A 288358-nucleotide genomic window follows, 5' to 3' on the forward strand; every position below is an offset into this window, starting at 1 on the left:
TACATACAAGATACGCGCGAAAAATATAACTTTTCTTGCAGTCGGGTAATATATGTATGCTTTTTTTTTCGAACGGAACAAATTCCGCGCGTACGTAACGAATGCGAGCCCTTGCGATACATACATTCCGAATGAAGAAAAACGTGAGGTCTGCGGTAGTCTCACAGAATTCCAAATTGAAAAAACGCATTAGTAAAACGAATACGGAAAACAATGTATATTTATATACTTTTATTTTATTTATGTATTATATTATTTTATATAAATACTTAATTATAAGGAAAACCCAGTTGTTCATTTTTAAATATTGTTTATTTTTTTCTTAAAACTAGAAATGCTCTATGTACAACAGGTATATGTATATTTTATTACAATACGAGTTATGTTATTGCTCCAGGGTTTTCTACCTTCGATAGTGTTACCAAAATATATTAAAGAAGATTAATATACGTCAATGTAGAACGGCAGAGAGACTTATAAAGATGCGTCAATTGATATTACACATTAGATAACTAAAAACAATTTACATAATTACTATCACAACCAGTTCTGAATATAAATGGTATTATAGAATAATAACGTATTTGTACGTATTTCAAATATTTAGAAGGCTCTCAATAAAAAACAGTAGGCACTTTATTTGTAGGAGGTGTGTTCTCTGTAGGTATATTATGATAGGTTCATCATCACTGAAATGTTTACTACTACAAAATCTAAACTGTCACGTTTCTTTTGATTCTGTTCATCCTTTGCATTCTGTTAAGTAACAGTACTGCGACATCATTCGTTTCCATGGCAACTTCGTTGTTAGTGACATTTTAGTTTTGGCATTCTATAAACATAAAGTTCATAAAGATGTGTTATAGGCGAAAAGTTCGTCCACGAGTTTGTGTGGTTCAAGTATCGCAGGCAGAAATTTAATCTAGTCTAGAACTAACTTATTTGTGAAAACCGAAATGTTCATAACCGTGGTGGCCGTGGCCATAGCCGTGGCCGTGGTGTTCACCACTTTCGCCACTTTCCCCACTCCCGTGATGTCCGCCGTGACCATATCCGCCGTGACCATATTCGCCGTGACCATAACCGCCGTGTCCGTGGTATTGCACGTGCTTGTGGGGATAGTGCTCGTAATGTCCGCCGTAATGCTCGTGACCACCATGACCACCATGACCGAACCCATAATCGTGACCTAAAGGAATGAATACATTTTTATTGTTTCATCAATCTATACTAATATCATAAAGCTGAAGAGTTTATTTGTTTGTTTTATTGAACGCGCTAATCTCTGGAACTACTGATCAGATTTGAAAAATTCTTTCAGTGTTAGATAACCCATTTATCGAGGAAGGCTATAGGCTATATATTATCCCTGTATTCCTACAGGAACGGGAACCACGCGGGTGAAACTGCGCGGCGTCAGCTAGTTAATTAATACAATGTCATTCAATGAATGAATTCTTTTTAATTTTATAAGTAATTATAAAGCCTTTTACCACGTGTGTTAAAAACGGGATAGAGAGTATGTGATTGCTAAAAAGGTTGTAATTATTACTGTATAACTACTATTAATATTCAGTACTGTATATGAAATAAATAAGTACTTATTTTTTTAATTTCTTGACACGGCTATAAAATTGAAATTATTAAAAAAAAGCAATTATTAAAATACTTAATAATTCAAAATAAAACATGCAATTGCAATGTTATGCTATTCAAAAAACATTTTTTACCAAAACTACAGATGAAACAAACTTTTTGTACCTTAGTAGATATTAACTTTTTTTTATTACTTTAATATTATAAATGTAAAAGTTAGTCTTTCTATCTGTCTGTTTCTCGGCTAAATCTCTAAACCGATTTGGATAAAATTTAGTATAGAGATTTATTGAATTTTAGCTAGTTTTCATTCCTGAAAAATCTAGTATTTCCAAAAAACACGATTTCACGCGAACGGAGTCGCGTGCGTCCGCTCGTTTTTTATCAAATTTACGTTATTTTTTCACTATGAAAATATCAGAAAATAAATAAAATTAACAAACACCTACCTGGGAAAGCAGCCGCCACGGCTATCAATGCCAAAACAGCAATCTGAAAAAGAAAACTTTTCTTAATACATTATTAAAATAAAATCTTTCACCAATGGAAAGCTACTTAATTGGCCAGTAACATAGGTTTCATCCCCTTATCCTTATCCTTATTATCGGAACCATGCGGACGAAACCGTGAGGTTTTATAACGAAGTTCTTTGTTTAATAGATGATGAAAACAGGATGTATCGAGATATTTTAGTAGACTGTAAACAAAATTTTCCGTGATAGCCCTGCCTCCGATTCCGGAGGGTGTGAGTTCGAATCCGGTACGGGGCATGCACCTCCAACTTTTCAGTTGTGTGCATTTTAAGAAATTAAATATCACGTATCTCAATCGGTGAAGGAAAACATCGTGAGGAAACATGCATATCAGAGAATTATCTTAATTCTCTGCGTGTGTGAAGTCTGCCAATCCGCATTGGGCCAGCGTGGTGGACTATTGGCCTAACCCCTCTCATTCTGAGAGGAGACTCGAGCTCAGCAGTGAGCCGAATATGGGTTGATGACGACGAAACATAATTGAAAAAGTTATAACGAAATACGCAATTCTGTTCACATTTTTAATTATTTCCTTTCAAAAACCAAAATTCATTATCAATCCATATTCGGCTCACTGCTGAGCTCGAGTCTCCTCTCTGAATGAGAGGGATTAGGCCAATAGGCCACGCTGGCCCAATGCGGATTGGCAGACTTCACACACGCAGGGAAATATGAAAATTCTCAGCTCTGCAGGTTTCCTCACGATGTTTTCCTTCACCGCTTGATACACGTGATGATATTTAATTTCTTAAACCAAACTATTTAACCGATTTTGACAATAAGCCTAATGACATGTGTAAATGATTTAGAAATTGGTTCGTAAGTGACGGAGTTACTAAGGATAAAGAAAGCACGCGATTTCCTCGAATTGTATAAATACTTATGAATCATTTATTTTTGCAACAATAGCTATTAATTAGAAGTAATTATTCTGATCCACATATCTTGCCACTATGACTTAGGTAAAATAAAAATAAATATAAAAATCCGATATAGTTTTTTTTAAGTTAAAAATAATATTCATTATTGTTTTTTTTTTTAAATATTATGTAAGATAAATTGTTTACTTTAAGTAAAACCATATTGAATAAATGTATTGATTTTTACAAAAGGCAGTGATACTTGAGATGGCGCGTATTGTGAGGAGGTTCCTCACTCTGGAGCCCTGACCGCCGGTTGCTTGGGCACTCAAATGTCCCGCAGCGAGAGAGTTTTTTTTTATAATATTTTAATAGTGTTTTGTATTTTATATTTATATTGACATAATTTATATTTATATTGACAATAATTAAAAATTAAAAAAAGAAGTAATAAATAAATGAGAGCTAATTAAAATGTATTGAAGTTTAAACTTGATATTGAATTTGTTTACTTACAGTGAATTTGTACATATTTATGTTTATAAACACAAGCGGTCAGTCCGTTCAACTCTCGAGTTGTGGCGTTACAATCCGCCCGTGCTTTTTATAAGAAGGCTCAGTGGTAGCTTGAGAGTAGCTTTTGACACGCAACCGTAGGACTCTCTTGTCATCTTGATGCTTGTTTGAAGAAATGTCTCTAAATATATTATTTTCACTACTCTTGCTCAAAAACACTGTTATATTACCACTCCACAGCGGGGCTAAACAAGCATTTCAGTCTCTAGGGGCTAAAGTAATTTTGTTTTTTTTTAATTTTTGTCTGTTGCGAGTACTAGCATACTATAAAACGAAAAAGTAAACCTTTTTCGTTTTATGCTTGTAAATAGTTTTTTTTATTGTACTGAATAATTTTATTTTCTCGCAATCGTAGTCTAAAAGTATAGTATAACACTATTTAGGCGGCCCTCGCCTCACGGCTCGTGCCCTAAAATACCATGTTTAAAATGGGTTTTTTAGCCCTTTGTATAACAATCTACTATTATCGTATGATAGCTTCATCCAATAAATAATATGTTCTTAGTCATATAATAAATCTATTTATATTCATTTGTTTTGAGACTTTTATTATTTCGTTTATCGTACGATTAACTGCGTAGAGTAGCTTAGGACGCTGTAAATTAGCCACTATGGCTATGGCTATACTTTCAGATTAATATCATTGGATTTTTTTTCCTAAGTCTTGACATTGTGGGAAATCTCACTAGGCATATTATACATTACGCAGATCACATGTATTTCAGTGCACAAGTGTACTATATAAAAACACAGGTGCATTGTTTCCTTATTTTCCTAGTTCTAGTCAAATGTGGATATGACCTCTGTCCCCGATTTTTGAGGGTGTAGGTTCGGTCCGGGGCATGCACCTGCAACTTTTCAGTTAAGTGCATTTTAAGAAATTAAATATCACATGTCTCAAACGGTGAAGTATAAACATCGTGAGGAAACCTGCATATCTGAGAATTTTCTTAATTCTCTGGGTGTGTGAAGTCTGAATCCGCATTGAGCCAGCCTAGCCATTCTGAGAGGAGACTCGTGCTTAGCAGTGAGCCGAATATAGGTTGATAATGATGATGAGTCAAATGATAAGGTACAATGAAATAATCTAAGAGATAAGATAAGAATACCCTAAGAATTGCATGTTTACCTAGGCATAAGGTTAGTGGTTAAAATGTCAAACCACATTTTATATTCGGCTCGCGAGTACTGGTGTGAATCTCTTAATTAAAATATAATTACTTTTTTGTTAATCAGATCTAGGACTCGAATCCATGAGACACACAAACTAAGCCATAGAACATCAAAATATATTTTTTTCCACTGTTTTTTATTATTTACAAGTTAGCCCTTGACTGCAATATCCTGATGGTAAGATGGAAGCGGACTAACTTATTAGAAGTGGGATGAAAATCCACAACCCTTTCTATTTCTACACGACATGGTACCAGAATGCTTAATCGCTTTGCGGTTCGTCTTTGTCTTTAGGGTGGTAACTGGCCGCAGCCAAAGCTTCCCACCAGCCAGATCTGGACCAACTAAGAAAACCTTAATCGACAAGACCTTGTAAATCCACTGCGCCATGAATGCCGTCAAAATTTGCAGTTACAAAAATTTTGACGGCCTCCGTGTCGCAGTGGTATGCGCGGTGGATTTACAAGACGGAGGTCCTGGGTTCGATCCCCGGCTGGGCAGATTAATATTTTCTTAATTTGTCCAGGTCTGGATGGTGGGAGGCTTCGGCCGTGGTTAGTTACCACCTTACCGGCAAACACGTACCGCCAAGCGATTTAGCGTTCTGGTACAATGCCGTGTAGAAACCGAAAGGGGTGTGGATTTTCATCCTTCTCCTAACAAGTTAGCCCGCTTCCATCTTAGACTGCATCATCACTTACCATCAGGTGAGATTGTAGTCAAGGGCTAGTGGTTCTCTAAAATTTGTAGGAGAATAAAAATAACAAAGTCACAGACATTTTCATGTATTCGTTTTTAAGACAATAAAGTTCAAAAATCCGCGTATTTTGTATTTTTTGTTCCTTAAACACTTAATTAAAAATCCTTGATAAACCCCACTTGTTTCCTCCAATCTGAAGTAGTTATGTACCTACATTGTTTATAAAATTTGCATAACCAGACCAAAATGTGAGGCGTGTTCGACACACAAAAAACCCATAATGATGTCTATGAATACGATTTGCGGCTAAAATGTTTTCAAATCGTAATTTTTACGTAGAAGTATGGCGCAGTTGTTAATGCTTTGCTTGTATGATCAGGAAGTCCAGAATTCGACTTCCAGCTCACATAATAAATTTTTATTTTCCAAGAATGGTAAATGGTATTCAATAAGCTTTAAAGAGCCGTGATAGCCCAGTGGATGACCTCTGCCGTTTCCGGAAGATGTGGGTTCGAATCCCGTCCGAGGCATGCACTTTTCACATGTGTGCATTTTAAGAAATTAAATATCACGTGTCTCAAACGGTGAAGGAAAACATCGTGAGAAAACCTGCTTATCAGAGAATTATCTTAATTCTCTGCGTGTGTGAAGTCTGCCAACTCGCATTGGGCCAGCGTAGTGGACTATTGGCCTAATCCCTCTCATTCTGAGAGGAGATTCGAGCTCAGCAGTGAGCCAAATATGGGTTGTTAACGACAAGTATACTTTACCTATACTTTTGACGTTTTCTACACAGTATTATACTGAAACGCTAAATCGCTCGGCGGTACGTTTCTACCGGTCTTCTTTGACTGCCTCCGTGGCGCAGTGGTATGCGCGGTGAATTTACAAGACGGAGATCAAGGGTTCGATCCAAAGCTGGGCTGATTGAGGTTTTCTTAATCGGTCCAGGTTTGGCTGGTGGAAGGCTTCAGCCGTGGCAAGTTAAAAACATACCGCCAAGTGATTTAGCGTTCCAGTACGATGTCGAGTAGAAACCGAAAGGGGTTTGGATTTTCATCCTCCTCCTAACAAGTTATCCCGCTTCCATCTTAGATTGCATCATCACTTACCAGGTGAGATTGTTGTCAAGGGTTAACTTGTAAATAATAAAAAAAGTGTCTAGATTGCCAGAAATCAATTATAGGCTTGCCGGAAGTGCTTACCAAATTATTTAACATCGTAATTAAAAAATCATCTAAATGATTGTATTATAATCGTGAACTTTATAACATATACATCGCGTGATTTCACGGTTATTCTTAATCGGGTTTTCTGGCCTATTACTAATTAACACACTGATGGAACTGATTTTAATAAGATCGTTAAAGACGTCACTTGCAAACCGGCCGAATTATCGAGTGGTCCGGTCTTCGGGGAGTCCCGAAATATTGCTCAACTGTTAGAGACGACTTTTCGTTGCCTTACATTTTAAATGTGACATTTTTATTATGTGAAGTATAAACATAAACACACGAATGACATAAATATTTGTAATTTTGTTTGAATATTATATTTGTATCTAATGTTCTCTCTCAGCGTCTGCGGCATTTTTTCGTGATCTGTGGCATTCTTTCGTGCCATTTAGTATAGAGCGTTTTTTTTATTTTTATTTTTTTCAATACTCTTTGTTTGTACACCACAGCAATTAAAAAAAACAAGCCGAACAGAAACATAAAACATACAAAAAGCGGCCTTATCGCTTAGTAGCGATCTCTTCCAGACAACCTTAGGCTTAGGAACTTATTACTGTAGGCAACTGTAGGCCGTGCGATCCGTGCGGCAGCGCTCCAAAACTGACCCTTTAAATCCCTTTAGCCCCAAAATGTCATTAAAATTAGCATATCTACTTTTATTAATTTATATACAATTTAAAAACTGTCATCGTACGGGGCATAGACTCACAAACTTTTTCTTTCTTCTATAACATGACGTATGTCTCGCCACCACAGGCTCTGACTGTCTATACTTATATTATTTTTTTTTTTTTTTTTATTTAAAGGTATTTACCCAATATAAAATATACAAAAGTAATAATAATAATAATACAAAAATATTATAAAGGTGAAGAGTTTGTTTGTTTGATTGAACGCGCTAATCTCAGGAACTACTGGTCCGATTTGAAAAATTCATTCCGTGTTAGATAGCCCATATATCGAGGAAGGTACCTATAGGCTATATATTATCCCCGTATTCTTACAGGAACGGGAACCATGCGGCTGAAACCGCGCGGCATTAGCTAGTTTTATTATAGTATCAGAAGTGGCGTCTATAGATGTAGACACCGAACTCGATCAACCAGTTTTGTTTAACGACATCAACCCATGAACTTGGCCGCATCAACACCCAACAGGAAAATAATAGCGTCATTGAGAAAATAGTGAAATAGTAGGTACTCAATAATTTTAAACAATACATTTTTTTAAATTTGTATCTAATCAAGAGTATTTGTTTTCTGGACTGATTTGATTTCTAAATCAGATTCTGAACCCATGAAGGTTTCATGAAGGGTTCAGAAAACCATATACAGAAAGAATTGTTTGGAAAATGTTGTTTGACATGACGATTTATGAGAATTCCTTGTTAGTACGAAGTACCAATCTGATTTTCATGAGTAGTTCATGAAAAGTATACTGGAAGAATTGTTTGGAAAATGTGAAAAAAAATTACACGACGATTTATGAAAATTCCTTGCACGCTTTAAATTTCAGACGATTTTCAGTAACTACAACACAGCTTACTGACTTGAAGGTAGAAAACGCATGTCATTTCATAACTTATTTATTTTAAATGATGTATGGTTTCTTTATAAAATATATTAACCATATCTAATTGTTCTAAGCTTAATAATCAAATTTATTTTCATTAATATAAGAACAAGTTAATTAGAGTTATATTAGGTATTAGGTGTGAAATGACTAGTAATTTATACCTCCATTTTTAATTTGTTTCTTGGTAAACAGTACTCATCAAGAAACGCTGTAGTATAGTTGCTTTAGAAAACTTGCTAATGAGTGACAGATTCTTCGTTTTTCTTTTTTGTTATTTACAGACAGATTTACTTTCGCATTATGCTATTAGTGTGAATTGTTAAAGATAAATATTGAGCCATAAATGAAGCAATTAAAAATGTTGCGTACTATGTGATCATCCAGGAAGTGGATGCAATAGGCAATAGGCATCCATTGTTTATCTCGGAAGATATACGTCTACTACGTTAATCTTTTTCCGTGTTTCAACTGGAATTTATAACTGATTTTTTGTGTCGCCTTTACTGAGAATGACCTTAAAATTGTGGTTTTTGCGGTCGCAGCGTATGCTAACCTTGGCGTAAGTATAATGAAAAGTATCGACCACAGGATTTCTACCTATTACGTACCTAAAGAGAGTCAGTGATAGCCCAGTGGATATGTCCTCTGCCTCCGATTCCGTAGGGTGTGGGCTCGAATCCGGTCCGGGCGCCTCCGACTTTGAAGTATGGTGCATTTTAACAAATTAAATATAACGTGTCTCAAACCGTGAAGGAAAACATCGTGAGGAAACCTGCATAACAGAGAATTTTCTTATTTCTCTGCGTTTGAAGTCTGCCAATACGCATTGGGCCAGCGTGGTAGACTATTGATCTAACCTCACTCATTCTGAGAGGAGACTCGAGCTCAGCAGTAAGCCGAATATGGGTTGACAACGAACGAATGTACCTGAAGGCGAAAGGTAGACTGGCGTTATGATTCATAGCGAACTATACTTGATTAATACATGTTTTAGCAGTTATTGTTGTACCCTATAGTCCGTTCGCCTGTCAAAAAATTATCAAATTGGGTATTGTCACCCAACTAACTAACCTCATTTGCTAACCTCACTTTCTCGTGGTGCACCCTGCAGATGGACTGACGAGGCTCAGCGACTGACGAATGGCGGTATTCTTAATAGATTATTTATTAAAATCACAGGCCTATGTCGGGCAGCAGTGACGAGAAATCTGGCTCTGCACTAACCAACCCGCATGCCCAACGTGGTTTATATCGGTCAAATCTTTGTATATGGACAAAACAAAACACAGCCCCTAGTCCCCGGCAGCTCGCGCTATTCCTGTGACGTCCATCGGCGTCCATCGGCTGTTATGATCATGATGATGATTGTCACATACTACTATAAGTTACTAGCGGACGCCGCGCGGTTTCACCCGCGTGGTTTCCGTTCCCGAATGAATACGGGGATAATATATAGCCTATAGCCTTCCTCGATAAATGGGCTATCTAACACTGAAATAATTTTTCAAATCGGACCAGTAGTCCCTGAGTTTAGCGCGTTCAATCAAACAAACAAACAAACAAACTCTTCAGCTTTGTAATATTAGTATAGATAATATGCCGTTCTTGTATGTAAACATAATAAATGTATATATTTTATACGTACACGCAAAAATCGCATGAAAATAGGTCCATTAATTTTGTTAACTAAATATTCAATAGCTGATTTCGGTCGGTATATATAAGCACATACGATAATACTTTTACACAATTCTAATGCACAGTTTTTTGCGTCTGAATTAGAGTTTTGAATGCAGCCTGACTGAACCATTTTCAATAGATAATGCTTACTTTCATGCTACAACAAAGGAAAATCAAATGCGCTGAATAAAATAAAACTTGATAAAACTGTGTATAACAATAAGTTTTTATTTCACTGCTCAGACACACTTTCACGTTGTCAACAATATTGAAATTAATATTGAATACTTGAAAATATAAAAAATATACAAAAATTACTTTTTTATTATTCGGTGAAGGAAAACATCGTGAGGAAACCTGCATACCAGAGAATTATCTTCGTTCTCTGCGTATGTGAAGTCTGCCAATCCGCATTGGGCCAGCGTGGTAGACTATTGGCCTAACCCCTCTCATTCTGAGAGGAGACTCGAGCTCAGCAGTGAGCCGAATATGGGTTGGTGACGACGACGACGACATTTTATTATAGAAATTTCCAATTGTTGTCGTGTTGAAAAGTCGTATAGTATTTGTAAAGAAACAAATAATATTATTTTTTAGACAGTTTCTAATATTTAAAAGCATTTATTAGAATACTACAATAGCCACAATTATAATTTACCAAGTCAATTATTACTTAATTATAATTATAATATATATTTATATTGTTAGAATCTTATCGATCGTCAATTATTTCATTATAGATCTATCTTAAGTCTGGGTAACTCAACACTTCCCATGACCAAACAAACTTTTCTATAAGATTGATAAGTCCCACCCATTGTGGGAGGGCAAGCCTCTATAATTTCGCTATAGTAAGCGTCAAAGGAGATGGTCCAAAATTGTATGTAGCCCAGGATCAGTCATTGTACCCTGGCGGAAATAAAAGGAAATACTATTTTTACACAAATCTAAGAATTTACTTTAATTCTTTCGAAATTAATATTCATTCTCTCGCAAGAAATGCAACACTAATATGGGTAATAATGGCGGATTGATGACGTTTTCAACGCAGTAGTCGATTTGACGTTTGCTGTCAATTGTCATGTCATAGCTGCTTTATAAGGACGCCATCTTGTTATAACTCAAAAACTTGGGTTTTAATTAATTTATTTCTTACTTTTTATTTAACTAAAGATTTATTCACTTATTTAGATTTTAATAAAATGCTTGTATTTTTTTAATTCTAATGATACGGGGTACAAGAGTGGACCTGAAATGGACCACCTTCTTTTAAGTCTGCTCAAAACACGTGGCGTATGATTGCGTAATTCAGCGTGTTGCAATCTCACAGCGGACTAGAAGTTTGGTGCACACTATATTTGTTCTTAATTTTCCCAATGTTGGTTCAAGCCTGGACAGTTAGTTCTTCCATTGCCGTGTCTTATAACGCCCTGTTCTCCTCAAGTTATTGTCTCCAGGGAATTTGAAGTATGGATAGTATGCACCGACTTTTTTATTGAACACCAAGTATGGGGGCATGTATTTATATGCTTCAGTGTCACTCGATTTGGCCGACCAATTTCTCCGATGGATATTTCTGTCTTGGTGTTTCCTGTCTGTTGGTATGGTGTTGTATGCGGCTGTGCTCGTTATTAATATGTTAAGGACAATGGCAGATAGAATTATCTGTGAACAAGAATAAATAACAATAATTAAATATTTATAAAAACTACTGAGTCGTGGAAAAACACCGATTTTCATGTTGTGCATATGTGTTAATTAATATTTTCCAGTAGAAGGGATCGAATTCATGGCCTTTATGCTGAAGGCAGGGACTCAATGTGCCAGTCGCCTGAATATCAATTTTATTCATTTATTTCCTTGTGTGGACCTCAAATTGTCGTATCTGACTGAAGACAGAGGTTATATATTTAAAAACAACAAGTTATCCACTGGGCTATCACCCCAGCCCAGTGGATAACTTGTTGTTTTGTGATAGCCCAATGGATAACTTGTTAGCCCAGGGCTAATTTGTCATGGAATAATAAAAAAGTAAATACTCAACCGACACATCAGTCGAATTTAAGATGAGTCAACCAAGTCAATAAAAAACCATTGCCTTTCAACGATATTAAATAAAACAACTATAGACATGTTACAATGAATGATTATTATTATTAATAAGAGTCTGCTACAGCTAATAACGCTTACGGTATCTAAACACATGTTACTTTTTGTTGAAAGTTGAAACAGCAACATTTAGCGGCCATCGATCAAATATCCTATCCGCCAATTGTACATTATTTTCTAAGCCTTAAGTTATTGTTTATATTTGTTTTTAGTTTACAATAATGTATATTTCTTCCTCTTCTTTATCTTCCTATCTCCAGATAAAATCATATAGAAATAGTCAAAAAAAGAAAATTATTGTCAGTAGATTTTAGTTTGGTTTGAAATCCATCCAGGGATCACTAGATTTCCGAAATAACATACTAATGAAGTATTTTCTTTCTCTCAAGAAATTTTGCGTGGTGAATCGAAGCATCAAATCCCCTGTAAGAGAGACCTTTTCCACTACTGAGTCATTCTAATAAGCTGATGACGATGATTCCGTGACGTAAGGGAAATTTTCATTTGTCAGTATAAAATAAAAACTTGTTAATATCCAAATAATTACAAATGTAAACGTAAATTACATATTACTTGTTAATTTGTAAGTTACGTTTACATTTGACTAATGTTGACTATAATGTTTCAGATATATTTAACAGTAATAAGTAAATGAAATAATTTAATTAAGTATGACTTTTTTTAATTAACTATTTATAAATAATTAATCAATTAATTATATGAGATTAACATTAGAGAAAAATCTTTCATATGCTATTACTGTAAAGTTTAAAGTCGTCTATATTTCTACAGTCAGTGCACTAGCGTAATAGGTACAAAAATACAAAAGTATTTGTTTAGTAGTGCAAAATGAGCTCAATAGTGAAGTAAATAAGATTGATTTTAATTTCAAGTTGTTGTATTTCAATACTCAAAAACGACTCTTCAATTAGATCCTACGCTAGAGATACTGTGCGTACGTTGAACTCTTTTGCACGGGGCTTCACTTTTTATCACAATGTTACCGGCGAGCAGTTGCAAATTAAAATGTGATTAAATTTTGACTAAGCTGTTCTAGAGTTCCGTTGAAACCCTTGCATAAGCTTTTAATTGTGTTTAGTAAATAGTGATCACTATAGAATTGAATATTACCTACCTGGGAAGTGGGAACAAACTAATATTGGCGAAAAAAACACATGGTCGCCAAAGACGACAATGGTTTGACGATTTATGAGAGTGGACTGGGCTAGGCTATTCGCAGCTAAATGAAGCGGCTAAAAATAGGAAGGCTTTTCACATATACATCGCCAAAATTCGATTCCAAGACTGTACACAATGATGATTACTATGATGATATGATATAATGACTATAAAGAAGGCAATCTGGCCCATTCATATCATTATTAGGCCAGAGGCTGGTAAGAATATTATAAAAATTAAAGTAAGTCTGAATTAATTTAATTATATCACATAGATGTTAAAAATATTCTCGAGGATTCGTCATCTTTATTCACAATCCATATTCGGCTCACTGTTGAGCACAGGTCTCCTCTCAGAATTAGGCTAAAAGTCCATCACGCTGGCTCAGTGTGGATTGGCAGACTTCACACACGTAGAAAATCAAGAAAATTCTCAGGTATGCGGGTTTCTCTCACGATGTTTTTCCTTCACCGTTTTAGACACGTGATATTTATTTTCTTAAAATGAACATAACTGAAAAGTTGGAGGTACGCCATCCGAATTGAAGGCAGAGGTCATATCCATTGGGCTATCTCGGCTATCACGGCTCTCAAGGATTTTTAAATGCAATTTCATGCTACGGAAGAAGGAACCATGTACGCGGATCAGAAACTCACTTGACTTTCTCATATATTTTTTTTTCAATTACCAACAAGCGCCACAGTTCCCCCTGATGATGAGTGACGGTGCACTTAGGATCGAAGTGCGGTGAACTTGAATGAGAGTTTATTGAACCATTGCAAAAAACATCAACAGCTTCACTGTTAAAACTGGACCCAAATCTGAGTGGGCTACGGTTAGATCACTCGTTGATTTAGAGTAAAACATAGTTTATTTTTGTACTATTAGGCCTCATTCGCACGAGAGTGATTTTAACGTCTGTTAAAAAAACTCTCGTGCGAATGGGAGCTTATAGTTAGTTTTTGTTCTGGAAACCAAATAAATAAACACATCTGTGAAATTGCGTACAAATAAAACGAAATTAATTTTAAATATTTTTTTAACAATACGAGCCAAAACGCTGTCGGCCATGACGGTCTATATTTTAAATGTTTCATGACGTCACTTTAACACTAAACCTTAACCAAACGGAGTGTTTGACAAAATTATTAGTTTTTAATTACTTTGACGTTATTTCCTTTAATCAAATCAAGTGACAAGGTGACGTCACAAATCGTATGACAGTGTTTTTGATGTTAGAAAAAATTTAATAAATACATGATTTTTAAATTATTTTTTTTATGAAATACTTAACTTTCATTAATTGATACTCAAATATTTTGGATCCTTATTCTATGAACTGTACGAAATTGTTTATATTATATTAAATTTGATGAGTCAACTACCCTGCAGTAGTATGTTTAATAATTACAAGTATTCCTTATTAATTCTTACCTTCAGTAAAAAGAGTCTCACAGCCTCCATATCTCAGACAAGAATGAAAATCAAATAGCACATAATAAAAAAAATATTATTCAAGAATAAAAGAAAACGGTATAGTGAAGTCGCCTTGAACTTGCCTCACGCTTTATACTTACTAACCATTTTCAAAATGGCCTACTTTTTGTGGAACAAAACTATGTGGAGTAGACTCATCTAAATTTTTCAACTTTTATTGATTCTCTAATGGATGCTCGCAGTCTCGTGTGCGTATGTGTGTGGTCGATGGAGCGAGTTATGCTTGGAGTTCCTGTGAATGATTGAACAAGGAATGAGGAGATCCGCAGACGAATCAAAGTCACTGATATAGCTCAGCCAGTTGCGAAGCTGAAGTGGCAATGGGCAGGCCACATAGTTCGAAGAGCCGATGGACTTTGGGGTCCCAAGGTGCTAGAATGGCGACCCGCACCGGAAAGCGCAGTGTTGGTCGACTTTCCACTTAGTGGACCGAGGATATTAAGCGGATGGATGGAGATGGATGGAGGGTTTGATGCTGGTGGCTTGAGACCGTTGTGCTTGGAAGTCCATGCAAGAGGCCTAGCAGTGGACGTCTAAAGACTGATAATGATGTCTGGTAGCTTCGCCATCAGGTACCTATGCCGAATTAAAAAGTATGTTATATATTCGTATTTATATTGTATATTAATTATTATCATTACCATATCCGCTGATGGACGTTTACAGGACAAGGGCCTTTTGTAGGAACTTCCAAACATCACGATCCTGAGGCGCCTGTTTTCAGTGGATCCCTGCGACTCGCTTGATGTCAGTCCATCTGGTGGCGTTCGACCAACACTGTTTTCTAGTGCGGGGTCAGCATTCCATTATGTTTACTATAATTATGTTTATCTTAGTATAATATAATATGTGTCAAGTATGCTCTGTGGATTTGGATTTCACTAGGAATAACCTAGTAAAATCCAAAATGCAGTATTCGCTTGGGTGAGTAACAAATATTCAAACAAACATTTATATGTTAATGGTTAAGGTTATTCATACAAACATACAAACTTTCACATTTATAATATTAGCTGATTTAAATATTAAACATACTTCAATTATTACTACGTAGTTTATATGTATAATGTACCGACAAATTGCATTTATTTGTGAAGGCAAAATTAAACAATTTTAACGTTAATAATTAAGTCTTCAGCTTAATACATTTATAATTAAGTGTTCTTAATTACGTTTATTTTTTACTGTATTATTTTTAAATTAAAATATTATAATTTTTGAATTGAGGTAACAGCGTTGCGGTGCGTTGGACTTTAAGATTTAAGGTAGCAATGAGAGTTTTAAATTAATTATAAGAATGATTTTTTTACATAAATCAGAAATATAACTCAGCTTTTTGCAATAAATATTATTTTAACTTCAGTGGATACGCAGAAACAAAATAGGATTTATATCAAAATTATTTTATAATCTTATACGAATCAAGTTTTACATCATGCCAAACTAGTATAATCCTTAAAATATAATATATATAGGTACATATTGCTACAATTTCAATTTGCTACAATATTTAAAATTTTAATTGGCAATTATTTTTTTCTACCAACTAATGACAATAAATAACGATTTCTTAGATATATTATAAACCGCAAACGAGGAAAATTCCCACTCGATTATTAAAAAATTATATACCTACATATATTATATTATACAATCACATATTATATTGTTCCCTAAATCGAATTTATTACTAAATAAATTTATAGCACCCGGTTGAAAACTTGTTTATAGTATCGAGTGACGATGTAGCAAAAAATCATAAAAAAACAGTGCCATACTGATAAAATATATTATTCATAGAAATAAATATACGTTTTATATAGAGATCAGAAAATAGCATGACTATTATAATTTGTTTTTAATTATATTTAATTTAAAACAAAAGTAACGGTAAACGTTATGTAAAATATTAATTATTTTTATTTCTGTTTTAGGTATAGAATACTATATGTTGTCTGTATTATGTATTTATTTTATATGTTAGTAAAATACATTTTAATGAAAAATTTCAACACAAATGCGACTCTATGGAAACCGCTGTTCAAAATGCGGGTCATAGCAATTAGCGGGTGACTGTATATTGGCCAGCGTTACACTAACATTGATCTATTTGTTCCTCCGCCGTACCGTCAGAAAAAATCTCGAGTTGATTTTTTCTGACGCTACTGTATTCCTTTGGATTTTCTGTGACTGTTTAGTGTATCAGGGATCTGGAGATTTGCGGAAACATCCCAGAAAGTTTATCTAACGTCATTCTGCGATCGCCCTGGACCCATAACACACACACGGGGCACAGCGACACACAACGGTTAATCACTTGCAAAATGCACTGAAGAAACCGTAGGGTCTGAAAGGGTTGCAAGTAAATAACAGTGAATGACAGATATGTGAGGCTTAGGTGGCGCAAGGTTCATTGTAAGACGTCACTTCCCGAACGGCCCTCTAGTCCAAGGTTCGAGTCTCAGAGGAGACGCTCTTAGAGAGGCGTTCCACTCAAACATTTTTTTTTTCTTTACAAGTTAGCTCTTGACTACAATCTCACCTGATGGTAAGTGATGATGCGAAATTCTAAGATGGAAGCGGGCTAACTTGTTAGGAGCAGGATGGAAATCCACCACACCCCTTTCGGTTTCTACACGGCATCGTACCGAAACGCTAAATCGCTTGGCGGTACGTCTTTGCCGGTAGGGTGGTAACTAGCCACGACCGAAGCGGCCCACCAGCTAGACCTGGACCAATTAAGAAAACCTTAATCGGCCCAGCCGGGGATCGAACCTAGGACCTCCGTCATTAAATCCACCGCGCATACCACTGCGCCACGGAGGCCGTCAAAACAAACAAACGTCAAGTGTGCTTCTGCCTTCGGCAATGCTTCTACGCTCGCCCGAGCCTCCCGGTGACGCCGCTGAGATCCCACTAATAGCTCACGGCACTTACACAATCAGAAAAAATGTACCACTGTATAGTGCCACAAACCTCCGGTGGTTAAGACTGGTAATGACGTCATAAAAGTCGCCATTTCCCATAAGGTTATATACATAAGTTTATATACATACAAACATAGACTAATTAACTCTGAGAATAAAAGCATACCTTTAGGACAAAAACGCAATAACACTCTCTGGCTCTGGCCAGGGCCGCGACCAGACCAAGGCCTGAGGGCCTAGTGGCAGTTTGATACAGTTACTATCGCGTTAACATATACGCGAATTTCTAAGGAAATGAAACAGCGCCATCTAGTGGCTCTACTGCACAACTATACGCAATATGAAAATATTGAAATCTCCCACTAGGCACGCTTTGAAAGCTAGAAAAATGTATGGGAATGACAGATACGATTGATAACTCGATCATTTGAACTGTCGAAAACGAATGATAATTCCAGACTATAGACCCAGATAAGTTTGTGGCACTAAACCACACACAGAACAGACATCGCTAATAGCTAACGGCACTAAACCTACCTAACTTGTCCTACGAATGTAGGCAATGGGTTTCCACCTAACATGGAATGTGGAATACTGAGTAAGTGTTTAGTATCAAGTACTTGTATCATTAGATAATGAAGCGTTAATGGCAATTAATAATGAAATATAATGTGTAGTTACGCAATTTGTCTATAGTATAAATTCGTGGACCTTCACCGTGTTAGTTTATTTGTCCTGCAATTATTTAAGTCAAAATGAGAATTGTTTTTGTGTCGGTGAGTTTTTAAATTTTTTTTTTCAAGAATATTTGTCATAACTTTTTTAAATATGACAAATAGTCCTGTTCCCTCAAATTGATTAAGTAACAAATATCCGTCCATCCGTATTATTTAATATTTAGATGTTTTGAAGTTCCTAATAAATCACTAAACATATTCAAAAAAGCTTTATCTATAATTACTGCGAGTTGACCAATAATGTCTTATAATACATATCTATGTTAGTTGTTGTTTATGTATGTGTCTATCTGTATGTATTAGTGTATGTATGTAATATTATATTATTCTTATACGAATTCGATTCGAAAGCGATTTCAATTTAGTTTTTTTGTATGAAAGGTGACTTAGTGTTGTTAGACATCTTTGATGAAAAATGGTTGAGCCGTTCTGGGGGTTGAAAGTGGGGAGGAATGTTTGCAAATATACTCGAGTAGGGTCTCAAATGACAGCGCACAAAAAGAGAATATTGATAACTTGATCGAGAGTGTAATTAATAATTTCATGACCGTCGGGGGTTTTTCACAATTTTCAATTTTATGTGATCTGTTTACAGTTGGTGTGTGTGTGTCTGCTGACGTCACCAACGTTGGCAACAGTGGCGTTGGCGAAAGCAGTGGCCACCGCAGCAGTAGGCAAAGTGGCGGCCGTGGCAGGCGCTGGAGTGGCGTTGAAAACTGCAGCCATCAAGGCGCTGGGCGCCAAGGCACTCGCTGGACTAGCTATAAAGACATCCCTCATTAAAGGTATTTTTTTATAATTACCAGCCACCTCTTCGAACTATTTTAGGGTCTCAAGGTACTGGAATAGCGACCCCGCACTAGAAAGCGCAGTGTTGGTTGACCCCCCACCAGGTGGACTGACGACATCAAGCGAGGCGCAGGTATTCGCTGGATGCAGGTGGCTCAGTATCGTGATGTTTGGAAGTCCCTACAAAAGGCCTATGTCCTGCAGTGGACGTCTGCCGGCTGATATGATGATGATGATGACTGGCCACTTCGACAAATATTAACAGTTTTACTGGCCTATTCACTGATTTGGTCTTTATTAAAATAAACATTAAATCAATTGAGAAATGTCATCTACCTACCATATCAACGACGGGTTTTCAGTAAGCACCGTATGAAATTTGTTGCATATAATCTCAATTTCGTATATTTCAACTAACATACGCCAAAGTTAGTGAATTAACCTGTTGATGGCCTAATCATGACTTTGAGTAACTTTAGCGGATAAACACGAAAATTACCAACTAGATATTATTAGTCATTCTCAAGTCACGAGATTTCGTATACACTATTAATTTATTGTTTACTGATTAAAGTTACTAACCATTGTTTGAGATTGTGATTTTCGTTAATAATGGGCTTTACGGAATACGAAGATAGCCTAGTTATTTGATGTTAACCTTAGTGTATGGCAAATAGACCAACTGGGCCTCAAGTTATGTTACATATCGATTCTCTTTCTATAAGACGGAGGTCCTGGGTTCGATACCCGGCTGGGCTGAGTGAGATTTTCTTAATCGGTCCAGGTCTGGCTGGTGGGAGGCTTCGGCCGTGGCTAGTTACCACCCTACCACAAAGACGTACCGCCAAGCGATTTAGCGTTCCGGTACGATGTCGTGTAGAAACCAAAGTGGGTGTGGATTCACATCCTACTCCTTACAAGTTAGCCCGCTTTGATCATAGATTGCATCATCACTTACCATCAGGTGAGATTGTAGTCAAGGGCTAACTTGTAAAAAAAAATAGTAACCATAAATGTACCATAGTTCAATTTTATTGTTTTTTTTGCCGCAGGTGGATTAGCTCTAAAGGGCGCTGTGGCTGGTGCCGCTTTACAAGCAGCTGCACAAAAAGGTATCTACTATAAGTTATTTCTATATCTTACTAGCCGACGTCCAATGGTTACACCCGCGTAGTTCCCGTTCCCGTGAGAAGACGGGGATGAAATATAGCCCATGACACTCACAAATAATGCAGCTTTGTAGTGGTAAAAGAATTTTCAAAATCGGCTTAGTAGAACAAATTTACCCCTTACAATACAACAAACTTCCTCCTATAGCATACTCTTTCTTTTTATATCAGGATAGAATACATACACTGTTCTAGCAAAATACCTTATATACTTACAATTATACATGAAACTAAATAAATGCTCAACTTATTATGAATCTGTTGGGATTGGAATTAACCAAAGGGGACCTAAACTCGGCAATTACTATCTGTATGTATGTCTTGAAAACGCTATTGCCATGTTTAAGACGACGTCGATAACGTTGATGGTACCAGACTTCTACAGCCTTAAAACTAATAAACTGTGTAGTAATATCTAGACCTGCTGAATCGATTTTGAAAATTCTTTTACCAATATAAATTCACGTTATTTTTGAGTATTTTAATCTAATATACCTTCGTATTCCCACAGAAATGGGAGTTACGCGGTTTAAACTGCTTCTGCGTGTATGATTTCAACGCCTTACAAGATAATTGTGGTTAAAACTTATTTCTGATACATTGCTATTAAATTTTAACAGGAAAATTACTGATAAATGGCATCGCTGCGACCAAGAGTGCGGTTTTAGGTGTGGCTGCTGCAAAGGTTGGAGCCGTAGTGGCGGCTAAATCTGCCGTAGTGGTAGGTATTTGTTTAATTTTTTACAAGATCCCATGTAATTGTTCCAGTTAATTAGTGTGGCAAAACTTTATTTCGCATTATTAGCCTATTTAACGGCTCTCTGTAGGGCCATGATTCCCTCCCTATAGGAGAGGGGATACGGGATACGGCATTAAGAACTTAGACCGATCAATGCGCTAACATGCGACAAAGTGAAGAGAAAATAGACAAACTGTCGTCCAATGGCGGCGGAGTTGCCCCAGTGCCATCTCTTATTTACGCATTGAAAGAGATAGATACCGTTATTTCCGGTTGCACCGTCTTTCGTTGAATTTTATCTATTTCTCTACATGAGATTATCTCGTTGGTCGCATGATAGCGCCACGGTTGCTTTAATGTAAGTGGGTGATAATGTTCGACTATTTAACGATTATTATGAGATGATATGGAGGAAGCTCGAATATAGTCATATAATGTTCATCTCCAAATATGACCTGCTCCAGCTTATTATTATTATCTAGGAAAAGATAAAGGGAAAACGAAGGCGTAGCCGAAGATGTACATCTTGACTAAATAACTTACGCAAATGGTTGAGTATGAGCACCAGATAACTGTTTCTAAAGAATTAAGTAAAAACCTCCGACAGGAGATGGCACTGACAGAAGAAGATCAGATGTTAACAATAATGAATAATAGGGACTGACTCATTGATGGGTCCTTGATCCCAAGGGCTAAAAAAAGCAAGGAAGGGTCTTTTTAAGGGTGTCTCCGATGAGATAAATGTAAACAAATGATCATGAGGTTATTGTCCGCTTGTCTCAAGACAGCGCAAAAATCGTACTTGCCAAGAAACACGGATGTGTACCTATTTGATCATGTCGCCTTTGCACATACTTTGTTTACTATATGTCGGAGAAAAACGGTTTGACATCAGAAGCGGCTGTCCCAAAATCCCAATATGAATGTTACAAATAAACCCTGAGTGGCAGAGTACCTTGAGTGTAGTCACGCACTTGTGAACGATGTGTGTAGGGTTAAAGGCGTCTTTGACTGTTCACAAACACTCCCCTTTTCCACTCAAGTCACTCTCCCCACCTATCCCATAACAACAGGATTATTATCCAACAAAGGTGTAGACGGATCGAACGCCTCGACAAGAATGAGCTAGAGCGGTCTCTTATATCGCCAGCACATGGTCTCTCATTACTTCCCGCCTAGCTTCGTACTATTTTTACTCATGACCACACGAACCGACTGATTAAATAACTTACTTGCACCGACATATATTTTCTTAAATTTTCTTTGTTGTTGTTTTTCTTTTGTGCAATTAATATAAATAAATGTTTATCTTTCTAGGCAAAGATACCCACTCTTTTAGACATCATATCAGGAGTTCTGTGCAAAGTTCAGGAGTCACAGACGGCGGTGGTGGGCGGTGCGGTTGAGAAGGTAGTCCAAAGCCAAGAGAGGATAATTGTACAGTCACCATTGCTGCCAGTTTTATATGAGTAAGTAGATTATATCACCATTGTCATTTGTTTCGCACATTGAGTACGTCATCACTCTTAACACATTTCTCTTTATTCAAGTTGTGACTTGTGTTTTTACACTTCCAAAATGAACACGAAGGTATAATTAAGGGATTAAAATAAGAAAAAATAGTAAATATTTTTTTAAGTCCACGTCCACTCACAGCATGCGTTTGTTACGTACTAAGATAAGATGTGCGTGCACTTCTTTAGGTAATGACATAAAATTGTGCGTTCTTTATTAAGGAGGGGCCCATCTAATAATTTATATCCATTATTATTATCCTATTTTTTTATTCTTTACAAGTTAGCCCTTGACTACAATATTACCTGATGGTAAGTGAAGATGCAATCCAAGATGGAAGCGGGCTAATTTGTTAGGAGTAGGATGAACATCCACACCCCTTTCGGTTTCTACACGACATCATACCGGCCGGAACGCTAAATCGCTTGGCGGTACGTCTTTGTCGGTAGGATGGTAACTAGCTATGGCAGAAGTTTTCACCATTACACAGCCCACCATATTGCTCCAGTACAGGTTGGCAGGTACAGGTTTTTATCTTGTAAACATCACTATCAGTGCCTAAAACTAGTTTTTTTTGCTTTTTCAGGTATATCACACAACCAAGGGTATATTACGAAACGGTTCCGGTCATACAACAAGTTGATGTGTATTAAGAAATTAAAATAATATAAAAGCAAATATGTTTTTTTATTTGTTAATATTAAATAGAAAAAAGCTTTTGAAATTGTAATCGTGTGGTTCCCGTTCCCGTGGGTATACGTGGATAAAATATAGACTATATTCATCAGGGATAATGTGGGATTCTAATGATGAAAGATTTTTTTAATTGTCTTATCTCAGAATGAAAGGGGTTAGGCTAATAGTCCAACACGCTGGCTCAATGCGGATTGGATTGGATTGCACACAATTGAAAAGTTGGAGGTGTATGCCCCGGACCGGATTTGAACCCACATCCACCGGAATCGGAGGCAAGGGTCATATCCACTGGGCTATCACACGCTCTAAGTTAAGTCAAAGTTCATTTAATTATATTAAGTTTATAGATAACAAATCATCATCAGCATCATCACATAAGCAGATTGACACTCACCAACATACTAGTAGTTTGAAAGGACCTCCAAATAAGCCCTAATAATTCGAGCAAAAAGGTACCTAAATTAATAGATTAAAAATGACGTAAATAATTAATACAGTAAATTAGCAATAAATGCATCACAAATACATTGTACCGATTAAGATTAGCATATATATAAAACGAGTCATTTGCTAAATCCAATTGCTGGAGCGTGTACAAAGACCTAGAATAGCAATGACACGCAATATGTGCTAAATATAGCATTTACGTTCCAATTTTTTCTTGCAATTTCTTATTTACTTAATGACTAAGATGATTGGAGACAATAGCATTGGCATTCATCTTCACATATGACGTCGTAATGGGGATGATGACTTTTTTTTTTATTCTTTACAAATTAGCCCTTGACTACAATCTCACCTGATGGCAAATGATGATGCAATCTAAGATGGAAGGGGGCTAACTTGTTAGGAGGAGGATGAAAATCCACACCCCTTTCGGTTTCTACACGGCATCGTACCGGAACGCTAAATCGCTTGGTACGTCTTTGCCGGTAGGGTGGTAACTAGCCACGGCCGAAGCCTCCCACCAGCCAAACTTTGAAATATTTGAAAACCTGACTATGTTTGAATATGTTGATTTTTATAATAAATTCGGGTAAATAAAATGTTAACTAATTTATACATAAAAAGCAAAGATTGACTGGATATTTGCAAAATAAATAAGATTATAAAATTTCAAAATCTATTAAAAATCTTTTATCGTAATTAGATGAAAATTAAATGTGACATTTTTTAGTAAATGAACTATAAACATAAACGCAGAAATAACAAAGATATTAATAATTTTGTTTAAACGCCCATACAAATCTAACGATCATTAATTGCCTACGACGTCATTAGTTCGTACCATTTTGTATGGGGCGTTTTTCAGGGATCCGTGACAGCGCCGCAAATCTGACTCTTTAAATCCCTGTAGCTCCGAAAGTAATGATCGCAGATACCCTGTTACTTTTACAAAATTGCTTTACTAATAGCATACTCTTAATAATTTATATACAATTTAGAAAACTGTCATCATCAAGTGATGGATTAGATGAAAGAAAGGAGAGTCAGTAGACTAAGTATTACTAACCTATACAGAATCAGAATTCTGATAGTTCCTGAATTTTCTTATATTTTGAATCATGTATATAATAACTGTGGTTTGATATTGATAACTTTTTATTCCTTAACTTAACTTTTTAATAGTTAATACTCAATAATATAAAGACTTAATATATTTATAATATGTACCCAGGTATATAAAAGTTGTACACTAGATTTAAAATTTTACGAATTATATTTATTAAATACTAAGTCATTATCAACCCATATTCGGCTCACTGCTGAGCTCGAGTATTCTCTCAGAATGAGAAGGGTTCAGCCAATAGTCCACTATGCTGGTCCAATGCGGATTGGCAGATTTCACACACGCAGATAATTAAGAAAATTCTCTGGTATGCAGGTGGTTTCTTCACGATGTTTTTCCTTCACCGTTTGAGACACGTAATATTTAATTTCTTAAAATGCACACAACTGAAATGTTGAAAGTGCATGCGCCGGACCGGATTCGAACCCATTACATCCTCCGGAATCGGAGGTAAAGGTCATATCCACTAGGTTATCACGGCTCGTAAATTCTACTAATATTATAAACGCGAAAGAATGTGTGGATTTTTGGATGTTTGTTACTCTTTAACGCCGCGACTACTGAAGCGATTTGGCTAAAATTTAGAATGGAAATAGATTTTACTCTGAATTAACACCATAGGCTACTTTTTATCCCGAAAAAATCTATGGTTTACCGAGATTTGCGAAAACTGATGGTTTTGATGATATGAATGTTTGTTACTTTTTCTACTGAATCGAATTAGCTGAAATTTGGTATTAAGATATATTATATCCTGGATTAACACATAGGTTACTTTTTATCCCGGAAAAATCCATGGTTCCCGAGGGTTTTGTGGAAAACTAAATTCCACGCGGACGAAGTTGCGGGCGTCCGCTAGTACTAAGTAATTTATATAAATTACTTGCATTTTAATATAAAGATTCAAATTAAATTGAGTATTTTTTTAAAACATAAACTCATAGTCATTTATCCATCTATAGCTCTGGGAAATTACACGCACGCTTGTGAAAACCAGTGTTTCATGAAAGTTGTACCACAACTCGCAACTCTCAAATTTGACAGCGAATTTAAATAAAATACCGACTCGCATTGCCCGTTTATTAGCATAACATCCTACCGCGGTAACTCACGGACTGCTAAAGGAAACTGCCGTTCGAGGGATGCAGGCGATTTCAGATTCTTTGTTCAAGTGAACTAGATATCGAAGTGGCTAGCTAACGATTTACTAGGAATTTTGTTCTTTTATTCACATCTTTAGAGTCGATAATCCTGGCGATGTTCTTTTATTAAAATATACAAAGTTGTGTGGTCAGCCGTATCATTGCAGTACAGGTTCGACGATCGGTTTTTGTAGGCAGGTAATGATATTCAAATAGGGCGGCGCTGTATTTAGCATTGTTAATTCTGTTTTAGCAATTTTTGGCGTTGTATAAAAGGTGCGAGCAGTTTGTGGTAGTCATCACAATTCGTTTTTAATCAGTTTGAATCAGTGGTTTGTTGTAGCAGACTTAACTAGCCATGTCTCGACTTACGGTGAGTTGGGTTTTGGTGAAACGTAAAAGTGCAGTGTGCCATATACAACTGTGGAGTGAAATTGATGATAACTCTCTTTCCAGATTCTCTTTGTCATCGCTGCGGCGTATGGAGTGATTGCAGAGGGTAAACTGAGTTCCGATCCGAATTACAATTGCTGTACTTACTGATAATAGGTCTGATAACATTTTAATATTGCAGATGTGAAGAAGGACTCAGCTACAGACTCTCGCGCTGACCAGAGCGGATTAATAGGTGTAGGTGCCCCCGGTCTGATCGGAGGTGGATACGGTTACGGCAACGGACTCGGCGGCGGCTGGGGTCTCGGCGCTGGCGGCCTCGGCGCTGGTGCAGCTGGACTCGTAGTCTCTGGACCGGGAGTCGTCGGTGGCGGCGCCAACCTGAACAACGCCGCCGCGGCCGGAGTGGCCCAACTCAGCGCTATCCAAAACGCTCAAGCCGTACAAGCCGCGCAGATCGCCAACGCAGCCGCTGCCGCCATCCAAGGCGCTCGCGTCACCGAAGCCGCCGCTAGAGCCGGACAAGCCAACGCCATCCAGAACGCTCAAGCGTTGGACGCCGCTCGCTTAGCCAACATCCAGAGAGCGCAGGCCGCGGCTTACGAGAACGCCCGCGCCGCTGAAGCCGCGAGACGTGCTTCCGCCGCTGCCGCAGCTGAAGTCGCTCGCGCTGTAGAAGCCGAACGTGTAGCCAACGCCGCGCGCGTCCAAGCTGCAGCTATCGCCAACGCTCGTGCTATTGAAGCCGCTCGCATTGCCAACGCTGCGAGAGCGCAAGCCGCCGCTATCGCCAACAGTGCCGCTCAAGCTCAAGCTGTCGCCGACACCGTCGCGAGAAACGCCGGTGCTGGCGGTCTCTGGCTCGGCGGCGGTGCTGGTCTGGGCAATGGAGGTGGTGCAGTCATCGCGGCCGCCCCTGTAGCCGTTGGCGGCGTTGCCAACGTCGGCGGCTGGGGACTCGGCGGAGGATACGGAATCGGCGGCGGATACGGAGGATACGGTCTCGGCGGCGGATACGGAGGATACGGCGGCTACGGGAAGGGACACTAAATAATACGACGTACTTATTAGGGATGACACCAAAAATATTATAGATAGAATAATCAATTTCTACATCCATTTCTCCGTCACGTTCCAAGGAAATGGTTAGCGGCATATTAATATTAAGTATCGGTCGTGTAAATATAATAAAATAACATACGATTGCATAAAAAAGGTTTTTTTAATTCCATTAATAATTTACTTCTGAATTTCCTGAATTATCCTAAATTATTCTGAATTCAAAATAAATCAAAACTTGAAAAAATACTTCCAGTCCAATTACAGTTCCTCATCATCGAAAAACAGTTTAGGTACCTACATATACAGAATATGAATATAACACTAGTTAATGCAGTTATTTTTTAGTATTTAAATATCAAGATTTGCTCGAGAATTCAATGCGTATTCTGAAAAATAATAGGTAAAAGAAAACGAAACGAGGAATTTATATTATACATTCATTTTATTTTTGGGTTTTGTAAAACGTTTCAATTAAAATTAAAAACGTACTGAATTAGACAGACAGACTAGAATAGGGTTGCCAAATTTTTTTCAGAAAAAAAACGTTATTTTTTAGATTAAGCTAAGAAATATGGTACCTAAAGAAAATATAGTACTTTATGGCATAAACAAACAATAGACGAAGATTTAAATATTTATATTTATATTGTTGAAGTATTTGTGTTTACAAGGAAGTATATTAGCACTTGTTGCATTTTTCAAGAATTTTTAGTCTACTGCTGCTCCTGCTTTTCAACATTGTTGAAAACCGATAGCTCATTTTCGCTTGAAGTTCGGAGCTCAACTCAAAATTGACAAGTTCGGATACGTTACGCGTTATTGCAGCTATCGAAAATTAATGTAAAAATAAAATTTTTGCTTAAATTTCTTCAACAACATGTAACGTAACAGTATGTACAGTACGCAGACCGAAATATAGTACAGATCTATATATTATACACAGTACAGTACAGTTGGCAACCCTAGTTTAAAATGTCGTCTTTAATATCTGTATAAAATGTAATAATCGTATATTTATAGTTATTTAGTGGCTAGTTTAGCTATATTTTTGACTATTCCTTTGGATATTCCGTATTTAGTTTTCTTTGCATCTATTACAGCAATAATTAGAGTAACCAAAAAACAAAATATCTAGCCGTTTTCAAGTAACAGCGAAGCAATCGAATTGAAACTAATGTTTGTATAATCATGATAATAATATTATGTGTAAGAAATTACTTATTTATGAAAGTAATAAAGGCCTTGATAAAAATTATTGCAATTGTTCACAACTTCTAAATTATATGTTATGATATGTATGATGAATTATATGATAAGATCGCAGTACGTTGAATAAGTGTTAATAAAAGAATCTTAGTGTGGTAAAAACTTATTGGTTTTGACCACTGATTGACCAGTATACATTACTAGAACAGTAAACATCACAGTAAATATTATCTACATTGTAGTTGGTATAGGAGAGCCCTGATAGCCCAGTGGATATGATCTCTGCCTCCGATTCCGGAGGGTGTGGGTTTAAATCCGGTCCGAGGCATGCACCTCCAACTTTTCAGTTGTGTGCATTTTAAGAAATTAAATATCACGTGTCTCAAACGGTGAAGGAAAACATCGTGAGGAAACCTGCATACCAGAGAATTTTCTTAATTCTCTGAGTGTGTGAAGTCTGCCAATCCGCATTGGGCCAGCGTGGTGGACTATTGGCCTAACCCCTCTCATTCTGAGAGGAGACTCGAGCTCAGCAGTGAGCCGAATATGGGTTGATGACGACGACGAGTTGGTATTACTAGAGTTTAAAATACACAACCACAAAACAACAAGCTAAAATATTATTTTTACAGTCTAGCTACTCGTCCATCCGGGATCAATTAAATCAATTAGTTGAAAATTTATCGATTTCATCAAACTATTATTGCAACCATTGTTTATTATTTTATAATTCCATGATTAAACTGGGTGGAGTTAATTTTAAGTAAAATATAATTCATAATTTTAGTTGGGCAATTAAACCTGTATTTCTAACAGCTCGCTTGTATTTTTGTAACGTAAATAGTATTAAAATATTAGGCTAGTTGAATTTTTTTAATAGGGTCTCAAATTGTTTATTATCGTTCTAATACTATATTGAAAAAAAAAACATATTTTTTAGAGACTATATAAAAGATTTTATTTTTAATTTATATTTGGACAATACGCGCAAAAAAGGCTGTCCGCCATGATGGCCTTGTCAAGGGCTAACTTGTAAAGAATAAAAAAACCTTAATTAATTAGTGATATATCTTTAGTACTTTGGGACCCCAACGTCCATCGGGGTCCCAAAGTGCTGGAATGGCGACCCCGCACTAGTAACCGCAGTGTTGGCCGACCCCCCACCAGGACTGACGATATCAAGCGAGTCGCAGGGATTCGCTGGATGCAGGTGGCTTAGTATCGTGATGTTTAGAAGTCCCTACAAAAGGCCTATGTCCTGCAGTGGACGTCCATCGGCTGATATGATGATATCTTTAGTACCTACTCAAAAGGATTTCGCGAAGCAGGAACATCACAAATCATCACAAACATCACATTGGTGTTTCGCACAGGTATGTATGCCCTTGACCACAATCTCACCTAATGGTAACTGATGATGCAATCTAAGATGGAAACAGGCTAACTTGTTAGGAGTAGAATGAAAATCCACACCCCTTTCAGTTTCTACACGACATCGTACCCGAACGTTAAATCGCTTGGCGGTAAGTTTTTGCCGGTAAGGTGGTGACTAGCCACGGCCGAAGTCTCCCACCAGCCAGACCTGAACTAATGACAAAGTTTGGCCCAACCGGGTATCGAACCCAGGACCTCCGTTTAGTAAATCCACCGCGCACACCACGGAGTTCGTCGATCCTGAGAAAAGGCGTGAAAAATAAAGATAGACGCTCTACAAAAGTCGTGCTGGAGGAGAATGCTTGGCATATCCTGGACACAGTGCCGAAGCAATATCTCAATTCTTCAAGAACTTGTTCATCAAACAGCGTCTGTTTTCCATAGATCAAAGCCGTATATTCCTTTCTTTTGATATATCAAACGAAGATACAGGTCCATAGAGCGACTTCTGGTGCAAGGAAAGGTGGCACAAGAGTGCGTGACAGGTCACCAATGCGCTGGACTAACCAAGTGAAAACCACTCTCCATGGTTCGCTCCACGAATGTGTTAGGAGAGCTAGACTACGAGAGGAATGGTGACGGATAGTGAGGCTTGCCTCAACACCTAAATCACCACGACAACACCAAGAGTGTAGCGACAAAGAAGAATGTCTTTAGTATGGGGTTGAACAGTGATAGATAGAGTTTAATTTGAATGGAGGATTCGATTCACACTGTGCAGTTCTAAAAATATCGTGATAGAATAGCCCTCAATAGAATAGCTCCCCAGAGCCGTGATAGCCCAGTGGATATGACCTCTGCCTCCGATTCCGGAGGGTGTGTGTTCGAATCCGGGGCATGCACCTCCAACTTTTCAGTTGTGTGCATTTTAAGAAATTAAATATCACGTGTCTCAATCGGTGAAGGAAAACATCGTGAGGAAACCTGCATACCAGAGAATTATCTTAATTCTCTGCGTGTGTGAAGTCTACCAATCCGCATTGGGCCAGCGTGGTGGACTATTGGCCTTACCCCTCTCATTCAGAGAGAAGACTCGAGCTCAGCGGTGAGCCAAATATGGGTTGATGACGACGAGAATAGCCCTGCTCATGATCCATTAGCTTACGCACATAAAGGTGTTTGCGCTGTCAACTTACTACTAAGTCTTTAGCCTACTTACTTCATAGCTAAGCCTTAATTAATTTATTCATTAATTATAGTCATATAAATATCCACTATATAAAAATTAAATATTTTCAAAATAAACCCAGTGAGGGTGTTGTAACTACTCGTAGTAGAGAGGCGGATTTGATATTTTTTGGTCAAAAAGTCATTTAAATTTATAGTTAGCTTTATCAAGCAAAAATTGTTTTAATGATGTCAAAAACTCATTAGTATTTTATTATTCTTTAATATATTGTGGTATTTTATTATATATTTTATTGCACATTTTGTACGGGCTTATACTTCTCCCGAAAGTAGAATAACTACGAGTAAGTATTACTCGTACCTGAATTCCGGTTTACATTGGGTGTCAAAAGATGTCCAATTTGTAAACCAAATACGCCTGTAAATTTAGATTTCAAGATTATTTAACGAACATCATCAAAAGCAAAATAACACTTACTAGAAAGAAATAAAGTTTACCTTTGCATGTACTTTTCCAAGAAGTGTGGTCAAGCGTAATCGTGGGTGCACGAGAATTTTTTTTTAGTACACGTAATATTATACAAATAGAACAGTATCGAGTGTAATAGGCATGGATGTTCACAATCGGGTGCACTATATAAATGGATGCGTTAAATAGAAAGTATTAATTTACTTGATTAACTTGCGTCTAGCGGTACATTACTACAATAGAAATGTCTCTAATTACGGTAAGAATTGAGATGAAAGGGAATCTCCATATTAATTAATATTTTTTTTTAATTAACAAAGCAATATATTTAGATTGATTTAGCTTGTTTCTCCTCTTAAACTCATCAATCCTTTTCATTTGATACCCATATCATGGAGGACTAGAGGTGTATAGAAAAAGAGGAGTCTTCTTTGAAAGTTTTTTTTTAAATATTGGATATAGTGACGTCGCTTAGCTAAACGTGGAATGTAGCTAATCATCCACTGCATTTTTTCAGTTCAATCGGTTTCAGCAAATCCTAGTTAAATAACAGATCAACAAAAGCTTTTGTAAATAAAAAAAGGAATGTACGAATCGGAAGCTACATAATTATATGTATTATTTAACAAAAAATGTGATTTATTTTTAATAGTGTTGTGGCTTAAATGTGTTTATCATTTTCAGATCCTCCTTGTCATCACGGCAGTGAGTGATGTGTTTGGAGCAGGTCAGTGACATTGATTATGCTTTTATCAGTTGCTTATTTTGTATATTCCAAGTAATTTTAAATTTAATTGGTTTTGTTGTACTGATAGTTTTAGTTGTTCATTTTTACTAATTGATTGATTGACGGAGCTAGCCAGTGTTATTTGATATAATGGCAGACATTTATGGTAGGAATATGTCTCTATGATGACCTTGCATCTGTCAAACTAAGGTATTGTTATTCTAATATATTGGAATCAGCATACCCTACTAACTAAAACAAAGCATATAGCGATATAGAGATTTTTTTTCAGTAGAAAAAGTCATTATCATCGCCTTTCCCGTATCCCACTTAAGTGAAGTCGGCAACCTATTTCAATCTTCTCCATTCGTCTCTATTAGGTACTCGTCAACTCATCATCCACTCCCTTTACAGACATGTCCTCTTTCACACACTCTAATCAATTTTTCAAAAGAAAAAAGTATCTATGAAAAATAATCATCATCATCATTATCAACCCATATTTGGCTCACTGCTGAGCTCGAGTCTCCTCTCAGAATGAGAGGGGTTAGGCCAATAGTCCACCATGTTGGCCCAATGCGGATTCGCAGAGAATTAAGATAATTCTCTGGTATGCAGGTTTCTTCACGATGTTTTGCTTCACCGTTTGAGATACGTGATTTAAATTCTTAAAATGCACATAACTGAAAAGTTGGAGGTGCATGCCCCGGACCGGATTCGAACTCACACCCTCCGGAATTGGAGGCTTCGTGAAAAATAATATTTTACTGTAATTACAGGGGGTAGGAGGAGAGCTCCTGCGGCACCCGTGGCGCCTGCGCAACCGGCTGCAGATTCAGAGACCTCACAGACTGGTGTTGGCGCATCTATAATAGTGTCATCAGGCCCGGCCAATGGCTACGACCTCGGCCCGGCAGCTGCAGCAATCTCCGGCGGATCCGGTCTTGTTAACGGAGGGAACTTTGCAACCGCACCGGTTTATGGAAACGTAGGCAGCAGTGCTCCATTAAACAACGCTGCCGCTGTAGGTGCCGCTCAGTTGAGTGCTATCCAAAACGCGCAGGCTGTCCAAGTTGCACAAATAGCTAACGCAGCGGCTGCTGCCATTCAAGGTGCACGCGCTGCCGAAGTCGCCGCGAGAGCTGGACAAGCGAATGCTCTACAGAACGCTCAAGCTTTCGATGCTACTCGGATCGCTAATATACAAAGAGCTCGCGCTGCTGCCCAAGAGAACGCTCGCGCAGCAGAAGCAGCTAGACGGGCCGCTGCCGCCGCAGCAGCTGAAGTCGCTAGAGCAGTTGAAGCAGAACGCATTGCTAATGCTGCACGTGTTCAAGCTGTTGCCATAGCCAATGCTCGTGCTATTGAAGCTTCCCGAATTTCGAACGCAGCTAGAGCTCAAGCTGCTGCCGTTGCAACAAGCGCGGCTCAAGCCCAAGCGGTCGCAGATGCGGTGGCGAGAAATACACAGGATGGTGGTCTGTTGCTGGGAATTGCAGGTAATCAAGGCAATGTGGCGCCACTAGCTATTGGTTCAGGATACGGACTCAACGGTCTCGGTGCCAGTTGGAATGGATACAATGGAAAAGGTCATTAAGTAATTTTACAAAGGAAAGACTGACTAAAATTATAGGTGTGCTGCTTAAGAATGTTGTTCTTAGTCAAGATAAGATAATGAATATTATTAGACAAAATACGACAATATTACATAGCAAGTTACCGACAATTTAATGTTTTGTAGCTATTGAAAGCAGCTAGTACGAGTTAGAGGAAACTTTCCTTATGGTCAATATATTTTGTATCTGTCTACAAAAATGACGTGCCGTATAGAATAAGTACACATATTGTGTAATTGCAATTATAGATAGTAACGAAACAAGTGCCGTAATGTATTATATGTATCTTTTGTTTTGCCAAAGATAAAGTGAAAGTTATTGTTAATATTTGTGTTTTACTTCTATCCTTTATTAGGGTTCCGTAGCCTACAATCGCAAAATCCGTGCTTAGTGAATACCTACTAACTATAGACTACCTCTTTGCTAAATTTAATTTTTGTACGTCAGATTTTCGAGATTAGGTTTTCGAGATTCCGTGAAGAATGAATAAACCTTTCGCATTTACTTGTATATATTAAGATTAAGATTAACATATTGTTTTCCTTTATCACATTTCTATGTAAAATATGACCAATTATTTTGGGTAACCTAATAAAAATAGTGGGTGTTTACATAACAAATATATAGTTGAGGTGAAAGCACTAAATCTTGGCGATAACCATGGTAATATGGACATCGAGCATATTTGAACAGATTTTATTTTGTGACACAAAACTGGGAGTTAAAATGGTTTCCAAAGTGAGTTGTATTTTGTTGTTGTATGTTGTTGTATGTATGTAGAATGTAGTTGTATTGAATATTATTTTTAAAAAATCTATCCTTAATATATTTAATTTACCATTATATATTTTAGGAAGAGAAGAGGAGAAGAAGTTTACTATATAATTTTGAATTTAGAATTTGTCGTTATATTAATTATCATTCATATTCAAATCTTACTATTAATTGAATTATTAAAAAAACATTTAGGTGAATAATTAGATGATTTGTATATATTGTAATTTTTTTTATTACTAATTTATATTTAATATACTGTTAATTCTAGTTTGAATTTATTTTAATTTAATTTGTAATATCTAATTATATCAAGAGACATCGCATTTCCGAGTAAAAAAATCTTTTGAAATTTAATCTATACTATTATTATAAATGCGAAAGTAAGTCTGTATGTCTGTCTTGTCTGTTACCTTTTAACGGCTAAACGGCTGAACCTGAAATGGGGCCTTGGAGCAAAACATAGGGTACTTTTGACCCTAAAATAAAAATACAAGGGTGTGAAATAGGCGTTGGAAGTTTGTATGGAAAGTCCTTCATTTTTTGGGCTACAGTTTTAAAAATTGATTCATAAGTCAAAAAAAATGTGATTCAAGAATTTTTAAAATTCAATCCCCAAAGTGGTGAAATAGGGGTCGATAGTTTACATTAAATACCACGCAGACGAAGTCGCGGGCGTCCTATAAGGGTAGCCTTTATGTTGCTCAATAACTTCCTCTATCTTCCAGTGAAAGTCCTATTAAAATTGGTCGGCTAAAAGGTTAGACCGGACAAACGTATTGACAGAACTCCCGCGGGATATTTGAAAAACCGAAATTCACTAGTTCGAAGTATTTATATTAAATAGATATTATACATAATATTTATAGAGTATTCGCCCTCATTGCATTTTTTTTTAAATTCCAGACAATCTGTCTCCATACCAAAAAATGGCAAGGGGTCTATTACACAAAAAAGTTTGAGGAACTCTGTTCTATCTATAACAGCGGTTTTGACGGCCTCCGTGGCGCAGTGGTATGCGCGGTGGATTTACAAGACGGAGGTCCTGGGTTCGATCCCCGGCTGGGCAGACTGAGATTTTCTTAATTTGTCCAGGTCTGGTGGGAGGCTTCGGCCGTGGCTAGTTACCACCCTACTGGCAAAGACGTACCGCCAAGCGATTTAGCGTTCCGGTACGATGCCGTGTAGAAACCGAAAGGGTAGTGGATTTTCAACCTCCTCCTAACAAGTTAGCCCGCTTCCATCTTAGACTGCATCATCACTTACCATCAGGTGAGATTGTAGTGAAAGGCTAACTTGTAAACAATAAAAAAAAAAACGACAGAGCAAGCATATGATCCACTTAAATGTAAGTGGAAGACCAGTGCCAGTAAACAGAGTAACACTCCATAGGGCATGCAAGGCACAAGTCCTATATAGTGCCACCCTGTGTCCATCAACCTAAGCCTCATCATTATCAGCCGATGGATGTCCACTGCTGGACATAAGCCTCTTGCATGGTCCTAAAAACACAACTGTCTCGAACCGTCAGCATCCAGCGGCTCCCTGCAACCCGAATGATGTCTTTGGTCCACCTAGTGGGGGGTCGACCAACTGCGCTTTCCGGTGCAGGGTCTCAATTCCAGCACCTTGGGACCCCAACGTTAAGCTTCATCTGCCTATAGGTAATAACCCGCAACCATAAGTTTCAAACCATAACACAGCAGAGCAGCTTGGTAGTCGAAATAATCATAGTGGTATTATACTTCCTCATACGTTCTCTGTCACAAGAAGCTCATATTATGTTAAGTGTAATCGGGTTAAAAATATGGAATGATCGATTGCTTTACGTTTACATTACACCGATTTTCTCACGGACGAAGTCGCAGTCCGCCAGTTATAATTATCTTAAGTATTAGCCCGCGTTCCCGCAGGTAATACTTTCAAAAATATTAAAAAAAGCAAATGTTGATTTTCATCAAAATGAAGAAGATTCACAGCTCTAATATGTATTTTAATATCGCAAAACGCTAGCGAATTTTAAAGTGACAGCTAGCGCCATCTAGTACATAGCACTGTAAAAGCTCAAACATATTATATTAGTATGATATCATTAAAACACCAGATGAAAAGCCGACTTCGCTCGGGTAAAATTTGACTCCATAATACACATACATAGGTAGGTATATTTCTATAGTTATCAGTTCTCGAGGAATATTAAAGACAAAGGAAGATACATTTTTAAAGTACGTTTGTTGTGTTTAATAAAATATAGTAAATTAAAACTGCAAAGTTTTAACATAAATAATTTTTATATTAAATTAACTTTAAAACTACACTAACTTCTCTGGCAACCTCTCTGTTTTAAGCATTTAGTATGTTTACGTAAGTGTTACTTTAATAAAATATAATTTTCAAATTCAAAATTCATTTATTTCAAGTAGGCTCAGTTTACAAGCACTTTTGATACGTTAGTTGACTATTTGTAAGATTCTACCACCAGTTCGGAAGGCAGGTTCTGCTGAGAAGAAACCGGCAAGAAACTCAACAGTTGCTCTTTTAAAAAATCATACAATATTATAATTTACAATTGATAACAACATTAAAATTTCTTATAGTTTTACTTTCTGTGTGAAGGTGGAAGCTGATCGAATGGCCTCCAAGCATCTTTATCATTGAGGAACACATCAATGGTGTAGTAACCTCGACTAAGTAAATGTTTTTTGACACATTGCTTAAAGCTATGCATTGGCAGGTCCATCACAGTCTTGGGGATCTTGTTATAGAAGAGTACACGCAAAGCTACAAAACACTATAATATAATTTTGAAAATATATCAAAAATAATATTATGAAGTCAATTAAAACAATTACAATTTATCAATTTGTTCTCACTCGAGAAGTTGGCGAAGATACTTACTTGTACTTATTTGTAGGTACCCCTACCTTTATCCTACTCCTACTTTACCCTTTTTTACGGTAGGAGGAAATAATAATGGATGCAATCTTGGTAGCCTGATTGACGACGTTTGACTTCACCTATACACAGCGCCCTATGGACTAAAACCTCCTTCATTCGCCGACCTTACTTCCCGGTACCGATGTGAACATTACTTCGAGCTTACTCTACCCTTACTCTACCTCTACCATATCACTTAACCTACCCCTAGAACACTTCTACCATACTAGGGGTATGTTAGAAGTGTTCTCTATCCCAACCCCTACCATATCACTACCTTAAACTAACGATACTTCTACTATACATTCATACTTTTCCTACCATACCCCTACCCCTACTGTAATTCTTTCCTAATCTACATTTACCCAGCCTATCCCTACGATACTTCTACCACTACCATACCTACACCACTACCCTACCCCTACCATACCACTATCATACGCCTACCCTACCATAGACCACTAATACTTATACACCACTAATAAATCTTTTATTAAACTTCTAGTTTAATAAAAGATGAAGTTATGTTTGACTTTTAAGTATTTCTAAAATAATTATATCAAATTTGTGATAAAAACAATACCAAGAAAATCGATTCTTAAGGTGGAACAGCAAACATCGATCAAGTAATCGAATATTCTGTGTAACGAATTTAAGCGATGTGTTTGTTAATCTGTGTAAAAATTATTTACGTGTGTATTGCGAATCAAAATTATAGTGTAAGGACACTATAATTGTCACATTGGACACATGGAAATTATCTAACACCTATAAATAGGTATGTTGTATACCTATTTATAGGTGTTAGATAATTTCCATGTGTGAGTTGTAGATGAATATAGGTGCCTTAAAGTTCCTTAAGTAATTGGTCTGAGTTAAATACTCACGATGTCACGATATCAGTGAAATATTATGGAAACTGCAGTTTGTGTGTCAGTGATATTAGAATTTAACAAAATACTCGACAATCCGAGTTTTGCGGATATATGTTGTCGACTCGGAATGGTTTTTTTTTTCATGTTTTATTATTCAGGTAAAGTTTCGATCGAGTCTAACGTACCCCTTGACAAAATCTATACTAATATAATAAAGCTGAAGAGTTTGTTTGTTTGTTTGTTTGTTTGTTTGATTGAACGCGCTAATCTCAGGAACTACTGGTCCGATTTGAAAAATTCTTTCACTGTTACATAGCTCATTTTTCGAGGAAGGCTATAGGCTATATATTATCCCCATATTCCTACGAAAATGGGAACCACGCAGGTGAAACCACGCGGCGTCAGCTATCTATACTAATATAATAAAGCTGAAGAGTTTGTTTGTTTGTTTGTTTGTTTGATTGAACGCGCTAATCTCAGGAACTACTGGTCCGATTTGAAAAATTCTTTCACTGTTACATAGCTCATTTATCGAGGAAGGCTATAGGCTATATATTATCCCCATATTCCTACGAAAATGGGAACCACGCAGGTGAAACCACGCGGCGTCAGCTAGTTAATAATATAGATTAACCATACATGTTTACAAACAAAATATTGAATTCCTGCAAATGATAATATTATTTTTTTCTTTTATCATATTATTTCTTTGTAACATATAACTAATTATTTTGGGTAAGATAACAAAAATTGTCGGTGTTTACATAACAAATATATAGTTGAGGTCAAATCGCTAAACCTTGGCGATAACCATGGTAATATAAAGTTAGTCATCGAGCATATTTGAACAGATTTTATTTTGTGACACAAAACGGACAGTTAAAATGGTTTCCAAAGTGAGTTGTATCTGAAAATTATTTTAAAAAAATGTAAAATCCTAAAAAAAAAATATCATTTTAGTGCGATTGAGAGGGTTGCTTTTGATAAAATTTTCTATTAATGCTATTTTACTTCATTATCAATACAGTTTTAAATTCATTAGAGTTTATTGCTAAGAATAACGAATATAATATTTTATATTTCTTTTTTTGAACAAATGCTTAAAACTGTAAATATAAAAATTAAGGACTTTCCATACAAACTTTCAACCCCTATTTTACCCCCTTCTATTTTTTTTTGTTTTGCTCCAAGGTCCCATTTACCATTATACCAAAATTCATCTTGATCGGTTCAGTCGTTCAGCCTTGAAAAGGTAACAGACAGACAGACTTACTTTGGCATTTATAATATTATTATTACGAGTATAATTACGTTTGATTATAATAAAGAAACAAAAGCAACAAAATATAATCTTATTCAATTCAAGGCTCGTGCATCTATGTATGTAGGTACCTACTTATTGTTTGTTAGTTTAGGTAAAATTCATGTTTGCTAACGATTCTAAAGCACGTACGTAGTATGCAAATTGAATAAAATTCATATTTAATTGCCTTATTGAAAACCGACCTTGTTGGTAATAAATATTGACCTAAAACAAGTATAAGAGAGTACTACTATGAATAGATTTTTCATTGTGTTTTGACCACTGTGGTTGCTAGTGATTTTCAAAATGAAATCTGTATGTATATTTGAACTATATACAAGGTGTCCCGTAATTACTGGATAATACGCAAATGGCAGATACACCATCTAATTATCTAAAACTACTTTGTATAGTTTTCCAAAAATCCATAGGGTGACCAAGTTATATTTTTTTTCGGATTTTTCAAACTTTACTTTCTTGAATGAGTTATTTCAATGCTGTAGCTGTTGTAACTAAGATTTTAAAGATTTTATTTTTGTTATACATTGCGAATTAAATTACAAATTTACTTTAACACTATTTTTATAAATAATATTTTATTTATTATGAAGAAGAAGTTTTGAATACAATATTTTTTTTTTCACTAAGATGACACGATTAAAAAAAATGTCCTGTAAAAAAATGTATGAAGTCGAAGTGTACTATTATTTTAAAAACTTGTACACTTATCTAGGTTTATAAATTGGTATAAAACTTGTGTCTACTTTTTGTAATTACAAAGTTGCTGGTAAAAGGTAAGGTGCTGAATTTTCAATACAAGAAAAAAAATTTAAGTGTGCATATTCCAACTTTTTTCCTTCAAAATGTTTTTAAATGTTGTTAATGTAATTTTTGCCTACTTGCCTTGGATTTTTGGAAAACTATTCAAATTAGTTTTAGATAATTAGGTGGTGTATCTACCATTTGCATATTATTCATTAATTACGGGACACCATGACGTATTTATTATGTTGCATGCATATTTGAAGTTTCGGTTTGAATAGTATGGTTACAATAATTAAGTATACTCAAAGTATGGTTACTGAAGAAATTGTTGATAGGTAGTAGGTTTGTAGGCTACTACTTACAACTTGAAAAAACTATTTACCGCCATTACATAAATAATATCTAATAAAAAATTTATAACAAAAATGTATAGCCATAAATATATAACCGGGATTAACACGAATCCCTCGGGAACTAAAAGGTTAGGCTGGACAAACATACAGACAGAACTCCCGTGGGATATTTGAAAAACTGAATTTCACGGAAGAAGTACAGCGTCCGCTAATATTTGTAATACATAAATATATAACGACTTCATCATTAACAACTTTGGCTCACTGTTGAGTCTCCTCTCCTCTCAGAATCAGAGGCCTTTTAGTCCACCACGCTGGCTCAATGCTGATTGGCAAACTTCACATAAGTAGAGATTTAAGAAAATTTTCAGGTATGCAGTTTTCCGCACGATGTTTTTCCTTCGCCGTTTGAGACACGTGATATTAAATTTCTTATTCCTCATCGTATATAATTCGTCCTCAATGCGATCTTCTTTTTTTGATTCCAGACAATCTGTCTCCTTTTGTTGATAGCCGCGGTCACTTACGGTAAGATAAAGTTTTCATTTATATTTTGATTATTTATACTAATATTACAAACAGGTGGGGTTGTAGGGATAATCGCTAGATCTATTAAATCGACTTTAAGAACTATTTTACCAATAGAAAACCACATTATTTGTTTGTGTAATAGGCTATATTATATCTCCGTATTATCACGGGAACGGAAATTCTACTACTACTACTACTTTTTTATAATACTAGTAGAAGAGGTTCAAAAATGCTAACACAACTAATAAAGCCATCGGTATATGTCCAAGCTGTGCTTAACTCATAACCCTCATTTTATATATATCATAGTGTAGCCTTCTTTATCTAAAATAAACCGCACAAAAATACCAATTAAATTGAGAACCTCCTCCTTTTAAAGTCGGTTAATTATGATCAGCCGTTCTAGAGATTACTCCGGACAAACAGACAGGCAAAAATATAACAAAAGAGACTTGACATCACAGACAGACGCTTCGATTTTATTTATTTATGTGTTGATGATGATATGTTGATTTCTTCACAGCGTTCCCGCAAGATATAGTTGATGATCCCGGCTTCGGAAACGCACAAGGCCAGGGCGGATTCCCTAGTCAAGGTATACTTTATTGATTACTAACAGATGTCTGTGACTTCGTTCGCATAGAAATGTAACTCACGATCTCGGGGGCGCCCGGACTGATACACTCAGGCCAAAACACCCCTCCCGAACGGCCCTCTAAGTCGAGGCTCGAGTCTCAGAGGAGACGCCCTTAGAGAGTCGTTCCGCCCACTACTTTCTTCTGCCTTCGGGCCCCATCAGGCGATGCTTCTGCGCTCGCCCAAACCCCCCGGTGACGCCGCTGAGGTCCCATAAGGAGCCTACGGCACTTACACAATCAGAAAAAAAAAAAAAAAAAAAAAAAGCATAGAAATGTGTATTTCTGATAATCCAATCTGGAGATCTATTCTGTAAAAATGTTTTGTATAACTAGTAAGTGCGAGTTTCAAATTCACCTCTATCTTTCTCTTTCTATAGTATTGTTTTAGACAGAGAGAGACAGAGGTGAATTCGTATCTCGCACTTGCGAGTTTACGAAACATCATTACAGAATAGGCCTGCTGGTCTCAATGCAACATAATCTACGATTACTGTACTTGTTAAATGCCATTTTTTATTATAATTATATTATAATTAAGTTTTTATGAGGATCTCGCATAAGGAGGGTGACCAGCTGGTTTATTCACTAATTTGGTCTTTATTAACAACCTATTAAAATAAACATCGAATCAACTGAGTATTGTCAGTATAGGCATAATTGACATAAGACCGGATGACATTAGATAGAATCTTAATTTCGTATATATTATGTCAAATAACATACGTCAAAGTAAGTAAAGTCCTGGGTTCGATCCCCGGCTGGGCAGATTGAGATTTTCTTAATTGGTCTAGGTCTGGCTGGTGGGAGGCTTCGGCCGTGGCTAGTTACCACCCTACCGACAAAGACGTACCGCCAAGCGATTTAGCGTTCCGGTACGATGCTGTGTAGAAACCGAAAAGGGGTGTGGATTTTCATCCTCCTCCTAACAAGTTAGCCCGCTTCCATCTTAGACTGCATCATCACTTACCATCAGGTGACAATGTACTCAAGGGCTAACTTGTAAAGAATAAAAAAAAAGCCTGCTGGCCCTGTAGGGGGCCCTTAAAACAGGCTGATAATGACTACAAGTTAGTAAAGTAAGTTAAAGTAATTAATGTTTTTTTAACACACAAATTTATACGAGGTCGATGTTGTGTTTATAATAGAATGTAAATTATAGATGAATAAAATATAAATGAATTTCTTAAGGTTTTAATGGAAGGTTTAAAACTTTTACAGACTTTTCAAATGTGGACCCAGGATTCACTCTGCCAAGTGTGAACTTTGGTGAGATTTTTTTATATTTAATCTTACTATCATTCTATTACGTTATTGAATATTTTGTAATTAGTTTTATTTTATAAAAATTGTGTTGGTACATTTATTAATTTAATTATTATATTTTATTTTTATGACATTAATGATCATTGATTGATTGATATACAAATACTTTTATATTTGACATTTCAAATATAATTACTGAACATAGTTATCTTCACAATTTAAGTTTAATTTAATATAATTGCTATTGACTTTCTTTTTCAATTTTTTTTTTAGATTTTAATTGTGTCTTTATAAATTCTTGTACGCCAGAAATGGTCAAATGTAAAATAACTGTGTATTTTCAACAAATGAATGAATAAATGAATACTAATATTATAAACGCGTGTGTATGGTTGTATGTTTGGATGTTTGTTACGTCGCAACTCCTAAAACGAGTTCGATGAAATTTAAAACGAAGTTATATAATACCCTGAATAAACACATAGGCTACTTTTCATTCAAAAATCGGATTTGTGAAAAACTGAATTCCACGCGGACGAAATCGCGGGTGTCCGCAAGGTACATTTTCCGAGAATAGATATTTAAATAGGTAAATGTAGCAAAAAATTACGTTTACAATCAAGGTTCAAAATTTTTACAGACTTGTCAAATGTGGACCCAGGATTCAGTCAGCCAGGCGTGAATCCCGGTGAGATATTTTTATATTTAATACGTAATATACTAGGGTATACATCGGAGATCTAAATCTAATTAAAATTATCTAAAAAAATAATAAAATTAACTTTCCACTATTATTAGTGGGGCGCTCCGATCCACTAATTTGCACACCACAAAGACAAATACAAGTAAAATAAAAACAAATTAGGAAGAGATCAGCATAAAAAAGGCGGACTTATCGCTAAGTAGCGACTTCTTCCAGGCATAGGCAAACTTCGGTTTAGGAAAGGTTTATCAGCAACTTTTATAAGTGGGACACTGATCCATTACGGAGTAGCTTTTACAAGTAAGACACTCTGATAAATCATAAAGTGTGAGTGGGGCACTCCGATCTATTATAGTCAGCAGAACCTCGCGCTTTCGCGTTTCATAGTTCCCATTCCCCTGGGAATACGGAAATAAAATATAACCAATGTTATTCACTGATAATATAGCTTTCTATTTTATTTCCAGTGAAAGAATAGTTCAAATTGGTACAGTACTTTTTTTAATTTACTCTTTACATACAAAAATAAAGATCTTTCCTCTTTGTATAAACCTATTAGATTAGATTAAATTACACTGAAAATTGAATAGTAATAAATGAAATAAGTGTAAAATTAAATTAATTTTAATTGTTACAGGTCCCGATCCCGAAGTCTATTATAAAAAGAAGTAGATTTAAGAAGGTATTGTATTTGTAATAATCCTGTAATATATCATATTTATTTCATAATTTTGTAAGTTTTAAAAAATACCTGCACGATACTAAATCGCAAAACGTAAACTGATATCATTTATTTTCTAAAATCTTATTGTTGATAATTATGAATGAACAGTTAAATAGTATAGGTTAAATTAAATTTTATTATTTTAATTGGTTCCATTTTGCCCCTATGATCTTGTAATCTGATTTCTCTTGTCTGAAACTCTATACTCCTGTTCAAGTTCTAATTTCATCAATAACAGTCTGTTTTAAGGCCATCACAGGGACAGACCTCTCTTCTTGTAGGAGAGGGCATATGTGACTTAGACACACCTCGCTCCTGCCATGCAGGTTGAAGGGCATGGAGGGTGATAATGTTTGACTTTTATTAACAATTATCGTTAATTATCCTTTTTTTAATCAGTGAAATTAATAATTATTATAATTTTTCGATAGGTAATGACCGCAGCATGGACGGATGAATGGATAAAATTCGCGCAGCTTAATGAAAATTTATTTAGATTTTAAGAATACTTTGTACAAACTTGAATAATTTTAAATTTATTTAATTATAATATTAATAAACATATTTGTTTATATATTTTTTATTTTGTTTACGTTATTTTTGAAAAACCAACCCTCTCTCCAAACGTCTCATATTATATTTTAACGGTTTCATTATCGGAATAATTTAATTACAGTTTCATCCGAGTTGATAATATTAAAAGCGTATTTGCTAAGATTTATTACAAGATTGTCAGACTCCCTATTTAAATAAAAAAAACAACCTAGTGTGAGTTTCGCCCACCGAGGGGTCCGTACACATTTAAAAGTACATATTTTCTTAACCTCCAAGGTGATTACTTCAGATAAAGGGTTTTTTTTTGTAGTTTCACATTTTTTCCTACTTGTGGTAATTTATGGTAATACTTGCTACATAATTCTAGGTTGACGGAAAGTTTATTTTCATTCCCTTGAAGCTGTGAAAACATCTCTTAGTTTTTAACGTAAAAAAATGTATATTTTGACACTTTGACGAGTGTCAAAATATACATTTTACTGTAAACAAGATATGTTTTTTTTATTTTCAACTCAATTAGATACTTCGATAGTTCCCGAGATAGGGTTCTTGACAGACAGATGGTCAAAATAGTGATTCTAGAAGGGTTTTACCTTTTGAGGAACGCAGCCCTAAAAAACAAACAACCAAAATGATTCATTATTTAATATAACGCGAGAATATAACAAGAAAGATTAGCTAACTTATCCCAATAGCTACGAGTATAGGTACAGGACTATCACTTGCCCACCTGGAATGGTGGCAAGAATACTGGCTGCATTTCCGTGTTGGATAACCAGACTGATCCTTTGCACAAAAAATGATTTAGCTGTTTTGTCATCAGTTGAGACAACTAGCCGGAGTAAAATTATTCGTGTCAATTTTTAGTCAATACCCTTAACATCTACCATCATTTAGACATTTTGGGTAGATTCCACAATAACAAGAGCAATACGAACAACACAATTAGGGCAGATATGTAAATCACATTTGTTTGCAAAACAAATCACGTTGGGGTCAAACGATCACATTGAGAAGATAATTGTTGGCTATAAAGTTGTGAGAGATGCTCTCCCGACTTAGTGTAAACAGGCGAGTGGCTAAACTGCAAATATGACTTTCAAAGTGAGTATTTTCATTTATTTTCATGATTTACTGAAATAAGTTATCATACCTAATACGTCTAACGCAATTCGTAACTTTTCTATCATTATTTATTGTTGCAATTATGAAAGAGAACAGTTAAAAACTTCAGCTAAAAATTACAAAGCATTGTGGAAAAATATCAAAAATTTTACTAATTTAGGTAATACAAAAAATAAAAACTCAGATTTACTGAATATAAAGGCAAGCTGTGCCGAATCCGTCAATCATGTTAATTGCTATTTTGCAAATGTTGGGAAAAATCTAGCAGAAAGTGTCCCCAAGAGTCCACACCATACGTCTCGAGTGGCTGCGCCACCTTCTTATTTGCACTTCTCATCTTTTGGCTTATTAGATACGGACTTTCAAGAAGTCAGTAACTTAATAATAAATTTAAAGACAGAAAGTGCTTCTGGATGGGATCGTATCCCAACAGAATATCTGAAACTGGCTAATATTTTGGTTACACCAATCCTTGTTCATCTTGCTAATCTATGTTTCGGAAAGGGCATTTTTCCTACTGCACTAAAAAAATCTATAGTTACTCCAGTATTCAAAAGTGGTAATACCGATGATATCTGTAATTATAGACCAATTTCAGTATTACCTGCGATATCTAAAATTCTTGAAAAATTAACAAACAATAGACTTATGAAATATTTAGAACAACGTCATATTTTATCTGATTTCCAATATGGTTTCAGACGTGGAAAATCTACCGAAGACGCTGTACTGGCACTCAGTGATGAAATTGTTAACCAGTTGGATAGCAAAAATAAATGCTTAGCAGTATTCTTAGATCTCAAAAAGGCCTTTGATACTGTTTCTATTCCATTGCTCTTACAGAAACTGGAAGCTATCGGTATTAGAGATGTGCCCCTATCTTTATTCAAAAGCTATTTAACAGAGCGCACTCAAAGAATCAAAATTGAAAACTATTGCAGTAATGATATTAATATTACTTATGGTGTTCCCCAAGTGTGCTTGGACCTACTTTATTTTTAATATATATTAACGATTTGTGTAACCTCAAGATTGTTAATGCTAAAATTTTCGCCTATGCAGATGACACTGCTGTTGTCTTTACTGGCAACACTTGGGATGATGTTCGCAGACATGCTGAGACTGGTCTAGCTAAAATTTCCATGTGGCTTAACAATAACCTCTTGACCCTTAATGCTGAAAAATCTAATTATATATGTTTTTCTCTTTGTGAGCGGTCACTTCCAGCGCAATTTGGCATAACTATTCACTCTTGTCTGCAGAATAATGAGTTTTGTGACTGCCCAACATTGAAGGAAGTCCAAACTGTTAAGTATCTCGGAGTAATGTTAGACCACAGACTTAATTGGTTTGCGCATATTGAATTAGTATCTTGCAGAATTAGGAAACTCATTTGGATTTTCAAAATCTTAAGACATATAGCTTCTAAGAAGCTTCTAAACACAGTATATCTAGCTTTGGCTCAATCTATAATAAGTTATTGTATACCAGTCTGGGGTGGAGCGGCAAAGATAAGGTTTCTAGCTGTTGAGAGAGCTCAACGCTCACTTCTAAAGGTTATGCTCTCCAAACCTTATAGATATCCTACAACTAATTTATATGCTGAGTGCGAGTTGCTTTCAGTTAGAAAATTATATATATTGCACACTGTGTTGAGAAAACACAAATCGTTGGCATTTACACCACTCAAACTACGCAAAAGGCGTAAAGATGTTGTAGTGCAAACCACTCGGGCTAGAACCTATTTTGCTAGAAAACAGTTCTGTCTACAATCTGATGTTTTATATAATAAGATAAACAAAAAACTCGACATATACCCAGTAATAATTAAGGAGTGCAAGAAAACTGTTATTAAATATTTATCGTCACTGAATTATGAAGAAGTAGAATCCTTATTAAAACTTATATCCTGAAAAACACACACTCACACACACTCACTCACACACACACACACACACACACACACACACACACACACACACCAACACACACCAACACACACATGTGAAACAATCTATTATAATAATTTTGTAAAGATTATTTATTTATTATTATTAATATTCATTTAGAATCTGATATTTCTGTACTGTACTGGCTATGGAAGAGCGGAGCCTTCTAATACAGAAGTAGTTTTACTACTCCTAAAAGAAGGTTCCAAACTCGCACTAACTTATGTAAATTTAGAAAGTGAAATAAACGATTTTTATTTTTATTTATTTATTATTTGTCCTTTTTTAATTTTTAATAAATGCTAATAATTGGATACAAAATACAATTAAAGATTTAAAACAAAAAAAAACAACCCTCCCGCTGCTGGCCATTGAGTACAATACGCGCTGTCAAGAATCACTGCCTTCTTTAGTCGATCCAGCAGTTAAGCGAAAGCTTCAGGTGTGGGTCAAAACTTTTTGCTATAACTCATTGACTGAAACTACTATTGGAACAATAATAGATGACCTATTCATTCCACATGGCGGTAATCTAGTAAGCAAGGTCCAAGTTTTTTGATACTTTTGCCTTTTCAGCTTAAAAACATCAAGTTATTTGGCTGGCTAAGGCCTCCGTCTAAAAAATGGGGATACAGAGCCAGATTTAATATTTTAATGATAACGATCGAGACCGTCAGCTCTCTGCTCTGCGAAGTACAGGATTATAATAAGAATTCCCAACTCCGTGCTGAGAATTATTAGTAATTTTTTAAAACTTCGAAATTAGGATTTTTTGATCCAAAGCCGAATATGCTAAACACTGGATCACCAAGGCGGTTAGTTGTTTGTGTCTAAATCCACATCACTTGAATTTTGAACCATTTCAGGTACTTTGCCTTTTACTGTTGCTAGCGGCCGTGGCTTATGGTAAGATTTATTTGGAAATTAACTTATTATTCAATTTTTAAATTTAAGTTAATTAATAAGTTATTATAATAATTATTATTACATTTACAGGCCGTCCATACTACCACGGTGAAGATCGGGATCAACAAGGAGGTAACTATTATCTACTTAGATGCAAATTCATCATCTTAATATATTCATCGTCAATATATTTGTTTATTTACTCATTTTATTATTTATGTGCAGGACATCGTGATTCTGACTCCGGCTTTGGAAAGGGGCAAGGCGGGCTTAATAGTCAAGGTAAGTTAATAAATCATCATTAAAAACCCCTGTTCGGCTCACTGTTGAGCACGAGTCTCCTCTCAGAATGAGCGGGGTTAGGCTATTAGTCTACTACGCTGGCCTAATACGGATTGGCAGACTTCACACATATACAGAATTAAGAAAATTCTCAGGTATGCAAGTTTCCTCACGATGTTTTTCCTTCACCGTTTGAGACACGTGATATTTAATTTCTGGTCTGCACATAACTGTAAAGTTGGAAGTGCATGCGAGACCGGATTTGAACTAACGCCCTCAGAATCGCAGGAAGAGGTCATATCCACTAGGCTAGCACGGCAGTAAATGAATAACAATTATTTATTGCGCTAGCCGTTTTTAAAGTTTTTTCAGAAATGTTGTGATGCTGCAGCCCTTTAAATCGGATAGTCGGTTATTTAAACTATTATCTGATAGTCGAAACAATATCACATTGGGTCAATCTTTTCTAAAATTTTTGTCTGCCTGTCTTTCTGTTTGTCCGGGCTAATCTTTGTGGCGGTTGAACCGATTTTAATAGAGGTAGCCTCTATAACATCCTCTGTCTTTACCCTGAAAAGTCCATGATTCCCGCGGGATTTGTGAAAAAAAATTGATTTCACGTGATGAAGACCCCGGCGTTCATTAGTAAATATCATTTATGTTTATGATTATGTTGACTTTTTTTTAAGGTGGATTTGGTGATGGATCCGGCTTTGGTAGAGAGCGACAAGGATTTGGACAAGGTAAATAAACATAAGGCCACAGTTGGCGGAATTATCGAGCTACATACTTACAAATAAAAAAAAAGTGTCAGCTCCGACGCACGAATGGAATTTACTCTTTCAGATCGACTGTCTAAATAGGTGTATGTTGCCCCGCAGCATACACTTTGTACGACTCAATACCTACGCATGAAAAGTGAAAGGTGCGCAACTGGGGAGCAGCAGGCCGCGGCGTGAGCGCCTAACAACAGCACATGGTGAAAGGTGCACAGAATAGGTTGCGCACAAATACGTAACGCTGTCATTCGTTCAACGAATTTTACTGTCCATATTTTTTTCATACAGGGGGCTATATATTAAAAATCGATTTTCAAGGAGTAAACTCTAAAAAGATGCAGTCAAATTGAGAACTTCCTCCTTTTTTGAAGTTGGTTAAAAAGTCACAATATATATCAGAAGGGGGGGGGGGGGGGGATTTGTTAGTTTTTTTTATGTTTTTTATATATTTACCCATAACTCTATAATTTATTGTCTTCAGGATTCGGTACTGACAAAGGGTTTGGCCAAGGTGGTCAAGGCGGCTTCGGCCAAGGTGGTCAAGGTAGCTTCGGCCAAGGTAGTCAAGGTAGCTTCGGCCAAGGTGGTCAGAGTGGCCACAGCGGCCATGGAGGATCTGAGGGACATCGCCACCGAGGAGGATATCAGGAACACGGATATTAAATATACCTACCTGAATAAACAAACGGTTTTATAATTCATGGTACTCAGATTCAAAGTTTGGTGGTATAACTACTAAGAAAAATATTAAAAAAAATATATAAAATAACATTTATATTGTAATTCCTATTTAATAAATATCTTGGTTGTTTTCTGCTAGTATCATTTTATCAATCATTCAATCATCATCATCATCATCATCATCACCATCATTAAGAATGAGACGGATTAGGTCAACCACGCTGGCCAAATGCGGATTGGCAGACTTAACACATGCAGAGAATTAAGAAAATTCTTTGGTATGCAGGTTTCCTCGCGATGTTATTCCTTCACCGTTTGAGACACGTGATATTTAATTTCTTAATCAAATCTTTTTAACAAAAAAAATCCACCGATTTCAAAATCACAAATACAAACTAAAAAGCGTAAAATAACATCATAATTGTGCTACCTTCTGATCACTTTGAAGGCGGTGCCAAGCCAGTGGCGTATTAATTAAAATCGTTTCTGATGGAACAGTCTGAAAATCCTGAAACTTCATGATTTAAGCGGCTTAAGTAAGTAAGTAAGTAAGTTCTCTCACGACGTTTTTCCTTCACCATTTGAGACACGTGTTATTTAATTTCTTAAAATGCACATAATGAAATGTTTGAAATGAATGCACCGGACCGACGTCCTCTGAATCGAAGGCAGAGGTCACATCCACTAGGCTATCACGACGAGGCAGCCAATATAATGCAATAGTTGCGTGAAATTCCTCGTAGTTATGAATAATTCATGTACCTATTGCCTCACGTATGCAATGAACCGTTTCCAATGATGATGCGAAAATACAATGAAATGATCAATTACATTGCTGCGTTATGTATGGCCGAGTATATAATATATGTACTTTTAATGAGGTAATATACGTAATTCAGTTAATTTTGATTACGTTGAAGTTATTGGATATAGGAACTACACGATATTTCAATTAAGGATGCACGTATATTTTTAACTTAGAAATTAATTTTGCTTTTTGTAATTTTTTTTTGTAATAATTGTAGTTGAGTACGTAAACACACTTATAATCAACGATATTTCATTCTATAGATATGTTACGTGCCTACAAAATCACCGCAAAAAGTGATCCGAACTCAGTTATTCCACTGAGCGTATCTACACATATACACAATTAAGTGTTTACATACATTATATTTATGTATATATAATTTTTACACTTCCTGATAAACAACTCGACATTGTACACAATATTTAGGTATTATTTGTTTAAATAACATTCGTTGTTCAATAAGCGACTCGGGACTAATTCGGAAAAATTCGCGATATCTTTTCGTCCGAAATTCCTCTGTGCCTGAAGACAAAGTCTTCGAACAGTGCGTGTTGCTAGTGATGACCTAAGTTCCGAGACTTGGTCGCTAACTATGATCCTTATAAGAAGGCTCTTTGTCACATAGCGGGCGATGGAACGAGCTATGCTCGAAGTATCTTTGCGTGATCGAATCAGAAATGAAGAGATCCGCTGAAGAACCAAAGTCACCGACATAGCTCAACGAGTCTCGCAGCTGAAGTCGCAATGGGCGGGGCACATAGTTCGAAGAGCCGATGGACGTTGGGGTCCCAAGGTGCAGGAATGGCGACCCCGCACTAGAAAGCGCAGTGTTGGTCGACACCCCCACCAGGTGGACTGACGACATCAAGCGAGACGCATTCGCTGGATGCGGACTGCTCAGAATCGTGATGTTTAGAAGTCCCTACAAAAAGCCTATGTCCTGCAGTGGACGTCCATCGGCTGGCATGACGATGATGATGAAAACTCAGGAAACAGTTGCAACTGAATTTATTATGCTTCATATTCTAAAGTAAATTACATAAATATAATAGAAGGTACCTACATATTTCACATAGTCAGTTTAACATTGCCAGCTATCTTTGTTTTTATTGAAAGTTGAAAGTCCAGTTCTTAAAACAACACATTAACAGATATTAGACAAATTAATAAATAGATATTGGATTCGTGGTCGCATGGAAGTGACTATATACACGTAAACCGTACGAATTGGTTTATTAAAAAATTAAAAAATAATCTTATATCCGTATGAATAATTATATATGTATAATTCGTACGGCATACGTACGACTAGGTACTTCCTTGCCGCATTAGATTTGAACTATTTTACTGGCCAACTTTTTAGACCTTTCTAATGATATTTAATCCATTGGCTTTTGGGTCCTGTAAACCAGCACAAATCAAGATATGGATAAGTAGAATCTTTTGGAATTCAACAAGCATCACTTCCTTAACCTAAGCCTTCTAGTTTGTTTCTTACTGGTATACATATAATAATACTAAAATAATACTACCATAGCTTTTAAATTACAATGGGTGTAAAATGAAAATGTATAATTTGAATGAACGTATGCAATTAAAATTGTATATGTTCCATACTAATCAATTTAAGTACAATTTTCAAGAACTGGACATATTGACACTACAAATTCTAAATACTACTTCTGGTTGTAATTGGGCATTTGCGGTGTTTTCATATCAGGCATGTCAGGTTGTTTGGGCATTTTGTAATGTTGTTCGGGAGGGTTGATTGAGCCTGTTTGTTTCGGATGGTCCAGCTTTGGATGGTCCTGTTTTGGATGATCCTGTTTCGGATGATCTTGTTTCTGGTGTTCATCCTTCGTAGTGGGCGGATCCTCGCAAAGCACTGCCGTGGTTAGGACCAGGATGCACAGGAATATCTATACGGAAACATGAAACATGAGGATAATTTTACGATCCGAGATATCACATGATATACAGGATGCTATGGGGTGCATGATATAAAATACTCCCGATTTCCCATTACTCTGAGGTAATATTCTTTACCAAAATTAATTAAAAAATGTTCTTTTGAGTAAATAATATTACTATTGTAAATAGATCTTATAATGTGCCCTTATTCTTATAATTATGACGTAGCCAAACTTTAAAATTTCAAAATGCAAGGATAGAGGCGTGTGTTACATGGATAGTCAGAATTATTTAAATGTTTTTATTTTTTTAGTTAAAAAATATTAGTTATGGAATTCGGCTCCTATAAGTGGACTCGTCAACACCCAGAAGTTATTGGAAATACTTCCCAGCACCCTGTATACATAACTCAATGTCTCGGAGGAGGTCGACTGATGTCCAATGCCGTCTTCACCATACGGGCACACGGGGCCTGTGCCCAGGGCCCCCCATTGTCAGGGGGTCCCAAAGGACTGACAATTTCAATATGCTTCAAAAATTGACTTTAAGGAATTATAGAAGATTTTACTCAACAGAAATCTCGAATGAAATCGTTATTGTAATCGTAACCAAACAACCAGCAGCAATTCTATCACACTGTATTTAATTACTTAAAATAAATGGTTATACTTAAAAAATAATAGTATAATTCGCTGTTTTTAACTTCCAAAAGGGCCCCAAATTCTCGAGTGCCCACGGGCACCCAGACTAGTTTAAGACGGCGGTGCTGATGTCTTCACCAAAAATCCTCTAAACCTCCTGACAGTTGTGATTCACAACTTCAGCAGGCCAATTCACTAACTTTGACGTATATTAGAAGACATATACGAAATTTACCAACATTTTTGACAAACTAAATCACGTGATTTTGTATTCACTATTTTTATAGTCTTATTATAGTGTTGATGATTATTTAAATCACTAGCGGAAGCTCGATACTTCGTCCGCGTGAAACTCGATACCCCTAACCCTATCCCTACCCTGCCCTACCCCTACCCTATGCATATTAACTAACATACGTCAAAGTTAGTGAATTGGTCTGCACGACTAAATTCGCCAGTCTAATATTTGTTTTTCAACTAAATACGAACACCGATTTTGATTCGACTTGAGTTTTTAGGAACATACATAACAGATCCAGGATGTCCCATTTAGAAGTCGCTTAACTAATTAAGGGTATAATTGAAAACTAATAATAATTATTGTCAAAAAAACTACTCACCGGTATTCGGGACATCTTCAATGTTTCATTTATTATCTACACTGACCTTATACTCATCGAAAGGAGGTTATATATATCAGCTTTCCAGATATCCTTTGTCACACGCTTTGTATGAGAAAAATATAACAATGGACCAATTATTAATTACTGGTAATACAAGCGGATTTGCTGAGATTAATATCATTAGAGATCGTAGATGATAAGGAATCAATCAAACTGTCATGCTTAGGTATACATAGGTACACGATAAAATGCACGCAATGATCTAGGGTGTATTAGAACAATCGAGATCGTAGCTCGATAGTTTAAAATATTAATTAGATATTATTGACCTGCTAGCCTATTCACTATTTTGGTCTTTATTATCAACCTAGTAAAATAAACTTCAGAACAATTGACAAAATGTGATTTACCTATATATCATATAGTATGTAGAGAGTGAGACCCGTGATAGCCCAGTGGATATGACCTCTGCCTCCGATTCCGGGGGGTGTGGATTTGAATCCGGCCCGGAACATGCACCTCCTTTTTCACTTTTCAGTTGTTTGCATTTTAAGAAATTATGTCACGTGTCTCAACCGGTGAAGGAAAAATATCGTGAGGAAACCTGCATACCAGAGAATTTTCTTAATTCTTTGCGTATAAACCTGCATACCAGAGAATTTTCTTAATTCTTTGCGTATAAACCTGCATACCAGAGAATTTTCTTAATTCTCTGCGTATGTGAAGTCTGCCAACCCGCATTGGGCCAGCGTGGTGGACTATTGGCCTAAGCCTTCTCATTCTGAGAGGAGACTCAAGCTCGGCAGTGAGCCGAATATGGGTTGATAATATGTGTAGAGTTTTATTTGAAAGAAGCTTTTTCATGAAAGAAGTTCCGCGGCTAAAACCTGAACTAAAATTGACAGCGCCTTACACAAGTGACAATGAGTGCCATTAAGACGTCTGGGGGACATGACATTTTGTCAGTTGATTTAATCTTAATTTTAATAGGTTGATAATAAAGACCAAAATAGTGAATAGGCCAGCTGCTGTACTCGAATGTCATGTACAAAAATTAATATATTCAAACCTAGTCATCATCCCCTTTGCGTAACTAAATCGTATCCATTTGACAGCTCAATTTTTTTTATGAATGTTCCTAGGAAAAGTGTGTCTTTACAAGGATATTTACCTATTGGAACAAGATTTGCTATCAAACCAAACGGATCTGTTATGTTATGCAATTGTTTACCATCATAGAAACTGTTTAGTGTTTATTAATAGGCTGTACTCGAATGTCTCGTAAAAAAATATATTCAAACCTAGTGATCATCCCCATTGCGTAAAAGGCCCTACTCACACATCTGCCGCAGGGGCAATCTAGGGTGCACGGCGGTTGTGGCGATATCGGGAGTATATCTACACACTTGCCTGCCGTGCAGTGTTCCAGAATAAGCCGAGCTGAGCACACGTCTTGAGAATGGCACCCATATTATCGACCACTCAAAAGATTGGAGTAGCCTTGGCGCTTCCTGTGGTGCTACCTCAAAAAAAAAGGAAAAGAAGATACTGGGTGAAGAAATGGCTACAGAAAAGAAGTGAGTTATGCCACATGAATATTATAAAAGTACACATTTTGATTCTACGCTGTTTGTACGTGCACTCCGTGTGACAGCTGCTGACAAACTGACTGAGAAATTGCCCCAATCGCGCTACACACGCACCGACGGCAGGGACGACTTAGGGATCAAGGATAGTCTCGCGCCCCTGCCGCCCTGCCGCAGGGCCATCCTCCCAAATTGCCCCGGCATGCCTACACACATCACAATTAAGGATGCAATTAAAGGTCATCCCCACTCCTACACCCTAGATTGCCCCTGCGGCAGATGTGTGAGTAGGGCCTTTAACTTAATCGTATCCATTTGACAGCAAATTTTTTTTTATGAATATGAAAAGTGTCTCTTTCACAAGAATATTTACCTATTGGAACTAAATTTGCTATCAAACCAAACGGATCTGTTATGTTATGCAATTGTTTACCATCATAGAAACTGTTTAGTGTTTATTAATAGGCTGTGCTCGAATGTCTCGTAAAAAAAAATATATTCAAACCTAGTGATCATCCCCATTGCGTAACTTAATCGTATCCATTTGACAGCAATTTTTTTTTATGAATATGGAAAGTGTCTCTTTCACAAGAATATTTACCTATTGGAACTAAATTTGCTATCAAACCAAACGGATATGTTTATGTTATACAATTGCTTACCATCGTAGAAACTGTTTATTGTTTATTCGAACAATGTTTTAATGGGATAACTTCGTTCGTATGTGATAACATTTAACCTCATGATAACCCCAGAAACTTACATGGATATACAACCATATTCCAGAGAGTTTGAAAAGGTTAGATGCTATGCAATTCAAAGGAAGAATGGTTAAAATACTCTTAAATAAAGGATATTACACAGTAGCAGAGTTCCTTAATGACAAATTATTTTATATTAATAACATGTAAATTTATACTTAATGTTTTGACAATATTACTTTCGTTTAATTTTATTTTATTATGTTTGTTATATGACTTTAATTTATGAAATGACATTATAAATGATTGACAGTTCTAATATTAGTAAATAAAAATTATAATAATGTACTCGGCTTGCACGCCTATGAGGCAGATTGTGTAGGAACATTAAAATGTAACAATATCTGTATATGACCACATTCTGGCAATAAATGATTTATGATTAAAACTTTGAAATGTAATGAGTTCAGTGATAATAATATAATCAGTGTCAAGGCTATTGAAGTTCTGTGAAAATAATGACTGTGTATTTTTTATTTATTTTATTAGGTACTAGCTAGCGGACGTCCGCGACTTCGTGCGCGTGGAATTCAGTTTTTCACAAATCCCACCCATGGTTTTTTCGGGGATGAAAATAATGACTGTATTTTCCATGTGTTAATCCAGAGTAAAATCTAAGTCCATTTCAAATTTCAACCAAATCGCTTCAGTAGCCGCAACTTAAAAGAAGAACAAACATATTTACACACTTTCACACTTACATACTTACACACAAACTTTCACCTTTATAATATTAGTGTAATAAGTTCACGCTTGACCACGATCTACATACTATCACTTTCACACACTATGGGATAGACAAGAAAAAATCATCCTCACTTTAACATGTAGGGAAGGATTCATATTTGACTACAATTTAATAAATTGTTTCAATTGGCCCATTTTGATAAACACAAAGGCAGATTGAGATCACATGTTTTGTGTATTAAATAATATAATTACAATAAATATTTACATCATTACAGAGCAAGTACACTTCAGATATTTATAAATATGAAACAAGATTTTATTTATGTTCATGCGCCGCCGCGTAGCATGGGGTCATCATCTGAAATTAAAAAAAAAATCAAAAATTTCAAAATTATATAATACGTATAGTACGTTATCTTTTAAAACTATACAATTTATTAACTTACATTTAGGGTAATCCGGGACGTAGAGTCCTGTTGAAAATTTTACATATTAATTATTAATCGATACACATACAAAAAATAATTGGTAACTAAAAACTCTGGTAAAAATCTGGTATTTTTACAAATTAATACAATAAATTATTCGATATACCTACATACAATAAATAATTAGTAACTAATAACTCTGGTAAAAAAAAACTGTATGTAAGGAGTATTAGAGACGTTGAGTACTTACCAGCAGAGTCGTCGATACCGCTTGCTAAAAAAAGTTACAAAATCAAGTTATATATATATATAAATCAAGTTATATAAAAAGTAAGTTCAATGCATGTAAAATTTTATCATAGATAAATCAATCCCATCTATACTACAGCCTTTCTTGATGAGTACTGTTTACCAACAAACAAATTAAAAATGAGGGTATAAATCACTAGTCATTTCACACCTAATTATTATTATAATAAATTTGTTCTTAAATTAATGAAAATAAATTTGATTAATAAGCTTAGAACAATTAGATATGGTTAATACATTTTATATGACATTTTATAAACAAACTATACATAATTTAAAATAAATAAGTTATGAAATGCCATGCGTTTTCTACCTTCATTTCTAATTTCTTTGTTGGTAAACAGTACTCACCAAGAAAGGCTGTAGTATAAATAAGTCAATAAAAATTCCGTCGATTACTATTATTTATATTACTTGAGTTAAATGGTGTCTTGAGAATTTTCCCTGCATTTATTGCATTTATTTTAATTTCCATTACCCTGTAAATCAACGTTCCGGTCAGAAAAAAAAATTAGGCGTGTCAGAATACGATCAATGTAAGGTTCCGTATATTATATTACCTCTTTAAACCCTTATAATGCACGAAAATACAGATAGCGATACCCACATTATACATAAAGGAGAGGTACCCTAATAAAATATTTTTCAAGATTTAATTTTACGACTTTGTCGACATTCTTATGTTCATACTCATGTTAAATTACATCTAGTAATAGTTTTTGGTAGCCGTGATAGCCCAGTGGATATAACCTTTGCCTCCGATTCTGGAGAGTGTGGGTTGGAATCCGCACACAATCACACACGCAGAGAATTTAGAATTTTCTCTGCGTGTGTGAAGTCTGCCAATCCGCATTTGGCCAGCGTGGTGGACTATTGGCCTAACCCCTCTCATTCTGAGAGGAGACACGAGCTCAGCAGTGAGCCGAATATGGGTTGATAATAATGAGGATGATGATGATGATGAATAATTTTTAAGTTAAATCGCGGACGGGCAGACAGACAGATGGACATAGCGAAACTATATGGGTTACTTGGCGACTACGGAACCTTAAAAATGTACGTGACTGATACTTACGGTCAGAGGGCCGGTAGAAGTCTTGATCGACTGAAAAAAAATAATACAATATTAAGAATCTATACTCGTACTAATATTAAAGTAAGTCCGTCTGTCTGTCTGTTACCTTTTCACGTCTAATCGGCTGAACCAATCAAGATGAATTTTGGTATAATGGAGCAAATCGTTTTGACCCTATAATTAAAAATAGAAGGCAGTGAAATAGGGGTTGAAAGTTTGTATGGAAGGTGAAGTACTTTCCATACAAACTTTCAACTTTAATTTTAGAGTTACAGTTTTAAAAAGTTGTTAGTAAATAATTTATAAATACGAAATATATATAATGTTATTCAAGATTTTTTTTAAATTCCACCCATATAGAGGTGAAATAGGGGTGAACCCCTATTTCCCCTAAGTTTACATTGATTTACGCGGACAAAGTCGAGGGCGTCTGCTAGTCTAGATATAAGAACTAGTCTAGTGATAGTTGAACTTGCCTACCGAAGGTCCCATACAGATTTGTAGTGTACTTGATTATTGTCCTTTAAATAATGACCTGGGTTCGATTCCCAGCAGGGCCGATTGAAGTTTTCTTAATTGGTCCAGGTCTGTTAATATTACCATCGACAACAACTTATTTTTTAATATTTAGGTTATGGATTATTAGTAATTTTATTAAATAGTTATTTTTTAATAGTAAAATAAATAGTACCTATTCTAATAATACTTACTGCCATCATCGTTATCCACTACGTTAACTGTAAACAAACATTAAATGTTTAATATCAATGTCATCAAAACATAATATTGTAAAAAAATTGTAGTGATTTAAAAGTAGCCGTTTTATCGTGTGCTTCTATAAGCATAAGCAACTATTTATATTTCTATAAGCTTAAGTAACATTTATTTATAAATAACTATTTATTTACTCGATAGTCTAACACGAAATTAAAAAAAAACTTTTTGTTTGTTAGTCTCGTGTTATAGTCATTTACTTGAAGTTAGAAAAGGTTATTGAGCAATACATGAACTACTTTATATCCCGGAAATTCTCCCCTAGTTAATATTTGACGCACTTGATTTAACCCCGAAATCCCCTCTTTAGTTAAAGTTTAATTAAACCAGGACCACATGGCATAGTAAAGATATAGCCACAGAAAACATATGTACAAGATGATAGCTAACGCTTCAGTGCTAAAAAGAGCAAAGGGGCAGGTCCCTTACTTACCATCGTGTGTCTTGTCTACGGCGTTAACTGAAATATGATATAAAAAAAAAAAAAAATTTGGCGTTTATTAGGATATTAATTTAAATGAAATCCTATTTTTTAATAATTATGGTTCTATAAATATTTAATTTTAATTAATATTAAATTCATAAAATAAATTAACTTATTCCAAATTATATTAATTAATCAATGTTCATTATTATCCAAGTACAATTACTGTACAACTTTATAAAAAAGGTGGTTTCAAATGCCACATTAGATTACATTCGGTCATTTTTGATGCATGACTTTTACAATTTTAAACGCAAACAACCTTTCTTCCATATTTGTTAATAATGTTAAAAAAAAATTACTTACGATCTGGGGACATATAGAATGCTTCGTCGATGACGACTGAAAAAGGATAAAAATAATTATCGTAAGGGAAATGTGGAAGGCAAACGGCCACGAGGTAGATCTCCAACCCGATGGTCGGGTCTTCTCAATGAAACAGGAGCCCGCACCTTTTACAGTGCAGTACAAATGGCCAGCGACCGTACTCGATGGAGGAGCATTGTATACCAAAAAATGACATGCCAAGGTGGTCACGATCCTCAGTCATGAGGGACCGACAAGAGAGAGAGAGATAACAAAGCTTTTATATGTTTTGTGTTTTATTTTAAATTAAAAAAAATATACATAATTATTTTTAAATTTAACTGTTTCATCGGTCCAGTACGGCTTCGGATCAATGAGGCCCTAGGTTCGATTCCGTTTTTTTCTTCTAAGAAATTCTCAAGGCGATTTTCGGAGCATATGATAAGAGGTCTATTTGTAATTCATATAGTGATCGTTACTCGAGTGTCAAATCTACTCTTGTATACGGTGGAACGCCTGGCCTTGCAATGGACCCCCAATGGACCCCCAAAAATTAGCTGATAATCATGATATTTATTCATTTTAATCTCTACTTATAATAAATCTGTAGAGAGGTCAATTCTGTGCATGAAATATATTTCAAAAATAACTATCAGAGGGTGATTAGTGATCGATACTGATGCCAAAAATGAAATCAGAAAATTTTGTCTGTCTGCCTGTATGTTCGTCATAGAAGCAAAAACTACTCGACAGATTTTAACGAAACTTGGTATAATTATTCTTCATACTCCTGGGCAGGTTATAGTATACTTTTCATCACGCTACAATCAATAGGAGCAGAGCAGTGAAGGGAAATGTTGGGAAAACGGGACAAGTTACTCCACTTTTTAAGTCGCGTCGTAGGGTAGGGGTAAGGGTAAGGTAGTGGTAGGGGGGGGTAGGAGTAGGTTAGGGGTAGGGTTTCACGCGGACCAAGTCGCGGGCGTCCGCTAGTAAGTAATAACTGCTAACAGCAACGAAATAAAGAGTAACCACAAGTCAAACTTAAAATACAGCCTTAAAACTTAAGTAGTTTCAATAGTATAGTGATAGTTTGTAACTCACATCCTTTAGGATTGTTCGGGAAGGCATCTGAAAGAAATAAATTTCATTAAGTCTTGGTATAAGTTATTGCTTTTTTTATTCTTTGACAAGTTAGCTCTTGACTGATCACACCTGATGTTAAGTGATGATGTAATCTAATATGGAAGCGGGCTCTCTTTGAAGAGGCACTTTATTCTATCTAAGTTTAAGGTCTGTGTATATCTACAGACATTTAGCGTGCCAGACACGTGCCGTGGCAGACAAAATAATATTCTTCTATACAGTGTGTATTAACGTATTTATATCTATCTTAACGCGGCCGCGCCGACGTGACAGACACGGGCCGCGCCCGGCCAGCATTCGCGGAAAGAATATTTTCTGTGTGGGGTTCATGTTTGTAGAGTCCTTTTCATGAAAACTGAACTAAAATGTACATCGCCTTACACAAATGACAATAAGACCGCTATTACCAAATGACGATGAGTCACGTCTGGGGGACTTATTTTATGAAAAAGACTCGTAAGTGTCTAAGCTACCTGCTGGACAGAGTGAATAGGCGGTGTCTGTGGGTGTCTGCCGCGCGACTTGTCTGTGATGCACTGTGTCTGTAGATATAAACGGACCTTTATACGCGACATCGTACCGGAACGGCGGTAAATCTTACATCTTCGTCGGTAGGGCGTCAAAGTAAATGGAGTAGGTAGGCACTTTAGTGACTAGTTGCAGTAGTAATACTGTAATCACTATAGCCATATTTTAGGAAATAAATATTTTGTATTTTTTGTTATAAATTAAAAATAATAATATAAAAATAATACCATAGTTATACTTACCGTCAGAGTCAGGGACGTCGACAACGATAACTGTAATACAAATGAATTAACAATAATTAATAAATTAAATAATTTTGATTTTAATAGAGATAAAACACTATTATGGTATTGAATTGAATTATGATATTCATTGTCTGAGTGATGTTGAACATCACTGATGGTTAAAAAATCTCGAGTCTGTAATTCTTTTACAAATCTTAAACATTTTTTTTCTAGATTTTCTGTACTACAAACACAGAACAGAAAATGCTAAAGTTAAGGCTTCATATATTTTATACGAATTTGCAGGTGTCCGCTAGTAATATCTACATAAAACTACGTTCAAATCAGTCCTACCGTTAACGTTGTGTGCGGTGGATTTACAAGACGGAGGTCCTGGGTTCGATCCCCGGCTGGGGCGATTGAGATTTTCTTAATTGGTCCAGGTCTGGCTGGTGGGAGGCTTTGGCCGTGGCTAGTTACCACCCTCCCGGGAAAGACGTACCGCCAAGCGATTCAGCTTTCCGGTACCATGCCGTGTAGAAACCGAAAGGAGTGTAAATTTTCATCCTCCTCCTAACAAGCTAGCCCGCGTCCATCTTAGATTACATCATCACTTACCATCAGGTGAGATTGTAGTCAAGGTCAAGTCTTGTACAGAATAAAAAAAAAGGTTTACATTAATTTCCACGCGGACGAAATTGCAGGCGTTCGCTAGTAATATAATTTATCTATCTACATAAAACTACGTTCAAATCAGTCCTACCGTTTGAAGCTATAATCCTACAGACGGACACACAGTCAAACATGGTAAACGTACATTTTTTATTGAATGCTATTAAAAAAATAATCCAACGTTGGTACTTACCACCGCCATCTTGGGAGGTAGCGCTCGTAATAGCTACCACAGCAAAAAGTACCGTCGGAAAAATTAGTAAACTTTTCATATTGATGTAATATCAGAACACTTTGACACTATGTAAAACAACTTACAATGCTTGTACTGTATTCGTGGTTGTTTTTATAACGATAAACGTTCTGACAGTTTTTTATCGAATCGATAACGTTATCGTCATATCGATTAAAGGTACAGAAATATATGGAAGGACCCTTTGAAACTGATATTAAATAACTATGTACGTTTCATAAGTAATATATTATAATAATAATAATACTAATAATAATATAGCCTTTATTCAGACGTAGGTACATATTTTACAAATTATTTAATTTAAGGTGACACCAACAACTTTGTCTGTTTGCCCAACTTTGGCAAAGGCCTCCTCCATTTCCTTCCAAGTAATATATTATGACTTACCAAATCTATGAATGAGTATACTCGTATATAAGTACACGTATAAAGAAAAAAAAAATTTAACTAAAAAAAAATAAAGAATACGGTTAAATCACGACTAACATTAGTTTTTGAGAGATTTTGAGTATTTGGCTGATTAAAGCAAATCTGCACTAATAATATAAAGATAGAACTGTATTTTTATATCTAACGAATAAACTAAAAACAACTGAACTGATTTGAAAAGTTCTTGCACTAATAGAAAGCTACATTCTAAGGGAGTAACATAGACTAATATATAATAACTAGCTAACGCCGCGCGATTTCACCCGCGTGGTTCTCGTTCCCGGGGTTAAAATATAGCATATAGCCTTCCCTGATAAATGGGCTATCTAACACTGAAAGAATTTTTCAAATCGAACCAGTAGTTCCTGAGATTAGCGCGTTCAATCAAACAAACTCTTCAGCTTTATAATATTAGTATAGATAATATAGATAAAATTAAATAATGGGAACTACATGAGTAAAACTGCGAGTTTCTGCTTATACAAACACAAAGCCCAATGGCATGGGATTTTTGTATTAACAAAATGACGGCGCAGTAGCCAATATAAGCACATAAACATTTATATCGTCTACAACGTCTCAGCCCCTGTAGCCAAGTGGCATGTCGATTCTCTTTTTACGATCGCAAACGCTTCGGAAACTAGGAAAATGTATGAGAATCAGATCTTGATCACGTGACCTGTCGATAGCAAATGTCATTCCCATACATTTTTCTAGTTTTCGAAGCGTTTTGCAATCGTACAAAGAGAATCGACGTACCAGTTGTCTACAGGGGCAGGGTAGGCAGTGCATAATTGCCTCTATGAAGTGCAAGCTATGTCCACATCATTTGAACCGCAAACCGTATCAGCACGGTGTGGTATTGGCCGTTGCATGTTGGACTCATTGGAAGGATTAGTAAACGGTGTCAGCGTATTTTAGTCATACGTAAACGTCTTTGTAATTGATTAGTGCGTATTTTATAGTCATAATTTTTTGATGAGTAAAATAGTAAAAATTCTTTAAATTTTTCAATCATTTATTCGAGGTTGGAGGCATACCTCGGATCGGATTCGAACCCACACCCTCCGCAATCGGAGGCAGAGGTCATATTCACTGGGGTATCACGGCTTATCAAAATTAAAATGTCCATATTAAAAAAAAAAACTTAAAATTACAAAAAAGTTATTTATTAATCGCTATACAAAATACGCGAGGCGGATGACTAGGTTCGAGCAGGTCAGGCAGTCAGTCGGGTTTTTTTTTTATTATTATTCACATAACCTTTTACCTTACGGCTGATCATAATGAAACAAAGCCATCTCACTAAATGAGAAAGTTTTTGAACTTAGATGTATAGCTGTTTTTTACTCTTTGACGCTATAGCTTAGCAAGTTCGTTGAAGACATGCATGCGACGGTTGATATGCAGGCGACGGGGGAGGAAGACTGCGCGGGTGTGAATCCGTTCGCGCGGGGCAGAGGGAAGGACTGTGTGAGTATGAAGTAGTGCGCGCAGGGTATCTGCGATCTGCAGTGGACGTCCATCGGCTGATAATAATAATAATAATAATTCATTTATTCATTAGAAAATGCATGGTTTACAGTTTGTTCTTTTAGATACAAGCTCTTATACTTTCTACCTTAACAGGTGTATGAATATTAAAAATAATATTATATTACTAACTGCTTATGCTAACATGGTTTAAACAAATAAAAAAAATAACATGAAACTAAAAAGAATAATTAACATGATTTGACAGGGCATTCTCAACAACAATAAAAATATACCAGTTTCTGTTTTAATGTTACTTAATACATAAAAGAAGAAGACCATTAATTATTATTAAACTGTCAGAATATATTATACAATGTCAATATTATTATAAATGCCATGTCAGGTGTAATACAACATCAAATCAGTCAAAACTTAAAAATGAATGTCAAAAATTTAGAAGAAAATTAGTTTTTCAATTGATTGTATTTATGTTGCATTCAACATCAATCAGTGTCAAATCATTCAAAAATTAAAAATGAATGTCAAAAATTTACAAGAAAATTAGTTTTTCAATTGATTGTATTTATGTTGCATTCAGTATGATGATGATGAGGTCACGATATGTTATTAAATAAACAATGAAACAGCTTGTAAAATTAAAACAATTAAACACTTACGTCTTTCAAGTAATAGACTATCGTGCGATCCATCAATAATCAATAAATTATAAGAATCGTCGAGGTAATTTTCTCCGGATGCTTTTTTGCAATAAGTTAAGTTAAATTAGGTTTTTGTTTACACAACTTCTTTTATTAAAGAAAATAAAGTCTTATTGTATTTTCCATTTTTATTGTAGGTACTTTGATTTGGTAATGCATCTGACATTTTTTACATACATTTAAAGTGATAGTTAATAAAAATTTTAATAAAAAAAATTCAACCGACTTCCAAGTCAAAAAATAACTTTAACTAAAAAGCAAAAAATAACATCCTACCTATGTGCTACCCTCTGATCAGTTTGAAGGCGGTGCCAAGCCAGTGATGTTTTAATTAAACACGTTTTAACTACAAAATTTATGTGGTTCTTTCAGAAACAGCTTTAATTAAAACACGACACTGGCTTGGCACCGCCTTCAAACTGATCAGAAGGTAGCACATAGGTAGGATGTTATTTTTTGCTTTTTAGTTAAAGTTATTTTTTGACTTGGAAGTCGGTTGAATTTTTTTTATTAACATTTTTATTTTTTTATTTTTAGTGTTAGCACACCTACTGCGTGTGTACAGTCACAACCTATCTAAGTGGAAAGTTCTTATCAATACAAAATTATCAAGTCCAAACACAAGGTAGCTACTGTGAGCCGTCAAGGAGTTCTCTTCACTGTGCTTCGTCTTCATCACCAGACCCTTAATACAGTCACAATCCATCTAGGTGGAAAGTTCAAAATCAAAATCAAAAAAAAATCATTTATTTCAAGTAGGCTCAGTTTACAAGCACTTTTGACACGTCAGTTGACTATTTGTAAAGATTCTACCACCGGTTCGGAAGGCAGGTCCTGCTGAGAAGATACCGGCAAGAAACTCAACAGTTGCTCTTTTGAAAAAGTCATACAGTATTATAATTTACAATTGATAACAATTACTGTTTACATTTCTTATAGTTTTACTTCCTGTGTGAAGGTGGAAGCTGATCCAACGGCCTCCAAGCATCTTTATCATTAAGGAACTCATCAATGTTGTAGTACCCTCGACTAAGTAAATGTTTTTTAACACATTGCTTAAAGCTATGCATTGGCAGGTCCATCACAGTCTTGGGGATCTTATTATAGAAGAGTACACCCAAACCTACAAAAGATTTTTTTACTCTTTGGAGACGATGTGCAGAAATAACTAACTTATGCCCGTGTCTAGTAAGACGTGGGTTTAGATCTCCTTTTCGTTTGTACAAATTAATATTTTGTCTTACATATACTATACTGTTATATATATATTGACAGGCTACTGTTAGTATACCTATTTCTTTAAACTTTTGACGAAGGGACTCGCGTGATTTTAATTGATATATTGCTCGAATTGCTCTTTTTTGAAGTACAAATATAGATTGTATATCGGCAGCCTTGCCCCACAATAAAATACCGTAAGACATTACGCTGTGAAAGTACGCAAAATAAACAAGCCTAGCTGTATCGACATCAGTAAACTGTCTTATTTTTCTCACGGCAAATGCCGCTGAGCTAAGTTTACCAGACAGTTTTTCTATATGAGCACCCCACTGAAGTTTACAATCCAAGGTCACTCCCAGGAAAACTGTGGAACTCTCCATTTCCAGTGTTTCACCATCGATCATTATAGACTTATCTAGTTTTATAACATTTGGCAATGAAAACTCAATACATTTTGTTTTCTTGGCATTCAAAAGTAGATTGTTTGCAGTGAACCAATGCGACACATGCGATATGGCACGGTTTACGTCGTCAGAGTTATCTTTATTTCTGTCGGACTTAAAAATTAAGGATGTATCATTAGCAAACAGTACAATCTCACATATGCCGCTGACATGGTATGGTAAATCGTTTATGTACACTAAAAATAGAAAAGGACCCAGAATTGAACCCTGTGGGACGCCCATTATGGTAGTGGAACCATGCGACTTTATATCATTTATGCATACCTTCTGTGTTCTATCACTGAGATAAGAGGCAATGAGATCGAGTGCAACATTTTTGATGCCATAGTGGCTTAACTTGAGTAGAAGGGTGTTATGGTCAACACAATCGAACGCCTTGGACAGATCGCAGAACACACCAATAGCATTCTTAGAACCTTCCCATGCTTCATAAATATGTTTTAAAAGTTTAGCCCCTGCATCAGTTGTATTGCGACCTTTTGTTCTTATCAATACAAATTTATCAAGTCCAAACACAAGGTAGCTACTGTGAACCGTCGAGGAGTTCTCTTCACTGTCCCTCGTCTTCATCACCAGACCCTTAATACAGTCACAATCCATCTAGGTGGAAAGTTCTCATCAATACAAATTTATCAAGTCCAAACACGAGGTAGCTACTGTGAACCGTCGAGGAGTTCTCTTCACTGTCCCTCGTCTTCATCACCAGACCCTTAATACAGTCACAACCCATATAGGTGGAAAGTACTCATCAATACCAATTAATCAAGCCCAAACAAAAGGTGACTGCTGTAAATCATTGACGAGTTCCATCGTCTGTGTTTCGGCTCCATCATCAGACCAACTCCAAACCTTCATAAAATTGTAGTGGTTTAAAATATCTTATGGAAACACTAACAAACGCACTAGCCGTCCCTACAACTTTCGAAAGTTCCCCTCAATTTCTCCAGGATGCCATCATCAGATCCTGACATGAAAAAAATGGGACCACCCTGGAAGTAAACCCTTCAAAACAAAAAAAGAATTTTCAAAATCGGTCCATAATTGACGAAATTATCGCTGGACATACTTAAAAAAAAATAAAAAAACATACATACAGCCGAACGTAGAACCTCCTCCTTTTTGGAAGTCGGTTAAAAAGTACTATTGTCTTAAAACTATAAATATACATAACTATGTTATAAATTTATGAAGGTTGCAAATGTGCTCCGTCTGAGAAAAATGTTACAATAAATTCAGGTAAATTATTACCACCATTACAAAACCTATACTAATATTATAAAGCTGAAGAGTTTGTTTGGTTGAACGCGCTAATCTCAGGAACTACTGGTCCGATTTGAAAAATTCTTTCAGCGTTAGATAGCCCATTTATTGAGTAAGGCTATAATTATGACCCCCGTATTCCTACGGGAACGGTAACCACGCGGGCGAAACCGCGCGGCTTCCGCTTGTGTTATATAAATATGTAATTATATCTGCACCAAGCTTATGTGTGTTATCTTGTGTGTCGGCGTAGTAATGAAAAATATCCTGTTGTACTCGAAGTTACAGGCAAATTATGATAATGAATATTAGCATTCAAATTTCGAGCGTGAGATTATCTAGTGGTAAAAGAATTTTCAAAATAGGTTTAGTAGATAAAGAGAGAGCTTTAGTATAGATTGTAAAGAAAATGTATAGTTTAAAAATTTTTCTTTACTTGCAGTATAAAACTTGTCAAATTTCTTAGTTCAAGATTGACGCAAATCTATTCTATACATTTTTATTTCCTTGAGTGTCGAAATATACGATTTTTCTCATTGACTAATAATGCTTATAGTGGCATCAACACTCCTATATTTTTTATTTTAACTTAGGAATTTGATTTTCGCAGGTTCAAAAGACCGAGTATTTAGACTTAACTTCAACTCGATACCTAATGCTTTCCCAAGATAAAGGGTCTTAATAGACAGGCTGCGAAGTTATAGAATGCCTTGCCAGCTTCCGTTTTCCCTGCTATCTATAACATGGGTCAAGTCAATAGTGTATAGGCATCTTCTAAGCAAGAGAGATCCACTACAGGCTGCATCATCGCTTACTGTCAAGCATGATTCAATATATAATGTAAAATAATCTTTTTAATATAAAAACGGAACCGACTTCAAAGACGTATTTCAATTATTTTGATTTAAATACAAAATTACGGAACAAATTTTCATGAAAATAAAATGGGACTAAACTGGAAGTATACAAAAAAAAATTGGTTAATAAATGAGGATGTCATGAGGTAACAAACATTAAAAAAAAACATACGCTTTGAATTGAGAACCTCCGCCTTTTTTGAAGTTGGTTGAAAAAAGACGGAAAACAAAGTTACCCTACAAAAGGTTCCATTTTTTACCTTTAGAGATACGGAACCCTAAGAATAATAGTGAAAGCATATCGCGAACTCTTTTGATTTGCTCTGATATGAAAAACCGTATTTTATCAAAATCTCTGAAATCTAATGATATGTTATCAAGATCGTGTCAGATTTTTATAAACAATTGATAACACAGAGGCGTGTACAGGGTGTATAACTAAAGTATGCACTGTGGGTATACTTAATTTGATTACAAAATGAAAAGTTTCTGCATTTAATGTGATTTTTTCGCTCTGTAAGAACCTTATACAAATATACCTATTACAACATTAATCGGTTGGTGGTCGATCGGAATCGTATCGGAAATAGAGATAAGTTTTGAATTTCATACATTTTATTTTTATAACACAAAACTATATATACATTTTACAATAACAATAAGATTGTCATATTATATTATTATTAAAATCACTTCTTGCCTCCACGGTAGTAGGGATCGTCATCTGAAAAAAAAATTGTAATATTTAAGTTTATTCATTGAGAAAAAATTCACTGAGGAAAATAAGCTAACTTATCCTAATAACTATACATCTCATGCCCATGTGGAGTGGTAGCAAGAATATTGTCTGATTTTTCCACGCTGGACAGCTAAGCTGATCCTTTGCGAAAAAAATGAGTTAGCCCTTCTGTCACCAGTCGAGGCAACTAGCCGTGGTGAAATTTTTTGGCACTGCGGCTCCATGGCCCAACGGTCTCCACGGCAAAAATTACACATATTATGTAACTCTCAGTCAGAGAGGCATACTTCAGAATCAAGACCGGGAGCCGCAGCCAGGGGCCGATCTAGCAATTTTGCCGCAGGCTTTGGGCAATAATAAATTTTACCGCCCTTTACCTACACCAAAAATACTGTTTTTGAATATTGGAATAAGTCAATTTTGTCTAACTTCATTTTTACCTCAACCGTCTTCAAAAAATAGAATCATCATCATCATTAGCAACTTATTTTCGGCTCACGTTGAGCACGAGTCTCCTCTAAGAATAAGAGAGGTTAGGCTATTGTCCGCAGGCCCAATTGGATTGACAGACTTCACACACGTCGAGAAATTGGAAAATTCTTAGGTATGCAGGTTTCCTCACGATGTTTTTCCTTTAACGTTTGAGACACGTGATATTTAAATTCTTATAACTAACATAACTTTAAAGTTAGAATCATTAGAATATTTATAATTTATTATCTTTTGGCCAATATTATGCTTGCTGCATCAAGTGTAATATAAAAATTAAGTATGTATTAACTTACATTTCGGGTAATTCGGAATGTAGAGACCTGTTGAAAATTTAAGGAAAATCAATTATAAGAATTAGCTACATGAGAGTATAATAGACTTAGTATTTCATTTAAATAAATATTAAACTGCCTTGTTAGTTCAGTGGTTAGCCTATGTCACTTTAGTCTTTAGATCTCGAGGTCCGGGGTTCGAATCCTGAATCTAATATGAGGATACTGAGGATACTGAGGATTTCTTTTAACCAAGAAGTTACAAATACGTGCTCAGGTCAGAGTTAGGAAATTGGTGATGTCACCCCCGTGCCTCGGAGACCACGAATATTCGGCTCACTGCTGAGTGCGAGTCTCCTCTCAGATTGGGAAGGGCCATTAGTCCACCACGTTGACCCAATGCGGATTGGCAGACTTCACACACGCAGAAAATTAAGCAAATTCTTTAATAAGCAGGTTTCCTCACGATGTATTCCTTGCCGTTTGAGACACGTAATATTTAATTTCTTAAAATGCACACAACTGAAAAGTTTGAGGTACATATCCCGGGCCGGATTCAAATACACACACTCCGAAATTGGAGACAGAGACAGACTCTCCCCCTCATCATGAAAATCTGATCTTAGTCTTTAAAGAATTTGACATTATCACCCTAACTCTGCTAACTTAACAGTTCTGACGACCTTCGTAGCGCAGTGCTATGTGCGGTGTATTTGCAAGACGGAGGGATTGGGTTAGGTTAGGTGAGGGTTCCTGGGTTCGATTCCCAGATAGGCCGATTGAGGTTTCCTTAATTGGTCCAGATCTGACAGGTGGGAGGATTTGACCGTGGTTAGTTACCACCCTACCGGCAAAGACGTACCGCCAAGCGATTTAGCGTTCCGGTACAATGTCGTGTAGAAACCGAAAGGGGTGCTTCCATCTAGACTGCATCATTTACCATCAGGTGAGATTGTAGTCAAGGGCTAACTTTCAAAGAATAAAAAAACCTACATTGAATCAGTGTGGGAATCTATACCGATATCCTAAAACGAGGAAGGCAGGCTAATTCACTAACATTGACGTATGTTATTTGACATATACGAAATTGAGATTCTATGATAGAAACGTCATCCGGCGCCTTCTGATAACCCTTCGTGGATATCATAGAGTAGGTAGATGGCCTTCTCAATTGATTTTATGTTTATTTTTAATTGTTAATAAAGAGCAAAGGAGTGAATAGCCCGGCTGGTATTGAATGGACTGTTAAAATAAATTAATAATAAAGATTTGATTTAAATAGCACTTACCAGAATTGTCATTGTTGCCGCTTGCTATAAGAAAAAAAAAACAAAATCAAATTTGTAATATTTTTTCTAAGGATTAAACAATTTTTTTTGTAGCTTCAGTATCGATTATATAATGCCCCCAACGAAATTTTTCAAAATATCTTAAATGTACAGAATTGAACCTGCTACAGTTTTATTATATATAGATGTAGATATTATCGTTCTACCGTCTCAATTCTCATCTTTATAACTGACTCGGCGAACTTTTAACCACCTTGGAATAGGGATGATAACAGTTTTTTTTAAATTGTATATAAATTAAGAGTATGCTAATAGTAAAGCAATTTTGTAAAAGTAACAGGGTATCTGCGATAATTACTTTCGGAGCTACAGGGATTTAAAGGGTCAGATTTGCGGCGCTGCCGCGGATTCCTGAAAAAGGCTCCATACAAAATGGAATGATTTAGTGACGTCGTTGGCTCGCTGATCGTTAGATTTGTATGGGCGTTCAAAAAAAAATATTTTGCAAATATCCAGACAATCTTTGCTTTTTATGTATAAATTAGTTAACATTGACCTTATTTACCCGAATGTATCATAAAAATCAATATATTCAAACCTAGTCATCATCCCCATTCCCGACAGCAGCGTCACCTACGAGGTCCAATAGCACACCGCCTTCATAGTGATCAGAAGGTAGCACATACGATGATATTTTTCGATTTTTTTTTTGTGATTTTGAAGTAGGTTACATTTTTTTCTTAAAATTTTTTAACAAAAAAAAGTAACCGGGACCAATCTGGAAGTATACTCTTTCAAACAAACACAGAATTTTAAAAATTGGTTAAGAAATTACGAAGTTATGCGGTAACAAACACTAAAAAAAAACACATACGCTTAAGATTGAGAACCTCCTCCTTTTTTTGAAGTCGGTTAAAAATCAAACAAATAGTTTATGATACTTACGGTTAGAAGGACGGTAGAAACCTTCATCGATGACGACTGAAAATAATTATTTTACGATAATTAGTTACACCCTTAAGTCAGCCACTGACGATTCAATAAGCTCACATGCCTGCAGCGCTGATCGTGTTTTGGTCGCGATGTGCATGCCGACGGCGATCAACACACGATCAGTTTTTCAAACGTCAAGCCGCTAACGCTGCAGGCATGAGGGCTTATCGGATGGTGAGAGGCTAGCATAACACTTGTGTAATATAAAAAATGAAAAGGCGAATTTTAAAAGAGATACGCACTGCTTGGAGGTATACTATTTACATTCTATATTAATTACTAGTAGACGCCGCGCGGTTTTACCCACGTGGTTCCCGTTCCCGTAAGAATACAGGGATAAAATATAGCCTATAGCCTTCCTCGATGAATGAGCTATCTAACACTGAAAGAATTTTTCAAATCGGACCAGTTGTTCCTGAGATTAGCGCGTTCAATCAAACAAACAAACAAACTCTTCAGCTTTATAATATTAGTATAGATTATTTTATTTTATGGTAGTTTATCCGTGGAAGCGTAAAATAAACAGCGGTCGTCCGCGCGGTTTCACCCGCGTAGTTGCTGTTTCTGTAGGAAAATCAGCATTCAATCTTTGTTACTTGCGGATAATGTGGCTTGGCATTGGTGTAAGAATTTTATAAATCGGTTTAGTTGTTTAGGCGTGAAAGCGTAGCAATTTGCAAACTCACGTTCGCATTTACAATTCGGGACGTATAAATTAAATAATAATTAAATTTTTTGTGTACAAAAGTTTAAAAAATATTAATAATATTTTAATAATTGTGTATTTTTAGTAGTAGATAATATTATAATACACTCAGAGATCACAATTATTCGCCCACTTTAATATACTCGCATCATATTAAAGTGGGCGGATAATTGTGCCTCTGAGTATAGTTCTGTTAACTCACAGCCATCTGGGTTGTTCGGGAATGGATCTGGAAAAAATGAAACGTACATATTATTTAATTGTGTTACTAAAACAGTGAATAAAGGTCTAACATTTTATAATAAATCTATAAGTAACATTTATGGTATGAAAAGCTTATAATATTTATATATTACAGATTTTAGCAAAATATCCAAATAATTATGCAAAACTATGCGCCTTCAAAGCCTGCATCAATGTTGGACTCAGCCATTTTTTTCCCACGATGCGAACAGTTGCAATTTACCTTGATTTTCCTATGAGTTGTACGATGTAAATCAAAATCGATAAATCAAATTTTTATCTTTGGGTAATAATCGATCTAAGGAGCCAACGTATCCCGTCGGTCTTTGGCGATCATTATCAAAAGCCGATGGACGTACACTGCAGGACATAGGCCTTTTGCGTGAACTTCTAAGCGTCACGATCTCGAGCTACCAGCATCCAGCGGGTCACTGCAACCCGCTTGATGTCTTCGATCCGCCTAGTGAGGGGTCGACCAACACTTTCTTCTCTCAAGTGTCTCTCTATAAAGTGTCAAGGACCCCGCACCAGAAAACGTAACGTATTAGTATAAATTATATTTTAATTTAAGGTAATTAAAAATACTTACTGCCCCCATCATTGTTATCCACTACGTGAACTGTAAACACACATAAATGGTTTTATATTACTTTACTATTCAACAAAAATATACTCAGAGGCACAATTATCCGCCCACTTTAAAATGGCACGAGTATATTAAAGTAGGCGGATAATTGTGCCTCTGAGTATATATAAAATATAAAAAAAAATAGTAAATTAAGTTAATAAGTATAAATAGCTTAAAGTTAATTTTAGTCATATTAAAGGTTATTCAATTTATACATATAAGAGTATTATTATGCAAATTAATGTAATAGGATTGTATATTAATTATATTTATAAAAGTAAATAATAATATTTTTATCAATATACAACGTCAAATATTATTATAATAAACTTTAAAACTTTTTGGAGTGATAACTGCAGGGAGAGTAAAAAGCATCGTAACGTAACGCGTTACGGCGCCACTCTGTGTGGCATCTGTTTCTCTCACGCATACGCTTATCACTTTGAGCGTCGAGACGCACATGTTTTCGTTTTTAATTTCGCCCTACGATTTCAGTCTCTTCTTCTAATATCCAAAACTCCGTTAATTACGAGTAATTAAATTAATTCGAGACGCGAGACGTACCTCCATTCGTGTTGTCCACAACGTTAACTGAAAAAAAATATATAAAATTATTCTTTTATTTATTACAATTTTTTTTATTCTTTACAAGTTAGCCCTTGACTTCAATCTCACCTGATGGTAAGTGATGATGCAGTCTTAAGATGGAAGCGGGCTAACTTGTTAGGAGGAGTATGAAAATCCACACCCCTTTCGGTTTCTACACGGCATCATACCGGAACGCTGAATTGCTTGGCGGTACGTCTTTGTCGGTAGGATGGTAACTAGCCACGGCCGAAGCCTCCCACCAGCCAAAATATGCTAAGAATCAACTAAAATGTTTGGTTGATTGCATTTTGCTTGCACAATTTCTTTGTTATTCTCTTAACATTTGTGTGTTTATTTATGTTTACATTATACTGTTCTACTTTCGATGACCTTTGTTACAAAAAGTTTTAAATAGTGTGTGAAAGCCAGATTTTTGTCATTATAATTAAAACGTATAAATAAATAATAGGTAATTTATTACGGTATCTATTAATCATGGTTGCAATATCTGCCTTCGAGTCATAGATAAAAAATTACTTTCTAAAATAAATAGTTTTAGTCACATACCTCCTTGTGAAGCCACCATCGCCACAAGAGCGAAAAGAACAATCTGGAAAAAAAGAAAAGATTTTTACAATATAGCTCGATTATACAAAAAATATTCGAGCGATCTACGCTCAAACGGTGAAGGAAAAACATCGTGTGGAAACCTGCATACCAGAGAATTTTCACAATTCGCTAGGTGTGTGAAATCTGGTCAGAGTGGTGGACTAAAGCCTATCCTCTCGCATTCTGAGAGGAGACTCGTGCTCAACAGTGACCCGAATATGGGTTATCAATGATGATGGACTTTTTTTCAAGATCGTATCTACGGGCTTGACTATGGGCCTTAAAAATAATGTGTGTGATCTTCTGACTTTCACTTGACTAAACAAAGCGATGATGACAAATCGTGGAAGAGGAAAACTTAATGGGATTGGCTTGGTACTGCTAAACCGATCAGTAGATCGAACACACAATATTATATACGTTGTTTTTTAGCGCTTTTATTTTTCCTCATTTATTAACAAATTCTAAAAATTCTCTTTTTGTTTAAAAGAATATACTTCCAGATTGGTCCCATTATATTTTCACGAAAATCGGTTTTAGTTAATTTGTGTTAAAATCAAAATAACTGAAATAAGTCTTTGCGACGGCCTATGATGGATATGCGCGGTGGATTTACAAGACGGAGGTCCTGGGTTCGATCCCCGGCTGGGCCGATTGAGGTTTTCTTAATTGGTCCAGGTCTGGCTGGTGGGAGGCTTCGGCCGTGGATAGTTACCACCCTACCGGCAAAGACGTACCGCCAAGCGATTTAGCGTTCCAAGTGACACGTGACAAGCGTAACAAGTGAGCCCGCTTCCATCTTAGATTGCATCATCACTTACCACCAGGTGAGATTGTAGTTAAGGGCTAACTTGTAAAGAATAAAAAAAAAAGTCGGTTCCATTTTTATGATAAAAAGATTATGTATATAGATAAGGTTGTATGTAGTAGTCGGTTTCACCGGATTTGAACCCAATCGATAGCGCTGCGATAAACTATCTTTGAATAACATTTTTGTTTACTTTGTAAACAAAATGAATGATAACAATTATAATCAGCAGTAACATAAATGTGAATTTCATAACACTGTAATGTGAATAAGATTACCTATATATAGAGAGGTCACAGTTCAAGATAATGTAATTGTTGCGGTAATCAAAACAAAATATCCGGTCTTAATTAATCAAGTTCGTAGTAGCAGAGAACTCTTTGCCGCGTATTATATACAATTTCGTAAATATTCAGGGTCTATACTACAGCCTTTATTGATGAATACTGTTTCGTCATCAACCCATATTCGGCTCACTGCTGAGCTCGAATCTCCTCTCAGAATGAGAGGGGTTAGGCCAATAGTCCACCACGCTGGCCCAAAGAGAATTAAGGTAATACTCTGGTGTGCAGATTTCCTCACGATGTTTTCCTTTACCGACTGAGACACGTGATATTTAATTTCTTAAAATGTACACAACTGAAAAGTTGGAGGTGCATGCCCCGGACCGGATTCGAACCCACACCCTCCGGAATCGGAGGCAGAGGTCATATCCACTGGGCTATCACGGCTCACGGAGTACTGTTTACCAACAAAGAAATTAGAAATGAAGGTAGAAAACGCATGTCATTTCATATCTTATTTATTTTAAACTATGTATGGTTTCTTTATAAAATGTTACATAGAATATTTTAACCATATCTAATTGTTCTTATCTTATTAATCAAATTTATTTTCATTAATATAAGAACAAGTTAATTATAATTATTATTAGGTGTGAGATGACTATACTAATAGCATTAACAACTGAGTCTTAGGGCCATAAATCATTTCTCTATATCTATCTCGCTTGCACTTATGGGTCTTATGGAGCCGTCTAGTGAAGGGTGTAACAATGAAAGACATATTATCGATAAGTAAAGTTTATTATCGTATCTTGTTCACAAAATTAAAAAAATTAACAATATTTGATTTAATATAATACATATTTCATATTATATAATTATTAACTAAATAAAATTAATCTTCATCTGAGTCTTCATCATCAGAATCTTCGTCTTCTGCCAAATTTATTATATATTAGTATCCATAGTGCGCAACGAGTAACACATGAATGTATTTATTTAATTGCAGTAAACACATTTATAGCAAAAAAAATACGCAATGCAATTACATTAGAAACCGACCAATCAGAATCGTCCAAATCATTATTGACTCATCATTAGCACGTGCGCAGGTAGCCGTTTATCGATAATTAGGGTGCGCAGGTAGGCGCGCTGCACATTCCTATCTTTTTTGACTTTTATGACCGGACGACTCAGATGATAATGCGCATACTATAGTGATTTATACCCGCATTTTTAATTTGTTTGTTGGTAAACAGTACTCATCAAGAAAGGCTGTAGTATAGGCGGTGCAATGCCCCGGGGCGCTAAAGCTCAGGGCGCCCTCTAATCTTTACCAGAAAATCGCGATCAAACTGTATTTAGAAAATTTTGATAACGAAAAAGAGCTGATGAATATTTTTACTTGTTGTAACCTTACCAGTTTAGAAGGTAGTGGGGCCCATTTTTATTTGCACCAGGGCCCTTAGTTACCTTGCCCTGGCTCCAAGATTCGTGAGAAATGCAACCATAGCCAGGGACCTAAGATTGAAAGCTTGGACGAATTCGTTGGGCGGCTCGCGGAAAAACTTTTTCTGCGAGCGGACACAGCGACTTCGACGTCCATCAGGTCCATCATCATATCACAGGAGACCCGACAAGAAAGCATTCCCTAGGGATGCTATTCTTATAACATAGACCCCCCCTATCTAAAGTATTCCCTAGAAGGTATCTCGCACCACCATCTCTCGCAGACCACCATTTTTCACAGTGGCTCAGCCACACTCACCGGGGCCGGGCTTCCCACAAGCGGGACTAACCCAGCCCAGGTGATTTCCTTGATCACTTTAAGCCTATAATGGCTTCCCAATGACCCTGACCGTATTCAAGGCAGGCGTCTGTAATCACAGTAAAGGGGTCCAACCCCGGAACTGTTTCCTCCACGTCCTTGCGGGTGTGTGAGACGGATAGCTAGTTTTGGTTATCTAGCTTATTATTATTTTATTTAATAAGTGACACTAATTTGGACATTGTACTTGGACTTCAAATAACTCGAAACCATAAAACATAACTATTATAAAACATATCCAATAGTGACGTTAGTCTAATCGCGGACAAAGACTGTATCCATTGTCCATTTACGGTAACAAAGTTTTCCCAACAGTAAAATGACATTTATCTAACCATTTATTTTTTAATTTGTACGGAACCCTTGGTGTGTTGGTGCGACTCACATTCGCTTTATTTATATTTTTTTAGTCATTCATTCATTTTTATAATTAAATTAATTTAATTTGTCTTTCAATAAATAATAATAAGATCATACATACCGCAAATTTCATGATGTTGAAAGGCACAAACGTGAATGTCAAAATACGACCGTGATTTAACATCGAGCATCTCTGTGGCGTATTTATAAAGAGCAAGATAACCTAGGGTCAATATTTGGTGAGTGTCAGTCGGCAAATAATATTTTTCCTAGTACAAATTCTGCTTACGCGACATAACAAATAGTTGGTTAACCCAAAACAATAAGTAATTCTTTAGAATTTTACTGCACGTATTGTTTTGTTAGTCTGTTCTCGGAATAACTGAATTTCATGCTAACAACGTTGCGGGCGTCCCCTAGTTATTATTTACTTTACTTTACTTTACTTTTCTTTATTATTGTATGGGCCCCAATACGTCAAAAATTTTTTAATGTCTTCTGAGCTCACGCCCTCGTGGGTTAGGGGCCCCTTCTAGTTAAGAGCCCAGGTTATTTTCCCGCACTATAATTACGCCACTGCCAGTGGCGTGCACAAGGTTTTTAACTAGGGTATGCACTATAGGTACAAATTGTACAAAATGGAAAATTCCTCCTCCAATACAGGTACGTAATGAATCGTCGAAAATTGCATTTATGCATATATGAAGTAGAGCCGTGATAGCCCATATATAACCTCTGCCTCCTATTCCGGAGGGCGTGGGTTCTAATCCGGTCCGGGGCATGCACCACCAATTTTTCAGTTGCGTGCATTTTAAGAAATTAAAATGCACGCAACTGAAAAAAACGCAAATTATCACGTGTCTCGAGCGGTGAAGGAAAAACATCGTGAGGAACCTGCACACCGGAAAATTTTCTTAATTCTCTGCGTGTGTCCTGCCAATCCGCATTGGGCCAGCGTGGTGGACTAATGGCCTAACCCCTCTCATTCTGAGAGGAGACTCGAGCACAGCAGTGAGCCGAATATGGGTTGATAATGAACGAAATGAATGAACATATGAAGTACACGCCACTGGCATCTGCCTACTTGTCGTTATTGACAAATAGATTCATAATTTCACAGTCAAAACTTTGAAGTAAGATGGAATTTGTAGCTTAGCTTATTATATTGATAGGTATTTACTAAAAAGGGTTTTTATGGATAAATTTAATAAACAATTTCTTTTTTATAGAAGGAAAAAGTGATAGGGAACTTTGTATGCAAGTGTTACTCTGCAAACATCTGAACATGGGTTTATATTCACGTTTATAACAAGTGTCACAAGAATGTAACATCGGTATGAATAAAAATAACATATACAATCAGAACTACTTTATTAAGTTTACATTTGTAAGAAAATTTACGTATAAAACTGTTAAAAATTACAATATATTTAATTTTATTTTCTTTTCTGCTTGTTTAGCGTCCTCCGCGTAAGTAAGGGTCCGCTGGAAAAAAAAAATTATTACTCCGATGATATAACCTTGGAAACCACTCAGTTACCAAAATACCCCGGATTTGTAACCTCTACAGGGAATTCATTGCCAAAAATAGTCCATTGATTTCACAGAACAGACATCGCTAAAAGCTAACGCTTTGATTTATTCAGTTACAAGTTGCATTTCAAATCCAAAATTATAAAAATTTTTCCTATGAGCTTCGTTAAATAATTCAATTCGTCATTAGTTGTGACTTAAAAAATACCCAGTTTATCTATTTTATTTTTTTATTATTTTACCAATATATAATAAATTAATTAAGCCATACTGTTTGTAATAATTGAAATTTTTATTCATAATTTGTAAAATGTATAATTCTCTCTCGACTTTTAATTTTAAAGTTCTTGTTTAAATTTTTTCTCTTGGTTTTTGTCAAAATTTGTAAATTGATGTTTTGTGTTTTTCTTTCTATTTGTCAATTTTAAATTCTATTATTCGTACATACGAGTATAAGTTACATTCTGATATAGTAACAGCCTTCTAAGCGTTATTCACGTTCATTCGTTTCACAGGTAATTTTTGTACAAGGGCTTGTAGTCTATATATCTTAGTATATCTATACTAATATTATAAAGCTGAAGAGTTTGTTTGTTTATTTGCTTGAACGCGCTAATCTCAGGAACTACTGGTCCGATTTGAAAAATTCTTTCAGTGTTAGATAGCCCATATATCGAGGGAGGGAAGTAGGCTATATTATCTTCGAATTCCTACGGCAACGGGAACCAAGCGGGTAAAACCGCGCGGCGTCAGCTGGTATAACTATATACTAAGTCACTTTCCACAAAAAATGGAAAATTAGTAAATTATAATGTTATTGTAATAGTACATTATATAAATAAAATTAAAATGTAATACCTTTTTTATATTTGTGATGCGCATAAGTAGAACAAATCTACTTACGTCTATAATAGACACTTGGATCGGGAGCTGTTAAAGAGAAATACATTTAAATTAGGTAATAATATTTGATAATTTCTTTTAAATTATTAACCGACTTAAAAAAAGGAGCAGGTTATAAATTCTTTTTTTTTTCATTTGTATATTTTGACAAAGGAACAAAATGTCAAACAGCCAATACCCCATAATAGTAGGTAGGACATTATTTATTTAATTTTTATTTTACAAGTTTTAAATATTTTTAATTTTAGTCGTAGTAATTTTTCGAAGCTATTTTAATTCTAAGGGGCTTGGGCCCTCAAACCCTAGGGCCAATTATTTATTACTATCGGTCGACCGCGACTAAATCCTTGTGAAAATCGGTGTAAACATTAAACCCCTATTCAATTCCTTTTTATATAAATTTTCACATGTTTTATATATAACAAATAGTAATTTTACAAAAATAGAAACCATGAACTATTTATATTAAAAAATTTCAACCCTTTAGGGGTAGAATTTTGAAAAAACTTCTAGGACATTCTTTTTGGTATTTTTCTGGTAGTACACACACCAATTTTTACAAATGTAACTTTAAAAAACCCGCCAAGTGCGTGTCGTGCCACGCACAGTAATGGTTCTGTAGATTAATTTAGCACTTTGATCTCTTATGTAATGCACAAAAATAATAACTAACGATATCCGAGACCATGGGACAGACTATAAAAAATTCATTTACACTGCATGTAGGGAACTAACCCATTTTTCTTCTTAATTTTCTTTTTAATGTTCAAGTAATTAATATACATATCTGTACTACATTTCAGTTTTCTAGTTTTAACAGACTATTATAGTTTTTCTTGTAATTTCATTACATATTCTACTCATGTAATTTTTTTCACGTAAAACAGCCGTTTAGCTGGTAGAGGGTGGGGAAACTTGACTCTAACAAAAATTAGCTCCTATAAGCTTAATATTTTACAAACGGATCCCTAAAATTAAGATATTAGTAACTTTCAAAGACCTATCCAACGATAACCCACACTATGACATAAACGAGTAAAAAAAATCATCCTCACTTTACGTAGTAGGTAGTAATTACGTAAAAGAGCCAAGCCAGCCAAGTTTCTATCTTATTAGGAGTCAAATGACAATTTGAATCAGAAAAAATAGGTATTTACCCTGGTTTATTCCTAGCCGATAGAATCCAGGGTCGACATTGTCAAAGTTGCCTGTAAAATAGAATGGATTTTCATAATGAATTCTAAGCGTCGCGTTTTCATCTAAATTGTTAGCAAATGGCTATTTGAAATTATTATTTACATTACAATATTATTTACCCTGGCTTATTCCTGGCCGATAGAATCCAGGGTCGACATTGTCAAAGTTACCTGTAAAATAGATGTTGGAGTTTCATAATTAGGTATTTCAAAGAATTGCGTTTTCATTTAATCTGTCTTCAAATGGTTATTTGAATCCTAATATTAGGTATTTACCCTGGTTTATTCCTGGCTGATAGAATCCAGGGTCGATATTGTCAAAGTTGCCTGTAAAATAGATTTTGGATTTATATAATGAATTCTAAGAGTCGCGTTTTCATCTAAATTGTTATCAAATTGTAATTTGAATCCTAATATTATTTACCCTGGCTTATTCCTGGCTGATAGAATCCAGGGTCAATATTGTCAAAGTTGCCTGGAAAATAGATTTTGGATTTATATAATGAATTCTAAGAGTCGAGTTTTCATCTAAATTTTTATCAAATTGTTATTTGAATCCTAATATTATTTACCCTGGTTTATTCCTGGCTGATAGAATCCAGGGTCGACGTTGGCAAAGTTGCCTGTAAAACAGATTTTGGAGTTTCATAATGATTTCTAACCATAGCGTATATTCTAAGTTGTTATTAAATGTTTGTTTGGAACCTAATAATATTTACCCTGGTTTATTCCAGGCCGATAGAATCCAGGGTCGACATTTTGGAAGTTCCCTGTAAAATAAATTTTGGAATTGTATAATGATCAGTATTTTTATATATTTCATCATAAGTGGAAAAAATAGGTATTTACCCTGGTTAAGCTCTGGCAGATTAATTCCAGGATCGATATTACTTTCAAAGTTGCCTGTAAAACAAATTTTGAAATTCAATGTCAATATTTTTAGTAAACATTTATGTTATAAAAGAATTCCGGGAAATTTTGTTTTTGTTATTTGTTTATGATTATAGCAGTGTAATGTTTGCTTAATTTTAGTAGCAGAATATTTTTTAAATACATACTTAATAAGTTTAGATTTGATGAGTATTCTAATCTAATATAAGGGGTTATTTAATACTATTCGTATGTAGAGTGTTTTAATAATTTATCGGGATAAATGATTATACTTTTATAACGATCACATTCTGACTAATTAATATAAAATAATGAGTATTTGGACATACCTCCGCCAGCTGTAGACAAAACAATCATTTATTAATAAAAATAAAATAAATAAAAATAACAGCGAATCTTGTAAATAATGGGACACCAGAACTATATATAACCTTTATATATTTTGCGTGTATACTGTCAGAGCGTTGAATAAACTTGTACCTTTTCAAAGTAGGCGGTTTCATCTTAGACTGCATCCTCAGGTAAGATCGCAGTCAAGGGCTAAACATTTCATTGAAAAGAAAAATAAGATATAGAAAAAAAAAAATCGGGTAATAAGTAATAAGTTAAATTACTTACGTTTAGGGGGTCTGATATTTGGACGCGAGGGCCTGTTGAATCCAGGGTCAATATCTGTAATAGTTAATTTAATTTAATTGAATAATTATTTTTATATAATATAACTAGCAGCATATATATTAACTTAAACAGCACTTAAGTTTCAATAAATATATTTTCTTTCTTCGCTTTGAAATTTACGCATCAAATTAATCGCAGGAAATCTATCGGCGACAAATAGAGTTTTTACTCGCTTATGTAACACTAGCGGATGCCCGCGACTTCGTCCGCCCTTATACCTCTTTAATCGAGCCCTTAAAGCAGTATCGCTTTAAAAGTGGGATAACTTCTCCCGTTTTCCCAACATTTCCCTTCACTGCTCTGCTCCTATTGATCGTAGCGTGATGAAAACTATACTATAACCTGCCCAGGAGTATATGAAGCATAATTGTACCAAGTTTCGTTAAAATCCATCGAGTAGTTTTTGTTTCTATAACGAACATACAGACAGACAGACAAAAATTTTGTTGATTGCATTTTTGGCATCAGTATCGGTCACTAATCACCCCCTAATCTAATCTTTATTACTACTAATCAATAGTTATTTTGGAAATATATTTCATGTACAGAATTGACATCTGTACAGATTTATTTTGTGTATAGACTAGCCGACGCCCGTCGGTTTCACCCGCGCAGTTCCTGTCCCATGAGAATATGAGGATAAGAGATATATATCTACGATACTCATAAATAACGTGGTTTTCTAGTTGTAAAAAAATTTTCAAAATCGGTTCAGTAGATATAGAGATTAATAATATTAGTACCGATCTATAGATATGTTATAATTAGATAACTTTGTGGTAACTAGAATTCAATTGGAAAATTTATAAAACCTTACCCTGATTAACTCCCGGTTGATAGAAGCCAGAATCGACATTACCTATGATACCTGAAAAAATACACAGATCATAATATCTAATTTTCTTTGTTATTTATTTAGATACCACAATAAACAATATACAAAATACAAAGGCAGTCTTAACGCTTAGTAGCGATCTCTACAAGTGTTTTCATTAAATGACTCGTCTACCTGTCTATTTACAAATTACCTACACCTATTCTGTGCGATTGATTTGTAACTTAATGTATCTATTTTAATGCTTTTTCTATAAATTTTAGTTTATATTTACATAGATTTGAAAAGGTTAGTTAAAAACTCTCAAATTAAAAAAAATATTTCAAAAGAAAAAATATTGAATGAAATGGTACGAAATCTAAGTATATTATAGTGTGCGCTTAAGTTCTAGTCTACTCTGAACACGAGGCGTATAGCTACGCAGTGAACAAAAAACATATCTCAACCCTGGGTTATAGCTGCGCAATTCAGCGAGCTGCAACTTCAGAGTGGACAAGGAGTTTAGAGCGTACTGTGATATATGTTACGGTTAGAAGTCAAAGAATAGTAGATTGTTAACCGAGAGTGAAAAGATCTTGAAAGTGGTTATTTCCCGCGGACGGCTATAGTCTGAGTAGGAATTGATTCTTTTTAGTTTAATAATTCTTCCTCAAGAGCTCCATTGACGTCTGAACAGGCTGTATGATCAAAGATCTTTGCTTGTTCGAATTTAGTTCGATACAAATTAAAAAAAGAAACTTTTTAGAAAAGTTCTATTTTTAAAGTTATTCCGGCCCTTAGGTGGGAAGTAAATTGTATGAGTTATTCTCTCCCTGTGTAGGGAAGCAGCATTTTTCACCCAATACTCAGATCAAAACAACACTACTTTCCGAGTATGAGAAATGAAAAGTTTATACTTGTAGTTTCAGCCAGCAACAACTACAAGTATAAAACATTTGCACATTATGACCATTACAAGTTTTACAACTTTTAGAATCGTTATATTCCAAAAACGAAGGCTCGTAGGAAAAAAGTATTGATGCATTTTTATAGATAATTTTATGATCTACAATTTTGTCTCAACAATTTTCATGATAAAACTTATCGTTTTGCTGTAAATCGCGAATAACTCATTTTTTTGACCTTTGACCTTGAATAATATTTTGTTCTTTACAGGGGAAAGAATTTTTTAACATATTTTAAACAATGCTACTGATTTTCAGCTTGGTAGAAATTCATGTTGCTTTACTTTTTTTGGTATAAGTTGACCGGTCTTTATTGTGTTTAAGCATAATTTAAAGTTGTGACAATATAATTATTGTATCCGGTACAATGAGAGCTTAAATATTTTTTTTTTCTCTTTTCGGAGTTGGGAAGTTGATGACGTTTCATTAGTGACGTTTCAATAGTGAAAAACTAAGCTTCCTTAAAATTAACTACTAATACTAATGAATTTTGAAGCTCACTAGCTAGCATTTGAGCAGCATGATAGGTTTATGCTCCATTTATGTCCTCACCTGTATGTGACGTGTATAGCTTGGCAACTTCGTTCGTAACACTCCCGATGACCCGCGCGGGCCGGGGGGCGTGTAGCGATTAATGAAAAACCCACGACTGATGCACCTATCTTCCAGCGCACATTTCACACCCGCGCAATCTTTCCCCCCGTTGCCCGGATATCATGGGAGTGTCATCAATGAACTTGTTAGACTATAGTATGCTGATAATTATGTTGATAGTTAAGATGTAAATCTGTAGTAATTTTGTTAGGAATACCTTCCTATCTTCGGATTTATACCTTTTAATTAATTACTGTTTAGTAATGTAAAGTTTAGTAATGTAACATACCAGGCGAGGGATATCCGCTGTTGTCAACTACGTTAACTGTAAAAAAAATATATTCCGTTAATCTTTATTTAAAAATAAAAAATATATTTTTTAATATTGTTTGATACGTACCGCCATTAATGTTGTCGACAACTTTCACTGAAAATTAATAAAATAAAGTAAATTTAACTTTTTAAATTTCAACATAATAGCTTATTTCATAAAGAATTACATACTTAAATTATATAAGACTGGCTGACCACTATTTCGTCCGAGTAAAATTAGGGTTTTCACAAATTGCAAATTCAGTCAGTGGTTTTTGCGTGAAAGAATTCATACCATCATTACAATCAGCTTTTCGCAAATCTTCTTGTCTTTTTTGGTATGAATGATATATTTTGTCTGTCCGATTTTATTCAGACTTTCACTAAAAGATAGAGGAGACTATGGAGCAACATAACCTAGTTTTTATAGGCAACTTTTTATCCCGAAAAAGTACACGGTTCCTGCGGGATTAGTGAAAATCTTAATTGCACGCGAACGCGGGCGTCCTGATAAATAAGACATAAGAGATGTGATAAATAGTCTTTATAGTTCAACGGTAAGAGCGGTCGGACTCATCACCGAGGGGTGGTGGTTCGATCCCCGCCCCGTTGATCTATTGTCGTACACACTCCTAATACAGTCTTTCCCGAATAGTTGGAGAGGAAGGGAATATTATTATTAATTAAAAAAAAATGTGGCAAGTAATATTAAAAAAAAAAACTGTTTATGCATACCGGGAGTTGGCGGTGGGTTATTATGGTCAACGACGTTCACTGAAACAAAATATTAATCAATTACTTGATTATAATACTTGTTACAAATTTTAATGATAAGGTTTTAGGATGTAATTAATATTATATTAATGCTAAGGTTGTTAAAAGTTGATTTTTTTTAACTACATAAACTAAAAACAATTTCACGATAGGTTGTTTTCGCGACTGGCATGACGTGACCCATTGTAATATACTATTTAAAAATAACTGTTTTACCAAGTGCGTAAAGTTAATTAAACGAAACTAAAACACAATCAAGCTCGACTGCTTTTACAGTCAGTTTGAACAGTATCCAAATATTGACATTTAAAACTTTGAACATGGGCGTTGATTGTTGAAGAAACTACGAAAATATCCTTTTTTAAAATAATCTTTTTTACATAAAAATGGAACCGACTTCAAAGACGTATTTCAGTTATTTTGATTTTAACACAAAATTACAAAACCTAGTTTCATGAAAATGAAATGAGACCAATATGACAGTATACTCTTTCGAACAAAACAAGAATTTCCAAAATTGGTTATTAAATGACGAAGATATGAGGTAACTAATATTAAAAAAAAAAAACATACGCGTCGAATTAAGATCCTCCTCCTTTTTGGAAGTTGGTTGACAAATTTAATAAAGTATAAGAATGGCATCATCATCATCATTATCAGCCGATGGACGTCCACTGCTGGACATAGGCCTCTTGCATGGACTTCCAAGCACAACGGTCTCGAGCCGCCAGCCATCCAGCGGTTTCCTGCGATCCGCTTGATGTCATAGTGGGGGATCGACCAACACTGCGCTTTCCGGCTCTTCGAACTATGTGACCTGCCCATTGCCACTTCAGCTTCGCGACTCGCTGAGCTATGTCAGTGACCTTGGTTCGTCTGCGGATCGCCTCATTTCTGATTCGATCACGCAGAGAAACTCCAAGCATAGCTCGTTCTATCGCCCGCTGAGAATGACATGCAAAGTTATGTTATCAAATTAATTCAAATTGTCATTTGAATTAATTTAATAACACACACTTAATAAATAATTTGCATGCCAAATTGGCAAGATACATTTGACATCTACAACTACCGACCACCTGTATATATATAATGCATGTATCTGCAAATAAATAAATTGATTGAATGATTGATTGAGTGAAAGATGTTATTCGATTGCATGTAGTAGTGTAAACATTCTACCTCCTAAAGCTGATAGGACTCTGTTGGTTCTATCACGGACCCTAGACCGTAGAGAAGCGACTTCGTTCCTCACTGTATCAACGAACCCGCCCGCACGAGATTCTGTGAACATTTTCTATTTTAATAAAGACTTTGAACTCGTTTTCTTTGACTTGCTTCATTTGTATAACTTTTTGTTATTCACGTAATTAACCATACATTGTTGACAACTAGGGATCGATAAAGAAAAACTGGGTATAGTTACTGTGGTATAGTGTAGTAGTTTTTACTCGCATGGGGGTCAAAGCAGTCTTAGACAAAAAATTAAGCAATTGTCGCAGCCAAAAGTTCCCCGCGCCCCTGGTAGCTAATAGTAGTAATAATGGCGGCTTCATGACGTTTTTTTGACGATTGACGTACAAGAGTGGACCTGAATTGGATCTTCTTTGTGTTCAATCAGTGAGCAACTCACAGGAGTGAAAGGGTGAGGCTCTGCGTTCTTGAGCGGTGACCCCATGCGAGCATTTATGTGTTAAAGCTTTGTTAATCAGCTGCAACCGACCTAGACAACTCGTTAGCTATAGTAATTTGTCTATTAGTATTATTAATTTCAAGTCAACAGTAAAAAAAAAATCAAACCAAACCCTTATGTCCATCACTATACGAGTACTTATAGTTACGACTGATTGGACGAAGCTCCCAATACGTCCATTATTTGCTGACATCCAACATGGTCAATAACTTAATGTTGACCATCATTCCATCACGAACGACCCTACGTCATTGTTTAATCAAATAACGTTTTAACATTTCTGCTTAAACAAAACTATTTAAATAATTATTTTGTACATTGGCTTTTTGTGTGTCTAAAAAAATAATAGGTGTCGCTTAAGTATTTCGAAACAACAGCATTTACCTAATATAGGAAGTAGGTACAAGCTTACAATATACATAATAGACAAATACCTAGACATAATATAAAAAATAATTTTTAGTTTAAGTTCATAGATTTACAACAAATACATAGTGTGTAGTCGCAGGGTTCGTAAGGCGTTTGCGCCCCGAAATGGGAGCCCTTGACACATCGCTACGCTACGATAAGTATATTGTGTGCGTGTCGGCGAGTGAAATTAGCTTAGCTCTTACGCTGACATACAGAAGGGGCTTAGCCCTCATTCGCACAAGAGTTTTTTAACGGACGTTAAAAAAGCGTTCAATTATGTAATGTATGAAGTTAAATGAAAGTCTATTTCCAATGCCCACAATTGAAAATGTAACACTGCTCGAAAAAAAGCGTCGTCTTTAAAAACGCTGTCGTGTAAACATATAGGTACTTGGAAATGCATTTGTCGTATTTGAACCTTTTTTAACGTTCGTTAAAAAGCTCTCGTGCGAATAAGGGCTTACGTTTGGAGTGAAAAATTGGTGTTGCGGGTCTTTAGGTTATTAGTCTAAGTTTAGGTTGTTAAAGGCATTTGGTTCTGGTTGTTTATAATAATTAATTTTATTTTTGGTAATATTAACTTACCGACTGCATCATTTCGGTCAACTACGTTCACTGAAAACGAAATATTATTATGTTCGTTATTAAGATATCTTTACATATTATGTTAGGTATAGGTGTGTGTTTGTATGTATAATATTTATCCCCGTTTTTCTCTAAAAGTACTGATAACATTTAGATGTAATTTAAAGCGATTTTCATGGATGGTTGTATAATTATTATTCTTCTTCTATAAGTGCCTCTCCATTAATGAAGGTTGTCAGTTCTCCAAAATTAAGGTGAATTTTAGAGAGTCTATGGCGGACAAGGCGGAAAAATTCTTCGACTGTTTTTGTGCCAGACGCAGTTTCGTAGCCAGTACTTTTTTCTAATTATTATTACTTCAGTGAAATTAACTTACCGACTGCATCATTTCGGTCCACCACGTTCACTGGAAACGAAATATTATGTTGATTATAGAAATGAATATTTACTTACATACAATATATGGTATTTCAGTTAATAATAATTAATTCACCCGCGTATTTCCCGTTCCCGTAGGAATACGGGGATAAAATATAGCCTATAGCACTCGTAGATAGTGTAGTAGTAGTTTCAGAGCCAATTCAATGCAAACAAACAAACAATTAAATATTTTCTCTCTAAAATATAAATATCATACTTTTACCTATAATTAATTTTCGCCAAAATTTACTTACCGACTTCAGGATTTTGGTCGACTACGTGCACTGAAAATGAAATATAAGGTTGGTTATTGAAATACAAATTGTTATTTGTGACTTTAATTTTAAGTTTTCGACCAATTATTATCACCATTGTCTAATAATATTATTACCTGACGTTTTTAAAGTGCTTGTAAACTAAGCCTTATTGAAATAAATTAATTTATATTACAGCCTTTCTTGATGAATACTGTTTACCAACAAATAAATTAGAAATGAAGGTAGAAAAGGCATGTCATTTCATAACTTATTTATTTTAAATTATGTATGACTTGTTTATAAAATGTTATAAAAAATATATTAATCTAATCATGCTTATTAATCAAATTTATTTTCATTAATTCAAGAACAAGTTAATTATAATTATTATTAGGTGTGAAATGACTAGTGATTTTACCCTCATTTTAATATTAGTTTGTTGGTAAACAGTACTCAACAAGAACGGCTGTAGTATAGACATTGACTTCCACTCTACTTTTGAAAAATAATAACGAAATACCTATTTATTATCATTAGTATTAGTAAAGATGAGTTCATTTGTAAGCTTGATTGGCAGAAGCTGATAATGTGTATGCTATGAATTAATTTGCAAAGCATGTTCTTACAATACAAACATAAAATATTTAAATATTTGGTATTGATTTATGAATTACACACAGACAGATAGACGAGTTATTTATTTATATATTTTTTTGTACAAGTAACACATACATAAGGACACTTTGTTATATTATGTGCATTCGAGTAGGTAGGTGGTTTTACCGATAATTATGTATATGTAACAATTTTTGCAACAAGTCTAGCTTTTTTTTTAAATAAACAGTTTGACCATAAAAATACATAACAAACAACAATAAAAACTTAGCATTGTTCAAATATAGCATGCATTCCCACAGTCACAATGACGTCACATCAGTTTAAATTGCGATCATCGTCTAGTAAATGAGCTTACGTACCTCTTTGCGAAGCAACAATTGCAACTACACCGAGCAGAAATACCTGTAAGAAGATTATTTTAGCTAAATAGCAATTTCATAAGTAGCATATAAAAGTGGCCTCACAAGGCTCAGGATTCTAACTTAGAATTAGAGTCGTCGTCATCAACCCATATTCGGCTCACTGCTGAGCTCGAGTCTCCTCTCAGAATGAGAGGGGTTAGGCCAATAGTCCACCACGCTGGCCCAATGCGGATTGGCAGACTTCACACACGATTTTCATCACGACAATTAAGATAATTCTCTGGTATGCAGGTTTCCTCACGATGTTTTCCTTAACTGATTGAGACACGTGTTATTTAATTTCTTAAAATGCACACAACTGAAAAGTTGGAGGTGCATGCCCCGGACCGGATTCGAACCCACACCCTCCGGAATCGGAGGCAGAGGTCATATCCACTGGGCTATCACGGCTCTATGTATTGTAGGTAGGTACCTACCTAATATCTTACTTACTGAACTTGTTACAAAATAAAGATTACTATGAATTTATTGTTTATTCGTACCTAGCACAGTGTTTAAGTATAATTGGTCTAAACTAAATGATGGCGTACTATAATTACGACGTAATTATCGATAAGTATTCGTAATCAGCTGATGCAATTTTTTAAGCAACTTGTATTATTCCTAGATAAGTGATATTTTAATAATACTGACGTGGTCTATTGGTATATTTGCCCAATTTTGATTGCAAATTAGTATTAAATTATGATTCATTAAGAGTTCTTTGAACTCACAAGCTGAAATAGGATCACTATCAACATAAAATAATCAGCTATTGTCTTTGAAACGATCATTTAGACTTAAAATAAATCTGTAGAGGTCAATTCTGTACATGAAATATATTTCCAAAATAACTATAGGGGGCATTAGTAATGGATACTGATGTCAAAAATGCAATCAGTAAAATTTTCGTCTGTCTGTTTGTCTGTATGTTCGTTATAGAAACAAAAAGTACTCGACGGTTTTTAACGAAACTTGATACAATTATTCTTCATACTCCTGGGTAGGTTAAAGTATACTTTTCATCACGCTACGATCGATAGGAGCAGAGCAGTGAAGGGAAATGTTGAGAAAACGGGAGAAGTTACTCCATTTTTACAGCGATACTATAACTCTAAGGGCTGGATTAAAGAGGGCGTCTAAGTGCGGACGAAAGTTAATTAATAACTATGACCGGGATCTACGGCATAATTAATTTTTAAAGCCATAAAGACCAACATAAATAATACAAACTCCGGTCTTTGACTGAAAATTTCTCGAATGTATAGGAAAACCTTAATGTTTCATAGCAGTGTTAAGTTATAGACTGTAGTTTTCCTTAAATTATTTTTTTTGTTGCATTCATGTTTTTTTTTTCTTTTTAAATTAACGGAAATCTATTTTTATTTTTTCAACTATTAATTTTAAATGTTAGTAGGTAGGTACGATCTATCATTTGTACTTTGAAGTTAAATTATATGTTTTGTACTACCAGAGTTTTTAAGACAATTTAAGTAATTCTATTTACTTATTGTTTTGTTGGTGGTTTAAATACATAAATAAATAGCCCTGACCCTAACTCGAACCCAGAACATTATGATACAAAACTGGACTAGCTAAACACCGCATCTACAAGTACCTACGAAGCAGTTAGGTCAACAAGACATTAAAATGATCTTCATGTTACTATCATTATCATCACCCTACCGGAAAAAAGAGAGGGACAGATAAGAGTAATAGTTAATAAAGAGTAGAGAGATAATTATTATTAAATAGAGAAATAGAGCAAAGTGAAACCTATCAACAACAACAAAAAAAAAAATATTTTTACATACCACAATAATTGCTTTCATGATGGTCCAAAATCACAGACTATTTCAAAATTCGAACGACAAGTGACGCGGCCATGTTTGTCTCGTCTCCTTATATTCAGGGTTTAAAACTGTGCTAATATTTGGCAAGTAATCATCGTAGGATGAACAAATTGTGTTTTTCTCCGGCAAGCGAGTATTTTAAACTCGTCATAGTTTTAAGAACTGAACGACAACAATGCAAATATTTTTATATCTTCGGTGCCTAGGTATAAGAGGTAACTTGAAATAAATTGGTTTCCTGTTTTAATACACTGAATAGAGATTCATTATTCTGTGTATACATACATATACATACATGATGTATTTGATATTTAAAATATTTTTCATGATTTTATTTTACGACTTTGTTTTACTCGCGTGGATAATATATTATGTATCTCATTCATTATCAACCCATATTCGGCTCACTGCTGAGCTCGAGTGTCCTCTCAGAATGAGAGTGGTTAGGCCAATAGTCCACCACGCTTATTCTAAGAGGTGATTCGTGCTCAACAGCGCGCCGAAAATAGGTCGTTCATGGTGATGAGTGATTGATTACATATTAATTAATCACTATCATCCGGTAACTCGCATTGGCGCAGCGTGGTGGGTCTAAGCTCCATATCCTCTCTTCTTTATGGAGGACTGGCTCTGAAGTACCTACCCATAATCAATATCAATTGATGATGATAAATTATAATATATAAATAAAAGTTGGGTGATTTTGACAGTAGAATAACCCTGAAGAAATATATTTTTATTTACCTACGTAGGTAAACATACTTATAAATTTTTCCTTTCTTTGTTATCAACAAACGATCTAAACCACCGTCAAATATTTGTAGCTATCAATTTATTTACACTGCACTTTTGCTTATTTTAATAACAAAACCGTTGCAGTAAAATTTTCCAGAACTACCTTTACTAGTTATATAGATAAATACTAGATACCTTTCTAGATTGGTTCCTACATATTTTCTGAAGAGTGTGATCTTGGTGCTAACCTCAGTCTCGAATGGTCCACGTTTTTCACCGGATTCTATTGGTGGCTATCTTCTAATTCTCGAGATTATTGTTGTCGAATATGCGTTTTCTTATTCTATGTTATCTCATCCTGCTGATGAACGGCCTCTCGGTGGTATAGATACATAATTATATACCTACCAATATGACATTGGTAAACAAAACTATACAACATTAGAAGGCTCAGAGTCACACAGCAGGCGATGGTACAAGTTTAGTTTCGAAGCCTATTCAATACAAACAAATAAACAATCAATCAAATCTGTCCTCTTTAGAGTAATTACTAGCAGGACGATATAGTCTATGACATTCACAAATACTTATCGTAGCTTTCTATAGGTATGAGTATTTAAAATCGATTGGGTAGATCCAGATTACCCCTACAACACCACAAACTTACCTCTATATAATATAAGTATATTAAACTTACATATTAGTAGATCAGTATAGATAATAGTTATGTTTTTACCCGACTGCGTCAGAAGGAGGGTAATGTTTTATAACTACATATAGGTGCAATAATTTCACTCAAGTTTAAAATATGTACCTACTATAAGTTGGTGAATTACCTAGGGTAGCCTAAATAATACTCACTTATGTAGCTGCCAAATGTCAAAATTAAGTACTTAATTCACCACAAAGCTCACTATTACCTAATATGATACTTAATAAATAAGTATCATAAGAGACCGAAAACTTAGTATCATCTCATAGCCCGACCCAGGATTAGAACCCAGGAACTCGTGGACCGAACCACAAAGGCTAACCACTGGTGCAACGAGGTAATCGGCATTTCTATCACTATCGCCATCTATATAAAATAGAGTGAATTACATAATATTATTTTAGCGCCATCTATGATAATCTCCTAGCACCAATAATAAATAGCACTTTGCGCCGTATGAAATGTCATTGTCAAATGTCAATTGTCAATGTCAAGTGTCAACCAAAATAAAACTCAAAAAAATGTCATTGCAACTTGTGACAGACGTGCATACAGAAATAAACAAAACATTCCCAAAAAATTGTTATTTAGTTCGAGGGACTTACGAGTATTATCATTATTTGTGTGATGGATTTGACGATAGAGTATGTATCTATTGGTTCTTACAATAATATCTGCTTATTTGGAGGTTATAAAAATCTAATTTCATTTTTGTTTTATTTGGTTTCAGGGATGGGGTTGTGGGTACAGAACTTTACAAACGATTTGTTCCTGGGTGAAGCATAATTATAACGATACACAAAATGTGCCCAGTATTAGAGATATACAGAAAATCTTGGTCGAATTGGAGGACAAGCCTGAATCCTTTTTAGGCTCTAAGCAATGGATTGGCAGTTTCGAGGTAGGTAGATATTTCAATCAAACAATACCTCCTTGTCCATTTGTGTAGGCAAAAGTTATGCCAGGCCTCTCCCTTATGTTTTGTAGCTAGAACTTCTTCCTTCTTCCGACTCCTCTTTAGCCTGCCACCTTGCCCATCTTAATGGTTTGAAGCAAACAGTATCTATTGTGTCGCAAAATATGTCTGAGGTACGAGATCTTCTGCTGCCTGAGTGTTTTAACAAGCTTCTTCTGAATTCTGGTAAGAACCTCAGTGTTAAACACTTTTGCCGTCCAGATAGATATTTAATTGAAAAGCATTGTTTATGTCAGTACCTCTTTCTCTGTATAATATTAATCTATTCCACTAATTTCTTTATTTCTAGGTCTGCCTCGTTCTGGACAAGCTATATGACATTCCTAGTAAAATCATTCATCATCATGTGAACAAGGGAGATTCTTTGGAGAACATATTAGAAAGCTTGTGCAATCATTTTGAGAATTTCGGCAGTCCTATAATGATGGGAGGCGATGTTGACTGCTCATCTAAAGGTGTGATGGGAGTTCATGTTGATGGAATTAACTCTAAGCTATTAATTGTGGTGAGATACTTATTGATCATATTATTATACAAGCAGACCCAGCCAAGTTTTGCTTTGACTTATGTGCACTTCTTTCTTATCCCTACCACACCCCTTTTGAAAAATCAATGTTGGGTGATTCTCAGACTTACCTGTTATGCAGACATTTTTTTTTAAATTGGTGCAGTCATTTCTGAAGACTACATCAAACATATGAGAATTTTATTTAGTACTAGCTGACGCCGCGCGGTTTTGCCCGCGTGGTTTTCATTCCCGTAGGAATACGGGGATAATATATAGCCTATAGCGTTCCTCAATAAATGGGCTAACTAACACTGCAAGAATTTTTGAAATCGGACCAGTAGTTTCCGAGATTAGCGCGTTCAAACAAACTCTTCAGCTTTATAATATTAGTATAGATGTTTTGATGATCACTTTTAGTACTATAATAATGTAAAAATAATGTATTGTATTATCACAGTTAGTGTCTGCTCTGAACACTAAGCTTACAGCTGGGCTTAGTACAAAAACATCTCAATAGGCTTATAATATTTGTGCAGTTCAGAGTGCAACATCAGAGCAGAGTAGAAGTTTGGTGTACACTCTTCCTTGGCTTGACATTTTAAATTGAAAAGATAATTTAGCTTTTATCTGGCTAATACCGGAGGCCTGCAACTTTGTATGTATGCAAAACCTAAACCCAATGTTCTTTATTATACCAGGTAAATCATCATCATCAGTATTACCTATACTCAGCTCACTGATGAGAACAATTCTCATCTCGGAATGAGAGGGGTTAGGCTAACAGTCCACCACTCTGGCCCAATGCAGATTGGCAAACTTCACATACAATAGAGAATTTAGAAAATTCTCTAGTATACAAGTTTTTTCACTATGTTTTTCTTTCACCATTTGAGACATATTTAATTTCTTGATAATAAATATAAATTTAAAAAAAACTATTAATAAAGCTTGCTTGCTATGAGATTTGTACATGTTTATTGTGATTGCAGGATCCACACTATGTTGGTAAGGAAGTATCCAAGCAGTTTCTGTGTCGCAAAGGTTGGGTCAAATGGCAGCCATTGAAGGACTTTCTGAGCTCATCGTTCTACAACTTGTGTTTACCTCAAGTAAAACCAAAATGTAGCTAACATTGTCAACATGGTAGCTAAAGATAAGTGAAAATAAATTTATGTTTCAAAAAGTATTTGAGAATTAATTTTCATTGATATCATTAACCTGGCTTTGGATAAATAACTGGGTTCAAGTCCTGGGTAATATTTTTTATTATTTTCTACTAGTTTGCCCTTGAATACAATTGCACCTGATGGTAAATGACGATGCAATCTAAGATGGAAGTGGCTAACTTGTTAGGAGTAGGATGAAAATCCACATCCCTTTCGGTTTCTACACAACATCATACCTATGAATATTGAGGTTTTCTGTCAAGAATAACATAAGAGAATGTAACATTATCTAATGTGACCTCGTGTAAACCTGCAGAGCCGCTACATCACGAAGAAGAAGAAGAACATTATCATAAGGCTGTGGTCTAAGTGATGGCCTATCCGCGGCTCATGAAAGAAATACTCTACAAGTTTGAATTTGTCCTGAGTGCAAGCGGATGCTTTGTTGTTTATTACGATAGTTTTGTGCGCCACAGATTCTGAATATATTGTGATGTGCTGTCACTTAGAACTTGCATTTAGCTTGCATTAGAGCAGCTTAGTAGGGTCATATCATTACAGAAAGGATTTGGAGGTCATTCTTTGGTGCTTGAAAAATAATAACATTCAAGTAACCTATTCAGTCAATTATTTATTGTATTAAGAAACTTAAAACTAACATTTTTAAAAAGAAAAAAAAAAATAGAAGCAACCCTAGCTTCTAGGTTAGCTAAATTCACTTCCGTTAATCAAATACTGGTCTAGTCTGTATTCATAACAAGACAGACTCCTTGCAAGACCCAGTGGCTGCAGTGTTCTGCGGTCCACAGATCTGATTCGAACACCAAACCGACACCCATGGCGTTCCTACGTGTCGATGTCGTGTACACTGGCGTACGCAAGGTGTTCTGAAAAAGAAAACGGACCAATTTGTTTATTTATTAAAATGTTGCTAGTTCGTAACAATAAAAAATCAATAGCTAGTATTAAGGTAATTAATTTTGAATTATGTGCCTACCTACATACGTACCAGGGGCGATGGTTCCTATCAACCCGATTCCTATCGGGTTACCTTTTAAAAATCCATTTAACGTACTCAGTCAAAAACACATTCAGACTAAAAAACCACATGAACGGGTTGGTTGGCTATGAGTTTCAGTCTTCGCTAATGATTACCATTGGGGCCTCATCAGAGTCATACAGGGGGCAATGGAACAAGCTACTAGCAATGCTCGAAGTATCTCTGCGTGATCTAATCAAAAATGAGGCGAACCGCAGAACCAAAGTCACTGACATAGCTCAACGAGTTGCGAAGCTGAAGTGGCAATGGGCGGGGCACATAGTTCGAAGAGCCGATGGACGTTGGGGTCCCAAAGTGCTGGAATGGCAACCCCGCACTAGTAAGCGCACTGTTGGTCGACCCCCCACCAGGTGAACTGACGACATCAAGCGAGTCGCAGGGATTCGCTGGATGCAGGCGGCTCAGGTTGCCATGTTTGGAAGTCCCTACAAAAGCCCTATGTCCTGCAGTGGACGTCCGTTCACCTGAAGTTGCGGGAGTCCGCTAGTTATTAAATAATAATAATATAAAAAATGAAATTCCTACCTGTAATTTGAGCTTGTGGGCTTCAATGGGTATGATGTACATAATAGGCAACTCCGTTATAAGCACTTTAGGATGCGATTTTCTGAGGCAGCCATCGTCCACATCCCAGCGGGCCCCTTCCAAATATAATCCGCGGACATAACAGCCCTTAAAATGTAAAATTTTACCAAATATTTCATGAGTTTCTCAAAAAGAGGGTAAGCAATGTATTTTCATTTCTTTTTTAAAAATAAATAATTCTGACAAATTGTTCTTGCAAATAGAAAAGTATATAAGTTTAGAAAGACAGGTCCTGTTGGGATTTACTTCCAATAATTACTAAACTTATAGCCCTCGTGATCGACTCTGGCTTGCTTCTATGATCCCCCAAATTGCCAGTCGCTGTGGCACTATTAACAACCCTGCAGCAAATATACAATAGAAGAAAAAACTCACTGTAACAGGTCTCTCTTCGATATCATCCGGCGTTGTAAACTTGGTGACGCGCGTGAACTGCGTAGAGCGATCCAGTGGCCACGTGTAGAGACGGCAGGCCATCTGAATATGCGCGATGAGGTACGACTCCGGTATATGGAGGCCTGATAGCCAAATCACCACCGGCTCCTCAATCGTTGCCTATAAAGGAGAAGGTTTCTGATTGTATTTGGAGCTCCAATATCTCTACGGCTAAGGGGCCAGAGAGCTATGGGGTTAGGTCTGCTTCCTCGAAATCATTGTTGTACCTACTTCTAATCGATCCATGATTTTCTGGAGTGTAAAAGGGAATAGTGATCAAGTTAAAAAAAAAAACAAATGACATACGTAAGGACCACCACACGCAAAATATTATCAATAAAGCATGGTAATTAAGGTGTCTTAACTTATCCCTTAAGAAAAAATTGCCTAGACTTGCAACCTTAACCTACTTTTACCTACTAATTGTCAATTTTTTATATGAATGTGTGCCAGCAATCTATATTCTCATTATTTTATTCAAGTACACTGTAGTGGTACAGTTCTTTGATATTAAGATCAATTAATCGTATTCTGAATTAGATAAAGCTTTCTTTCTTAACTTTTTATCTCTAATTCGAGCTATCGAGCTATAGTAGGTATATAAATTTCACTCGTAGGTTAGGTTTAATATGGTAGCAAATTGCTTTTGAAGTTATCTTGGTTAGTTGAGGATTTTCTTAGACTACTTTCCAACTTATCAGATTAACGTCATGGTGCCAAATATGATTGTTGTATAACGTATTGTCTCCAAAGATACGCAAGTAGATACCTATACCTACATTCTAAAAGAACGCCAGGGCGAACAAGGAAAGTTTAATATAAGCTCATAAAAATTATTTAGCTGACGAGGCAAAATCAAAAATATTAAAACTGTTTGCTCGACCAAAAAAAAAGATGTAATAAGGTCAAAGGTAGCGCTGACGAAAAATAGAATTCACCAAGTTAAATAAGGATATTTATAAGCTTTTTGACGGTTTCAGTCGAATCCAATTATTCTGAAATCCGTAATACTTTTCCTTCTATTTATATAAGGTTAGTATATAAATCTATAAAATGTTCAAAATGAATCGCTTTTGCCAGTCCTTTGGGTTTATTGATCGGAATAATCCGATTGGTCGAAGTTCCGTGATGAGCTCTTCAGCTCGGCAGTCGATTTTCTCGTCATATGTATAGGTACCTTATTTATAAGTTTTTACTTATTTAACAATATTCGATATCATTTATGAATAAGGTCCGTTGAAAAGGCTGTAGGCGACGTTGTCCAACGCAGCCTCCATGCCAGTCTCGTCAGCCAATCGCTTTTAAATATATGGAAGATGAAAAATGTACCCAGTCTGTATATTGCTTTGTCCTCGCCATGAAATGATCGATCCATCCTCCTAGCCCCTTGCACGTGGCGGGCGCTAGACTGCGCCACACATTTGGCAGCTGTCCGTTGAACAGGCTGTAGGCGACGTTGTCCAATACCGCGTCCATGCCGATCTCACCGGCCAACGCCTTGCGTAGTTGGGAGAGCGTCACTCGTAGCTTGCTTACGAGGCGGTTGAATCTGATGGTATGAAACAAAGTAATGGTCCTTTACTGAAGTAAAACTTTTCTATGCTAAACTTAGATGTTATTAAGATAATTATGCCTACTTAAATCTGTGACAAGACTGTGACTTATATGTTTGGAGATCCGCAGAAGAACTAAAATTACTGACATACTTCAACAAGTCCCGAAGCAGGCAATGGCCTGGGCACGTAGTTTGACGAGCTGGATGGACGTTGGAGTCCCAAGGTGCTGGAATGGCGACCCTGCACTAAGAAGCGCAGTGGACTGACGACATCAAGCAAGTCGAGATTCACTGAATGCCGGCGGCTCAGAAGATGATGATGACGATAGTCGACTTATCAGTCCATGAATCATAGAGCAGTGATTCAGATACTGACAATCGAGCCTGTCAGCAAACGTCCCCTATTGGAACTGGCCCACACTCTGCGCAACAGCGCTAGCATGCGCAATACTGCGTAATCATGGTCACATAGACGCAATCCACATTAAAAACGCAATTCAGACCACACGACTAAAGTAAAACTTCTTTAACTTTTTGAACGTCCGTTCGCCTCGTCCGATTACACTTTTCGTGACGCATTCACGAACTTACCCCCAAGACGTGCATAAAGAAGTTTTAATTTAAAAAACTAATTTCAATGTTGGATAGCCCACTAATTGAGAAAGGGTTAGAAACATTAAGCTATATCTACACGATGATTGTACGCAACTGAAACAGCATTACTCAGCTAATTATTACTATACATAAAAGGTTACCTCTCAAGTTCTTGCAGCAGTACAACCACGCTAGGAGTAATGCTCATCTCGAACTGTTTCCGCACACGCCACACTTCGTACAGCGGTGGCAGCTTCGACATGATGTCCACTGCGATCATGTCTATGAAGTCCTCGCGACTCATCGCACCACCGCCTTCGCCTGATGAGAGTTAACCATCAAGTGCTGGTAGTTGACCTTTCTGCAGGGGCCGTATCAGCCGTATCAACGATACGGGACCCAGGAGTTCTTACGTGTGATCCCTGGTTAAGCCCAAAAGTTGGAAACATCTTTTCTTTACTGTGACATAAGTTAAGTAACTGTCATATTTATTTTAAGCAAGCATTTTTCTTAGCTGAGAAACTTTCAGCCTTCATTTGGACCCCCCACCCCCTCGACAATGGGTCATAGATTTGAATCCTAGGCCAGGGTTTGAAATAATAAGATTTACTTCCAAGCAGCAGCCACCCGGAATTAGGAAATTAGTAATTAGACATTCCTCGATCGTTACTACTAACATCTGACAGTGATCATCGTTAAGCCGGATTTATAATTGTCTGACGAGTCGTGTCGTGACGCATCAGAACAGAATCGGTATCATACATTTTGTATGCGACACATCGGAAATCATCACGACATGTCACAACTCAGAAGTGTAACCGTTGCCATACAAAATGTATGATACCGATTCTGTTCTGATGCGTCACGACACGACTCGTCGTGACGCATCAGAACAGTGTCACGTCACGTCACGTCACGTCAGACAAATGTAAATCCGCCTTAACAGAGTAAGTACTACAAAATTTTAATTTTTTTTGGTTAACAATTTCGTTTTTCTGTAACGAAAATAGGTAGGTGGAATATTAATATATAAAAAAAGATATCTACTGTTTGCATATATTTCTCATATACAATGTATCTGACAATTCTTTTGAATGTTACAGATTTTTTTCATACCTAACAACAATATAACTTACCATCACTTTCCACTGGTTGCATTAAAAAAAATAATATCTTTAGAAAATGTGAATACAATATTATAAACTACCAAAAAAAGTAAAAGTAAAAGTAAAAGTAAAAAAAAAGTAAAGTAAAGTTAAAGATAACTGCTAAACCTCTTGTAGTGCTAGTATTAAAAAAAAAAAATCCATACAAATAAATCCAAAATTACAAAAACTCACCAAATACACTTGCTAGCATGAAAAATAAAGGCAGAATAATGAACATCGTTATAATGTATAGAAAATAAAGAAATGACATGAAAATAATGAGAGGAACGCAGTCACAAGCCCGATACCAATTTGTTTAACGAAACTCTTGTACTCCCAATTAGTTAGGAGCTTTTCAACTGTACAATTAACCGACATTTTTACTACATCTATAATTTCGTTGGATTGTAACAAAACGTAAAAATTGAATCTAGTCAAAAATTTCACAAAGGCTGAAAAATAGAAATTCCAATCTGAAAAGTGGAAAAAAACGAATATCTCGATTTAGGTCATTGTACTAAAAATGAAAGATTTCATCAATTCAAATGACACGAAATGAGAATTAAAACCTCCCAGCCTATTGTATTTTCTAGAGGGGTATTTTCTACGATAAAAGTCCAGCGGGTCTGCATTGTCAATTTAAAGCCTCAATAACTTCACTACTCAATAGTTTTTAAGTCCAGAAGTCCACTCTATGGCGGGATAAAGGAAATATCCTGTCTAAAGCCTGTAGCCATGTAGCACGTCGATCCTCTCTCTACAAACGCTAACGCTTCGAAAACTAAAAAAAATGTATAGGAATGACAGATCCGATCGATAACTTAACCATGTAACCTTTCGATAACGAAGATCATTTACATAGAAAGAGAATCGACGTGCCACATGGCTACTAGCCCTGTGTTCCTTAATAAATAAATAAAAACATAGAAACCAAAAAAAACGAATGAGAATCAAATAACGCAACGCTTTTTGCAGGGCTTTGAATCAGCTTATAAGTGGTACCAAACCGGGCCAAACCAAGATCTTATACTTACTCGTTTGAGGTTGTAGTTCAATGAGATGCCCCCACATTTCTCGCACGGCCTGACTGAAGTATCCGATCTCGGCATTTGGGTGCAATCCAAACACCTCGGGTGTATTAGCCAATGGTAATATATCGATGAACTCTTAAATAAAAGAAAAAAGTAGAAACTGTAAAATTACAGTGCTAAGCTGTGATATTGAAGTAGTCATAGGCGTATTTTATAGAAATCTTGCGGTTTAATTCCCGCGTGGTTCCTATTCCCGTCGTGATTCGGGCTAACTTATTATATTACTCCTGATATTGTAGCTTTTTATTAGTAAAATAAAATTTCAAATCGGTCCAGTAGTTTGAGTTTATTTGTTAGACACAAGAATATAAATCTTTGCTCAATATAGTATTAGTATAGACATCAAACGCCTGCGGTACTTACCTACTGTGTATGCAGTATTAAATAATGTGTATGGGCCTGCGAAGATGGTAGTAGGAATTTGTTGTATATTTTGGGCAAAACTTATCCCAAACTTATAAAAAAAATAATATGGTCAAGTGTTACATGGTGGAGTTACCAATATATTCTTCACGTTCACCGTCGGGTGGTATGACGTAATCGAACGTGGAGTCTTTGTAGAAGTGGAACGGCTGGAATTTGTCAAACAGGAACTCGCCCAAGTATTCGTCCATGTAGGTCTTCACAACACGCCTGTCGAAATCGTCTATAACCCGTCCGCCGTACATGACCTGTCAATTTTTAATCAAGTTACATTTGATTCTAGTTCTTCTATCTACATTGGTAATTGCAGAAAATTGTGATTCGTATTGCATACATATATGGATGAAAAGCATTATCATTCTAGTAGGTATTTTAAATTCAATTTTTAATTCAAGATGTATAATAATCACGTTCTAGGCATTCCACCGTAGGTATCTTCACTTGCAATCACGCGTTATTTCTCCATAATAAAACAGCGTCATCATTTCGATCAATGAAAGTACTGCGATTCGAATGACTCGCTGTAATATGAGAGCCCATATCTGCCCTGTTTGCCTCTGTGGGCCTTGCTTTACTTCCATAATGACGGGTTCATAGTTTCACTGGTTTACTCCTTAGTATCGTTATTTATTCAATGCCGTTTAAATGACCAGAAATCGTACACGGTGGTGCACTATTATAAACGGTACAGATAGAACAGAGAAAGATCCTAATTATAGTTTTCTTACTTCATCATCATCATCATTAACAGCTGATGGAGTCCACTGCTGGACATAGGGGTCTTACATGGAATAGGTGGATAGGCCTCTTGCATGATCAGACTGCCAACCTCACCTGCTCGTGGTGGACTCTGTAGACTGACTGACGAGGATCTGGCGATCGACTAGATGGTTGGATTTTGTAAATGGCCTGTGTCGGGCAGCAGCGACACCGGTGCGGAAAAATCCAACCTGCAAATGACCAACCCGCATGCCTAGCGTGAATTATGGGCTTTACTTACTTCGCCAAACAAGTATTTGAGTGTAGACCAAGGCACAGGACCCTTTGCTGAGTAGCACCTATCGAGGTAGCATTGTAGGATTTGCATGCATACGACAAAATCAGACTCGCTGAAGTCGTAGGATATATTCCAGCCGATCTTGTCATATTTGCGTCTTTCCTGAGGAAAACAAAATGTCCAATTTCGTACATCCGTAGAGTTATGTTGTTGATTGAATGAAGAATATTTTGATCTTTAGAAGTTTGCTGTGACTCGTTTATTTCTATTGGATAATGAAGCCACTTCAAATTGTGCTACGGAGTTTTAGTATACTATAGTGTTTTTCATTTCAAATATATTTAGATTGTTTGTGCAATTTAATCGAATTTTTCCTTATTTCAGATAAAGAAAAATATTTCATTTACCTGTACTACAGCGTGGAAAAATGCTAGCACGTAAACTAGCTTTTTAAATTGTGGATGAATGCACTCGTCGAGGGCATGGGCTCGCATTTTGAAATATGTGTTCCGTAGGTTGAGTTTCAAGCCGTTCGGCGGTTCTGTTACCACTAGAATAAAAATATATTAATAAATTATCATAATGTAATAAACTTATATCACGCAGTTGTTGATGAAGTGGATTTAATTACAAAATTGGTGATAAAAATCGATTACAATAAAGTAGTCTAGCTGAAGTATGGGAGTTGACAAGGGTATTTTGGGATCAATTCGAGCACGGCAGATTAACATATGGAAAGATCCCATGTTATTGAGTATTTAAAAAAAAATCAAGATCCCTCTATGATCCTGAGAATTCTTCCCATTAGTTTTAGACACGAAAACGCAAGGCTAGTAGGAAATGTTTAGATATTAAAAATATTGTTTGATTATTATATCAGAGAAAAAACTGCTGCTAAAAACCAATTATCTTCATACCCTTGAGAGATCTCTGAAGTATGCCAATAGGGAAAGTAGGCGTCGGATCTGTCGTCAGCCAAAGCCGATATTCTGGATGAGGCTTTTCCATCAGCTCAAGTTGTTTCTCCAGTTCACGCAAAAATGATACTAACAGGTGACAATTTTGCAAAATTAACCATTGTCCGTGAGAGATTGCGCCTTCTAACAAAGCGAGTGCAGCCTAGAAATACATAGTAAGGAAATTTATTTTAATGATAATGCAGCAATTTTTAGGTGATTTTTACAATATGATGCATTAAGTTGAAGCATAGAAGCAAAAGTTTGGGTTAGGGTGCATATAATGAACTAAAGGGTTGAAGGTTTTGCTATGCGTGACTTTCAAAAAGTTAAACTCACCCCTTCTTGCCCTTGACCAAGAGACAGATATTTAAATTTGCCACCACCAAATCCACATTTGTCAGCCAGCTTCATAAGATCAGCGGTGGGATCAGACCCTGGACTTAGAATGAATACCACGGGAGTGTATGGCGTGGTTTGTTCGTATATCATTTCAAGGCTGTGTATCAATATTATAAAGTTAGTCAACTAAATATGTCTTACTGTGCCCTACAGTTTTCTGGTGTAAATGACGTTCCCTGATATCAGTTGGGTTAAAAATAGACTATGTGCTATTCATTCCATGGATTCACCATGTAGGGTCCATTGTGTAGCAGAGAGAAAAACTCCGAACAGAGTCCGGGACTTGTGACCATATGTTTAAGGTTAAGGAATATCTTTGTAGCATGCTGACACTCTCCTTCTCTGTTCCTGTTGTTCTCCCTGCCTAGCGAAATTTGATAAGATCCTACTAGAGCAGCTTTGGATATCCGTTCTAATATAGTACTTGGTGCAGCTCTAGTAAATCCAAGGTCTTTAAGCATATTTAAGAGATTATGCTGGTATTCGGTCATGTCTATTTTTTGATCTTGGATAAGGGTGAAGCCACTTTGATAAAATTTTGCGCTTAATTAAGTTTTGGGTTTTTGAATAGGGGATCTTTTAGGGACTGCGTAAAAAGGAAACATACATCAACATATCCAGTCCTGTACCATCTTCCCACATATAACTGAAGATAATTTACCTGATCACAGGCGGCGTAATGTAATCCTCTCCCATAGTGACTGTGATATAGTCTGTCAAGGCTCGGTAAATGCGATCCACGCGGAAACATCGAAGCAGCATCAGCACTTCGAAAGGCTTTATTTTCTCACGATACCCGTTCGGAATTTCAGCTGATTCCGGAGTGTCGCTATCAAACCACTAAAGACGAGTCATAAAATTAATTTCACTAACAAACTTTAACTAACAATTTTAATATTATTTTGCTTTCTGTATTCGTTTTTATGATTATTGTATTTCACTTATTTTAATTTTATAATTGAAATAATATTTCCCTTTTCTCTTAGTATATTTAATAACTTTTTTTTCCGTCGTTTGCTATAATTGTTATTATTAGGAATACATCGCTTATAACTGCATTTGTTTCTAAATAAGAAAAAGGCACATTTGAAATTGAGTACATTATTTACCTCTTGCCAAGCATCCAGATTTCTACCGATATTATCGGCTAAATCAGCGAAGGAGGTTGGGAAGTCGTTGCACAATTTTACGATGTCTTGCCAACCCTGTTGAATATTCAAAATGATGAAGAAGTATTTATGACTGTAACGTTTACCGTTATGTTACTGGTGATTAGGCATTGCGTTTCTCTGATGCCTAGGCAGGCAGGCATGCCTGAGTTCGTCTACATTGTGGCGAATGGTTTTTTTCCTTTAGAAGTTAGCTCTTGACGAGAATCTCATCTGATGATGCAATCTAAGATGGAAGCGAGCTAATTTGTTAGAAGGAGGATGAAAATCCACACATCGTATCGGAACGCTAAATCGATTGGCGATACGTCTTTGTCGGTGGGGTAGTAACTGGCCACAGCCGAAGCCTCCCACCAGCCAGACCTGGACCAATTAAGAAAACCTCAATCGGCTCAGCAGCAGCCGAACCCAGGACCTTCGTCTTGTAAAACCATTATATACCATTGCGCCACAGATACATTATGGCCAATACGTTGGGCATCATTTTGAGACTACGCGCGATTGCCTGCCAGCTTTACTGATCTCTTTTCCTCGCCTAGAGATAAATAGAGATAGACGACAAGGTGGCGGCACTTGATTAGATCCGATATTGGAAACGCAAACATACGTGGGCGCACTATAGTTTTACCACAATATTTGGAACAACGTTGGAGCGGGATTTGACCAAACGTATTGGCCATTACCATAAGCCACAATGTTGGCCAACGTGAAGATCGAGCGTGATGTCTGTCCAGCGTCGATGGTGAGAGCATGTGAAGTCGGCGTCGCATATATAATAATCAATCTATTTCGGCAAGTCTTTCTGGCTTTGGATGTAGTGGTAAGATGGTAGATCAAGCGCCTTAGTATATAAATTGATGGTTCGCTTCGTCATAGAACGTCCCTTCCAACGTTAATCGTTTGTCTGTCCTCTGTACAAGTGGTCTACACAACGCTTGATAATGAAAGATCATGAGTATCTTCAAGTCAAAAGTGAATAGGCATCATCTAGGCAAGAACGTTTCACCATAGGCTGCATCATCGCTTACTGTAGTAAGCATGCTTGCAGTCACGCGCTCACCTAAAAGATAGTGAGCTTAACGTCGTGTCCGTGTAGCGATTCAAAACTTCAAGAATCACATCAGTTCCAAAAATGCCTGCGTAATAGCGGTATTAAGCTGAATAAACTGTTGCTGTTACTTGTGGAAGCCGTGATAGCCCAGTGGATATGACCTCTGCCTCCGATTTCGGAGGGTGTGGGTTCGAATCCGGTCCGGGCCATGCACCTCCAACTTTTCAGTTGTGTGCATTTAAGAAATTAAATATCACGTGTCTCAAACGGTGAAGGAGAAACATCGTGAGAAAACCTGCATACTAGAGAATTTTCACAATTCTCTGCGAGTGTGAAGTCTGCCAATCCGCATTGGGCCAGCGTGGTGGACTATTGGCCTAACCTATAATATGGGTTGATAATGATGAACTGTTGCTAAATCTTTATAAATTTTAAATAAATTATCAAAACCTGTGCTGGTAGCCACGGGGCGGGACAAACCCTTGCAGCTTTCTCCAACGAGATGTTGCCCTTGATGAAGAAGTCTAGTTGCATTTGACTCACGTTGCCTTCGCTTTGCTCGAGCTTTATGTCCATTTGGAATGAGAACAACAATTTGTGCCTCTCGAATATACCTTAAAAAATTATGATATTTTGATCCATGACTATAAACCCATTAGTTTCATTGAAAATAATGGGTTTATGGTATCAACGTTCGACAATTTAATGGGTACCTGTACATCCGTAATCGTAGACGTTTTTGGTGAGCATGTCAATTATATTTCTCAAACGTTTCGTCAGGATTACATTTGGCATAGCTTTACGCAATGAAAATGAGAACACCTGGAAATCAAATTACTATATACTGTTCTTTATCATAAAATATGTAATATTTGCGGACTATTTATAAACATGGATTAGGATTTAAATCTCAAATATCTTCAAAGTAAAGAGAGGTTTAAACTGTAGTGGTTAGGTCTATGTTAGGCAATTAGGTCAACTTTAGTTTGAAGAAAATTGAGGTTCCACGTTTATAAATATTAATATTAATGAGTAATAAATTGTTTACGTCTAGATACGAAGACAGTGAATACTGGTACATAGAATTCACGCTTGCCATGTCCGATAAAACAAAGAACAAAATTGAACCGCGTTTAGCAACGGGTCGGTAACCATCTCGAAGAATTTCTATGTCTTTAGTTGTAGCTTCTGCTAGCTCGAGCTTTTCCATAACCTGCAATGAATATAATGGTTAAATTTCCCCCTCGTAGTTCTAAATAGAGTTATTGTATTGCACAAGACAACTGTGTAGCCAGTATATTGTATTGCATGTCTTACTTCAGCTGCTTTTGATTTCGTGTTTTCCAAGGTATTGACTAGTTCTACATTATCCAGCATATTGCCCGTAGATGTAGCTAATTCTCTGAGTAAGGAATCTTCTAATCCTGATAGAAGACTCTTGTTAGCACTTGTCTCGATGATGAGACTCTCACGCTGTTCTTCTAGATCAGATCGTTCCGCGCGCACCACAACACTGAGAAGCTGATCTTCCAAACCCTAAACATAGAATGAAAACAGTTTCAATGTAATATTGATGTGACTAAACCATTTTATAGGTGTTGATTAAGGTAATATCAACAATGGAGGTACCATGTACAATGAATTGTTACCTGTACGGTGACGGTATAGTTTATAACAACAGCCTTGGCGTATGCTGCTGGATTGAATTGTGGATTGGCGAGTTTTGTAGTCAGGTACATTCGAAAATGTGGATCGTAGTCTACTTCATTACTACCCAACATGACAAATGTTCGGCCGCTTTCAACTGAAATAAGTTCAACGTATAAAAATTTATAACACCTACGTCTACCATCTAATTTACCAATGTTAGTTATGAGTCATCATCATCATTATCTGCCGATGGACTTTGCGACTCGGTGAGTTTGATTAATCTGCGGATATCCTCACTTTGATGTCTCAATTGTATATTTACCTTTAATATTTTTCTCCAAAACGTTATCCACAACTGGATCAATGTACTCATTAACGTCTTGAAACAAAACCGGCATTCCATATTTAATAGCCATTTCCAAATGTCGTAGAAATTGCGGATCGTTGAATGATAAAACCTACAAACATTTTTATAAAGACAAGTTTAATATTCAACCCTTTAAGAAAGGTCTCCGATATTAAATATTTTTTTAATTATGGTACCTTGAGATTGTTCTTTGCTTCTTTCTTTTTGATCCAGTTCAGTGCTTGCGTTTGAGGGTCAATGCAAAGCGGAAAACGAGATGCCCTTACAGTGAGAATTCCATTTTGCACTGAGAGCTCATCGGGTGGTAAACCTTCTGAGTTCCAACTGAAACAAACGGTTATGATATTGAAATTAATTTATAATATTACTTGCTTTTGTCTGCGTCTGCTTTCGATAACGTAAGTCCATTAGTTCGTTATCAAATAAATACAATTAAAACTAACGACGTACCCACTAATTTCAACTTCATTAGTCAAATTTTTTTCAACTGTATACGGTGTAGTAAGAGGTATTCCCTTTTCAAGGACATCTCCCATCCAATCTTCATACAACATCGTTTGACGAAATGAAAACGAAAATGGACCAGTGTAACTCAGAAATGAAGCTGATAATAAACAATTCCCAATAAGACGAGACTGTTCGACGTATAACGCGGCTAAATCAATTGTCCATCGTTTCTGTTCACTTGACAAGCCAGACATGAGTTTGTCTGCCGCTACTAATCTCCTCATCATAATATCAGTCTCTTCTTGTAGTTCCTGTCTTCTTAACATCGCAGTGTCATATCTATTATTGAGTCCATCTAAAGTTTTTTGTAAGCGATTGATTTCTCTATTGAGTGATTCTAAATAGTTGCATGCTTCAGTGTACTCTTTTTCTAGCGCCTCCACTTTATCCTTTTTCGGTTTTACTTCTCTGTACACTGCACAATAGCCTAGTACAGCGGTCACAAATTTCAAAAGACCGTATCTAGAAAAAATAAAAAGTAAATGATTAAATAAAATTTCATTATATGACATTTTTTTTCAAGGATTAACAAAAGTTGTTTTTCTATAGGTTACCCAGCTTTACTAATTTGCTGCATGGTTTCAAGTTTCTTGCTTTTCTTCATGTGTGCTTTTACTGCTTTCACCTGTGCCTGTGTTATAAGGTCACAATTCATTTCCTGCAAGTTTCGCAAAAAATTCGGATCCGCCATCATTCCTTTAGCGCCTTTCCAACTGACGTCTTTTATTCCTCGAATAATTACAACACATTCACAAACCACCTAAAATATAGTTTTAAAAAAAATTCAATATTCAAAGCATTAGCATTAAAAATATTTACTTAATAAGTTTTTCTTTATACTAAAGGTCTCAATTACTATTTTGTTAGTTTACCTGTACAGCTTCAGGTGGTGTAGCAAAAGATCTAATTTCTGTAATATCATTCTTATCTAAATCAGCCAGAGCAAGTCTAGCAGCTTCGAGTGCTGGCAATGCTGCAGACAAGGCTTCCTCCGCCTCTCCCTTTTCTACTGCTATTACTTTGCTTTGCTCTGTTATTTCTACACTTTTTATTGCTGCAACGGTTTGCTTGGCAACTGCTGCTTCCGTAGCTGAAATATATCGAAATATGTTGTTAGTAATTTTACTTATGTACCTAAATAATGTTTATTGTTAATCTTTAGTTATTTTTGAATACCTGTAGAAATTTCTTTAAGCAGTATTTCGCATTCTTTCGTTTGTTCAGCAACAATCACTTTTTGTACAGCCAACTTGGCATTTAGATCTTCCAATTGGACATTGGCTTCTTCAATCTTTGCTAACCCGCCAATCAAACGCTCACACTACAACATTGGAGATATATTATATTACTAGAGACTTGCTAATGCGGGCAAAGCCGTGAGCTTTTCCTGCATTGATGAAGGATTTTTCATACAAACTTGCTTTGGTAGTACTGTTAGAATATCTTACCTTACCTTAAATTGTTATTTGATTCCTGAGACAGCACTAAGAGAAAGGTCACAAGGAAGGCACAGTAGGTTAGACGTACTGTCTACTTCTAACAAGAACCACAGGTTTTGCTCTGCGTTAATATATCAGTGATCCATGCAGGTTAACCTTTTGTATAAATGGAATTGAAATAATTTATTATATTATTCTTAAAATGTTGCTATAAATTGACTTTTAACCTTACCTGTGCTACAATAAACGCATCCTTTTCGTTGAGCAACGCAATATAGTTGGTAAGATAGTCCATGTAGTGCTTTGGCGTGACGTAGTTGTTGCGGCGCAAACGCAGCAGGAACTCGGTCGAGTAATGCGCCACAGACATGTGCACGTGCACCACGTGTTCCACTATGATGGAGCGGAACTCGTCAGGTATTTTTTGTACCTGTAGATATTCAATACTTAGCTGACGCCGCGCGGTTTCACCCGCGTTCTTCCTGTTCACGTAGGAATACGGGGATAATATATAGCCTTTAGCCTATCTCAATAAATGGGTTATCTAACACTAAAAAAGTTTTCAATCGGATCAAATCGGACCAGTAGTCCCTAAGATTAGCGCGTTCAAGCAAACAAACAACCGAACTCTTCAGCTTTATAATATTAGTATAGAAAAGTATAGAATTATATTTTATTCATCATAATCAGCATATTTCGATGGCTCTACTACATGGCTCATTCTTTATAGACGACGGAATCTATAAATTGAATTATAAATAAGGAGTATGCTAATAGTAATAGTGATTATAGGGATGGTAGGATAGGGGATATTATAAAAAAGGAGTATGCTAATAGTAAAGCTATTTTCTAAAAGTAACAGGATATCTGCGATCAATACTTTCGGAGCTACAAGGATTTAAAGGGTCAGATTCGCGGCACTACCACAGATCCCTGAAAAACGCCCTATACAAAATAGCAAGAATTAATGACGTCGTTGATCATAATGATCGTTAGATTTGTATGGGCGTTGAAACAAAATTACAAATGTCTGTGTTATTTGTGCGTTTATGTTTATAGTTCAAATATTAAAAAATGTCACGTTTAATATAAGGAAGCTAGAAATGTATGAATTTTTAGTCGATTTAGAAGTTATATGATGTTATTTTATCTTGCAAACATCCAGACAATCTATGCTTTTTACATCTATATTAGTTACCTTATTTACCCTAATATCTCTTAAATTCAATATATTCCAACCTAATCATCATCTCTATTCTTATTCTATAAGGACCACTATCAGTTGCTGATTATAACGACAGGTACTGACAGCTTAGCGTGCTCTCTTATTACACAATTTACCATCTCAGGGCTGATACTGAGAATTTCTTGGAAGAAAGGAAAGCCAATTTCATACTCCTACCTAAGTTAGCGTTTCAATATCTTAGACTGCAAACCTTTTGTTAAAAATGTAGCCAAGCATTATTTATACTCAATTTTTTATCAACAAGTTATAGTTTAACCGCAATGGAAGCATTAAGGCCAATTTCATCAACTTGTTGTTAATCCGACATTTAATAACAATAGTTTTGTTTTATTTAATATGAATGTTAATTCGTAATGCGTCCTATGCCAGGAATGTTACTAAATCCTCCGTTATGTAAATAACGCATCTATTTTAACATAACTAATCCCCCGTTAGTCAATATTGGCTCATTGGCTATTGACAAGTTACAAACAAAGACAAGAGTCTTTGTTTGTAACTTGTCTTTGATAACTTGTTGGACTTGGTGAAACCCTACTAACATTGACAGCGTTGCAAGATATTGTTAAACAATAAACAGAGCTTGGCGAAATTGACCCTTATAATAGGTACTTCAAAATAAATGGTCATTAGTCAATAAGAAAACGTACGTCTGCCAGAAATACGTTTGCTACAGCAAGTAAAGCTTGCTTCGGCCACGGAAACTGCCAGTCAATCGTCGTATTATTGACCAAACCGGGAAAACTGCGGCATCTGTTAAAAAATGGGTTTTTTATTTCATTGACATTTAAAATCCCATTACGATATGAACTAATTAAGCCAGCCGCATACACTCGTTTTCCGTATTCGTTTTTCGAATCTGTGAAAACCGAATGCATGAAATCAATATAAAATACATTACATGACGCACATGTGTATACGTTTTTTTCCGAACAGACCAATTCCGCGTATTCGTAAAAAATACGAGCCCTTGCAACAATATGCATTCCGAATGAATAAAAACGTAAAGTCTGCGGTAATCTCACGGAATTCGAAATCGAATTTACGCATTTGGAAAACGAATACGGAAAACGAGTGTATGCGGCCGGCTTAAATGTGTCTTTAACGAACCTATTTCTCAATATGTCGCCACTGGGTGACATAGATAGCACCACGTGCAGATTGTCAGCACATTTGGTGCAAAAGTAGTGCCACACTGCATCCCTGTAATTAACAATAATTTATTATAAAAAACATCTCATGATTTTTAAAATAATCTGAGATTTTATACTTGTAGTGTTTGTAGTATATACTAATATACTACAAACACTACGATATTTAATTATAACGATTGATGTATAAGTTGGCTAATAACTGGTAGCCAACTTATACATCAATTATCTTTCTACAAATCATAACGCTTCAAAAACATAATTACTATAGTGCGACAAATGTTTTAGACTCGGTGGCGACAACTAGGTACCTAGTTCCAGACTAGGTATACCATACATATATTGATATAAATTAAATATTAGATAGAAGCAGGCGTTACTTTGCGGAAGTTCATCATGATTATATAATGATTTATTTATTTTGCTATCATCCGCGAAAATTCGGCGAACCCATGCGACAACGTCACCCAGGTCCGACAAAATATATAAGATACTCATAATATAAGCGAGATAAATCGCTTATATTATAAGTATCTTGGCAACGCCCACCTCTTGCCCCACCTACTTTTTGGTCTATAAAAGACGAAGCAAAGGTCGAAAACGACACTTTGCAATTGCACATTGTAGAGTCAACATCTCCTGAGGATGCTCCGGTTTCGGGGTGAAACGTACGTAGAGAGTATTTTGTCGGACCTGGGTGACGTTGTCGCATGGGTTCGCCGAATTTTCGCGGATGATAGCAAAATAAATAAATCATTATATGATATAAATTAACAAATTGTTCATTTATAATATGGATGCAATGATTTTTCCACTAAAACCTAGATTCAATATATAAAATTCTCGCATCGCGTTGTTTGTGAAAATTTTTGTGCGAGTACGAGTAGGTCTAAAAATCAACTAACATCTATTTTTCATTCCCCTAACGGCCGTTTTCAATAACCCATCTATCCGCCATTTCGCTTACTAAAGTTCATCATCATCATTCATTGTCAATCCATATTCGATTCACTGCTGAGCTCGAGTCTTCTCTCAGAATGAGAGGGGTTAGGCCAATAGTCCACCGCGCTGGCCCAATGCGAATTGGCAGACTTCACATAGCAATTAATTAATTAAGAAAAGTCTCTTGTTTGCAGGTTTCCTCACGATGTTTTTCCTTTACCGTTTGAGACGTGTGATATTTAGTTTGAGACGTGTGATTTAAAGTTGGAGGTGCATGTCCCGAACCGGATTGGAACCCACATCCTCCGGAATCGGAGGCAGAGGACATATTCTTTGGGCTATCACGGCTAGGTACTAAGTTAAGAAAATCTATCTTTCTGTTCTTGTCTGCTTTTTAAAAAACCTACTGACAGATAGTTTGTCTATGTAAAGATAGTTTGACTGTTACTGATAATCGAGGATAGCTATCTATCCGTAATCTTGGGTAGGTTATTCAAAAAGGCCGATAGTGAATGTTAATAAGGCAAAAGACCGTTTGCTGGGTCAGCTTTCTTTATATTATTCATCACAAAAATATTGTAAATAGGAGTATAAAAATGAATTAACGCTTGGCGAAAACTTGCATAGAATATGCAATGTTGTGTAAATGAAATTCAGCAACCCGTTTCAAAAGTACCTACTGAATTTTTGAATGCACTTGTTTGCTAGTCTGCGCTTATTTTTAATGGAGCAGCACAAATAAAGACTTTTTACATTCAAAACATGTTTGGCACAAAATTTTCATAATAACTTCCATAGCTCGGAGCTAAACTGCGATTGAAATACAAAACCGGACAAGTGCGAGTCTAGAGTGTTCCGTAAAGAAAGAGGAAAAATCGGTCATATTATATAAAAAAAGTCAACGACGAAACGATAATTTTACCAATTCCAACTAAGTTTTTTGAAAAGTAACTACAAGTTTATGGATTTAGAATTTACAAGTTAACCTAATAATATAGTCTAACTTGACCTAAGAATATGCCATAAGGTATTACTTCTTGTTTTATAATTTTAAAAGTACTTTTTAGTTTTGATTCCTTTGCGAGGATTAAAAACGGGACATAAATATTATATTTCGAATGCGTCGACTATAACGTCTAAGGGAAGACTGAGAATATTTGTTAGTCTAGATCAAGGTAACAGCTGAAAATCGGCGCTGCATCATTGTTCGCTGTGCGTTTGCTTGGGTCATGCAGCACAATGCTGAGCTGGATGACTATGGTACCTCTATCGAGGTTATCCCAAACTTATCAGAGTGGTATTTGATGCTTCTACTAATTGGATTTTGGTCGTGACTTGCCCAGGTGGTTGATGCATTGGACACTACAATATTGTTAAGGCATTAGTGTTGCGTGGCAAAGTTTTTCTTATTTTCTTATAACAAAATCTTAAGTTGAAAACTACTTTTACAAACCCACAGAAAAAAATCATTTACAAAACTGCTAAAAATCGAGATACGCGACATATGATACAGTATGAAATGAACAAATTCAAACGAACGCCAGTCAGTGTATTATTATCTTCATACAAAACATTTAGGGTTACTTTTCACTCCTTAAATCTACTTACTTTCCAATCCCGTATCCAGCGGCTGCGCTCTCGTTTCTCATGGAATTAATGATGGCGTCCTTCTCATCATCACCGAACAACGCGGGTATCATACCTATCATCAGTATGTTGTTGATGAACTCCAGGAACCCTTCCTCTAAGATCTAAAGGAATACAATAAATAAATAATTCAAAGAAATTTTGCAGAAACATGCTTCATCATCATCATCATCATCATCATATCAGCCGATGGACGTCCACTGCAGGACATAGGCCTTTTGTAGGGACTTCCAAACATCACGATACTGAGCCACCTGCATCCAGCGAATCCCTGCGACTCGCTTGATGTCGTCAGTCCACCTGGTGGGGGGTCGGCCAACACTGCGCTTACTAGTGCGGGGTCGCCATTCCAGCACTTTGGGACCCCAACGTCCATCGGCTCTTCGCACTATGTGCCCCGCCCATTGCCACTTCAGCTTCGCAACTCGTTGAGCTATGTCAGTGACTTTGGTTCTTCTGCGGATCTCCTCATTTCTGATTCGGTCACGCAGAGATACTCCTAACATAGCTCGTTCCATCGCCCGCTGTGTGACTCTGAGCCTTCTTAAGAGGCCCATAGTTAGCGACCAAGTCTCGGAACCATAGGTCATCACTGGCAACACTGGCAGTGTTGCCAGTGATGACCTATGGAAACATGCTTATAAAACATAATTTTTTTCGAAATTAAAATTCAATAAATGTCAAAGAATGAAAAATTTGTACGCGATTTTAATGGCATCTACGGGTTACCATTAATACTTACCTGAAAATTAGTAACATAGCATAAAATCCAAATTATATTTCGTATACCACCACAACTAAAGCAAAACCAACTTTCTAAAGTAATTTATCATTGAGATAGTGGACAAACTATTGAGAGACATATTACAAGGAATTTCTATACGATAACTAGATAATGTAAAGTTACCTGTGCAGCAGTGAACAAGAAAACTGACGGCTTTCCCTCGACGCCGAGCTGATTGTACAGCTTCTTCATATCATCCTTGAATGTGTTTTCGTTGTAGTTGCGTGTCACTGTTATTTCGAATACCTCATAACCTGCGACGATAATTTAGCGAAATTGACATTTTTTATAGTAATAGATGACGGAACGCTGAAAAGACCAACGCATGTTTTTTTTTTAAAGAATATTTATATATCTTTGAAATATGACCTTGCACCTGCAACTGGTCGGGAAAGACTGTATTAGGAGTGGGTACAACAATAGACCAACGGGGGGCGGGGATCTAACCACCACCCCTCGGTGATGAGTCCGACCGCTCTTACCGTTGAACAATTGAGGCTAACTGTCGACCAGTAGTGGCAGAGTTGAAACACCGCTCTCTATTTCGTCCCAATGTAACTCTTAAACACATGTAACACCACCAACTTCAAAACTCATTCTTATACCTTCATGCAAAGCAAATTGGGGAAATCAAGGATATCTCTAAGGAGGAGGACTATGGAAAACCTACCAGCAGCAAATGCAGCAAGGCGGCAGATGGACTTCTTCCCCGAACCGCCGACGCCGATGATCATAGCGTTGCCCCGGTCCATGCGCAGGATGCGCTGCGTGCGAGTCAAGTGTTCGAGGCAGTCTTCGAAGAGTACCACCGACATCTTGCCGCAGCGCTCGTTGAACTCGTCTAGTATCTTTAAATAGTTGAGTTGTGTCTCACCTTAATACACTATGCCTGCTTACCATATTATATCATTACACACAATTTGCATTGTAGTCTCAAAATTGGATAACCCTTGATCGAGAATCGAGAATACTAGACCTCTTTTCAAATAATTAATTAGTAATTGGACTAGTTGAATTTGAGCTCGTCCGGGACCTCTCGCAACAGAAGCGAGAATCATACGTTGTGTTAATTTAGATCGTCATGTAAAACTAGCAGACGCTTGCGACTTTGTTAATCCGGCCCTGTTGCAAATCCGTTCTTAGCGGGTGTTTTCGTTGTCTTCGTCTTCGTATTCTTCAAAATTTCGTTATGAGTGAGCTTTTGCATTTATATGTTAAGATAGATAACAGAGTAAGTTTAAGTTAAACACCAGAAGAGCTGATTATAAACAATACAAACTATGCATAAAATGACTACTATTTATTATAAATACCTCTTGGAATAGGAAGTAAACTGCTTCGTAGTCTAGCAAGTCTTCGTAGTATCTTATCTCCTCCTCATCAAGAGCATTGCGATAGTCACCAAACAGAAGAGGATCGCGAAGAACATATTCTTCTAGCTAATATAAAATATGAAACCAGTTAAATAGAAATGAACATAAAATTCCTAATGAGCATAGAGGAAACGTATAATATCTTTTGAGATGTGACCAATCAGGTGCAAGTTGGAGAATTGAATCGCGAAATTTTGCAGACTCTCATGATGAAAAAAGTCGCATATTTGGGGCACACGGCACGACAGATGCTACAGCTTATATTGATGTGAAAGCTTATCTTGAAGGCGTTGATCGCAGAAAGAATTCTTGATTGAGAAACAGAGAAGATCGAGACAGTGACACGCCGCACAATTATTTCGCCTCGCGAAAGATAAAGGGAAAAACTGAATATAAAGTTACACCAATAGAATGTTGATTTTCAGTACGAATCTGGTTCTTTAATTTTAATGAAGAAACCACGCATACTCCATTTCCACTTAAATAATACCCAATCTATACAAATATAATAGAAGTAAAGTAAAGGTTGTAGGGGGTCATCTCTGGATCTACTGAATCGATTTTGATAATTGTTTTACTATTAAAAAGTCATGTTATTTGTGTATGTCATAGGCTTAATTTTATCGCATTCCCACTGAAACAAGAACTATGCTGGTAAAATAGTGGGCCGTAATCTAATTGAATATAGACTAATAAGTAAGAAAAGTGTTTGTAGCATTTATTTAATTTACCGTTAGTTCACGTTCCTGTTCCACCTCCTCATCTTCTATTTCTATTTCTTGTTCTTCTATAGGGGCTTGTTTTGTAGGCTTTTTCTCAGTAATCGCAAATTCTGGTAATTTTAAAAATTATTCGTATTTTAGACTAAGAGCCAGATACTATCTCATTTTAGGTGTGCTGAAATTTTGTCGGCCTATCTTCGTCGACAACCCTTCTAAAATGATATTACGAAGCTAACGCTAGCCACTCACCATCCAATAAGTCCACGTGCCTGCCAGTCTGCATGATGTCATGCATATCGCTACTAACATGCGATCAGTTTTATCGGATGACCTGCCTTTAGCGATGTAAGCACGTGGAGTTATTCGATGGTGAGTCTGGGCATCGCAGGATCTTGGTCTGATACTTTGGGACTTAGTGTTGGCCTTTAACATTTTATAAAAGCTGGAAGTTTGCTAGATCTTGTTCCTACCATATGTTTAAAACGTGGTAGTTTTTTAACCTAACAGGTTTCAAGGGTCCAAACGTATTTTTTTTATATTTTCCCCTGCATACTATGAAAAATCATGTTCCTAGTCATCAGTGACTTACACACCTCTGTGACAACTCAACGAAAAACATTATAAAGATTAAACTTTAAGGGTTTCTAACAAAGAGATACCATTAAGCTTAGATGCTTAAATTTTTAGTTAAACAATGTGTTATGTACAATAAGTTTCATACCGTCCTCTTCCTCTTCAACCTTTTCTTCCTCTTCAGGGACTACAATTTCCTCTAGGACCACTGGCTCAGCTTCGGGGAAATATTTGACAATGTGTTCATGTATATGAACCCGCATCAGTTCGTTGTCCTGTAAAGTAAATAAACAGCTCTAAAAACGTCGACACAACCAGTAAATACACTGTCTACTATATTTTATCTTCAAACAAGAAGTAGAATTATTAATCTTATATAGGTACTGATGATGAATATCGTAAAGAATAATTAATTTAAAAGAGCAGCTTAAGTTTATTATCGCCCTTCTCTTTTGAACCTGCCTTCCGAACCTAGTTGCCTTTACAAATAGTTTTTGTATGTGAACTGAACCTACCTACTTGAAATACACGTATTTTGAACTTTTTAACAATACGCCAGGCGCGAAGCTGAAGTGGCAATGAGCAGGCCACATAGTTCGATGAACCGATGGACGTTGGGATTTCAATGGCGACACTGCACCGGAAATCGGTGTTGCTGAGCAGTATTGGTCGACCTCTGCGGATGTAATAGGACCACTTAGACCAGACCAGACCAGAGGACCATGGACCAGAGGACATCAAGCGGGTTGCAGGCAGCCTCTGGATGCTGGCGGCTCGAGACCATTGTATTCTGTCCTGATCCTGATCTGTGCCCTTAAACTACAACTTACTTAACCCCAGGCTCGAATGATGTTTTTACTGTGTTTGTTTGGTAGTACTTAGTAGCCAGGTGTAAAGTTAATGCGCACGAGTTATATAGATATGTCATCATCATCATTATCAGTCGATGGAGGCCAACTGCTGGATATAGGCGTCTTGCATAGACTTCATGCTTTCATGCATGCCCTGCGTGGTCATTCTTTCGGCATTAACTTTAATGAATGTAGATTTTTACCGATACGTTAATAAGTCTGTCGCAAATGACGCGCGTGAACTCGTTCCTCCAACACCGCACCACGCAGCGTCTCTCGCTGAAGTAGTTGGGGTGAGTGAGACACATTCCAGCCGCTACTCGCGACAGGTCGCGGAGGTTGAAGATGTAGTGGAACTTTGCAGGAGTTGGTGGCAGTTCCACGACGATGATCTGAAATTGATATATACTCGTAGATCATACTACAGTCATTGTGTCGGAAAAATCGGCCAAGAAATGCAAATGAACCGAGAAAGCTGAATTTTGGGATATGAATGGAATGAAATAAGGAAAGCATAAAAAACATTTTTTTTAATCTCGACATGTTTAGGGTATCGTCACCAAAGATAAAACGGAACCCAATTACTAAGACTCCGCTGTCTGTCCATCCGCCCGTTAGTCACCAGGCTTTATCTAATAACGTGATAGACACTGGAAATTTTCGCAGATGATGTATTATTGCCGCTATTACAACAGAATAAAACAAATGTTTTATTTTACGTTAACTACTGTCTCACTTCTTACCTTATACAAGTCCAAAGTCATCTGTACAATTTTGTCAACGATGTCCTGTATTTCATCGGGGAATATAGAGAAGTGGCCTCTCAGAATGGAGTTGTAGATATGATTCAGCGTCGACTCCGATGGGAACTGCAGGTTGAACACGGAGAACATGGATATGAACCTTGGATCCACCTAGAATTGAAGTAGATTCATTCAGGTCAAGAGCACGCACTTTAGCTTTCTTGATCTTACTTCAACTGAATAGTAGTGTACATTAGAAAGACCATTTTATGCTTTACTAAATACAGAAGTTTTTATAATGGTGGAGTATACTACTATATACTGCGAACTAGTGCCTCTTAAGTGCGGGCGCATCTTGTTTGTAAACGTTCTTATACGGAGTAGGTAGGTATGGTCTGACATGGTAGAAATTAGCACTGCGACCTACCCGATCCGTACTATTAACCCGAATGTCTCTTAACTTGGACCACTTGGACCATATGTTCGTCAAATTCTGTGGGAACAAGCTTCAGTGCCTTGGTTCAACTTACTTGCCGGTATCTCTATCTAATGGATGTACAATATGCATCTTGTATTCCTGAGCTTTAAAATTCACATTTTTGTTTATCATAGCAAACCATTATGAATACAGTTTTTCTGGTTTCAAAGTAAACAGTACATTATGGCCTTTGTTAGGTGTAACGCAAGGCAAAATTACCGTGAACGGAGAGAAAGAAAACTGCACATTATAATAAAAAAGTGAACCCATATTTTCTAGATGTAATGTTGCACAAACAACCCATTATGGTCCGTGTTTTACGTCGCACCGACAAAGGTGTATGCAGGGGTATTTTATGGTTGCTTGTTTGAAATATATCACGTAGTTTGGACGCCTAGGGCAGTTTCTAGTAACAAGACGGGTAGATGAGTTTTGGTGTATTGTTCGACTCAGTAACAGAAACTTTGGTGAAAATGTTTACCTAATATACGAGAACTAGAAACTTCGTTTTTTTTATTCTTAACAAGTTAGCTCTTGACTACAATCTCACCTGATGGTAAGCAATCTAAGATAGAAGCAGGCTTAATTTTTAGGAAGAGGATGAAAATCCACACCCCCTTCGGATTCTACACGATATCGTACCGGGACGCTAAATCGTTTAGTGGTACGTCTTTGCCGATAGAGTTGTAACTAGCCACGGCGCAAACCTCCCACTAGCTAGAATATGTCATTACATTACTGGAAATTGATTTTCTTCTATTTTAAAAATTTCTCATAAAGTTATGGTTGTACATTGCAGTTTGTTAAAGGGAGTTGTTTTAAAGACTTTGGTTGTGACATTAAATGTTAGACAAGGATCATTATTAGGTTCCATTTTTCTCAAACAAGGTGATTGTATTAAACATGTTCATTTAGTATGTAGATAGCTAATGAAATTTAATTGTGCGTGAATGAATTTATGACGTAACTAAATATATTAGAGATATATTAGTATTCTGTTATTTAAATAATTTAAAAAAAAATCTTTATATTCCTGTATCGCGCAGAGCATGATATTGTGCTCGTCTATTGCCCTTAGTTTACTTTATATTTTTTTACATGTCACGTAACGGATACGACCGGTCGTCCATTTAGGAGTCAAATGGCTAGTATTTAAAAGTCCATAAAAAAACTGTCAACTAGCCTATTCAAAGGCCAACGTTATCTGCCTATTATAGAATGATCCCATAATGTTAACTTACATCGTTTCTTCCACCACCAGCCTTGCCCATGGCAGCCAAGAACCCAATGTCCTTCAGGTTTTTCCAGTTGAGATCCTTCCCCCGATCGTAGAACCCTTTCCTTTCAAACAGCAACTTGAGCAGTGCGATCGGCTGTTGAGTGCCGTATGTGTCCACCTGATGATGTGTGTTAGTTAAACATTTTATCAATATAATTCTAATCTTATGCCTATAAATATATAATAAATATATAATAATGCCTATAAAGTCACCGACAGCTCAACGAGTCGCGATTTTGAAGTAGCCATGAATGATTTATATTATTTAAACAGTATATATGCTACTTAAATAATAAATCTACCGACTTCAAAAACACAAACCTATGCAGGAAACTAATAAGCAGAAAAAAACGTTATAATATTTTCTATCTACTGATTACTTTGAAGCCGGTGCCAATGGTACAATTAATGGGTAGACAATCAATCGTATCCTCTTTTTCTATCGGATTGAAATTGTTTTCTCAAATTGATATGGGACCTACTTCGAAATAAGCCCTTTACAAAAAATAAAGATTTATCAAAATCGGTATACTAAGTAAAAAGTTACGTATAGTTTTACATTACAATTAATGTTAAAACAATCAATCATCTTCTATTTTCCTACCTCCTTAGGTTAATGCATCACTTTGTTGGCATCGCCTTCAAAGTGATCAGAAGGTGAAACATACTATGTTATTTTTTCACTTTTTAGTTTATTTTTGTAATTTTGAAGTCGGTTTTGTTTTGTTAAAAAGATTTAATTTTTCTGTTTTTAGTGTACCCTGGCATAGTAAACGATAGCACGTTCGTAGCGCAATCGTTATTTTCATTTTAACACAAAACTACTGAACCGATTTTCAGGAAAATTAAATGGGATCAATCTGGAAGTAAACTTTTTCAAACAAAGTAAGAAATTTCAAAATCGGTTAAGAAATGACGAAATTATGAGGTAACAAACATTTAAAAAAAGCACATACGCGTTGAATTGAGAACCTCCTTTTTTTAAGTCGGTTAAAAATTGTAAATATGCAGAAAATATCTACAGAAATGATTTTTTTCCATTTGCCACTAAAGAGTACCTAAATAAAAGAATAAAAAAAAATATTTAAAAATATCAGTCTGACGCTAACAAAGCCGTAGGCGTCCAATAATAAATGGAAATTGCATAGTATATTACCTACATACCACTACTGTGAAATTTCCCAAATCATATTTCATATTCCCAGATCATGTTTCCCGTACCAATACGAATTATCCGATACAGCGTTATTTCATAATACAAAAGCCTCCAATTTATGGCGAACTAGCGGACTCCCGCGACTTCGTCCGCGTGGAAATCAATGTAAACTTTCAAGCCCTATTTCACCACTTTAGAGTTTGAATTTTAATTTTTTTTTTGATCCCACTATATTTCGTATTTTTGACGTGACAACGTCTTATAAATTGGTTTGCCGGGTGACACTTCAAGATACTGCGTTACGCTCCGCTCACGTTATGCGCTAACAATGAGAGCGAGTGAATAAAATTTTATTAATATGAAATTCAGTGCGAGATTCTTTGTATAAATTAATGTTTTAAATATAATTCTTTGTATAAATAAATGTTTTAAATTGTTACTATTATTTCATCCTTCTTCCTACTATACGAATGAATATTCACATTAAAATTATTTTACCACTCAAAGTCGTTGTCACGTAAAACTTTCGCCCGTATACTGACTTTACAGGCAACCAATTTTTTTTATGATTTATGAAGAAATTTTTAAAACTGTAACTCTAAAAATGAAGGACTTTCCATACAAACTTTCACCCCCTTCTCATTTTATTTTTGCAATATAAAGTATCCCATAACCTTCTCCATATCTGTTCTAAGAACGGATTTTGCGACAGGGTCGGATAATGGAGGTTTAAGGGCGGACAAAGTCGCGGGCATCCGATTTAACACATTACCTGTTTGTATGAGACGTAAATCTATACTAATATTATAAAGAGGTAAAATATTTTGTTGTATTGTGGGCGGTAATCTATGGATGTACTAAACTGATTTTGAAAATTCTCTAGGTACCTCTAAAAAGGTACATTACAGATATTTTGTGAATGTCAACGGCTATATTTTCTTGACGGGAACTAAGCGGGTGAAACCGCGGTGCGTTGGCCAATTCGATACCTATTAGAAGTTATTAGGCTTATTGATTAATCTCACCAACCACTCACTAACCACTCACTATATAATAGGCATATTCATATTCAAACCACTCACTATAGGCATATTCATATTCAAACCACTCACTATAGGCATATTCATGTCGTCGATAAAAACGAGCATTTTCTTCCCGACAGGCGGCCCGAACACGTCTTTGGTTCTTTTCTCTACCACAGACTCCAAGTTACGCTGCACGTCCATAGAGGACGTCCGGGATGAAAAGTTCATTTGTTGAATTAACTGCGGAAAATGAATCAAATATTATATTATATTCTTCATCATCGATATTAATATTATAAACAGATTTGTGGAGGATAATCTCTGGATCTTCTGAATCCATTTTGAAAATTCTTTTACCACTAGAAAGCCACGTTATTTGCGAGTGTCCTAGACTATACTTTAACCCCGTATTCTCACAGAAAATGGAGCTACGCGTCGCTTCTATTTGTCAATAATATTATAAAAAAAAGATTCGTATTGTTTATATGTAACGAATAAACCCAAGACCACTAGACCGATTTAAAAAAAAACTTTCATCAGTTACTACATTATCAGGGAGTAGCATAGGCCCGTATTTCAACAGGAATGGGAACCACGAATTTCTGCTATAGTAACTAAATAAAATTATTAGTACTTTTAAAGCAGACTATCAACAAGCGAGTTGCCAGATGGTAAAAATAATATGATGTAAGAGTAACCGAATAACTTAATATAGTGTAGAAGAATTCAGTTTTGAATTTCCACAATAACACAGCCTTTTTGGAACCCTTGTAGTGTAAGTTTTCGACTTTATTTATAACCATAACATAATAACCTGATGTTTTAAAAATGCTTGTAAGATATTGTAAGTGTAGTTGAAACAAACGAATTTTCAATTTAAATTTAAGTTAAAAAAAAAGTAAAAATGTATTTGTTTTGGAGGCGCCGGGTATCGATCCCGGTACCTCTCGCATGCTAAGCGAGCGCTCTACCATCTGAGCTACGCCCCCTGATATGTAGTGGCTCGAAATAACGATACAGATTACTTTCAACGCAGCAAAAGTGCGTAACTAACCAGTTTCTACTGATCTAATTTCGTAATATTATGATTTTGCATACTATACAAATCTGGGTCTTTGACTCTTTGATGACGTTGAAATAATTGCCAGTATAATAATATACTATTTATGCTGCTTCTGAGTAAAATTAAAATAGGGTATTATTATGTAAATTAAAATATATAAATATTCGGGCGGGCACTTGATAAATGTACCTATACGTTGCTTACTCTTAGCACCCTTACAAACTTGTACTGAAGACGAAATTTACCATTTTGTACAATTTTTATGTATGACGATGTTATGACTTGTTAAAAGCCTTGTTCACTCCACTGTCCGGGAGGTCATCACATTTTTTGGCGTTTTACTAATATAGTGAATAAATTAGAGGGGAATACGGAGCTTCCATACATCACGAGGGTGGCGATCTAAAGAATATTGAATAGTAAATGATAGTTTAGCCGTGATAGCCCAGTGGAAATTGACCTCTGCCTTCGATTCGGAGGGCGTACGTTTGAAACCGGTACGGCGAATGCATTTTCCAATTATGTGCATTTTTAGAAAATAAATATCACGTGTCTCAAACGTTGTTGGAAAAACATCTCGAGGAAATCTGCACTCAAGAATTTTCTCAATTTTCAACGTGTGTGAAGTCTGCCAATCCGCATTGAACATTGGTGGACTAAGTATTAAAACTATGGACTAAGTAAGCCTCTTATTCTCTAAACTCGTACTCCATTGAGTACGAATCTCCTCTCAGAATAATACGTGGTTTAGAATGATAAAATTATATTCTTATACGTATTTATTAGAACTTTGACTTACGTATTTTTCCGGCGGTAGACCACGTAAATAATTGTTGATGATTGCAGTTTTGGAGGTACCAGTCTCGCCCACCAATAGGACAGGTCTCTCAACCTGAAAGTATGATTGAAATGTTTTAACTACTATTGGTAGTTAAGCCTTAATAATTCTAAATTGACCCGAAAATCACTGGACATCTAAACTGACTGGTAAATTTTGCATTAAGTTAATGCTGGTGCATTAAGATTTTCCGCAGGAAATGTGGTACGGTATTTATTTACTTATCACTTATTGATATTGTAATGTAAAATAATATCAATGAGGTTTGGTTGCCTCTACAGTTCAACGGTAAGAGCGGTCGGACTCATCACCGAGAGGTAGTGGTTCGATCCCCGCCCTATTGGTCTATTGTCGTACCCACTCTTTATACAGTCTTTCCCGGAATTGTAATATCGGTCATATTAAAAAAAAATTACAAATATTAAAAAAAAAGTGGTGCTGTAATTCTCAACAGAGAATTCCTGGGTGCCATTCCTAGTCACTCGGAATCTTTCAGATTCCGGAATCGATTTCTGATTAGATTTTTAGTCATTTTAGAATTTCATGATTTTTAAAATGACAGTAGGCATTGGCCGTGGGTTAACAAGCGAAAATGCAAAACATGATAAAACAGCACTTTTTAAATTGTTATATTAAAAAAAAATATTCAACTTTAAGTATTAAACGTAAAAGATGATAACTTTGTTCATCAGAAACTGAAGTTTCTATGGTATCTACCTATTTGAAAAATATTTGGTTCAGACAATTAGATTATAATACGTTTTAAAGTTAGTGTAAATTTTCTCTTTAATAAAATTTTCGCGTTTTAGTTTTACCAATTCCCTTAAACGTAAACTTACACTTTCCATGATTCTAATAAGCCACGTCAGTTTGAGCGTGTCCACAGTCGGCACCAGGATAGCGGAGAACTTCGCCTCCCTGTCGTGGATGTACTCCGGGATGAGCCACTGCCACGCCTCCCAGGTCTTCGTCGACAGCTCCAGGCAGTAGTCGTACAGAGATGGGAAGCCCATGGGGAAGTGCTCTGGGTGTCAAATATAAAAAAAATCATCACTTAAAGCTTCAATATCTCAGTGGTAAAGGGGCCAGAGTCCAAACTCATCACTGAGAGGTGGTTCGAGCCAGGTCTAAGGTCTACGTCGCGAACGGTAGCATCCATATATTGTGGATATCCAATTCGTACGAAACGACTTGCATCCACATTTCTAATTCGTACAGCAAAAATTTGGAATGCCCTTCCAGCGTTTGTGTTTCTTGACACTTATAATTTGAACACCTTCAAAGCAAGAGTGAATAGGCATCTTCTAAGTAAGCGCGCTCCAACTTAGACCGCTTTTTCCGCTTTCCATAAGGCTTAATTGTAGCCAAGCGCAAGCCTATATTGTATAAATAAAAAAAAGCCACTATCAGATGTTTATGATGAAATTTAAATTGAAAAAAAGAAAGAAAAGGTCAGGTCTTCATACTATAGTGCCCCAGGACCTATCTGTAGCCATATAAGCGAACTACAGAACCAATGAGGGAGTTATCACATACTCAGGCGTGCCCAATATTTTTTTAACTAGGGTATGCACTACGAGTATACGTACAATTTATTATAATAAAAGAACTGGCTATCCTAGCTAGATTTTACGGATCTGTGTTAAGGATAACCAGCCTTCTGCCCCGGATTAGTTACAAAGATAACAAAAAGTGTGAGTCAATATAAAAAAAAAAATAATTAATTTAAACAATTAATTAATTAATAATTAATTTAATCTGTCTACAATACAGGTTGGTAATGAAACCTCAGTGTAAAGTCTGTGTAGTGTATTGTGTACGATTTAAATCGACAAACTTACTGGTCGTCGCCTTCTTCTCCGGCGAGTCCTCAACCAGCATCATTGGGCAAGCCTTCTTTACATAATTGTCGAAGTCGAACCTTCCGTCGTCGATAATGGCGGCTCCTAGGCTGTTGTACATTGACTGTAATGAATAGTTTCACAATTAATCAATCCTCGTTAATCCTATCTTTGAGTATCATGAGACCCTATAATGGGGATGATGACTAGGTTTGAATATATTGATTTTTATGATACATTCGGGCAAATAAGGTCAATGTTAACTAATTTATACATAAAAAGCAAAGATTGACTGGATATTTGCAAAATAAATAAGATTATAAAATTCTTCAAATCTACTAAAAATATTTTATCGTAATTAGATGAAAATTCATACAGTTTTAGCTTCCTTACATTAAATGTGACATTTTTTAATAAATGGACTATAAACATAAACGCAGAAATAATAAAGATATTAGTAATTTTGTTTAAGCGCCCATACAAATCTGACGATCATTAATTGCCTACGACGTCATAAGTTCCTATCATTTTGTATGGGGCGTTTATCAGGGATCCGCGGCAGCGCCGCAAATCTGACCCTTTAAATCCCTGTAGCTCCGAAAGTAATGATCGCAGATACCCTGTTACTTATACAAAATTGCTTTACTATTAGCACTCATAATTTGTATACAATTTAAAAAACTGTCATCATCCCTATTCAATGTACGGTGATCTTATGAAAAGTTAATTTTACGTTTTCCTAATATATGCTGCTACTGAGAGTGGTCCAATGAATAATTTAGGTTTTCCTAACGTATTCTGAGTGATGCTACTGAGAATTTGTAGGAAACATCGAAACCAGGAATTTGTTGGTGATACACAATAGAACCTCAGAGAGCCAGTTAAGCCTATATTCAACACAGCTCGAAAAAAAGCGTCGTGATTTAAAAACGCCATCGTGTGAACATATCCGTTAAAAAAACTCTTGTGCGAATGATGGCTAATTCTTTCTTTAGTCACGAGGTATGTCATTAACGCATCTTAAGCCTACTTGTTATTAAAATAGGCTAATGGTGAATTATCATTCTGTAATTGATAGGTTATCTATCAATTTTGTCGAGAATATGGCCCAGGCTTCGAGTCGGTCGTGTCAAAGATCTGAAACTCGGTAGAGCCTCCTTTTTCTCGTCACCTCAAAACACGGATCGAGTTCGTTAGCCCTGATTTAAATAAACGCAATGAAATTCATTCAGTATTCCATATTTTTAATTTAAATAATGGACACCAAAATTTCCATAGACCTCGGCCCCGCTTTGAATAAAAGATATATATGGGTGTTTTCTTTTTTGTAGTTCAATTTAATGATTTAATTAACAAGTAGAAAATAAAAGTGTGATAAACAGACATTATACTGTCTTTTTTTTGATGATGATGATGAAACACTCTGATGATGATAAACGAAGTCTGACTACGTAACTAAATTTAAAAATATGAACTTTTGCAAACTATTGCATTTCTGTTCGCGGGCCTCACGAACGTACGGTTAATGGAATCCCAGAATAATAAACAAAATATTTTTTGAAGATTTCCCCAAGATTTTCCCCACCGCTAAAAGCATAAGCTACCGTTTATTCTATTTAATTTATTTAATCTAATCTAATTTTTCCTTCACCGTTTGAGACACGTAATATTTATTTTATAAAATGCACATAACTGAATAAAAGACTAAATTTCACGCAGACGAGGTCGCGGGCGTCCGCTAGTTAATTATATTTTATTAATTTATTCATTATATATAAATAATAATTACTCACAATCATGAATACACATTCGACCACTGTTTTATCAATTTCTTCGTTACTGTCCTCCCTGTTGGGCAGAAGTCCGCTGATCATATAGCACAACTGCATTACCTGGAAACAAAACCGGGCTTAAAGAAATCCTACGAACTGTAGGATGTTACTTCGTGGCTTTTCGTGTAGGTAGTACTCATATAGTGCATAACAAATGTGTTTTGTTTTTTCCGCTAATACTAGAATAAAATACATAATATGAAATCTTTGTTTCAATAGAATTTCAATATCACATCGTCATCATTTGTAATAAAAAAAAAAAAAAATATTTCAAACATTTAGTTCTAGATATGCCTACTCAAATCTTAGTTTTAATAAAAATATAAAATCAAATGTTTTTTAAACCTGAATAATGTTAAGTATATTGAGTGTATATAAATTACATTATGTATTAGCAATGCCCTGACGGGGCCTCATGTAACATCCGTATTATTAAGATCAAGACCTACCAATGTACCTATTAGTATCTAAGTGTATGAATGTTACATCTACTATATAAAAATAAGTCGGGTTTTCCTTCCTGACGCTATAACTCCAGAACGCACGAACCGATTTCCACGGTTTTGCATTCGTTGGAAAGGTCTCGGGCTCCGTGAGGTTTATAACAAAGAAAATTCAGGAAAAATTTCAACGTAGGGTAGGAGTAGGGAAGGGGTAGGGCAGGGTAGGGGTAGTTGAAAGTTTACATCGAGTTTCACGCGGACGAAGTCGCGGGCGTCCGCTAGTAAATAAATAAAAAATAATAATATACTGATGAAAAAACGGCGAGGTATTGTATTATGCGGCGTATTCCTCAACTTCGACCTTCGTTTGAAGACAAAAGTCTTCAAACAGTGCGTGTTGCCAGTGATGACTTTTGGTTCCGAAATCTGGGTCGCTAACTGCAGGCCTCATAAGTAGGCTCAGAGTCACACAGCGGGCGCTGGAACAAGCTACGCTCGAAGTATCTCTGCGTGAGAGAATCAGAAATGAGGAGATCCGTAGAACGAGTCGCAAAGCTGAAGTGACAATATAGTAGAAGGGCGGGGCATATAGTTCGAATGACGTTGGCGTCCCAAGGTGCAGGAATGGCGACCCCGCGACTCCGCACCAGAAAGCGCAGTGTTGGTTGTCCACCACGCGGACTGACGACATCAAGCGAGTCGCAGAGATTCACTGGATCAGGATTGTGATGTTTGGAAGTCCCTACAAAAGGCCCATGTCCTGCAGTGGGCGTCCATCGGCTGATATGATGATGACGATGAACTCCTCGCCTAGATACTCACCAAGTTGAGTGGTGTCTGCGGCACGATGGTCTTGAGCGGCGTCTGCTGCTGCAGTCCGAACAGCCCGAACACGATGTAGTTGATGGCGCCTGGCACGTAGTGTTCAAACAACCCGCCCAACTGCTCGCGCTCTTCTTCATTGCTGCGACACCGGAGCCATCTTGTGGACCATATACAATGTCAGTAGTGATGCTAGACTAAGATAACTGCAATTGAAATCGCAGTCCGCGCGGGGCACATGGACTGACATCCATTTATACCCTTGGGCCGAAAAAACCGAAAGAAGTGTAGATTTCATATACTCCTAACAAGTTAGCCCGCTTCCATCTTAGATTGCATCATCACTTACCATCAGGAGAAATTGTAGTCAAGGGCTACGAGTAACTTGTACAGAATTAAAAGAGAACACTTACCTGTCCCAATAGGGTTGGTATCCAAGATTCTTCGGATCCACAAACACCATGCCGGCTCTGGAGACAGTAGCTGGTGACGCGTAGTTCAGATCGCCAACTTCGAACAACAAGGCACAGTATGGAGCCAGTCGGATCCGCTCCCCGTTGGCAAGAGTCAACAGCTTGTTGTCATCCATCACAGAGTTCATGTTTTCAATCCAAAGTGCGTCGACGTCACCATCGAATATGGAGTATCGACGCTCTTCTTTCTCTGCGGGTCTAAAATTTAAATATTAAGACTATAATCCACCATTAGAGCCACCCCGTCCCAATGCAAATGAGTGGGTTAAGGATTATTAAAAATTAAAAATTATCCTAATAGTTGCTCGATAATCTTCTCTATTTTGCAGTGAAAGTCCCTTTAAAATCTGTTCTGCCGTACCGGTCCCGGATAAATAGAGAGAAATAAATTAAAAAAAAAACTTGTATAAACGCGAAAGTTTGTATGAATACTACGCCGCTACTACTGAAGCGATTTGGCTGAAATTTTTAATGGCAATAGATTTTAGTCTGGATTAACACATAGGCTTTTTATCCCGAAAAAGAGTACATGGTTCCCGAGGGATTTGTGAAAAACTAAATTCCACGCGGACGAAATTAAATAAAACACAAGTTATCTTGAAATCACAGACAGACACTTAAATGTTATTTATATTTATTGAAGAAAATAGTCTGTAGGTATATCACATTTTTACAAGGTTCATCGATCCATGAATGACTGATCAACATGTCATCATAAGTTCCACGAATAAAGATAGTTCAGTTTTCCCTTTCTCCTTTAAGTAGGGGAGCCGAAGAGGGATTTTATGCAGTTACTCGAGCGCGGCAGTTGAACATAAGTCACTATACCTTGCACGTTGTTGAGAACCTTCACCAAGTATGAGCTCTTGATATTGGTACAATATGATATTGGTACAACCTACAACGTACTAACCTATGTTTAGGCAACCAAAAAATAAAGTAACTCCAAAAATACTGATCCAGCTCATCAGATAAGGATAAAGTGGGTCAGTTGATAGCTAAAAGTTGTGTATTTCAAAAATCTAACGATTAGACAGTAAAGTAATGGAATCCGAGCCACAAGCACGGTTAATTTTTTACTTATTTTGGAGGAAATAATCGCTAATATTTTCTGATAATTCCAGTAATTCAAAGTAACCGAAATTGCCTGTTTTTTTCCCACCACTGAAAGCAAAAAAAGTATTTAACCATTTATATATCCTAACATTTAATCTACCAAATCTAATTGGTCCCCCATGACGCTTTAGTAACTGCAAATTCAACATCCCGGGCTCCCCTACTATTATAAGTCATGTCCATTATGTACACTTATAATTTTAAGTACTTAGTTCAGCTGCTACCATAAAAGTAATTAAGGTAAGAAAGAATTACCTGTTCATTTCCCGGAATATTTTGGAATAGAGCCCGTCAGTCCAATCTCGGGTAACGGGATCCAGAATGCCATACAACTCAATTACCGAGCACGCCTGGAATGTTACACTCCGCTTTACCTGCCGCTGGGTGTTTGTTGGAAAGCTGCCAGTTACTCGCTTTAGTTACATTATACTCTTAAAATTACCTTTTTTGGAATTTTTACTAGGTATGCTTAGTTAAGATACAGAAAAACTTTTAAACAGCAAAATACGCACATTGTATGCTTTCACTGAGAAATTAAATATCACGTGTCTCAAACGGTGAAGGGAAAACATCGTGAGGAAACCTGCATACCTGAGAACTTTCTTAATTCTCTGCGTATGTGAAGTGGACTATTAGCCTAAACCCCTGTCATACTGAGAGGAGACTCGAGCTCAGCAGTGATCCGAATATGGGTTGATAATGATGATGATGATGCTTTCACTGTAGACTGGTGATAGAAATGTTTCAGTAAGCAGCTCATGAAAACTTTTGTCATGCGTAATTTATCATTATCATTATCAGCTAATTTTAACAGTCTTACAGGACTAGACTTTCGTTCGTATAAGCTTATGCTGCATATAACGCATAGCATGTCTTAGACATATATTATGCTTTTTGGAGGGCCTAGGGTGATAATATTTTTACACTTGGAGCAATCACAGCAGATACCAATGGTCGATAATGATCGAGACCGTCAACTGACTTTTTGATGCACACGGTGTAACACCACCAACCTTCCCCACTACATTCAATGCCAAACGTACTTTCCGGAGAAGAATGACTAAGTCGCTTAGTACGCGTTACAGGTGTAAAGATTTAAGTATTTTGGCTCTATACTAAGGTACAATAGAATATATAAACAACAGGATACCTTTGGATTAACGATAGTGACTTTGGTGGGCAGGCCAAGATTAGTTTGCGCCTTCACCAGAGTCTGGCTGATGACTGTTTTCCCACCCCCCGTTGGCCCGACCAGCATCGTGCAATGTCTCGTCATCATGGTCTCGTACATTTGCACAATTTTATCCACCTGCAAAGACACACCAAATGTGACAAACTAATCTATTCCATGGACTCTACTCTATGGATTTATTTTGGGGAAGGAAAACCTTTTATACTTCTGTTGATGAGACTACAATAACCCTCCTCCATAATAAATCCTACTAAATTATAAACGCTAAAGTTTGCACGGATGTTTGTTTGGATGTTAGTTACTTTTTAACGGTGCTACTACTAAAGCGATATTGACTGAAATTTGGAATTGAAATGGATTTCACTCTGGATTGACAAATATGCTACTTTTCATCAAGGAAAAATCCATGGTTCCCTTGGGATATGTAAAAAACTGAATTTCAAGCGGATGAAGTCGCGGGCGTCCGCTAGTATGTTATAAAACATAACTTTGTGTTAAATTTATAAATCTAGAATAGAAATAACGGTAAGCACCTTAGAGGTTATAATACCCTCATTTTAAAATACGAGGTACAAATGCAGTATTTAGTCTTAATTACAACTTGAAACCTTCACGCGTTTCTAACGAAAAAGATAGACCGATCCGACCGATTTTTTCAAACAGATAGACCGAAAACACACACGTAGAAAGATGGACAGCGAACTAAGTCTAGGTTTCCATTCTTTCCTTTGTAAGTACAGAAGTCTAAAAAACAATTGAACTAGTTACCTGGTGAGCAAGTACAATATACGAATCCTTTTCCAAAACATCTATAACAGCCGCATTAAAATCGGGATAGCCAACTCGCGGACATTCCAGACCAGGGAACAGATCCTTAATGAGGCCCAGGAATAGTGGCACGTCTTCAAATACAAATTTTGGGTGGTTCATGTCCCTGGTAAAAGGATTTTGACGATATTTATCTTAATCATCGGGTAACGCGGGTGACAGCCTAGTGGATATGACCTCTGTCTTGGAATCGGAAAGCGTGGTTTCGTATCTGGACCGGGGCATGCACCTCCAACTATACAGTTAGGTGCATTTTAGGAAATTAAAATATCACGTGTCAGAAACGGTGGAGGAAAAACATCGTGAGTAAACCTGCATACCTGAGAACTTTCTTAATTCCCTACGTGTGTGTGAAATCTGCAAATGCGCATTGGGCCAGCATGCTGGACTATTAACCTAACCCCACTCATTCTGTGAGGAGACTCGTGAGCCAAATTATAGCTCACTGTTCATTATCGGGCACTTTTCTCAAAATGAAGATTGGAAGAGAAAACCTTTCGTTCTTCTATCTGCCACACGATGACTGCGGCACCCTTACGGGAATTTATATATTAAAATGCTAAGATATTAGTCTCATTCGTTAACTAAATACCCTGGTAGACCCTCTGGTTCTTTCTAGCACCTATATTATTATAGGCAATGGGTTTTTTGTTGTGTTATAATACACAACCGCTTGACTGCAATCACGCTTGGTAATAGGTAAGCAATTAATAGGTCTGTGGTGGAACGCGCTTACTACGCTTATTCATTATGAAGGTACCTTCATAATGAATAAGCGTAGTATACCAATCAAAAATAAAATAACCATCATGTTGTAGGTTGTAGTGAAAACAAAATCTTGCAAGGCATTCCTGGTCCTCCAGTCTTCCACTTTACTTAACAGACCTTCGTCAAATATTGCCTACTATAAAAAAATAATTTCTTTTTTACCTCAAAGCCCTCATAAGCACCATAATCTCACTGAGCCCCGGAGAATCTCGTCGTAGTTTCCCCGCCATTCTCAACACAGCAGTCAATGCTCGCAGACCCCAATCGTAGTGAGATTGTTTTGACAGTTGTTCGCGAGCCACTTTGTATAGGACTGTCATTTTCTTAGCTAATACCTAAGATACAAAAAATCAGGGTTGCTTCAGTAGGTATTTACTAGTTAAGTGTTTACTCTAGGACTAACCTCTCTAACTAACCTCTCTAACCGGAAATTATCGTGTTCCAAAGAACAGAAATTAATTTTCAAATATTTTACTCTGTACTCTATTGCCATTTTTAATACTATTTATTAGACAGTCAATCTGCCCTTGGTCTACTATTTCTTTAGAAGACCAAGGGCAGTTTCACTTCCGATAGATTATAATATACCGAAAAATAACACGTTATATTGTAATCAATATTTTCAGTTCACAATATGACGGTAGATTAAGTATAACATCACGAGTGAGATTATAAAGTAATGTATTTTACAATGTAACGGTAACATATATATATGACAATTTTAGCAAAACAAAGCGACATCTCTTACAAAATCACAATACAAAATTCTGATAAAACTAAAAGCGAAAGCGTAAAACATAAAGCTTACTTTAGCAGTCAGAAACCCATCAGAGAACAGTGATATCTGACAAATCATTTCCAAGTCAGGCAGAATGCACACGACTGGACGAAACAGTGCCTTCACTGACTCGGGCAACTCCGTCCTACCCGCGTAACCTGGATTCATAGTGATGAAGATGCCCACTTTACTATCCATTGCGATCTCTTGACCTTCAAACTAAAAAAAATAAGTTTGTTTAAGATTGTGCTAACACTGTCAACCTGTTTTAACCGACTTCGAAAAAAGGAGGAGGGTATCAACTCATCGGAAAATTTTTAATTATCGGGCCCGACGTCATTAATATGGAGCACGAAGTTGTAGTACCACGTTAATACAAAAAACTTACTTTACTTAGCCCAAATCAGCCCTCCTAGCCAAGTAGCACGTCGATGACATTTGCTATTACAGGTCACGTGATCAAGTTTGTGTCATTCTCATACATCTTTCTAGTTTTCGAAGCGTTAGCGATCGTAGAAAGAGAATCGACGTGCGTGCTGGGGTGGGGGGGGGGGGGGGAGCTAGACTCAAACTGAGCATCTAAGGATCCGAAACCACATAGCGTAATGTCTTACGGTATTTTATTGTGGGGCAAGGCTGCCGATATACAATCTATATTTGTACTTCAAAAAAGAGCAATTCGAGCAATATATCAATTAAAATCACGCGAGTCACTTCGTCAAAAGAAATAGGTATACTAACAGTAGCCTGTCAATATATATATAACAGTATAGTATATGTAAGACAAAATATTAATTTGTACAAACGAAAAGGAGACTTAAACCCACGTCTTACTAGACACGGGCATAAGTTAGTTATTTCTGCATATCGTCTCCAAAGAGTAAAAAAATCTTTTGTAGGTTTGGGTGTACTCTTCTATAATAAGATCCCCAAGACTGTGATGGACCTGCCAATGCATAGCTTTAAGCAATGTGTTAAAAAACATTTACTTAGTCGAGGGTACTACAACATTGATGAGTTCCTTAATGATAAAGATGCTTGGAGGCCGTTGGATCAGCTTCCACCTTCACACAGAAAGTAAAACTATAAGAAATGTAAACAGTAATTGTTATCAATTGTAAATTATAATACTGTATGACTTTTTCAAAAGAGCAACTGTTGAGTTTCTTGCCGGTATTTTCTCAGCAGAACCTGCCTTCCGAACCGGTGGTAGAATCTTTACAAATAGTCAACTGACGTGTCAAAAGTGCTTGTAAACTGAGCCTACTTGAAATAAATGATTTTTGATTTTGATTTTGCACATAGGTCCAACGAGGCAGTGACATAGACTTACAGAAATCATAATGGTCTTAATATTTTAAATTGGCTTGTGACTACTACCTTGTACCTTAGAAGTAGAAATAATGAGGTCTATAGTAACCAGTATAAATAAATATCTCACCGTAAACCGTTTCAATTTCATAAGCAAAGCGCTCCGTATACATTGCAACTGAGTCGATATCACAGACAATACTGAGATATCGATACGATTGAATTCATCGAAACATCCCCAAGCACCGCACTGGCACAAGCCGGCTAAAATTTGGCCGACGGCTCTAAAGTCCATGCCCTCGCCACAGTTCGTCACCACACACAGCAAACCTAGGGCTTTAGCTAGGTCCTTTGTTGTTTCCGTCTTGCCAGTTCCTGCAGGTCCTGTAAATATTTTTTGAATCAGTACTGACATTAGTGATAATATTTTATACCCTATCGGAGGGAGATACCTCATTAGCGTTACGTTGTTGCAACGGATTTCCTGCGCATATTTTTGAATAATTTCGAACACTCATACTCAGCTTTTAGCGATGTCTGTTCTGTGATCATACTATACCTAATCTATAACTTTATAGTTGGTCACATTCGAAGCTCTAGCAGGGCAGCAACATGAGTATAAATTAACATTAACTGTGTGTGATCGGTTGCTAAACACCAGTATGGTGGTAAAAGGACTTTCTATGCCACACGCCTTCTAGTGCATTATTCATTTAGTTAACACACACAAAGGGATTTGTTATGTCAACTAACTACTACATCCAAAGTCAAAGCGATAATCTGTCTTTTGCACTGCTGACGCCTCGCGGTTTCACCCGTGTGGTTCCCCTTTCTGTAGGAATACGTAGATAATAAATAGTCTATAGCCTTCCTCGATGAATGGGCTATCTAACAATGATGGAATTTTTCAAATCAGACCAGTAGTTCCTGAGATTAGCGCGGTCAATCGAACAAACAAACTCTTTAGCTTTATAATATTAGTAAAGATAATAATACCAATAAGAATAATACAATGATTACCAGCGGGAGCGCCGCCGAGTTGCATAGTAAGCGCTTGAGTAATGGTTAGATAGATACGATCAGTTAGCGGCGTGATCACGAGGCGGCCGTTCAAGCCCATGTACTCGTATCCGTATTCGAACAACCCTGAAAAGTTCAATGAAGAATTATTCTGACTAGTCATTGCCACGCAGTTTCACCCGCATAGTTCCCGGAATAGGGATAAAATATAGCCAATGTTCATCAAAGATTATGCAGGATTATAATGGTAAATTTTTCAAACCATTCCAGTAGTTTTGAAGACTATTCAATGTTCTTTACAATATTAATATAGAATGATTTTATCAAGAATTTATAAATTTATTCAGATTTAAAAGTTACAAACAGTACCTTACCCTAAAGACAGCATGTTTGTCTGTAACCCTTTAAAAGAAAAGGTATACAGCTCAGCATATGCCGTGCATTACGTACAAGTATAATACACGGCGCTGATTTTCAGCTGAATACATTATCAATATTATGATCACATCAACCTAATGTAATCTGTGTAATTTTAAATAATTTAAGAGATTACTCTAGATCTAGAGCAACTGATAATAAATATGATGAACAAAATAAACTTTTCCAATTTACTATTATTAAAAAATAAATATAATTTTTTTTGTAACCTTTAAACATCTGTTTCATTAGCGTATTGTGTTGCATCTCCGATTTCTGTATATTTTTTATATGCCATATTACATTAAACTTTTGTGTGCCGTCCTGTTTTGCGCTGCAACGTCGTGCGTCATAGCAACGCACATTTGGCATATAGTGCGTTGATCCCTTAGGACGATGCAACGCAAAGCACTAATGATGCATCGCCCTTACCGTACCTGTACACTGCTTAATCCAAAGGTTGTCATCTTTTTTCTGCCAATAAAATCTAAGTTGGCTCTCCCACTCAAACTCGGCGGCTTCGGTAACATTGTCGCGAACAAATCCTTCAATGATATCACGAGCGTGGACATCTATTGTTGTGATAGTTCGGAACTTGAGTCGATCGTTGGAGGTTAAATCTATAATCACAAATAAGGTCATGACGTGTCAACTTTGATATAATAATATGGGCCAGTTTTATCACCTTCTAATAAGTGTCGTATAGCTTTATTTTTGCACTAGCTGACGTAGTCCCTGATGTTAGTGCGTTGAAGCAAAGAAACAAACAAATAAACGAACTTTTCAGATTTATATTATTAGTATAGATTCGTCATTTCTCCCAATGAAAGAAAAATTTACGCCTAAGCTATCGAACTCTTAGCAGAAAGTGCTGCCATCAGCTTTTTAATTAATACTAGCTGACCAGATAAACGTTGTCCTGCTATTAGACCAATTTATATGTACTTAGGCTGCATTTTATATAAAAAAAACAAAACAAATTTGGCTACAGACTAAGTCATCTGTTACACTCGTACCTTGCCTTACTTTCACCACAAGTCCATCTAGCTGCTCATTCTGTTGTTGTAAATGTTCTTTCATTGCTCGTTTGTTACCATTTCTGATTCTTATGAATGTTTCCTCCGTCTCAGCAGTCCACCACACACCGTTGGCAGCCAGACACACCATTCCTTGATATTCCATTATCCAGTCCGTTCTAAATTAAAATTTCATTTATTTTAAGTAGCCTTAGAGCATTACCCTATTAGTGCGTTGCTTTGTCGCAGTTTTGACGCTGCGTGGTTTTCCATGATATATTTTAAATGTAATGCTACATTAAAGCAATGTGTCGTCGCAAGAAACGTTTCACGATGCCGGACGAAGGTCAATGCTTATTTGTTTTGCATTATTTTGTTGTTTGCATTGAGAATTGACTGTGTGCGTGCGTCGTCTTGCATTATCGCGATACAGATGTGGCATACATTGCCCTGATCCGTTGCGCCGAGGCAACGCTACACAGTACGCACTAATAAAGCATCGCTCTTAGTTCACATGCACTTTTGTAATGTTAGGTTTGTGTGTTTGTAGTGACTAGTGTTCGGTTAGGAATAAAGGATCTGATTAGAACAGCGGGCAATAAATTCTACAGTTATCAAAAACGATCCTTCCTATCTTTCATATTCATTTAAAAACAATACGTTTTTTCAATAGACATAGGCGTTGTCAAACTTGTAATGAACAATGAAAAATTAATTTATTTATGCCTTTAAACAAAAAAAGGTTCCTGAAAAATTTAAAGCTTCTGCGTCAGGTGGTGTTGCCGTTTGGATTTTTTTCAATGGTTTTCCCAGATGATAGCTAAATCATTTAAAAATTCATTGTTAATGCATTTATACATGGCCAGAGAACGTCCCAATTTTATGCTAATATAAATATTATAATTGTAATAAATAATTATTTAATTCTGTAAGAAAATCTATGTTAATGATGGTTAAAAATCAAAATGTTAACAAAACCTGGGAGTCCTCCAGTTTTTGCCGTAATAGAAGATAGCTTTCTTGGTAATAAACTTATTGGTGTTGCGCATTTCGATCAAAACTAAATTCATCCAGTCTTCGACCCTCCCTTCAGTGTAAACCACGTAACGAAAGTCCATTATCTGCAAAGAAAAAGGACAAAAAATTAATAAAAGGCTTTATAAATTGTTGCTATGAGTAAGTTTACGAGGTTTAGACAACAAAATCATATAATTACCTACTCGTATATGACGTTTTCAATAAAAGAATGTGTTTTAAAACAAACCTCGCCTTCAGCAGATATCATTTTAGCGGCAACCGGGCGATTCGTGTGATCCACGTACAAATCCAGAGCACGAATATTGTCAAACATCTGAAAGTGTAAAAGAAAATATATAAAAGTTATCACACTAATATTATAAAGGCGAAAGTCCTGTCTAATTGTGAAAGTGTGTAAGTATGTTTGTTCCTCTTTTACGCGGCGGCTAAAGCGATTTGGCTGAAATTTGGAATGAAAATAGATTTTTCTCTGGATTAATACATAGGCTACTTTTCTACCCGCTGAATTACTGAATTTCACGAGGACGAAGTCGCGGGCGTACGCTAGTCATAATACTAAAGCCTAAATATAGAGCGGAATTTTCTTCAAGAAAATAGAAAACTTTTGAAATTTAATCAACAACCTCTCAACGGCATGTCTATTAAAAAAAAGTTGAAAGAATTTTAATTATTCACCAATTTTCGTTCAGATTGCTGTTTGGGGACCGAAATAAGTCATCTCCTGCCAAAGTAAAAACTGACATAGTATAAAATTACATTGAAATATTGAAACGACGACAAAAAAAATTACATTGAAATGTACTACAGATTGTGAGTTTTATCGAAGCCAAACTAAATAACTAGGAGAGATAGCTCAGTCATTATCAACCCATATTCGGCTCACTGCTGAACTCGAGTCTTCTCTCAGAATGAGGGGTTTGGCCAATAGTCCACCACGCTGGGCCAATGCGGATTAGCAGATTTCCCACATGTAAAGAATTATGAAAATTCTCAAGTACGCTGGTTTCCTCACGATGTGTTTCCTTCACCGTTTGAGACACGTGATTTTAATTTCTTAAAATGTACGAAATTGAAAAGTTGTAGGTCACACTCACACCCTCCGGAATCAGAGGCAGAGGTCATATCATGGGGTATCACGAACTTACTACTTTAATGTAAAAATTACTAATTGACGTCAAAATAATGTTGACCAATTTTATTGAATACATATTTTTCACTTTAGTTTTGACTTAGATAGATAGACAGTAAATCTATACTAATATTATAAAGCTGAAGAATTTGTTTGCTTGTTTGTTTGATTGAAAGCGCGCTAATCTCAGGAACTACTGGTCCGATTTGAAAAAGTGTTAGATAGTTCTTTCAGTGTTAGATAGCCCATTTATCGAGGAAAACTATAGGCATCATATCATCCCGTATTCCTACGGGAACGGAAACCACGCGGGTAAAACCGCGTGGCATCAGCTAGTATTACATGTTTTAGAATGTCCTGACCTTGATCATATGCTCTTGTACACAACTGCATTCACTACTTCCGAGAATAGACAACAGCTCGTCGGTGGAAATGAAGAAAAATCTCGGAAAGATCCGTCTTTTGGAATCCAAATAATCGTTGAGTGATTTTTGACATCTGAAATGATACAGGCATAATGGCAACGGTCAAACATGTTTGACAAAGTTGCTTGTCAAACTTAACTTTTTATCAACCAATGTTTATGAAACGAATCCGGAAATTATCATACGTTTGTATTGTCAAAAATGTTGATTGCTTATTGCTTATAAAATTCTTTCTTAACACTCCCGATGTTACGCGCGGGGCGGAGGGCGTTTAGCGATGAATGAAAAACTCATGACTGATTCACGTCACTTCCCAGCACGCACGATTCCACACCCGCGCAGTCTTTCCACCCGTCGCCCGCATATCATTGGAGTGTTAACCAATTTGCCAGACTGTAGTATACCTAATAGTTAAGGTAAACAAAATTAAATATTTTGACTTAATGCAACTTACTTCTGAAGACCTAATCCCAAGTTGATGAATTCTTCCAGTCTTCCGCTAATTGTGCAGCAATCAACTACGTTTAGTCTCTTTGCAGTATCCAGCATTATCTACGAAATAGCAGTCAAAAGTCAATAAATGAAAAAAAAGAAAGTCTTAGCACGGCTTTGAGCCTCTGAATGCTGGCACAAAAGTCAAGACGTATTTTAAAGTCAGTAAAAGAGGCCTATATCCAGCTGAAAGTAATGTTGAACCCTCGTAACTTTATTTTGATATAGTTTTGACAAATTATTGTCACCATCTATACTAATATTATAAAGCTGAAGAGTTTGTTTGATTGAGCGCGCTAATCTCAGGAACTAGTAGTCCGATTTGAAAAATTCCTTCAGTGTTAGATAGCCCATTTACCTGATGTTTGTCTCGTAAACGACTTGTAAACGAAAGTGCTTGTAAACTAAGCCTAATTGAAATACCTTGACTTTTGACTTATATAAATTTCAAATACTTTTAAGGTTGAAATTCTTGTGATAAATACCTTCCTGAATGCTTTGTCAATATCATCAAACTTTTTAGCCTCTTCAGGCAATTGCGTCCGAATATCACCTCCTACGAAAATCCCTTCCAAATAAAGCCATTTCCTCTGCGTTGCTAACCATTCCTCAATTACTTCGGAAATCAGAGATAAGCGCCTCTCCCACGTTTGAACTACCGTCAAAAATGGTCCTATGAACCTGAAAGTTTATTGATATCAATATAGGGTGCTCGGGAGTGTTTTCTATAACTTCAAGTTGTTGAAAAGTCCACTTAAAGGGCTCCTTAACTGTATAACTAATTTTTTCAACTATAACATTAAAACTCTTTATGTTTTCATACAAAGTAATTCAAATAATTCCGAATATCCATGTAACACACGCCTTTATCTATCCTTGCATTTAAAAATTCGTAAAACTTGGCTACGTCATAATTACAAGGATGCATATAAGGAACACTTTTTAAGATCTACGAGATAGATCTTAAAAAGTTTTCCTTATATGCACATATGAAATATTATTTACTCCGAAAATATTAATTTTAGAACACACGTTCCTTAAACATGTTTAATTAATTTTCTGTAAAGAATATAACCCCAGGATTATAAGGAATACTCCCCAGCATCCTGTATAATGATCCAATATTACATAAAGATAAATAACTTATTCTCTTTTAGGATAAAAATTTTGGAAGCTTTGATTTTATAATAATTTAATTTATTTTCGTTTTTTTCTATATTTTGGAAAAAATATCAAGATAATTCAGAACTAAAGTTACCTGTTACCTACAGAATTGCTACATAGCATTTCAATTGTTTTAATACTATAAAGAGGTAAAGTTTGTGGTGTTGTAGGGGATAACCTCTGGATCTACTAAACCGATTTTGAAAATTCTTTTACCACTAGAAAGCCACGTTCTTTGTGAGTGTCATAGGCTATATTTTATCCCTGTATAATTACGGGAACGGGAACAACGCGGTTGAAACCGCAGGACGTTGGCTTGTAGATAATATTTATTTTCTTTTTATAATACTTACTGTGATGCTGCCATACTTTGCAGTGCCATTGCATCGTCATCCACTTTCACTGTGATCTCGTCGCATGGGTTGAGTGTGTATCCTCTGTCCTCACCGCGGTTGAAATGCTTGGTCACAGTGAACGCGATGTTAGCCCACGTCTCCTGGACGTCCCTTACGCCACGTTCAATTGCCAGTTCCTAATGTATTAATATATAACATCATTTAACTTCTTAGGTCGCTAACTATTGGCCTCATAAGAAGGGTCAGAGCTATGTTAGGACTATCTCAACGTGATCGAATCAGAAATGAGGCGAAACTGAAGTTTTTTAACACATTGCTTATAGCTATGCATTGGACCTGCTAATGCATAGCTTTAAGCAATGTGTTAAAAAACATTTGCTTAGTCGAGATTACTACACCATCGATGAGTTCCTTAATGACAAAGTTGCTTGGAGGCCGTTGAATCAGCTTCCACCTTCACACAAAAAGTAAAACTATAAAAAATTGTAATGTTATCATCAATTGTAAATTATGATACTGTATGATTTTTTAAAAAGAGCAACTGTTGAGAGCGCAGTGTTTGTCGACCCCCCCTCCCCCTCCAGGTGGACATCAAGCGAGTCGCAGGGATTCGCTGGAAGCTGATGGCTCAGTATCGTAATGTTTGGTAGTCCCTACAAAAGGCCTGTGTCCTGCAGTGGACGTCTATCGGCTTCGCAACTTCAGCTTCGCAACTTGTTAAGCTATGTCGTTGACTTTAGTTCTTCTGCGGATCTCCTCATTTCTGATTCGATCACGCAGAGATACTCCTAACGTAGCTCGTTCCATCGCCCGATGTGTGACTATGCCTTATGGCCTTCTTATGCCTTATATTATTAATTACCTTTATAGCATGGTTTACTATTTCTTCCGCAACGTCTTGATATTTGTGCAATTCCATAGCAAACATATTTTCCAGTGTAAATCTTTCCGGCGACATATCAAAATCTTGACCTGAGAAATTATATTGACACATCTAATGTAATTTATAAGCCGTGATAGCCCAGTGGATATGATATCTGCCTCCGATTCCGAGGGGTGTGGGTTGGAATCCGGTCCGGGGCATGCACCTCCAATTTTTCAGTTGTGTGCATTTTAAGAAATTAAATATCACTTGTCTCAAACGGTGAAGGAAAACATCGTGAGAAAACCTGCATACCAGAGAATTTTCTTAATTCTCTGCGTATGTGGAGTCTGCCAATCCGCATTGGGCCAGCGTGGTCGACTCAATAGTCGACCACGCTATGAAATTATAGAGGGGTTAGGCCAATGCCTAACCCCTCTCATTCTGAGAGGAGACTCGAGCTCAGCAGTGAGCCGAATATGGGTTGATAATGATGAAATAGGCTCATGTCTGATGTTACCACCTTACAGGCAAAGAAGTAAAGCGATTTAGAGTTCCAGTACGATATGCTGCGTAGAAACCGTCAGAGTTATGGGTAGTGGGTGGACTTGAAAGTACCTCTACCAAGTAAGCCCGCTTCCATCTTTTGTCATCAAATATTTGTCATACATTTTAATTACACTCTCGATCAAGTGCACTTTCATTTGAGACTCGAGTATATTTGCAGACATTCATAAACATTTCATCAAACATATAGAACACTCGCCCATAAGTTTTCATGCAAAATAAAAACTAAATTAACTAAACAGACAGACAGACATGTCAAACTTAAAACTCCCCTCTTTTTACTTTGGGGGTTGAAAAAAGATGTTTAAAATTTATTACTTACCTGTTTTTGCCATCAATTCCTTCCAGTGCCGTTCGCGCATTGCCTCGTTTTTGAGGGACACCATCAGTGGGACCACGTTTTTGAACTGTTTCATTTTAGTGTCTAGTGTCACACCGGTGGGACTGAGGCGGATTGGTTTCGCTAGCTTCCTGAAATTTTGGAAACATTCATATTGAAGTGATCCTTCACCTATATAATAAATCATCAATACATATAAATAAAATTAAAGTGCCGGTCATTCCTCAAACGAATAGAGTTATTTACACGATACCAAAACACAAACGAGCTTTTTTTAAAAAAAACAAATACGCGACATGTTGAGTAGGTACATCAACATTTTGTAAAGTTCATCAATTCAACAAGAACGGCCCTAGTGGTATACCCTGTTAGACACTGACGGTATTGTCAGATTTTCAACTCTCGTATATATGTGTTATATTTTAATTTATTTACTATCGGACACACGTGCTATTCAGTTTTTCACAGATCTCAAAATTAAAAAAAAGATTCTTTGGGATAAAAATATATGTTACTCTACTTTCCAGTGAAAGTCCCATTAAAATCCGGTTCAGCCGTTCCAAAGATAAGCTCGGACAAACAGAAAGACAGATAAACCTATTTTCTAAATGGATTCACCTATATTCCTTGAAGAACTGCTCGATGCCATCAACCAATGCCTGTGGGTTCAAATTGACCCACAAAGTCTTAGCCCACAGTTCCCTCGCACTCTTTTGCGCCTTGTATATTTTGTAGATTTGTTCCATCGCATTGAAGTCGGTCTTGGCTCGGTTGAAGGTGGAGAAGTCAGCGAGGGGATTGTCGAAGAGCTGCTCAGCTTGTTGCAACGCCCTCTTCCTAGATTCTAGTTCGTCGAAGTATTTAGTATATTCCTGCAAATTAAATTGTGTAATCATTAAATCGATTAGGCTTAGTTTACAAGTCCTTTCTTAACATGCGGTAATATATTTTTTTTTCTATCATTTATTTAAATTACTCCGGGAACATTTTGTACAATTGATTATTATAAAGTAAATTTTTCGTGAGTAGCTTCATCTCGATGAGACGATCAGCTTTTTTATTTACGAAAATTCTTGATTCTGGTAGCTAATTGAGTTACCAGGAAATAAAAAATTCTGAGCGTCGGAACGAGATAATGTACACGCAATTTGTAGTAGTTGCTGTTAAGTTGTATAACTATAAATAAATTAAGCAACAATAAAAAAAAAAAAACAGCTGGTTAGTAACAACTTTTATTAACCTCGTTATTGATACAAATTGGGAGGAGGGTAGTTTATCAAAAGTTGTTACTTTAGTCTGGCAGGTTCTTTGATGATACTCGCATGATTTGCGGGCGACGCGGGGAAAGACTGCGCGGGTGTGAAATCGTGATAGCGGTGAAGTGAGGTGCATCAGTTGTGGGGTTTTCATTCATCGCTACACGCCCCCCGGCCCGTGTGGAGCATCGTGAGTGTTACGAACGAAGTTGCCAAGCTATAACCAGATGTTTTTTTTACTGTTGATTAATTATTATAATAATTATTAAAAGAAAACTTAAAATAAAAGTTACCAGAGGTTCCACAGCTCCTTGGTCCGAAAAGAGCCCACAAAAAACTAAGCTAGGGGTTATTATTTTTTGTTTATCACCATCCGTCCAAAGCCTAACTTTAACCAGTAACTACTAGACCAACGAAGTAGTTAAATTTATAAAAAAAAATATTTGCCATATCATGTAAATATGACCAATCATCATTATTAACCCATATACCAATAGGCCATTAGTCCACCACGCCGGCCCAATGCCGATTGGCAGACTTCACACACGCACGCAAATCTAAAACAGTTTTCTCCCTAATTTAGTCTAATTAACCTATTTATTATTCTTTTAATTATTTTTATGTATCTATTCGAGTACTAAATTACGCATGTTCTTCACTAATCTATGTTTTTGTAAAACTCAATTTTAATTTGTCATAACCTGTTGGTACCCTATAAAAATAAATAAATAAATTAATTAAAAAAATCTCTGGTATGCAGGTTTCCCCACGATGTTTTCCTTCACCGATTGTGACACGTGATATTTAATCTCTTAAAATGCACACAACTGAAAAATTGGAGATGCATGCCCCGGATAGGATTCGAACCCACACCTACTGTAATCAGAGGCAAAGGTTATATCCACTGGGCTGTCACAGCTCTAATATGACCAATATCCCCTCGCAAATAAGCGCAAAGATATATGAATGCGCTGATTTATGAATGGGCATGCGACAATTAACTTACACCTTAGGAATTGTAACCCACCCCTTAACAGTGGAGTTATCGGGACTTAAATTTCAGATCATACTTGATTAAGATTGAGATTTTTTATTAAAATTTCAAAAGATTGAGAAGATTTTTTATTGAAATTATAAAAACAGATATTATAAAATAATTGGAGGCGCCGGGTATCGATCCCAGTACCTCTCGCATGCTAAGCGAGCGCTCTACCATCTGAGCTACGCCCCCTGATATACATAATGTTAAAATATATCAAGACATACATGCTCGTTACCACTATAATTATTATAATGCAAGTGAAAGTATAATTAAACATACGCAATATTCGTACGTGACCTTTTAAGCATTCCACAATTATAATACTTCAATACACTGCCTCGTTGGCTAAGTGGTTACCTATGCAGCTGTAGATCACGAGGTCCAGGGTTTTAATCCTGGGTTTATGAAATATTAATTTTTTTTACGTTCGAGAAATAGTCGAGAGTTATTTGGTAAGTTGGGAAGTTGATGCTTCTCGGACAAAGGCGCGTTTGGAACCCTCGTGACTTTAATTTTAAGTTTTCGAATAATTATTATCACCATTATCTTAAGTTTAATATTATTACCTGACGTTTCGAAAGAGCTTGTAAACTAAGCCTATTTGAAATAAATGAATTTTGACTTTGACTTTGATGGTGCTACACCCTGTGCCTCGGAGAGCACGATTATGGTAAGCGTCCACTGATCCGCATCGTAGGTATTGGACGCATCGTAACAAACGAAGTTTTAATTTTATAGTAGATACGTTTTACGTACGATGTGGATCAGTGGAAGCACTATGACTTTCTATACAAAGAATATTAAAATCCGTTTGATGCGATGCGTCCGATACATACAATGCGGATCAGTTGACGCCTACCATAAGCCGTCGGCGTCGGTCTGTCATTATCATTATTTTATTCTCATAGTGGTCAATTTAGACGTTAACATTATCATTGTAATTCCGCGAACCCACACTGATACAGCGTGGTAGTTCTAAGCTCCATATCCACTGTAGTGGGTCGTTAGGGCTGATAATGACACAGACAAAATCGCGGCCTAAGTTTGTGTTACTATTTACTAAATATGCTTTACGTAAGATGATTGCAAAACAAAACGTAGCGTTTTAAAGGTCACGTACATTCACTTTATAATTATTAAGTATAAGATTTTTGGTCGTAACTGTATCAGGGGGCGTAGCTCAGATGGTAGAGCGCTCGCTTAGCATGCGAGAGGTACCGGGATCGATACCCGGCGCCTCCAATAGTTACTTTTATAAAATGTAAATGAAAATAAATTCTTTTCATATAAAAAAAAAAAAATATATCTAATGTTTTTTTTTCACTGTGCTTGTGTTGTCTATAAATGAACGCAATAAGTCATCTTCAGTCAACTTTTAGTGTGTATATGTCACCGTTAGATTTTAAAATAAGTTGGTTTATAATCTCCCTCATGATATTATAATCTGCCGTCATATTGTGAACTGAAAATACTGATTACAATTTATTATTTTTCGGTATATTATAATATGTAGGAAGTGAAACCGTTAAATTACAATCTTCAACTGCTCTTGCTCCTGATTGGTCGGCCTAACCGCAGACCGTTCTGTGTCCATAGACTTAGGAATGCTGATAAGAAGAAATATCTTCTTTGGCCTTGCTCTCCTCTTGTGTGCTTCCAATAACAATGTTTACATTCATCTGGTACTAATTATATCTTTCATCCCTCCGCATCACATGTCTATAGCAATCTAACCTTTAACTCTTCAACTTTTCTGTTAATACCACCGCTTTCAAACTTCCTCTTCTTTAGTATCATCATACCTTATTTTAGTACTAGTCAACCGCACTCTCAACATACCCATTTCGCTCGCATACATTCTTCTATAATCTGAAAAAAAAAACACAGCTTACCTCCATAAGCAGTAGTCCCCTGTCCATGTCTTCCCCGACTGTGCTAGGTCCCTCTTTGTCAAACTTCTCTACAAAGTCATCCAACTCTTTCAGGAACTTGGATATTTCAATCACGTTCATCTTTGAGAACTTCTCTTTAGTTTGCTCCAATGTTTTCGCACGGAACAGTGACGTGTGATACAAACTGCCCCAGGAACTTTCCAATTTTTTAGCAAATAATAAGTCATCATCTGACACCTGAAATAATAATAAAATCTATACATAATTATGTATAACGAAGAGCGATTGTAATTTTATAATTTTTTAATGTTCTGTAGAAGATTTTTTCGGTGATAAAAACGCGCAGAAATTTAGAACGAATAAGAAAACATACATGACTTAAACTATAATGTTATTCTTTTCATATGAGAGAGAGACATAGCAAAGATCTCTCTCATCTCAAGAGACATATCTAAAAAAAACGTGTACATTTCGGGACGCTTGACAGATTAGTTTTATTTAATTATTGAGGTTAATTAAGAATCCTCTATTGTCGGAGAGGTGAAAGAGGCAAAAGAACATTTTGACAGAAACAACATAGAAACTTTTAAAATAGTTGTGGTCGTATAATCAGTCCGAAGTTCGCTATGACAAGTGCAAGTATCAAACGTGCCAACTTCAGCTGTAACGCGTTACGTTCACCCTCCCATACGAAGGTATCTCTTCGAAAACGAGTATGCTTTAGACCACACAACCGAAGTAAGTTTTCTTTAGCTCTCCCTCTCAACGTTCCGCATTATGTAACATATTCACCAGCCGCCTCGCCAGCTTATACATTATGTAACACATTCACCCAGCTTACTCCCCAAGTCAAGGGTAACGAAGTATTACTTCAAAAACAAAATTATTTAAAGCCTAAAGCTAACTTACATCAATACCATGTTGTCTCAACATATGGAAGATTTCTTGCATGTTCTTAAACTTAACCTCGGCTGTGATGGTAAGCTGTTGTACCAGGGAGATCGTCGCCATCACCAATTTGAAGTCCTCCAGACCTTTGATGTTCATGTTCATCGTTGTACGAAGAGACTGCAATTGTTAAATTGTACAGTTTACCCCATAAACCTGTTTTAGAGGAGCGTCGAAGACTAAAGCTACTAAGGAACTAACTACTTTTTTTATTATTTGATGTATATTGTTTTATATTTTTCATGTGCAATAAAGAATTTATCTACCTATCTAAGAGATAAATCCTTCTTTAAAGTAGAGAGGCAATGCGTGGTCATCATCATAATTAAGAATATGCTGACGATGATAAAAAAGACTTTTACAGTAGTTTAGGCAGCTAGGAGGAGAATAATTAAAAACATACTTATATTACTAAAAACTAATGGAAGATGATAGTGATCATCTTTGATAGGTATAAATACGCTTTACTATGTTGCTTGTTGTATCGTTTGTGAAATTTTTGCTAAGCACAAATTACCTCAATTTGGTTTTTCAAATCATACATATTCATCCTAGTCTTTGAAGCGATGGATTGACCAAGTATAGTTTTCCACTCTTGCGCATGACCTTGTATTTGTTGTATTATGGGCCGCAAGTTCACCCTTATGGCACCAACGTCGACAAATTTGACGTGGTTGTCTAAATCTGCTATTATGTCCTCGAAGAAGAAAAACTTTTCATCGTATTTCTGTATTTGTTCGTGTTTCTGAATGTATTTCTCACACGAAAGGTGTTTGTCGAAGGCCCATAGGTGCTGATATTTCTGCCATCTAGGAAAAAATCAACAAAATGAATTTTTTGAACCATTTTACACATACCGCTTATTTGCTTACAAATAATTACTAATGGGTTAAAAGATTTTTTCTTTTTTATAGTAATAGTTAACGGTATAGAGGAAATTGGTCTGAGGAGCGGATACGGATTACAAACAGATGGGCTACTTTCAATTACATCTCTCGGTGTACGATTTACAACATAAGTCACAAGTTGCTCGTGGCTCCTCATAGCTGTGATTACAGGTCTTTTTGACATCGTGAATATTTATTTAACTTAAGTTTAAAGTTCATTCTTAAACATGGTCACAACTACCCTTTATTAAGGCATACGATACGAAGCAAATATTAGCTTTATTATTTTATTATACCTCCCCTTTCAATGCTAAACCAAGTTGAAGTTATGTTTTTCGAACGGTAGGTATAGAAGATTTTTTAGCCACACCGCATATGCGGTGTACCGCATATATTGATAAACTTGATTCTTACTTTTGAATGTAGACATTGATATCCTGGGTGAGTCGATAAATAGTGTCCTGTATTAGTAGCGTGACGTCATTGATGGACACAACTCGCAGAATGTCCTCAAAATATGAAAAAACGTAAAACTCATTTCCCGTAGCTTCTGCGATCTTCTGTGGTGGACATGGAAGACACGTCTTCTTCATCCACCGTGTAAAAATTGTCAACCTAAAATTGTTTAATTATTAGACATTGATGTCTTAGTTATAACCCGACAGGTAGTAGTGACAGGGATTAAGCAACATCTTGTGTTAGAGGAAACATCTCGAGCAAGTTCCAGGACTTGTGATGGGTGTAGATTTAAAGGTATTTTTAGTATGCATTAACACTCACCTCCCTGGCTGTTGTTTTCCATGCCCATACTTATGACCAATTATACTTCAAAACGTTATGACATAAAACCATTGTGACCAGCAGCGTGACGGTGTTCACGCTCAACATAAAACTGAACTCAAGACAAGCTATAGGTATGTACTGGTCATTATCATTAACACAATGATCGTTACAGATATACATTAACATTCTAAGCCCGCCAACCCGCATACGAGCAGCTTGGTGGGCACAAACTACTTCATGTATCCAAGTAAAGTCACAGCATAGGCCATTTAAATAGGGCAATAGTGATGATTTAACTTAAGTCAGCTTAAGTCATTGTTAGCTATAAGAACCAATAACTTTAAATTAAACTTTCTAAACTTCTAAGCATAAAGAAGATTTATGACACATATTTATAACTAGCTGACGCCGCGCGGTATCACCCGCGTGGTTCTCATTTCCGTAGGAGTACGGGGATAATATATAGCCTATAGCCTTCCTCGATAAATGGGCTTTCTAACACTGAAAGAATTTTTCGGATCGGAATAGTTCCCGAGATTAGTGATCAATCAACGCACAGCCCAAACCACTAGGCGGATCGGGCTGTAATTTGACATGCAGGTAGATGTTATGACGTAGGCATCCGCAAAGAAAGGGTTTTAATCAATTCTTTCCCCAAACGGAAAAAATAGGGGATGAAAGTTTGTATGAAACTTTGTCAATTATGCGGCGATTTGGCTGAAATTTGGAATGAAAATAAATTTTAATCTGGATTAGCACACAAGCTACTTTTATCCCGGAAAATCCATGTTTCCCGTGGGATTTGTGAAAAACTGAATTCCACGCGGGCGAAGTCGCGAGCGCCCGCTAGTTTTAAATATAAATCTATACTAATATTATAAAAAAATGTTTCTAGGAGATAATCTCTGGATCTACTGAACCAATTTTGAAAATTATATTACCACTAGAATGCCATGTTATTTGTGAGTGTAATAGGCATATTTTATCCCGGTATACTCACGGGAACTGGAACTACGCGGGTGAAACAGCGCAGCGTCGGCTAGTTTAAGATAAGATTAAAGATTATGTAGAATCTTCGATATGAATATATTTACCTATTGAGAAAATGTTTGATGTTATATCCAAGGATGTTGCAAACTTCACCCGCCGTGGGTCGCATGGCGATATCTGGCGGTGCCAAAACTACGTCCACTTGGAATAGAGGAGTTTTTTCGCTTAGTATTGTTTGAAATGATTGTAGATTTTCCAGAGTGAATCTAAAGGATAATTAATTATTATAAATAAATGTTAGTGATAATACAGTAGGTTCGAATCCGGTCTGGAGCATGCACCTCCAACTTTTCAGTTTTGTGCATTTTAAGAAATGAAATATCACGCGTCTCAATCGGTGAAGAAAAAACATCGTGAGGAAACCTGCATACCAGAGAATTTTCTTAATTCTCTATTTATGGTACGTAGTTTTAATATTATTGTAAAATTTTATTCAATTTATTAAATAAAGAATTTACTCATCTAAAACATCGTTTAACATCGTTCGGAACCCTCGTCACGCGAGTTCAACTCGCACTTGTCCGGTTTTTTTAATTTTAAACAATGTCAATACAACAATAACAATAACGTAGTACTCGTAGATACACATTTATTTATTTATTTTTATTTATTTATTTACGTACACTTACAATATACATATAGAGACATACACAAATAATATATAACTAGCTCACATTGACTTATACGTACATCTATGACAAGTGCACACAACATTCACTAAAAAACATGTAAACAGTCAAATATCACACAAGGAACAGAATAACAGATATAACTTAACTTAATTATTATGGGGAAGAACTCACCGACAGATGATCGGTGAGTTTTTTTTTAAAGACATTATAAGAATTGGAAAATATGTCGATGCCAGGTATAGAACGTGTTAGTTCATTATATTTTGCGCATATACGAGCAACGGGGGCTTGGTTTCCGAGATGTGTTCTAGCGAAAGGGATATGAAATGTTTTACGCTTCTTGCAATGACGGGGATATCTAATCGGAACCGAAAGACAGACCCGGTCAAGTAGGTTGCTGCACTTCACCTCATAATGTACTATGTTATGTAAAAAACATTGGTCGCGTATTTCTCACATACCCGGATCCCGGATCGAAACCACAAGGTGCGTCAAAAAAAATGTAAGCGTCTCGGGACAATTGACAGAAGTGATAACTTGTACATGCTGCCGTATGCGTAAGAGAAAGGGAAGCCAGAATGGCGCCGTAACGCGTTACGTTACTTGAAAAAAAAAGGTCCCGGCTGGACCGATTGAGGTTTTCTTTTCTTAATCGATCCAGGCTGGTGGAAGGCTTGGTGGACGTGGCTAGTTGCCATCCTACCGACAAAGACGTACCGCCAAGCGATTAAGCGTTCCGGTACAATGTCGCATAGAAACCAAAAGGGGTGTGGATTTTCATCCTTCTAATAAGTAAGCCCACTTCCATCTAAAATTGCATTACCATAAGATGAGATTGTAGTCAAGGGCTAACTCATAAAGTAGGGCGGTGCCATAACTTCAAACAAAAATATCATCATCTCTTTACCCTCATCCCACTTAAGTGGGGTCGGAAAAATATGTCAATCTTTTCCATTCGTCTCTATTACTCGTCAACTCATCATCCACTCCTTTTACTATAAAAAATAAATGAATAAACTTACGTAACAAGACACTTGAAGATCTTCTTCTCCCAGAAGGTGTAGTACGACGACATGACAGCCGTGCGGCCAGTGCTGGTGCCCAGGATCAAGTACTCCAGCTTCATCAGGTTGGGTCCGATGCGATCGTACAGGCGGGACAGCATCGCGACCCTCTCGAGACGTTCGTTTTCGACTTCCACGAAGAAAGTCTAGTTTTTAAGAAGATATTGTTAAATGCATGTAAATTTTTATGTGGTAACATGATAGCCCAGTGAATATGACCTCTGCCTCCGATTCCGGTGGGTGTGGGTTTGAATCCGGTCCGTGGCATGCACCTCCAACTTTCAGTTGTGTGCAATTTAAGAAATTATATATCACGTGTCTCAAAGGTTCAAGAAAAACAATCAACTAGGACAACGTCGGTTTGTTGGGAGCCGCTGGATGCTGACAGCTCGAGACCGTGGTGTATGGAAGTTCTTACAAGAGGTTAGAGGCCTATGTCCAGCAGTGATTGCCCATAGACCTATGAAATACCATCCTATTCAAATAAAATACTTTAAACTTTAGTTTAGTTTACCTTGCACGGATAAAGCCAAGTATCATCTTTCAGTCCAGTTATAGGATCAACGTAATCCTTCGGCTTCAATAGTGGGAACAAGTCGAACAACTCCATCTGATCAAGTAAAAACTTGACTTCTTTTTCAACCATTTTCAATTGCTGGTAAACGGCCTTCAGAGAGTTTTCACCTTGCATGTACAGAAAAACGAGTATTATAAAAAAAAATCACAAATCTTCAGCTGCAGTTCAATAATTACAGGTAGGTACATATAATATTTTTAACATAATAACTATAAATAGTTTAAAAAACTAAACGCTTTTAGCACGCACTAAAAATTACAAATATTGGATTTAGGTCACGTGACCATTTTTTTTCGTATTCCTGACAGCAAACCCTTTCATGTGATATCCATATCATGGGGGTGGATTTCAAACAGCCAGTCTGCTAAGTTGGGGAGGCCGCCATATTAAATTTGTAATGATGTTTCTTAGCTAGTCATGCATTGTCATCAGAACTCAGAGCGTGTGCAAAATTTTGATGACGTGGTAACTATACTAATAACAGAAAGTAATTTATTAATGGTTAACTATTATTGTTCCGATAGTCTTTTCAGTCAATGGTCTTATAGCGAAAAGCTTCGATCGTCACTTTAAGAAGATTTCACTTAACTGCTGGGTTCGTCACAGATAGGATACAGAAGGCAGTGATTCTAGAGACGGCGCGTATTGTGAGGAGGTTCCTCACTCTGGAGCCCACCGGATGTTTGGGCCTCAAAATTAACCCGCAGCGGAGGCTTCGATTTTTTTTATAAATTTTATAATAGTCTTTTGTATTTTATTAAAAACGAAAAAAATTAACAAATGTACCTTTTGTGATGTCCTTGATATATTCGTTAATCCCTAAAGCAGTCCATGTAATTCTGGTCAAACCCGGCAGTATATGCCTCTCCATGTCAAGGAGATGTTTCTTCATGAGGTGAGTCTCAGAGGGACTCAGGGACGTAGAACTTGCATTGTATTTAGCTATGACGCTTGATAGTGACTCCAATTCGTAATAGAGACGTGACTTTTGCATTGATACATCTCTAATATTGGGTGGCAGGTCAAATCCTGAAATTGGTATGCACATATGATACAATACATTAGAATTACACTTTATACAAATTAAAATGTAAGCTCTTATTAGCTAGAATATCGATGTTTGTGTAAAATATGACGGCCTCCATGGCGCAGTGGTATGCGCGGTGGATTTACAAGACGGAGGACCTGGGTTCGATCTCCGATTGAGATTTTCTTAATTGGTCCAGGTCTGGCTGGTGGAAGGCTTTGGCCGTGGCTAGTTAACACTCTACCGGCAAAGACGTACCGAAACCGAAAGGAGTGTGGATTTTCATCCTCCTAAAAAGTTAGCCCGCTTCCATCTTAGATTGCATCATCGCTTACCATCAGGTGAGATTGTAGTCATGGGCTAACTTGTAAAGAATAAAAAAAAAATAATACACACACACATATTACACATTATCATTATCTTCATGGAAATCATCAGATCATTTCGTACTTAGAATCGTGCCACAAAAAATATTATCTTTCAAAAATAAACTCAGATATAGACGATGATTATAAAGTGTATTAAAAATTCAGAATTTTTCAAAAGAATTCAATAAATATTTTCCAGAAAATTCTAAAGAATTTCCGTGTAAAGAAATGTTGTCTATAAAATACAGACGAAATTTCTCTACACGTATGTGGCGGATGACTTTTTTGATCACGAGTATTCTTCCCTATAGATGGAACTAAAAATTCATCAAAAATTTCTATTGTTTTTGTTTCTACCTAATTTCTCTAGAAGCTCAGCTTCATGTATAACGTGAAATATGTGTTTGTCAAAGTTCGGCTGAAACTCTAGTTCGTATTCTTGCATCAGTTTGTGAACTGTCATATCACGCCATGTCACATCAGTCTGAAACAAAAAAATAACTTAAAAATAGTTTAAAAACTAAAAGATACGCTTTTAGCACGCACTAAAAAATACAATTGGATTTAGGTCACGTGATAATTTTCATTTAATACCCATATTATGGGGGTACATTCAAACAAACAACCAATCCGCCATCTTGGATGTCCGCCATTAAGTCACGGGACAATGTTTTTAGTATTCCTGACAGCAAACCCTTTCATTGAATACCCGCCGCCATACTGGACTTATAATGACGTTACTTAGCTAGTCATGTATTGTCATTAGAACTCAGAGCGTGTGCAAAATTTCATCCAAATAGTAGACAAGGAAGTGGGTCAAATTAAAATTTCAAGATTTTCTTACACACATAGTTACAAGTGAAGCTAATATAAAACGTGTAAGATTATGATAGTAAAAAAAAAAAAATAATGATTCCGGTTAAGAAAAGGCCTTTTGCTTTATTTCCGTGGTCATTTAATGTTATTTAGAATGGTCTAAATCATCTATCGATGGTTTAAATAGGAAATATTTAAATAAGTAACAGGTATAATAATATAAATAGTTTGGGAAAGTAAATAGTGTTAAAATAACCAATATATTTAATGCCAATTAAATATTTACCAGTCCTTCCTTTGCCAAAAGTGATACGGAGCTTGGTGATTTAACATTCTCATAGTGTTGTCCAGGGATTCTCATAAGCATTACTGAAAAGTAAAGATACCTAAACACACAACAAATAGTCAGATATTCACTTAGTCTAGTACTTTTTTTTATTCTTATCAAGTTAGCCCTTCACTACAATCTCACCCGATGTTAAGTGCTAATGCAGTCTAAGATCGAAGCCGGCTAACTTGTTAGGAGGAGGATAAAATCCACACCCCTTTTCAGTTTCTACATGACATCGTACCGGTACGCTAAATCGCTTGGTGGTACGTAATAACCATATATTGATTACGAGCGGACGCCCGCGACTTCGTCCGCGTGGAATTCAGTTTTTCACAAATCCCGCGGGAACCATGCATTTTTCCGGGATGAAAAGTAGCCTATGTGTTAATCTAGAGTAAAACCTATTTCCATTCAAAATTACAGCCAAATCGCTTCAGTTGCCGCTGCGTAAAAGAGGAACAACAGCGTCGAACAGTGCGTGTTGCCAGTGATGACTTACGGATCCGAGACTTGGTCGCTAACTATGGGCCTTATAAGAAGGCTCAAAGTCACTCAGCGGGCGATGGAGCGTGTTATGCTTGGGGTTTCTCTGCGTGATCGAATCAGAAATGAGGAGATCCGCAGACAAACTAAAGTCACTGACATAGCTCAGCGAGTCGCGAAGCTGAAGTGGCAGTGGGCAGGCCACATAGTTCGAAGAGCCGATGGACGTTGGGGTCCCAAGGTGCTGGAATGGCGACCCCGCACCGGAAAGCGCAGTGTTGGTCGACCCCCCACTAGGTGGACCGAAGACATCAAGCGGGTTGCAGGGAGCCGCTGGATGCTGGCGGCGCGAGACCGTTTTGTTTGGAAGTCCATGCAAGAGGCTTATGTCCAGCAGTGGACGTCCATCGGCTGACAATGATGAACTGCAGAAAAAATTCCAATTTTGGTTTCAGCTTTTAAGGGTGCATACTGCATATCTATACTTAATAATTATTATAAAGCTAAGGAGTTTCTAGTTGGGAAGTTTGTATTTGTATTCTGTCCATCTATATCTATCTATACTTATAATAAAACGGTTGCAGGTCCAATTCTGTAAATTGAAGATATTGCGAAAATTTTTGTTAGGGGGCATTAAATAATCGATACTGAAGCTAAAAATATTTTTTTTTAATTTTTTTGTCTGTCTGTCTGTCTGTCCGTGTTTTTTTTGTTATTCGGGCATCACTCTGAAACTACTGAATGAATTCAAATTAAACTTTTATTCGGTTTGAGATTATAATATGGAGAAGGTTATAGGTTATACTTTTTATAGGGAAAATAAAATCTAAAGGTGGGTGAAACAAGGGTTGAAAGTTTATATGGAAAGTCCTTCATTTTTAGAGAAACAAATCTAAAAAATTGTACATAAATCACAAAAGAAATACGAAACGTAATGTAATTCAAGAATTTTTAAAATTCAACCCCTGAAGGTATCGAAATTTGTGAAAAAGTAAAAATCAGTCTATTAACAAGTTATATTTGTAAAAATGGTTTTCATTGGCTCTGTCTAACATTAAAAAGGAACTTTATAAATTTAACCCTAAAGGGTTTAAAATGAGTTAAACTTTTTTTATGAAAGTCCGGCATTTTTCAAATTTTGTTCACGTTAATAGAATACATTGACTATTATCGATAGAATGTAAAATGCTATATGGATAAAAAATTCCACCCCTAAAGAATTGAACGGGGTTAGAATTTATCTGAAATTAAAAATCTAACATTTTCAAGTCATATTTGAAAAAAATCATCTACAAACTGTAAGTTTAACATGAAAAAGAACTTCGAAAATTTTCCTCTATGGGGTGAAATAAGGGTTGAACTTTTTTTTATTAAAGTCCCTCATTAGTGTCAAATTATGTTCATGGTAACAGATACATTGAATATCAATAGAATGTGAAATCTAGAGTATTTCACATTCTAAAAAAATTCAACCCCTAAAGGGTTGAAAGAGGTTGAAATTTTTCAGGAATTAAAATAATAAGGGTTGAATTTTTTTATGAAAGTCCTTTATTTGTCAAATTTTGTTCACGGTAACATTGACTATCAATAGAATGTGAAATGCAATGCAATACAAATCAGGCAGGTAGTTTATAGTTGACGTCCTCTACAATTTTTTTTGCGACAGGGCGGATTTTTAAAATTTTTTTTTTTTATTTATTTACAAGAATACAATAATTTACAAAAATTAAATAATGCAACCTTAAATATATTATATTATTTAAAACTTATTATATAAACACATTTTTTAGGCTGGCACGTCTTTTAAAAATATTTAAGCGAATTATACAAACTAGATAATTATATAAGTAATGAATAAGAATAACTATTTATTCTAACACAAGCACAGATTTCATAATAGTACAGGTACACAAGTATAATACCTAATAAAGATCACATAAATGACATAAATTGATACTTCGTGAAGCAAATGATCACTTATTGCGGGTAGGTCGCCGTTGGATCGGGCGGACAGAACGTCGCTTCGCCGTCGTCACCTATCGGTAAAGACATAGTGATGGGGAAACTTGTATCGACCATACTTTTTTTAGTTTTAGTAGTAATTAGTCGTAATTTTTGTGAAATTTACCTATAGATCAAATTAGTTTATTACGGCTAGTAGGGCTTTTGATGACGTAAAACTTATGAGTCAATTTTAGTACAAAATCTATGATCAACGGAAATTTAATTTGATAATGTAATTTTTTAAAGTGACAGGATGGATTGAGGAGTTCTAAAGGCTATCGCAATTTGAAAGAAAGAAAGAAAAGAAAGAAAGAAAGAAAATTATTTTATTTGGACACACACACGTAATACACAAAAGACAACAAATACCTAAAACAAAAGAAAGAAATTTTAAAAATATAGTAAACTAATAATTTAAAGATATTTAATAAATGATTAAATTAAATCCAAAAAAATGATGTATGTGGTACCAAAATGGTCTCCACTCAGCATGTACTACGCTAGTGATGGATGCACCAGCGCAGCGCTGGTCTTCCGTGGAACCATGTGGTGACGCGGGCGGAAACAACAAGAAGAAGTGTTACTAATTAATAATAAGAACATAATAAATAATTATATATATATATATATATATATATATATATATATATATATATATATATATATATACCTTTATAATTATATTTATATAGTGTGTTAAATAAATTATTAGTAGTTGTCAGTGAGAAATATAATAAAATTAATTTATTGGGTCCTCAAAACCTTTCCGGAGACTATTTAATATTAATTAATTTTTAAAGAGCAATTAAAATTTAAAGAGCAGAGAACAAACGAAAGCATGTCAGTCATTTGGCACAGTGGTAGATAACAGTTAGTTAATGTTTGCTGTGAATGGATTTTGCAACAAGACCGTTTTACAGAGGTCTAAAGGCTCTCGAAATTTTAGTTTATTATATTTGTGCTACCAACTTGAAATGTGGCAGGGAGGTAGTTGACAGTTAGTAAACGTTTGCTGTAAATTTTTTTAATGATAGGGCGGATTAAGGAGGTTTAAATACCTCCTTAATCCGCCCTATCACTCGGCGGCGCACTCGCAAATTTGAACGAAAGTCTTTGTTTTTTTTATGCTACAAACTTGAAAAAGCGCAGCCTCCGGCCGCGTCCTTATATATACATCGGCCTTCGGCCGGGGGTTTGCAATAGGGCCTCCAACCGTGGCTACGGCTGGGTATTTTAGCTAAGTAAAAAAAACACGCGGCCTCCGGCCACGCCTTTATTTATACACCGGCCTTCGGCAAGGAGCTTGTGATAGGGCCTCCGACCGTGGCTTCGGCTGGGGATTTTACCCAACCACAAAAAATGCGCGTCTTCGGACCGCGCACTTATTTATACAACGGCCGGGGGTTATGATTTTGTATCTATTATATATTTATATATAATAGATGCGAAAACATGCGAAAATATCTCAGACTAATTAGATATAGACCTGTCTCGCAAGACATTATTTTTCTGTCAACGTATATGATCAACGATCTTATGCGATTATAAGCACTGTCTCTAAAGATTCGATGTTTCATAGTTTAAAATCGTGTCCGTCGGTTAAAAACCTCCGTAAAAATACCTTTTTGTGTAGTTATATGGTGTAAAAAACGAACAAAAACTGCTAGTTTAGTTTAAAATATGTATGAAATCTAAGCTAGTTTTCCTTAGAAAATGGCAGAAAATTTTGTTCGTGAATTTGGGTGCGATACTAGTCCTTATGTATTTAGTCTGAGGAAAATATAAATAGAAGGAGTCGAAAGTGTACATCGATTTTCACGCGGACGAAGTCGCGCGCATCTGCTAGTTTAACATAAAATGGGAGAAAATTGTGGAGTGCTACCGTTGCCTGCGCGGCGTAAATGGTTAAAGTTAAACAAAAATCATGTACACGACGGAATTAATCTACTTCAAAAGTAAAAAAAAGCTGCTAGTATTTTTGTTTTCATTAAATATAGTTCGTAGAGCCGACGGACGTTGGGGTCTCAAGATTATGTTAAATGAAATACAAAGCAGTCAACAGATGGCGCTGTATTACTTTACATTGCGCTTCAAGAGTTGTTATCGAATAAGTATAAATCAAGTCCATAATAACGAGATTTTGTTTTTTGTTTATTGTTCTCAGGACTCTTCAGCCTGAATTTTTGACACAGACCCATTTTTTGGTGTCTGTACGTAACTCTGTAATATGTTAGGTATCGTACTCGACCTATGTAGGCAGTTCGGCATCTCTGCACGAAACTACTTGTCAGCAGATAAGCAGTAAGCACAGTCCTGCTGGTCTCCACTTAATCTATGATAGCAATCACACTAATATCACACTTCACACTAATATTATAAAGGCGAAAGTTTGTGTGTAAGTGTGTAAGCGTAAAAGTGTGTAAGTGTGTATGTTTGTTCCTCTTTTACGCTGTGGCTACTGAAGCAATTTGGCTGAAATTTGGAATGGAAATAGATTTTACTCTAGATTAACACTTAGGCTACTTTTCATCCCGGAAAAATCCATGGTTCCAGCGGGATTTGTGAAAAACTGAATTTCACGCTGAAAAATCTCGAAAACTGCAAAGTGCAAAGTTGAAATTTGGCAGGGAGGTAGTTTAATATTGGTAGGCGTCGGTTAACAACGGATTAAGCGAGAGAACCAGATTTAGAAATTAGACAAAATCGCAGACGTCCGCTAGACTGTGATACGTACAAGCTTTGTCCCTTCGTCGTTTCTGTGCTATTTCTTTGTTCACAACGTCAACAGGTCTAATGGATGTGTTGGAGGCTTTTTTCTTGGCAACGTGAGCGCGCCCAGCCGCAGTTAATTGCATTCCACGCCCTTTTGTTGGTGCTGCGTCTAAAAATATAAGAAAGAAGAAAAAAGAAACATCTTTACTTTTAAGTAATGCCACATACCACATTAAAAATAAATCATATTATGGCTTAACTGTCCATTCAAACAGTGGATCACTAAAGAATTCCCTATAATATGTGGCATAACCTAGAAAAAGGCCCCAACTCAGCATTTTGCCGCATACTTTCAATAAAAAAAGGATGCAGCACTGATTTTCAGTTAGGATCCAGTTCAGGTGCCGTCACCCACACAGTTCAACATCCTATTAAAGATCTAATTAAAACTAATTAGGTAGGTACATTGATATAACATCAATAACTTATTCAAAGGAGATGGTCCATTTCAGGTCCACTCTTGTACCCTCATTATTTAAAAAATACAAGGATTTTATTAAAATCTATATAAGTGAATAAATCTAATTAAATAAAAAGAAATAAATAAAATTAAAACCCAAGTATTTGAGTTATATCATGATGGCGTCCTTAAAGCAACTATGACATGACAATTAACAGCAAACGTCAAATCGACTACTGCGTTGAAAACGTCATCAATGCACCATTATTATCCATATTAGTGTTGCATTTTTTGAGAGAGATTGAATATTATTTCGAAAAAATTAAATAAATTCATAGATTTGTATAATCAAAACAACGTAAAAAAATATTTTCTTTTATTTCCGCCAGGGTACATTGACGTGAGTGTTATTCATATTAATTTATTATAAAACACGGCTAAAACTCACGTGATACAACGTCAGAGCATGCCCGACTAGTTTCGAACCTATACTGGGTCCTTAGTCATGAGCTGGTTCTTGCAACGCGGCACGATCCAAACTGAGTTTGTATCAAGCGGGGTGTTTCATAATAAATTAATAGTATATTTACCTTCTTCTTTTATGAACACAACATGCAGAATATTTCTCTTCATCCTATCATCTACAAAATCTGACGCTTCTTTAACCCACTCCTTGTATTTTGCTTCCTCAAATTCTTTAATAACTTTCGAGAAAGCCTTATACTGCAAGAACGCCGCCTTTTTTTGCTCACAGTCATTTAGTTCGGGTACCTGGACAAAGACCAAGTTTATTTAAAAATATAAATTGTTACATTTATTTTTTTTATTTATAGACCATAAAGCTTTAATGACATTGTTTGACGCTTGTCTACGTGTTTACTTATATATATAAGTAGAAATCCAGTAGGAGACTTTGACTAAAATTTTTAAAGTAATCTAAGTCTAAATCTATACAATAGCGGAAACCCCATACGAATTGAGATATTTGCAAAAAATTGATTTTTGTGATATTTGTCCTCCAATTTTAACAGACACCCCCCACCTTATAAGTAGGTTTTAGTACAACTTTTCTAATGCCAAAATACAAGTATTATACAACTATTCAGCTGGGTATTCTCAAAATATGAGGTGAACTTACTAAATGCTGGATCATAAAATCGAAAGGTCATCACAAGTTATCGAAAGCCGCTTGACGTAAAAAAATGAAATTTGGCTGGGAGGTTGTATATAGTTAGTAGAAGTTTGCTAATAACGGATTTTGCGACAGGGTCGGATTTAGGATGTCTAATTGCGGAAATCGCGAGCGTCAGCTAGTTTTTAATAAGATTCTTATCCGTCCGTTATTTTTAATCCGGCCCTATCGCAAAGTCCATTCTTGGCGGACACCTACTAACCATAAACTACCTCCCTGTCAAATTTTATCTTTGTAAGTCAAGTTTAGAGATTTCGTGATGTATGACCTTTCGCATTTATATATTAAGATAGAAGATAGATGCCATAATGCAAAAAAACATACTTTCTGAAATTTCATAATTGGCTGCTTCATCTTATTGAAGAGTGCTCTAGCCCAATAGATAGCACCGGCTACAGGAGAATGGTACCGAAGTAAAGGTGGATTTTTGCGATAGCGCTGCAACATAATTACGTCATGTTATTGAAGTTAACTTTAGATTTGAAGAATACTTGCACATTTGTAGATTATGAAGAGTTCCTTAGGCTGCCAGTCCACCAAAGTGGAGCGAGGCAGCGGAGCAGAGAAATGGAGAAATATTAACCAATAGGATTGCACAAAATCTCCACTCCTCTTCAGTGGACAGGTAGTTGCGAGCTAGTTTAAAAATTCATACAAAATCGGTAAGGGGAGCGTGGAAACGGAGTGGAGTTAAATATATTAAATTTAACGTTTATTTATTTAACATAGTCTGCAACTCCGCTCCGCATTAGTCCATTTCTCCGCTACGCTTCCTCGCTTCGGTTTGGTGTACAGGCAGTTTTAGAGTTTCTAAATGCCGGATGTCTTCATCATCATCATCATCGTTATTAGCCGATGGACGTCCACTGCTGGATATAAGGTTGTTATAAATACTTCCAAACAACATGGTTTTGAGCCGCTTGTATCTAACGGCTCCTTGTAATTTGAAACTCAATTGATATCATCGGTCTACCAAATGGGAGGTCAACCAACACTGCGCTTTCAGGTGCAGGGTCGTCATAATGCAGATTGGGACCCTAACGTCCATCGGTTTTTTGAAGTATATGCCCTGTCCGTGCCACTTCTGTTTTGCGCGTCGTTTTATTATGTCGGTAACGTTGCTAAGGACCTCTTCCTGATTCGATCAAAACGACATATTCCGAGCATAGCTCGATCTATCGCACGCTGAGGGACGCTGAGCCTTCTTAGGTTCCGTAAGCCAGCATGAGCACTGGTCGAAGACTTTCATTTTCAGGCACTGAGGAATTTTGGATCTTAAAATAAAATTATTCATCGATCAACGTATGTTTTGATAAATACAATATAAACAAACAATCTTAACAAACAAGTAACAAGTCTTACTGTGAATTTGTCCTCGATAGCAGTGATCTCCTTGATAAACTGTCTCATAACGAGATCGAACTTAGTTGACAGTTGTTTTTTGATCGATTCTCTTATGTCAAACTCCATAAACTTTAGCAAAACGTCCAATGCCTCTGTTGATGATCTAAATATAATAAAATAATATTTTTATTCATAGAACTAGCTGACGCCGCGTGGTTTCACCCGCGTGGTTCCCGTTCCCGTAAGAATACGGGAATAATATATAGCCTATAGCCTTCCTCGATAAATGGGCTATCTAACACTAAAAGAATTTTTCAAGTCGGACCAGTCGTTCCTGAGATTAGCGCGTTCAATCAAACAAACAAACAAACTCTTCAGCTTTATATATTAGTATAGAGTATAGATTCGTGGAGCCATTTCTGCAGAACATATGTTTAATTTTGGCTTAAATAATTTTTGGAATTTTAATTAGACTGTGGAAGCAGGATTACTTAGAAAGTAAGTAGGTAGGTAGGTAGTTTGAGACGACAACCGGTCATATTCGGCTCACTGCTGAGCTCGAGTCTCCGCTCACAATGAGAGGGGTTAGGCCAATAGTCCACCACGCTGGCCCAATGCGGATTGGCAGACTTCACACACGCAGAGAATTCAGAAATTTCACTGGTATCCAGGTTCCCTCACGATGTTTTTTCGTCACCATTTGAGATGCATGCCCCGGACCGGGTTTGAGCCCACACCCTCCGGAATCGGAGGCAGAGGTCATATCCACTGGGCTATCACGGCTATAGTGACTATAGACTATGGTCTATGATAAATACTTACCGTAAATTACTAAAGCATGTGTTGATATAGTTCTTCGCCTCCTCTTCCAAATACCTGACTTCAGTCCAAAAGTCCCCCATAATGACATCCCAGTTCTCTTTGTTGTCGAATACGAATACGCTAAAGTCGATCGTGCGTATCGGAAACACGAGCTTCTTGACACGTTTACGGACATCGTCGATTTGAGTTGGATCACTTATGATTGACTTCAGCTCGTTTCCAAAAATTCTTTCGAAATCGATGAGTACCTGTCACAAACAACTTAACTATTTAAGGGACATTTCACACTAAACCGCCAACGAAAAAGCGAGGTCTTGAAAGTTTTTTTTTAATTCTTTACGAGTTAGCCCTTGACTACAATCTCACCTGATGGTAAGTGATGATGCAATCTAAGATGATAGGATAACTTGTTAGGAGGAGGATGAAATCCACACCCCTTTCAGTTTTTACACGACGTCGTACCGGAACGCTAAATCGCTTGGCGGTACGTCTTTGTTGGTAGGGTGGTAACTAGCCACGGCGGAAGCCTCCCACCAACCAGACCTAGACCAATTAAGAAAATCTCAATCGGCCCAGCCGGGGATCGAACCCAGGACCTCCGTTTTGTAAATCCACCGCGCATACCTATACTATATAAGGGACATTTCACGCTAAACCGACAACGAAAAAAGCGAGGCCTTCAAAGTTGTTTAGATTCAGAGGGCCTAGTAACAGTTTGATATTGTGACGACCGAGTTAACGTAAACGCGAATTTCTATGTAACTGAAACAGCGCCATCTAGTGGCACTACTGCACAACTGTTCCAATCCTACTAATATTATAAGCGCGAAAGTTTGTATAGATGTTTGGATGTATGTTTGGATGTTTGTTACTCTATAACGCCGCTACTACTGAAGCGATTTAGCTGAAATATGGAATGGAAATAGATTTTACTCTGGATTAACACATATGCTACTTTTTATTCCGGAAAAATCCATGGTCCGCTAGTTTCATATAAATTCGCGTTTACGTTAGCGCGATAGTAACAGTATGAAAATATTGTAAACTCCCACTAGGCACACTGGTGGTTTCTAGTTCTAGTAGACATACGTAACCCAATTTTTTTTCGTATGAGGTTTAATTGTTAATTTAATATTTTAGTTTAGCTGCTAGGCGTCAGCTAGTGTTTCGTATATAAATGAATCCAGTCCCATTCACCACTGAGCTATTGAGGCTACAGATTAAGCAATTACTCGTACCTGCACAATATCCCCTAAGTCCCTGCCAACAGTGCCAATGTAATCAGTGCGCGTGAACAGAAGGGGTTGGTCGAACTCCCAGCGCGCACCCTTGCCGCTGATCTCGATGTTACGTCTCGTCTCCTTGTACAGAGTGTGCCACATTTCCATTATCTTCTGCCCTGAGCGCGCCAGTAAGAGAATTTCCTCGTTTGACTTACTGAAATGTAAATATGACGTTTGTAATTTATATAAAAAAAAGTTGTTAACTTTATTGTTTGCCTTAAGATAATTAATAAAAGAAAAGAAAAGAAAGAAAGATTTTGTTTTTAAGTAATTCCACTTATCACATTAATAAAATCTAAATTATATTATGGCGTAACTGTCCACTAAACAGTGAAGCAAATAAAGAAGTATTCAGCTAAAGTTCATAACACTATTCCAATGCAGGTTGGTAGATATTACAGTGTTATGCTCACTATCAGATGTTTATGTTATTGACCTGGACTGATGGCTTATTGTACCCAGATGGCGATGTTATACCACCGATAGTCAGGGATCCGTAGAACATTTTGAACAACTGATTACTATCAAGTTAATTTTTCGTGAGTAGCTTCATCTTAATGAGACGATCACCTTTTTTCTTTAAGGAAATTCTTGATTCTTGTAGCTAACTGAGGAAATGAAAATTTCTGAGCGTCGGAACGAAATCATGTACCACGCAATTTGTAGGACATTGTGGTTGTTAAGTTGTATAACTATTAATTAATCAACGACAATAAAACATCTGGTTAGTAACAACTTTTGATAAATTACCCTCCTCCCAACTTGTACAAGTATCATTAATGAGTTATATTAAATTTAGAGTATTGAAAAAAATCTCACTCAAAAAGCTTGTGTACGTTAAGGAATCTCTCCAGTTTGTCGCACAAGGCCCACGATATTCGTCCCAACAGTGGGATCATTGTCTCATCCGTGCGATACCCTTTGGAGAGGACCCACATCATGTAAATGCTTTCCACGAGTTCTGGCAGCATGTCGATCACTTGTTGGAGGGGCGAATCGTCTTCTAGTGTCTAAATTGTTTTAACATTAACAATAATATATATTAATAAAATATCTTTCAAATAAATTGAATTTGTCCAACACGGGCGTTTATTAGTTTTATACTAGCAGACGTCCTCGTGGAAATCCCCCGGGAACCATGGATTTTTCCGGGATGAAAAGTAGTCTATGTGTTAATCCATAGTAAAATCTATTTCCATTCTAAATTTCAGCCAAATCGCAAACATACCTACGCACTTACACACACACTTTCGCCTTTACAATATTAGTGTGATTAGTGTGATAAAATTTGTTTAAAACAACAATTTTAGTTGTTGAAGCATTGATTTTAAAATGACTTAACCCTACGACTACAAATGCAACCTAAATAATTTCTAGATCTGTAGTTAATTACTTGGGACGAATAATAAATATGTGGTTCAAAGGTTTCATGTTCACACTAATAATTATAAATTACCAGATCGATAGTATAAAACATTATTAAAGAATATTTAAAAAATCTTACGGTGAAAAACCGCATCAAGGTTGACAAAAATTTGAGGTTATCTCCAGCCAGATTGTATTGTTCCATAAGTGTGTCTTTATACTGTTGAAAACCCTGTAATTTTGAAACAAAACAATGATATAGCCTGGGCCTGTAGCCATGTGGCACGTCGATTCTCTTTCTACGAACGCTAACGCTTCGAAAACTAAAAAAAAGTATGGAAATGACAGATTCGATCGATAACTTGATCACGTGATCTGTCGATAGCAAGTGTTATTCCTATACACTTTTTAATTTTCGAAGCGTTAGAGTTTATAGAAAGATAATCGATGTGACACATAGCTACAGGCTCTGATCAGAAACATAAAAGACCTGGGTTGGGTGCCACCAATATTTCAACTTTTATAAAAAGAACCGTTGCCATTTCTATGCAACTTTTAACACCATAAACAAGTCAGGGATCGCTAGAACATTGTGTACACCTAGGTTTATTGGCCTAGTGGGAGTTGTCAATATTTTCATACTGTTACTATCGCGTTAAAGTAAACGCGAATTTATATGGAATTGAAACAGTTGTGCAGTAGTGCCACTAGATGGCGCTGGCTGAACTGCCACTAGGCCCTGAGATTACTAACAAGCTAATTTTTCGTGAGCAGATTCATCTCGATGAGACGATCAACTCTTTTATTTACGAAAATTCTAGATTTTGGTAACTAGCTGAGTTACCAGGAAATAAAAAATTCAGAGCGTCAGAACGAGATAATGTACCACGCAATTTGTAGGACAATGTGGCCGTTAAATTGTAAAACTATTAATTAAGCAACAGTAAAAAAACAGCACCGTGATAGCCCAGTGGACATGACCTCTGCCTCCGATTACGTAGGGTGTGGGTTCAAAACCAGTCCGGGGCATGCACCTCCAACTTTTCAGTTGTGTGCATTTTAAGAAATTAAATATCACGTGTCTCAAACGGTGAAGGAAAACATCGTGAGGAAACCTGCATACCAGAGAATTTTCTTAATTCTGTGTGTGTGTGAAGTCTGCCAATCCGCATTAGGCCAGCGTGGCGGATTATTGGCCTAAACCCTCTCATTCTGAGAGGAGACTCGAGCTCAGCAGTGAGCCGAATATGGGTTGATAATGATGATGATGAAAAAAACAGCTGGTTAGTAACAACTTTTAATAACCTCGTTATTGATACAATTTGGGAGGAGGGTAGAGTACCTCCAGAATACTACCAGAATCAAGAATTTTCGTAAATAAAAAAGTTGACCGTCTCATCGATATGAGGCTACTCACGAAAAATTAACTTTATAGTAATCAGGTGTACAAAATGTTCTACGGATCCCTGACTAAAAAAAGCATGTTTGCATAGAGTTTATAAGATAAATACTGGAAGGTGGAAAAACTAAATCTTTAGACAATACTTACGACATAATGACTTGAAGACAGCCTTTCGAGGATAGAGAGAATTTTAACTACCATCGGCTGCTTCAACTGTTCCACCAGCAGAGATATCTCAGCATCTCTCTCTCGCCAGTATTTGTATTCGGCAATAGGACCGTTGCCTTCTCGTGTCTGTTTAAAAAATAATGTAGTTGTATAATATGCACCAAACTTATTGTCCGTTTTGACTGACAACACGCTAAACAGTGCAGCTATTATATACAAAAATATATCCCAGCAGAGTTATAAATTGATAATTCTGCTGGGATATATTTTTTATTATGGTCAGACATTCACCTCGTTATTGTTTTAATATTTTTTTTTGTACACTACAATAACAAAACATAAAAACATAAGAAATATAAACATTATAATGAGTTAGTGACTTGTGACAAGTCCGGCCCCTTTAAGGTGAAGCTATTAAGGTTTTTTGGCCGATCATATCAGCCGATGGACGTCCAGTGCAGGACATGGGCCTTTTGTAGGGATTTCCAAACTTCACGATACTGAGCCACCTGCATCCAGCAAATCCCAGCGACTCGCTTGATGTCGTCAGTCCACCTGGTGGGGGGTCGACCAACACTGCGCTTTCTAGTGCGGGGTCGCCATTCTAGCACTTTGGGACCCCAACGTCCATCGGCCCCGCCCAATGCCTCTTCAGCTTTGCAATTCGTTGAGCTATGTTGGTGACTTTGATTCTTCTGCGGATATCCTCATTTCTGATTCGATCACGCAGAGATACTCCTAACATAGCTCGCTCCATCGCCCGCTGTGTGACTCTGTGCCTTCTTATGAGGCCCATAGTTAGCGACCAAGTCTCGGAACCATAGGTTATCACTGGCAATACGCACTGTTTACATATTTTAGGAAAAAATCAAAGGAATCATAAAATCTTACTTTATTCAAACAAGCAGATATCGTAGCATCGATATGCGTCTGCCACATAATGACGGCCTCCTCAAGTTGTGAGGTCAGCTCGGGGTCAACGAACTCTACGTGGTCCTCCTCTCGCTCCTCCAATAACGCTGGTATGGTCGGCATGGGGAGCTGTATCTCACCTTCCATGTGTTCTATTGTCCTAAAAGTTGAAATATAATGGAGATTCTTTAATTAGCTTACATTCGGAAAAGAACCTTTTCTTCTCAATTTAAAATTTTGGACTCAAATAGCTTATAGATAAAGTCTGGTGTAAGTATTGATTGTTTTAAATGTTTTTTGTTTTCATTGTTGGCATATTCAATAAATATATAAATAAACCAACTCAATAGGGATGATGACAGTTTTTTAAATTGTATATAAATTAAGAGTATACTAATAGTAAAGTAATTTTGTAAAAGGAACAGGCTATCTGCGATCATTACTTTCGTAGCTACAGGGATTTAAAGAGTCAGATTTGCGGCGCTGCCGCGGATCTCAAAAACGCCCCATACAAAATGGCTCGAAATAATGACGTCATAGGCAATGTAATGATCGTTAGATTTGTATGCGCGTCCAAACAAAATTACTAATATCTTTGTTATTTGTGCGTTTATGCTTATAGTTCATTTATTAAAAAATGTCACATTTAATGTAAGGAAGCTAAAACTGTATAAATTTTCATCTAATTACAATAAAATATTTTTAATAGTTTTTGAAATTTTATAATCTCATTTATTTTGCAAATATCCAGACAATTTTTGCTTTTTATGTATAAATTAGTTAACATTGACCCTATTTACCCGAATGTATCATAAAAATCAAACCTAGCCATCATCCCCATTCTGGAGTTAGGAACTTGGTGGTACACAGAAAAAATATACTAAAAATCTCTTCCTCGGAGAGCACTTTTAGTTACTAAACGAAAAATATGTAACTCTTTCACGACGAAACTACTGAACTGATTTGGTTCAAATTTTTAATGGTGACATTACACCCTGGATTTATATCTACACAATATGCTACTTTTTACCAGTATGTCGGTATTATGGTTCCCCCGGGATTCGTGACAAACTTTAGACGACTCATGTAGAAAATACGAATGAAATGCTTGTTTTTAAAAAAAAACGCATTCACGTCTAAGCCACCTGATTTTAAAAACTCTTTCATCAATGGAAAACTACATTATCAGTGAGTAATATATTTTATTCTCGCATTCCCACGGGACCGGGCATTACGTAGGTGAAAAGTCTCATAATTACTTACTACATTTACGAGTAACTTCATTTCTGCCATATCCGTACATGCTATGTCCACTTATATGAACTCATAATAGGAGCTCAATCGAGTGACACGGTGCCGGATAATGCACAAAGTTGGGGATATGTAACCGTTCTAGATACGTCGGCTATCAAACTTGTATTGGAGTTATACTGGCGGAAACTTCAGACATGTTCGTATGATAAATCGAACAAGTTAAGGAATATATACCTACCAGTAATTTGGTTGATTAATTAATATCTCAGCATTCCATGGATTCACCGTGCGGGCGTCGGTTTCATCGCGTGGTAGAGAGAAAAACTCCGAGCAGAGTCCTGAACTTGTGACTACAAGACGTAGGGTTAAGGATTTCCTTGACGATCGATCAACACTCCCCGTTCTCTGCTCGTGTTGTTCTCCCTGCCTTGGCAAATTTGGTAAGATCCTATTAGAGCAGCTTTGGATACTCGGTCTAATATAGAACTAGCTGCACTTCTAGAGAGGCCAAGGTCTCTAAGCAAGTTATAGAGAGATTTTGCTGGTAATCCTCTCGCACCTACTTCTACGACGTACAGACTAACTACACAGCCATTTTTAGTTATTTTTAGTTATAATTTTTAATTTCTGCAGCACTCTCTACCTATAAACCTAAGCTCAACTTATATGAAATCATAATAGGAACTCAATCGAGTGACACGGTGCCGGATAATGCACAAAGTTGGGGATATGTAACCGTTCTAGATACGTCGGCTATCAAACTTGTATTGAAGTTATACTGCGGAAACTTCAGACATGTTCGTATGATATGACGGCGCTGTGCTCTAAACAGTATACCTACTAACAAGTTTATTAACCCAGATAAGCCTGAAACTATTTTTGCCTTAGAAAGTTGCGATTTTTTTATATATTCTTAATTATTGCCTCAGTGTTTCAGGAAAAATAATAAAAAAATTTTGTGACCCTCGGAAAAGCTGGAAAATGACATCCCATATATGGGTCGGTCGGCATTACTTATACTATTTACTAAGAAGTTTTTAACTATGTATTGAGGCATAAATAAGACTTTTTGTTGCATAAAAGTATTATTTATTATTGTTTTAGTAACATTAAAGTTTTTGCGAAAATTTTTTACTGACTAACTAAGAAAACACTCTTAATGATGTAAGTGTACACTTCACGAAAATATAATTGCAGTTTCTTTTAGATGCTTTGCATTTCAGAATCTTGCTGTCTTAGCTTAATAGGTGACTGATGTTATCATGTCGTATATTTACAAGGTAACTTTTAGATGCAGGACAAGGTCCTGGTCCAGGTCCCCAATCTAATATTTGTATCCCCATCTAATTGGCTTACCACTGATGAACTGTTTACAACTGTGACCGCCGTAGCAAGGAATCATAGCCTCGTCAATACTATGCATCTCTTCAACGTATGCGTTTTCTTGAAAAACAGCCTTTAGCAAGCTAAATAAAGGCCGCATTTTAGCATATTTATCACTTTTGGTCTGAATCAATGAGTTGTCACAACAGTGCAAATGGTTCATGATGAATATAAATCTGTCACAAGATAGAGATTGAGAGAGAGTTTCTCCAATACATTCGACGTCTTGGCAAGCATACATATCCACTATAAAGGAATATTCATTGAATAATTGGTCAAAATAGTTTATCGGAGAACGTAACATATTTTTGGGGCCTTATAAGGGCTGGAAACTAAGATAATCATTTGATTTTGATTCGTACGTTTTGTTTTGTACTGATGGAGAACGATCTTCTAGTTAGGCAGATGTAAAAGTTCTTAGCTGTTGAAGCGGCTGTTCAATGCGAGATTTTTTTCTCTCAATCTCATCTTCAGTCTCTGATTCAGAATCAGTCTGATTGCCATAAGTAGCTTTAGCAGGTGCACGTAAAATTGAACCAGGCAGGTTATGTATAACAATATTATCCTCTTCTCCTGAATCTTCATCAGTAACCGCAGTATTAGCGTTATCTGATGGTTCAAATTTTACGCAGTTAGGGACCGGGTTATCATTATTCTCTAACCCGTTCAAAATTTCGTGTACCGATAAAGGTTTTGATCTAAGCCGAAAAAAACAAAATATTTAGTCAAAACTTTCAATGCATAATGGTTGTGTCGACAGACCCATACATGGGTTCATAGAACTTGCGGACATATAAAAGTGTCAAAAAGTTAGGTTTTTACTATTTAATTTTTAACATAAATACTAAAATGTTACTTAGTTTCTATTTTTACTTAAACATTTTTAAAATAATAACAATAGTATATTATAAAATTACCTTTTTGAGGCCATGTTTTACAATTTCCAATAAAAATATATTCAATCACGTGAAACACCAAGAAAATAATAAATTTACCGCGTTACTTGTCACTACAATTAACAGTTATAGACTAAAGCTTCTAAAAAAATGTGTAACCTGGTTTAAATAAATCAAATAATGACGGTAGATTTTTTTATTTTTACGAACCCATGTATGGGTCGGTAGGTTCATCTGGGTTAAACTAACTACATACCAGTAATTTGGTTGATTAATAAATTCGGGTCTGGAATATTACACCAGCCCCCCTAGCCAAGTCCATTCTCTTTCTAACGCTTCGAAAACTAGAAAAATGTATGGGAATGACATTTGCTATCGACAGGTCACGTGATCAATTTCTGTCATTCCCATACATTTTTCTAGTTTTCGAAACGTTAGCGATCGTAGAAAGAGAATCGACGTGCCACTTGGCTAGGGGCAGTACCTACCTAAGCACGATGTACGTCAAGACAAAATGACATATAGCGTCGACGATAATAGCGTCGAATTGTAAATATCGCTTTCTCTTTCGTTGGAATAAGATGAAAGAGAGAGCTATATTTTCGGTTCGGTTGCTATTGGTCGACACGTCTTTTTCTCTACACGAGATATGCCGTTGCGTGCATCTTTTGAGGTCAATTTTGCGACGCTGCCGCGGATCGCTAAAAAACGCCCCATACTAAATGACACGAAAGAATGACGTTTTCTGTCGAATGTTTCATATAATGAAACCTTGTCATTATTCCTATTCATCGAAACCTTTTGTTTCATGCAATAGGCTGTAAGTATTTTTTGTTCTATTATGTTATTTGTTTTGTATTCTTTTTAACTATAAGTCCAAGACTCCCTAAATTGTGTATGTACGATCTTTCTATGGAAACTCAATTGGTTTAAGTGTTTCTTAAATGTGTAAATTATTGTTTTTATGTTAATGCTGTTTGTTCCCTAAATAAATATATATAAAAAAATGTATCTTACTTACCATTCAACGATTCCAACAAGATTTTGGATGTCATCAATGACTTCATGTGCAGCCGCTTTCTTCTCGACTTTCGTATCAGATATGGGTGTTTCGATGTCGTTGGCAGACTAATTTCCAAAGCAAGAAAAAATAACATTGAATTAGAAAGAAGAAAAAGGAGAGAATATATATATATATGTTTTTATTTACACACTACGTCTTACACTAATTATGGTGCCTGATATCTCCTGGGCATGACGAGACCAAAACCCAAATATAAGCATCAGACTATTCCGTCAAGTTTAGCACAATGAAATAGGTACCAGCTCAGCATTTTGCTGCGTGACCAGCTAATATTAGTAATGGAAATTTATTTGTACCTATGATCTTTGTGGGTGTTGTAAGTTTGACGTGGCTGTCTGTCAGTCTGTCTGTTCACCATAGCTCCCGAACGGATAAAGCGATTTCAATGTAGTTTCTTTTGTATTAAAGGTGACTTACGGGTGAGTATTTTTAGAAATGTTTGATGAAAATCGTTTGAGCCGTTTAAAAGTTGTGGGGGGTGTAAGTGGGGATGAACAACCGAATGTCTGAAAATATACTCAAGCGCGGTGTCAAATGAAAGAGCACTGAAATAGAATATTGATGACTTGATCGAAAGTGTAATTAATAATGACATTTAAGGGTTTTTCAATTTTTTTTTTGTTTTTGTCTGGAGATTATTGTTTAACAGATAGAAATTTAATAGATGATAATTTATGTAAGGTAAGGTAATAAAATGTTATGGACTCTCTCTGTCACATCTCGGAGCAAGGCGCCTTTGGAACCCTTGTTACTTTAATTTTTAGTTTTCGACTTCAATTATCACCATTAAATTATGATATAACTTGACGTTTCAATATTTGTAAGCTAAGCCTACTTGCAATAAATTAATTTGAGTTTGAGTTGAAAGTTTGAGTATACCGGAGCACGAATTACGCCATATTGCAATTCTATGAAACCTTACCTAACATAATTATTGTTAATAATATTTACCATATTGCCCGTGTGTAGGCAACCTAATAGTAATTCATGAGCTCACATACCGTTAACAAAGGAGAGTTTCGCTTAACAACTTTCGGCACAGCTTGAACGTAGGTCTCTGTACGCATATTCTTAATCCTGCGAAATTAACAAATGTTAAAAATTGCACGTTTTTACTAGCATTTACTCAATTATTTTATACTAGCTGACGCCGCGCGGTTTCACCCGCGTAGTTCCCGTTCCCGGAGGAATACTGGGATAATATATGTAGCCTATATATATTATCTTGGGATCCCAAGGTGCTGGAATGGCAACCACGCACCGGAAAGCGAACTGTTTGTCGACTAGGTGGACCGAGGACATCAAGCGGGTTGCAGGGAGCAGCTGGATGCTCACAGCTGGAGACCGTTTTGTTTGGAAGCCCATGCAAGAGACCTATGTCCAGCAGTGGAAGTCCATCGGCTGCTAATGATGATGATGATGGTAAGTTAACATTCTTTCAGCTTCTATACAAAATAAGGAAGATCTTAACGTCATAGGCGTCATAAATTCAATGAAAGATCATTCATTGGATTGTATCAATGAATACTCTTGATAGTCTATTACCTTCGTTCTGCGTTCTCTCCTCTTGCAACGTTTGACATGCGGCGGTAGTCAGATGGACGAAGATAATTTATCTGAAATTGTAAAACAATACAATTAACGATCAGATTTCCAAGAATAAACTTTTAAAATATTCTCTTTTTTATTAATAGATAAAAGTGGTTAAGTCCAATCTCACAAGTACAGTCTTTGATGGCAACGCACTGGCTGGGATTTGTAGGACCAATTTTCATTCCCAAATTAGACAGAGAATCCTCTACGTGCGTTTCACTCTGAAACTGCAGCATCCTCAGAAGATAAAGTCGCTGACGACTCGACGGGCATTGTCGTTAGCTCACGGAGTTGCTTACCCAACAGAGATATAAACGAGATAGTTCTAATCTTTGACGCCGTGTCGTCCATCTGATGATGTTGCCTGGCGTAGGAGACTTGTCTCCATATCAGTGAGGTTGACGCCTCAGCGGGGATTGTCGTTATCTCATCGAATTGCTACCCCAACAAAGATATACACGAGATAGTTCTAACCTCTGACGCCGTGTCGTCCATCTGATGATGTTGCCCGGCGTAGGAGACTTGTCTTGATATCAGTGTGGTTGACGCCTCGGCGGGGATTGTCATTATCTCACTGAATTGCTTACCCACCAGAGATATAAACGAGATAGTTCTAACCTCAGATGCCGTGTCGTCCATCTGATGATGTTTCCCGGCGTAGGAGACCTGTCTTGCTATCACTGTGGTGGACGGATCAGCGGGCATTGTTGTTATCTCACGAAATTGCTTCTCAAACAGTGATACGAACGTCTGAAAAAGGAAGACTACATAATAAGTTGATTTTTTTATAGCCTTGGGTACAATTTTTATATTAATACTATCTGTTGCCACGCAGTTTCACCCGCGTGGTTCCCGTTCCCGTAGGAGTATGGGGATAATACATAACCTATAGCCTTCCTCAATAAAACGGGCAATCTAACACTGAAAGAATTTTTCAAATAGGACCAGTAGTTCCTGAGTTCAAACAAACAAACAAACAAACTCTTCAGCCTTACAATGTTAGTAAGTATAGATTGGAGTTACACTGATTAAACCCCAAGAATTCACTTCTTTATTATTCTACAAATTCATTGATGATTGTCCCTCAGATATATTTATTGTATTATAAGTTTCTATTGTTTATAGGCAGGCCACATAGCTCGAAGACCCGATGGACGTTGGGGTCCCAAGGTGCTGGAATGGTGGAAGATCGACCCCCACTAGTTGGACCGAGGATATTCTAGCGGGTTGCAGGGAACCGCTGGATGCTGGCGGCCCGAGACAGTTGTGGTTGGAGGTCCATGCAAGCAGTTCAGCAGTGGACGTCCATCGGCTGATAATGATGAAGTTTACATGCAATGTAAGTGTTCGAAGTTTCGAGTTTGCTTACCTCTTTTAGTTGCCATGCCAAGCTCATGAGAACCTTTCCCGACGTACATCCGACGAAGACGTACTCTGGCATTTTCAATTTCATTATTTTGGCCGTTTCATGCAAAGGTATCTCATCTTGAGTTTGCCTGATGAAGTAGAAGTAGCGACGGTTTCGATGCGTTTTTTGCGGCGTGAAGGCACCGAACACGGGTATCAGTTTTGGGTATTGGATTATACGTGGTACTGATCTCTGAAAATATATCAATACATATAAATAAAATTAAAATGTCTGTCTGTGATTTCAGAATAACTGTGGTATTTAAGTGCTTTTACTTATTTACACGATACTAAAACATTGTCCAGTTTTTTTTTTATTTTTTGCTTTGTCTGTCTTTCTGTTTGTCCAAGCTTATATTTGGAATAAATTTTGATGATGCTCTAACTGTTAGATAGAGGAAATATGCAGCAACTTAAAGACTACTTTTTCATCCGAAAAAATGCAAGATTTCCCCAGGTTTTGTGAAAAACAGTATTTTACGCGGGCGGTCGGTAGTATATAATATAATCGTTTCCTACTACAGCTCGGCGTGTTTCAATGTCAGAGCGGACACGAACTTTTGCGCATGCTATACCTGATTAAAGGTGCGGTGCGGAAAAATCCTGCCTCAGCCCTGCGAATGACCAATCAATGTGGTTATTTACGGGCACTACCTTTTTATGGACAACACTAATATACAACAGCCCCAAGTCCCCGATGGCCACGCTATTTCCGGCTCTGGCGGCGGCAGTAGGTGAACCGATCAAGCGGGTTGCTGGAAGCAGCTGGATGCTGAAGGCTTGTTCAACATTGTGCTTGTGGAGGTCCATTCAAGAAGCCTATGACTAGCAGTGGACGTCTATCTGAATGATAATGATGATGATGATGATGATGATGGTGATGATGATGATAAAATTCCAACTCTACTTACAACAACAGTGTAAAACTCCAATGTTCCATCCACTTCTGGATCCAAATCTTCAGGAGCTATAAAACGAACAAATTAATTACAAAAAAAAAATGGAAAAACTTCGTTTAAAATCACACAACAAAGTAAAATTTTCTTTACGTGGTGGAAAAGTGTACATGTCTTCCGGCGGTTCTTCCTCCATCGTCAGGTTGATTGACGTTTTCTTGGTGTCATCTACGTCAGAGACATCGGTTACAGCTGCCGCTACGGTTTCTACATCTTCATCTGCTATAATAAAAAAAAATTCATTTATGAAAAAAAAATCTCAATAGCCTATTTTCATCCAAGGCTGAAAAACGGCCTTTCTGACAGACACTACACATCATTTGTCATCCAGCCACTACCTTTTTAAGTTTGATCAGAACATTGAGCTGGAAGGCGACATAATATGGTGCCTTTACTAGTATATATTGTTCATTCTAATGACCAACCCACTTCAATGCACTATAGGGCCAGACCAGGGATTGGAACTCAATTTCCAACACTCTGATCCAATGTGATTGTTAGAGATGCGATCCACATAGTTAGAAACTATAGCATAACAAGCTTTCACTGAAGTGTAACACAAACTTAATTACTCCTGTCTGCTATTGAGAATTCCTAGGAATCGAACCGAGGACCTCAAGTGGGATCCAAAACCGAAAAGGTTAACACAATTGACACAGTTTTCAGATCCTAATAAAATAAATCTAAAGAGTTTGTACGTTTAAACGCGAACGTCTTTGAAATTACAAGCACTTTTGAAAACTCTGTTTAGCATTTCATCATCATCACTAACAACCCATATTCGGCTCACTGTTGAGCACGAGAGGTAAAAGAGGTTAGGCCAAATGCGGATTGTCAGACTTCACACTCCTAGAGAATTGAGAAAATTCTCAGGTTTGCAGGTTTCCTCACAATGTTATCCTTCACCGTTTACGACACGTAATATTTAATTTCTTAAAATGCACACAACCGAAAAGTTATTCAACCAATTCATATTTGGGTAAGACTTTTTTACTGCACTACTTGTTTACTAGTCGTGTTTATTATAGTTACCTTCCTCTCTAGGTTCTTCAAGTTCAACGTCTGAAAAAAAGAAAAAAAATTACAACAAGCAAGAAAGTATAATTGACGGCCTTCGTGGCGCAGTGGTATGCGCGGTGGATTTACAAGACGAAGGTCATGGGTTCGATCGCCGGCTTGGGCGATTGAGGTTTTTTTAATTTGGTCCAGGTCTGGCTGGTGGAAGGCTTCGGACGTGACTAGTCTACCGACAAAAACGTACCGCCAAGTGATTTAGCGTTCCGGTATGATGTCGTGTAGAAACCGAAAGGGGTGTCATGTCATTCATCCTCCTCCTAACAAGTTAACCCGCTTCCATCTTAGGTTGCATCATCACTCACCATCATGTGAGATTGTAGTCAAGGGCTAACTTGTAAAGAATAAAAAAAAATAAGAAAGGTCCAAAACAATCAACGTACCTTTAACTTTTGCACCTTTGCCGCCTTTCCCACCCTTCCCTCCTTTGCCTTTACCTTTCTTCTGTTCTTCTTGTTCACCCTCTTCAGCGGTTGAATCGGCATCTTTTTTGCCACCTTTTTTCTTCTTTCCTTTCTTTTGCAATACTACTGTTACTGGAGGAGGAATGATTCCTGAAAAAGTTGAGATATTTGTTACTTCTTGAAAGAAAAACATTTATACATGACTTACCATCGTCATTATAGACTTTTGGGTGGTTTTAAATGTTTTTTTTTTTTAATTTAAACAGTCATGTAAGCTTACGCCATTCAGTATATTCCTTGTCCTCGTGAATCAGTTTGTCAACAATGATTTTGTTGACGTAGAACAGTCGTTTCTCCAACGACAGCTCGTTGGGTTTCAGCGGTGCTGCGATGAACCTCGCCAAGCTCTGCTTCATCATCGGATCATCAAACATATCATAGAATAGATCCTCGTCATCCCTTCCAATGTACGCGAGTATGCGATCTTTGAGCCATTGGACGCGAGGGTCACTTCTTAGTTGTATTTCTATTTCAGCCTCGTCCGCTGTTGGCCGATGCGCAAGCGATTCCTCTGATGTTACATCGATGTTTCGACTCGACATCCTTAAAGCTTAGAAAATGATTAAGACTTCAATGTTACTAGAGTTTGACTAATGATATGAATAATAATGAATAATAGTGTTTTGTATTTTTTTTATACATTAACATTGTCAAGAGAAAAAAAAGATAAACATTTTTTTTGTGACTTTGTGTGGTAAACTCTGCTTTTATCTCAGACTAATTAGATAAAGACCTGCCTCGCATGACATTATTTTTCTTTCAAAGTATATGATCAACGATCTTATGCGATTATAAACACTGTCTTTATAGAATCGATGTTTCATAGTTTACAATCGTGTCCGTCGGTTAAAAACCTCCGTAAGAATACCTTCTTGTGTAGTTAAATGGTGCAAAAAACGAACAAAAACTGCTGGTTTAGTATAAGATATGTATGAAATCTAAGCTCGTTTTCCTTAGAAAATGGCAGAAAATTTTGTTCGTGAATTTGGGTGCGATACTAGTCCTTATGTATTTAGTCTGAGGCTTTTATTGATTCTGAAATTATTTTAGCAATAGCAAGCCATTTGTGAATATCATAGGCTATATTTTATCACAGAATTTCCACAGGTACGGAAACTTTGCGGGTAAAACCGCGGGATGTCTGCTAGTAGTTTAAAGAACTTGGTGATTTATACTCAAATTCAACTCAATTTTAAATACGCCCGTGACTCCGTTTGCGTTTGACGCATACACTACCTACTTTATATTCCGGAAAAATCCATGTTCCCGCGAGATATGTGAAACACTGGATTTTACGCTAATGAAGCCGCGGACGTCCGGTATGATATAAAAAATCAGAATATAGAAAACTCCAGAAGGTGTGATCGCGCATAGGGATGAAGAATGAATGAAGCCTTTGAAATTACTATTTTTAGCCTTTGTAATTTCACGAACAAGCGATTTATCACTATGTATGGGACTTGTTATACAGGTACAATTTTTGGACACAATGCGTGCTTTATAATAACGGCTGACCGTGGTTTCTAGTGTTTTCTGTATTCTGAGGATATAAAATACATATTATATGTTTGTACTCACTTTCTTTATCAAGTTATACCTTCACATGACTTATTTTTACGATGATTAAACTACTGTAACACTTATCTAGCCTTTGTAGTATTTGATTTTTACATTGTTTGCATTTTATTTTATTGCAAGCGTTGCGTAGAAAACAACAGAATATTTGTAAACATTAGGTTGTCATAGTAACTCGTTTCCATGACAAATACGACGAATATAAATTGTCTGTGGTGGGTTGAAAACCTTGTAAGTATTACTGAAATTTCATTTTGTGCTTTTATATGGAGACACTTATTAGATCGATGATGGAGACCCAGAAGATCTTGCGACCGGCCTCGAACTTTTATAAATAACTTTCAAAAAGGGTTATCGTCTATATCGTCTCTAACCTAAGTTTTTTTATTATGTTAATAATTTAATAATTAGCACTTTCAATAACTAAACTTCCAAATATCTTTTAAATTTGAATTTATTTTATTGTACAAATATCCATCTAATATCATATTGCAGTTACATCATAGGTATATCATTCTAAAAAGTCTTTTGTGCGTAGATCTTTTGTTTAGTAGGTACGAGTAAATAAAACAAACGTTGACTATCTAGATTTATTATTATAAAATAGTTTTTACTTATCATTTGGCATGCAATTCACTAAAACAATATATTTATTTCTATGAGTGTTAAATTATTTAATTTAAAATATTAACATATACAACATTTTATTTTCTTAATGAATTAAAATGGTTAATGTAAATATAATTGACAGGGGCACTACCGTGCGCCCAGATACATTAAACATTTTAATTAGATTGTGAATCATTGACATAGTGGTCACAAAACTTTCTTTTTAATTAACTAGAACAAAAATCGTTTTACAGGACTAATTTTTGGATATCCGTAATTTTTATCTTCATCTGTGTCAAATTTTTCAATTTTTGAATTGAAATTCGTAATACTCTGTATATTATTTTGATATGACCCAAGGTAACCTACTGATTTCTGGGGTGCGGAATATGAATTTGGCCCATCGTATAGAAAAGCTGGTTTGTTGATTTGGGACGATTTCGGGTGATTCACCGTAAAGTCTACGTCAGAAATGACATCTTGACGACGAATCAGATTTGTGTTTTCATTTGATGATACCTGTTTAGGTTTGCCATAGCCGTTAATCTGAAAAGCATTTAAAAGTCTTTGTTTTTCTCTTTCATCATCCAATTTGTAACCAAGTGATGGAATTAGTTCATACGCCGAAAGACGAGATAGCTGATTATTTTGAGTGAATTCTGTATTTGCCAGATTGTTTCGAATTACATTTTGAATTTGATTGTTTGTATTTAAATCATCATCGTTGTTCAAATGTGTGTAGATGTAATATGTTTGATCCTTTTTATACTTTATCAATTTGTCGTCATCTAGCGGGTGTGGTAATGTACCAACGATGTTGTCTTGTAACTGAGCAGTGATTCCATTTTTGGGAAGTTCCAGAGCATCGATAAACGCATTTGCTGTACTTCCTTGATCTGTTTCTCTTCCTGATCCTCTTGGATTGGCATCACTAGACTGCAAGCTATTTTGGTCAATAGAATGAGATTGAATAAGCTCATAATCTGCGTTAGATTTATCAATAATCTTATCGTTAACTGAAATACTATTTCTTAGAAGATTTGATTGAATAGCGTTATTAGATGATTTGTAAGTACCTGGGAAGAGCGAGTTGTATATTTGCTTACTTACTACTGGTACTGGCAGCTGATATAGCTGCCCACTGTATAAATTATCAGAATTTATGTCTAAAACCTCGTTATTCCCAGATATCGGATGAGATGTTGTTTGAATTTCTCTCTGTTTCTGAGTGTCCTGATGTAATTGTATCTTCTGTTCACGTTGATTTTGAGAATAACTGTTACCAGGTTTTGAATTTGCGTTTGTTTTCTGTGATTTCAATACTGATGGAGGTGGCAATCTTAGGTTAGCTAATTTCTGCTTAGAAGAATTATTTATTGCTGAAAATTGTGAAGATGTTAACTGCGATATGTCATTCGTTATTCGTTGTAAATCTTCTTTTTTCACACTTTGGAACTGTGATTGTGTAGGTGTAGGCTGTGTGGTGGCTATGTTCTGTTGTACTATGTTATTATAGTCTTTTGCAGCGTTAATAGAGTCTACTAGTAACGAAAACACCAAATCCTGTGAATTAGAAATATTAGAATTTTTATTCCAAATTAATTTACCTATTGGAACAACACTACCACTATCTTCAGCTACCTTATTAGAAAGTAACCAATTATTACTATTACCTGTACTTAAAATTTCTAAATTAGTGCTTTGATTTTTAAACAACAAATCAGCAATATTTTCTGGAATAGTTATTTTCAAAGAGACAGTTCTTTCAATAGTATTTGGAGGTCGAGTAGATTCTTCATAGTAGGGCAAATTTGAAATTGGATTGGTATTTTGATTAATAGTACTACTGGTTTCAATGGGAGGTTCTAAATCAATTGATGGAGCTACAATAAGCCTAGAACTCTTTGGCAGTGGTGGTGGTGGTTGTAACGTTAGTTTTTCACCACTTTGAGAATCTTTGTCTGAATACAAATAGTTATCAATAGGATAGTCAACTCTATTTATATTCTGTTTGAATTGTTGAAGTTCTTCAGGAGATGCGGAGTCAAATACATTATTTGTATCCTTGACTATATCATTTACTGTTATGTCTAATTTTTCTTTGGTCAAAATATCAGAAAAGGCTAAATTATTTTGATTAGTATTAACATGAGTTTGTTTGCTAAGGAAAAATGAAGGTTCATTGTTATTGATAGCTAAAAATGGTCGAGGGCTACTAGCTGCTGCCACTAATTTACTATTTTCAATAACTGGTAATAAATATTGTCGAGATATTTGGTTTTGTTTTACGGCAGGTGGAACATAAAGACGAGAAGATGGCTTGAAAGTTGTAGGTAATAAATATAATAGCGCGGGTTTTGTTGGTGGAGGAGTAGGGAGTGAATAGCCCGTAAATACTTCAGATGAAGACGTTGATGATGGAAGAATCTCTGAAGTTTCTTTGGGAATTGAGAGAATTTGATCATTTATTTTAGCTGTTGGAACATTGTATACATATGAATCTTCAACAGTTTCTGTTTCAACCTTAGGTGATGATGTTGTATTAAGATTATTATTATTTGAAATATCAGCAATAATTTTTCCCAAAAAATTTGCAGGTCTGTTGTATGTATAAGGCGTTGGTTCCACTATTAATTTAGAGTTTCTAGAAGGCCTGACTATCCATGTTTTGAATGTAATTCTGGATTTAGGATTACCATTTTCAGAATCTTTGATGATTCTACGAAATGCTAAAGTTTTAGTTATAATTGCTGGTGGTGTTTCATTACTTACCGTAGTTTGTTTTGTTCTATTTCCTAACTGTTCAATATTTACAAAACTAGCTTGAGTATGTTTATCGGAAATCAATTTGTCTTGTTTAATCTTTCGATTTAATTGTTGTTTAGAAAATTCAATACCCCATTCTACTTCTTTGCTTTTGCTTATTCGACTGCTATTAAATTGATTTGGTGCTTTATATGTTGGTCTAACATCATCTTTATCTTGTAGCTTTGTATTCTGTGATTTTTGTATACTTCTTTGATACACTTGAGTGGGTCTAACTGAGTGTGTATTTTGACTATACTTAATCACATCAAGACTCTTTGGTTGAGGTACTTGTCCTGGTTGACTGTTTAAAAACAAACCAGGGCTTATATTCTTTGTATTTCCTGATCGGTTAGGTAGCACGTAAGGTTTACTTTGTTTCTGATTCTGAATGTAAGAATATTGTTGTGTGCTAGGTGTAGATACTGTATGTGATATTAAATTTGCTGTTGAATATGCGTTTTGGAAGGTATTTCTTTGAGCCTGATTTGTTTGAAAATAGGCGTTGTTTGAATTTCTATTGAAATTACTCAATGTAGCTCCATTATACAGTTGGTTCGATGGCGGTTTATATTCCTGCATTACTATCAAGTTATTTTTAGTATACGTGTCGTCATAAGGATTTCTTATGGGGTGCGTTATCATTTTCTTGATGTCAGACATGAATTGTGATCCCAATTTTAAATTAACAAATTTCTCATCATTTAATTTAAAGAGTTCTCTAGAATTTTTACAGTTGACTTTCATCCACCAGTCGCATACTAGTACAGCTTGGTTAAACAAGGTTCCATTTGGACATATGAACGATTGGAAGCCATATGTCGATCCAAGGGTACATACTCTAAACACTTGGCAGTTGGTTTCAACATCCGCGTAATATCCTGAAAATAAAGATAAATTTATTTATTACTATTGTTTAAAACATGCCTTTCAACTGCAGAATACTTTTAATGCCTTCATGTGAAAACTACTTTCAGAGTCAACTTTGCATTTTTAAAAATCCTCATATGAATGGCTGTCATTGGCACGGTCCAGCAGATTTTTAATAATATTTTTTATGATCTATATTTAGTTTTTGATTTATGACGAAGAATTATTTGTAAAGAATTCTTGGTGGGTCGTCCATGATTTGCAATTGTCTGATTTGTTTTAGTAAATAATAAATGAATTAAAGTTGTGCATTTTAAGAAATTAGGTGTCACTTGTCTCAAACGGTGAAGGAACCGTGAGGAAACCAGCATATCTGAGTATTTTCTAAATTCTCTACGTGTGTATAGTCTGGCAATCCGCATTGGGCCAGCGTAGTAGACTATTGGCCTAACCCCTCCTTCCAATACTTTATTATCCTTTCAGACCCGAAGGGTTGTCAATGATGATGAAGATTAAGTATCGAAGTTTACCTGGTTCTTTGCCAGAGCATGTGAAGGACGTTCGAGGTATAGAGTCCAGGGTGGGGTAGTCGTTCCCCGGGTTGCCAGGAACTGCCAGCCGAATGTCCCAGCCGTGGCCATTGTCAAACGGTCGTTGACTTCTGCCGTTCTGAGCTATGCTCCAAGGTATTGCCATGCAAGCTGGAATCAATAAATCTATATATATAAAAATGAATTGCTGTTTGTTAGTCTCGCTAAAACTCGAGAACGGCTGAACGGATTTATCGTATCTTGGCCTTTAAATGTTCGTGGAGGTATAGGGAAGGTTTAAAAGGTGAGAAAAATTAGAATAATTGCCGGGAAAACCATAAAAACAACCCTTTTCTATTTCCCATACAAACGTTTAAGAGTCAAGGGGTAGGGTATGGTAGGGGTAGAGTAGTGTAGAGTAGGGATAGGGAAGAAGTGCACATAAGTCAAAGCGAAGCTTAACCGGGTCCACTAGTAGTATATAAATAAAATTTAAGTGTTTGTCTGTGATTTTAAAATGACTGTATTTACTCGAGCTTTAGCGCTCTAACAGCCAGTTTCTTCATGTAAAGCTAAAGTAACAGTAAAAGTAGTAAGTAGTAAACAAGACTTTATTTTTCAGTGAATAAGACCGTCACTTTTGATTTATGACGTTACTTTGACTGTTACTTGCGATGAAGAAACTGGCTGTTAGTCTACTAAAATACAAATAAACTTTTTAACTGTCTGTCTATTTATTTCTCTGGGCTAATCTCTGGATTGGCTGGACTGATTTCAATGAAACTTTCACTGGAAGATAGAGGACGTTATTAAGTAACACAATATAAGCTACTTTTCTATTCCGGAAAAATCCATGGTTTCCGCGGGATAGTGAAAAAATAAATGACACGCTTACGTAGTCTGTGCGTCCGTTAGTCATATCACACTAATGTTAAAAAGGCGAAAGTTTGTGTGTAAGTGTGAAAGTGTGTAAACTTGTAAGTGTGTTTGTTCCTCTTTTACGCTGCGGCTACTGAAGCGATTTGGCTGAAATTTGGAATGGAAATAGATTTTACTCTGGATTAACACATATGCTACTTTTCATCCCGGAAAAATCCATGGTTCCGGCGGGATTTGTGGGAAACTGAATTCCACGCGGACGAAGTCTCGGGCGTCCGCTAGTAATTAATAATACAAGTTATTATTGTTAGTATTACTGTCTATTATTAAATTGTTAAATTTAAGTATTTTGAGTAATGCACTAACTTATATTTGCTCAAAGTAGAGCACTTTGTGGCGCAGCTCGCACGGGGAAGTATGTAACTAGTACAGCCAAACCGATTTAGCGTTCAACGTTAAAACCTGCTACCCCCCAAAGCCACCACGGTCCAAACTCCATAATTGGCTACCGTACTTATGGTAGGAGCAGAAGCTGAGGTGCATTTATAAAGCCAGCTTTTATAAAACTACGAAAGTCTGGGGCGCACGGGCTCTTAGACTATATAAATGCACTGCTAAAATTTAACATTTATTTTTTGCTTCGCCGTGTAGGGTTACAAGAATTCGAAGCCATGAGACTTTTTTTTTTTATACTTTACAAGTTAGCCCTTGACTACAATCTCACCTGATGGTAAGTGATGATGCAGTCTAAGATGGAAGCGGGCTAACTTGTTAGGAGGAGGATGAAAATCCACACCCCTTTCGGTTTCTACACGGCTACGGAACGCTAAATCGCTTGGCGGTACGTCTTTGCCGGTAGGGTAACTAGCCACGCCCGAAGCCTCCCACAAGCCAGACCTGGACCAATTAAGAAAATCTCAATCTGCCCAGCTGGTGATCGAACCCAGGACCTCCGTTATGAAAATCCACCTCGCTTACCACTGCACCACGGAATTCATGTTCTGTAGCACAAATAAACTAATAAACCATTTGCAATGCATGTATAGTCTGGGTGACAGGGGAAGGACTGCGCGGGTGTGAAATCGTGCGTGCGGGGAAGTGACGTGCATCAGTCGTGGGTTTTTCATTTATTTCTCCACGCCCCCAACCCGCGCGGAACATCGGGAGTGTTACGAACGAAGTTGCCAAGCTATAGTAGTTAATTTATATATTCCCATTTCTTTTACAATAAGCATGTCGCAAACGCCTAGTTGACTAAAGACATTTTCCCATGAGTTTTTACTTCGTATAGTAATATGTGAAAGAAAAAACGCTTCAATAACACGAATAGATTCTATTGACATGTCAACTACACATTTAGTTAATTAGTTTCAATCAACCATTGTCTGACATTAACCTATGACAAGGGTAGCTATGATGTATGTAGAAAAAACAGGATATTTCTATTTATATAAGCGAAAAACAACTCAGTTCGAACGAACACGATATCATTGTAGGTAATAGGGTATGGTGTAGGTAGTAGGGTATGTATGGTAAAGTTTTTGCCTACATTAAAATTTAATTAAAACTATCGATATTATTACTTTACATCCCTAGAATATGCACAAATCTTCCCGTGTTCAGTGCGGCACCAGGTGCATAAAACCCTGTATTTTATTATTGCTATATATTCAAAACTAAAAGGGCTGTTTACGTACGCCTTTAGATTTATGTCAATCAATTCATCATTTATGGTATTCAAAGCAAAAAATTTATAAACCATTGGATTTAAAGCAAAAAACAGGATTTTAGTTTCTATAGCGATACTGGGTGTAAAACACCCGGTACCACCGTAATTATAGTTTTGTTTCCGGGTTTTTTACACCTGGTAAACCGCAGGAACTGAAATAAAAGAAAGAAGCGAAAGACAACTCAGTTCGAACGAACACGATATCATTGTAGGTAATAGGGTATGGTGTAATACTCATAGTATTTAAAAGAAAAATATTGGCTATATATATAACACTAGCTGACGCTCTGCGGTTTCTTCCGCCTATTTTTCGTGCCGGTGTGAATACGGGGATAAAATATTATCTATGACACTCATAAATATCGTGGTTTTCTAGTGGTAAACCAAATTTCAAAATCGGTTTGTGATTATATACTATCATTTTAGAATTTAAACTATCGTGAGTGTTATTCATATTAATTGATTATGAAACACGGCTAAAACTCACGTGTTATTACGTCGGAGTATGCCCGACTAGTTTCGAACCCATACGGGGCCCTTAGTCATGAGCTGGTTCTTGCATCGCGGCACGATCCAAACTGTCCAGTTCAAATCGTGCCGCGGAATATACTATCATGTTTAAAACTAGGCAGGAAAAAATAATAATAATATGATTACAAGCAATGATAACTTTACACTATAGATCGGTTACGTCCCAACAAAATCACCGCAAAAAGTGATCCGAATAATAGGCTAAAACACTGAGCGCACTCATGCAAAATTTTGTCTTTAATTCCATTATATATTATGTAGGTATATAAAGTTTTTACACTTACTGAACACACAATTCGACATTCCAGACGATATTTAGGTATTATTCGTTTAAAAACGTTCGTTGTTGACCACAACTAACATTGAATCTATACTAATATTATAAAGCTGAAGAGTTTGTTTGTTTGTTTGTTTGATTGAACGCGCTAATCTGAGGAACTACTGGTCCGATTTGAAAAATTCTTTCAGTGTTAGATAGCCCATTTATCGAGGAAGGCTATAGGCTATATTTTATCCCTGCATTCCTAAGGGAACGGGAACCACGCGGGTGAAACCGCGCGCGGTCAGCTAGTTGTGTATAAATTTCTTCTTTTGAGCGCCTCATTTTTCAAACTCTAATAACACATCTAACAGTATTTAACATCATTGATTAAAAGTATCAAATAGGACCCTCCTACACTCGTAGGTATTGTGGTAAAACTACATTAGCTGTAGTTAAGCTTTTTCATCTTTGTCTTCGCGGGAGAGGAAGTATTGAATGTCGATAATCATTACACATACTTCCCGAAAAGTTCATTTTCTCAAATAAAAACAGTATTTACAACACAAAAGAGAAATCCTAGGTTATGGTCATATAAGTTCCCATGATCTTGTTGTCCAAAGGGTTGGTAACAAAAATGTATAATACACAAAATGAATAATACTCGTAGGTGGGTTCAGATTCAAATGTTACTGCGACACTTTTAGCCAATTATTTAACCAGATCCTTATTTGAGTCGCTCAGCGGAAGAGTGGCCCATGCCTCACACATTAAGTATGGAGATAATAAGCTTTAATTATCTGAGCATTACATCAGTACTAATATTTTAGTATTTTCACTAGTTATGTAAAAATAAAACACAGACCATAGAAAGTAACCAACTAGTATAAAACATAGAAATTAAAAAAAAAGTTTGTTGTGTAGGCCACTATCCTACTAAATAAGAAGGTTATTCTTGGGTTAGGTCATCATCATAGAAGTCTCCTTCAGTGTCTTGTGCAGAATTATTTGTCTTTAGGTTGCGATAGAAATTATGTCGAATTGGACTTGTGGTAAGAGCTGTAATAGATCTTCATATTTTTTCTTCGTTTTGGCCATTCGATTTTGTTTCTTTAACTTTTGTCAGTATTATTATCTATTTTTCTATTAGTTATTAGTTATTCCGATTTTTTTTTTGTGTTTTAAAGTCTTTTGTCATCATCCTCACAATCAAAAACTTTGGGACTCTTTTTTTTTGGCATTTGATAAAACATAATTTCAGTCTTCAAGAACAAGCCCTAGAGTGGGTTGGGCCACTATTATGTAGTTCTAAAATTATTAAGTGCAGAAGTTACAGGGCCTATCAAATAATAGGCCACTTTTTCTATGAAAGTAATCTTATATTTGAAATGGAATAAGAGCATTCATCAATGCCATCTATCAAACATTAACGAGACGAAATTTTAGGCTACTATGGTTTTACAGTTAGATAGTGTAGAATACAAATATCTACTTAACTCTGTTTCTCTGTTTCTGTAATTTTGTGGATTAGGCCACTCTTCCGCTGAGCGACTCATTTATACATTATATTATCATCTCCATTTACTTTTATATAGGGTATACCTGAATTCCCGGGCCGACATTGTATTGGCTGGTAGGCATTCCCCTTCGTATCATTCAGCTTGTGTAATAAAAAAAGTTTTTGCTGTGTACAGCGCAATTTTCGTCACATAGGTAGATATTGTATTTCTACCTAATGTGAAATGTATGTCGTCCTCGATCTCATTTTCCTGTGATCTCATTCGCACACTCGTATCTTCGGGTCTAACGAACGGTATTAGTTGATTTTTTATTCTGTTTGAGAGTATTACATTGGTAAGTACTTACATTGAACAACGACTCAAGTAATAAAAAAAAATACCGACCGAATTGAGAACCTCCTCCTTTTTGAAGTCGGTTAATAAAAAGGTACGGCTTTTAGCGGGCCTTTTTAGGGTTCCTCGTGGACTATGAAACCCTAAAAAGGCTGCTAATTATTATAAAAGGCTTAGGTGGTCAATTTTACTCTCTTATCAATAATCTTAATCAATAATATTGTTAATATCGAAATAATTAAAATATAAAATAAATCGAAATAATTATTGTCAATTATATTGACTACAATAATTATTGTTACTGTAATTGACAAGATTATTGCGTGACCTTTCATACATTCTAGTTCTAACACGTGTCGACCAGCAAAAGTGGCAATGGAAAGGTATACACATGCTAAGGGACACAACGGGGAAGTGGAGCAGACTGGTGACCGATTCCTTCTGCCATCTCTATGGTACAATTACCATAGAGATGGCAGAAGGAATCGGGACAAACAGTTCCTCAGATGGGAGGATGACTTAAAGCTCACAGCAGGACTAAAGTGGAGAATGGTTGCAAAAGACAGAGAGCAATGGAAGTCGCTGGAGGAGGCCTATGCTGAAAGGCACACTTTGCTAAGAGATATTCTATAAAAAAACTTAAGTTGAAATAAAATGTAGTATATGTAAATCGCGCTAATCTCAGGAACTACTGATCCGATTTGAAAAATCTTTTAGTGTTAGATAGCCCATTTATCGAGGAAGACTATGGGCATGTTTTTTATTCCCGTATTCTTACAGGAAAGGGAACCACGCGGGTAAAAACGCGCGGCGTCAGCTAGTGCATTATGTACTCCGTTAACCGCGCAAAGCCGGAGCGGGTAGGTAATTATAGAATTAAGGGCTTATTATTATTATACATATATTGAGCAAATCTCAATTATAAAATTTTTCGATTTTTCGGTTTTCAAGTATTTTCCTCCATTTCTTTCTCAAGTATGAAATACGGTAGTGTACGTTGAACTTTACAGTCAATGAACATCATTATCTGTTTGTCAACAAAGAAGTAAAATTCTAAAACAAATTCGCAACCTCAGCACGGATGACGCGTATGTCCCAGAACATTCTCATTTCGTCGCGAATATTTAAATAGATGTAGTCACGTACGGGTCGTAGCCAAGTTACACATCAATTATTCTCTTTCTACAAACGCTAACGCTTTGAAAACTAAAAAATGTGTTGCGGTGGCATTCGTTATTGGCAGTCCTGTATTATTTTAATTAAATTTTATATTATTTAAAATTTTAATAAAATACTATTTAAAAAATTAAGCATATTAATAAAATATAGGCTTATAAAAAATATATATTATAGAGCAATTGCGTAGGGCATCCCGTCTACCAGAGCCCACCGGAAAACAAAAATAAAAACAAGGACATCAAAAACCGCGAGTCTTACGTTTATTATTTTTTTTGTATTTTATTTAAGGATAGCGGAGCATACAGGGAAAGACCTTAGATTACCTAGAGCGTCAGGTTATTGTAATCCCGAATTGGCTATCAATATAGCCTTCCTCAATAAATGGGCTATCTAACACTGAAAGAATTTTTCAAATCGGACCAGTAGTTCCTGAGATTAGTGCGTTCAATCAAACAAACAAACAAACTATTCAGCTTTATAATATTAAGTATAGACATCAATGTCTATCAATGTCATGTCATTCTCATACATTTTTAGGTTTTCAAAGCGTTAGCGTTTGTAGAAAGAGAATTGTTTTGTAACTTGGGTGCACACCCATATGTTCGAGATTCAATCTCATGTAGGAATCGATTGGATCACATAAATCATGCCTCCGGGAGTTGTCGAAGGATGAAAGGAGTTCTTGTTTCTTATATCTATGTAGACAACTCAAATCTACACAATATGTACTGTTTTAAAATGTCTAGTGCAGATAAAAACTATACATACCCGCCAAGTGCGAGTTGAAGAGGCGCACGAGGGGTTCCCTATTAATATCTATAAAAACGGCAAATTTATATTTTTATTCTGTTTTTTAGTATCACTTGTTAAAACTGCTACAGATATACGAGTACAGACGGACAGAAAGCGCAGACTTAATAATAGGGTCAAGTTTTACCTTTTGTGTACGAAACCCTCAAAACTATCCACACTAATATTATAAACTAGCTGACGTCCGTTCCCGTAGGAATACGGGGATAATTTACAGCCTATAGCCTTCCTCAATAAATGGGCTATCTAACATTGAAAGAATTTTTCAAATCGGACCAGTAGTTCCTGAGATTAGCGCGTTCAATCAAACAAACAAACAAACTCTTCAGCTTTATATATTAGTATAAGTATATAAAATATAAATACAAAAGTAAGTCTGTCTGTCTGTCTGTTACCTTTTCATGGCTAAGCGGCTGAATCTTTCAAGATGAATTTTAGTATAATGGTAAATGGGGACCTTTGAGTAAAACATAGAGTACTTTTGACCCTAAAATAAAAATAAAATGGGGTGAAATAAGGGATGAAAGTGTGTATGGAAATTCCTTCATTTTTAGAGTAACAGTTTTAAAAATTTGTTCATAAATCATAAAAAAAATATGAAATATGTTATTTAAGAATTTTTAAAATTCAACCTAGTAAAATGTATGGGAATGACATTTGCTATCGACAGGTCACGTGATCAAGATCTGTCATTACACACATTTTTCTAGTTTTCGAAGCGTTTGCGATAGTAGAAAGCGAATCGACGTGCCTCTTGGCTACAGGGGGCTGTAAAGAATTCTACATTTTGTATAATTTGTACGTAAAGTGTCTATCATCATTATCAACCCATATTCGGCTCACTGCTGAGCTCGAGTCTCCTCTCAGAATGAGAGGGGTTAGGCCAATAGTCCACCACGCTGACCCAATGCGGATTGGCAGACTTTACACACAAGTTTCTTCACGATGTATTTCCTTCACTGGTTGAGACACGTGATATCTAATTGCTTAAAATGCACACAACTGAAAAGTTGGAGGTGAATGCCCCGGACCGGATTTGAACCCACACCCTCCGGAATCGGAGGTAGAGGTCATATCCACTGGGCTATCACGACTTAACGACGACGACAAAAGTGTCTATACCCTAGTTAAAATGTTTGTGCACGCCACTATCTATCGACCCCAAGCTACTCATGAAAGCTTGCAAAATTTACCATCCGCTATTCTCAGTAATATGAATATTGAATTAAGCAATTTGCTATTGCACCGTGATTGGTTACGGAAGTAATTCGATCATATAGTTAATGGCTACATGCAGCTTGATTGGCGTATACGAGGGATAATATATATTTTTAAAATATCGCACTAACTATGTTACAAATTAATAACCGATATCTGGTTGACTGTGAGGTTGGTTCGGTGTTCTTTCTTTTGTTATTGGGGTTAGACTGAAAGGGAAAACGAAGGCCTGGTTGTCGACGTACATCTTGACTTAACTTACGCCAATGGTGGATAGAAGCTGGCGTTACTTTGCGGAAGTTCATCATGATTATAATAATAATAATAATAATAATAATTCATTTATTTAAAGTAACCAAGACTGGAGAGGAGATGTTGACTCTACAATTTTTTTTGCAATTGCACGTTGTAGAGTCAACATCTCCTGAGGATGCTCCGGTTTCGGGGTGAAACGTACGTAGAGAGTATTTTGTCGGACCTGGGTGACGTTGTCGCATGGGTTCGCCGAATTTTCGCGGATGATAGCAAAATAAATAAATCATTATATAATTACGCCAATGGCTCAATGAGTACCAGATAACTGTTTTTTTTTATTCTTTACAAGTTAGCCCTTGACTACAATCTCTCCTAATGGTAAGTGATGATGCAATCTAACATGGAAGCGGGCTTAATTGTTAGGAGGAGGATGAAAATCCACACCCCTTTCGGTTTCTACACGGCATCATACCGGAACGCTAAATCGCTTGGCGGTACGTCTTTGCCGGTAGGGTGGTAACTAGCCACGGCCGAAGCCAGACCTGAACAAATTAAGAAAATCTCATTCTGCCCAGCCGGAGATCGAACCCAGGACCTCCGTTTTGTAAATCCAACCCGCATACCACTGCGCCACGGAGGCCGTCAAAAATGTCAGTGATATTTTATTTTTGACATCCCATAGAATTAAGTTCAAATTCTAATAAAACTTGTTACAGACGAATATTACATCGACGAATATAAAATAGCGGAATCACACCCTTAGACAAGCAAAAAGCCCGACAGAGTGAAAATTATTATAAAATATTATATTATTTATCACCACAAAAAATATAAACACTCGTTGTTGATTTTGTTATATTTTATAATTCTTTTTAACTAGTAAACGTACTTCGTACGCATGAAGTTCACAAATCCCGCGGGAACCATGAATTTTCCATTATTCCAACCCTATTAAAATCCGCTCGTCCATTCTAAAGATTTTATTACCCCATAAATTACTATAAGAACTTGATAAAACAGTTCTTTTGAAATCCCAGACAGACACTTCTATTGTATTTGTATCTATACTAATGTTATAAGGATGAAGAGTTTGTTTGTTTGGTTGAACGCGCTAATCTCAGGAACTACTGGTCCGATTTGAAAAATTCTTTCAGTGTTAGATAGCCCATTTATCGAGGAAGGCTATTGGCTATATATTATCCCCATATTCCTACGGGAACGGGAACCATGCGAGTGAAACCGCGCGGCATCAGCTAGTAACATGATAAAACTGTTATTTTGAACAGACAGACACTCTAATTGTATTTGTAGATAAAAAACACAACTTACTTAAAAGAAAGGACTTCCACATCTCGTAACGGCACAATCACAGCCTTCACAAAAAAAAAACAATGTCCATTTATTACTGTTTTCTATTCTCTATTTCTATGAGTGATGACATTTATTTCTATTCTATTGTCACCTATTCTTGGTTAAATGATACACTTCGGTTTCGCGGCAAATGCCTTAATGCGAGTCGATTGTATATTATTCGAGCTTAAGAATTTCCCTTCCACGTATAGGTATCAATTCATTTGTAGAACATACAGACTTCTTGCGCAGTAGTTGACAAGTAGATTCGCGGTCTTTATTACCCAGACGCGTAAACTTGGTTTTGAGGTATTATGACATTTTGCTTAAGGTACTAAGTGCAAAAAAGTTTTCGTCGTTTGATATTTGGACGTAGTTACGCGTTTATGCATGAATATTTTTGTCGATAGGGTGCCATAGCCACGGCCAAACCACCACCACCTGCCAGACCCGGACCAATTAAGAAAACCTCAATCAGTCCAGCCGGGGATCGAACCCATCTATATTTTAGTTGTCTGTAAGTTGTGTGTGCATCCTCGTTTGTTTTATTTACTTATTAATTTTAAACTTGGTCCTTTCTATATGCTTCTCATGTATTTTTCCAAACTTAAATAGGTGTCTAATTAAAGTTACTGTTAACTATTTTATAGAGTAATTTAGAGGTCCGTGGAACATACTTTTTTTTTAAAGGAAAAAAATCCCTACGGACATCTGCCGTCAGGCAGGGCATGTCCGACTCACACGGACTAAAAATAACCCCCACAACTCCTGGGTCAGCACGGAACCGCGTAGCATTACTTCGTGCTGACCGATCACTTATCATTCCTCACATTCCTTTTTCCCGTGTCTTTCTCTCGTTTCATACTTAAATGCAAACTTAAATACATTGTAATCTAACAAATAAAAAATGAGGTAAACCTTCATAATCTCGGATTGGAATGTAATAGGTGTGCGCTAGAAATCCTCCATTTTGATTGTCATGTGAACGATGCCATGAAAAACTGGCCTGTGTCAATAGTGCACCGGCAATTATTACCTTACACTGAGATTGACGAAACCAGGCCATTGGGCAAGCTGACTAATGAGATAATGCGGTGTAACATGAGAGTTTAGAGTCACACAGCGGGCGAGGGAACGAGCTATGCTCGGAGTATCTCCGAGTGATCGAATCAGAAATGAGGAGATCCACAGACAATCAATCAAAGACACCGACAATCGACATAGCTCAACGAGTCAAGAAGCTGAAGTGACAATGGCGGGGCACATATTTCGAAGAGCCGATGGAAGTTGGGTCTGCTGGAATGGCGCCAGACCTGCACCAATCAAGGAATCTCAATCGGCCCAGCCGGGGATCGAAACCAGGATCTCCACGGAGGCAGTCAAAAAGTATTGAATTACGGAACGCTAAGGCATATAGTGATTACTTCTATATGAAAATCTGTTAGATTTACCCTTCAGTTGTCTTTAGAGTAGTGGGACGAAGGTACGTCTTCTGGTCTCACAAATATAAAAAAAAACATTAAAGGATTTCTTCTATAAATAGCCAGTCTGTCAGATTAAAGTTCAGTCAGCAAAAATCTATACTAATATTATAAAGCTAAAGATTTTGTGTGTTTGATTGAACGCGCTAATCTCAGGAACTACTGGTCCGATCCGAAAAATTCTTTTAGTGTTAGATAGTCCATTTATCGAGGAAGACTATAGGCTATATATTATCCCCGTTTTCTTACGGGAATAGGAACCACGCGGGTGAAACCGCGCGGCGTCAGCTAGTCGTACAATATTGCTCATTCGTCGTCACATCGCATCGTCAATTACTGTGGCCAAAGATTAAAATAGCTATAGGAATTTAAGTTGCTATTTTCTTTTACCAGGCGACATCTCAAATCGCTCTCTCTCTTTGTATTTGAAAATCAGTCAGTACTCAGTCAATATACAAAATAATGTTTTCAAATGTCTAAAATAAGTAAGTTTATTTGGCCCTGTATGCTGAAACTTGCAGCATATTTTCAGTGTTTTTAACGGCTAACCTAAAGTCGCTCAAACCATTAATTTTTCATTACAGAAATAAGATCGACACTTTCATCGATACTTAATATTATTTTTCTCTATTGTAAAGTACCAATTTGGTACTTCATAAAATTACGATCTAGCCTACTTATGTGACTAATTAGTAATACTTAGTAAGTTAGTTTATTTAGTCGTGTATACTGAAAGTTGTAGCATACTTTCAGTTAACCGTTTTTAACGGATAACCTAGTCGCTCAAACCATTCATTGTTCATCAGAAATAAGATCGGCACTTTCATCACACACATCACACTAATCACATCACACTAATATTATAAACACGAAAGTTTGTGTGTAAGTGTGTACATGTGTAAGTATGTTTTTTCCTCTTTTACGCTGCGGCTACTGAAGCGATTTGGCTGAAATTTGGAATGGAAATAGATTTTACTTTGGATTAACACATAGACTACTTTTCATCTCGGAAAAATTTATGGTTCCCGCGGGATTTGTGAAAAACTGAATTCCACGCGGACGAAGTCGCGGGTGTCTGCTAGTAGTCTTTAAAAACTCCTGTAATGCGCCTCAAACCCTCGATGCGCCTGTTCCTAAATTAACACTTGCTCGGTTTTTTCAATAAAAACCGATGTCATATTGACGACAATAAGGGGTAACGATAAAATGTAAAATCTTGAATGTTTCATGTTCGAACCAGCCGTTGCAAAAGATTAGCCCCGACAAACGGACAGACAGACAAATATTCTTCTTTGGGTTTTAGTGTCGTGTAAATTGAATTGAATAAAGCACTTAAAAACATAGTTATTTTGAAACCAAACACTTTTTGAAATCACACTTTTATTTATATGTATTGATGTATAATTTGAGTTTAACTCAATTAGTCTTAATATCTCTGTTAATAACAACAGCAGTTAAAAACCAGTCAGTTTTAAGTAGATTCTCAAAACCAAGCTTCTTATACAATTTTCCCGCATTTGTATTGTATGTCCCACAGTGGGCGACAGTATATTTTTTATCTTTCAACTGTATATTTGATATTAGTTTCAGAACCAATTCACCATATCCTTTCCTTCGATGGTTTTTCAGCGTGTACAAATGACCCAGATCTCCAGTTTCCTTGATGAAGACCCACGATACCAATTCTTTTTCGTTGTAGAGTCCGTAACCTAAGTTTGATTTGATTAGCAGCTCGTAGTACCATTCTGAACCAGGATATCTATGTGGCCAATTGTCATTTATCAATTTTAAAGAATCCATTGAAATGTGCTTGAAGGTTAGATTGGGTGGTAATCTGAAAAGGATTGGAAACAACTTTATGTTAGAAATAAATAATAATAATTGTGGACTATATCCTTCGTCTTAACCCAGGTATGATTAAGTGTTTGGACCGTGGTAGATTTGGAATATAGCCGGTTTTTTGTGTCCAGACCCTCAGCTATCCAAGTATAAAGCGAATTATTTTATGATTTCCTCAGCATAATATCTATAACATCTAAATCTATACTTATAATAAAACTGGTCGAATTCTATACATTTATTCGCAATTTGATATTTTACTTATACCATTCGTAACACCAAACGTTACCGTGGCATAACGGACGCCAGCGCCATCTAGAATCTATACTTATAATACAAATTCTGTACATTTTGTACATTCTATACATTTTTCGTCTGTCTGTCCGTGTTTCTTTTTGTTATACGCTGAAACTACTGAATGAATTCAAATGAAACTTGGCACAGTTCAAGACCATAATACGGAGAAGGATACCTTTTAATTGCAAAAATAAATAGGGATTGAAAGTTTGTATGGAAAGTCCTTAATTTTTAGAGTTACAGTTTTAAAAATTTAAAATGGGATTATAAAATTTATAAAATTCAAACTTTAAAGTGGTGAAATAGGGCTTGAAAGTTTATTTTGATTTCCACGCGGACGAAATCGCGGGCGTCCGCTAGTGAGAATAAAAATAAGTTAATTATGAAGGCTGAAAGTCTCTCAGCGGACGATGGATCGAGCTATGCTTAGAAGAACCAAAGTTATGACATAGCTTAGCGAGTCGCGAAGTTGAAGTGGCAATCCTCCTAGGTGGATCGAAAACATCAAGCAGGTTGCAGGGTGCCGCTGGATGATGGCGGCTCGAGACAGTGGTGTTTGCAAGAGGCAAAATGTCCAGCTGTGGACGTCTGTCGGCTGTTAATGATGATGGTGATGATGATGATGATGGCGATGCTAATAATGATGATGACGATGATGATGAATATGAGAGTTCATATCCCCAGTCGTCAATCACTTAGCTTCGTGGCAACCCTTCAAAAATCACTGTTAAAGATCAAAGTTTAAGGGTCATCACCAACAACAACAAGTAACAAGTAACAAGTTTTACAACATTCAAATTTTGTCTTTCTCATTTGACATAAAGCAAGAAAATGGCAAGAGCTTAGACCCGACACGTATCAGAAGGTTGTGAAAGTGTCCTCCGATTAGATAGCGATAAGCGTTATGGCATGATGTTGTGCAGTAACTGAAATGGTTGTAGATTTTTATCCTACTCCTAACAAATTAGACCACTGCATCATCATTTACCATCAGGTGAGATTGTGATCAAGAGCCGACTTGTATATAATAAAAAAAAACAATATATGCGTACATAAAACGGATTACCTGACATCATACAGAGGTACTTCTTTATCTAAAACAAACGTATCCGCCTCGATTATGTCCTCCATAGTCAATGTGAGATTCTTCGCCGTATAAACTCTATTCACACAATCCATTACGTGTTTGGGCATTGTAGGAATTTGATTGCATTTACTCCAGTCTATGATTTTAGTAGTTTTTAAGGCTTCTTCTAGATGGTTGGTATCATCATTTGGACATTGGATTAGGACATCGTAGAATGTATTCTGTTGGAATTAAAGTAGTAAATAATACGATATTTGCCTAGGTAGTTATCTTATCTTGGACTTCATCTTATATTTAAAAAATGTTAATTAGACTCATAAAAGTAAAAATATCATTATGAGGTTTTTGTATTTGACTTGCTTGATATAGACTTGATAAATCCTGAACATCAGGATTTTAGTCAAGAATTGTCAAATTAATAGTTGTTTTTTTAACTAAGCTAAAATAGTGTTTCGTCATAAATAGTTTCAAGAGTAAGGTTTCTAAAATGCTTTTGGATAAATGTTTCTATAACTTAAATGAGTATTTAAATTACAAATTTTAACGATATTCTTTTTTTTTTTTTTTTTTTTGACGTATGATAAATATTTTGACATAATTTTAATTGACATGTGTGTTTGACATAATTTTAATTGACATTTTAACATTTCACTGGTAATAATTACTTGACTTTGCACTAAATTTAACAAGGTTTAATAATTTTGACAGTATATATTATGACTATTATTTTATTTTATCTGTCACAGTAGTTTTGAGTTACATTTGTCATAATCATTGAATCTTAAAATGTTAAATTGTATAAGCTATTACATTTTTTTATTTGTTTGCTTTTAAATTAGGATTATACATAGTCTATTTAAATTTTTCATACACCAAATTATTATGGTAGAGAGTATCAGGGTCTTATTATATTTAAGTAATCTTTGTAAACATGCTTTCTGATGAATAAATAAATTATTATTATTATTATTATTATATAACTACACATCGTACACCTCTCCAATTTGAGTTTGATATCTTGATAAAATTAAGGACTTTAGATGACCTTGACTGACCTTCAAAAATTCAATAAGCAACCTGTAACTATTATTTTATAGTCAAACTAGCTGACGCCCCGCGGTTGCACCCGCGTAGTTCAAGTTCCCGTAAAATACGGGGATAATATATAGCCTATAGCTTTCCTCGATAAATGGGCTATCTAACGCTCTAAGAATTTTTCAAATCGGAACAATAGTTCTTGAGATTAGCGCGTTCAAACAAACAAACTCTTCAGCTATATTAGTTGTATTAGTAGTATTGAAACTCGAATAACTATTGTGTTTACGAATAAAGTGATATAAATTGGCCTCGAATGTTATCGTCAATGTAAGACAAAAAATATTGTAATTAGTAAATATGATTGTGTAGTGGTAAAGTTCCACTAGACTCTACCTAAAACTAAACAAGTCCAAAAACTGAGTCTCTATAACATTTTTGTCACAATTTTCTACTTCATTATCATTAACAACCTTTGACTATTTATACTATGGACCTGTTTCGCACCCAAATACACCAACTAAAAACTCTGTAGTTTTTTAGGGGGACGAGGTAAACTCACACTCCGAAAATATTTAACACCATTAAATATATTCTGTGTCCATACACTACACACAACTATAAATTTCACTAGCAATACACATACGCGTAATTTTTACACAGACTAATCAATACATCGCTTAGGCTAACCACAGAATATATACATAGATCGATTGATAGATTTTTTGTTGTTCCGCCAAAATAATCGATTCTTTTTAAAGAATTGTTTTTATCTCAAATTTGATAAAATCAAGGTAGAATACCTACTTACAAATGAAACGTTACTCCATCTTTTACTAAAATACAAGTTTTTGGCCGTTTTTATGCCGTTCAACTACACAAACGGGCATTTTTAGGAAGCTCTTTACACGACGAAAACGATTACAACAATGAAACATCGATTCTGTAGCAACAGTTTTTATAAACGCGTTAGATCATTGATTTTTGATCTGTGCCAGAGGGTAACGGTTAGCGAGGCAGGTCCTGTTATTAATGGTCGAAGTTGACAACCCATATTACCTATTCGGCTCATTGTTGTAGTCTCCTCTCTGAATGAGAGGGTTTAGACTTATAGTCCACTATGCTAGCCCAATGCGGATTGGTTTACGACTTCAAGAACATATCATTACAATTTGATGACTGACTAAAAATTATTAAACACCTGCCTTACCTTTACATTAAGTGCAACTATCCCATTGTTTATATCTCCAAAGGGGCAATACAATTTGAAGCCGTAATCAATCCCAGACTTCAAAAGGAACTCTTGACTTTCCAACAAAAGATAGCCCAGTATACCCCTCGGCCAATCTGATTTAAACACTGATTTTATGTCACTCCATCTATCAATAGGCATGGTCACTAAAGTATCTACTGACATTGTCGCTAGTAGCTAATTATAATTTTACGTGCGACCAAGTCATCGTAATACTTTTTAATGATTGCAATAACTATTTTATTTGACGATACCAAAGTGTAGGTACCTACTCGCTGCGCCAGATAAGCAGACGGTGTCTGAAGTATTTTTATATTTCTTATCATACGTCATCAACCCATATTCGGCTCACTGCTGAGCTCGAGTCTCCTCTCAGAATGAGAGGGGTTAGGCCAGTAGTCCACCACGCTGGCCCAATGCGGATTGGCAGACTTCACACACGCAGAGAGTTAAGATAATTCTCTGGCATGCAGGTTTCCTCACGATGTTTTCCTTCACCGATTGAGACACGTGATATTTAATTTCTTAAAATGCACACAACTGAAAAGTTGGAGGTGCATGCCCCGGACCGGATTCGAACCCACACCCTCCGGAATCGGAGGCAGAGGTCATATCCACTGGGCTATCACAGCTCTGTTTCTTATCATATCCTACTAATATTATAAACGCAAAAGTTTGTATGGATGTTTGGATGTTTGTTACTCTTTAACGCCGCTAATACTGAAGCGATTTGGCTGAAATTTTGAATGGAAATAGAATACTTTTTATCCCGAAAAAATCCATGGTTTCCCGAGATGTGTGATTTTGATGATATAAATGTTTGTTACTTTTTCACGCCTCGACTACATAACCGAATTAGCTGAAATTTGGTAGTGAGATATATTATAGCTTGGATTAACACATAGGCTACTTTTTATACCGAAAAAATCCATGGTACCCGAGGAATTAGTGAAAAACGTCCGCTGGTTAAAACATAAATGTGAAAATGTCAAATTCAATAAGTATCACAAATGTGTGTCTTTATCGATTATGCCAACTTAGAATACATGGTTCGTGTATCTTGTCGCTTTGTCAGCCGTTCTCTCTAATTTGGTTGACGCTCTTCCGCGCGTCTCAATTATAAAGATGAAAGATTTGAGTGTCTTTTTTGTTACTTTACATTAAATAGACTTTAAAACTACTGGACCAATTTGAAAAATTCTTTCAGATTTAGATACCTTTTTTATCGAGGAAGGCTATAGGCTAACCTGTATATATTATCCCTGTATTTCTACGGGAACGGGAACCACGTTAGCTAGTAATTTAATATTGTTATTATTTATTTTTTGTCCTATAAAAAACTGGCATTGTACGTTTTATTAATTAGACTAGGATGTCTTTATTCTACGACAGACATCATATTATAGCTTGGCAAGTTCGTTCGTAACACACCCGATGGTCCGCTAGGGCCGGGAGGGGAGTAGCGCTGCCCCGCGCACGACTTCACACCCGCATATCATGGGAGTATCATCAACGAGCTTGTCAAGCTATACTCAATAATTCAGTCATGAAACAATTAAAAACAAAAACAATTTTTTTTTTAATAAATACTTTAATATATCACAGACACAACATTCATTCAGTCGAGAACAATGAAATCACTCGATGTTATAATGTTTGTTACACCAATACAGTTCATGAAACAATTGAAATCCCAGTTTCATGTACATATTGGCGGCAACTGAGTTACCTTCTGTACAAAAGGCAACTGTGTATTTTTTATCCTTCAAAAGTACATTCGATATTAGTTTCAAAACCAATTCGCCGTAACCTTTCCGTCTGTGTTTCTCCATTGTATATAAATGACCCAAGGCGCCCATTTCTTTGATGTACACCCACGATATTAGTTCGTTTCCATTATATAGCCCATAACCCAATTTGGCTTTGGTCAATAGTTCGTAGTACCATTGCGAACCGGGGTATTTGTGTGGCCAACATTCATTGATTGCTTCCACTGCGTCCAGAGTTAAAAGGTCGAAGGAAAATCCTGGGGGTAATCTAAAACAATAACCTTAATAAATAAAAGAGAAATGTCAAGGCGTATTTACATTTGTCTGACGTGTCGTGTTGTGACGGAATAGAATTGGTTTCATACATTTTGTATGCGTCGCATCAGAAGCCATCATGACATGTCACAACACGTAAGTGTAAACGTTACCATACAAAATATATGATACCGATTCTGTTCTAACGCGTCACGACACGACACGTCAGAGAAATATAAATCCGGCTTCACTCATCACGATATTACAAAAACCGCTTGATATACGAAGATGAAATTTGGCAGGACGCTAGTTCGTAGTTAATAGACGTCCGCTAAAAACGGATTTTGTAAGGGCCAGGTTAAGGGTGCTTTTCCACCAGAGATGGGAGGAGGAATAAGGAGGACTAAGGGCGGATAAATTCGCGGGCGTCCACTGGTAAAGTTATTTAAAATAGTTTTAGTAAAAGTTAATGTATCTTACAGGAGACACTACTGCTGCATTCATTTACTGCAGAAAGCGTAATTGCTATGTTCCGATCAAAGGGTATAATTTTCTCCGAAATTACATACACTAGAGCCCTGTAGCCAAGTGGCACGTCAATTCCCTTTCTACGATCGCAAACGCTTCGAAATGACAAAAATGTATGGGAATGACAGATCCGATCGACAATTTGATCACGTGATCTGTCGATAGCAAATGTCATTCCTATACATTTTTGACATTTATAAACGTTTGCGGTATTGGAGAGCAATTTATAGTACCGCTTTTGATGATATTTTCGATGATACAAATACACATTTGCGGAGCTGCCGAGGTTTGAAAATGTCCCATACTAAACAAATTTCACGCTATTGTTAGACGATTCTTAGATTTGTATGGGCAGACAAACAAAATTACAAATATCTTTGACATCATCATTATCAACCCATATTCGGCTCACTGCTGAGCTCGAGTCTCCTCTCAGACTGAGAGGAGCTAGGCCAGTAGTCCACCACGCTGGCCCAATGCGGATTGGCAGACTTCACACTCGCAGTGAATTTAGACAATTCTCTGTTATGCAGGTTTGCTCACGATGTTTTCCTTCACCGTTTGAGACACGTGATATATAATTTCTTAAAATGCACACAACTAAAAAGTTAAAGGTGCATGCCCCGGGCCGGATTCAAACCCACACTCGTCTTGTCTTCTTAGTGCTTATTAAATACAGATTTTTCCAGTTTGCTCAATTTTATTACTAGTGCATACCCTGATAAACAACCTTATGCATGCCATTGCTATCACGGCTGTCATACAGAATTAATATATTTAAAAGTGGTCAAATACTCAATTAGCTATTTACCTTACGTCATAAGGAGCTGCTTCGTTGTCTAAAATAAATGTTTGTGTCATTGTTATTCCTTCTATGCTAAGATTATTTTGTGTTAATAATCTTTTAACACAATCCATAACATGACGAGGCGCGAACGGTATCTGATTGCATCTCTTCCAATCAATGATTTTTGTGGTACTCAAGGCATCTTCTAACTCTCTGGTATCGTCGGTGGGACATTGGATTATAACTTCGTAATATGTTTTCTGTAAAAAAACACACATCTTAATACATACTCAGAGGCACAATTGTCCGGCCACTTTAATATACGCGAGCATATTAAAGTGGGCGGATAATTGTGCCTCTGAGTATATAAATGCGAAATCTCGAAATCCGCTTGATGTACAACGATAAAATTTGGCAGGAGATAGTTTATAGTTAGTAGGTATCCGCTAAGAACGGATTTTGCGATAGGGCCGGATTAAGGAGGTTTAGGGGCGGACGAAGTCGCTAGTCTTTTAATATTTTTAACTATAGTTAGTCTTTCCACCTTGTATGTTTTTATAGGAGTACAGACATAATAAGAAAATGTCTGACATTCTAAAATGAAAAACCATCTAAGATTAAACACCACTTTTCAGTGAAATCTTCTTTCATTGATACTACCAAAGATTGTATACTATTAGATATGTCACTAGCACGTCAAACTGAGGCGAACAAAAGTGCGTAAAGGGTTTTTAAGATAGCATGGGTACGGTGACAGTCACCTGTATGACGTTTAAAAACGTAGGTAGGTACTATTATTGTGAATCGCAGAAAACTTTCAAGAGTGAAACGAATTGCTACTGTACTGTACCCATGCTATTTGAAAATTTGAAAAACACTTAAATTGTCTTCATTTAATTTAGTCGCATAGTATACTACGGAAGTTATTTAAACAAGTACTACCTAAATATTGTCTACAATGTCTAGTTGGATGTTCAGGAAGTGTAAAAACTATAAAGATATAAATATAAAATGAATGTAAACGCAAAATTGTGCATGTGACGCTTGGCTCGCTCAGTGGATTAGCTGAATTCGGATCACTTTTTGCGGTGATTTTGCAGGCACTTAACATATCTAGTAATACAAAATCTTAGTCAAACTTGAGACCCTTCAGTCCGAAACATTGCGATACTTTATGGTGGAAAAATAGGAATTACAGTAGTACTGCCTCAAACGAGTTCAGCCCCCCTAGCCAAGAAGTACGTCGACTCTCTTTCTACGATCGCTAACGCTTCGAAAACTAGAAAAATGAATGGGAATGACAGATCTTGATCACGTGACCTGTCGATAGCAAATGTCATTCCCATACGTCTTTCTAGTTTTCGAAGCGTCAGCGATTGTAGAAAGAGAATCGACGTGCCACTTGGCTAGGGGGCTGTTTTGAACAGCTCTACTACTATGTCTATTTGGAGGCCAAAATTTTGTCGTTAGTTATGACTAAAAGGGATTCCCACCAGCTGAATTCGTACTAAGTGGCAACAGGAAAACATGTGGTTTAATTATCTGTGAGTCATAAAACAAAACGCTTGGTATACATTGAAATGTAAATACTGTTACTGTGATAAAATTATTAAAGTAAACAATCATTTACAAAATAAGCCTAAAATTATTAAAGTAAACAATAAACTACACAATAAGCCTAGAGCTGGAGGTTTGGAATTCATCTGACATTATTATAGGTTTCGCAATAATTTAAAATTTAATTATGAGTTTCTGAGCTGGAAAGCGCAGTGTTGGTCGATTAGATGGACCGAGGATTTCAAGTGAGTTGCAGGGAGCCGCTAGATGCTGGCGGCTCGAGATCGTTGTGCTTGGAGTTCCATGCAAGGAGCTTGGAGGCCTATGTCCAGCAGTGGACGTCTATCGGCTGATAAGGAGGAGCTGGAACGATATACTTACTTTATTATGGAATTCAGTTTTTTTTTTCAAAAAAGACTACTTACTTTTATTAAAATTTTGTGTAAGAACACATACAGTAAGTTTCTCATATCTATCGAGAGTTCAAGACTAGTAAATTCACAAGTATTAAATAAAAGGTTTACCAATGAAATATTAAAAAATGTCCCATAAATAAGCCAAATAGCTCAAATAGCTTTTAAGAAATTTTAAATAATCTCTCACCAATAATACTTATAAACCTTGTTTTTATATAAGTGGTGGAAAGAAAGTTGACGTTTACGATATCACGAAGGAATGTAGCTCTAAAGACTCGTACTGACTCTTAAATCTATGCTCTAAGACATGGATAAAAGTCAGGCAGTAACTCTATGCAAGTGGAAAATATTATTTTTAGTTAAACGGCCAATTTGTCTTTAGAGAAAATATAAGTTTAAATTTCAAAGTATTTGGTTAAGACAAAGCAGCCAAACTAATTGTTTTAACGTTACGTATTCCTACAATTCACCAAAAAAAAAAATATTTTAAGTAAATAAATAAAATCACTTACTTTAATATTAAGTGCAACAATGCCATTGTTCACGTTTCCAAAAGGGCAATACACTTTGAAACCATAGTCGATGCCAGAACTCAAAATGTGTTCCTGTGTCTCCAGCACTAGGTACCCAGACACGCTTCTAGGCCAGTCAGCCTTAAACGCTGCTTTAAGATCGCTCCATCGATCAACAGGCATGTACACTAACGGATCGGTCAACATTGTCGAACGAATTGTTTTTATGTGCCGACTGCCGATCGGCTGCGGTCAATGTCGCCTTGTTACTGATAGACAGGCCTCGCTCACTGTTGCCATGAATACGAGTACACAATGCAGGAGTGTCTGTAGCGAATGGACTGCGAATTTAGCCTCTCTGTTATCTCATTATGTCATATATCTCAATAAAACGTATGTAGTCTACCGCGATACGGATACTTATTTATTTATTATTATTTATTTTAATTCTTTATTGCACACAAATAAGATACAAAAAAAGAGAACAGAAAAAAAAAAATAGAAAAGTAAGATGCGCAAAGGCGGTCTTATCGCTAAAAGCGATCTCCTCCAGACAACCTTAAATAAAATATTTAAAGAAAGGAAAGCGGATAGTGCAATTTAACATACCTATAATAATTAAACTATTAAAAATAATATACTAAATTAAACTACATATACAATTACATACTAAATATACATAAATAAAAAATATATATATATATGAGTACACCTAAATACATAATAAATATATAAATACACCTACATACATAATTATACATAATAAATAAACATAACTACTTAAATAATAATTATTATAGTATAGTAGATAAGTAGTATTTTTTAACACGATCTTTGAAGATGCTTAGAGACGCGGACTGTCTTATGTCACTCGGTAGCTCATTCCACAGGCTGACTGTTTTAACTGTAAATGATTTTTGATACTTCACTGAATGGCAGACTGTATATTGTAAACGGTTTTCATCCCTGGCCCGTAAACTGCACTCAACATTTCTACCAACAAAGTTGAATCGTTCTTTCAAGTAAGGTGGCGTTCGAGGATTATATAAAACAGAATATAAGAGCGAAAGTGCGTGTAAGTTTCTACGGGATCGGATTGGCAGCCATTGTAATTGAGCACGATACTGAGACACGTGATCAAATTTACGTAGACCAAAGATGAACCGTATACACAAGTTTTGTAGCCTTTCCAATTTATTTAGCAAAGTCTCAGACAAGTCTAAATAGCAGACATCCGCGTAATCTAAAATTGGTAACAACAAAGTATTAACTAACAAAAGTTTAGTTTTAATTGGTAAAAAGTTTTTCCATCGTCTAAGACATCCGACAGCTGAAAAAATTTTGCGACTAACTTCTGTTACTTGCGGTACCCAAGACATGTTGTTATCTATAATTAAACCTAAATTTCTGACTGTACTGCTAAAAGGTATAGTTGCACCATCAATTGAGACTGGTGGTAACGTATCAAAGGATATAGAAGAAAAGAAATAAGAAGAACCTATAATAGCCACTTGAGACTTACTTGCATTCACTTGAACCCCAAATGACCGACACCAAGCGCTAACTTTATTTAACTCAGTATTCAGAACATTTATAGAATTATGTAGATCATCCATAGGGGCAGATAAATACACTTGTAAGTCATCAGCGTACAGATGATGAGACGATGATAAGACTGAAGTAACAGAATTTATGTAGACGGAAAATAGAAGAGGAGAAAGAATACCACCTTGAGGGCATACCATATATATAATAACACGAAGATAGCCTATTATCTAAACGCACACATTGTTGACGATTATATAAATAAGTTTGAAACCAATTGACCACAAATGGAGACATACCACAAATTCTCAATAAAGTTAAAAGTAAATCAAAGTCTACGGTGTTAAATGCGTTGCTAAAATCTAAAAGTGCAATAATGGTAAGGAATTTTTTATCAATAGCTAAGCGAATATCATCGCAGACTTTAACTAAGGCTGTTGTTGTGCTATGCCCAAAACGAAAACCTGATTGAACTGGGCTTAAAATATCATGTCTGATTAAATAAAGACTAAGTTGTTCATGTACAATACGCTCAAGAACTTTAGAAAGAAAAGGTAAGATAGAAATAGGACGATAATTAGAAGGAGTTAAAGGTTTATTGATTTTAGGAATAGGAACCACATAGGCTTTACACCATGAGCAGGGAAATGTAGCAGAAGATAGCGAGAAATTTACTATATGACACAAAACTGGCAGAATACAGTCAAGCGAAGTAATTATCATTTTTCTACTCGGATACTTGTGCAAGTTGATTGCCTACTTGATTAGACATGACCGCTTTTGCTGCCCCGTATTTAGTGTGTAGGAATACACATGCATTGACTATAAAATAAATGACAATGAACACAAAACATAGAACTCTAAGTGGTTATGAATAATGCGATTTTCTGAGATAACCTAGTGTATATATATTTTTTGGGTTAACTTTTATTTTATTGTAAGCTTAACACTGTTTTTTTTTTGGATTTCCAAATTCTTTAACAAGCAGAAATATTAGACACAAGCATGTTTTATATCATACAGTCAACATAACAGTCGTTCCCGTAGGAATACGGAGATAATCTATAGCCTATAGCTTTTCTCGATAAATGGGCTATCTAACCCTGAAATAATTTTTCAAATCGGACCAGTAGAGCCGTATATTAGCGCGTTCAATCAAACAAACTCTTCAGCTTTATAATATTGATATAGATATAGATATATCCGCTTTATACTAGGAATAATTATAAAAAGAGGGTATACAGTAATAAATTTTGCATACAATGTAGATACCACCTGTAAAATAAATTTAATATGTTATAATTACAAGGTCTTTAAAACTAAACTTCTTTTTTTAATAAAATATATATTCTTTTTTACAAAACGAAAATACAGGTACCTATATTTTATAAAGATACAATACACATATTTTATTCGAATTCGATAATGCAAAAAAGATCTTAAACCAGACAAATCACAAATACGATTAGGTACCTCAGTAGCTAAATAGTAACAAAAATTAGTTCTTAATAACATATATCCACGTATCGTAACCAATTTTTCTAAAGTTCAATTTATCGAATAGTTTCTGTGCTTGCGCATTTTTTTCTAGCGTATGGGCAAGAATATCTTTTCCTCTATTTAGTTGATCGTTCACAGCATATTTCAGAATATATTCAGCATAACCCTTCTTTCTGTGTCCTTCTATACAGTATAAATGAGTCAAAGTACCTTCCCACGCAACAGTAATCCATGCTAAAGGATCATCATTTGTAGAGTATAGGACGTAAGTCAGGTGGTTTTTTAGCAATGATTCGAACATTTTGTATGAACTGTCGTTGTGAAATGTCCATGTTTTATCAATAATATGTAAATGCTCAGGTTTAAGATCAGCTACGTATGTATTTTGTGGACTGTTGCTGAAAAGAAAATTGCCAGTAATTAAGATATTGATAAAGTAATGCAAATAGAATTTATCTTGATAAAATAATAATAATTTCATCAGTGATATTTGTATGATAATAATTATATTATTACCACACAAATGACAAGGACTATAATAATATCTAGCCCTAATTCGCACGAGAATTTTTTAACGGACGTTAAAAAAGCGTTCAAAGACAACAAATGCATTGCAAAGTATGTGTTCACACGACAGCGTTTTTAAAACATGACGCTTTTTTTCGAGCAGTGTTGCATTTTTAACCGACTTTCAAAAAGGAGGAGGTTCTACAAACGGCTGTATGTATATTTTTTTTTAAACGCCCAGAATTTAAAAAAAATTAAATATTTTTTTATATTTAAAAAAAATATAAAAAAAAACGTCGTTAAATAGGCCTTCATTTAACGACGTTAAAAAAGCGTTAGGTTAAAAACCCAGTGTTGGCGCTTTTATAATATTTTTAATTTAATTCATGGTCCATTTCCAACGCCCGAAATTGAAAATACAACACAGCTCGATAAAAAAGCGTCGTGTTTTAAAAACGCTGTCGTGTGAACATATACTTGGAAACGCATTTGTTGTATTTGAACGCTTTTTTAACGTCCGTTAAAAAGCGTTCAAATATACGAAGTTAAATGAAAGTCTATATCCAGTATAACAGCAATGAACAACAAAGTTTTGATATTTTCCGAACAATGAAAAAATTAAACTAAGCAATACGAAAAACCTACCAAAATATCATTTATCTAGTATCACGCAACTCCAAAGTCAAAGTCAAAGTCAAAATTCATTTATTTCAAATAGGCTTAGTTTACAAGCTCTTTCGAAACGTCAGGTAATAATATTAAAGTTAAGATAATATTTATTCGAAATATACTATGTTATTTAAGAACAAAAAAAATACTATGTTATTTAAGAACAAAAAAAATACTATGTTATTTAAGAACAAAAAAAATACTATGTTATTTAAGAAGCCTAACGTCTTCATAATTTAAAATAACGAACAGAAGTAGGCGTTACTCTACGAAAGTTTGTTATTTTAAGTAATGAATATTTATTTTGCTACTATCCTCGGAAAAGCGACAATATAATGTAGCAACGGCATCGTGATAAGCAAAATATTCTACTTTTCACTCTGAATGCGCGAAGACTTTGATTCGACGGTATTTATTGATTATATTTGGAATTATGTTATGAGCATGTTGAGAAATTTAAATTTTAAAGGAAATTTCTTTTAGATGAATAATTAGTATATTCATTAATTTTTTTCTTACCTAATATCGAATTGCTTAGAAGTTTTATCTATAAAATATCTGTATGCTTTGTTTCCTGTGTTTCCAATCACGTTGAGTTTTTTCTCCAGATTCCGAAAACATTTCACTACAACCGGACTTGCCGAAGAAACATAAAAAACTTTCGTCCAGTCAATTACTTCAGACTCGGTTAGAGCATTTTCAATTATATCAATATTTTCTAACGGCTGTATCATTACTTCGTAAGTTACACCCTGCCAACATAAAGTTAAAATATATATTTTTTTATTTAGTACTTCATTGCGATTTCACCTGTTAAGTGACGAGACGATCCAGTCTAAGATAGAAGCGACTTGTAAGAAGTACAAGTTTATTCTAGCCATACCTCTGAGGGTTTCTATCGCATCGTACCGGAACGCTAAATCGCTTAGCGGTACGTCTTTGCCGGTAGAGTGGTAAAGCCACGGCCAATGTCTACCACCAGACCAGACCTAAGCCAATTTAGAAATTATAATACCCTTAACTGAGTCAAGTTGGGAGACGAACCCAGGACCTCTCTGTTGAGAACTACAGCACTACCAGCGCCAGAGAGGTCGTCGAAAATTACGTTTGAATGCTAATTTTAACTGACTTAAAAAAAGGAGGATGTTCTCAATTCAACGCCTATATTTCTTTTTTTTAATGTTTGCTAACTCTTTTATAAACCAATTTTTAAAACTCTTCTTCTTCCAGATTGATCTCATTACATTTTCATGAAAACCGGTTTAGTAATTTTGTAATAAACTCAAAATAACTGAAATACGTCTTTAAAGTCGGTTAATTTTTCATGTTAAAAAGATTATTTGTATTTACCATCTCATTAAAATATACAGCAACGAATCCATTGTGAATGTCACCTCCTGGAGAATATACTTTGATGTTACAATATTCAACAAGTTTGGGATATGTTATTTGAGTGTCCAGAAAACAGAATGCGACAGCGTCATCGGGCCATTTGTTGCGATACAAATCTCTGAGCTCGGGCCATTTGTTTCGTGGAATTTCTACTAACGGATCCATGTTTGTAAATGCTGTAACAGAAAATGTATATGCACATGCCGTATTTACTTTAATATTCATGATAACTGTGCCAGGAATATTACAGGCTATAGGGTTCCGTAGTCAACAAGGATCCCATAAAGTTTCGCCATGTCCGCGGTTTAGCGTAGGCTATAAATTACAACGAGAAAGCTATAATTGATTGTAGTATGAGTATGAACTTTAAAAATTACGACAGACATAAAATTAAATCATGAAAAATATTTTTTTAGGGTACCTCCCCCAAATTTAAAGTATGGATGATTTTTTTCAATCGTTTATAATATGAGACCGTTAGATAGGTCTTTAAAAATATTGTGGGTGTGGCAACACTATTTAGAAATAAATAAGGTAACAAACATAAAAAACACATACGTATCGAATTGAGAGTCTCGTCCATTTTTTTAACACGGTTTAAAACAAATTGTTGAACATAAGGTATTTTTGAACCTAATGCTGTAATTGCAAAATCATTAATATCTTGACTATAGCAAAATTTGATAAGATTAGATAATTAAAATTTTATCATTTATGTTGATCTTCATGAAAAATTATAGCGGTGTTATCGAAAAGTTACATCACTCATTATGCAAAAGCCCGCGACTGCATCTGCAAAAAAAAAAAGTATAACTTTTAATCGTTTTTTCCAATGCCATTATATTTTATTTTTAAACTTTTAGTTAATGTACGAGTACTTGAATTAAATTTAATATAAACAATATAAATTTCGTATACTAATTCGTATCGTTACTACATGGAATAAGGGTCCGAAATATATCGATACCCATTAATAAAAGTAAAAGATTTCTTACAGAACTTAATTGAAAAAACCATGTAAAATTTTAAAATTTTTAAACGTTTAAAACGCTGTCGTCAAAATGTTACTTGATGTACTACAAACGTCAAACTAATTGTTAAGTAATATTTTGTCAAACTCTTCGTTTGGTAAAGATTAACGTAATGTCATGAAACAGTTGAAATATAGACATTGAGATTGAGCTCGTATAACCAAATTGTGTTTAAAAAAGATTCAACCGACTTCAAAATCACAAAAATAAACTAAAAAACGAAAAATAACATCATGTGTGCTACCTTCTGAACTATTTGAAGACGGGGCCAAGCCAGTGGCGTATTAATTAAAGTCGTTTCTGAAAGGAAAGAATCGTCTGGAAATCTTAAACTTCTAGGTACGGCTTGAGTTAATCGCTGTGTTGGCACCGCCTTTAAAGTGATCAGAAGGTAGGACATATGATGTTATTTTTCACTTTTTAGTTTATTTTTGTGATTTTGAAGTCGGTTTAATTTGTTTGTTGAAATTTTTTTTTCCGTTTTTAGTGTGTCCTACTCGTAGCGTAGTGAATGAAAGGTTATTTTCATTTAAAAAAGTAGGAAGTATACTTTTTCAAATAATTTAGAAAACTGGTTAAAAAATTACGTAATTATGAGGTAGTAAACATTAAAAAAAAAAACATACGCGTCGAATTGAGAACCCTTTTGTTGAAATCACGTCACGGCTGTTCATTTTGATGTGTTATATATTTAAACAATAGTAAAATTACCCATTTCATAAAAATATAACCCAAAATTAACGATTTTTTATTTTTTTAATCTTTCAACATCCTAGGGGAAGAATCGATGCCAGAACTCAAAATGTATTCCTGTGTCTCCAATACGAGGTACCTAAAGACGCTTCTAGGTCATTCAGTCTTAAACGCTGCTTTAAGATCGCTCCATCGATCAACAGGCATGAACACTAACATATCGGTCAACATTATCGAATGAATTGTTTTTATGTGCCGACTGCCGATCGGCTGCGATAATTGTCGCCTTGTTACTGATAGAAAGGCCACGCTCACTGTTGCCATAAATACGAGTACATAGTGGACGTGGGATACTGTAGCGAATGAACTGCGAATTTGGCCTCTCTGTTATCTCATTATGTCATAGATCTCAATAAAACGTATGCAATGTGTAGTCTACCACGATACGGCTATTTAGTGTGGAGCACACAATTGCACATGCATTAGCATATTATGTTATGAGTATACACCATTTTTTGAGATTAGTGTATCTTTTATTTTATTGTTTAATGAACGAATGAATAATTGTTTATTTGTAAGCATTATTTTGTGTGCAATTTACCTTATTGTAAGGGCTCCTAAATAAAATATTAGTGCATTCTATTACCATTACAAGGACATTAAAATCAAACAAGATTTTTAAATAAAATTTTATTACTAAACGAAAATATATCTGTATCCTTTATTATAGATACATACAAATTTATGTGTTATAATATACAAGATACAAGTTTTAATTTAGTTTTGTTATTTGAATTCGATAATGTCAATCAGAAATACGAGTAGGTACCTTAGTAGCTTAGTAGCTATAGCATAGTAGCTTAGTAGTTAAATCTTACTTCTTAATAACATCTATCCACGTATCATAACCAACTCGTTCAAAGTTCAATTTATCGAATAATTTCTGTGCTTGTGCGTTTTTTTCTAACGTATAGCCAAGAATATCTTTTCCTCTATTTAGTTGATCGTTCACAGCATATTTCAGAATATATTCAGCATAACCCTTCTTCCTATGTCCTTCTATACAGTATAAATGAGTCAAAGTACCTTCCCACCCGATAGTGATCCATGCTAAAGGATCATCATTTGTAGAGTACAGGACATAAGTCAGGTGGTTTTTTAGCAATGATTCGAACATTTTGTAGGATCTGTCACTGTAAAACGTCCATGTTTTATCAATAATATGTAAATGCTCAGGTTTAAGATCAGCTACGTATGTATCTGGTGGACTGTTGCTGAAAAGAGAATTGCCAGTAATTAAGATATTGATAAAGTAAACCAAGAAGATAAGAACTGATATATAAAATGATAATTATTGATATTTGTGTGATAATAATTACTATAGTATTTTATGATATAAATGACAAGGGCTATAATAATATTTAGGCCTCATTTACACGAGGGTTAAAAAAGCGCTACGTTCAAAACCCAGCGTTGACGCTTTTATAACGTTATTAACCCTTATTTCCACGAGAGTTTTTAACGGTTGTTAAAAAAGCGTTCACACGACGGCGTTTTTAAAACACGACATTTTTTTCGAGTAGTGTTGCATTTTCAATTTTGGGCGTTGGAAATAGACCTTTATTTAACTTCATACTGAATTTGAACGCTTTTTTTATCGTCCGTTAAAAAAACTCTCGTGTGAATGAAGACTTATCTAGTATCAGGTAAAGCAACTTCAAATACTATGTGATTTATGAGGTCTAGAATCTGTATAATTTAAATCTGTAGAATCTGTACATTATTATTTGCAATGAATATTTATTTAGACAATATAATGAAGCAACGCCATCTAGATACGCCAAATTATTTACTTTTCACTCTAATGCGTGAAGATTAGACGGTATCTTTGATTATATTTTGAATAGATGTTAAGAGCACGTTGAGAAATTTAAATTTCAAAGGAAGTTTCATAAATATGAATTATTAGTTTATTCATCAAAGTTTTTCTTACCTAATGTCAAATTGCTTAGAAGTTCTATCAATAAAGTGTCTGTATGCTTTGTTTCCTCTAGTGTTTCCAATCACGTTGAGTTTTTTTTCCAGATTCCGAAAACATTCCACAACAACTGGACTTGCCGAAGAAACATAAAAAGCTTTCGTCCAGTCAATTACTTTAGACCCAGCAAGAGCTTTTTCAATTATATCAATATTGTCCAACAGCTGTATCATTACTTCGTAAGTTTCACCCTTAAATATGCCAACATTAAGTTAAAATAAAGTTTTGAATTAGTTTTTTTATTTTTTATAATTAAATTACCAGACTTCCGCGACTTCATCCGCTGGAATTCAGTTTTTCACATACCCCGCGGGAACCCAGGTTTTTTTTAGGGATAAAAAGTTCTATGTATTAATTCAGAGTAAACTCTATTTCCATTCCAAATTTCAGCCACATACAAATTTACACACAGACTTTCGCCTTTATAATATTAGTCACAGTGTGATTGTTATTTACCATTTCATTGAAATAAACAGCAACGAATCCATTGTGAATGTCACCTTCTGGAGAATATACTTTGATGTTACAATATTCAGCAAGCTTGGGATATGTTATTTGAGTGTCCAGAAAACAGAATGCAACAGCGTCATCGGGCCATTTGTTGCGATACAAATCTCTGAGCTCAGGCCATTTGTTTCGTGGAATTTCTACTAACGGATCCATGTTTGCTGTAACAGAAAAATTATACGCGTATGCCATAGTAGTAGCCGTGATAGCCCAGTGGATATGAGTAGCCGTGATAGCCCAGTGGATATGACCTCTGCCTCCGATTCCAGAGGGCGAGGGTTCGAATCCGGTCCGGGGCATACACCTCCAACTTTTCAGTTGTGTGCATTTTAAGAAATTAAATATCACGTGTCTCAATCGGTGAAGGAAAACATCGTGAGGAAACCTGCATACCAGAGAATTATCTTAATTCTCTGCGTGTATGAAGTCTGCCAATCCGCATTAGGCCAGCGTGGAGGACTAATGGCTACTAATTACCCCCTAATGATAGCTGTGCCAGAAATATTACAAGCTAAATTAATATTCAGCTAGTAGTTGGTAGCTGAATATTTTAGCCTGTGATATTTGTAATATAAGAAGTAATCAGGATTTTGTTGCTTTTGTCAATTTACTTTACAGTCTTAAAAACATCAAAAATCAATTTTGAAGAAGCAAATGCATCTCTTAAGGTGCTGATGGACTTCAGCATTCACTTGATCATTCGTGCGAATGTTACATTACAGAAAATACGGGAATACGGGAACATTTTAGCGAGCATTCTATCGGGCGTCCTGGTGAACATTCTAGTGAACATCGATGACCTACCTACCTACTTGAATAATGAAGGATTTGGCGTACAAATTTTGCACCCCTATTTTTATTTTTGCAATAAAAAAAAAGTTTATGTTTTGCTCCAAGGTCCAATTTATTTATATACAAAATTCATCTAATACGATTCAGCAGTGCATAGGTAACAGATAGAAAGACTTACTTTTAAATTGATAATAAGTATTATTATGGAATTATAGTGGAAGCAACGACTGTTTAACAAAAAATAATAACATAATTAGGTCTAAAGTTGCACAGTTTTCAAATAAACTTTAAATAGATATCTCCTAACTACGAAATTTAAAACTTTATTCTACTTATTTGAGTTTTAATTTTGTTTACTATTTTTTTTAATATACTCTGCAATGTATATTAATGTAAATAAATAAACTTAGGTATACGTTTTTCTGTCACATTAAAAACACATTAAATATAAGAAGTATACATTCAAACAACTTACCAACTCAATTACCTATATAATTATTTCCACATAATCCTAAATCTAACAATAGTTACCTACTTTACAAGTTTTATAACAAAGATGAATAAATCGCACGTAGGTATGTTAACAAGTAGGTCAAACACAGAAGATAAAAACAGCTGGGAATGTGAACTGTGGTCATTCATGGCTCAATATTTTTTTAATATTCTGCTACAGCTTCGGGTTCTAGCAAAGCCCCACCCTAAATAGCTACAGAAATAATATTACCGAATTGCAAAATAACAAACAATAATTATTAATTTTAATTGATTTTCTGCAAATCCTTTACGAGAAACTAGGATTACTACGATTTAATTTATTTTTATTTTTCAAAGATTGATCAAGACCAGAGAGAACAAAGATCGAGTAAGCATAAAATCACTAAATGTCGGTAAAACAGCAATCAAAATCTTAATTCTTAGTGTCACGTCGCCGATTTTATTGACCTAAATTCCAGCCTATGGAATTTATATAATTAATATAAAGTTCTTAGGGATACTAGTCTGTTTGTTGTATTTTTGTATAACCTAAGTCTATTTAGAATACATAATATGTAATGATAGTACACTAAATAACTACGCTTTGTAGTTTTAATTGTATTATATACAAAGCGCCATCTATGTAAGGAGATATGCACTACGAAAATGTGGTGCAAACAAATCGTCTCTGTAGAGCGAAAACAATGTTTTGAGATAGTAAGAGAATAAATAGGTTTTGAAAATTTAAATCTTCATAACTTTTTTTTGCTATTAAATATATTTGTGTACATAGCCTTAATTTAAATATACTTTATTATTATTTATTACAGTTTGTTTTATACTAGCAATATAAAACGAAAAACGTTTTATAACTATACACACCAGCACACTTGTAACAGATGTATGGGGTCTCGACGTTGAAGGGGTCCCTTGTAGAAAACACGTTGGACGAAGAACTTTTTATTTCCAACTAACTTCTGAATTACGTATTTGGAGTGGCTACGACACCGTCGTGTTCCGTACGCTCCGTCTGTATCTATATTATTGATTAATCTGTGAAGTTATATTGATTTTTCTACGAAATACAGAAAAAACAACCTTCAATTACTTAAACGTTGATTTAATACCTGGTAATTATTTTTGAATAGTTAAAATAATAAAAATTGAAATTTTTCTATAAAAAGAAAGGTTTTTCCAAAAAACTGAACTTATTTCTTTTTTATGTTTAACGATTTTTTATGTATTACTTATAACGGTCACATTAAAAAATGTATTAGGTAAAGTTGTACCTACATCCAGCTAAAACCATGTTCATTGAATAAGAATTCGAAAGATGTAATAGGTACATTAGTAGGTACATAATTTTCAAAAACTTCGTCACAATCTCTGAATCTTTTGAATCAATATTGAAAATTCTTTAACCACTAGAAAGTCACGTTATTTGTGAGTGTCACTGGCTGTATTTCATCCTGGTATTCTCACGGAAACAGGACCTACGTGAGTAAAACTGCGGGGCATCGGCTAGTTTATTTATATACGTTAAGCTTTATGTAACACTAACTTTATGGTCTCTTCGGGGTTGATACATTACGTGAAGACGTGTTCCAATTAACGAGTAACAAGCTATATGTACTGTGACCTACTTTACACTGATTTACTCGCCTAAGCACGTCGTTAAGCACAGTCTAGCCGATACTTTCTACTAAAATGTTTAGTAGGAAGTGAACAAAATATTTATTTATACTGAAATAAAACTCTATACCTACTACTATTTTATGTTAGAAGAGCCGATGGACGTTAGGGTCCCAAGGTGCTGGACTAACTACCCCGCACAGGAAGCGCAGTGTTGGTCGACCCCCCACTAGGTGGACCGAAGACATCAAGCGGGTTGCAGGGAGCCGCTGGATGTTAGCGGCTCGAGATCGTTTTGTTTGGAAGTCCATGCAAGAGGCATATGTCCATCGGCTGATAATGATGATTTTATGTTATTTAGAAGTAAAGTTGTAAAGGGTAATCTCTGGATCTACTAAACCGATTTTGAAAATTCTTTCACCGATAAACAGTCATCATATTTGTGAGTGTCAAAGGTGATATTTCAAATTTAAATTCGAACTCCGTCTTCCAATGGGTGTTTGATAGTATTTTTATGTTAATTTACATTTTTTCGTTAAAAACAGCGAAAAATTAATGCCACTTGATGTAGTTGCTTGTGTTTTTAACCGACTTCAAAAATGAGGAGTTTCTCAATTCGACGCGTATGTTTTATTTAATCTTTTCTTTAATGTTTGTTACCTCATAACTGTCATTTCTTAAACAATTTCCAATATTTTTTTATTTGTTTGAAACAGTATTGATTTCCCATTTAGTTTTTATGAACATCGGTTCAATAATTTTGTAATAAAATGAAAATAACGAAATTGCCCATACTGTAGCGCTTTCGTTCACTATGCTAGAACATCTTTTTAACAAAAAAATTTGCCGTCTTCATAATCATATGAATAAACTAAAAAGCAAAAAATAATATCGTATGTTCTACCTTTTGATAAATTTGAAGGCGCCGCCAACACAGTGATGCATTATATCAAGCCGTCTAAATCATAACAATTTTAGGATTTTCAGACGGTTCTTGCCCGTGGTTCTTTCAGGAACGGCTTTAATTAATACGCCACTGGCTTGGCACCGCCTTCAAATAGATCAGAAGGTATCACATGCGATGTTATTTTTCGCTTTTTAGTTTATTTATGTGATTTGAAGTCGGTTGATTTTTTTTGTTTAATACATTTTATTAGATTATCGTATTCGTATATTACCGGCAAAGACATACCTACCGCCAAGGGATTTACCGTACCGGTACGATGTTGTGTAGAAACCGAAAGAGGTGTGGTTTTTCATCCTCCTACTAACAAGCTCAATTTCATCTTACATTACATCATCACTGACCATCAGATGATATTATAGTCAAGGGTGAACTTGTAAAGAATTGTTTGTGTGTAAGCAGCTTTATTCTTTTTTTTTTTAATATTTCACTTTACGTAGAACACAACGCCGCCTTTTGACTCCCTGCAGGGTACATTACTAAGAGACGTGGTCCAATTAGCAAACAACGCGCCATACTCCGGCCCAGCTTACAGTGATCTTTGCATTTAAATACCCCATTATAGTACATAATTCTGCCCGAATTTATATTGCGAATTACCTCTGAATCTGTAATCTGATGTAAATATTGGACTCGTGCAATGAAATACGAGGAGATTAATCGAAATTATAAACAATACAGAGACGAAGAGGCGTAATAGCCCAGTGGATATGACCTTTGCCTTCGATTAGGAGGGCGTAGGTTCAAATCCGGTCCGGGGTATGCACCTCCAACTTTTTAGTTGTGTGCATTTGTTTAATTAAATACTTGCATACCTGAATATTTTTTTAATTCTCTGCGTGTGTGAAGTCTGTCAATCCGCATTGGGCCAGCGTGGTAGAGTTTTGACCTAACCCCTCTCATCTGAGAGGTGATTCGACCTCAGCAATGAGCCGATAATGTGTTGATAATGATGACAATGGCTGTAAAAACACCAGGTTGCGAGTATATCTCGAAACCAGGACTCGCTCAAAACTTCTTTCCCCGCGTGTTTAGGGGTCACTGTAGACTTAGGATTAGGAATCTCAAGACACTGCGTTAAAAACGAAAAAAGTTATAAACACAAAACTAAGTTACCTGGGCCTGTAACCAAGTGCATCGATTCTCATTCTACGATCGCAAACGCTTCGAAAACTAGAAAAATGTATGGGAATGACATTGGCTATCGATAGGTCAAGTGATCACGATCGGCCATTCCCATACATTATTCTAGTTTTCGAAGCGTTTGCGATCGTAGAAAAAGAATCGTGCCACTTGGCTACAGGGGCTGGGTGTACAAACATCGTTGTAGCTTTTAAGGGTTAATAATAAAATAAGGGTCAAATAGATTCGTGGAAAGCTTAACATTAGGTATTATCAAAATTCGTCTTGCATTTTGTAGGGTCGTATTGATTATGCAAATCTCTACCACACATAAACGTTTCAGCGCAGTTTCAGGAATTCGCCTGCAGTACGGTTTGCCGAATCTGGATATTCCGCTACCGTTCCATTAAACTACTAACTGTTGACTTTGTCTGTTTGCCGACAGTTTTATGTACCGTACTGCAGGCTAATTCCTGAAACCATCTTTGACGTATGCTAGTTGACATATACGATATTGAAATTCTATGCAACAAATTAATGTCACTCGCTGCCTACTGGTATAGTAGGTAGATGACATTTTGTCAATTGATTTAAAGTTTATATTAATAGATTGACAATAATAACATTAAATAGTTAAAAAAAGTAAAAAAAACACACTTTTAGAACGCACTAAAAATTACAAATATTGGATTTAAGTCATGTGATTTTTTCGTATTTCTGACAGCAAACCCTTTGATATCCATATCATGGGGGTGGATTTCAAACAGCCAGTCCGCCATCTTCATCCTAATCGAAAACCGGGAAGTGGGTCAAATTGAGATTCCAAGATTTTCTTACATTCATAGTTACAAGTGAAGTTAATATAAAGCGTGTAAAAACCAAAATACTTGTAGTGAACAGGCCAGCAGTAATACAATAAAAAGAACGTACTACCCTCCTGGAGAGAGTATTTTTCAAATATACCTTTATTATATGCCTTCAATTTCGACAAGCAGGTTTTCGAAGGAATTACTCTACTTTCGTTCATATTTTTAACGTTGATAAATAACTTCTACGTCAAATTGTGGAAAGCATGTAGAGAACAGAAAATCCATTTATATAGCATTTATTGATTACTCCAAAGCATTCGATTCCATTTTTAATGAGTCCTTGTGGTGTGGTTTTTGGAGTCAAAACATTGCTGAAAAATCTATAAATATCTATAAGGAAATCTACACAAAGATTAAAACAATAGTGAAACTTGAAAACAGAGTAAAACCTTTCGAAGTAAAGAGAGGACTAAGACAAGGGGACCCAATTTCGCCTAACCTTTTCACTGCACTCATAAATTTTATTTTCAGAAAGCTAAATTGGACGGGCTTAGGGTTAAATATAAACAAGGAATACTTAAACAATCTTCGCTTTGCCGATGACATAGTTTTACTGGCAACAAATCACGAACAGATTTTACACAATGATAAATACTTTAGATTCCCGCAGCCGAGAGTGTTGCTTGTAAATTAATTTAGAGAAAACTTGTTTGATGTCAAAATAGTGATCAATATAAAGTTACAGTACAAGGGAAAGACATTAAACCCTGTCAAGCTTCGCTTAGACAGTTTAGGCCAACCCCATAGGTTAGTAAAGTTACGATAAACAGGCACCTTAACTGCTTATATTAAGACACCCTGTGCATAGTTAAGTGGGTAAATCTAATCATATAGGTATGACAATCACAGGCTCTCACTTTGGTAATTTGGTTATTTGAATTAAGAATACAGAGGCTTTCCTGCTATAGAATTACAATGATTCATCGTCTGGGAATAGTAACTAAGCAGAAGTTTTAAATGTTGCAAATTAATTTAAGAAACTTAATTGCTCAAGAAGCTTTAAGAACAAGTTGCCATTTACAATGCCACATTACGAAAACTTTGAAATACTAAACGAGATTAACTTTAAATGTTGAGGTAGAGTTGCAACAGTTTAAAGTAAATATTAATTTATGAGAGCCGTGATAGCCCAGTGGATATAACCCCTGCTTCCGATTTCGGAGGGTGTGGGTTCGAATCCGGTCCGGGGCATGCACCTCCAACTTTTCAGTTGTGTGCATTTTAAGAAATTAAATATCACATGTCTCAAACGGTGAAGGAAAACATAGTGAGGAAACCTGCATACCAGAGAATTTTCTTAATTCTCTGCGTGTGTGAAGTCTGCCAATCCGCATTGGGCCTTCGTGGTTGACCATTGCTCTAACCCCTCTCATTCTGAGAGAGGAGACTCGAGCTCAGAAGTGAGCAGAATATGGATTGATGATGATGATATAAAAATTATAGCACCAAAAATAGCCGGTGGTATAAATTTTTGTCCGACACGAATATTTTGATGAGCTACTTACACGAAAAGTTCATCTCATCAACGAATGTGAATAGCGGAATCGCATCTATCGCTACAAAGTGAAGTATTCGCTACAAAGTAAGTTGAAAATTGCAGCGCCAGCGATTTAGCGTACCTGTATGAAAAATTATTGTTTTAAATTTAAGTAATTATTAATAGGTACCATTAATAGGTACTGCATTTGGAAATTTGGTTTCACTAAATTGCTTACATTATTTGGTTAGCCATATTATGGACGTCGACAAAATAGTGGTTACGCCCTTAACGGTAGGAATCGCTATAATATCTAGCTTAATTAATTCAAATAGTTGCAAACCAATTTTGGAGGGAAACCGACCGCAAACCGCATTATCCATTGTAAAATCTTATCAATTTGTACGGATTAATACTTTATATTAATATATCGGGGCATCTATATTTCACTTCTGATATCGGCGGAGCATACTAAATACTACTTTTAATCTATACTAATATTATAAAGCTGAAGAGTTTGTTTGTTTATTTGTTTGTTTGTTTGATTGAGGGCGCTAATCTCAGGAACTACTGGTCCGATTTGAAAAATTCTTTCAGTGTTAGATAGCCCATTTATCGAGGAAGGCTATATAGTATATATTATCCCCGTGAACAGGAACGGGACCCACGCGGGTGAAACCGCGCGGCGTCAGCTAATAACGGATAAGCCGTAGCCTCAGAGCAGGTTCTAAGCTTGTCAAGGATGGCAGATACACAAAGTAACACTATCGGTCATTACTGGAACGACCGGTTAACTTACTAATACAGTTCTACCCTCTAACTACACATGATCAAGTACAGCGCTGATACTATCACACGTAAACCAGGGTTATCTATGATTGAGCAAGGAGTCAGCCACCAGCTGATGTCAGACTTGTAACTGATCCAGTTGGGTTAAAGACGTTTTCTACCAGTTAACTAACACTCCACATTAATACTTAATTTTAACTGACTCGTTGGTCCAGTGGTCAGTCTATCATTCATCCGGGGGTCCGGTGAAGGAAAAACATCGTGAGGAAACCTGCATACAAGAGAATTTTCTAAATTCTTGCGTGTGTGAAGTCTGCCAATCCGCATTGGGCCAGTGTGGTGGACTATTGTCCTAACCCCTAAATTCTGAGAGAAGGCTCGAGCTTAGCAGTGAGCCGAATATGGGTTGAATAATGATTATAAAAACGACCAAATAATGAAGAGAACCAAAACAATACCCCGTTAACATGACGCCGGAACAAAAAGCAATGAATCTTTTAGAATACATTAAGCTCGCTCGTGACCTCAGCGTCATGATGGAATCTTTAATACTGGCAGGAATGTGTGGGCTGATCTCACGGGAATGAATATAAATGTTCTGAACACTATGAAACAATGCGTTCAAGAACAAAATTAATAAAATTAGACAAATAGGCTTTTTTTTATTCATAAGTTATTTGTAAGTTTATTTGAATTCATTCAGTAGCTTCAGCGTGATGACTGGTCAATAAAAATACAGACAGACAGACAAAAAATGAAAAAAATATATATTTTTGACTTCAGCAAAAATTTTCAAAATATCTTCAATGCACAAAATTTGACCTGTTACAGTTTTAATAGACTGTTAAACTTTATTTTATTTAAAGCTTTGAGAATATAATTTTTAAACAGAGCTGGACCACACATTCACTAATTCACGCTTGATCCAGTAGTTAAACGAAAGCTTCTTAGGGTTCGAAGCTTTTCGCTAAAAGACCATTGACTGAAATAACTATTGGAACAATGTGATAGGTGACTCAACATTCCACATGGCGGTAATTATGTGAACAAGGTCTAAGTATTTTGATAGTGTTCAGTTTTCGCCTTTAACCATAGATAGTGGATTTATAATACATGAGTACTTAGTGCATATTATGCTAAAGTGAAAAAAAAATCATATCGAATCCGATTCAGAGTTAATAGAGTACAAAGTAAAGCCTACCTTTGCCGAGGTCTATTAAAAAGTTACACTCATTTCTCTGAACAAAAACTTTTATTGTTCATTTTCGTCATCAAAGTAAGTACTGCCACAGACAACAGACAATTTGTCTTAATGAATATAAGCGTTTGATTGCGGAAGTACTTATGAACAACTAAATCTGCCCCGCGGTTTTACAAGTGTATATTCTGTAGAAATACCCTGTGACCTATTCTAATTCTGTATCACGAATTTGTTTGTTTTTTCCGACTTCAAAAAAGGAGGAGATTCTTAATTCGACGCGTGTGTATTTTTTTTTGTTACCTCATAACTTCATAATTTCTTAACCGATTTTGAAAATTCTTTTTTTGTTTGAAAAAGTATAGTTCCAGATTGGTCTCATTCATTTTTATGAAATTCAAAAGTCATTTAATTTTCATGAAAATCGGTTCATCGGTTCGGTAATTTTGTGTTAAAATTAAAATAACGAAATTTTCCTTACTGTATCGTACACTATGCTAGGACACACTAAAAACAGAAAAATTAAAACTTTTTAACAAAAAAAATAAACCAATTTCAACATCACGAAACCAATAAGCGAAAAATAACATCGTATGCGCTACCTTCTGATCAATTTGAAGGCGGTGCCAACACTGTGATGCATTAACTTAACCCGATTAAATTAGATTTTATGATTTAAATGTACCTAATAATAATTATGGTGTAATAAATGTCATTGTGGCTATGTGCTCGTACATCCGTGGTGTCACCTGATCGAGCTAGTAGCTGAAAATCAGCGCCACTTGGCCCATTACTTTGCTTGGTTTATGTGGCACAATGCTGAGCTGCTATCTTTTGAAGGTTGTGCCAAACCTAACAGAGTGGTTTTTGATACTTCCACAACTTTAGTTTTGATCTGCAATAGTTCAGTTGAAGCATCAGACACTACAAAGTACTTACTTAGGCATTGTGGTGTGTAATTTACACGCACACACTGGTGATTTACTCAATCACTAATTCGATCACTCAATTCATTACTTTCACTTAATTGAATACTGTATCTACTTAGTACCCCTATTGCTATCGCTGTAATACCAGAATGTGCCCCACTGTCACGAGAGTGTAATAGTTGGTATATTGACATCGTATTCGGCACTGGCATGACACGTATCACAGACGGTATCCGGCTGTCAGAACATTGATAAAATCCTGTAACAACACTGGAATTTCTGGGAATTCCTGAATTATTTCAGCAGTTCTATATACTACATGGTGTACGGCACAATTTTTTAAATAAGATAAAGATAAATATACTTTATTTGCACACCACAAAGACAAAAACAAGTGAAATAAAAAACAAATTAGGAAGAGATCAGCATACAAAAGGCGGCCTTATCGCTAAGTAGCGATTTCTTCCAGGCAACCTTCGGTTTAGGAAAACTTAAATGTTTGTTTTTTCTTTCTTTCGAATAACCTGTGTGCTATTTTATACTGTAACCCAACTCAGTGCTACATGGTTTAACTGAATCGATTTTATCATCTGTATATCACAGATAAATAAATATGTAAAACGTACATAGAGACAGGAAGAGAGATAGAACTTAATTTTGTCAACATCCTCTGTCCCATATGGAGGGAGACCTAGCCTTATAGTGGGCTGATAGACCAGGTTGATAGTGATGAATGGATCGGGTGTTTGTTTTGTAATAATATAAATTTGACGGCCCCCGTACAAGACGAAGATCTTGGGTTCTAGTGCAGGTCTGGCTAGCGGAAGGCTTCGGTCGTGGCTAGTTACCTACCGGCAAACCTTTTTATCGTTCGATCAAACTATTGAACGATAAAAAGTCTGTAGTCTGCAGGAACCCTAAGGGTATTACAAAAATCACGCTGACGTAAAAAATCCGTAGAGTAACAGAGAACATTGCAATTTCGCACTCAACAAAGTTTTAATGATCCAGGTGGAAACTAGTAGGTACTATAACGGGACAAGAGGCAATTTGCTTTTTAAAAATACTGCCGCGATATTTTTTCATTTCCACAATTACTTCTGTTTTTACTATTGACACTGTGCAAGCTTTATGATTTTTTCAGTAAATTTTCCTTTATTTACAACGTTTTTAAATTCACACACGTTTCGAGTAAGTTTTAAACTGTTTAACGTGTAGCTTTAAGTTAGGTATGTTTACTATTTTGATTATAGGTAATATTTAAGATTAAGTAAAAGAAAAAAAACCTAAATTTTAAGACGGATACAAATTAATAATAATAATATTTATTGATTCACTAGTACACATAAAAATAATTTACATAAGTCTGTGATCTCCACACTAGGATTCCCTGTATTGTGGTAAATTATAACATTTTATATTTAGCTGATTAAAAAGGCTTACTTTTTAATCAGCTCCGATTGCACTGGTAGGTTGATTAAAAGGAAATTTACGAGATAATGTTAAATTCCATATCTAACAAACAAGAACATAGTAAGCTGAGATATACCATTGGAATGCGGCAGCTGCAAGATGGTTAAATAAAGATTTAAAAAATTAAACATAATTTCAGATTATGATGAAAAGTTTGTACTAGTAATATATTTTCTTTGCGATTGAAAATCTATCAGATTATAGCTAACAGCTAATCCACAAATATAGAGAAAAAAAAGCTTAGCTAACTGTAAAGTGAAGAAAAGTCTGTCAGCTAGTTTATCACAAAATGCGTGTGAATACCTATTTCTATGTCATAGATATCATAGTATGATTTTGAATTTCATAATTTAAGTTTTTGACAAGATTTCGCTTTACTTCTTTGTCTACTATTTTACTGGTTAGCGATTGGACTCCGCTTGAAACTCGATTGAAATTTTCGTTGTAACTCGCAATAAATATTCCATCAATCTAGATGAAAAGCTTTGCTCGGTCCCTTGTGATACATCGCACAGCAAGAGTGGAATGCTTTCCCGCCGTCCGTCTTTCCTGACAGATACTATTTGAATTCAAGGAATGACAAACGGTTTTCCACTTTACCTGTTTTATAGAATACTAGCTGATGCCGCGCGATTTTACCCGCGTTGTTGCCTTCCTTAATAAATGGGCTATGTAACACTGAAAGAATTTTTAAATTCGAACCAGTAGTTCCTGAGATTAGCGCGTTCAATCAAACAAACTAACTCTTCAGCTTTATAATATTAGTATAGATTCAAGTGGACGTCCGTGACTTCATCCGCGTGGAATTCAATATTTCACAAATCCCTCGGGAACCATGAATTTTTCCGGGATAAAAAATAGCCTATGATTAATCCAGGGTAGTGTCTATCTTCGTTGTAAATTTCAGCCAAATCGGTTAAGTAGTTGCGGCGTTACAGAGTAACAAACATCCAAACAAATATCCATTCAAACTTTCGCGTTTATAACTTTTTTCGGTCATTGTTGATGATCATCGTCGATTAAATTTATCAGGATTTTCGTTAGCAACAGAGTAAAACAAGGAATTTATATTTTCTAATAACTGAAAGAAAATTCCAACGACTTATATTGTATCAACAAATACAAACTTCCGAAGTTAAAATGACAGAGCACATAGTTCGAAGAGTAGTAGTGCCGGACTCCTGTCGTCTGAAAACCCTTCTACCTTCTAAACGCTTTTATCCCTTCTATAAAGATTTCTACCAACGTAACTATATTCACTTATACTCACTCCAGTGACGTGCCATAAGTTGGGGCCCAAGAGACGAGTTGCAAATTTCGAAAAATCTCTTTAGTTTTGCTTTAGGTATCCCATACTCTTTCACCATAAAGTAAAATTGGTAACATAATGTTTGTTGTAACATACTACACAAGATGTAATAATAATTTATTCAGGCAAACACATGAAATAATTGGGAGAAAACATGAGACTTAATACTAACTTAATACTAAGGCTCGGCTGAATGGGGCGCTGCCTCAGCTCTATGCTACAGCTTAATAACTGTAGCGCTGATTTTCAGGCATGACCCCAGGGTGAGCTTACAGATTGATCGGGAAAGCGTTGCGTCGTTTCCTACATTGGTTTCAAATTTAAAATACATACATAATATACTAATATGTATCCACAAATCTGTAGTAAGTTCTCTTTCCAAGACAATGAAGAGTAATTTACGAGTATTCTGTTGTTAATACTTGACAAACAAGATTTTTAATTACATAGGTAATAATTTTTGTTTTTGGTTCGAGTGTTGGAAAATTGCAATAAACAATGAAAATTCCTAAATTTCTAATTTTCAAATTTAATAATACTCATATTTATAAAGGTATAGGCACTTTTTTATGTTTTTTTATTCGGGAAGCACCAGTGAGATTGTGGATAACATTTTACTAATTTAGGCTTTTGTAAGGGGCCCGTTGTAGTCCGGGACCCCGTATCATTGATACGGCTGATACGGCGGTAGCGCCGGTAGCGACCCTGACTTACTCTCTCTCTTAACCCTTCTTCTAGTTAACCTGACATACTCTGTTTTATCCCTAGCTTGCCTATGCCAAGCCCTAACTTTCATTGAACTAAACTCCAAATACCTTCAGCTTTTAGTAAATATGCTTAGTTCTGAAAAGGCCATTATAAATAGACTAATGGAGGGAAAACTTGATACTGGTTTTTCCTTTTTTAAATTATAGATTTACGATAGATGAACCATAAACCCAAATGTTTGGAGTAGATATTGTAAAAGAAAATGATTTACAAGTGAATTTTACGATTGAACCTTTTATCGTTAGGATTTTCCGAACGCATTCCGAGCGGCTGAGTGGTTTCGAATGAGTCAGAGACAATAAAATCTTTTTTCCTCAACGCTTAATAACAAAATGAGAGTGAAATACCATGTAACAGTTTTTGAGTTTTCAATTAATTTGGCCCAGGCGACCCGAAAGTTTATGAAGCCCATGAAATTATTTGCTTTATCAAATTAAAAGCGGTTTCAAATTATGTGATTGTTTTATTATTTTTCTCAAAAAGGTAATTAGATATATGAACAGAGATTTAGCTTGCGGGAATTACTCACGGTTGTATAGCTCTGTGGATAATAGACATCTTATGGCCGTGCGTTCGATTTCCACAACTGAAAAATATATGTACATGGGTGTTTTCCAGTATCTAGGTGTGTTCATACGTTATATATGTGTGTATATATATACGTTATATATGTGTGCATATGTAGTATGTAAATGAAAAGAAAGAAAAGATGGCTGAAGTGTGTGAAAGAGGACATGTGTGTAAAGAAAGTGGATGATGAGTTGACGAGTAATAGAGACGAATGGAAAAGATCGGCATATTTTTCCGACCCTACATGCTTCTACTGGACCATTAGCAAAAGAATTATATGATGATGATCCACTTTTATATCTATTTTTTTGTTAAATTCTGACAATAGTAATGGGATCATACAATCCTACATTTGGTTAAGCTGTCTTTCCGGTAGGGTGGAGCGAAGAGCGAACGCGAAACCTTCAGGATTACTTCTCTTTTATTTAGCCATTCTTGTTGGAGTTATGGTAAGCTCTTTACTCATTTTTAGGGTGCCGTAGCTCAAAAGGAAAGAAACGGAATCCTTATAGGATCAATTCATCTGTCTGTCTGTAAGTCGATACTATTAATTTACTCTTTGGTCGAGACCCTTTATCTAGGGAATGTTATTTTTAATCGGTTTAAATTTAAATTTAGAATTAACAGTTAAATTTAAACCGTATACTGAAGTTGAAGTTGTAAAAAATTAAACATGTTAATACAATATATACGTTTTAATGTTAGTACGAAATGTGAGGTTTGTATAACGTCGTATAACGCCACAGAAGCTCGTATATTTAATCATTCTGAAGGCAATTTTGATTTTGTAGAGATGCCCATCATACTGATAAGCACAAAACTACGAATTCATACAATAGTGAAATCAAGACCTTTCGGATTTAAGTTTAGCCCCTTTAAGCGTTGGACCATTGGGGATTCATTAGTTTCAAAGCCTTATAAGTATTTAACTGCTTCTCAACCCCTGCAATAGTCCTTTAGGGGAGTTGGCTTGAGTGCAGATCTCAATACGAGTACCTATAGACAGCGGTCTCGTAGTTCCCGTTCTTGTGGGAATACAAGGGTAAAACATAGCTTAAGAAACTCGCAAATAACGTGGATTTCTGTTGGTAAAATAATTTGCAAAATTGGTTAATTAGATCCAGAGATTAACCCTACAAACTTCACCGTAAATGCGAGCCTTAAGGGAAGAGCTATTTTCTAAATCGTAGATAATATTATATCAGTCATCATCATTATCAACCAATATTTAGCTCACTGTTGAGCTAGAGTCTCTTGTCAGAATGAGATGGGTTAGGCCAATAGTCCACCACGCTGGCCCAATGTGGATTAGCAGATTTCACATACGCAGAGAATGAAGAAAATTCTCTGGTATGCAAGTTTCTTCAAGACGTTTTTCCTTCACCGTTTGAGACACGTGATATTTAATTTCTTAAAATCACACAACTGAAAAGTTGGAGGTGCATGCCCTCGACCGGATTTGAACCCACATCCTCCGGAATCGTAGGCAGGGGTATGTTATATCAGTAGGTATACATTTTTTAACGATGAAAATTTAATCAAACTCCTTCAAGACTAGAAGAACAAAGCGCTCAAACATATTATACTCGCATAGCTATCAGACAAAAGATAAGACAATATTAAACTGTGCGAATCACAGATTTCAATCTATATACACACGAAGCTTTCCATGAAAGCGTCGGGTGTCACAAATTAACAATAATCCCGTGATAATTTCAATGAATCCTCCATAGCGATGCCGATTATCCATTAAATAAATTTTATTCGTGATAAGGCGGGCGGGCGGGCGGCGGCAAGGCGCCGGCGGGACGCCCCAGTCGCCGCCGGACGCTCGCTGAGTGACGACGTGTCGCTCCAAACTCTTAGCTGAGCTAAATTTACACGCCAGTAATTCCTACCACTCTTAACCATTGACCCACTGACAGTGAATTGTGCTTTAGTTCTTACATTGAGTTCCCCGAACGCCAGCCGCCCAAAGTGTCATCCGTAAGTACGAATTTTTCAGACAACTTTGACGCGTCTTAATCAGCCGACGTTACGGCCATTTTATATGTCGACCAACCTTGAAACGATCAGTATTTTGGCTATTGTATGGCTCTTAAGACGTATTGTTTTTCATTGTACCGATAGTGACACGCAAAGGTCTTTATTTATAAATAGTTACAGTACAATAGTTACTTTTTGAGAGTTAACCAAAATTTCAGGGGAGTTGACAAACTTGCTACGGAATCGTGTCAAGGATTTAACACCTTGTGGAATTCTCACAACAGAGTATCCTTAATAAATTTGCGATTTGAAACATATCTAAATAAAAAATATATATTATACAATATACATAATATAATTTGTGTATTGTATTTGGCTCAATTTTGAATGTGCCATTTAACGAATTTGCGGTCGCATTCCTCTGAAACGACCAGACCTGATATTTTCTTATTATTTTGTTTTTGTAAAACTGTGTGTAAACCTTAATATACACAAAAAAAAACAATTGTCAGTCAATTGTGCATCAAACATACCAAGGTTTTGAATATATTAATTGTATTTGCACTCTCCCATATCCATTCCCCCCAATTATTTTTATCGCAATTTTAATATTTTTGTACAATCCTAAATCAATTTGCATTTTAGAATATATCTATCACAATAGAAACTCTATGATCATATTAAAATCCATGCCGATCTATCAGATCCCTCCCAGATAATTCCGATTTATATGCTCTACAATGAAATAGATCGTATAGATTTTTATCGTTTTCCACGGTCCGTGTATGCTACATATATCACCAAATAACTGTGAAGAGGATTTATTTTTAGTCGAGTTGAGATTTCTTAATTAAGAATTATGCGGCTAACCCTGGATTAACCTTCAGGTTATGATGTGCTAAAAATAAGCGAGTTTAACGTAAACAAAACTGACAAATTGCGATAAGCCGACACCCATAAATTATGTATCTATCAAGATTGAGGCGTTTCAGTACAAACACAACCTTCATCAATGACGTCATACTTCTCTATACTAGGTAAACTATCTGTTGACAAATTCGCGTATAGTTTTCGCACAAAATTTCCATTTTATTATGTTACAATTAAAGTTTAAGTTTGCATTTATAATCGTCTAGAAAAGTAATGATAATATCTATTAAAGCTCGATATTTTATTTATTATTTTTTTTTTATTTATTGAATGTGGTAGTTTACTCTGTCTTCGTCTAAAAGTAAAAATCTCGTACTTGTACCTTGTCGCTCTCCTCTGAAACGGCTCGACCAATTTTAATGATTTCTTTTTGTATATTTGGTAAGTGTTAAGAATTTTCTATCATATATAAATAATAAATCCCGGTTTTAGTAGTATTTTTTTATGAAAATATATACGATCGAATCGTCGTTATCAACCCATATTCAGATCACTGCTGAGTCCATAGTCCACAGTCAATAGTCCACCACGCTGGCCCAATTGGCAGATTTCACACACGCAGAGAATTAAGAAAATTCTTTGGTATGCACCTGCATACCAAAGAGTTTTCTTTTCATTCCTCACGATGTTTTTCCTTCACCGTTTAAGACATGTGATATTCAATTTGTTAAAAATGCACACAACTAAAAAGTTTTAGGTGCATGCCCCGGACTGGATTCGAACCTACACCCTCCGGAATCCAAGGCAGAGGTCATATCCACTAGGCTATCACGGCTCTTATTATTAATGTGCATATGAAATAAGAGTTGCCCATTTAAATGATTCCCGTAGATTAGATAGATATCGCTTATAAAACTTGGCAAGTCAATTCTAAAACGCAACCCCCGCAAATAAAAAAGGTCGGGGCCGAACACAAATCTTATCAGTGATCAAACACGAAAGGTCTCCGTAAACAGAGCCACATAAATCCGTCGGGTTATTGATGCGGTGCGGAAATTGCTTCCCCCAGCACCGGCCACACTTCCTGGCTTCACGCGGATTTCTCGACGTTTGTGTCACTGCAGATCGCGTCATTTCAACTGTGCTATGTGAAGTTTACCAATTTAAATTTGGAATCAGCAGGCCTATTCACCATTTTGGCCAATAAACATGAAATCAATAGACAAAATGTCATTTACCTACTGTGTGGTATACTTACCTTCAGCGCCGGCCCGAAGTAAATTTTAGAATGGAGCGAGATCTAAATATGGCGCCTCTCCTGTTTGCAGGCTCCTAATAATAATAATTATATATACCAATTGTGAGTCCAACATAAGTATGGAACACGATCATGACCATACTCTGCAGTGACCAATTGAAAATCAGGCGCAATACCGTTTACGGTCGACTAGGATTTTAGTAGTAGGTAATAGAATATCGATAACTTCTAAAATCATACACCCGAGTACCGGACACGGATTGCGAAGTGATGGCGCCCGCGCACTCAAAATACAATTGAAAAAAAAGAAATTTCTTTTATTGTTCTTTACCATTCAGGCGTCCTCTAGGATTTGGCGCCTGGAGCGCCTGCTTACCTTACCCTTAACTTATCAGCCGATAGTCGTCCACTGCTGGACATAGGCCTCTTGCATGGATCTCCAAGCACAACGATCTCGAACCGCCAACGGCGCTTTCCGGTGCGAGGTCGCCATTCCAGCACCTTGGGACCCCAACGTCCATCGGCTCATCAAACTATGTGGCCTGCCCATTGCCATTCAGCTTCGCGACTCGCTGAGCTATGTCAGTGACTTTCGTTCGTCTGCGGATCTCTCAATAAAATGTTATGCTTAGTTTTACATTAAAATTAATAGGTATAATTTAAACTAATATTATAAAGCTGAAGAGTTTGTTTGTTTGTTTGATTGTACGCGCTAATCTCAGGAACTACTGGTCCGATTTGAAGAAATCTTTCAGCGTAAGATAGCCCATTTATCGAGAAAGGCTATAGGCCTTATATTAATAATCCCGTAAAAATACGCAGATAATATATTATAATATATATTATCTGCGTATTTTTACGGGAACGGAAACCACGCGGGTAAAACCGCGCGGCGTCAGCTAGTACAATATAAATATGGCTATCGCAAGCTCTTATTCCATAAATAGAGTTCACAAATTTAAATTTGGAATTAGGTAGGTACTTATCATAAAAATCATATTCAAATTCAAATACCAGTATTATGATTTTGATCTTTTGTCAAGTAGAACCTCAGACTAAATACATAAGGACTAGAATCGCACCCAAATTCACGAACAAAATTTTCTGCCATTTTCTAAGGAAAACGAGCTTAGATTTCATACATATCATATACTAAACTAGCAGTTTTTGTTCGTTTTTTACACCATTCAAGTACACAAAAAGGTATTTTTGTGTACTTGAATGGTTTTGGTATTGTAAACTATTAAACATCGATTCTATAGAGACAGTGTTTATAATCGCATAAGATCGTTGATCATATACTTTGACAGAAAAACAATGTCTTGCGAGGCAGGTCTTTATCTAATTAGTCTGAGAGTAGAACATAAATCAATCTAAATACTTTCATAACATTAAACCTCGATCTTAACATACGTAGTAGGTACAAAAAGTCGCTTTCCGCCGTCAGTAGGCTTGGATCTTTTAAACCATCGATTCCCAAAGTGGTCCAGGTGACATAATGTAATAATGTAATATTATGACATAATGTAATATTCATGTGCCTAATAATTAGGTATGTAATTCAATTAATGTGCTACTGTTTTGTAAACAGGATACTGTACTATTAAACAACTTAATTAGTAGTAAAGTTACATGAATATTCAAAAGCGTTTTATTTGTTGTTACGCATAGCGAAACGCGAAACTAAAGCACGCTATTTAACACGTGCGCGCGATTGTACCTGATTTAAGATAGCCTACAATAGCGATTAAATATTTTAATTATTTTTCAATTTATTACTTTGACAACACTAGATAGATAATTTTATGGATTTTATTTAAGTTATTTTTGGAGTGATTCAAGGATTTTTTATCAAAAATTTGAGTTCATGGAACTGAGGAAAATGGATAGAAGATGAAGAATATATTTATGGACAAATTTTGACAGTGTCGCGCAATACAATTATAGAGCAGTGTATGAAGTTGTTCCCTTGAGTGTTTTTTCGTTTAAATTGTTAATGTTTGCTGAATGTTTCATATTTTGAAAACTACTCCTTTCTCGAAAAGGCTCGAGCTGCGATATCGCCTCTGCTGTAATTTTCAACTTACCGCACTTATATCATAATGTACTATAACATACTTAAGATGTATAATACTTTTCATCCACTAACAGATGTCCTTATTCTAAGATGTCTTTATTCTAACCTTCGATTATACAATACGATGTTGACATATAGCGACAAAGGCAAATCAGGAACGCAAAGGTGATTTGTCTGGCCTTAAGATCACTTCAGCTTAAGCTTAAGGAATCAAAGCCGTCAGTTCTTTGTGTCCCTAGTTTACTTTGTTTGTGAAATAAATACAGTTCTTTTGTTCTATTATTCAGTGACGGACCATTATCTGTTCACTACATTAACTCCGGACGTCAATGCTCGTCCGTTTTGTGCTTTCGCTTTATATTTACTGCTGGATGATGGATTGCCACCACTCAATGTGAATTATTACTCCACATCTCTGTTTAAGATTTCACTGATTATATATATTATTTTAAGTGCCATTATAGCCCAGTGGATATGACCCCTGCTTCCGATTCTGGAGGGTGTGGGTTTAAATCCGGTTCGGAGCATGCACCTCCAACTTTTCGGTTGTGTGTATTTTATGATATTAGATATCACATGTCTCAAACGGTGAAGGAAAACATCGTGAAGAAACCTGCATACCAGAGAATTTACTTAACTCTCTGCGTGTGTGAAGTCTACCAATCCGCATTGGGCCAGCGTGGTGGACTGTTGGCTTAACCCCTCTCATTCTGAGAGGAGACACGAGCTCAGCAGTGAGCCGAATATGGGTTGATAACGACGATATATTATTTTACTAAAAAACTAGCAGATGCCACGTGGTTTCACCCGCTTTTTAGTGAGTGTCACGCAGAGATACTCCGAGCATAGCTCGTCATCATCCGCTGTGTGACTCTGAGCCTTCTTATGAGGCCCATAATTAGCGAAAATGTCAAAAAATATTATTATTTTAGTCTAAAATACTAAAATTAAGAGTATCTATGGCATGGGGGCAATGAAATAATGTTTTCTTGGCTAACGTTCCAAATGAGTCACTAATTAAGTGTTGACTTTTAACTGACTTCAAAAAGGGGATGTGTCAAGCCATATTAATGGTATTCTATGTATTGTCACTGGTAATTTCTCCTGTCATCTCGTTGATAATAAAAAAAATACGATTTTGGACGATTGAGGATCTGGCATATTTTGCTTACTGCTGAGCTCGAATCTCCTCAGAATGAGAGGGGTTAGGCCAAATAGTCCACCACGCTGGCTCAATGCGGATTGGCAGACTTCACACATGCAGAGAACTAAGTAACCTCATATTGTTTTCTTCACCGTTTGAGAAAACGCGATATTTAATTTCATAAAATGCACATAACTGAAATGTTGGAGGTGCATTCTCCGGACCAGATTCGAACCCACACCCTGCGGAATCGGAGGCAGAGTTCATATCCGTTGGGCTATCACGGCTCTCCGGACTCTACATACATCCAATCCATGGGATGCTAAGATATTAGTCTCGACTATCAATAATTCAATAAAACAATATTTTAAAGATTTATGACACAAAATATTTAGTATTCACAACCCGTTTCAGCATTGTCACATTATCTAATCAGGGTTTGTCACGTCATGTAAAGTAAGGGAAGGCTTACCAATCGGCTGGAAGATTATCCTTGGTCTGCGGCGTTCTTATAAATCACATTCGGGGCAAATTGGTTTCGGTAATTTAGTGTGTTCTGTAGGTTTATTAGAGGTAGATGATTTAAGATTATCGTATGAGGGTGCTTTGTGAAATGATGATGATATGATGAATAAATATTTTGTCGGGGAGCTCATTAAAATTGCTAATAGTATTTAATTAACCTAAAAAAAGAGAAGGTTTTAATTCAACGAGTATGTTTTCTTTTCATGTTTGTTAACTCGTAACTTCGTAATTTATTAACCAATTTTGAAAATTATTTCTTTGTTTGAAGGAGTATACATCCAGATTGGTCCTATTACAGTTTCTTGAAAATCTGTTCAGTAATTTTGTGTTGAAATCAAAATAACTAAAATACGTCTTTATTTTTATGATAATAAGATTATTTTGATTTCTTTAGTTTTTTGTGATTGTTTTAGTAAGATAGACACGCAATCGGTCAACCAGGAGTTTTATATATAAGTTAGGTACCGGTCCATAGATAATAAATGAAAAAAAAAACTTTTTACTTGCTTACATACCAATTTTCATAATCTAAATTCCGAACGGGCGTTCACTGCGTGTCTTATCAACAATTTACTTTGAAGGACTCAAACCAAAATGGTTCTTTTATAGTCCCTTTGAGTCGAATAACTTTGTATTAGCCACTAAAGCAATTCCATTTTAATTGGGTCCATTTTTTAGATTCCACAAAAGGTATTATACCTTTTGTGTAATTTTCTAAATTTCATTTCAAATGCTTTTCGATGTTCAGTACAGTTTTGACTTAGGCAAAAGGTAAACTTTTTTAAGAAGTTATATTTGAATCAAGATGGTTCATCTGATCGTCAGTGGGAACAGTGACGTGCACTTCATAGATGCAAAAATGCACTGCCTACCCTAAGGAAATAAATACAAACCTATGTTGAACCACAGAATACATAGTCGGACAAGAAATTATCTAATTTTTACTCCTTTTTTATTCCTTACAAGATAACGCTTGATAACTACAATTTCACCTGATGATAAGTGATGCTGCTATCTAAAATGGAAGCGGGCTAACTTGTTAGGAGTCAGATGAAAATCCGCATTCCTTTAGGTTTCTTCACGATATTGCACAGGAACGCAAAATCGCTTGGTGGTACGTCTTTTCCGGTAGGGTGGTCAAAACACGGCCGAAGCCTCCTACCAATTAAGAAAACCTCTATCGGCCCAGCCTCAACCAACCTCAATCGGAGATCGAATCCAAGACCTCCGTCTAGTAAATCCACTGTGCTTTCCACTGTTCCACGGAGGTTCTATTATTAGGCAGCGGTAAAAGCATAAATAAATTCAGCGAAGAGTCCATTAAATTTGTAGAGAAGGATCCCGATCAAATTTAATAAATTAATTAACGTCAATTAAGCTCTGATTCGGCCAATCAGTGAGTGTAACACAACGTCTGGGCCAGTCAGGGTTGTATTACTGATTGGCTTCAAAGATTTGCCGGGGTCGCCGGCCATCTTGTAATAAATTACAAGCGTGGCGCTATACAAATTGGCTGTAATATTTCATTGTAATTGTGCTGTAATTTTGTTTCGGTGACTCGCGAGTTCACGTTCTTGACTTATAATACCACAGCTACATAGGTACCTACTTGATTATTATAGAACGAAATCTACAGGTTCGATTACCAATATACATGATAATAAAATCGATATGTATCGTTATAGGACGAGAGTCTGCGAAACCCAGACAAACCTCATTTTATGAACGCTGAAAGTACGTCATGCAACGTCAATTAAGCTCTGAGTCGGCCAATCAGTGAGTGTAACGCAACGTCTGGGCCAGTCAGGGTTGTATTACTGATTGGCTTCAAAGATTTGCCGGGGTCGTCGGCCATCTTGTAATAAATTACAAGCGTGGCATAATACAAATTGGCTGTAATATTTCACTGTGATTGTGCTGTAATTTTGTTTCAGTGACTTGCGAGTTCACGTTCTTGACTTATAATACCACAGCTATTTATGTACTTGATTATTATAGAACGAAATCCGGCATAAAAAATACAGGGTGTCCCGGAAATAGTACGACATAGCCTACAGCCTCAGACCAATTATTGTATAGGACCTGCCTCGCTAGACGTTACTTTTCTGTCAAAGTATATGATCAACGATCTAATTCGAGTATAAAAACTGTCTCTTTAGAATCGATGTTAAATAGTTGCAATCGTGTTCGTCGGTTAAAGAGCTCCGTAAAAATACCTTCTTGTATAATTGAATTGTGTAAAAAACGGGCAAAAACTTTTTAAGGCATGTTTAGTATAAGATATATACCAAATCTAAGCTCGTTTTCTTTAGAAAATGACAGATAATTTTGTTCGTGACTATGAGTGCGATATAGGCCCTTCTATAATTGGTCTGAGCCTACTGCTGATAGCTAACATCAAGGGCTAACAAAATAACGCACTATATGTTAGCCGAAATATAGTAGACGGTAGTGATTTTCGTGTTTTATAGGAAATTTATAATAACTTAAAAATCGTAAAATTTCGGTTAACATTTAATGCGTTAGCTGTCAGCCTGTAAAGTATTTTGTAATATTTATGAGACATCCTGTATAGACTCTCTGTATCTGTTATTTATTTGGATTAAGAAATATATAGAAAATATTAACTTTGACACATTAAAAATAGGTAATTTGCTAGTAGTAATAGTAAATATGCGGTCGGATAATAATAAGTTACATTTTTAATTATTTTTTAAACTACTCGGTTAATTAAAAAGCCGTACACTAGTATAGCCAACATAATTAAAAACGTAAAGGTTTTACGGGTAGAGTTTAGTAATCGTGGACAGTTACAGACATCAACTACTTAGTAGAAAAAAATAAAGTGATGTTCGGAAATAAACTGCTATATTGGAACGGCACATTGGATCCTATATTCCCCTCCTGTGTTAATAGGTTCGCTTACTCAATATACCTGATAATAAAATCGATATGTATCAATATAGGACGAGAGTCTGCGATACCCAGACAAACCTCAGTTTATGAACGCTGAAAGTACGTCATGCAAGCAACCATGCTCCTATCAATAGTGTAACGTAACGGATAGCAGCAACAATGATTGTACTATTATTTTGTGGCAGAGGAAACACCTCGAGCTGGTCCCAGGACTTGTGACCTTGGGAGTCGGATTAATAGATCCGTTTAGAATACATCATCACTCATCTTCCGTGCCTGACATGTTCTCCGTGCCCACACTAAACAACTTAAGATAAACAATAATTACAACACAAAACATTATAGCACAAAATCACTAAGGTAACTGTCAGCGTGACAGTGTCTACGCTGCCAAACAAACAACTGAGCTCAAGTCATCAAATACCCTCTTATTTATACCAAAACTGATACCTCCCCTCTACTATAACATAAATAATGAATTTTAATGCCATTTGTAATCGAGGAACAAACTATGCTCTGAGTATCCCTGCGTGATCGAATCAGAAATGAGGAGATCAGCAGAAGAACCAAAGCCAAACATAGCTCAACGAGTCGCGAAGCTGAAATATCAATGGGCGTGGCACGTAGTTCGAAGACACGATAAACGTTAGGGTTCCAAGATGCTGGAATGGCGACCCCGCACTAGACAGCGCGATATTTGTTGACCCCTCGCCAGGTGGTCTGACGACGTCAAGCGAGTCGCAGGGATTCGCTGGATACAGGCAGCTCAGAATCTTGATGTTTGGGAATCCCTGTAAAAGACTTATGTCTTGCAATGGACTTCCATCGGCTGATATGATGATGATGATGATGATAGTGAAAAATATTATTTTAAAGTCAAAATGAGGTCTGGTTATAGCAGGACTCATCTATCTCAGTCCATAATAAACCTGATAATAAAATCGATATGTGTACTAAGCTATCGTCCATTTTACGACGTCACGTCAATATTAAATTATGTCCACCAAATATAGTGACGTTAATATAATATTGACGTCATGCGAGGGTGGTAATTTTGAGATGGGTCAGATAGCGGGCAAATATTATAGCTGTAGGAAAATTTTCTAAATAAACCCTCTTTATTAAATTGTATGCTATTTATTAGATTGGAAATTCGTTGTCTTGGGTGACCAATTAAACAAAATAACGAAACCATGGTAGCCCAGTGGATATAACCTCGGCTTTCGTATCGGACGACAAAGGAAACCGGTACGGGGCATGCATCTACAAATTTTGGTAAATAATATTAAGAAATTAAATATCACGTGTCTCTAACAGTGAAGGAAAACATCGTGAGGAAACCTGCATACTTGTCAATTTTCTAAATTCTCTATGTATGTGAAGTCTGCCGATCCGCATAGGGCTAGCGTGGTGGACTATTAGTCTAACCTCTCACTTTCTGATAGGAGACTCGCGATAACCCAATGCGGATTGGTAGACTTCACACACGTAGAGAATTATGAAAATTCTCTGGTATGCAGGTATCATCACGATGTTTTTCCTTCACCGTTTGAGACAAGTGAAATTTAATTTCTTAAAGAACAAGATAGGAGCGAAGCCTGTTAAAATTCAACCTTCATAAAATGAGAATTGGAGGGCTATTCTGTAAAAATGTTTCGTATAATTTGCAAGTGCGAGTTTCATTTTATTGCAATTCACCTCTATCTTTCTCTTTCTAGTATCTGACAGGGAGAGATAGATGTGAATTCGAGAAACGCTGTCGAGTTACAAAAACATCGTTGTCAGGCTGTCACAGGCTCTTGGCCTATTTTTCGTTATTTGAAAAATGTGTGCTCTAAGTTAATAGACCAATCAGGAAAGCTTATACATTTACCTACAACAAATATGAAAGCGAATTCGTATTTGATTCAGGTGTTATAAGTACCGGAAGTTCGCGATTAAATTGCCAAATATTGACACGTCTGACGAACTGAAAAGCTACGCATATTGTTTTACAAAAGGTAAAGCTGCTGTTACATTTGTGCGAGTTTGATCATTGGAGTTTTTTATTATAAAACATCGCTACAAAAATGTGTTCAAGTTTTGAAGCTTATTGCACAGCTTTTATCGCGGGCTTTGAGCGCGGTCATCGAATCAAGAAATTCCATAACGAAAATAAACCTAACACCCAAACAAAAAAAAATGCATCAAGTTAAAACATTTCAACGTTATCATATCGACTCAACTGAACAAGTGGTAAACTTAGGGGCAAAACTTATTAAACCAGAATTCGATTCCAGCTCAACGTAAAGAAATTTTTTATTTATGTATTATTTAATTTATTTTTATTCATTCCATAAAAATACTGCTTAAATAAAATAAATTAATAATTATAATTGCTTATGTTGACAACAATATATGCAATAGCTTTACCGTTGCAATCCCCAAGTGCCACATGTATTTTTTTTTTATAATTTATGTATATACTAGTACATCATACTGTGTAATAGTTTCATCCGTGAAGATCCTGAAGACTCACTTTTCCAGACAATTTGTAAATAAATTATTACGTGTGTATAATTTATTTTTTATCCTGTCTATGGCATTGTAGCGGGTAGACCGATTTGGACGTGGATTTTTTAACAGAAAGCAGATTTTTGGGAGTAAGCTTATTGTGTGTTTACCTAATGTGTGTAATATATACCTAAGATAATATTTATTTAATCCAAATAATACGCTTAGTTACCCGCTAATGATTTTTTTCTGTTTATGTTTCTTATTTTTTTTAATTTTTAGTACTGTTTAATTTAATAACCAGTGCACAGTAAAACCAACTATGATTTTATTTTGCACTATGGTTAGGCTTCATTTCAATGTGTATTTTGAAGAATAATAAAAAAAATTGTTATAGAACATAGACATTTTTTCAAAGTTAGTTAAGCAGTTACATACACCCTGGAATTCATAGTCGTGAAGTGAACAATCCCCCACAAACCAATATTCAGTATTCACCCAGGGGCTGACTATTGAATCATCATTCATTGCATTTCATAAACAAACTACTGGAGAGCCCCTAGGTGACTGGAGTTTCAAGCAAATGTTGTCTATGATTTTACATTAGATCTTTGAAAATTCTGTGACACAACCACAGAGAGACGTATTTTGTTAATTCTTTGACATTTTACAAAATAATTGAGTTTCTAATATTTTCATTTACTTTTTGTTTTTATTTATCGTAGTAAAATTTAATTCGTTCAAGTGTACAATAGATCAGTTTTATCAAAAAGTTTCTTTCTCACAAGAAGGAGTTGTTAGAAAAATATTGAAGTTATGTGGACGAACATGATCATATACAAAATTATCAGCCGATGGACGTCCACTGCTGGACATAGCCGTCTTGCATGGACTTTCAAACACAACGGTCTCGAGCCGCCAGCGTTCAGCGGCTCCCTGCAACCCGCTTGATGCCCTCGTCCACCTAGTGGGGGTTCGACCAACACTGCGATTTCATCGTCTCTTCGAACTATGTGGCCTGCCCATTGCCACTTCAGCTTCACGACTCGCTGTGCTACCTATGTCAGTGACTTTGGTTTGTCTGCGGATCTCCTCATTTGTGATACGATCACGCAGAGAAATCCCAAGCATACTATTTACTGTATAAGTAGTTTGATATTTCATAATTTTGTAATGTGGAATCCTACTTGAAATAAAAAAAATATTGTAAGAGGAAATTTGTTTATTTTACTCAAAACCACCTATAATTACCTGAAATAATTACAAGTAGGTACTATTATGCTGTATTTTTTTACAATTTATAGTAAGTGCAGTAAATAAATATAAGTGTAGCTTATCCTTAGGAATAGTGGTAAAATTGCATTTCACAAAGCTTTAGATCACATAATATTATATATTATATATTTAGGAGGCTTGGCCCGGTAATGGGCTGATAATAATGAACCACACAGTACTTATTGCTATTCTAAAATCAAACCTATATCCTTTTGATACAAAGTTTAATTAATAACAACAATAAATACATAATTTACATATAACTTATAGTTATTATTGTATATTTTTATAGGGCCAGACTTAAATGAAAAATGCAGAAGTAAACATTTAATCATTATCTTTATTAAAGATGTGAATCAATAAATTTCATTCAATTAAGATTTGTATATATTTTCTATTGTTATGGACTTCAGAGTGAGTGACCACCTTACAATACACTGCACTCACTCCTACTACTTCGATATTAAATGCTGCTGACTTTTCAAGGTATGAGGGTCTTCCAATTACTGTGATCTGAAAACTCAGATTTTCAAGGACAAAAGTATTCTCAGTATTCTTGGTAAAACAGTATTCTCAGAGCTCATCACTGCTATTCCCTGCCATGATAGCCGGTTTCTTTAAATCTGTGTATAGGGTCCTCCGGGGTTGTTTATATGTATACCTATATGTGACATCAGTACAGCTTGACTTTTGGCATTTCTGTTATTTCATAGAATGCTTGATGGACTGCACCTACAGTCTGAAAATAAACATTATGTTAGTTACATTTATGTAGGTTATATATTTCCTAAATCAAAACTAGATAGGTATACCTAACATTTATATAGGTTAGATTACAAACAAACAAACTAATTAAATTCTTCATCATGAGTATGTTAAGCATGAGTCTCCTCTCAGAATGAGAGGGATAAGGTCCACCACGCTGGCCCAATGTGAATTGGCAGACTTCACACATGTAGAGACAATGTTTTTCCTTCACCGTATGAGACATGTAATATACATTTAAATTCATAAAATGCACATTACTGAAATGATTTGGAGGTGCATGTTTCAGACAGCATTTGAACCTACACCCTCCGAATAGAAAGCAGAGGTCATATCTACTGGGCTATATGGATTTTGACCTACTCCTAACTTATCTATACTAATATTATAAACAGGAAAAATTTGTTGGTTTGTTTTGAATAGGATCTGTAACTACTGAACTGATTTGAAAGATTCTATCACTGTTGGGAACCTACACCATCATAATCAAAGGCAGGGGTCATACCCACTGGACTAATTGGTTTTATATCTACTCCTAATTTATCTTTACTAATAATAGAAACAGGAAAGATTTGTTTGTTTGTATGTTTTGAATAGGCTCTGGAACTACTGAACCAATTTAAAAAATTCTTTCACTGTTGGGAAGCTACACTATTCCCGAGCTCTATAGGCTATATTTTATCCCCATATTCTTACGGAAATGGGAACCACACAGGGTGAAACCGCGCGGCGTCTTCATGAACAAAAAATTATTGATAATGAACAAAGGTATGTACCTGATAACATCCCGTTTCATAGAAGCGAAGTGCTGCTAGAATGTATAATACTAGCGGTATTGGTATTCCTCTCTTGGTCTTCTGTGTTCATTCTTCATCAAACAGAGGCATATTATACCTAATATGAGAATCTTTCGTACATTCTATATCGCCATAGTATTATACTGGGTTTACGCAATTGCGAATATATATCTTGGGCACTGATATAACTCGCTGTTTATAACTTCACTTATAACGATCCGAACGTCCACTTTCTAATAAATAAATCACGAATAACAACAAAAAAAAATGCCAGGGGATGGTTTGGCTGACAAATATCGGTAATTCAGCAGTCAGCCGCCAGCTCCTGTCAAATGAGGGGTTTCTTTTGTCTATGAAACGCGTAGGGGTTGAATTCGACACATAGCGGCTGAATAATCCCCTTAGGTGCCCCCTACTACGACTATGAATTCCACCGACAAACAATTAAGCAAAATTGCTTAGTTATTTGTAAGTCACATATACTTAATTACTGCAAGCTATTCTTGAAGTCATGCCAGGTCAGTTCACAAAGTTTCGCTGTTTGCAAGTTGGCACCGCCCATCTTACTTGCATTTCTCAGATAGTTAGTACCTTGTTCATACCTTGTGAGGTTAAAGCTACAAGGCCAATTTGTACAGAATCATAAATGTACATTAGTACGTATGCAGTGTTTTTTTTTTTATTTTACACATTCAACTTTCCACCACACACATGAGTAAAATATTATAATGTATACTAATATTATAAAGCTGAAGAGTTTGTTTGTTTGATTGATTGAATGAGCTAATCTCAGGAACAGGTCCGATTTGAAAAATTCTTTTAGTGTTAGATAGCCTATTTATCGAGGTGACAGACTATTATATATATTATCCCCGTATTCCTACGGGAACAGGAACCACGTGGTGTTAGCTAGTGCTATATAAAATGCGAAAAAACGCGACTCCGTATTCGGGCAAGTATCACGTGTATGTACATAATCTTTATAACATAATACCGAACTTAAAGACGTATTTAACACAACACAAAATGCAAAACCGTATTTGTATTTGGGCAAATTAGGATGTGTATTTAACAATGAGACAGACCTAATGGGAAGGCGACTTTTAAATGCAAAATATGACTGTATTTGTATTCGGTAATGAAGCCGAAGCGTGTTCGAGTGGAAGCTCAACTATAGCTCATTGCAGAGATCCCATGGAAATGCTGCCCAACAAATAAAACTGTATACCTATGTATTAGGTATTATGAAGCTATCGAGTGTGTTCGAATGAAAGCTAACTATAGCTCATTGCATTGTGGGAACGCCGCTCAACAAAATAACAAACATGCAAATATATATTATAAAACTGTATTTGTTTTGGGTGACTGTTCGCTATATGTTCGAGAATGATAGTGCCAGGCACAGACCTGACAAGGCGGCTTTACACGAATTGATATGTGTGAAATATAAAACTTTATATGTATTTTTGTATATTTAGTTTATCGAAGCTATCTACTCACTCCAAAGGAGATAGCTACGTTTTACGATGAGTTTTAGAAAAAGTTGAACTGTCTCATTGCACAGTGGGAAAGACAACATGCAAATATATATAAAACTATTTGTATTTGGATAAGTGTTAATATGAACTGGATAATGACAGTAGGTACCTCGCACAGACCATAAGGGAAGGAAGGCTTTACACAAAATAATATATGCAAAATATAAAACTGTATTTGTAATCGCGCATATTCAGTATACTCACTCCAGAATAGATAGCTTCGTTGTACAATGAGAAATCTCAACTCTAGCTCAACGCACAGTGAGATGGTATATAAAAGCAAAAGTATATAAAACTGTAATTGCATTTGGGTGAATATTGATGTGTATTCGAGAAGACCTAATGGGAAGGCGGCTTTACACAAAATAATATATATGCAAAATATAAAACTGTATTTGTATTCGCATATATTCGGTATAATGAAGCTATCGAGTGGGTTCGAGTGGAGATCGCTCGGTCCGCCATCACATTCAATTTCTATAAATAACATAGCACCGCCGCCCGCCTCATTGAGTGATGCATTTCGATTGTACACGCTTCGGTTAGGAATCCAATGTTTATGTTACGTGTATAATCTGTATACGAATTTAGTATTAATCGTTCGGTTTTTGTGGTTTCACTGCATGAATCACATTATTATAAAGGCGAAAGTTTGTGTGTGTATGTTTGTTCTTCCTTTTGCGCTGCGGCTACTGAAGTTTAAATATTAGGATAAAAAATTGTCTATGATACCTACTCACAACGTGGCGTTCTACTTGTGAAATATTTTTTTTTTTAAATCGGTTCAGCAGATCCATAGTATAAATTAAGAGACGATACAGTCAAAAAAGCGTCTGTCATAATAAATACATAAATTCCAAGATGTGTTCTATTTTTAAACGTACGTCTTTTTTTAATCATCTTTATGTCAGTTAATATATTTATAAAAGTAAACTTGTATTTAGTGTAATTATTTCTTTTTAATTAATGTTTTTTTATATATTGTATGTTAAAATTGTAAAACGATACTAGAATAAAGGCTTTTTATTTATATTAGTTAATTAATACTCATAAAATAACAAAAAGTACCTATTTAGAGGAGTACGACTATCGGAAAAATGCGTCGTCGCCCAAACAAAAATGCTTACTTGCAAGTGTGCTTATGCAAAATACATTTTTAATTAGTTCTCCGTTGGGAAATGTAAATAAAGCAAATTAGTTGTGAAAAATTTTTCCTCTCCGGAATAAAATGTAACATCATTTTTCCACAATAAAATTCATTAAACTCCGTTTACGATGAACAATGAAACGCTGAGGGCGTATTCACGGACAAACATTTTGATTTTTATTACTATTTTATATAAAGGACACTAATCGCTCTTTACATAGAAGAGCTGCAGTTATTTTTAATTGTCTTTAAATGTATACTAATGTTAATAAAATATTTTAAACAAGACAATATAACCGACTTCAAAGACTCTAAAAAGTGAAAAATAACATCGTATGTCCTTTCTATTGATCGGTTTGAAGGCGATATGCCAAATAGGCTCTTAAATTTTAAAAGCTTTACGACCATGATACCGAGAAGGTTATAGGATACTTTTTATTGCGAAAATAAAATAAGAAGGGGGTGAAATAGGGATTCAAAGTTACAGTTTTAAAAATTTGTTCATAAATCATAAAAAAAATACAAAATATAATGGGAATCGAAATTTTTTAAAATTCAAACTCTAAAGTGGTGAAGTAGGGCTTGAAAGTTTACATTGATTTCCACGCGGACGAAGTCGCGGGTGTCCGCTAGTATTAACTAAACTTACCACTTTACTACTTAGCAGTACTTAACGGAACTTAGCAGTAAATGAGGGTACTTTCGATATTAAACTAAATCTAATTAGGTTACCAAGTTTCAAGTAATTTGCTATCTAATACTAATACTAATACTAATACTAATACTAATACTAATCATATCAAACTAAAAGTTTTCCAATATTGAGGATTTCGATGTGAGTAAACTGTACATAGTGGTTAGTTTGAACAATGAAATAATTCAGGCGTAGAGGAACTCTAAAGTATACTATCGAATGCCCGTGGTTATTCCCGATTCCGTGAGAAATCATCATCATCATCATCATCATCATCATAACAGCTGATGGACGTCCATTGCTGGACATAGGCATCTTGCATGGACTTCCAAACAAAACGGTCTCAAGCCACGAGTATCCAGCGGCTCCTTGCAAATCGCTTGATGTCCTCGGTCCACCTAGTGGGAGGTCGACCAACACTGCGCTTTCCGGTGCGGGGTCGCCATTCCAGCACCTTGGGACCCCAACGTCCATCGGCTCTTCGAACTATGTGGCCTGCCCATTGCCACTTCAGCTTCGCGACTCGCTGAGCTATATCAGTGACTTTGGTTCTTCTGCGGATCTCATCATTTCTGATTCGATCACGCAGAGAAACCCCAAGCATAGCTCTCTCTCTCTCCCGCTGAGTGACTTTGAGCCTTTTTATTAGGGCCACAGTTAGCGACCAGATCTCGGATCCGTAAGTCATTAATGGCATAGCATGAGGAATTTTGAACGAAAAATTTTCCGTGGGAAAACGGGAATGAAAATAGTCTACGTTATTCACTGATAATGTAGCTTTCCATTGCCGAAAGAATTTTTGAAGACGATCCTGTACATATCACTATTTATTATTATTCAAAGTCAAAGCCGAAATTCCATAAATATCCCATTTATAAATCCACCAGGATTGGAAACGTGTGTTTCAAACGGTGAAGGAAAAACATCGTGAGGAAACCTGCATACCAGAGAATTGTCTCAATTCTCTACGTGTGTGAAGTCTGCCAATCCGCATTGGGCCAGCGTGGTGGACTATTGGCCTAACCCCTCTCATTATGAGAGGAGACTCGAGCTCAGCAGTGAGCCGAATATGGGTTATTAAATGATGAAGTCAGCCTTCATTTAATTCCAAAGCTTTTATTTTTCACCTCAGATCAATTACCTTCTATAGGATCTCCTCGTTCAAAACTATTTGATCATGATCAAATGTGTTGCATACATACATGCGTCTATAGAATCGATGTTCTATTGTGTTAAAATTACACGTGTAAGTATAACGATTTAAAATTTATAGTTGTGTGTAGTGTAAGGACACAAGATACATTTATTAGTTTTAAATATTTTCGATGTGTGAGTTTACCTCGTCCCCTTCAAAAAACAACAGACAATAATTTATGTTGGTGAATTTTAGTACGGTACAAGTCCAATAGAACGTAATTGGTCTGAGTAATTACTAAAACCTCTTACTGCTTTACCTGTGTGATCTTTCTTATAAATTCTACCAAATAGATAAAAAAGAAATGTGATAAAATAAAAAAAACAAGGTGTAATAGAAACAGCGCGATTGAATCAGCGGCCATTAGCGAGATGTCTAGTAACGAGTCTGCGTTCGGATCCGATACCGCTCCGTGTTGTCGCCTGTTAGGCTGCCTGTCCACCAGAGCGCGGCGAGGGAGCGCAGCGGAGAAACCGACTGATGCGGGGCGGATTTGCGTACTGAGTCTGTCCACAGGAGCGAAGCGAGGCTGCGGAGTGGAGTTGCAGACCATGTTAAATAAATAAATGTTAAATTTAATTTATTTAACCCCGCTCAGATTCCCCGCTCCGCTTTTTTTAAACTAGGTTTTATAAGAATTTTTAAACTAGTCCCTGTCCACTTAAGAGGAGCGGAGATTTTGTGCAATTCTATAGGTTAATATTTTCCGTTTCTCGGCTCCGCTGCCTCGCTCCGCTTCGGTGGACTGTCAGCCTTACGGTACGGCTATCGATCTCTAGTTGAAAAGCCACCGCGCGCTTTCGTCGTTATCAACCCATATACGGCTCACTGCTGAGCTCGAGTCTCCTCTCAGAATGAGAGGGTTTAGGCCAATAGCCCACCACGCTGGCCCAATGCGGATTGGCAGACTTCACACACGCAGAGAATTAAGAAATTTTCTGGTGTGCAGGTTTCCTCACGATGTTTTCCTTCACCGTTTGAGACACGTGATATTTAATTTCTTAAAATGCACACAACTGAAAAGTTGGAGGTGCATGCCCCGGACCGGATTCGAACCCACACCCTCCGGAATCGGAGGCAGAGGTCATATCCACTAGGCTATCACGGCTCTCCGTGCGCTTTGGTGGACGGAAATCTGTTCGATGAAACCTGTGAGTAACAAACCGTAATATTGTTATGAAGTCCTAGCAAAAAAATTTATTTAATAGATAAAGATCCGTCGTGCGGTATGGACCAGATTTTGGGTGGTAAAGGGACGGACAGTAGGAGGATTCATGCGAACGAAATGCGTATAAAATATAGCCTATAGCACTCGGGGATAGTGTAGCTTCACAACAGTGAAATATTTTTCATATCGGTTCAGTAGTTTCAGAGCCTCTTCACTGAAAACTTCACTGCAAACAAACTAACAATCTAATCTTTCCTCTCTCATCATCATTATCATTTTCAACTTATATTCGGCTCACTGCTGAGTAATTCTTGCAATTCTTTCAGTGTTAGATAGCTCATTTATTGAGGAAGGCTATATGCTATATATTATTCCCGTTTTCCTACGGGAACAGGAACCACGCGGGTAAAACCGCGCGGCGTCAGCAAGTACGGAGATAAAACGGTTATTGTTACTTTGTGTAAATGGAGCTTTCTAAAAGCGGAATTATTTTTGAAATCCGTCAAGTAGTTTTTAAATTAAATCAAATAATAAAATCGAGTCTTACCTCTTTATAATATTAGTTTGGATAAAATTAGGTCTCGTATATTTAAATTCGTTTTGTAGGAAACCGAATTCAATTTTCCCGACTACTCATTATCATTTCTCGCGGAGAGATCGGAACAGCGTTAGTAAAAGAACTCAGTTTTCAGTATTTACTTACTTGAGTTTTCATCCCTAGGTCCGGGGCTTTCATAACGCGGACGTGCTTATCTCTCAAATGACGGTAGATATCTCAAAATGGAGCATTTTCATAAGCTTCGAGCTTTTGTTAGCAGATTCGCGCGATGTATTTGGCAGAATATTCGCACGCAGCCTGATACAATAGCTATTTGTTCTGCTGTTTCTATTTACAACGACTAATACCAAATCTCCAATGTCCAACTTTATTGTAGTTTGATTTATTTATTTACACTTTTTAACCGGCTTCCAAAAAAGGCAAATGCTTACAACAATGCTTGTAAACCAAATATATTAAACCGATATTATAAAGCCGAAGAGTTTGTTTGTTTGGTTGAACGCGCTTATCTCAGGAACTACTGGTCCAATTTGAAAAATTCTTTCAGTGTTGGATAGCCCATTTATTGAAGAAGGCTAGAACATATATATTATCCCCGTACTCCTACGGGAAAGGGAACCACTGAATGTAAATAAAAAAAAATCAGCTTTGCAGGGCTTTTGAGTATCCATTCTTTTAGCAATATAAATTATTTGTGAGTGTCATAGTTTTACCCACACATTCCCACGGGAACGGGAACTAAACGCGTGATAGCATGGGACGTCTGCTACTATAGAATATACATATGTATTCTATAGTATATCCTACTAATATTATAAACGCGAAAGTTTGTATGGATGTTTGAATGTTTGATACTCTTTAACGCCGCTACTACTGAAGCGATTTGACAGAAATTTAGAATGGAAATACATTTTACTCTGGATTAACACATAGGCTACTTTTTATCCTGAAAAAAATCCATGGTTTACCGAGATTTGCGAAAATCTGATGATTTTGATGATATGAATGTTGTTACTCTTTCACGCCTTGACTATTAAACCGAATTAGCTGAAATTTGTTATTGCGATATATTATAGCATGGATTAACACATAGCCTACTTTTTATCCCGAAAAAAATCCATGGTCCCGAGGGATTTGTGAAAAACTAAATTCCTCGCGGACGAAGTCGCGGCGAAGTAGATTATAAGTAGATCACGAAGTTCTGCCCATTATACCATTATATATTCGGCAAAGTATGTGTATTATCCTGGGAAATGAGAAAATTACGATCCAGTAATATAATAAGTTGTGAGAAAATCCTTCTCATATTATTCTGAGCCACTAGTGTCCCTAATTGTAATTCTGCTAACTATTGCGTACGTGGGTGAAGTGATCAGAGAAAGTTACATCGTTGTAATATTGATGTTATCATGTTATTATAGAATACGACTTCGATCTTGGAAAAGTTGTTGTGATGTTTTATATTAGGTAGTCGTAGCATTTGTATAGCTCTTAGTTGTTTATTTATTCTTGTTATATTCCACTAAGCGCTTAGTAAAATTTAAAACGGATCTGGCTTATAGCAAGGCATTAAGAACTGTACCACAGAGGTATTCTAAAAGACGTTTTAAAGCAATTTCAAACTTTGCCACCCTCGCTACAGCGTCAAAGTATTTTATGAAATTCCCAAGTGGAAAATATTTCCCAAACGTTAAGCTCACAAAGTATTTCTTGATATGTTCTTGACACATACAGCGAGGGTAGTCTTCAGTTGCAACCAATTTTGGTCCAACTTTTGGCAGGTGTAATAAATGCTCTGTCGGCAACTACCTTAAACTATTCCGTCGGCGACTATTTTACAGAAAATGGAGGATAGAAGTAAAGAGATTCCTCTAAACGGGGGTTAAAAAGTGGCAGCTTGCTAAAACTTAATTATAGTTCAAACTCCAACTAAAATGTAGTTAGCGTCAATCGCGGTATGATGAATTTAAATGTCCGTAGACATTAAATTCGAAATTCGAACAGAGTGGAGATTGTATTATACCAAGCAGATATTATACAGGGTGCTCGGGAGTATTTCTCATAACTCTAGGGTTATATTCTTTAAGAAAAATTAATTAAAAATATCTAAGGAACATGTGTTCTTAAATTAATATTTTTGATGTACAATTCCTTTTGTAAATAGATCTTAAAATTGTGTCCCATACATCGCAACCTAGCCAAACTTATTCATTGATAAATATCATGAAGTAGCTTATTAGTGATGTGCCAGTTGCAAGATCTCGTCCACGATTATGTATTTTAAAATGCAATGATAGATAAAGGCGTGTGTTACATGGATAGTTGGAATTATTTGAATTACGTTGCAAGAAAAAGTTAGGTAGTACATAAAAAGTTTTTTTTTTCAGTTACAAAAAAATAGTTATGCAGTTCGGCTCCTATAAGTGGACTTGTCAACATCTTGAAGTTATAAGAAATACTTCGCAACAACCTGTATATAGACAGATACGACAATAGACAATTGTTTTTTTTTTTTATTAAAAAGAATATTTTTTTATATTATGACCAATATTCCCTTTCCCTTCCAACTAGTCGAGAAAGACTGTGCTAGGAGTGGGTACGTTAATAGACCAACGGGGTGGGGATTCAACCACCACCCCTCGGTGATGAGTCTGACCGCTCTTACCGTTGAGCTATTGATGCTTTTGAGGATTGGTCACTTAGATACGATAACATTTTTGGAACATAGATATTCTTAAATAATACTTTTGGAAAGAATATAAAATAAAAGTAGGCTATTAATTATCCTGTTTTCGTAATTTTTTCATTAAAAAATACAATCAATATTATTCCATAAAATTATTTACCAATATTAATTTTCATAATTACCTACTCGTAGAATGAGGGTCGTTCTTGCATAATACCCTCCAATTGTTTTCAGAACACAATGTACTCGTGTGTAATTAAATTGCAAGCCTTTATAATTATGCTGCAGCCTTTCATAATAATTAAACTCCCCTTTAATTTAATATTAATACAATTTCTAATTAACCATGCGTTGTTTTGATAACGGCCCGAGTATCATAATCGCCGAGATTCGGTGAAATTAATTCGTAATTTTGCCTGTTTATTGCCTCTTCAATTTAGATACTAATTAATTAATGTTAAATATATTAACACAGCACCTCTGATTTAATATTTTTTAACAGACTCAGAAGTGATTACAATAATAAGAAAACTAATCTCGAACAAAGGTTATGAATCACAACATTTGTACCTGTACTATATCGATGGTATTAAACACCATACTTAATTTGACACATTTTTGTATTGGCTATTATTTTTGTACTTTTAGTTTTAAGTTTTAATTATTTTAATAACCGACTTTGACAAGCGCAGGACATAACAAGACTGCTGGTACATGCGTGGAAACGCTTGCGAAGTTCCTCAAACAATATATAGTATAGATAGTTAGCCTGTAGACCACACTAGTTATATCTTAGAATGAAACTCGAATCCTGTACTTCATGATAGCTGAACAAACTAATTAATCCTACTAATATTATAAACGCGAAAGTTTGTATGGATGTTTGTTACTCTTTAACGCCGCTACTACTAAAACGATTTGGCTGAAATTTGGAATGAAAATAGATTTTACTCTGGATTGACTTAAGCTACTTTTTATCCCGAAAAAAATCCATGGTTTCCCGAGATTTGCGAAAACTGATGATTTTGATGATATGAATGTTTGTTACTCTTTCACGCCTCGACTACTGAACCGAATTAGCTGGAATTTTGTATTGAGATATATTATAGCGTGGATTAACACATAGCCTACTTTTTATCCCGGAAAATCCATGGTTCCCGAGAGATTTGTGAAAAACTAAATTCCACGCGGACCAAGTCGCGGGCGTCCGCTAGTAAATTGATAATTGTTTATTTATTTACGAGTACGTAATTATAATAACAAAATTAATACAAACCGTTTATTGCATGACTATCAGTGTCTGTGACCAAAATAGGTACGCGTCGCCAAAATTCAATTTGCACAGTATTGGTATTCTGTATTTTTTAACAAAAATACTGACAATATTGGAAAGGGGTGAAATACGTTTCGTCTGATTTTGGGATACGGACAAACGATGCGAAAATCGAGATACGAGCAGAACTATAGTTCAAATAGATTCCTTTACAATTTATGTTGGACGTAAATTATTGATTCCGTAGCACTGTAAGTACTCGTACATACATATCATATTTTACATAGTCGACGCCTTGCAGTTTTATCTGCGTAGATCCCGTTCTCGTGAGAAAATGGGGATAAAATATAGCCTATGATATTCACAAATAATGTGGCTTTCTAGTGGTAAAAAGATTTTGGAAATCGGTTCAGTAGATCCAGAGATTACCCATACAATACTAAACACATAGTTGACCTCTTTATAATATTAGTATTAATCAATAACAGCTTCTTTTTGATGGCCCATTACAAGTTCCCCTTTTGAGAGGAGATATAGAGCTTAATAAGCCCAGAAACCCATAATGGAGCAAGTTAAGGAGTCCTGTCGGCCCATTCACTAACCTTGGGGTATTACCTAATATAATTAACATTAAATCAATAACAACCACATTTTTTTTGTATTTCCTAAAGCCCATTGTTAATCAAAATGTCAACTGGGCAATGTCATCTACTTACTTACCCTCTGATTGTCAGCACCGAATGTAATTTTTTTCCTTGAACCTAAATTTTGGTCATTTAGCATTAAAAAAAATACGAAATCACGTAACTTAAGAATTACTACTAACTATACTCAGAGGCACAATTATCCGCCCACTTTATTATGACGCGAGTATTAAAGTGGTCGCATAAATTATTGTGCCACTGAGTAATGTTGGTAAATTTCGTATAAAAACTAACATACGTCAAAGTCAGTGGTAATTGGCCTGCTGCTGGCCTATTCACCATTTTTGTCTTTATTATCAACCAATTAAAATAAACATCAAATCAATGCATGTATGACATCCATCTCTTTTTCCTCCGTGTGATATTCATCTCATCACAATTTCGTATATTATGTTAACTAGCATACGTCAAATATAGTGAATAGGCCTGCTTGGTCCTGTTCATAAAATAATGTTGCTAATAATTAAGCTGCCAACCACCTGTCTTCAGAGGATCCTCGAGTACTTCGGCCACATTGCCAGGAGAGAAGGAGATAACTTAGAGATCACTGGCAAAGTGGAAGGAAAGACACCTCGAGGACGTAGATCCGACCAAATCCGCGCCACTCTCGACACCAAAGTACACGAGGCTCTGCAAGTCGCGAAAAACCGAGCCACATGGCGCGACATCGTGAAGAAACAAGCTTGTGTTAGGGGTCACGACCCTCAGTCATGAGGAATACGGCGCAAGGAGGAGGAAGAATAATTGGAAAAAGACAGTTGCTTATTTGAAGACAGTGTGTTGGCAAAGTTGTGGTAAAACTCTGCGAAATTCAGAAATTTCTTTCTTGGAAACACCCAACGTAGAAGTCTCGGACGAAGTTACTTTTGTATTTACAAATAGAAGTGTCTAACAGAGAGAATGGAAAATATATTTACTATTCCAAAATAATATTTACTTACCCTTGAAGTTGGCAGCTAGATTTGTCTTGATTTCTTAAATAAGTAAATTATGTTTGGTCTAAATTATTATCTTCGTCAACTAAAGTTTCTAAGGAATGTTTTATTAAAATTATTTAACGAGTAAAGGGTTCAAGGACATGTTATTGAATTTTTGTTAAAACTTATATTATAAAGCTTGATCTTCATTGAATTGAAAAAAAAATAGCTTTAAAAGAAGGTCTCTTACGAAGCTGGAAGGTAGAATAGAAACTCACTTACCTTAAAGGTTTGTTATCAAATGATAATGAAACAGGAGTGTTAGGGTTCATTAACACGAGCAGCACGTTGCCAACGGCAGCTGGCAACTGCTACCGTCGACTGCCGTCGATTGCAGTCGACGGCAGTTGTCAAAAAAAAACATATCATTTATTTCAAGTAGGCTCAGTTTACAAGCATTTTTGACACGTCAGTTGACTATTTGCAAGGATTCTACCACCGGTTCGGAAGGCAGGTTCTTGTGAGAAGAAACCGGCAAGAAACTCAACAGTTGCTCTTTTAAAAAAAATCATACAGTATTATAATTTACAATTTATGACAACAATACAATTTCTTATAGTAAATGAACCCTTAGACTTTGTACTGTAAAATGTAAATTTACTTGTACTCTTCTATTTTTAAATATAAATTTACTTTTTACTGTAAAATGTAAATTAACCCTTGGAGTTTTCAAGTGACCATAAACACCACAAAAACATCATAAAAATACCACTGCAAAAGTTACAAAAAAAAAAGACACCTAATTTTATTTACTTGGATGACATGCTTAATTAAAGTTACCTTTAATTAATTCTGGTTGAACCAGAGCGAAAAAGTTACATAATTATGGTTTAAAAAATGCATAACTATTTTATAAAATCTTTACTAATATTATAAAGAAGTAAAGTTTGTGGTAAAGAGGTAATCTCTGGATCTACTGAACTGATTTTGAAATTTCTTATACCACTAGAAAGCCACGTTATTTGCCAGTATCATAGGTTATATTTTATATCCGTATTCTCACGAGAACGGTAACTACGCGGGTGAAACCGTAGAGCGTCGGCTAGTATAATATAAAAAAGGTAATCAATGCCAGGTATGACAGGTATAAACTTCTCGAAAGTTTCATCATTATCAACCCATATTCGGCTCTCTGCTGAGCTCGAGTCTCCTCTCAGAATTAGAGGCGTTAGGTCAATAGTCCACTACGCTGGCCAGACTTTACACACGCAGATAATTAAGAAAATTCTCTGGCATGCAGGTTTCCTCACGATGTTTTGCCTTCACCGTTTTGAGACACTTGATATTTAATTTCTTAAAATGCACACAACTGAAAAGTTGGAGGTTTACTGTTCAATTATTAATTAGAGTTGCTCTTATAATTACCGTTCTATTGTACTAATTGCAGTGGATCCTAGCCGTTAGTACGAAGCATTAATATTACAAGTCAAACGCGGAAGTGCTCCTGCCTGCTCTATACAGTTTGCATGCAATTTTAATCATTGCATTTATTATCTACGGAGAATGCGCTTGAGCTTTGTGTAATAACTAGCTGACGCCGCGAGGTTTCGCCTGCGTGGTTCCCGTTCCTGTAAGAATACGGGGATAATATATAGACTATAGCCTTCCTCGATGAATGGGCTATCTAACACTGAAAGAATTTTTTAAATCGGACCTGTAGTTTCTGAGATTAGCGCGTTCAACGAAATATACAAACAAACTCTTCACCTTTATAATATTAGTATAGATTTAAATTCAAATTAAAATTTCATTTATTTCAATTAGACTTAGTTTACAAGCACTTTTGCAATGTCAAGTTATGTCATGATTTAATGGTGGTAACTAAAGTCGAAAACTTTAATTTTTCAACCGAATTTGAGCCCACGCCCTCCGGAATCGGAGGCAGAGGTCCATATCCACTGGGCTATCACGCTGACCCTAATGTAGATTGGCAGACTTTACACACGTAGAAAATTTGGAAAATTCTCAGATATGCACTTGTTCGATTTTTCCTTCACCGTTTGAGTCACATGATACTTTGCACATTTATTTTTTAATGCACATAACTTCGACCCTACGCCCTCCGAAAAGACAAATGTCCCCTGGGCTATTACGGGTCAAGGGCATTCTGCTTACTTCGTCAATTTTTACTGCAAAAACAACTTCTTTACCCAAACATGAGACGCATTTTCTTTATAGTTTTTCAAGACGCATTAATTCAAGACGCCGCTAAAGCATTTTCATAGCGCTACAAGATTCGTCAATCTATCCGAGCCGCTTTACCTTTTATCGCTAAATCAAAATTTCATATTTCCATTTGTGCACTTATAGGTTGGACGGATAAAGTCTGTCTCAAAATGAAAATGTATTTTTCGTGCATATTTAATATTCTTGTCACGCCTCGCTTGAGCTGTTGACCATAAATATAGGATAACTCCTACTATACAATTTATATGAGCAATTAATATGAGCAGATGGGTATGTACTCTACAAATACTTTGATAAGGTCAAAACTCACTATTACTCATGCTACGTTACGTTCGGATAACCGAAATCGTTGCTAGCTATATAAATTGACAAGATGCAGGAGTGCTTAGAGCCTGTCCAGATGAGTTTTTTTTTCATCGGGGGGTTTGCGCAGAAGCATCGCCTGTTGAGTCCCGAAGGCTGAAATAAAGATAGAGGACGGTACGACTCTCTAAGGGTGTCTCCTATGAGACTCGGACTTCGGCTTAGAGGGCCATTCGGGAGGGGGTAACCGTGACCTGAGGAAATCAGTCTGGGCGCCCCCAAGATCTTGGGTTAGAGAACCCACGTCCGGGTAACGTTAGATATCGGGGACCTCGTCTTCGCCGGCGAAGACGCTGTGTAGCTTGTGATTGTGTTGCCCGGGAAGCATTGTCGGTCGTCATGTCATCGTCTGGATCGTAAAAGACGTTTTTGGGACGCCTCTGCTTGAATTTAGCGTTAAGGTTGGGAGTATAGTTGCAGGCCTCAACCAGTAGTTGGTTGGGATCCCATATGAGGCGTTTACGACGGTATGCAAGTCACAACACGTCCACTATTTCAGAGTCCATGTTTGTACTGACTGGATCCCTCCCTGCGTAGAAACGGTCGCAATACGCGGTATCTGGACGCAATAGAATTTAGAACGCGCGAGTCGACTCACGCGTTATACTCCTCATATGGACAAGCTCTTAGAGTTTCACTCAGTGAGATATGCACCGACCCTAACTAACTACAGTGTGTTGAGAATTACAGCGTCATCAGAGACTCAATTTGAATACTGATGACACCGTATTTGCATACAACAATACCGGTATATTGGTTCAAAAGCTTCTGCTGTGAAAGCGAATTGGACCACAAAAGGAAATATAATTCGCTGTCTTTCGAAATCGATGTTAGCTATTTGCATTGATTAGATGCGGGCATGTTAGCGCTGCACTCAGTCATATGTGAACCGGCCCTAAACAAGTATGTATCGAGTAATGCAGCGTCATGAAAGACTCAATTTGAATACCTAATAATACACTAAAAACAGAAAAATAAAATCTTTTTAACAAAAAAATTCAACTGACTTCAAAATCACAACAAAAATCGCGAAAAATAACATCGTATGTGCTACCTTCTGGGTGTCAACCCAGTGATGTATTAATTAAAGCCGTTTCTAAAAGAACCACGGGAAAGAACTAAAATTTCATGATTTAATTGGCTTAAGTTAATGCATCACTGTGTTGGCACCATCTTTAAAGTGATCAGAAGGTAGCACATACGATGTCATTTTTCGCTTTTAAGTTTATTTTTGTGATTTTGAAGTCGGTTCAATTTTTTTGTTAAAAAGATTTTATTTGTCTGTTTTTAGTGTGTAATTTTCACAGAAATTGGTATTATAGCATTTAATTTTCATACTGAACCGATTTTCATGAAAATTAAATGGGACCAATCTGGAAGTATATTCTTTCAAACATTTGGTTAATAAATGACATATGCATAGAATTGAGAAATCCTCCTTTTTTTGAAGTTGGTTAACAAAAAAAAATACGACGACATTGTATTTGCATACAACAATATATAAGTATTTGCATAAAACGATCTGAGTCTGCTTGTAAACGAACTGGACCACAAGAAGAGGAAATATAATTTGCCGTCTTGCGGAATCGTTGCAATTTGAATTGTTTGCTCCCTGCCCAAGGCGGACGTCTTAATTGAATTAACTTTACTTTGAAAGCTTTCTTTAATTAGCTCTTTTGATGATTAAAATGAATGAAACCTCATAAGTAAATTGTACCCGCATTAAACATTATATCTAATGCGTTACTAATTATTTTTTTTATTAAATGTACCGACCGACTAGCTGATCAAGTACTCGTACCACTTAAAATTGCAAAATTGTAAAATTGTAATTATATATATAAGTAGGAACAAAATTACTAGCTTTTTTCCTACTTAAATAATACTTTTTTATCAACGAATAATCAATATGATTTTAGTAATAGGCAAATTATATTTATTACAAGCGACGCCCGCGACTCAATCCGCGTGGAATTTAGTTTTTCACAAATCCATCAAGAACCCTGGATTAATTACCCGGTATAAAAAGTAGCCTTTGTGTTAATCTAGGCTATAATATATCTCAAAACCAAATTTCATATCATCAAAATCATTTGTTTCCACAAATCTCGGGAAACCATGGATTTTTTCGGGATAAAAGTAGCCTATGTGTTAATCCAGACTAAAATCTATTTTCATTCGTAATTTCAGTCAAATCGCTTCAGTAGTAGCGATGTTAAAGAGTAACAAACATACAAACAAAACATACATACAAACTTTCGCGTTTATAATATTAGCAGGATTTTTAACAGCACATACACATGAAAAGAAAATGTTATATTCCAAGGCGCTAGTTTCAGCTCTATATTTACGTTCTGTGATAATAAACATTGTTTAATTACATTTTTTTTCCGTTAAGAAGATTATATTATTACAATCCTAATCTATTGTACTAAGCTTAACAGAGTTATTTACTGACAAACATAATAATACCGATTATGTCAGATTTGCATACAACAACAAAGACATTGGATCGACCATCGTTTCTACGAAACCTAAATTGTACTACAAATGAGCCGAGTTCTCATCCTGTAAATTCATTGTTGGCAAATTGAATTGTGTAGAGTCCAGAAACTGAACTTTTGATTAAATTTATTTCTCTTTTTCTACATTCAACTGTGTCGCGTTTTTCTTGTTTCTCTCTCATTTCTGTTTCTATTGGAGATGTATCTAACGGTAACTTTGTAAAAAGTACTTACTTACGAGTAAATAGAATATTTTATGTGTATATCGGGGCATCGACTTTATACTACTTCTGATAACGGAGAAGCCTCGGGACAGGTTCTAAGCTATCAATCATTACTGGAACGACCATTTCACTTGCTAATACAGTTCTACCCTCTATATTAATCAAGTACAGCGCTAATACTATTACATGTAAACCAGGGTTATCTATGATAGAGCAAGGAGTCAGCCACCAGCTGATGTCAGACTTGTAACTGATCCAGTTGGGTTAAAGGGCCCTTTTACAGTTAACTAATACTCCCCCATTCTCAGCTGGTGTTGGCTCCCAGCTAATTAACTAATAATGCAATGGCCTTACTTGTATTAACTCACCTACTGAAGTTCGGAAATACTATCACTATTTTAACACTGCACCATTACTATTTAACAAATGGAAGACGAGTATCCTTTCCAAGAACTTGATTACACTGAACTACTCAACCAACAGGCCACAGAGTGGCAAGGCACCTCCACTCCGTAAAACGTACCGCCTAGGCGCCATTTTAACGCAATACAATTGGACGAGAGTCACGTAATCAATCTTTCACAGTCTTATTTATTTAAACAGTAAATAATAAATCCCAATTCCATGATACCTGATTCTAATATTATCACAATAATTAACGTAGATTTTGCTCTAACTCATGTACATATTTTTTTAAATGTAGGTACTACGTACATTATACATTTAGTTTGTTTAGATGTTTGTTTGGATTCATGTGAGGATGTTTGTTAATTTTTAACACCGAGATTTTCATTTTCAGTGATTTGGCTGAAATTTGGAATGGAAATAGAATTTACTCTGGATTATCATATAGGCTACTTTTTATCCCGGAAAAGTCCATGGTTCCCGCGGGATTGGTGAAAACTGAATTCCACGCGGACGAAGTCGCAAATTATGAAACGATCTATTTTTCTATTCTAGATGACTTCTTTGAAAAAGCTTTCCTACCAATTTATGTACTTATCAGCTTTAATAAGTTTTCGTTAATAAAACGGTTGAGTGCCAATATAGAACGTTTGTGATAGAGATGGCGGCCGAGAGCCTCTCGAACGCCAGAGCCATTTCTATTAGTGGCTGGAGATCTTTCTGTACTATATTGTGAAGGATTACTACGTAGTACTAATATTATAGACATACTAGCGGATGCCCACAATTTCGCGTGAAACTAGTGACCCCGATTCTACCCTACCCTACCGTACCCCTACCCAACCCCTACCCTACCCTTTTTTGATTTTTTCTGCCATAAGAACCTTCTCCTGACAATAACAAACACATCAAAAAAAAATAGTGAAATCGCTCCAGACGTTCACGCGTGATGGCGAAACCAAGGGATATATGGATTATTGTTTATAAATATAGATGTACTAACTTATACTGCGAATTATATAGCTTTTACACAAGAATCATTGAAAAGAAGCAGGCATAATTATTGTTTTATATACCTAAATTGTTTTATTGGCTTTCTTCCATTGATTGTCTCGATCTTGACCATCCAATCTTTTCACATTTACTAAGTAGAAAGAAACTTTATTATTTCTTCTTTTGTTATTTTACTCATTTCATTTACTTTCTTTATCTTCGCAGTTCATTGTCTTTTGATGAGACTCGTCTATTTAATTTATTTTGAAATGAGTTCGATTTATGTCTTCACTTCACTGCGCGTTGGAGGGTTGAAAAGATGAAAAGTCAATTGATATTAAAACAAATACCTACTTGGGTTTTATAGGCTGTATTGTCACAGGCCTTAATATATCCTGTAGATAAAGAAAAACGAAGGTTTCGAAGATGATCATCTTGTTATCAGCATCATTTTCACTGCTTTTGCGTAGTTGTCCATATTAGGCTTTTTTTTTATTCTTTACAAGTTAACCCTTGACTACAATCTCACCTGATGGTAAGTGATGATGCAGTCTAAGATTGAAGCGGGCTAACTTGTTAGGAGGAGAATGAAAATCCACACCCCTTTCGGTTTCTACACGACATCGCACCGGAACTCTAAATCGCTTGGCGGTACGTTTTTGCCGGTAGGGTGGTAACTAGCCACGGCTGAAGCCTCTTACCAGCCAGACCTGGACCAATTAAGAAAATCTCAGTCGGCCCAGCCGGGGATCGAACCCAGGACCTCCGTTCTATAAATCCACCGCATACCATTGCGCCACGGAGGCCGTCAAGCTTCTCTGCTTAGACCCATAACGCTACTCCAAAACAATTTGACGTCATAGTGACCTACATTATTTCACTTAAAAAAGAAAAAAAAATTACACTATATACTATCACACTAACCTTAAAAAGGCAAACTCTTGTATGTGTGTGTATTACTCCTTCACACAGGAGTTACTGAACTGATTTAGCGGAAACTTGGAACAGAAATAAAAAAAAAATAACCTACTTTTTATCATGAAAAAATCCATGAAAATAGTATGGTTAGTGAAAAACCGGATTTCAAGTAAAAGGGTTCATTCATGGGAGTCTGCTGAGTAGCAAATAAATTCAACGTAATAGAAGACATTCCATATTATTTTGCTTTTGTGACGTTACCTTCAGTATTTTGTCTCTTCAGCCTTCCGTAGCTTTGTGTATCTGTTATGATTTTTCCTTTATTCGTAATAAAAGATAAAAGGCATTCCTTTTATCTATATTCTGTTATGATTTATGAGGAAAAATTATTATGTCATGACTTGTTTGCCATCTTTGTCAGCTGCTACGTTACCCATACGCGGAATCGAATTGTATTATTTCTGTTAATATGGTATGTGTGTGTGTGTTTCGATGAAAACTCTCAGGTGGCTTTTAGTACAGTAATTGTAGACCAAAAACAGTTATAACCTCCGATTTCGTTGAACCTCCATAAATTTGGATGAAGATTCGGGATTAAGTATGCTTTACCCTCAACTTCAAAAGTGACATATCTTGCGCTTTTTGCATTTTAGGGGTGAAATCCACCCGTTTTGTTAAAAATGGGAAAAATGCAGATTAAACCATAATAATTACAGTTTTACAATAATTATCGTGATAGTCCAATCAGTTTTCGGATAAATTACTCTAAATACTGGTTCAGTAGTTTCACTTTGATCGTGACCAGACAAATCGATACATCAAATCAGCTGTGCAGGAGATGAGCCTTTTGTAGGGACTTCCAAACACACGATCCTGAGTCGCCTGCATCCAGCGAATCCCTGCGACTCGCTTGATGGCGAGCCCACCTGGTGGGGGGTCGTTTCGATGGGTCGCCCACCAAGACTGCGTTTATTAGTGCGGGGTCGCCATTCCAGCACCTTGGAACCCCAACGTCCACCGGCTCTTCGAACTATGTGCCTCGCCCATTGCCACTTCAGCTGAGCGACTAGTTATGTCGGTGACATAGTATTCTCACGGGGACGAAAACTATGTCGGCTAGTTATAAATAAAAATAGGGGTTATATTTAGCTGGTTCAAGCGCACTTAGAGCAGGATACAGGGTGAACGGTTGAACCCTGTGAGATTATTGTTCGTTTTCCGCGCTGCTGCCTCCAGGTCGGTCGGGCTAATGTCCCCGTCGCCAGTCGATCGGAACAAACCATTAGGTAATTGGGTTATACGATGTGGATTGGATGCATGATCAATAATTGGTGTCGTGTGGTTTGTGAAAATTATAATTTAAAATACAATTCAATGGACCACTTTTTTTTTATTTTTTATTCTTTACAAGTTGCCCTTGACTACAATCTCACCTGATGGTAAGTGATGATGCAGTCTAAGATGGAAGCGGGCTAACTTGGTAGGAGGAGGATGAAAATCCACACTTTCTATTTCTATTATTTCTCAGGTGTGATAGTTTTGTGTCTGCTCTAAGAAAATGTACGTAGGTATGATTTAAATTTTTGTATAGTGATACTTTATGGATAGAGGCCGGTATAGAACTACTATTTTTGCTTTTGTCTATAGATTGCCACCGTTATACTATATTTTATTTTTTTGTTTTATTACATTATTTGTTTTGTATTCTTGTTTACTATAAGTCTTGTTGCCAACTTCCTTAATTGTGTATATTGTGCGATCTTTCTATGGAAACTTAATTGGCTTAGGTGTTTCTTAAATGTGTAAATTATTGTTTTTATGTTAATGCTGTTTGTTTCCTTAATAAATGAAAAACAAAAAATATCACAATCTACGGGTGTATCTGCTAATATTATAAAGAGGTACTTAAATTGGTGATTTTGTAGGAGATAATCTTTGAATCTTTTAAACCGATTTTGAATATTCCTTTATCAATAGATAAGCCAGGTTATTTTTGTGATAATTAGCTATTATCTTTATTATTTGTTTAAAATTCTTATTGCACACAAACACATCACATCACACTAATATTTGAATGCGAAAGTTTGTGTGTAAGTGTGTATGTTTGTCCTTTGTGCAACGGCTACTGAAGCGATTTGGCTGAAATTTAGAATGGAAATAGATTTTACTATGTATAAACACATAGGCTACTTTTCATACCGGAAAAATCCATGGTTCCCGCGGAATTTGTGAAAAACTGAATTCCACGCAGACGAATTCGCGGGCGTCCGCTAGTATACAACAAAAAAGAGAAACTTGAAACTAAGAATAGCATGCAAAGGTACCTTTTTTTCATGCGGACTTTTTAAAGCAATCCCCCAGACATCCTATGGTGGAAATCAGTTTTACCCCCATATTTCTGCGAGAGCTAGGTGGATGAACCCGCGGGGCGACTGCTACTAGCTATAATAAAAAATATAATAATTTTATTTAGTGCTTATACTAAAGGTGTCTATAATGTCAACGACACAACACGAAGGTTCTATTATTCACAAAATAACAAAGGGAATATCATAACAAAGGAGTCTAAGGTAAGATAGCGTTTGCTCTCAAAAACCTGTCTCAGGCATACATTGTTCTACGAAACACAGATTATTATAATAAAACATTACAAAATAATATCTCTACCATTTCAATTTTGTTCCAGGATATTTATCTTGATTCAGGAAAACGTACAATTCAATTAGGGAAAATTTTCCTCAATCAACCAACATTGGGGCAGGGGAATGTTCCAATTATAAGCTTGTTCTTTGCCGCTGTATAAAATGCTAGTCAACACCCCATGGCTTCACCCGCGTAGTTCCTGTTGGAATACGAGGATCAAATGTAGCCAATGACAGTAATAATAGGGTAGTTGCCCTATTATGACTGTCATGGACACCCACCCAGCGATTTAGCGTTCCGGTACGATGTCGTGTAGAAACCAAAAAGGGGTGTGGATTTTCATCCTCCTCCTAACAAGTTGCCCGCTTCCATCTTAGACTGCATCATCACTTACCATCAGGTGAGATTGTAGTCAAGGGCTAACTTGTAAAGAAAAAAGGTTGACTCATATCAAATTTATTATAAACAATGTTAATTTCGCATAGTACACGGAATAAGGGTCCGAGATATATTGATATTAATTAATAAAAGTTAAGGATTTCTTATAAAACTTAATTTAAAAATCATGTATTTTTCTAATTTTCCTAACATCAAAAACACTGTCATCCATTTTGTGACGTCACAATGCTACTTGACGTACTAAACGTCAAACTAATTATCAAACTATTTAAGATCATTCTAAAAAAAAGGATCAACTACCCTAACTATTGATTCTTTTGAAATCGGTTTAGTAAATTCAGAGATTAACCCCTAAAATCTTACAAACACAAACTCACAAAATTTACTTCTTTATGTACAATAAACACACATTAGAACCTAGTTGTACAAAAAGTAATTCAGTTCAAAATTAAAATCCGACATCTGAAAAATCATGCTCACTTTCAACAAACTTTCACAAAATTTCACATACAAACTACAACAAAAACAATTAAATAAACTACTTGCCTAAGGTATAATAGCAGTAAACCACAGAGTAATTTTTATATACTCAGAGGCACAATTATTCGCCCACTTTAATTATACTCGCGTCACATTAAAGAGGGCGGATAATTGTGCCTCTGAGTATATATGGGCAGTATTACTTTTCGTATAGTTGCGTGAAACCTCTTTTGGCTAGCATTTAAGATACTTTTTTAACACACAATTATATATTCTTAATATTATAAAGCTGAAGAGTTTGTTTATTTGTTTGCTTGTTTGATTGAACGTGGTAATCTCAGGAACTACTGGTCCGATTTGAAAAATTCTTTCAGTGTTAGATAGTCCATTTATCGAGGAAGGCTATAGGCTATATATTATCCCCGTATTCATACGGGAACGGAAACCACGCGGGTGAAACCGTCAGTTACTCTAATATAGATTTTGGCCATAACTGTTGAAGATCTTCGAAATCGTTATACCAAATAGAGCCTTCGTCATTCCTCCTTATCTGAAATATCATATCTATTTATATAACACTAGCGGACGGCCGGGATTCATCCACGTGAAAGTCAATGTAAACTTGCAACCCCTATTTCACCCCCTTCTATTTATATCTCGTGTTTAATATATTACAATAAATAGACCATAATCATTTTACAAAAATATAACTCAAAACATAAAAATACATTAACCCCTTTAAAACCTTTTAGGGGTAGAATTTTTGAAAAGTCTTGAATTACATTATTTTTAGTATTATTCTGGTAGTATACATACCAAGTTTTACAAATATAATTTCAAAAATTAAGAATTTGTAATAAATTAAGAAAACAATTATTGATTAAATTAATTAATTAATTAATTGACTTTTCTGATATACAAACATACAAACATAAAAATCATGACATACAAACATTCAACCCTTATTTCACCCGTTTCTGATTTTATTTTTGCGAGAAAATTATTATATAACCTTATTCGTATTATCGTAATCAAATCATGCTAACTTTAATTTGAATTCATTATGTAATTTCAGTGTGATGCCCGGTAAACAAAAACATGGACAGACAAACGAAAAGTAAAAATATATTTTTTTGGGTACAGTATCGACTACATGATTCACCAAAAATTCAACAAAAATTTTCAAAATCCCTTCAACTTACAATGTTGGACCTGTCACAGTTTTATTATAAAGTATACCTACGAATAGGTATACTTTATAATAAAACTGAATTGATAAAGATTATAAAGCTTTGAGCTTATACCAATTAGATTGTAGATTTTTTTTATATATATACATATACGAATCTTACTTTAAAACGATATAGGGGTATTAGTGGTTCTATTGTAATTAGGTTAAATTAATATTTAAATTTAAATAAATAAAAGCGCGAGCCTTTGCTTTGCTGGAACTACATAATGGTCATCGTACATATATCAATTAAGCTCTTTGTCTATGTTCTATGATGGTCATACACATCATAAAAAATCTAAAAGACCATCAAATTTTATGCAAACTAAAACAGTAAAATGTCAAATCAGGCCTATCTTCATACAGGGGGGTAATGGAGGGGTCACTAAGACGGGCGGACACGAGACTAATGTCTTACTCGGCCAAGGGTGAAGGGACAGGAATTGTCGCATTCCGTATGTAAACAGCCCATCCGCCTCCGCATTCGGCTAACGATACTTCTAATTACGAGTAGTGATAGTCCTTGGGCCCAAGAACAAAATATTTATTCATGACTTCCATAATCAGATATTCCAGACAAAATCATTAACGTATAAAACATAAACTACGGTAATGGATCGTTTTCCTTCCAAGCTTCAGTGTATAGATTTAGCTAAGAAATTTGGTGGGAAATGAAAATGGTAGAGAAGTTTTAGCATTATATTGTTTGTTTGTATGTTCGTATATTCTTCCGTTACACCTGAAGTATTCATTCGAGTATGATGATCGACCACTGACGATCACGTAGACCTATGGCAAGACGTCATGTCAATCAATTCGTTATTATGGCTTGGTAGAAACCTCGAAATAAACAATAAAAATGCTCAAATTAGTAATTTTCAAGTTGAATAAAATATCGACTTTTTCGGGGATTTTCGCTCGGTTTATTTGCCCCAACTAATTTTGATACAGAGCCCATCAAAACCACGCTACGCCACTGGATTTGGGTAACGTGGGATTCAGTTTATTCAATCTTTATTAATAGGACAAGTAAATCTACATAAAACAAATTTATACTCGTATATTTTAACATGTTTTTATAAATAGTTTAAATATTTATCAATTCTCTACTGCAAGTAATAGGCATAAATGTGACCCCAAGGGAATTATATATACCATAAAGCGATGGCAGAGCAAATATCCCTTTGCATAAAATTGAATTATGTTCAAACTGTCGTTACCAAGCGATTCATGTAAACTATTTAATATCCCTAGTGCAAGTTACCGCATCTCGATGACGATGAAGGTAATAGACAAGATCGAATCGAGTAACAGAAAAAAAATCAAGCTAAAGTTTAAGTGAAGAATATCGCTAGCGCTATCCAAATAATTTCTACTACCTACCTATATAATATACACATGGCGCTGTCACTCTAGATGCCAAGACAATACTTGGGAAATTCCATTAAGGAATGTTATCGAGTAAGTAACTCGGCAATATTTGCGGTGTCTTCGGGTGAACAATAACTTAACAAATTAGGTGTGCTTTCATTAATAACTTAATAAACTATGTATTACTCAATTTTGGTATTTACAGTTTAGTGTGTGTTATTTAAGTTAGATCTTCGAATGGAATGCAACAACTGGGATAGAACTTACAGCTACACAGTATTTTATCGTCAAACATAAAATACAGCACAAGACTACGAACCAGCTTATGACCAATGACACGCTTTTCGCTCTCTATTGCAATGGGTTGTAATGTTGCGTTATAAAATTTCGCCGCTATTGGTCGACAAAACGCCATACTTATCTCGACACGAGTTATGTTGTTCAACTATGCAAGTTGGACTTCTGTGATAGCCCAATGTGACCTTTGCCTCCCATTCCGGAGGGTTTGGGTTCGAATCCGCTCCGGGGTATGCACCTCCAAGTTTTCAGTTGTGTGCATTTTAAGAAACTAAATAACACGTTTTTCGAACGGTGAAGGAAAACATCTTGAGGAAACCTGCATACAAGAGAATTTCCTAATTCTCTGCGTGTGTGAATTCGGCTAGCGTGGTGGATTATTGGCCTAACCTCTCTCATTCTGAGAAGAGACTCAAGCTCAGCAGTGAGCTGAATATGGGTTGATAACAAACGAACGACGATTGGACTTCTGCTTTGCAACTTTTAGCTGGGACATCTACATACAACTCAAAGACAAAGTCAGGTTACGATGAAGTAAGTGCATTGGAGCGAACAGCTTTGTCGTGTTTAACCTGCAGGCTTTTAAAAACAGGTCGATCAAGGTTATTAACACCAATATTTACAGATCGAAACTCGTGCTAAGGGTGCAAATACCAAAACGGAATATATTACGTCACAGAAACACTTATATGGCGATCGTTGGTCGTTAGTCGTGTGCAAATGCAACAAGAGGACTTGCATGCGAGCTAACATGCTTAGTATGGTAATGCCTTAATGTCGTTTAAACGGAGCGTGATACAGGCGCGTAAGTTAATAATCTTCTCCGTTGAAGTTAATTTTATATTCTTTTTAAGTACGAATAAAATTTAATGGGGATGATGACTAGGTTTGAATATATTGATTTTGTTGATACATTCGGGTACATAAGGTCAATGTTAACTAATTTATACATAAAAAGCAAAGATTGACTGGATATTTGCAAAATAAATAAGATTATAAAATTTCAAAATCTACTAAAAATATTTTATCGTAATTAGATGAAAAATTCATACAGTTTTAGCTTTCTTACATTAAATGTGACATTTTTTAATATATGAACTATAAACATAAACGCAGAAATAACAAAGATATTAGTAATTTTGTTTAAACGTCCATACAAATCTAACAATCATTAATTGCCCACGACGTCATAAGTTCGTACCATTTTCTATGGGGCGTTTTTCAGGGCCCTTTAAATCCCTGTAGCTCCGAAAGTAATGATCGCAGATACCTTGTTACTTTTACAAAATTGCTTTACTATTAGCGTACTCTTAATTTATATACAATTTAAAAAAACTGTCATCATCCCTATTGTGATGTGTTGAGTGTTGAGTGACTTGTGGAAGGTCTATGAGAGGTATAGATGGTGACAGTGGACTCTTTAAATTGGCCAATAGTGATGATTACCTACTATAAAAACATACTCCATGTTATACCAACATTACTAAACGGCATGCCCTGCAGGCTGAAGCAGGAGATCAGCCCCAGAAACATAAAGGAGAAAGTCAAGAAATACTTCCTTCAGTATCATAATAATAACTGATCTTTACAAGGTACAGAATCGGAGCAACCTGTATAATATGTCGTATTTATCCAATGCGCGCACATGCTCTCACTTGATAAATTTAATTGGTTTCTTCGGGTATGTGTGCGTTTTGTATTATATTATAGGTTATTATTATTGTATTTTATTTTTTATGTGTGTTGTGTATGCTGTTGTTTTATATGTTGTTTATTGATTGAAAACTCAGAGTGCTGACGACAATTGCCAGTGTGCAGAGAAACTCGATCGAGTTTATGTCACACTGATAAGTTATTTAATAATAGTTATATTTATATTTAAATAATAATAATAAAAAGCAAAGCAGAGGGTACATTATTGTTTACGCCTAATTATATGATATGATCGCATAATGTGGAAACCATGTTGTTTTCTTGTCACATAAACTTGTAAAGTACCTACGTAACGCAACCTTCACACTCCATTTACATAATTGCTGAAACTGCCGTGTTGGGTATTAAAGTGTGAACGAGCAAATTTTTTTTATAAAGACTACAATGTTATGGACTTGTTTGAAATTCTTCTCGTCTTTGTTCGCGTTATTCACTATACAATCACAACACTATGTCCAGCTTTTTGACTGGTGGGAGGTTTCAGTTGGCTAGTTACCACCCTACCGGCAAAGACATGCCGCCAAGCGATTTAGCGTTCCGGTACGATGCCGTGTAGAAACCGTGCCGTGTGGATTTTCATCCTCCTCCTAACAATAGCTCGCCTCCATCTTAGATTGCATAATCACTTTGCAATCTAAGATGGAAGCTAACTTGTTAGGAGTAGGATGAAAATCCACACCCCTTTCGGTTTCTACCACGACATCGTACTGGAACGCTAAATCGCTTGGCGGAACGTCTTTGTCGGTAGAGTGGTAACTAGCCGCGACCGAAGCCTCTCACCAGCTAAAAATTTATATAAAGACAATCTAAGATGGTCTTAGAATGCTAAGATGATCTTAGATTGTATCATTACTTACCATCAGGTGAGATTGTAGTCAAGGGCTAACTTGTAGAGAAAAAAATAAATAAATAAACGAATGAAATAAAGAAAAAATGCTACGAGAATTCATAGTCCACTCAGATGAATTCGCAGGCATCTGGAGTCTGCAATTTGCGTGATAAAATAATGACTTGTTTTCATTATATTTACGCGGTAATTCCGCAATAACACCTCGTGCGCCACTTTGCTTAATTATGTACAAAACAAACCGGAAGACTGCCAATTCCGCCCCGTGTTGTATCAACATCTGTTCGCACTGTGTATTGTTCGTTGTATTTGGTAGGATGGATTCAGGATTAACTTGATTGTTAATTAATAAGAGCCGTGATAGCCCAGTTGTTATCGTCGCGTTACAACGACGTGCGGTACGGACATAAATAAGCTCACTGCTGAGTTCGAGTCTCCTCAGAATGAATGACAGGGGTTAGTCCACCACGCTGGCCTAACACCTGTCATTCCCCGGTACGGACGTACCGCAAGTCGTTGTAACGCGGCGATAACAACTAAAATAAGCTCACTGCTGAGTTCGAGTCTCCTCAGAATGACAGGGGTTAGTCCACCACGCTGACCCAATGCAGATTCGCAGACTTCACACACGCAGAGAATTAAGAAAATTCTAAGGTATGCTAGTTACCTCACGACGTTTTTCCTTTACCGTTTGAGACATGTGATATTTAATTTCTTAAAATGCACACAATTGAAAAGTTGGAGGTGCATGCCCCTGACTGGATTTGAATTCACACTCTCCGGAATCAGAGGCAGAATACTCCCCTTTTCCACTCAAGTCACTCTCCAACCTATCCTACCAAGTAACCCATAAAAAATAACACAACAAGAGATGTGGACGGCTCGAACGCCACGAGCACACTGAAGCCCTCCGTACCGCAAGTCGTTGTACTACGCTACAACACGGCGATAACACTACTTTTTATCCCAAAAAATCCATGATTTTCCGAGATTTGCGAAAACTGATGATTTTGATGATATGAATGTTTGTTACGCTTTTTTTAACTATGATTGATTGTTACGCCTCAACTGCTGAACCGAAATAGCTGAAATTTGGTATTAAGATATATTAAGTCGCGGGCGTCCGCTAGTAGGCTATATTTTATTCCCGTGTTCTAGTCCTATAAGAAAGGCATCGTTGAGTGGGCCGTAAAAATAATCATAACTTTAAAATAACAAAAAAAAATATTAGTAACTCAAAGTTAAAAATAAGTCAGTAAAAATAGTAGTTACGTTGGTAAATGTTGCCAAAATTTACTCTTTGTTTTCGTTCTATCTCCCTGACTAGAATACGATGTACAATTACATCTGATTATGCGAATTTAATGCGGGTCGGTAATAATTTGTGGTGAACGAGCATGTGCTGCGGATGTGGAGTTGTCTGCGAAGTTCAAATCCCCGATGGATAGCGGTCGGAGAAGTTTAAATACTGAGTAGTTAGCGATGTTCGAAGAAGTCTACCCTACCTTGGATATCATGTTTGGAAAGTCTTGTTATAACTATTATATCTTGATATTAAACAACTAATATTCAACTAGGCTGCATTTGGAAAACTTTGCGACATATTTTCTTCCGAAATTCCTCAGTGACGGAAGACAAAAGTCTTCGAACAGTGCGTGTTGCCAGTGATGACCTAGGGATCCAAGACTTGGTTGTTGAGACTTGGTTGGTGAGTTGCGAAGCTGAAGTGATTATGGGCGGGTCACATAGTTCAAAGAGCCGATGAACGTTGTGGTCCCAAAGTGCTGGAATAGCGACCCCGCACTAGTAAGCGCACTGTTGGTCGACCCCCCACCAGGTGGACTGACAGCATCAAGCGAGTCGCAGGGATTCACTGGATGCAGGTGGTTCAGTATCGTGATGTATGGAAGTCCCTACAAAAGGTCTATGTCCTGCAGTGGACGTCTATCGGCTGATATGATGATGATGATGATGATTAAGCAAAAGATTTAAGATGACTAAGAAAAGTTTGTGGTATTTTTAACCGACTTCAAAAAAGGAGGAGGTTTCTCAATTCGACCGTATATATTTATTTATAGTAGGTAATCTCTGAACCAATATTGA

General features: G+C 36.1%; 15 protein-coding genes, 2 long non-coding RNA genes and 3 other non-coding genes across 25 annotated transcripts in view; 7 read left to right on the plus strand and 13 right to left on the minus strand.

The window, feature by feature from the left end:
• Window positions 1–209: 209 nt before the first annotated feature.
• Window positions 210–3616, minus strand: LOC112058029 (uncharacterized). The gene is made up of 3 exons (XM_052887658.1): window positions 3506–3616; window positions 2046–2088; window positions 210–1189 (listed from the first exon to the last, which is right to left on the minus strand). Exons 1-3 carry the CDS (start codon window positions 3518–3520, stop codon window positions 939–941), a joined length of 309 nt encoding a protein of 102 aa, XP_052743618.1. The 5' UTR covers window positions 3521–3616; the 3' UTR covers window positions 210–938.
• A 14640-nt stretch (window positions 3617–18256) lies between these two features.
• Window positions 18257–23267, plus strand: LOC112058036 (uncharacterized). The gene is made up of 6 exons (XM_024098708.2): window positions 18257–18416; window positions 18973–19162; window positions 20219–20278; window positions 20956–21056; window positions 22392–22543; window positions 23176–23267. Exons 1-6 carry the CDS (start codon window positions 18396–18398, stop codon window positions 23240–23242), a joined length of 591 nt encoding a protein of 196 aa, XP_023954476.2. The 5' UTR covers window positions 18257–18395; the 3' UTR covers window positions 23243–23267.
• Window positions 23268–26253: 2986 nt separating this feature from the next.
• LOC112058038 (glycine, alanine and asparagine-rich protein-like) lies at window positions 26254–27605 on the plus strand. The gene is made up of 3 exons (XM_024098709.2): window positions 26254–26370; window positions 26454–26496; window positions 26572–27605. The coding sequence occupies exons 1-3, from the start codon at window positions 26356–26358 to the stop codon at window positions 27438–27440; spliced, it is 927 nt and encodes a 308-aa protein (XP_023954477.2). The 5' UTR covers window positions 26254–26355; the 3' UTR covers window positions 27441–27605.
• A 4227-nt stretch (window positions 27606–31832) lies between these two features.
• Window positions 31833–34357, plus strand: LOC112058046 (glycine, alanine and asparagine-rich protein-like). Its single transcript, XM_052887804.1, has 3 exons — window positions 31833–31948; window positions 32374–32416; window positions 33196–34357. The coding sequence occupies exons 1-3, from the start codon at window positions 31934–31936 to the stop codon at window positions 34011–34013; spliced, it is 876 nt and encodes a 291-aa protein (XP_052743764.1). The 5' UTR covers window positions 31833–31933; the 3' UTR covers window positions 34014–34357.
• Window positions 34358–46443: 12086 nt separating this feature from the next.
• LOC112058017 (uncharacterized) lies at window positions 46444–51306 on the plus strand. Its single transcript, XM_024098675.2, has 6 exons — window positions 46444–46557; window positions 49394–49433; window positions 49524–49565; window positions 49659–49715; window positions 50405–50458; window positions 50976–51306. Exons 1-6 carry the CDS (start codon window positions 46546–46548, stop codon window positions 51155–51157), a joined length of 387 nt encoding a protein of 128 aa, XP_023954443.2. The 5' UTR covers window positions 46444–46545; the 3' UTR covers window positions 51158–51306.
• A 1672-nt stretch (window positions 51307–52978) lies between these two features.
• LOC128199230 (uncharacterized) lies at window positions 52979–55265 on the minus strand. The gene is made up of 2 exons (XR_008251889.1): window positions 55159–55265; window positions 52979–53905 (listed from the first exon to the last, which is right to left on the minus strand). It is a non-coding gene; the product is annotated as an uncharacterized LOC128199230 (long non-coding RNA).
• Window positions 55266–57688: 2423 nt separating this feature from the next.
• LOC112058034 (uncharacterized) lies at window positions 57689–64507 on the minus strand. 2 transcript variants are annotated; one of them, XM_052887828.1, is made up of 10 exons: window positions 64338–64507; window positions 63491–63520; window positions 62679–62705; window positions 61575–61610; window positions 61218–61244; window positions 60721–60747; window positions 60011–60040; window positions 58877–58900; window positions 58645–58671; window positions 57689–58556 (listed from the first exon to the last, which is right to left on the minus strand). In XM_052887828.1, the coding sequence occupies exons 1-10, from the start codon at window positions 64414–64416 to the stop codon at window positions 58525–58527; spliced, it is 339 nt and encodes a 112-aa protein (XP_052743788.1). In that variant the 5' UTR covers window positions 64417–64507; the 3' UTR covers window positions 57689–58524. The 2 variants fall into 2 exon arrangements, with proteins under 2 accessions (XP_052743788.1, XP_052743789.1); XM_052887829.1 differs by lacking the exon at window positions 61218–61244 and having other exon boundaries at window positions 64338–64503.
• A 6060-nt stretch (window positions 64508–70567) lies between these two features.
• LOC112058035 (uncharacterized) lies at window positions 70568–80847 on the minus strand. Its single transcript, XM_052887698.1, has 9 exons — window positions 80787–80847; window positions 77344–77386; window positions 76753–76779; window positions 76150–76179; window positions 75520–75546; window positions 74564–74599; window positions 73619–73642; window positions 72351–72377; window positions 70568–71550 (listed from the first exon to the last, which is right to left on the minus strand). The coding sequence occupies exons 1-9, from the start codon at window positions 80796–80798 to the stop codon at window positions 71516–71518; spliced, it is 261 nt and encodes an 86-aa protein (XP_052743658.1). The 5' UTR covers window positions 80799–80847; the 3' UTR covers window positions 70568–71515.
• Window positions 80848–82019: 1172 nt separating this feature from the next.
• Window positions 82020–85202, minus strand: LOC128199214 (uncharacterized). The gene is made up of 4 exons (XR_008251877.1): window positions 85147–85202; window positions 85017–85067; window positions 83057–83128; window positions 82020–82150 (listed from the first exon to the last, which is right to left on the minus strand). It is a non-coding gene; the product is annotated as an uncharacterized LOC128199214 (long non-coding RNA).
• Window positions 85203–85798: 596 nt separating this feature from the next.
• LOC112058030 (uncharacterized) lies at window positions 85799–95602 on the minus strand. Its single transcript, XM_052887957.1, has 11 exons — window positions 95525–95602; window positions 93669–93711; window positions 92689–92718; window positions 92391–92420; window positions 92015–92044; window positions 90508–90609; window positions 89287–89325; window positions 88640–88666; window positions 88529–88564; window positions 86684–86734; window positions 85799–85860 (listed from the first exon to the last, which is right to left on the minus strand). Exons 1-11 carry the CDS (start codon window positions 95540–95542, stop codon window positions 85799–85801), a joined length of 468 nt encoding a protein of 155 aa, XP_052743917.1. The 5' UTR covers window positions 95543–95602.
• A 1909-nt stretch (window positions 95603–97511) lies between these two features.
• Window positions 97512–99680, plus strand: LOC112058032 (ufm1-specific protease 2). Its single transcript, XM_024098701.2, has 4 exons — window positions 97512–97654; window positions 97741–97911; window positions 98276–98491; window positions 99484–99680. Exons 1-4 carry the CDS (start codon window positions 97532–97534, stop codon window positions 99622–99624), a joined length of 651 nt encoding a protein of 216 aa, XP_023954469.2. The 5' UTR covers window positions 97512–97531; the 3' UTR covers window positions 99625–99680.
• Window positions 99681–100175: 495 nt separating this feature from the next.
• Window positions 100176–188507, minus strand: LOC112058047 (dynein axonemal heavy chain 10). Its single transcript, XM_052887958.1, has 91 exons — window positions 188339–188507; window positions 188038–188208; window positions 187613–187642; window positions 186674–186802; window positions 186536–186591; window positions 185587–185817; window positions 184836–184967; window positions 184170–184240; window positions 183626–183701; window positions 182562–182668; window positions 177987–178167; window positions 177075–177221; window positions 175665–175757; window positions 174980–175170; window positions 174116–174314; window positions 172878–173125; window positions 172074–172218; window positions 171036–171149; window positions 170110–170290; window positions 169082–169228; window positions 163816–163898; window positions 163071–163197; window positions 162105–162347; window positions 161256–161425; window positions 160700–160887; window positions 159090–159251; window positions 157627–157827; window positions 156843–157134; window positions 156287–156445; window positions 155378–155614; window positions 151806–152059; window positions 151170–151318; window positions 150281–150390; window positions 149416–149594; window positions 148384–148579; window positions 147861–147958; window positions 147344–147479; window positions 146079–146165; window positions 145793–145935; window positions 144815–144993; window positions 144236–144418; window positions 143382–143507; window positions 142492–142745; window positions 141081–141269; window positions 140435–140607; window positions 139445–139610; window positions 138635–138793; window positions 137740–137834; window positions 136309–136566; window positions 135896–136055; window positions 134592–134690; window positions 132799–132922; window positions 131797–131981; window positions 130919–131011; window positions 129144–129296; window positions 126838–126993; window positions 125119–125289; window positions 124579–124767; window positions 123673–123799; window positions 122961–123061; window positions 122170–122295; window positions 121527–121704; window positions 120980–121110; window positions 120034–120176; window positions 117443–117535; window positions 116983–117085; window positions 115322–115519; window positions 114827–114971; window positions 114523–114740; window positions 114205–114410; window positions 113594–114112; window positions 113320–113467; window positions 113099–113234; window positions 112776–112930; window positions 112444–112662; window positions 112175–112339; window positions 111840–111948; window positions 111577–111740; window positions 110016–110111; window positions 109568–109746; window positions 108844–109003; window positions 108466–108667; window positions 107956–108098; window positions 107552–107710; window positions 106628–106799; window positions 106072–106203; window positions 104051–104210; window positions 103070–103289; window positions 101681–101860; window positions 101246–101392; window positions 100176–100547 (listed from the first exon to the last, which is right to left on the minus strand). Exons 1-91 carry the CDS (start codon window positions 188490–188492, stop codon window positions 100401–100403), a joined length of 14610 nt encoding a protein of 4869 aa, XP_052743918.1. The 5' UTR covers window positions 188493–188507; the 3' UTR covers window positions 100176–100400.
• On the minus strand, window positions 129973–130045 carry Trnaa-agc (transfer RNA alanine (anticodon AGC)). The gene has a single exon. It is a non-coding gene; the product is annotated as a tRNA-Ala (tRNA).
• On the minus strand, window positions 153602–153674 carry Trnaa-agc (transfer RNA alanine (anticodon AGC)). The gene has a single exon. It is a non-coding gene; the product is annotated as a tRNA-Ala (tRNA).
• Window positions 154655–154727, plus strand: Trnaa-agc (transfer RNA alanine (anticodon AGC)). The gene has a single exon. It is a non-coding gene; the product is annotated as a tRNA-Ala (tRNA).
• A 1770-nt stretch (window positions 188508–190277) lies between the features above and the next one.
• On the minus strand, window positions 190278–204736 carry LOC112058049 (uncharacterized). 2 transcript variants are annotated; one of them, XM_052887823.1, is made up of 4 exons: window positions 204550–204735; window positions 194508–194678; window positions 193075–193988; window positions 190278–191865 (listed from the first exon to the last, which is right to left on the minus strand). In XM_052887823.1, the coding sequence occupies exons 1-4, from the start codon at window positions 204569–204571 to the stop codon at window positions 190534–190536; spliced, it is 2439 nt and encodes an 812-aa protein (XP_052743783.1). In that variant the 5' UTR covers window positions 204572–204735; the 3' UTR covers window positions 190278–190533. The 2 variants fall into 2 exon arrangements, with proteins under 2 accessions (XP_052743783.1, XP_052743782.1); XM_052887822.1 differs by having other exon boundaries at window positions 190278–193988; window positions 204550–204736.
• A 2711-nt stretch (window positions 204737–207447) lies between these two features.
• LOC112052121 (uncharacterized) lies at window positions 207448–212845 on the minus strand. Its single transcript, XM_024091060.2, has 3 exons — window positions 211520–212845; window positions 209254–209495; window positions 207448–207885 (listed from the first exon to the last, which is right to left on the minus strand). Exons 1-3 carry the CDS (start codon window positions 211724–211726, stop codon window positions 207468–207470), a joined length of 867 nt encoding a protein of 288 aa, XP_023946828.2. The 5' UTR covers window positions 211727–212845; the 3' UTR covers window positions 207448–207467.
• Window positions 212846–213132: 287 nt separating this feature from the next.
• Window positions 213133–217731, minus strand: LOC112052118 (uncharacterized). Its single transcript, XM_024091056.2, has 3 exons — window positions 217386–217731; window positions 214925–215160; window positions 213133–213598 (listed from the first exon to the last, which is right to left on the minus strand). The coding sequence occupies exons 1-3, from the start codon at window positions 217590–217592 to the stop codon at window positions 213199–213201; spliced, it is 843 nt and encodes a 280-aa protein (XP_023946824.2). The 5' UTR covers window positions 217593–217731; the 3' UTR covers window positions 213133–213198.
• Window positions 217732–220252: 2521 nt separating this feature from the next.
• LOC112052115 (uncharacterized) lies at window positions 220253–228707 on the minus strand. Of its 4 annotated transcripts, XM_052887724.1 has the most exons (5): window positions 228535–228694; window positions 227217–227428; window positions 226716–226951; window positions 225552–225996; window positions 223579–223790 (listed from the first exon to the last, which is right to left on the minus strand). In XM_052887724.1, the coding sequence occupies exons 2-4, from the start codon at window positions 227421–227423 to the stop codon at window positions 225597–225599; spliced, it is 843 nt and encodes a 280-aa protein (XP_052743684.1). In that variant the 5' UTR covers window positions 227424–227428; window positions 228535–228694; the 3' UTR covers window positions 223579–223790; window positions 225552–225596. The 4 variants fall into 4 exon arrangements, with proteins under 4 accessions (XP_023946823.2, XP_052743685.1, XP_052743684.1 ...); XM_024091055.2 differs by lacking the exons at window positions 225552–225996; window positions 226716–226951; window positions 227217–227428; window positions 228535–228694 and adding exons at window positions 220253–220828; window positions 222126–222358; window positions 222957–223174 and having other exon boundaries at window positions 223557–223787; XM_052887725.1 differs by lacking the exons at window positions 223579–223790; window positions 225552–225996 and adding an exon at window positions 220376–220828 and having other exon boundaries at window positions 228535–228707.
• Window positions 228708–243462: 14755 nt separating this feature from the next.
• Window positions 243463–288358, plus strand: part of LOC112052114 (receptor-type tyrosine-protein phosphatase kappa) — a 161524-nt gene continuing 116628 nt past the window's right edge. The window contains exon 1 of the mRNA XM_052887713.1: window positions 243463–243619. The gene's annotated coding sequence lies outside the window, so the exon portion shown is untranslated. The remainder of the gene's footprint in view (window positions 243620–288358) is intronic.

Source organism: Bicyclus anynana, chromosome 20 (assembly GCF_947172395.1).
Source record: "Bicyclus anynana chromosome 20, ilBicAnyn1.1, whole genome shotgun sequence".
In the NCBI taxonomy this organism is placed as follows: Eukaryota; Metazoa; Arthropoda; class Insecta; order Lepidoptera; family Nymphalidae; genus Bicyclus; species Bicyclus anynana.

Excerpts from the sequence above, each read along its gene's own strand:
- LOC112058030 (XM_052887957.1), bottom strand. Across the intron at positions 92,719-93,668 it reads AATTGTTGCTTCGCAAAGAG|TGCACGTAGTCGACCAAAAT; the intron begins GTACGTAAGCTC and ends TTTCATTTTCAG. Across the intron at positions 88,565-88,639 it reads TGTCGACAACATTAATGGCG|TTAACGTAGTTGACAACAGC; the intron begins GTACGTATCAAA and ends TTTTTTTTACAG.
- LOC112058049 (XM_052887822.1), bottom strand. The coding sequence starts at position 204,571 with ATGTGGAAGTCCTTTCTTTTAA. Across the intron at positions 194,679-204,549 it reads GTGGAAGTCCTTTCTTTTAA|CTTGCATGGCAATACCTTGG; the intron begins GTAAGTTGTGTT and ends TATTGATTCCAG. Across the intron at positions 193,989-194,507 it reads ATGCTCTGGCAAAGAACCAG|GATATTACGCGGATGTTGAA; the intron begins GTAAACTTCGAT and ends CTTTATTTTCAG.
- LOC112058038 (XM_024098709.2), top strand. Across the intron at positions 26,497-26,571 it reads GTATGGAGTGATTGCAGAGG|ATGTGAAGAAGGACTCAGCT; the intron begins GTAAACTGAGTT and ends TTAATATTGCAG.
- LOC112052121 (XM_024091060.2), bottom strand. The coding sequence starts at position 211,726 with ATGTCAGTAGATACTTTAGTGACCATGCCTATTGATAGATGGAGTGAC. Across the intron at positions 209,496-211,519 it reads TAGTTGCACTTAATGTAAAG|AATACATTCTACGATGTCCT; the intron begins GTAAGGCAGGTG and ends TAATTCCAACAG. Across the intron at positions 207,886-209,253 it reads GTACCTCTGTATGATGTCAG|ATTACCACCCAATCTAACCT; the intron begins GTAATCCGTTTT and ends AATCCTTTTCAG.
- LOC112052115 (XM_024091055.2), bottom strand. The coding sequence starts at position 223,581 with ATGGACGAGACTCTCAATTCGATAC. Across the intron at positions 223,175-223,556 it reads CGAGACTCTCAATTCGATAC|CATTTACAAACATGGATCCG; the intron begins GTATGTGTTTTT and ends TTTCTGTTACAG. Across the intron at positions 220,829-222,125 it reads TCTAAGCAATTCGATATTAG|CAACAGTCCACAAAATACAT; the intron begins GTAAGAAAAAAA and ends TTTTCTTTTCAG.
- LOC112058032 (XM_024098701.2), top strand. The coding sequence starts at position 97,532 with ATGTCATTGCAACTTGTGACAGACGTGCATACAGAAATAAACAAAACA. Across the intron at positions 97,912-98,275 it reads AATGGATTGGCAGTTTCGAG|GTCTGCCTCGTTCTGGACAA; the intron begins GTAGGTAGATAT and ends CTTTATTTCTAG. Across the intron at positions 98,492-99,483 it reads ACTCTAAGCTATTAATTGTG|GATCCACACTATGTTGGTAA; the intron begins GTGAGATACTTA and ends TTGTGATTGCAG.
- LOC112058029 (XM_052887658.1), bottom strand. Across the intron at positions 1,190-2,045 it reads CGTGGCGGCTGCTTTCCCAG|GTCACGATTATGGGTTCGGT; the intron begins GTAGGTGTTTGT and ends TCATTCCTTTAG.
- LOC112058035 (XM_052887698.1), bottom strand. Across the intron at positions 76,780-77,343 it reads GATGGTGGCTTCACAAGGAG|TTAACGTTGTGGACAACACG; the intron begins GTATGTGACTAA and ends ATTTTTTTTCAG. Across the intron at positions 74,600-75,519 it reads CCCGAACAACCCAGATGGCT|TCGTCATCGATGAAGGTTTC; the intron begins GTGAGTTAACAG and ends AATTATTTTCAG.
- LOC112058017 (XM_024098675.2), top strand. Across the intron at positions 49,434-49,523 it reads GCTAGCGGCCGTGGCTTATG|GCCGTCCATACTACCACGGT; the intron begins GTAAGATTTATT and ends TTACATTTACAG. Across the intron at positions 50,459-50,975 it reads GCGACAAGGATTTGGACAAG|GATTCGGTACTGACAAAGGG; the intron begins GTAAATAAACAT and ends TATTGTCTTCAG.
- LOC112058047 (XM_052887958.1), bottom strand. The coding sequence starts at position 188,492 with ATGTTTGATGATCCGATGATGAAGCAGAGCTTGGCGAGGTTCATCGCA. Across the intron at positions 151,319-151,805 it reads CAGTTCTTCAAGGAATATAG|GAAGCTAGCGAAACCAATCC; the intron begins GTGAATCCATTT and ends CCAAAATTTCAG. Across the intron at positions 111,949-112,174 it reads CACTGTCTTCGTATCTAGAC|GTGTTCTCATTTTCATTGCG; the intron begins GTAAACAATTTA and ends TTTGATTTCCAG.
- LOC112058036 (XM_024098708.2), top strand. The coding sequence starts at position 18,396 with ATGAGAATTGTTTTTGTGTCG. Across the intron at positions 18,417-18,972 it reads TGAGAATTGTTTTTGTGTCG|TTGGTGTGTGTGTGTCTGCT; the intron begins GTGAGTTTTTAA and ends ATCTGTTTACAG. Across the intron at positions 19,163-20,218 it reads AAAGACATCCCTCATTAAAG|GTGGATTAGCTCTAAAGGGC; the intron begins GTATTTTTTTAT and ends TTTTTGCCGCAG.
- LOC112058034 (XM_052887828.1), bottom strand. The coding sequence starts at position 64,416 with ATGAAAAGTTTACTAATTTTTCCGACGGTACTTTTTGCTGTGGTAGCT. Across the intron at positions 60,748-61,217 it reads CGTAGACAAGACACACGATG|TTAACGTAGTGGATAACGAT; the intron begins GTAAGTAAGGGA and ends GTTTGTTTACAG. Across the intron at positions 60,041-60,720 it reads AGTGGATAACGATGATGGCA|TCGATCAAGACTTCTACCGG; the intron begins GTAAGTATTATT and ends ATTTTTTTTCAG.
- LOC112058046 (XM_052887804.1), top strand. Across the intron at positions 32,417-33,195 it reads GAGTGATGTGTTTGGAGCAG|GGGGTAGGAGGAGAGCTCCT; the intron begins GTCAGTGACATT and ends CTGTAATTACAG.
- LOC112052118 (XM_024091056.2), bottom strand. The coding sequence starts at position 217,592 with ATGTTGACCGATCCGTTAGTGTACATGCCTGTTGATCGATGGAGCGAT. Across the intron at positions 215,161-217,385 it reads TTGTTGCACTTAATATTAAA|AAAACATATTACGAAGTTAT; the intron begins GTAAGTGATTTT and ends GTTTTTTTACAG. Across the intron at positions 213,599-214,924 it reads GCAGCTCCTTATGACGTAAG|ATTACCCCCAGGATTTTCCT; the intron begins GTAAATAGCTAA and ends TTATTGTTTTAG.